Source organism: Vicugna pacos, chromosome 4, assembly GCF_048564905.1.
Source record: "Vicugna pacos chromosome 4, VicPac4, whole genome shotgun sequence".
NCBI lineage: Eukaryota > Metazoa > Chordata > Mammalia > Artiodactyla > Camelidae > Vicugna > Vicugna pacos.
Window position 1 is genome coordinate 11,244,723 of NC_132990.1, and position 288,358 is coordinate 11,533,080.

Here is a 288,358-nt window from a genome sequence, read left to right on the forward strand (position 1 = left end):
ACTAATTTATACTCCCTCAAGCAGCACCTAAAAGTTCCAGTTGCCTCATTTATGATTTTCTATCTTTTTTATTGCTCTCAAGTGCACACGCTAGTATCAGGTTGTAGTTTTAATTTGCGTGTCTCTAATGATGAATGAAACTGACAATGTTTCATGTGTTTATTGGACATTTGGAAATCTTTTATGAAGCATCTGTTCAAGTATTTCATTTTTTTTTTCCTGTTGGATTATCTCTTTGTTTTTGTTGATTTGTACTTCTTGATATATTCTGGATGAGCCCCTTGAAGGATATTTGTATTATGAATATTTTCAGAAGATGGCTTTCCTGTGTGCTCTTATGGTATCTTTTCTTAGATGTAAGTTAATTAACTTTAATAAAGCTTATTTTAAATTAAGAAAAATAAATAATGCTAGATATTAGCAAACATTAGCTGAAAGTTTACCATTTGTCAGTAATTAACATTGTGACCATTCCCTAAGTGATTTTAACATTGCTGAGATTTAGTGACTTCACCTGCAAAACGAGGTCTTTGGGTTGGGAGTCTCAGTCTTATCAAGTCTAGAGTGTGAGCCTCTGTCCCAACATAAGAGAGAAAATTCAATATGGGATGACTCAAGGAAGGGTTATTTTTTGAAAGTTATGTAGGAAGGTGTAAGCATAGGGGAATGATGAATTGGTACTAGTTGATCTGTTGTCTCATCTGGGCTTAAAGGGGGCAAATAATCAGCCACTCTGAACAGAGCAATGCTATTTGGTAACGTTAAGGCTATTTTGCTGCCAAGAAGGTAAAAATAATAAGAAATCCAAGATCATCTCCTTTGATATAATCGAAATAGAAAACTTCTGGGGCAAAACGAAAGCTGAAGAATGGAGAGAGCACCTGAGGGACACACTGTGGTTGTGCTGTGGGGCTGATCTGTGTACTAATATTTTATTTATATATTTTCCATGCAAATATTGAAAACTCTGTGTCTATAGTTATGTCTTTTTTTAATTCTGTCTTTAACTTGGCATTAACTTCACAATATCTTATAGGGATTTCTAAAGGTTTCTGCCATGCAGATGGTACATTTTCAGAAATGACATTGATCTTTCTGTCCATAGTAATTGTTCTATGTAACTGCTCTCCTTTTCTGAAATATGGTCTTTATAGAAATGGCAAATTAGTCAATAGAAGTATTGCTATTAATAAACAGTAGGGTTTACATTCAGGTAAAGGACAAGTTAAAATTGTGAACCTAGTTCTCCAATTGAAACAATTACAGTATTCCAGAGAAACAGTTATAATTATTTAGGGTCAAGGTCTGTCATTATATTCACTGCTATTTTTAAACCATTGGAGGTTCCAGGAGCTTAAATATTCATTATGCTTTGTAGTTTGCTCAATTCATTGGTGTCAAGGTACTAAAAAGAAAACCTTTATTAATAGTTAAAATTCTCTAAGGTTCTATTCTTGTGTCTGAAAATTGGGAAATGGGAATCCAGGAACAAAACTAATTGATTTGAGAGACTACAGTCAGGGTAACAATCTATAGGAGAAAGCTCTCAAGAATTAACTTATCACCTTTTGGCTACCACATTAAATGTGAAGGATTTTACATTTGAAAAGGAGATCTCTAATAGGAATACACGGTATTTTCTGAAAGCCCATCTTGAATATTCTGACTCTAACGTAGAACGTTTAGGAAGCTGAAAGAAAGGAGCAGAGTGGGCTTTTCCCAGACAACCATAGGTTATCAGAAAGCTGGGTCCTTTTCAGAGAAGACAGAAAAATAAAGTATAGAGTCTTTTTGGTTGGTAAATTATCAGTTTACATAAAAATTACTAAATGTGGAACTTCCCTTCAGAAATATTTTCTCCTTTAAAATGCAAATTTTTTCTAAGTCATGAATTTTTTGTTTCTTAATCCTTACTTCATATATGAGATTAGTAGTATAACTGAACACAATTCACCTTTATATTTTTTGTAAATCAGGCAAAGCTTATCTGATATGCAGTATGTAAATTTTGATAAATTTTATGTATAGATAATTTACTTATACTGTCCAATAATGTTATCATATCTAAAAACTCATACGTAATTCTGTGCTCCTGTAACCAATCCTTATTTGGCAAAACTTATTTATACATACAAACACACACACACACGTACATATGTATAATGTACATATGTTTTATGTGTGTATAAAACATACATACATGAGCTGCAGGCAGAAACTAACAACACAGTAAGTATCATTAGGCTGTTTGCTAACCCTGATAACATACAGCAATCCCAGAAAATCTAAGAAAATTAGAAATTAAGATTTTTCTACAATAAAGTTTGAACATGGGGCCTTTATTTGGTTACTTTTTTAATGATCCCCAAATGCTGCACAATGATAAATGTGTACTTGGGGAAAAAAAACTCTGTCCCAAATAATTTTGTGATATAGTATATGGAGATTCTGGGAGTATCTTCTGCCTGTCTCCTTTATACCTGGCTTTGTAATATCTCCCCTAGTAGGGTTTGTGAGGGTGTGTGTGTGTGTGTGTGTGTGTGTGTGTGTGGTGTACTCCTGCTGTATTGATCTCCTGCAATTATATTGGTTTGGAAGATAAAGGGAATTTTCTATTAGAGGTAAAGATGCATCTATTAATCTTATAGTTATCCTATCTCTGCACATCCTCTTTATTAAACCATTAACATGTAAGAGAAAAGATGATAAAATATTAAGTACATATTCAAGGTGAAATGGTTAGGATCATCTTCTGCCTGACCTGCCTGAGTGAGTATCTTCTGCCTGTCTCCTTTATACCTGGCTTTGTAACATCTCCCCTAGTAGGAGTGAAAAGACAGATATGTTATATTCAGATATGCAGGTTATGAACAGGTAAGAACATTTTGCATTGCATCTTCTGTTTGCTAGAACATAAGAATAAAGTTTCTGTAGAATCTTGGATGTAAGAAATCTGTGCCCTTGGAACCAATGAGTCAGGAAAGAAAAGGCAGACCTAATGAATATTCCTAACTAGTTTTCTCGTCACTCCCCCCAACATGCAGAAAAATAGTTTATGGAGGTAAGGTCTGGAGTGCCAAGGATGTTTTAGTTTAAATGGTCACATAGAGGCAAGATGAGGAGGTATGCAAAGAAATACTGTTTCCCTCTAGAACAAGTACATGTATACGTGCACCTGCTTTGAATCTGTAATAAGACACCCCAAGGAGGGGAGAGTCTCAGTCTGTGTGAAAGTCAGTGACCAGGAGCGGGCAGAGGGGAAGGGTGCTTCCGGGTCCACAGAGGCACTTAAGATTGCACATCAGTTCAAGTCAAGATTAAAATAGGAAAAAGGAAGTTTTTTAACCCTGTGTTATTTCCCGTCTCTGCTTCGTTGGGCTCCTCTGCTTGCTGTCACTAGACCAGGGAGACCGCTGCACCTTCAGCCTGTGATTTGACCAAAGGTTCATAACCAGGTTTCAGTTGTTGAAGAAGAATATCAAACAAATAATCTGAAGTTATTTTTATTTTTAGAAAAAAAAACTTTCTACATATTTTAAAATTATGGTTTCTGTTTGCTATTCTCTTTCCCAAACAAGTAGTGACCTTTGTCCCAGAGAGAGCTGTTAAAAACATGTTTTTATTTGCAGCTGATACAGAGGCCAGTTTGCTGTATCTCACACTTGCCAGGAACACCGTCTGACCTCAGCCTTTGCACCTGCTGCTCACTGTCTCTGGAATGATCTTTCTCAAGATACTTGCTTCATTCATTGCCTTATATAAAACCCTCCAAGTTTTGTATTCAGCAGAGTCGAAATGTATTGTTTTATTTATTTCTGTCTCCCTTTAACAGATTATAAATTTCAGGAAATCGAGATTTTTTTGTATTTTTATGTTCAAGACTTTGTCCAGAACAAGTTTTGACACATAGTGGTAGATAATAAGTAAACAATGGTTAATAAATAAATAATGAATGAATAATCTGCATTAAAATTCTATATCCCAATCTTTGATTATAGCAACATGTCTTGTCATCCTTTTTCTCTTTCCATTCTCGTTGCTCTTTGATTTCGTAGAGATTTCAGACTCCCAGCAACAAATTTTCACTAGGGCTCAAATATGCCTTGCTATCCTTAAAACTATCTGCTTGACCATTTAGACCATTTTTTTTCCCATTTTGTCCTCATTTCCTTCCTATCTATGCCCATTTTCTGTGCCAACTCTGCAAATTCCAACCCTATAAATGAGCTTAGAATTAGATGGGTAAATGCCCTTGGACCAAAACCCACATTATACATGTAGACAAATCATGATCAAGGAACAGGAATAAGAAAGAAAGGGGAAGGCTGACTATTGACAGGAACCCTACCCTGCCCCCCCCCACATACCCATGTAGAGTTCTCTTTAGAAAGGTGAGAGTGGGGTGTGGAAATGGTGTTTGCTAGGAACATGGTAGAATGTCTAAGGTGCATGAAATTAGCTGTATCCCCACCCTATCCATTCTAATGTGCTCTTGGGGATGGGTACAGAGTGATCTATTTAGTCTCTCACCATTAACTGCCCAGGGCTCTGTTCCTGATTGTCTCCTGAGTAGCTGATTAAAACAGGTATTGGCATTCGAGGCTTAATAAGAGCTTGGTAATGGTTAAATTTTCCTCACGCTGAAGAGATTTCAGAGCACTGTCTGAGGGAGGTTCAACAGAAAAAAATGAGGCATCTTCCCTGCTGTGAACAACTTGCACCCTTCTAGTTCAAAGAAATTGTAGGGAAAAAATGACAGTTTTACAGACCACTACCCCCCCCAAATCCTAAATTATACATTTCTATCTAAAAGTACATGGAGTAGATAAATGTAAAATACTTTCTTGCTATTTCCTGCCCCCCACATTCCTTCTCATCCTGTGGAATTCAGTCACAAATAATTGAATTAATTATAATTCTTGGTGAATGACATTTTCATATCAAAAAAGAGTGAAATAAATAGAGGAAGAGAGTGGAGGGCCTGGAGGGGAGACTGACAGACTATCACACAGTGATAACAACATGGGTAGGGGTGGGGCTCCGTTAAAATCCCATTTATTTATACAGATATACATGGAGTTATGGGGGACTGGGGGACCCCACTCCACCCTCCATGCCCCAGGGAGGGCAAGAGAAGTCCATCTCTCCCCATGGGTGACCCCATGGGGGTCTGGGGGGCTGCCCTTGGAGGAGTGTTGGGGGAGGTAGGGGTGGGCTCCTCCCCCAAGGGCATCAGCTGCTCCTCAGGCAGTTACTGGCCCTGGAGATGTTGGGTAGTGTCTGGAAAGCTGCATTGAGGGAACTGGAGGGGAGGGTGGTTCACTGGGCACACTTCTGGGGTGGGCGAGGCCCAGCACTCGCACTGAGGATGACGCGGCTCCCACTGGCTCCAGGGCCCCTCCCAGCACGGCTCCCACCCAGGTCCCTGGAGGTGGAGAAGAGGGGTTAGGGGTTCAGAGAGAGAGCCTGCCACCTTCTGGCGTCTTGGAAAAGCTGATCCCCAAGGACACCCAGCCCTGGTTGTGCGGCCCCCGAGAAGGTAGCTCAGAGACCTGGAGTGAGTGTCAGGGTGAAGAGAAAATGCACCAAACCCTTGGGATCCTAGGGCAGGTTTGCACAATCTCAGACAGCTCACTTAACTCTTGAAAAAGAAGAGCATGTGTTTTACATTAGTTTAGATGGACAGAAATATTTCTTTTAGAGTTAAAATCTGAGAATTGTAGATATTCCTTGGATATTGAATATGCTACTGGTCACTAAATGTGTAAAATATATAAATCATGTTGAAAAGGAACTTATTTCATATCATTTATCTTATTTTATTTAAATAATAATGCAATTCTATTTGAGATGTATTCCTACAATGCTTATGCTGTATGAGGCACAATTCTAAGTGTTTCATAAACACTATATCATTAAATCTTTAAAATAGTACAGAAGGAAGATATTCCTATACGTACATGTTTAGAAAGGAATCCACTTTAGTGAGATGAATGAACTGCAGGAGGATGTCTAACTAATTAGCATAAACACCAGGGTTTGAACCCTGGGAGTGAGGCTCCTGAGTATAATTTTTAAAGTACATTGCTTCTGAAGGATGGTATTTTAAATGGCCATATTATCTAATAACTAAACTTATGTATGCCTTTATTTTTACTCCATCATCTTCTCTCTTCTGAACAGTAACCATTATGCTGAATTTTGTTTTCATTATTAGCCTCTTTTTAAAATAGATGTATATTCACACTTGGATCTCAGACTTCCAGGCTCTGAATGTTATGTCCGACATAATCTTTTCATTGTCTAAGCTACTTAATTTGCAGTACTTTGCTAAGGAAGCCTAGTAAATGAATATTGAGATACAGCAATAGTGAGTATCTGTTGCTTTTGTTTCTATGTCTTTTTCTACTTATCTTTATCTATCTATGTATATTTCTATCTACCCATCTGTCATTTATCTCCCCTATTTATTTGACAAATTATAATGCCCTGATTACTCTGTTGTTAATTTTATAATGCCAAGTGAATCTAATGAACCATTGTGTTGTACTGTCAACGTCACAGATTTTTTAAATTATAGCCTATTAATTGTTTTTCTTAAATTATTTGTTTTGGAATTAAACTGAACATATGCTTTAGAAAGTTATATGATTCTGCTATTGTTAATATTTATTCTTTATAAACAAGCTCAATTTTTTTTCCTCTTCTCATAAATCAAAGCTGTTCTGTTGTTTGGAAGCATTTTCCTTCATATGATCAGTGATTTTAAAAAGCAGTTTCTATCATTTGAATTGGTGGATGTGTAGTAAACTGTCCTTTAATAATTATAGTATTTACAAATTAAGCAGAAGCTTTTGTCATTTGGGAATGGTGAAGATGACTCTGTAACTGGCATGATGATGTTTGACTATTAGTAATATTTGAGAGAGGGAAAGGCAGGAAAAAGGAAGGTCCATCCAGGACGATTGATATTAACTCCTCCAGTTAACTTTCTTCTCCAAAGCCTGTCCACTGTGTTTGCATTCTTTTAGTCAACCAGGAAGTATGGTTTCTTATACAGAAGCAAAAAAGGGGTATGAACGTAATGGACAGGGCCCTAATTTCTGGATCAAATGGGCTAGTATCAAGTCCTGGTTCCAGTGCGCATTTCTTTTGAGGCCTAGAGCAAGTTATTAACATTTCTATACCTCATTTTCTTCAAATGTAGGATGTGGGGTGATGATTAAACTACTGCTTACTTCATACATTGATTGTGGCAAATCTACATCTTAGTGTTTAGCACTTAGAAAAGTGCCTGGAACCAAGTACCTACCATATAAATTCTATGGAATTTTAGAAATATTCTGGAGTTTGGAACATAGAATTTGTTCCTAACTCTTTATAATTCCACTGTCTTTCCCCCCAAATCATCTCGGGGACTCTAGCACATCTATGGGAAGCCTAGCCTCACTGCTGAGGATTTTGGAGCATCCTTCATTTCTGGAACCGGAGATTTGGACTAAATCTGTCACTGGTGGTTTCCTGGCATGCTTATTAAAATAGTTACCTATATTCACCACCTCTATGTATTTATCAATATGGACTAAAATGTATTTTCCATGCCCATTCTTCCTCTATATTAATGTCATCAAATTATCAAAGTTTTCTCTTAGTGATATTGTTGGTCATCCGCCCTCAATACACATTCTGCCAGTGGCTTCTATAACGCTATTTTACCATGCGTGGTGGTCTTACCTGGATGCTAATGTCAACCACAACTTAAATATTGGTATGTCTATGGATTCTGTCTTAGTCCAAGTTTCATATTAATCCATATACTTCCTTTGGGTTATTTAATGGCCTTAGCTGTTTATGATTTCTATCTGCTTCCTAACTCATATCTCTCTCATGAGCACTAACCTAGAATCTAGTTGCTAAATAGATGTAGTTATGATCCACAGACTCCTTAAATTGAACTGTTAAGAGCAGAACTCATAGAATTTCCCCACAGACCTAAACTTTTTCATGTCATTCTATTTCAGAAAACTGTAAAAAATACCACTCTAGTTGAAAAGGGTAGAATCCAAGAAATGAAACTTGATTCTTCACATCATACTCATTTCTGCTACACACCTAATTTTTCATATGGCAAGGAAATAATTTTGACTTCTTTTTATAAAATAAATTCCCTACAAATATTCTTTTATTTTTCCATGTACAAGTAACATTGAGGAAGTCAGGATCCTATGTATTTCCCTAACTGCTTAGATTTATAGCTAAATTTAAAGTAAGACCCACACAAACAACATCAGCAACAAATGTGAAAGAAAATGTAGTTGCCTCGAACTTTTTGTTTAACTCAGTTTAATGTAATTAATCAGCTTTACTTCTGGATACTAGTACATGATATTTCAGATTTTTGTCATCATGTCTGTAATGAAATTATAAAGTTAATCTACATTTGAGGACTAAAAGGAGGAAAGTAAGTACTTCAAAACAAAAATTTGCTGCTAAAAATACTAATTTCTTGTTAATTTAAAAAGAGCTTTTAAAGAAACAATACACGTTTTAAGAACTACATGTTATAGCACACAATTGCACATGTGGCTGCCAGTGTTTAAAATGCTTCATAGTATTATAGATATATTAAATCTCCTCTAATATTTGGATTATATCATTATGTCTTAAGGGATTTTCAGTGACCATATCTCACTAATTTAGTCTTTAAATATCCAAACTAAATGAATTTCTAGGCATATTTTTTATTCATGAAAGTAGTAGATGGAGTCTAAATATCTGCATAAACAAGTTAAAAGGTTTTTTGTCTTTTGGGAAAAAAAATCCATTGTTATTCTTCCCTGGATGTTACAACTATAGTGCTTGTATTGTAATTGACATGCTTTTTGAAGGACCAATATGCAAAAATTTACATTTAGAGTAACAGTAATATTGGTTTGAAATTCTAGACATTATGTTTTTTAGACTTATCCATGTTTATTGCTGGTCGTGGAAAAAAAAAAGTCATGAACCATAAATAAGAGAACAGCGTTTAGACTCTGAAATTAGTTCCTTAGTTCCACCCAGTCAAAGGCTTGCCTGATGACATTTTATGTTTTTCCCTCCACCTTGTGCATTTCAGTCTGCTCCAAATTGGTATTGTTACTGTTATCTGATGTATGGGATATGCATTTACTGTAATCTTGGGGACATACAACACAGCCTCTCTCCTGTGTTGGATTTGGGTTTCTGTGTCTCATACCTGTCAATCTTGGTTTGCTTTTTTGTTTCAATGGAGACTAATTTCCAGTTACTTCTTAAGAGAGGCTATATGTGGGCAATATTTCAGATCTTGAATATTTGATGATGTCTTTAACTTACCCTGACACTTGTTTGGATGTTTGGGTATAAAATTCTAGGTTATAAAATATGCTTCGGCAGAACTTTGAAGCCATTGTTCCAATGATTCCTTGCTTCCAGTGTTATTACTAAGAATTCCAAAGTTAAAATAATTTACAACTCCTTATACATACACTCTTTTTTTAATTTTGCTAATATCTGTCTTTTAATTCATGAATTTTGATAATTTATATTTAATTTAATTATTGATATATTAATACTTAAGTCTGACATTTTACTTTTTATATTTTGTTTTCTTTTTACTTTGTGGTTTATCTCTTTATATCTATTTTCCCTGAGGAAGACCTATGAAATTCTCTGATATTCTCTTTCTTTTTTTTTTTTCCACTAGTGTTCTGGATTGATAAGAGGGTCTATTTAATCAGTGTTCTAGGCACAGGGCACAAGGTGGGTCCTTTTTTTCTGGTATCTTTTTACTTTTAATATTGGAAAGTTGTCTTGAATTATTTCATTGATAATTTTCTTTATTCTTTTTTCCCCTACTTTTATTTCTGGAATTACTGAGGTTTGAGGTTTGGGGAAAATCATTTCTGGAAACAGGATTTATTTGATTTATTCTCTATTCCTCCTGTGCTGCCTTTTTTTTTTTTTTTTTTTTTTTTTTTTTTTTGCTTAACTGGGTGTTTAAATCAGTTAAAACAGATCAGCTAAATAGATCCATTCCACTTTTCAGTTTTCAAAAGAATACTGTTGTCCTGTTTTTCTCCTTTTCTTGTAGTGCTCTCATTTCAGAAAGCTTTATGTCTTTTTCTTTTGGTAGACATATCGTTACTTTTCTTGTCAAGTGTATTTCTATGTATATTCACTTCAGCAGTTAATCAAATATATTTAAGAAATATATTTTAAAACTTTAAAAAATAGAACTGCTGGGCCTTTTTTTTTAGATAATTTTTCACATTATGTTTTTCGGTTTGATTTGGCACTCAATTTTACTTACCACACTGGAAACCATTTGTGTTAAAGAAAAGATTATTCTTAATATGAATTTCCAGTATTTCATGAAACACTATCCATTTTCCAATATTTCATGACTATGTATTCAGCAAATAATTAAAGTGATGAAGTACAAGTTAGTTTTCCTTTATAGTTCTTAATGATACATTATTTTTCCATTTAGATTATTTTTCTAAAACTTATGTCATCAAAAGTGTAGCAACCATATGATGTAGTTATTTTGGGGAACAATATCTTTTATCCGTTGGAAAAGCTATCGAATAAAAGAATAAGATGAACAAGAATATCTTCACTGTAGAAGTTTTCAAGACAGAAAGGCAGAGAGTTGATCACATGGGGGAAAAAAAGAGATCTAGAGAGAAAATATGACTTGTCAGAACTCACTTAGCTAGGTGGTTGCAAGCTCCTGTAATAAAAACCCATATAACCCTAGTGCCACATCATCATAGTTATGTTATTTTTTTCCTGAGCTTTTTACTCCTTACATTCAAGAAGAATTAGATCTGTAGCACATTCTGTTGTCATATTAGAGGTGCTTTTACTTTAGCTTGGTAATTTTTAGCCCATTGTAGCTTACTAATAAAAAAAAAAAACAGAGAGAAAAAGAGCTAATAGGATTAAAGTCAATGTTATTGATCTTCAGTAATTCTGCATCATGGCTTAATATAAATGCAACTAACATAACACAACTTGAGGGAGGGGCAAAGTAATGTTTCCATGAAAGAAAAATATCATAATTGGTATTTTTTAATTGAAATCAAAGTTTAAGTGATAGATGAAGAAAATATGTTCAAATGATTAAGGATTCTTTTTTAATGAAGAGATCCAATATTCCTCAGGTATAACGTGAATTGTGAATCAAAGGACCGTATCTAGTTAACAACAACATTAGGGCTATTTATGTTGAAAATGGAAAAAAGATATCATTTTCACATTGTTAATTATTTTGAAAACATATTTTAAAATCCTTTTTCTCATACAGACAAAATAAATCTGTACGTGAAGTACAGTAGTGTAATTATCCCTGGTGGCAGTGGGTAGGGATCTAAGATTTAAGAAAGTGAAGTAATTTGACCATTAACATAAGTCTAATCACCAGGGCCTGGACTAAATAATAAATCATATGATTTAAGTTTCCTGCTCTTTATAATAATTCCTTTTGAGTAATATTTGTATAAATTATATAAAAATAAAAATAGCATATGCATGTGATAGAATAAAAATGTTATTTTTAACTATAAGTGAGGATGCTCTTCCCTCCTTATATCCTAAACCAAATTTTATATGGGATTAACATGAGTAGCCACTGTCCACACTTTAAAAAGCAATGTCTTGTTTAAAAGGTTATGTTTTTCTGGTTTCAGTAGGTCATATTCCAAACATGAAAATTGAATCAATCCACTCTCATGATTCTCCTATCTTTTATTTAATGCGTGTTTGTGAAAAGTCCTCCTGCTGTTGACTAATGAAACTGAATCTAACGTGAGGCCACGGTATCTTTTGTGTATTCCAGGCCTCAGATGAAAATCTTCTAGACTTGCAATATATTTTTTCTAAAAATAAACTAGATAATATAATTTTTATTAAAAAAATACAGTGTAAAGATGCAAGTATATGAAATGTCATTGCTGAAAAATTTGCTTTATTGAATCATAATAAATAGCAAGCCTTTTACATTTCTAAAGTCTGTTTTACGAAGGTGCCATTTATTGGTGGCTTAGAGAGTTGTAATTAGATGATAACTGTGTCTCCCTGTAGACCCGAATGATTGTTGACTGTTAAGAGTCTAACCTTGCTGTCCGCAGGGACTTCCTATTTTATCTCTAACTGAGGGAGAGGTAGGCAAGAGACTGTACATTTCAAAGTTGTTCTTGGCTGCCTGGATGATAACTCATCTTGATTTTGACTAACAGAAAACTGCTCCTTTTTGCAAGCATTCTTCCATTTTGTGTATTTATGAAAACATATAAATTCAAAACCTGGCTTTTCTCCTGACCTATCTGAACCATCAGTTGCTTTGCCTGTACATGAAGGTCATATTGTTTACTTATAATACATTTTTGAAATCATTGTCAGGTCCAAATATTTAATACAAGCCTGCTTTACAAGCCTTAAAATACTCTGAAACACAAAACAGTAATAGTCATAATAATGTATTTTAAAAATGTGCCAATGATTTTCTTCAGGACTTTAAAAAATATCCCACAGGCCTAAGGAAAACCAGGCTTCAAAATAAGTATAATAGTAGACTTCCAGGCGTAACAGGAACAGAAGCCCCAGAATTTGGCCTAAAGTAGACGACTGCTGATTATAGAGTACTGGGAAATGCATCTTCATGAAATCCCAACCAATGTGCAACTTGTTACTAAATCTCCTTACATAAGTTGTCTTCATGATTGTTTCCTAAACTTGTTCTCTTAAGATTGTGTTGTTCGAAGTTTGGAGATATATTTAACACCATGCTTCGGTTCCTAGAGAGAAAAATTATGAGAAAAATGAAAGAAAAGTCACAAAAATATACCAAATACGCCATTTGACAAAGGTTATCTACTGTAGCTTCTCACTGTAGTTTATGAAAACTCTTCCGAGCCTCTTCTGCAATAACCAACTTCTGTCTAATACAGTAACTGATCATTAGGGAATGGCAGAGATGCTGTTACACGGTGCAAGCTGGGAATAATGTGTCTGGTGCCAAGGTGATCCATGATGGTGGGCTTTGTTACCTACCTATCCAATTGGACACGAGATGGACAAGTGCAGCAGTTACAGACATAGAAGGGCAAGGTGACATTTCCGAGGATCTTCATCTGCATCTAAATCATGGCAAAAGTAAAACCATCCAGTCTTCCATGGTCTAGCATAGGTACTGACACAGAGTGAAGGGAATTTATAATGATGACAATCTAGAATAGTGGAGGGAGAGAGTCTGGTATCAACTGAGACACCAAGACCAGATACAGGGGTAGGGACCCTGATTTATCCTCATATTATTTCTTTTCTAAGTTTACCCAGAAAAAGAGAGCAACGTGGATCCCAGAAGAGTTGTTCCCAGACAGATTACTTTACTATATGCAGCAAGTGGACCCTAAATCGGCCATGGGTATAATACTGTTCAGGCTGTATTTGTTATTGAGTCCAAGCTCATACTGCTTGGGCAGGACTGGCCAATAAATCGAGAGATGAGTTGTTGGGGTAATAAATAGTGACTTTATCTGGAAAGTCAGTAGCCTGAGAAGATGATGGGCTAGCGTCCCAAAGAAGCATCTTACCCAAGTTAGAATTTGGGCTTCCTTTATATCAAAAGGGGAGACAGTGTGGCTGTTTGTTGCAAACTTCTTGGTGTCAGAATCCTTTGTTCTTTCAGCTGTCCATGCGGGTCAGATCATGATGTTCCTATAAGCCTCCAATAAGACAAATACTATTCTCTGTTCTGCAACTTTTTATCTCTATATGAATAGAAAAGTGCTGTATCTTTAAAGGTGAGAACCTTGAGAATGGGCTATCCTGTATATTTCAGACAATGGGCAACATTCCTAACCTGTAGCAAAAACAACAGAATTTAAAGATTAAAATAAAAGAAACAGACCCAATATGGAATCAGATTTGTTCTTCCCTGTTCCATATTTTTCCACCCAGATCCCACCTAAGGACAGAAGCATTTCTCCCAGCTGTCCAAAAGTTACGTTTTATGTTTCACAACTGGGTCCTTATGCTAAAATTGCCCTGCACAGCCTCACCTAAAATACATCCTCTCCCCAGAAACAGCCCGCACTCAACAACCGGTCACCTCTTTTACTCCCTCATAGGTCCTATTGCCCAGAGCACTCTAAGTAAATTTCCTTTAAGCAAATCACTGTCTCAGAGACCGTTTCCCAGGAGTACAAACTATGGCAAACTGCTTTCTAAAAAAATGCTTGTGGTGCATATTTGGCATGAATGCACCTCAAAGTTAGAAATAAATCTCTCTTTCCCCTGCACACATACCAAAAATGATATTCACCATCCTTAGAATTAGACTCCAAAGATCTCTAAACAGTGAAACTCTCCCTGAATAGTTATAACCTCATTCTGTAACTAAGGGCTTGGTTATGCCTTACCGTTTGCTATATCTGCATCCTTATGTGTACTTTTATCTGTCTTCTTGTTTAGTCAATTTATACTTGTCTATTAAGTATCAGCTACACTTTCACCTCTTTAAAGTCTATAATTTTTATTGACTTAGATATCTTGTGTGTACTGAAAAATATTGTGAATACTTCTGTAAAAGCATGTTAAACATCATGGTGCTAACAGATACAGTTGCTACCCTAGTGTGATGTACATTACTTAAAGCCAGGCACCAAATCAGAGAGGGAGAGAAATAATTATATGCTTGTGGGCTCTGGAATTGAAATGTCTTTCGCTGTTGTGAGGAATAAGAGATTTATTGGTGTAAATCTAAATTCATGTGAAATCAATCTATACCTCCAAGACCTAGGTCAGTGCTTCCCAAACAAGTGATTATTTGTTGAACAAATAAATAAGTGAATGACTAAGTGAATGGTTGACTGACTGAAGAAAGGGCAGACTAAATTCAAATAAAATGATAAATAAGTAATAGTTTCCCTTATGGTTATATTTCCATAAGACTAATGTGTTTATAAAAATATTTTATTTAATGTTTACATTAGATTTTTTTGGTTAGTAATTATTATTGCCATTTACTAGCTGAGAAAAATGAGTTTCATGGATTTAAGTAATTTTCCACAGTTATAACTATTAAATGATACTTAAGACCATAATAAAATTATCTGTCAATTCTAGTTATTTTATAGATAGATAGACATACAGAAAGATAGGTAAATGTGTGTGCATTGTTTTTTTAAAAACTAGTGAGTTTGAGGTGCAAAACAAGGTATGAATGTTGATTGTTGCAGAGGAAATAGAAAGAATGAGGTGACTCCAAGTCATATTTTGAAGGAAAACTCAGTCAGCTAGATGTATTGGCTAGTTAGCTATCGGAAGAAAAAGCTATGGATTAATCAATGCCAATAACAGGTTTTTAGCCTGGGTGAATTGGAGAATGGTGGTTCCATTAACAGAACTATGCGAATTAAAGTTTGGAGTTAGTCAGAGGGGAAATTAAAAATTACTTGTAGAATGCCGATTTTAAGGTCATTTCAGGGCTTCCCAATGGAAATTCAAGAAAGGAGTTCTCGGGAGATGACATGAGAAATCACATTGATGGTATTAATATATTTACATTAGAAGTTTAAAAATGTGTGTTTTGGAAGCTTTATTGACCATAAAATGTGTGAGGCTTTATGTTCGCTTCAAAGACAGTCAATGCAATGAAAAGAAACAGGCTGGAGCCCATATTGTGACTGTGGGCTCTTTCATTTTAAATTATAATAGATAATACACATGCGGTACATCTATACTGACTTCAAAAACATAACAAACAGCCAGCTTCTTCTGTATAGAACAGCGAACTATATTCAATATCTTATAGTAACCTATAATGAAAAAGAATATGAAAATGAATGTATATGTATGACTGAAACATTATGCTATACACCAGAAATTGACACAACATTGCGAACTGACTATACTACAATTTCTAACTACTACAAAAAGCCTCATAATGTAGTGAACTTGGGTGTAAATATTTTGTAATTTAACAAAAGAGTAAAATAAGTTGTTTTGTCATCTATTACCTTTCAGCATTTTCTAGAATCATGCTTCATCTGACCTAGATCGAAATCATTATTGTGTTGGAATTGCAACAAATAAAGCATAATTAACTTTTCAAAGAAGAAAAATATACTGTGTACAAAATAAATAAGGAAAACTTGCATTTTGCTTATCCCTTTTGGCTTCCTCACAAATCTGGAATTTTATGTTCCATTTTAATAATATTTTAATAGTAATAAGAAATAGAATCAGGATATTTCTGCTTTCCTTTTTGAAAAGATTCCCTTGTTAAAATTTACATCAGCCTTGGGGTTTACTGTAATAGTATATAGTGCCATGCTATTTTTATAATTCATTTCATTCACATGACACACGTACCCTCTACACATAGAATGTACATAGAAATAGGACAAAACATATCAGCTCTTCAGTGTTTATAACCACATGATGGGTTTTCAGAAAGAGAAAAAATAACCTTCTTTCCTACAAAAATAATGACTTAAAAAAAGTTGTAAGAGCTATTTTTCAGTAACAGCAGGTCCCTTCTACCATATAATGACCTGAAATTACATTTCTCAGTAAGGTTGATTCCAGGTTGCCCTGAGAAATCCAGGGGTGAGCAACAGCAGAATCCAGTGATGACAATGAACTGATGGTAGTCATACCTGTGGCCACCACGGAGCAACCCTCCACTCCGACTGAGCTTTACCAGTCAGGCTATGGTGCCTTATATAAATCATGCCTAACTCTTCCGATTACATTTTAATTGGCTACATTTTTAGTCAATACATCATGTTCTCTCTACATTCCTCCAGACAGGCAGATTTATAGTTTGAGATGGTATTGTTTAAAGATGAAGAACACAGTTGTTTGTTCCAAGCAGATCTGGGTCTTCCACTTACCAGCTTCAAAACCTTGGACTTCTCTTACTTTTATCAGCCAAAATTTTTCAATTAATAAAATAGTAACTATAAATTAGCTGCCTTCCAGAGTTGTGATGATTAAAAATAACTGCTCCTATAAGCATCTAATTCATGGCTGGGCCCATAGCAGGGGACCAACAAATGTTAATTATTTGTTATTAATACAATTATAATTACTATTAGAAAGGGAATTTTATTCAAGCAAAAATTATATTTAAAACTTACATGAAAACTTCTGGTGGAATACAAGTGAAAATCCAAAAGTTTTAAAAAATGTAGGCTTTCTTGATCTCTGAAAAATTAAGACATTTAATAGACCTAAAATGATGTATATTGCCAGTTTGAAAAAAGTTCTATGGCTAACAGAGTACATTAAAATAGTAAAAATATAATTTCTAAGGATTACAGATCATAGTTAAACACTCAAAATAATACATTTCTTTAAGATTAAAAACAAATCTAACTTCATTTACAGTGGTTCATAGCTTTACATTGTTCATTATAATAATTTACTGCAGAAATGAAAATTAATTGAAGATCCCTATTGAATATATTTAACATGTCTCTGGAATAATCACTTATTACAGTAAATTTTATTTATATAGCTTTGAGTTATTTTTACATTTACTTTGTTGGCATAAAATATAATTATCTTATTTAGATAGCATTTCAGGACTTTTTAAAAATCTGAACAACAGATTTTCTTTGAAAACAGGTTTTTTCTCCTAAATAAAAAAAAAAAAGCCTCTAAAATTTGTGTGTATGTGACATAGGATTCTAAAAGGCAAACATAATTTTGAGAGTTATTTATGGCATAAAAACATACAAATATCTTCTCATTTTTATTTCTTAACCATTTTAGAAAAAAACAGAGTCATTGTAAAGATGTTAAAGGCATTGACCGTAACGAAAGTAGTACGTTGTACATTTAAGGAAGAACAAGATATACTAAGATTTTGCTAAGGGGAATCCTAGCACATCTGCCCAATTCTAAGCTGCACTCAGCCCTAGATTTTGTGACCCCATATTTGAAAACATAAAAGTTACCCAATTTTCAGAGACTTCACTCACACAGATGTCCTTTCGTCTTCTACAAGGAGTACCGTGTCAAGAGGATAGTTTTTTTACTCTGTGGTATGTGGAGGTGGTTTTCATTTTTTGTTTCCCCTTATGTCATGATACTTTGTCAGGTGCCAGAAGTTGCACATTGATTTCTACCGGTCATATTTCCCGTGGTTCCTTCTCCCTTTGCCAAAAGTTTTCAATTGCTAGTTCTGGACGTTGTCAGTGTGGCTTTGGGGGCATCAATTGTTTCTGGCAGTCTTAGAATCTTCAGATACACACCTAGACTTGTTAACAGCAAACCTTTGATTTTTTTTCTCTCCATTTCCCTTAGTTACGGCATTTAATTGCTCAAAAACGTTGGGAGGGTATTTATTGTGTCTCCAAAGCTCCCCCTGCTTGGCCAAATAACTCTAATTCTAGTAACTGGTCTGGATCAATTGTGCACATCTGCTAAGGAGAACATTCTTACACACGGTAGCCAGCTGCAGCTCTTGCTAGAACCCTGGAGGTCGTGCAGTGGGCTTGTTCTCCATCTCCAACGCCTCCTCCGGGTTCTCTGCCTCTTGTAGCAGGTTATTCTCGAAAGAGTCATCTCAGCTGTTGCCTTAAATGAGCTCGCTCCTTGTAGCGTAGCCGCACCCGGGCAGGGCCTGGCCCCGCCCCACCCCGCCCCTGCCCGCCCGCCCCGCCCCTAACTGCCCGAGGAGCTTCCCAGCTCTCCCCGCGCCGCCCGCCTCCAGGCTGTTAGCTCCGCTCCGAGCGCCTCAGGAGGCGGCTGGGCTTGGCGTCCTGCTCTGGCTGGTCCGGTTCAAAGAGACCACAGGCAAGCTATTTGGTTCCAAGAAACCAATAACAACAAGTGTTTTGTTTTATTTTGTTTTGTTTATCCTTGCCACGTTTGGGAAGAGACACCCTTGACCTGAATTGTAGGAGTGGAAAGAGGAATTGGGAGGCCTGAGGCCTGGATGCCGGGTCGCGAGCTCAGGTAAGACTCCCCGTAATGAAACAGGTTCCTTACACGATGAGACCGAGGACGCCAACCTTCTGTTTTTTTAATTTTTTAATTTTTTAATTTTTTGATTATTGTTTCATATGACTGGGTATTTTTCTACATCAAATGTTTAAAGTTTATATATAGATAAAAGTTTATATGTATGAATATATATTTTTATGTATGTATGTATGTGTTTGTACATTTTATGTTTTAAAAATGCCTTGTACAACTTGGACAAAATCATGGGTTTCTGAAAACACTGCTATATTGGGGAGTACAACAAACTGCAATTCCTGTGTGAAATTAAAATTAGTCTCTTTTCATGGCTTGTGATGGTAATGTGGATTCCAGTGTAAAAAAGTCTGAAGACATCACATATCCAAAACTAAGACAATGCTGAGTGGCAGTTTGGTTAGTCTTTCTCATGCAGGTAAATAAGAAAAGGTGTATTATTTTGGGCAGAAGTAATTAAGCCTCACTTAGCGTTTCTGTTCAATGTCTTAAAGCGCATGAGTGATATTAGAGGAACAAAAAAAGACTGGTGCTAGGTAGACACTAAGGCATCTCCAATTTTGTGATTGTTGTAGATGGAAAAATATGTAGCTTGAGCCTCAAATTCTGAAGACTGTTTATATACGTGTGTGTTTGGTTATATATGTGTGTGTGTGTGTATATGTATTGAACTTACTATTGGAATGAAATACACCTCAGTGACTCAAGTCTGGGAAGAATTTCATACCAAACACTTTGATGCTGGGATAGGTTTAAGTCTGGTCCACAGCCAAACACCAATGTTCTTATTCTGTGTATTTTCAAAATCAGCTCACTTTCTTTCCTTCCCTTTCCCCTCTCTCTGTCTATTGTGCTTTATTAGTATATGTCTTTTTTCATGTTAGATGATGGGTTATAGAAGATAGCTGCCATCTGGCAGATGATAAATGCCTTTGAGGAAAGTTATAGTTAAATTTTTAAGGTTTTTAATATAAAATTCTATGTAAGTGATTATAGACCATTATACTAACTATAGTACTTTTTGAGAATAAAGTGTTTTTTCCTAGTTAACACCAAGTAAGATACACAAAAAATCAATAACATGGAATGTATTAAGTGCTTAAGAAAGTTTTTCTATTTAAAAGAAAGTAACCTTAAGTTGTAATCTATACTGGGGTTCAGGTTCATGTTGTGCAGTTCTACATTTATTGGTTTTTCATTGCTGGGTGACAAATTACTCCAAGCTTAGTGGCTTAAAACAACACACATTTATTGTATCATATTTCTGTGTGTCAGGAATCTAAGCACAAGTTAGTTAAGGGACCAGTTTCTTAAAACGCCGCAGCCAACATCGCAGGTGCAGGTCCTCTTCCAAGCTCACTAGCATCATTTAAAAATAAACCAGACTTAAAGAAACTTTATTCAAAAAGAGTATTGTAGTGGGCAGAATACACCAGTCTCAGGATCTAAAAGTGTCTCAAAATAAAATGGGAGAAGGCTTTTTTATAGAGATGGGAAGACAGAGCTGGCAGGAGCTGTGTGGGAGAGGAATAGGTGGTGGTAAGAGCCTGGGGCTTTAACAGACGGTGGTGCTTTCAGTGGTTGGCTGGTTCCTGGAATGAATTGTTAAGGGGCTCAGGCAGTGTTCTGCACCTTAGTGCTTGCCTAATCTCGGGGGCAAGCCAATCTCAGGATTGCTAGAAAGTGTGGAGGGACTAAAAGATGGCAAATAAGAACTAAAGAAGGTAGAAAAAGAATAAGACTATTTGTAATGAAAGTGGGATGTGGAAGCTAATAATACTTCATTAACTTTATAGAGGTTCCTGTGAAATTGTGATGTGAACTAAGGAAATTATTTAGGGATTTGCGGCCAAACCTAAACATGTAGGTACAAAACATATACGCTCATGAATAAAGTGCTGTGACTGATACAATTTCACCAGAGGATGGAAATTGGACATATTAAGCAAACAAATGAAAAGCTTTGAGGGTTTAGACATTAATTAATGCTGAATTCTAGACTTTGGCATTTGAGCTTTACAACACACTAATCATTATAATGATTTGAACTCTGAATTATCTTCTCTAAGAATGCAATGATTCATTTGAAATTGTTCTCTTTAAAATTTGTACAGTGATAAACTGTTCACTGACTATGTAAGTTCTCTATGATATAATCTAACTTTCTTCATCTCTTTCCCCCAAATACCTGGATATGGGCTGATTTTAGGAAAGACTTATGAAGCAGTAAAATATTGTCTTCGAATCACTCACTAGCTGATTGTCTTTCTTGCTTTTTCAGCAAAACTTGGTAAAAGGTCGTTGATTTTAATAAAACTTAAGGTGGCATGTTATCTATAGTCTCAGTACACATATAAATGGTACCATCTTATTTTACAATATGGCATTTAATGAACATGCACAATCTAATTTTTTCACACATTTAAGTTGACAGCACATCCTTCATACGTTGTGTGAGATGATGTTAGTACACTGTTTCTTCAAGACAGTGGAGCAAAAATAACTCTTATCTTGATGTTGTAAGCCAAAATGGAAAATTATGGTTTCCAGAATTTAAGAGGCATTTCTCAGTGCAAAGGAAAATCAGGGTTCTTTTTTTTTTTGGTATTGTCAGTGAGTTTTTTTCAGATGAAAGAATTCATTGAAATTGTCGGCAATCATCTGAGTCATGTATTTTCATAAGCATGTGAACATTAAAGCTTTAATGTACGTCTGGAAACCGGAGGTATTGTCTTGGTAAGTGGTGTGATCTGGAGGGATTTACTTCTGAACGAAATGGTGGCAGTTTGGGAAGGAGACAGTCCTATTCTGATTTGCTTCATGTCGTCATTTTCCTTAGGCTAGCATGTTGAATTCTGAAAAGAAAAGAAGCATTTCTCAGCACGCATAAACACAGAAGATATTGTACGAGTTCCTTTGGAACACTAGTTCAAATTGCAGTCTTTTAGAATGAAGGAAATGGATGTAACTTTCTGTTGGGAAAACAAGAAACAGAATCTTTAGAGTTCATCACAAACAGGATGGATACAGTCTTCCTTGCTGTCCAAGCATATGGAATTCTGATTTTGTTCAAAACTAATGTAGCATTCTCTGGGAAAGATAGCTTTTTTCTTAATACTCCTGAAGGTTGGGGATCATTATTTAACCTACCTGTGGCCAATGAAACATAAAGGGAAATCCAGTGGGAAAATTCTGGGATAGGCTTTGCCAAATTCTAACAGGCAGATGCTAGAGAATTCTTCACTGGCCCCATTCCTTTTCCTTTCTTTCCACCTTATAATGGATCAATTGTCTGGAATTAAAACAGCTATCTTGTGATCCTGAGTTGAAAATCTTATTGATTAAAAAATCAACAGCTATTATGGTCCAGATGGAATCTGGAAAATGCTTAGTTTCTTGGTAATATTAATAAGTGATTAACACTCAGTCAACCTTCAGACCTCTTAGTAAATATTATCTGTATCGATTATAGCTCTTTTCAGTTGGCTCCCGTTGCTTCTAGCTGAATGTGTATCACTGATGCAGCAGTTCAAGGAAAACTAGGAAGGAATCCTAACCAACTGGCTGACACAGAGATAAAAGGGCTTTAGCCCATGGACAGGTCAATACTGAACAGCAATTAGATGTTGAGAAAGAAGGCAGAAGCCTGCGTCCACAAAGGAATAAGTCAAAATGAGAAGTGTGTTTGGGAGATTGTGTGTATCAGGTACAGGAGTTCCAATCTTGAGTCAAATGGAAGTTTATAAGAAACTATCCAATCCTTCAAGCATTATTGTTGTCTTTACAGTAGCTGAGAAATGATTAAAAAAAAACACATAAATTTCATGTGTGAGCATATATAATCCTGATTTCCTGTAACTGAAACTAACTTGGCTGGTGGAATAATTTTGCTAATTCATGGGAAACTCAGGCACATCAAGCTTATACTCACTCTCTGTTAAAGGAATCAGCATTCGCATCTCACAGGGTGACATGTGTGTTGCCAGAAGGCCTGCAGCGCAGCGTGGTGTGAGGGCTGATCTGCGTGCCCGTCTGCGGCTCTGTTCTTCCCTTGCTAGACCCCGCTCAGATCTAAGTCATCCTGAAATGCATGGGCAGGTCTTCCGCTGTCCCTGTGGCATTAGCTGCTTATAACCCTTGTTTCTGGGTAACATCTAGTAGTTCAGAAACCTGTAAATTTTCCTCTTGTGAATGTTGAAGTCTTTTTTGTTCAGTTTTTTTTTCCATCTACTTATATACCCCTTTTAATGTTCATAGTTTTCCCTATACTCTTAAGCAAATGGTTCTAACAGTTGAAATGTAGCTTTTAAGATCTTGTTCCAACAGTTTTCAGAAAGTTTATTGTAGGGTTCAAAAATAAATCATTTATTTTTTGACTTTCCTTGCCTTAAACCTAGTGCTTATATAATTACTCTTTTTTAAATTTTGTTGACAGAGAGGGATAACATAAATTGAAAAAACATATAGCTTAATATTTACCAGGCCCTTACTCTCCAGGGATTACCTCATTGCCCGAATGAGGAAAGAAGTTCTTGAACTTGAGCAAAGGGAAGAAAATAAAAATGGCTTTAGTATATATCAAAATAAGAATGTGCAATCATATTCATAAAAATAATCCACTTTACTGAATCTGTCAACTTAAGGGCATATATCCCCAAACCTTCTGCCTGTGCTTTTCTCAATATACTACGGGCTGAATTCTGTTCTCCCCAAATTCATACGTGGAAATCCTAACCCTCAGTGTTGTAGTATTTAGAGATGGGGCTTTGGGGACGCAGTTTAGTTGAGGTGAGATCATGAGTGTAGGGCTCTTATGGTGGAATTAGTGCTCTTAGAGGAGACACCAGAGATCAGCCATCCTCCCGCCCTCCCTCTCTCACCCTTCTTCCCTCTCTAAAGCTCCCTTTTTCACTCTCTCTGTCATATAAGGGCACAGGAAGGAGGTGGGTATCTGCAAGCTGGAAATCTCCCCGGAAAGCAACCTTGCGGCATCCTGATCTCAGGCTTGCAGTGACCGGCGATTTGAGAATGTGAATGTCTGTTTTTGCAGCTGCATGGCCTGTGGCGGTGTGTCCTGGCACCCCAGGCTCAGTGAGACAGAAGACCCCCCTCTCCTTGCCCCGTGAATGGCGCCCCCTTGTGCCCAGTCAAGCCCTCAGTCACAGGAGCAGCCCTCGCTCTTTTGCACACCAGTTTCGCCTCTGCTGGATCATTCTAATCAGAATACAGATTTAGAAGAGCATTCCTTTATATCAAACCACTCTTTGGCTTCTGCCTGATTTCTTGACTCTTACTTGCTATATTTGAAAGCCAAGCTCACTGGAAGATGTCTGTATTTGCTCATTCTACCTTCCATTTTCTCCTCAGCCCACTCTAGTCAAGAGCTTGTCTCTGTCACTGTTCTGAAACAGCTCATGGCAAGTCAGTGGTGACCCACAGATGGCAAGGGCTGACGTTGCTCCACTCCTCAGCAGTGTCTGGAGACAACTGATCACTCCCTGTGTTAAAACAAAGAGACAATTAAAAAAAAAGTGTTTCTTACCACAATTACCAGGATATCATATTCTCATGTTTCTTCCTCAACTTTTGACCATTCCTCCTCAGTCTCTTTTGCTGGATTCTGTTTTTATTCTTTCCTTCAAAATGGTGCAATACCCCAGACTTCTGCAAATGAAATATTTTCTCCTCTGAAGTCCCGATCTTCACTGGGTGATCCCTCATAGCTCCACCACTTTAAATATTTGTCCCTTGAAGTAATCATTCATATATCAAGCCATTCATTGCACATCATGACTTGGATCTATAATAAGCACTTAAAGTTACCATGCATAAAATTCAACTCTTGTTTCTCCCTACAAAGCCCACTTAATAAGTGGAGCCACAAGTTTTTCTAGAAAAAAATTTCTTGATACTATTTTAAACTCCTTTCTTACTCTCTCTCATAAACTGTATCCAATCTGTCACCATATCAGGTCTGCAGTACATTTATAACATATCTGAAACCAATCACGTCTTACGTCTTCTTTCAGTACCGTCCCATCCTAGACCAACATGTTTGCTTTCCAGAATAAATCAATAACCTTCTAATTGATCTTGCCTCCACTTTTAGCTTTCTTTGATCTTTTCTGTACAGGCTGGAGAGATCCACTTAAAATCAGTCTGACTCAGAGTCATCCAAAATGTTTTTGTCGTGTTAGAAATAACATCCTTATCAAGACCTGGGAGTCCCAACATGACTTAATCCATGGATAATATGTCTCATTTCATCTTCCATATTGTGTCTTGCTTTATGGTATCCAGCACACTGCACTCCCTATTAATTATTGAATGAGTTAAGCTCTTTCTATCCCTGTAATATTCTATTCCCATCAAACTAGAAACTAACTCATTCCTGACTTCGTTTGTATCACTGCTTGAAAGTCTCCTCAAAAAGGACTTTTCTCTCATCATTTGATCTCAAGCAGCACTTCCTAGACTTTTCAATTCTTTTCTCTTTTCAACTCTTCATGTAACTATATGTGGTAGAGTTATATAAAGAATATATACATAATATGTATATAAAATATTCCCCTCCAACTCTCTTTGTCCCCTACTTCTCCATTTTTATGTAAGATACATGAGGACATGAGTGTCACCAGTTATTTTACTGGAAAACAATGGCTATACACATTGTACATCTTGATTAATATTGCTGAATTCCTCTGTGTATAGGTTGGCACCATTTTATTTGCACTATAAATGCAAGACTGAGGTTCACAGCCTCCCCTCCATTATGTTATGGATCACTCTTTGCTAAACTGATAAATGAAAAAAGATCTCTCCTGTGAGTTACATTAAACATTTTCATGGGTTTAAACATGTTTCTATTTCCTTTCTTTGTCAAAGTTTCTATTTTATTATTGGCCCTTTCCTGTTTCAATGAAAGCTGTAACTTTTTAAAAAAGCTATAAATATTTTATTCTTGATGCTTAAAAAAATAAATTTTTGGATCAACTACTTAAAGGTATAATGTATAAAATAAAATCAGATATTTCAAGTGTGTCGGTTAATGAGTTTTGATGAAAGTATACATCTGAGTAACCAAATCTATAATCAAAGTATGAAACATTTTTACTACCTCAAAATATACTTGCCTTAGTCAGGTCAGTGTGCTGTAACAAAAATACCATCAACTGGGTGGGATCAAAAGTAAATATTTATTTCTCATAGTTCTGGAGGCTGGGAAATCTGAGATCAGGATGGGCAGTGTGACTGGGGTCTGGTGAGGACCCTCTTCCTGGTTGCAGACAGCTGTCCTCTCATTGTATTTCATACAGTAAAGAGAGGGCTCCTGTCTCCTCCTCTTCTTTTAAGGACATTAATCCCATTACGGACTCCAGCCTCATGACCTCATGGAAACCTAACCACCTCCCAAAGGCCCCACCTCCAAACAGCATCATGATTGGGGTTCATGTTTCAACATAAGAATTTTGTGGGGACACAAAACAGTACACTTACGCTACAATCCCAAGAATGGTCACAAAAGCTTCATTTGTAATATCTAAAAAGTAGGGTAAAATACAACCCAAACGTTTAGTATCCAAATTGCCAACAAATATGTATATTGATTTTTCCCTTAGCTGTTCACCTCATTTTCCTGCTTATTTGCAAGTTTCTTAATTTTCATTGTGTATGGACCTTGGGTCAAAAATAGTAGATATTGAAACAGTTGATCAGAGTTTATGGTCCAACATTTTGAGCAAATCAGTGTTTAACCTTTTCTGATGGATATGTGTGTGGACTGGGGAATCTGCTCTGACTTAAGGCAGTTTTTAGGTCCTAGATGACTAGGGTTGTGTGGATAGTTAGATCTCTCTCTGGTCTCCCTTCTGTGTATATGCAGAAGGTGCCATAGATACGTGGAGGGTTTATCACTCTGAGACAGGACTTTTTTTTTTAGATATAAGCATGTGTCCTCATGGAGGCATTGTCTCATTTTTCTTGCTAGTGGCTTGAATAGATAAAGGTGGGCATGGGGTCCTCAGCATAAAGTTCCATGACTCACCACGTGGAGAAGAGCCAGTCAGTAGCAGGAGGTGGTAGATGACTGAGAGAAAACTCCTCATATATTTACTCTCCTCTATTTTTGGCTTCACTTGTTCCATGTCCTAGCCTTTTCTAACATGCTTGAAACATACGATGTTGGCAGTCGTTTTAATGTTTCTAATCTGAAAGGAGAACAAAGAGAGCATGTTTCACTATTGGCAAATTGATATACCATGCTTTAGTGTTAGGTATTTATGTTGTATGTGGAGACTTTTTTCCATAGAGATTTTTAATTTCATGGAACACCTTAGCTAGAAAAAATTAAAACTAACAATATTCTGATATAAGTAGCATATTGTGTAGTCTCCATGTGTTCATGCTTCTCTCATCTTTCTGTAATTGATTTATTGTTTCATACTGTTCTGGTTGAAAAACATGCTTGCTATGATTTCTATTCTCTTAAATATGTTGAGACGTTTTTTGTAATCTTACATATGATCCTTTCCTGGAGAACATTCCACGTGGACTTGAAAAGAATGTGTTTTCTGCTGTTTTTCAGTAGAAAGTCTCATTGATATCCACTGAGTCCAATTGCTTTATTGTGTCATTTGAGGCCACTTTAATCACAGAAGTAAAACCAGCCAGGGGGAGCTGAAAGAGCAGTCTAGAGGAAGTTGTTGCCTCTGAGATCCACAGCTAAGTGTCTTGTGACAAGCAGGAGGACACTTTTGCAGGAGGCTTAGCTGTCTGCCAGAAGATCTGTACACACAGTGGTGGAGATCAAAGACAAGCTTTCATCCATTAGGCGTATCTGCATCTGTTAACAGGTATAACAAGATCAGCATTCAGAGAGTACCATCTCTTGCTTTTTGTCTGCCTTCCCAATCTGAAACTAGTTATTTTGACCAGTTATATTTCCTTGGGATAGGACAGGGAAGGAAGTTCTGGGAAATGTAGCTCTTATTCAGTTGATAGTAGAATAATTCAGTCTAGACATTGCTTGTTGTTACATAACACATCATTCAGAATCAGTTTTCTTATTAAACTATGTGCAGATGAATCCTTGTATCAATACTTAACAAATCAAATAAAATCAGCATCTCCAAAGACATCATAGATGCTAGACCACCCATTAAAATAAAAAGAAATGCTAAGAGGGAAGACAGACCTTTTGAAAAGTAAAAATATATTAGCCAAATGACATATAACAATAATTGCAGTGCTGAAAAAGAAAATGAAAGAAATCTTCCTGAAAGCAACACCCAAAACCAGAAGATCAACAATTAGATGAAAGGGTTCAAATAATTTGAGAATAAATTCTGTGTTAATCATAATTTCAACAAGAAAGAAAAAATCAGATAGTAGGAAAGAAAGAAATGAATAATAGAAAACATTATCTAGAATGTGAGAAGTTCTTTAGAAGTTTTGATTTCTGTCTCAGTAAAAGAGTAACATACTAATGAGGTTTTTCATGAATGTTAGTAATACAGGAAAAATACTCTAAAATTTTGCATAGAGTTAAAATAAATTGTATACAGTGGAAGAGAATAAACATTCACATCTGTCCTCTAAATAACAATGTTTGTGGATTGTGCCTTTTAAATTCTAAGAGAAAATGAATTTTACTCTAGAAATCCTATTCCAAGCCCCCAATTTTATGACATTTCAAGGTAAAATAGGGATAGTTTCCAACACCTGAGCTCAAAAAGTACCTCCACTGGACTGTTTCTTAGTAGCTGACGTGAGATTTGATTAAGCAAAGTAGGAGAAAGATAAGAAAGTACATAGCAATAAGTTCCGTGAAAAACTAGACCCAACATGGGAGAAAGGTGGAGGAAGTCCTAAATTTACTGCTTTCCAGACTATAGTGACAAAGGTTACCAAGAGAGAAATATCCAGATTTAAAAGAGAAATAAGTGCTATATATTAAATGTGTTTGGTCTTGGGAGGTATACATGTGGGTCTGTTAATATTATTTAATAAATAAATAAGCAGATATTATCACCCTTGACTGAGCAGTAAAGGATTTAAGTAGGCAGAATAAACATGACAATGATTAAATTGGGAGTTGCTTGTAATATTGTCCATCCCACGTTTCTTTCCAGTAACTGCAACCTTCTCCCACCAACTGAAATTTCCATACCATCTGCATTTTCAAATGACATTTCACCCATGTTAAAAAATATTTTATTTAATCCTATGTTAATACCCTACTCATACCCTTGAGCTTTCTCTGTATTTTCTCTGTCTTTCTCTGTCTCTTTGTCTCTGTATCTCTTCTCACTTTCAGGATTATTTATTGAAATCAAAATTTCTTCCTTCATGTAATTAATGTGCTACCTGTATGTGATTTGAGATCACCCAGCTTTGTTATGTCACCTGTGACTCCCTTGTTGCCACTTACAATAGAAATATTTCAATCTTTTATCTTTTTGTAACATTATAAACTCTTGACTACACCTTTCCTCAGATGATTCTTTTCCTTGATTTCCATAACAACAACAACAACAACAAAAAGCCCTGATTTTCCTGGATGTTCAAATTACCAGGGTAGGCTGTGTAGTGAAATACTTGGGAGAGAAGGCTCTGAGGCCAATTCAGGTTGGGTTCTGTCTCCATCATTTGCAGGCTGGTGCTGTGTGACTTTAGGGAATTCACTTAATTTCTTTGTTTTTCAATTGCCTCAACAATGTAATGGAGATGATAGTTGTTCCAACCTGGTAGAGAAAGGTTCAACTGATTAATACACGCAAGCTATTTGATCATATGCACTTAAATAAATGTTAAGGCTTCATTCCTCTGTGTGTATGGCCTCTGGAGTCTCTGGTTATTGCCAGCTAGAATGGGTACTTTTCTGCTTATGGAATGTTAAGTCTAGGAAAGAAAGAATATAGCACCTTACAGTTATCAACTTTTGGATTATTTATTCTCTGATATTCTAAATAGGCCTGCTGTGATCTGACTCCAGTTCACTGTATCCCAAACATCAAATGTCCTTAGTTTCATATGATTAGGTAGGTACGTAGGTAGACAGATCACATTGTTTTTTCCCATTCTTAATGTAAAACACTTCTTTAGAGTAGGGCTGTAAATGCCTACATATTTATAATCACATTTGCTTAATACTTAGATCATTTTTCTGGGATAGAAGGAACTGAGGAAGCCATTATACAGTCTGGTAATTGAAATTCATATAGCTTTAATTAAAAATTTTGGAGTCAATTTCTAATTCTATTTTGATGTCAGAACTTTGACTGATTATAGGTGTTCAACCTCAGTAGTCTAATTAGCCTGACTGCAGCTTCCTGATGATGTCCCTGCGATTTCCTTTCTTGCAAACCTGCTCATATCTTTAATAGCAGTTTCCTTTTTCCCTGTGGTGTCATTTCTCTTGTCAGCCCATTCACTCTGTTAGTTACCATGTTCTTTTCTAAAGGAATGTCAGTTATTAGCTGGGGCTTGGACTGCTGATGGCCTCCCAACTTTGCTGCCCAGTTAAAGACTCAGTTCTCCAAACTCATTACAGAACTTTCATGTCCTGCAATTAGTTTCACAAATTGGATAAGCAGAAGATGAGTATGTGGATTTCAAGATGCATCCTTAAAAGCAGTGCCATGTTCTGATTTCTCCCTCCTGCAATCTGGGACTTGGTGTGATGCATCTCTAGTGCTCTCTTAAAGCATGAGAAAGAGAGCCGTGATTTATTGAGATGATCATGTGACTTTTATCCTAGTTATATAGCATGTTACATTAGTTGATATTTGATATTGAGTCAACATTTCATTTCTCTGATAAGTGCCACTTGATTATATGTATGTGTGTGTGTATATATATCTATATCCCATTTTATATGTCATTGGATTTGGTTTGGTGAAATTTTACTGAGTTTTTTTGTGTCTGTATTAATAACAGAATTTAGTCTGCAGTTTTCTTGTGATGTGTTTTTCTGGTTTTAGTACGAGAGAAATACTAGCCTCACAGAATGAGTTGGAAAATGATATTTCCTCTTCTAATTTTTTGTTTTGGTAAGAGTGTGTGAAGAACTACTGTTTGTTTGTTTTCCTTTAAATGTTTGATAGAATTTACCATTGAAGCCATCTGGACCTGGGCTTTTCTGTGGGAAATATTTTTACTACTAATTCAATCTCTGTGTTATAAGTCTATTCAGATTTTCTGTTTCTTCTTGAATCAATTTTGGTAGAGTGTATTTTTCTAGGAACTTACCTATTTCATCAAAGCTATGTAATTTGTTGGCCCACAGTTATTCAAAGTAGTAGTATGTAATCGTTTTTGTTTCTCTAAGGTTGAAAATAATGTCTGCTGTTATCAACTTCTAAATTCCTTGAGATGTTTCTTTTTTCTTAATACAAACATTTCAAGCTACAAAGCACTGCCTTACTTGCACCCAATGAGATTGTATCTATTATGTTTTCATTTTTGTTTACCTGAATGTATTTTTCATTTCCTTTGTGATTTTGTTTTAACCCATTGTTTATTTAGAAGTGTGTATTGTTTCATTCCCACCTATTTGTGTATTCCAAAATTTCTTCATTGATTTATGATTTCACTTAATAATGTTCAGAAGACAAATTTGCAGGATTATATTACTTTCACATTAATTGAAGATTGTTCTGTGGCCTACTAGATGGTCTGTTACATAGAATGTTCCCCGTGAGGAGAATATGTGGTCTGCTGTTGTGAGGTAGAGGCTCTGTGGATGCTTGTTAGTTCTGGTTGTTCTGTGATGTTTTTAAAGTCTTCTATTTTCTGTTTGATCCTTTGACTGATGGTTCTATCCATTATTTAAAGAGGAGTGTTGAAGTCTCTGACTTTATGATTGAATTGAATTATTTCTCCCTTGAGTGCTCTCAGTTTTTGCTTTGTGCCTTCTGAGGCTCTGTTGTTGGGAAACCATATGTTTATTGAGTTGTATCTTGTAGATTGACTGTTTTATCATTTGAAAACACTCTCTAACCTGTAATAGCATTTTTAGTTTTAAAGTCTGTTTTATACGATATGAGTATAACCCCTTGAGCTTTCATACGTTTTCTGTTTGTATGCTATCTCTTTTCCCATTCTTTTACTGTCAACCAATTTGTAACATTGCATTTAAAATGTGTCTCCAATAGACACATGGAGATAAGTCTTGTCTTTAATCCTCTCTGACAAATTCTACGTTTTGTTTGCATTGTTCAGACCATTCGCATTTAATAATCCTATTGATGTTAGATTTATGGCTGCCATGTTAATTTTGCTTTCCACATGTCTCATGTTTATCCCATCTCTAATCTTTCTTTACTCATTTCTTTTCCATTAAATGAATGTTTTCTAATGTAGCATTTAACTTTGTGAAGGATTTTTTCACTATATTTTTAAAGCTTTTTTCTTTGTGGTTCCTCTATGGCTTACCATATACATCTTATCTTTTAGTGTACTTCAAATTTATACTAACTTAATTCCAGTGTGGTGTAGAAAAGTTATTCTTATACAATTATTTTACCTCTTCACCCTTTTTATGCTATTATATTATTATACCTATATCTGCTACAAAAATGCAAAGACACATTTTTATAATATCACTATATAATATTATCTTTTTAAAAAGTTGAGAAAATCAAGGAGAGCAAGTGCATAACTTTATTTGCTAAATACATAATTTTCTTTATTCTTGTTGATTCATGCCATCTTGTGTCATTTTCTTACTCCAAGATGACTTGGCTTCCACTGTATCATTTGTGATATATATTTTCATCAAATATATTACATTTTTGTATATGTTATAGGTTCAACAATACAATTATCTCGTTCTATTTATTTTATTTTATACAGTTACTTTTTAAATCACTCCAGAGAAGAAATAAGAAAAAGTATGCATTTATATTTCCTTTTATGATTACATAATTACTGTTTCTGGTTATCTTTTTTTAACTCTTGTTGCAAATTATTGCCTAAGGTCATGTGTTTTTACCCTAAAGGATATCTTTTAATATTTTTTAACAGGTGGGTGTGCTGGCAAAAAATTGTATCGGTTTTGTTTATGTGGGAATGTTTTTACTTCATCCTCATTTTTGAAGGATAGTTTAACTGATTATGTTTTATAAATAACAAGTTTAAAAAATAGAATTTTTAATATGTTACCCCATTCTCTTCTCACTTGCATTGTTTCTGAAGAGAAGTCAGCTGTTGCTCTTATTGAGGTTTTCTTGTACAAGAAGAATTGGTTTCCTCTTGCTGCTTTCATGATTTTCACTTTTGCTTTGACTTTCAGCATTTTTACCATAGTGTAGCTAGATATGGATCTCTTTACATTTGTTCTACTTGTGGTTAGTTGAATATCTTCGATATGTAGATTAATATTTTTCATCAAATTTTTGAAGTTTTCATTCATTATTTCTACAAGCATTTCTTCTGCTCCTTCCTCTCCTCTCATTTTGCTATTTCCATTACGCATACTTTGGTGTATTTAATGATGTCACATTTTTCTGGCGCATTGTTCATTTTTTCTTTTTTTTGTGTGTGTGTCTGTGTTCTTTGAAATGTGTCCATTCATCTGTCTGCAAGTTTGTTGATTTTTTTGGGAGGAGGGGCAGGGTACATCTACTCTTGACCTCCTCTAGTAGACTTTTCATTTCATTTAGTATATTTTTTTAGTTTAATTTTCATTTTTAAATGATATTTGACTTTTTATTGATATTCTCTACTTTATGAGATGATAATCATACTTTATTTACTTAAGCATGGTTTTGTATAGTTCTTTGAATATATTTATAATTGATTATTTAAAGTATTTATCTATTGATTATAACATCAGGACCTTTTTATAGGCAGCTTCTACTCCTGTTTTTTTTTTCTCCTGTATGTGGATTATAATTTCCTGTTCCTTTGCACATTCTGTATTTTTTTTTTTTGCTGAAAATTAAACATTTAAGATAATATATTGTAGCAATTTTGGATACTGAAACACACACCCCAGTGTTTTTATCATTTATTGTTTGTTTGTTTGGTTGGTTGGTTATTTGTTTGTCTAGTGACTTGGCTGGACATTTTTAAGTGAGTTCTGTTTCCTCTGCATTTTGAAGCCCTTGTTGTCTGTCTTCGGAGGATATAGCCATGGCTTGCACACAGTCACCCAAGGATTGCATTGGCCTTATCAGGGCTCACATTACTGTCTTTTTTCTTCAATCTCTGTTAAACACTTTGCTGCTGTTGACACTGTACTAAGCTGTTTGTCTCCACTGATTTTCAGCTCATCACTGTGTTTTTCTGTAGTAGTCTTATCCAGTTAAATCCAAACTTCTTTGCAAGGGCTGGTTTTTAGTCCATCCTTTGTAGTTTGTTATGATTTCAGAATGGCTCTTCTTTCTCTTTTTCTCTCAATTTTATTGAGATATTATTGACATATAACTTATGTAAGCTTAAGAGGTGTAACATGATAATCTTATATACATATTTATAGTACTGTGAAATGTTTACCATAATAAGATTGGTTAACATCCTTCACCCCACATAATTGCCTTTTTTTTGTGGTAAAACATTTAAAATCTACTCTCTTAACAATGTTTAGATATATAATACTGTACTATTTATTATAGTGATAATGCTGTGCATTCGATATCCAGAATGTATTCATCTTATAGTTGGAAGAATACCTTTATATCTTTTAACCAACATCTCCCCATTTCTCCTACCCCTAGCATTTAGGAACAACCATTCTGCTGTATTTCTGTGAGTTCAGATTTTTCAGATTCCAGAAGAAATGATAACAATAGTATTTGTCTTTCTTTGTCTGATTAATTTCACTTAGCTTAGTGCCCTCACTGTCCACCCATGTTGCCACAGAAGACAGGATTTCTTTCTTTTTTATGGCTGAATAATGTTTCTGTCTGAGTGTGTGTGTGTGTGTGTGTGTGTGTGTGTGTGTGTGTGTGTGTTACCATTCCTGAGTACCTTTCTTGAATTCTTCTCTCCTGAATGCTTTTGTCTGGTTATTCTCTCTGGTAAACTGCCTTAATTTAGCCCTTTGCTCTTGTTTGACTAACAGCATCCTCTTAATTACTTGTTACCGACATCTCCATTGTTTTGGAGAGCACTCTTAGGTTTCAACTTCCTCTCACTCTTTTCTCCTTGAAGTCATTTCCTTTGTGGACAGCACTGGATCTCTCTGTTTCGGTTTTGGTGCAGGTTCTGTTTTGCTGTGTTTTTTTGCTTTGTTCCCTTTGTGTCTGAGCCAAATGCTTGAGTCCCTGCTCTGAAGTTGAGTATGGCGTTGGAGGTTTACTTCTGTCAGATGGACACCTCTACTTGATGAGCAGGGTGCTAATGGGGGTAGTAGCCTCTGGTCTTCTTACACTGTTTCTCCAAGTGTGAGATCTCTGCCCTATGAGTGAATAGAACTGAGGGCAATCAAGGCCCCAGACGTCTTGCTGTGCCTGAGGTAAAGCTTCAAACTATGAGTGAGTGGCAGGTAGAAGGTGGGAGTTCTAGTGTCTCAGTTATACTTACCTGGAATATAGCTTCTGCAACTCGAGATGAAGAATAATGAGATATGGTAGTAGTTTGTCTCCCCCAAAAAGATACCATAATCCTTGACTGGACCTGAGGAGACTCTAAGCACATCTTCTTGCCAACATGTGCTTCGAATGGAGCTTCTGTTCCACTGGTTGGTGGGGTAAGGGGAGTGGGACCAGCTCATAGCTCAAGTGCCACCGATGCTCACTATTCTCACCAAGATTTCCTAGACTGTCTTGATTAAATGTTTATTCATTTACTCTATGCCTTTAGGACACTTTCCAGAGCCTTTTTAAATTTTTTCAAATACTTTTCACTGGTTCTATCTATGTCACTGGGATTTGGATTTATGGACTTCCTCATTCTGAAGTGCTATTTCCATATATTACTATCTCTGCCGTCTGGTATTTTATTCACTTGCTTCCTTATTTTTTTTAATTTCCATAATAGGTTATGCATTTTTGAGGAAATAGCCAGTCTCGAATGACATGAAATATCTCATATAAAAGCTTTGTATAATAAATATCTGTGGAGAGAATGAATTCTAAGCAAGTTGTTAATTTCTTTGGAAATTAATACAGAATAAAATGCTAGATGATGTGACTATTTATGTGTATAAAACAAAGAGAAATTAGTATTACTTCAGCCATGTCACAGATCAGCTTTGCATATGCGAGTACTGGACATTCTAGTATCTCATGGGTTCAGTCACTTCTTCTCCAAGTAAGAGGAAATGTGTTCAAGGAATGTTAATTTTCCTCCTATTTTTAGATTGCCTCAGATTCATGAATCAAAGCTAGGATATTAAAAAAATAGAATTGGTATTCTTTTCTGCCTCTCAAAAATAGTTTCATCTAGGATTTTCTCTTATATAATTTGTAAATCTAGAGCTTCACCATTATTGTAAGTTTAGTCTAGTGATAAGAAATGAGTTACTGGCTGTAATCTACTATGTATATTCTGTTTTGAACCAAATATCTCACTTTTTATAACAACCACATTGTAAAATTATTACTAATTTTTGGAAAAGTTATGGGTCTGAGAAATTGACATTATTAATGACAGCTGGAAATTCTGAGAAAACAAAAAGAAGTTAGAATAAAACCATGAAAACACTGTACTTAAACTGAAGTGGCAAGGAATACCAATGAAAATTTTTCAGTGAGCCTAAATGTTCAACAATGATAAAATTAATAAATTGTGGTATAAGTGTACAGTAGAACACTATGAGTAATTAGAATGAACAAAATAACAGCAACATGCAGTAATCCTGGATGACTCTCACAAACAGAAATTTGAGAAAAGGATTCAAAAGTAAAAATTAATACAGTATGATATTGATGAAACATTCAACAGAAGGCAAAACTAAGCCATGTGATCTAGAAAAACGTTCAGAAGCCATTTAAATAAAAAGAAAACTAAGGGGAAGGTTATGAAATAAAGTGGAATAATGCTCAGTCGACAGAGTATTAGAGGACTATTTTATTACTAAATTTTTACTTTCAGTGTTTTAAATTCTTCTTTGGCTTTATACAATCTTTCTCTGTATATCACTTTTTCCCTGAATATATAAAACTTCAGGAAAGCAGGAGAGACATCCCTGACCTTGGAGTCTTTTGCAAGAATGCATCCCTGTGAAATTGATGTCTAATGACATTTTGACACATTAACAGACATTTTTGGAGGCAAACAAGGAGAGTGTGAATTCACATTGCTCTCCTCCTTGATCCCCACTGTGTGAAATCCTCGTTTTATGGCCCCTCATGTATTTGAAAGTGCAATTTTGCTTTTGTGAGTACAGTATTGTCACCATAGTTTTACACCTTTGAGTTAGAAGGCCTGTCCTCAACTGTGTTTTTTTCCTCAGCAGGGCATCTGTTTTTATGAAATAGTACCACATTAGTAAAGCATACATACAATGAGGGCTTAATTAGGCTGTTTATTTTGTGACCATGTTCCTAAAATGTTCTTGAGAGGATAGGTCAACCTCTTAAAAATCTAAGCTTTAAAAACAAAGCAGAGCTATGAGGGATCAGGTTTTCTTCATTAAGTTGGAAGTTGTGATTTTTTAGTTCTCTGTGTGTGTGTGTGTGTGTTTAAATTTAATAGAACAGTGTCTTGATGACTGCAGAGACTGAAGACATACTGTTTGAATTTAAAGTTAAATATATATCTTTAGAGGTAAAGTGAACAAAAATGCAGAGGGACATTGATGAAGCTCTCTTAACATTCCACTCACAATAATTTTTTATCTTCTCAACACAGAGATAAGACATTTTGTTTTAGGCCACCATTGCCTAGATCAGTGCTGCCCCATACAAATATAACCTACACTTATAATTTTAAAAGTTTTAGTAGCTACATTAGAAATGTTAAAAATAAAAGGGTTCGATTAATTTTAGTAATAGATTTTATTTAGCCCAGTATATTAAAATATTTTCACATCTAATCTTATAAAAGCTATTAATGAGTGAGTTACAATTATATTTTACACTAAATCTTTGTAATTAGTGTGTGTTCTATACTTATAGCCCATCTTAATTTGAACACAAAACATTGAACAGAAATATTATTTATATTTTATAAAATTTACATTTGATAAAATAGATTCACATACTCAAGTTGTTTCAGACATATATTTTTCAATAACTATATTAAGTAAATAAAATCATTCTTCTTTGACATTTGTTACATTTTATAAAAAAGTAGTTTCTCATTTTTAGAAGAATAGATTGAACTTTGAAGCAAAATCATATCAGTTTCAAAACTATATGTAGATTGTCAATTCCCTGTTATTTTAACTCAATATTATATTATTGAATAAAAAAGAGTATCATATGAGCTGAAAAAAATCTAAATTTATTAATGTAGAATGTATAAAGCATTCTTCATTATTTTTACACTTATAGATAATTTTTATAATTCTGTTTATTACAGTGAAAGTTTTTGCAGTTTGGTTTTCTGAATAATGTGTAAGAACTTCTGTTGATTAATATGGAGTTTTAACGTGAACGTGAATCTCTGTATTTTTCTAGCTTAATCAGAAACATCATTTCCTTGGAGATTCAAATTTGGTTGTTCATAAGCAGTGTGATAATAGTGAGAAATATAAACTACCTTACCATTAGCTTATTTTCTTTCATTTTTAAACATTTCACAAGCATACTTTTGATTTCAAGAAAATCTTAAATTGGAGTTAACACAGTACAGTAAACTTTTTATAAAACTCTTCCACAGCTTATTTTAAAATTGAATATTTTAAAATATTTTAAACAGAAAGGGAACAAACATTAATGATGTAAAATCTCAAGTGAAATGTCATATATATATATATATATAGGCTATAATTATGTAGAAAGCAGTCAGATTTAAGCACATCTATTTCAGTGGGATGGTGTTGAGTTTGAAGTGTGTTGAGGAGTGAGAGGATGAGAAATAATGGAAGTAGCAGTAGGTAATGTCTAATAGTTAGATTTTAAGGGAAGATTGAACAAATGAAGTTTGATAAAGACAACTAATACACAGAAAGTTATATTTTTCTTTTCTTTAAAATTTTTTGTTATGAAATTTTGGTTTCTTGTTAAAAAATAAATTTGCACTGATATTATTTCTCTAAGCCTTTTTTTGAAACTTTTTATAGCAATAAATAAAGGAAGAAATAAAAATGGAAGGAAGGATTGAGTGGAATAATTTTTATCTTTTCATAAATAGGAAAGGAGCTGTCATCCAAAATCATAATGTAATTTGTATGTGCCATGTACTGGAGTAGCTGGATTAAAATAAAGGATATACTGAGATAGGACACATACCTCCTTAAATATTAAACAGTAAAGTCAGTCATTATACAATTAAATGTCAACAAACAGAAATATGTGTGTGTGTGTATATGTATATGTATATATATATGTATATATATATTATTATATATATTATTGATTAAAAATTATTGATTAAAACACATCAAGGAGCATGGACTAGACCCACTGCAGAGACTTAGTTCTATGTGAACACGTGATAGGGAAGGGGAGATAATACCACATTTAATGGTCTCTGACTCCGACTTCCAGATTTTCTCAAAGTGAAGGAAGGAGAGAGACGGCAACAATGACCATATGACAACATCAAGTGTTTGTGATTATGAGAAGCTTTTCCAGAGCCATACTGAATATTTGAATACTAAAAATTGAGTTAAGATGTGCTCCTAGGGCAAAGGAAATAGTATCTGGTGAGAAGTTTTGGGGTACAGCAAATGTGAATTGAAGCTGTGATTTATCCTCCCACTCTTCATTGTAATACTTCTGAGGAAAACTGCTCTCATTCAAAAGATGATTAATAATGACAAAAGAACTTTCATGAAATGTATACAATGATGTTAAAGAAAAAAAGGGCAAGAACAAACAGTTGCAAATGGAAGATGAAAATATTTTTCACATTATGGTTTTCAGTGAAGTAGGAGCAGAGTTCAGAGAAAACATCTCTAAAGTTTTGAAGAAATTCTAGGCTTAATTTTTTTCAAAGAAGGGTAACATGGCCTCAAAATGAGATTCTGAGAAAACAGATTAGAAGAAGTAGAGGTGAAAATATAAATATATAGAAAATTTAAATGTTAAGAAGAGTTCAATGGTAAATTAGAAGCAATAAAGCAAATATGACTGTAAATATAGTCAGGAGTATTGTGGAAAAGACAGGAAATTTTAAGACTTTAAATGTGGGAGGAGCATTCTGTACAATAATTATGAGGTAGAAAATAAATGTAAAAAACTACAAATATAAAATTAATACAAGACTGATATTCTGAAATAGAAAGAAAATAAAACTAAAAATATGTATATTTAAAGATATAGAAGAAGGAAATTTCTGGGAGTGATGGAGTAAGGACCACTAAAACTTTTCTTAATAAACAAACAGCAATAAAATATTGGTAAAAATTGTCATAATCAGCTTTTTCAAAATTTCGGACGTTAACCAAAATGTGCAACAATCCTCGGTACATTTATTTTTTAAAAAATGGTTAAATTTAGTTAAGAATAGTTAGTTTGGTAACTTAGTAATTTTTGTGATCGTGACATTGTACCTGTTCTATTTTAATGCCTGTCTCCTCAGCTCTGGGATAGATTTGAAAACCAACAGCCTGAAATCGTTACGAAAACCTGCAGTTTAGAAACCACTGGGGGGAACAAACAGAACTGGAGCTCCTCCAAAGCCCCATATCCGGAGACTTGAAGTTATTGGACCTGTGTAACAATTTCCTGGAAAACCCACTCACCAGTCCTTTCCTTATATGACCTTACTTAGAGACGTTCCAGAGCTAACACATTTAGCCTTTTCCCTGGGTGTATTTTTCAAAAACAGTCATCAGTAACTTGTTGACAGTGATAACAGTTGAGGAAAATATAAGGCTGCTGGTTACTTAGGAGAAACATACAAACGCACATACAAACAAACAAACAAGCAAAAACTATGGAAGAGTATATCCAAAGGAGACTTTGAAAAGTTTCAACATATTCCTAGGAATTTAGAAGACCACGTGCATGTGGAGAAGTGTGCATTTCCAGAGATACATGTATGCTGAGCAAAGAGCTGAGTAGACCCTTAGCTCTCCATTCTGGCTGACCTTGAGTCTCTGTGCAGGCAGAAGGTAAAATCTAGCCAGAGCCATAAACTGCCTGTCTGGAGCACTGAAGGTATGTCCTAAAACTCATAGAGTCCCCTGGGAAATGTGAGAAGACTTATTTGTTTGAGACATTTAGATAATCTGAGTCCAGTCATTAGCTGGGCACTAAGCTAACTCAGCTAAGACTTCAGTAACTACAGCTGACAAAGAATATGGACTTTACAGAATCAATTCAGCAAAGCATCCAAATAAGTAAACAATAACAGCAAACGCTGGGGAGAGGGGAGAATCTTAGTTTCAGAGCCGTCACATGTTATTTAAAATTTTAATTTTCAACAAAAGAAAAACATACATGACATGTAAAGAAACAAGAAATTATGGCATATATACAGGGAATAAACAAGTCAAGAAGTGTCCTGGAGGCAGGTCAGATATTGGACATAATAAACAAAAATTTAATTCAGTTATTTTAAATACACTCAAAGTAAAGGAAACAATTTCAGAAGACTGGGAAAATATATGGATAATATCTCAATAAATAAAGATATCAATAGATATAAAGAAATTATAAAAGTAGAGCCAAGTAGAAGTTATGGAGTTGGAATGTACAAAAACTAACATTAAAAAATTCACTGGGGACTCAACAGCAAATTTGAGCCAATGGAAGGAAGACTATCTGACCTTGAAGATGGGTCAGTTGATAATACCCAGTCTCAGGACCTGAAAGATAAATGATGGGAAAAAACAGACAGAGCTTCAGACACCTGTGGGACCATAGTGAATATACATACATATGCACAAGGGAGCCTCAGAAGGAGAAGAGAGGGAGAAAGGAGCAGAAAGAATTTTTGAAGAAATAAGGCTAAAGAATGCTAAATTTGATTAAAGGTAAAAAGGTAGGAAAATCCAAAACTTGCAAACATTTTAGAAAAGAGCTGGAGTAACAGTACTAGTATTAGTCAAAGGAGATTTTAAGGCAAATTTGATACTGCATGCTTGGAGGACATTTTTAAATGATAAAAGTGTCAGTCAAGAATATATAACATTTACAAACTATATAAATTATAGTACCACAATATGTGAAGCAGAATTACACAACTGGAGAAATAAATAGAAAATTGAAGAGAATTCAGTACTCCACATTTGATAACAAATAAAATAAATAGGCAGATTGATGGCAAACTAGAAGACTTGAACAAGACACCACCATAACATAGTTAAACCTGATAGATGTATGTAGAACATTCCACAAAATGTCAGCAGGGTACACATTCTTGTCAAATGTGCATGCATGGGACTTCCTTCAGGATAGACTATATGTTAGGTCCTAAAACATGTCACAAATATAAAAAGATGGAACTCATTCAAGGTATGTGCTCATACTGCAGTGTAAGGAAGTAAGAAAATAACAGAAAGAAATTTGAAAAATACACAATTATATGGACATTAAATACAACAATCATAAAAACAATGGGTCAAAAAAATTGGAATGAGTCAAAGAAAAATTAGAAAATACTTTGAGATGAATGAAAAAAAAAACAAACCAAAACATATCAAACCATATTGAATGAACCTAACATAGCACTAGTAAGGAAATTTATGTATAACAGGCTATATTAAAGAAAATAAATATATCAATAATCTAAAGTCCATGTTAAGAAACTAGAAAAATAAAGGCAAAATACAACCAAAATAAATAGAAGAAAGGAAATAATAAAGATCAAAACAAAAGAAATAATAAAATAGTAGAAATACAATAAAGATAGCAAAAAAGCCAAATTTATGTCAAAAATTGAAGTTAACTGATTAATAAACACTTCTTGTTTAAATAAATGGGATAGTTTTCAGATGTAAGTACATTTATGTTTGGTGGTTGAGGGAGTTTATATCTCACAACTCCAGACATGTGTATATAATACACTGTTAAGTAATACAGTGGCAGTAAGAGAGACACAGAGGTGGGGATCCGGATGATACACGGAGATTTGAAGAGAGTGGCTAAGCGTAACGGCCACTGCATTTTGTAATTCAGGGACCACACAAATGTGGGAGAATTTATGGGCAGGAAGGTTAACGATCATGAATATTTAGCTTCCAGTCGTCTATTCTGTTGTGGGATTGCATCCATCAGCACAAAAGTGCCCTAGTGTGACCACAGAAAAATTAGGTATTTGTTGTTTTTTTTCCCCTTAAATTTCATTTCCTTTAAAAAATTATTTGCTTATTTTTGGTCAGACAAAATGAGATGAAAGGAGTGGCATAGTAGTGTTGAGAAACTGAGACCCAAGGATGTTAAGTTGTAGGAGGATATAGCGAGTAAGTGGTAGGTCTGTAATGTGACTGTAGAGCTAGTCTGACAAAAAGGAAAGCTGTATAAATACCTCATCACCACCTCTCCTACAGGAAATCTAACCTGGGTGAACCTGGCAGCTGCTGCTCGGACTTCCTCATCGTGTTTCCTTCTCTGTTACACAACATAGGCAGCTCGTTGTTTTGACAGGATCTCTCACCCTGTCTGTAGAAAACACTTGTCTTCATGACGGTGCCACTGCAGTGATTCACCCATGCTTGTCCAAGGCCACTTGAGAGTCACGATGTAGAACTATGATGCATGAAAGTAATTTTCTGAGCAGCAAAGCAAGGACATATGAATCAATACACTGCATAGGAATGTCGAAAGGTCAGGGGTAGCGGATGTGCACAATAGACTTATATTAAAACTGACTTTGGAGTTCTCAAGTGTAATGTAGCAGACACAGGGTGCGTCATTTTAAATGAACAACACAAAGAAAACAAACCCTACACCAAAACAGATACATCTTCCAATACAGCAGTTACAAATACGTTTGTATTTTACATTATTTTCTGTAATAATATTGCAGCATTAAAATAATAAGCAATATTAGAGGCTTTGATTCTTAGTCATTTTTATAATGCATATATGAAATACTTAGTTTTTTCAGCTTTGTATTTAAATAATCAGCTAATAGTGGAGATTCTCAGTAACTGTCTTCACATAGTGATGGGTACAATGTAAGTATTAAATCAGCTCTTCAAAGCTTTGCTGAAAAAAAAAAAGACTAAAGGGTACAGCTTGGCCGTGCAGCTATTTTTCGGTGGTTTGTTTATGTTTCAGCAGAAGAAAATCACAAACCTTTTAGCAGGTGTCTGGACCAATTACTATTTTTATCCTCCTGTTTGAACCACAGCCTAGGGCATCTTTTGATTCTAATATTTTGGTACTATTTTTTAAAAACCTGACATGAATATTCACTTTAGGTAATTAGAAGTAGACATGGTCAGTTTGGTGCAAAATTCCCTGTGCTCTGTATATATGATCACTTCATATACTATCTTTCATTTTTCCTAGGATTCAAAGTAAATACAGGATAATAGGACTGTGGCAAATTGGAATGGATGAGTAGAATCTCAACAAAAAATAGAGTAAAGGCAATAAGGCATTAGATGCAGGGTGTGTACTCCAAATATTCTAGTGACCTCAGTATGGTAATATGCAAATTTTATATCATAGATACTGTCAAATCTCAATGTATCATATTTGGAGGGATGGTGCTGTGATGAAATTTTCTCTAGTCATCAGCTGTTATTGATATCATTAAAATAGCAATGTAGCACTAATACTTTTCCAGGTTTATTGAGATATAACCACATATAGTATTTGTCAGTTTGTGATGTACAATGTATTGATTTGATACTGTGAAATGACTACCAGAGTAGCGTTAACTAACTTTCCCATCACCTCGTATAGTTAACCATTTCTTTTTTTGTGGTAATAACATTGAAGGTCTCTTTTAGAAACTCTCAATTATATAATGCAGTATTGTAAATTATAATCACTAATATGCTTGTTAGATCCCCAGACTTGTTTGTCTTATAACTTGAAGTTTGTACCATTTGACCAACATCTCATTTCTCTTAACTCCCAAGCCGTGGCGACCTCCATTCTACTTTCTGATTCTATTCAGTTCGGCTTTTTTTTTTAAGTTCTGTGTGTAAGAACATACAGTATTTGCCCTTCTCTGTCTGACTTATAGCATAATGTGCATCTTGTCACAAATGGTGAAATTTCCTTATTTTCATGGCTAATATTCCATTTGTGTGTGTGTGTGTGTGTATGTGTATCCAACATCATTTTGTCCATTCATTTGTAAATGAACATATAAATTATTTCCATATCTTGGCTATTATAAATAATGCTGTAGTGAACATGGGAATGCAATGTCTCTTTGAGACAGTGATTTTATTTCCTTTTGATAAATACCAAGAAGTAGGACTGCTGAATTATATTGTAGTTCTATTTTTTAATTTATTTTTTAGTTTTTGAGTATCTCTCAATACTATTTTCCATAGGAGTTGAAACAGTTTGACATTCCCACCAACAGTGCACAAAGGTTTCTGTTTATCACATTCTTACCAACACTTGTCTTTTTTTTTTTTTTTTTGAATGGGCATTTTAGCTGGGGTAAGGTAGTACCTCACTGTGTTCTTTATTGGCATTTCCCTGATGAATAATGATGTTGAGTATCTCTTTACATAAATATCAGCCATTTGTATACCTTTGGGAAAATATCTATTCAGTTTCTCTACCCATTTTTAAAAATGATTGTTTGGTTATTTGCTATTGAGTTGTATGAGTTCCTTATATATTTTGGATATTAACCCTTTATCAGACAGGTGATTTGCCGATATTATCTTCTTTTCTGTAGGTTGCCATTTCATTTTGTGGATTGCTTTCAATGCTTGTGCTTTTGGTGTTATATCCAAAAAACTGCTGCTAAGACCAAAATGAAGGAGTTTTTGCCGTGTTTTTTAATGGGGGTTTTACAGTTTCAGTTCTTATGTTGAAGTCTTTAATCTATTTCAAATTAATTTTTGTGAGTGACATGACATGGGGTCTAATTTCATTTTACTGCTATCATTATCCAGTTTTCCTAATACTGTTTATATTGAAGATATTATCATCTCCCCATTGAGAATGCTTGACTCTCTTGTCTAATGCTTGTTGACTATGTGTGCAGGAGTTTCATTCTGGGCTCTTCCCTGCTCCGTTGGTCAGTGTGTGTACTTTTATGTCAGTGCCATACAGATTTCAATACTGTAGCTTTGCAGTATATTTTGAAATCAGAAAGTAAGCTGCCTGCAGCTTTATTCTTCTTTCTCAGGATTACTTTGGCTATCTAGGGTGTTTTGTTTATCCATACAAATTTTAGATTTTCTTTTCAATTCCTATGAACAATGCCATAGGAATTTTGATAGGAATCACTTTAAATCTGTAGATGGCTTTGGGTAATTTGAACATTTTAATAATGTTAACTATTCTAATCTAGGTGCTTGAACTATCTTCCCATTTATTTGTGTCTTCTTCAATTTCTTCCATCTGTCTTAAAGTTTTCACCTCCTTAGTTAAATTTATCACTAAGTATTTTAGTTTTTATGCTATTGTGAATGGGACTTTTTTCTTTCTTTTTCAGATACTTATTTGTTGTACATTGAAATGCAACTGTTCTCCATGTGTTCATTTTATATGCTGCAACTATACTGAATTCATTGATTAATTGCAACAGTTTTTTGGTGGATCTCTAGGATTATATGTGTATATATATATGATCATATCATTTGCAAACAAAAAGTTTTACTTATTTTCTTCTGATTTGGATGGCTTTCATTTTTTTTTTTTTCCTGTCTGATTGCTCTGACCAGGACTTGCAGTACTGTGTTGAATACTAGTGGTAATAATCGGCATCCTTGCCTTGTTTCTGATCTTAGGGAAAACTTTCAGCTTTTCACCCTCACATATGATGTTAGCTATGGGCTTGTCATACATGGCCTTTATTATATTGAGGTACATTTCTTCTATATTCAGTTTGTTGAGAGTTTTTAGTCATGAAAAGATGCTGAATTTTCTCATGTGTTTTCTTAATTAAGAGGATGACATACAACTTTTTATCTTTCATTCTCTTACTGTGGTGCATCACATTTATCAGTTTGCTTATGTTGAGCCATCCTTCTACCCCAGGGGTAAATTCCACTTTATCTTGATTATGATCTTTTTAATGTGTTGTTAAATTTGTTTTGCTAATAGTTTTGATGACTTTTGCATCTGTATTCATCTGTGATATTGGCCTGTAGTTTCTTTTCTCACAGAGTCCTTATCTGGCTTTCATACCAGGATAATACTGGTATTGTAAAACTGGTTCAGGGATTTTCCTTTCTTGTCATTTCTCTGAAAGACTTTGAGAAAGGTTGATATTAATTCCTTAAATGTTTGGTTGAATTCACCAGGGAAATGATCTGGTCCTTGGGTTTTTTTTCTGGGAGATTTTGGATGACTGATTCAGTCACCTTAGTCATTATTGGTCTGTTCAGATTTTTTATTTCTTCCTCATTCAGTTTTTGTAGATTGTATGTTTCCAGTGATGTAACAATTTATTCTAGGTTATCTAATTTGTTGGCCTATAATTATTCATAATAATCTCTTTGTATTTTTGTGATATCAGTTGTAATGTCTCCTCTTCATTTCTCATTTTATTTATTTGAATTTTCTATTTTTTCTTAGTCTAGCTAAAAGTTTGTCAGTTTTGTTTTTCGAAAAGCAACTTTTAGTTTTATTGATCTTTTACATATATTTATTTGATCTCTACCGCATTTACTTCTGCTCTTACTTTTTTGTCATTTCCTTCTTTTTGCTAGATTTTGGGTTAGTTTATTCTTTTTCTGGTTCATTAAGGTATAATGCTAGGTGGTTTGAGATTTTTCTTGTTTCTTAATGTAGTCATTTACTGCTAGAACTTTTCCACTTAAAACTGATCGTACTTTATCCCACAGGATTTGGTATGTTGTGTTACCATTTTCATTTGTTTCAACATATTTTTTGATTTCTTTTTTGACATACTGATTGTGAGGAGTGCTTTCTTTAATTTTCACATATTTGGGATTTTTCAGCTTTTCTCCTGTTATTAATATTTAGTTTCACACCATTGTGATTACAAGAGATATTTGATATTATTTCAATTTTCTTGAATTTGCTTTTTTTTGTTGTTAATGATCTGTCTTAGAGAAGATCATGTATATTTAAGAAGAATATACTGTTGCTATTGGATAGACTGTTCTGTTTACACGTGTTAGGTCTATTATGGTCTAAAATGCAGTTCAAGTTCACCATTTCCTTACTAATTATCTGTCTAGATGATCTATCATTTAATCATGCACTATTGCAGTCTCCTACTATTATTGTATTGTTTATTTCTCCTTTCATATGTGTTAGTATTTTCTTAGTGTATTTGAGTACTACATGTCATATGGATATATATTTATGATTATTATATCTTCTTGGTGAGTTGGCTACTTTGTCCTTATGAAATAATCTTCTTGGTCTCTTGTTATCATTTTTGACTTAAAGACTTTTGTTTGGTATAGGTTTATCTACTACTGTTCTGTCTTGGTTTCCACTTGCATGGAGTATCTGTTTCCATGTCTTAACTTTGAGCCTATTATGTGTCCTTAAAGCTGATGTGAATTTCTTTTTAGGCAGCATATATTTGTGTCTTGTTTTGTTGTAATCCATCTATCCACTCTGTGCCTTTTGATTGGAGAATCAAATCTGTTTCCATTTAGAGTAACCTTTGGTAGATATGGGTTTACTAATGCCTATATAATTAATTGTTTTCTGGCTATTTTCAGTTTCCCTTGTCTATGTCTTCCTTTTTGCTGCCTTTCTTTGTGAATTAATAGTTTTCCACAGTGGTATGGTTTGATTCCTTTCTCTTTATCTTTTGTGAATCTAGTGTAAGTTTTTGCTTTGTGGTTATTGTGGCTCTCACATAAAATATTCTATGGATATAACAGTCTATTGTATGTTGATAAAAACTTAACTTTGACCACATGCAAAAATTCTACCCGTTTGCTCCCTCTTTTATGTTTTTGATGTCACAATTTACCTATTTTTTATTGTGTGTACATTAATAAATTATTGTTAGCTATAGTTATTTTCAATATGCCTGTCCCTTATCCTGAATACTAGAGCTTACACTAGAGTTAAGTCATTAACACAGCACACTATATCACAGTATTAGAGTATTCTTAATTTGACTACATACTTAACCTTTACCAGCATGGTGTATATTTTCATATTTCATGTTACTAATTAGTGTTCTCTCATTATTGTAAATCGGGTCTAGTAGTGATGAAGTCCATCAGCAATTGTTAGCGGAAGTGTATCTCACCTTCATTTCTGAAGGATACCTTTGCATGTTGTAGTATTCTTTATTGGAAGTTTTTCTCTTTAAGTACCTTGAATATAATGACCTACTCTCTTCTGGCCTGCATGGTTTGTACTGAGAAGTCTATTGATAGCCTGTGACAGCTCTTTTGTAAGTTCTAAACTTTTTTCTTTTACTGCTTTTAAGATTTGTGTTTGTTTTTAACCAGTTTTATTATAATGTGACTTGGAGAACATCTATTTAAGTAAGACCTATGAGCTTCTTGAACTTAGATATTCAAATGTCTCCCATATTTGAGAAATTCTTAGCCATTATTTGTTTTTTTCCCATTTTTAATTCAAGTATATTCAGTTTACAACATTGTGTCAACTTCTGGTGTACAGCTTAATGTTTCACTCAGACACAAACATACATATATTCTTTTTCATACTCTTCTTTATTATAAGTTGATTACCAGATGCTGAGTATATATCTCCCTGTGCTGTACAGTATAAACTTGTTGCTCATCTATCAGCCATTATTTCTTTAAATAAACTTTCTGCCACCTTCTCCTTGTATTCTCCTCCTGAAACTCCAGTCATTCAAAAGTGTTCTGTTTGTTTGGGGGATGGTATTCCATAGATCACATAGACTCTCTTTATTCTCTTTTATACTGTTTTCTTTGTTCTTTGGATAATTTCAAGGTGCCTGTCTTCTAAGTCATACATTCTATCTATTCTGTTGCTGAGTTGCATTTTTCATTTCATTCATTGTGTTGTTAAGCTGTAGAATTTCTGGGTTTTTAACTATTATTTCTGTACTGTTGTTAAACTTCTCAATTTGTTGTATATTGTTTTTCTGATTTCACTGAATAGGCTTTCTTATTGAATTTTTTTTTTGTCTTGTAGCTAATTGAGTTTCCTTAAAACAACTTTCGTGAATTCCTTATCAGGTAAATTACAGATCTTCATGTCTTTGGATTTGGTTGCAAGAAATTATTGTCTTCCTTTGAGGGTGTCATGTGACCTTGATTTTCCATGTTCCTTAAGGTTTGCATTGCTCTCTGTGCATTGGAAGTAGCAGCCACCTCCCCCAGAGTTCAGTAACTGCCCTGGGGAGAGAAGATGCCTTCCATCAGCCCTGCTGTAGATCCTGAGGCTATCACCTATGGTGCGTCTGCTCCACACTCTTATTCCCGCTTGTGGCAGAGATCTTAAGTGTGTCAGCTTTCTCAAAACCCACTTTCACTGCTGCTGTTTGGAAAGCACACAGGGACTTCTTGATAGAATCTACAGTGCATCCCTTTAATGCCTTCTGAGACTTCTGTCACTCTCCCAGTCTCTTCCTGCTCCCCTTGTGTAGATAACGTTTCAGTATTTTGGATGGTATGAGAAAGACATGAGCCCCTTTGGCAGCATTCCACACAAATGGGAAAGTCTGGTGATCACTCACACTCTCACTTTCCTTCAAAGGAGAAATCACAGGCCAAGGAAATCTCTCTTGGCCCCAAGCTTTGCAATCATGGGTTAAGGGTGATGAAGATGAAATCACACCATCTCTCTTACCTTCTCCAATAAACTTTTTTATTTATTTATTTTTTCTATGTTGGAACTGATTTGCTAAAAATCTGGACTTCTATAAAGGCTCTCTCATTCATGGATGATTGTCTAAGACAGTTTTTGCCAGGGAATCTCACACTATAGCTGAGAGGGACTGGAGTCAATTCCTGGTCCCTGCAGAGTCCACTACCAGGACTGAAGTTTATGTGTCTATTACCCATTACACAGGTGGGCAGGACTGCTCCCAGGTACCTTGGCATGTTGGTGCTGGATTCCACAGCTCTCACAGAAGTTTTGACAATGGATGGATGCTGAGTTTTTGTAGATGAGGTGGGGGACATGAACAAAATACACCCTATTCAGTCATGATGCTGATGTCACACCTCACCATTAAATTTTTTAAGTAATAATTACCATGCACTAAATGTTTGTTCCCCCAAAATACACATGTTGAAACCCTTAACCCCATAGTGATAGTATTAGAAGTGGGACTTTTGAGAGATAATTAGGTTTAGATGAGGTCATACTGGTGGGGCCTTCATGATGGAATTAGTTTTCTAATAGAAGAGGAAGACAGACCAGAGCTCTCTCTTTCTGAGGACACACTGAGGTGTCCATCTACAAGCCAGAATGAGGGTTCTCACAAGGAACCTCAACTGCTGAAGCCTTAACCTTGTACTTCCCAAGCTCCAGAGCTATGAAAAGCAAAGTCCTCTTGCTTCACTTATTCAGTCTATGATACTTTCTTATAGCAGCCTGAGCAAACTAAGATGATAGTTTTTTTTTTATAAATAAGCTCTAAAGTATTATAGCTTTAGTCCTCTCTTGTAAGTAAGTAATTTGAGGATGATCCAGTTTGTACAAGAACAGGAAGCTACAGTTAACTGACAATGTGCTGCTAGCATCTCTGGCCTTTGGGAATATTAGGCAATATCCCAACATACTGGGTGAGATTCAGAATTTAAAAGGAAGAAGACTTTTAACACTTTCACTAAAAGGTACATACTTTCCTATTCACTGAAGAGGGAAGAAGAAGTTTTCCTATATAACAGATGACAGATCACTATAGGGGAACAACAGTATGATTCTGATTCTGTTTCATATTCGTGTATCTCCATAAATCACATGTGCATTTACTGTTTTTTGTATTTAATATTTAATATTTATTTAATATTTATTCCTATTAACTTTTTGAATTATTTTGGAAAGAACACAACATGGGATCTATCTGCTCAATTTTTTTAATGTAAAATATATTATTTTTGACATAGAAACAATGTACTACAGCATATCTGTGGAGTTATTCATCTTGCACAACTGAAACTTTGTTCCCAGTGATTAGTAACTTATCGTTGCATAACCTCTTTAGCCCCTTGCAGCCATCATTCCACTCTTTCAGTCTATGAACTTGACTGTTTTAGATCCTTTATATAAGTGGAATCATGTAGTATTTGTCTTTCTGTGACTGTCTTTGTCTTTCCGTGGCTTATTTCACTGGCATAATGTCTTCAAGATTCATGCATGCTGTGGTGTATTACAGAATTTCCTTCCTTTTTATAAGCTGAATAATATTTCATTCTGTGCATATGCCACATTTTCTTTATTCATTCATCTGTCAATGGACTTTTAGGTTGCTTCCACATCTTGACTGTTGTGAATAGTGCTGCAGAGAACATTGGCATGCTGATAACTCTTTAAGATCATGATTTAAATTCTTTTAGGTTAATACGCAGAAGTGGGGTTGCTGGATCATGTGGTAGTTCTGTCTTTAATTTTCTGAGGACCTCCCATACTATTTTCCATGGAGGATGCACCATTTTGTATTCCTATCAACAGTATGTAACGGTTCCAGTTTCTCTATATTCTTGCCAACACTTGTTATCTTTTGATATTTTGATAATAGCCATATTGGTAGATAGGAGGGGATATCTTACTGTGGCTTTGATTCACATTCCTCTGATAATTAGTGCCATCAACCTATTTTTTCATACATCTCTTAGCCATTTGTATGTCTTCTTTGAAGATATGTCCTTTGGCCCATTTTTAATTGTGCTATTGAGTTTTTTGCATTTGTTTGTTCTGTATTTACTAAATAGGCATACCTTTTATATTTCGGACACAAACCTGTTATCAGACATATGGTTTACAAACAGATATTTTTTCCCTATGTTGTCTTTTCACTCTGTTAGTAGTTTCCTTTGCTGTGCAGGAGCCTATTTCATTTTGCTAAACTTGAGAATCTTTTTCTGTTTTAGCAACCCAGTTCTGTTTTACAGTTCATCTTTTTCTTTTTCATTTGTGACTCACAAATATTTTTAGAATGAATTTTCTGCCAAATTAGTTGTTCCAGTGTTGAAAAGAATAAGATGAAGAATGTATTTTTATTTAAAATTTCTTTAAAATTATTCTTCCGTGCAAGAAAGAAGATGTTTCTCAGTGTTTGTTCCCACCTCCCATTCTGTTCACTGGGCTATTACCAGGGTCAAGTTGTAGCATAACCTAGCTGTGGATATGCTGGAACTGTTAACAGAGGAAGGGGGCTCTACTCCAAAGAAGCTACTGTATGTTGGCAGCATGTACTTGAAGGAACAGTGAGGTACATGTGGGGCAGAATTCTGAAGTTGCTTAATCAAAGGAGCCCAAACATAGGTTGGGGAGATAATTCTCTGAATACAGGATTTAACAGTCTAGCAGTACTTACGGTACAAACTTGCTACTTGGGTAGGTCCTAGAAGATGGAAAAAATGAGGGCACGTCTGAGTCAAGTTGAATGACCAAAGATACTGTGGCAGATGGTAGAGGAAGGAGTGAAAAATCTTGGAGAACTGGCCATTCTGGAGCATGTCAACTGCGTAAGGCTAGAAGACACACTAGATTGCATAGAGGGTTCTTCATTCACAAAGGAGACAAAGTGGGTATTGGTATAAAATTTAGTGGTGGCTTTCCTCTCTGTGGCAGGACCATGGGTATAAGAGGCCATTACAAAATAAGGCTCACTGAGAGCAATGACAATAATAAAACATAAAACCTTAAAATCATAGAGGCCTTGCTATTAACCAAGAGGTCACATGGATGCAATTATCATAAATGATACAGAGTAACAGACGAGGGATCAAGAACTGCAGATTGTTAAGGACATGGTTAAACAAATCTTACAAATCCCTAGAACCCAAAATGCAGTCGTCTCCAAAGGGAACAACTCAACTTTTTCATCAGAACAAATCAAGAATGTATAACCAGGAGGCTTAGAGAAGTCACACCAATAAGAAATGGTGATCCGTTGCCCAGTATGTAGTCCTGAACCTGACTTCAATCCTAGAACCCCTTTAGTGCAGGGGAAGCTGAGTCCTAGGTGGAAGGAGTTTGCAACATCACAGCAAGTAGACACTGTAATTATTCCTCAGTCCATCTCCTGGAGGTCTGGAGCTGTTTACTTGTAGGTGATACAAAGTTCTCAAACTTGTTGCCATTGTGAAGCATGGGATCTGAGTCGACACCTGTATTTATTGCCCCATCTAAGTTGATGTAAATTAGAGCCAGGTGATATATGGAGTCCTAGGCAAAGTGTGATTTACAGTGGTCTGTTGGATGTTGAGTTCCGCTCAGTGATTATTTACCCATTTCCGAAAGCATAACTGTGATGTCTGTGCTCGGTTGTTGTCAGCCCATCCACTGGGTCCTTGGCCTGCAGGGGAAGGCTTATTACAGAGGAGAGAACATGTGAAGGCCCCCGAAACTGCCCTCTCTGGCCACTACAGCAAATGAAAAGCGGTATTATCACTTCAGGGGTGGGTGCAGGTGAGACTCACTTTTAGAGATCTCAGTGATGCATGCTGGTTGCCCTCACCATGGCTTCATTTTATTAACTGCTTTGGACCCTTCAAAATCAGATGAATGCTGGACTATGACAGCAGTTACTCCAAAGTCAGCCAGATAACCCCCTCACACACACCTCCCCTGCAGCTGAAGTCACTCAGGTAGATGCATATCTTCATTAGAATAGATTTAAAATGTCTCAGGAGAGATGATTTGTGGCCATTAATTTGGCAAATGCATTCTTTTCCATTCAGATCAGAAAAAGGATGAGGAACTTGGCAGTCACACTGAGTGGACAAAATAGGCCTTTACCGTTTGGCCCCAGAGGTGTGTTAACTATCCAGCTGTAATGCTGTAAGGGAACTGGACTGTCTGATCACCGCATGGAACTTGATTTTGACCAACTGCCTTGGTGGTATTGTGCTTATTAGGTTAGACGAGCAAGAAGTGGCTAGTACTCTGGAGGACTGGGTAAGGCATATATATTTCAGAAACGGAAGATAAAATTCAACGAAGATTCAGTAAGCTGCACATGAGTAAAATTTTTAAGGATCCTATGCTCAGAGATATGCTAGGATATCCCTTCTGAAGTGTAAGTTAATTTATTGCAACTTGAATTTCCCGTCATGCAGGGAGAAGCAAAATACCAAATACGGCTTTTCAGATTGTGGAGGCAACACATCCCGCACACTGAAATACTACTTTAACTCATACTGGACATCATGAAAGAGAACCACCTGAGTGGGGCACGCAGCAGAAAGAGCTCTACAGCACATCCAGGGTGTGTTGTAAACGCCACTGCTGCTTGGCCCGTGCAATGAGCTATCAGTGGCTAGATAAAATGTGACCCTCGTGGCAAGTCACAGCCGCAGAACCACAGTACCATCCCCTGAGATTGCATTACAAAAGTATGCTTTTGGTAGCCAAAAGTTATATTCATTTTAAAAAGTATCCATGGTTTGCTACTGAGCCCTAATAGAAACCCTAGGGCACCAAATAACCATGCAGCCAAGTCTGCCTAAATGAGCCAGTTCTGTCAGAAATACCAAATCAGTGTTAAGGTGGAGTCAGGGGCAATTCACTGGACTTTATTTTTTAATGGTGGTACTGGGGATTGAACCCAGGACCTTGTGTGTGCTAAGCGTGTGCTCTACCACTGAGCTATACTTGCCCCCCCCAATTCACTTTAAGTTAGAAGTGGTACATCCAAGATTGAGCATAAGTCTGACTGCGGTTTTCCTTCACGTAAGCTCTGTGAGCAAGTAATCCAGGCTCGTGTGTTATACATACTCTTTGAACCTTAATTCATTCCACTAACCACATGGTGGATTCCTTTGGATCAGCTAATAGAGATGAATAAATCCTAAAATTGGTGGATGAATGGATTCGGTGCTCATTTCACACATCACACCACCCAAACCACCAGCTTGACGGCCTGTACCTGGAATGGCCTGTGAAAGTACCGATGACGTTCTAGCCCAGAAGTGGCATGCTACAAGGATGGCACACCATCCTCTGGGATTCGATGTGAGTGTTGAATCCTGGGCCCTCAATAGAAAGATGTGTGACCTCGGGAACCAAAGGGAAGGAGCAGAGGAAGAAGTCACCACTTGCTTTCCCATCATTCCCAGTGACCTGCTCAGGTATTTTGTGTTTCCCATGCCCATGAATCTGGCTTCTGAAGGGCTGGATTTTCTGGTCCACCATAGCAGGCACACTTTCTCCAGGGAAATATAGAGTCCCATTGAACTATTAAATACGGCTGCTTCCTGAGTCCTTCAGCCTCCTTGCGTCCAGGGTACCGCAGGGAAGCAGAGAATTCAGTATCCCCGCCGGCAGCACTGAGCCAGTTGGTCAGGACGGGGCGGGGCTGCTATTACACAGTGGGAGCAGGGGGAGGACGTGTGGCATCCAGGTGACCCGCTTAGTATTTCACTGCCTCATTTTCAGTGTGAAGAGACAAGTGCAGCAACCCTGGCCTTAAAAAGGCACGATGACCAGCAGCACAGGCTCCTCGTTCTGGAGAGTCTAAGTTGTGCCACTTTTGGGGCTACAAGTACCAGCAAAAGTAGTAGCTCCTGACAAGAAGCATCTAGAATAATAAAAGGAAGTTGACCCTGAAGACTAGTTTCAACAACGGGAGCTGTGGCTTTTCTGACCAACCTCTTCTAAGTTTCCCCCAGGAAGCAAGGCTCTAGGTCCTGTTCTCTGAAAGCATGAAAAAATAAATGTGATCAAGGGAAATGGAGGTGGCCTTCCTAGAACTCCTCAGGGGTTTGGCTTAGGGCTTGTCAGGCCTGCATCATGTGTTGGCTACTCCTTCCACCCAACCCCACTTCCCTCCCCTCCTTCCAAGGCATTAATCCCCAGTGAGCACTGTGCATGCCAGGCTTCTCAGTGTCTACTCACAGAGAACTAACTTGTAACACAGTCATGTAAGTGTTCGTCTGGAATAAGGGCTGTTCCCATCACACCTGGAATACTGTGCTTGATTTTAGGCCACCTGTAGCTCATTTAAATGTAGTTATTCAATTAAGTAAAATTAAAGAAAAAGTAAGTTCCCCAGTCACATGTGCCACATCTGAAGTGTTCACCAATCGCATAGGACTAGTAACTCTCGAAAGAGAAAGAGCATGTGTAGAACGTTTCCATCATCACAGACGTGAAATCTGTTGTGTCGGACGGTGCTGCTATAGTTGGTATAACACTCAGACCCCAAATGAGGCAGGTATCAGCTCATACCAAGATGGCTGAAAAAGCAGATTGTATTCAACCAGGAGAAGATAAGCTTTGGGAGAGGTGATAAGAAAGTACTGTAGGAGGTGAGTTTTCAAGACATTAGTTATTACCATAGATTTTCTTACTGATTTCCTGTGTCCAGTGTATGTCCATTGTTAAAAATGGTGACTATCCTCCATCCTTCTGAATGCAGGTTCAGGTTAAAGGAGACATGACTCCTATGAGTTGTAACTTACATAGCTTTGGGTATTTCTAATATGAAACTGACAATACTGTAGATAGGTAATAATTTGGAGAAGTATAATATCCTGCCAAAATACATACCATGCATTATCTTCTATGTTTCATTAAATAAGAAATGTGATTTTTGAGGGATTCAGTAAATTGCCCATTACTGATAATCCTACGGACGAAAAATACAGAAGGAATTAACCAATGAATTATGTCAAAATTACTTACGTAGTTGTGAATTTTTATAAAATACAAACCCTTATAATTTACTGAAGTGTACATCAAAGTGAATTTCCATTTAGTGTGCCTAACTGGAAATTTCATAGGGGTGGCCTCTTTGTAAAATAGGCTATAAATACCGGAAGAAATTTCTTTGATATTTTATTGCTACAAATACGTAGAATAGTCCATTTTTCACAGGTGGGGAACTTAAATGGGGAAAGCCAGGTGAAACAAACACATGTAAGCATGTTACAACTGCATTTTTTTTCTAAGAATTATCACTACAAAGGGATGTTGGGTTTTGAATAACACATTTCTCACCTCAAAAGGGTAAAATTTACTTAAACAAAAACCAAACAAATCCATCAAATGAAAAGTCAAATTAATAGGCATGGCACTGTTAAATATTGCTTTGTAGTTCCACAGTGTATTGAAATCTATTGATTATATTTCACAGTACTTACAGCACAATAAAGTTTTCAAAGCTTTTCGTAGTACTGTATACAAATAAGCTCTATGCCGTTGATCGCTTTTCGTAAGCAAATTATCTTCTAATGAATAATTAGGGCTCAAACTGACTTACTAAATAGTCCAAGTATTTCAAGATACCGTTAATATGTAAAATATAACAAGAATCTGCAAGCGTATTACTATCTCCTGTTGAAGCCTGATAAACGATGACCTAATTAGGGTCAGGAATCTTTTGGAAGCAATTGTACATTTACAGAATGCAAAACAATAGCATTTGGTGTTTCAAAATTACTGCAACAAGTGCTTTGCAAATTGGTTTACCCTCTGACATATTTGTGGGTCAATAAGAAACAGAAAAGCAAAATCTGCATAAATTAATTGAAGGTAAGTAATAATGCTCTTGAAATTTGCAAAGTACTTTTGACTTCTACATGAAAATATAAATAAATCATCAAAGGGTAACACCATTATCTTAATATTAAAGCAGTAAATGACTAAAGCCCTGAGGAACTTACAGCCATGCCAGAATTTCAATTCATGTCAATTTTGATTTTATGTCATATGACACAGTGACACATACTCCATATTTAGTTGTTTTGGGAGATAAAATAATTAAAAAGAAGTCCATCTGATATTATAATCTAATAGGAAAAATAAGCATTTTTCCCCTCTCTATGCTTTGCCAGAAGCTATAGAAAGACATGTAAGGACAAAAAATCATTTTGACTGTGTATAGTGACATTTGAGGAAGTCTTCAACACATATTTTAAACTGTTATGGAAAACATAAATACACATGGTCCTCTGAGGGGGGAAACAAACAACAAATAATTGATCTGTGAAAGAGGAGTTTGAGAAAGGGCTGTAAGGTTGTAAAGATATAAAAATACTCATATAATTTAATAGGAATTCATTATTTGACTTAAGAAAAAGCTTTTAACTTAAAATAATGCTGTACTCATGGTATTTTATTTCCACTTTAAAAGAGATGGACTGTCACACAGAAAGTGTCAGAGATAGCCAATCCTACCATAGCGTGTATCATTTGTGTTAAGGAACGTGCCTTTATGTTAGATTGCATATTAGTTTAATATACTTAATAGGTTACGAATTTTAGCCCCTTGAAAAATAATTCAGCAGGGTAGTGATGACAATTACATTAGAAGATTAATAATAAAACTACTATTTCATGATGGTGGCAGTTAAGATACAGCCCTAATCTCTGTGAGGAACCCACTTTTACCTCTAAGGTAGAAATATATTTTTGCAGTGGAGCATGTTAAAGGATTAAGTAGGTGAATGCCAGAACTATTTAAAAATGGCTTGCATTGATTTGGCTTCTCAGATACAAGAGTAATCCTCTTTTAACAGAGTTTTAACATTAATATACCCTAACTCCCACCAAGAATTTCAGTGCCTTAAAAAATTAAATCTACTTTAAATACAATAGATGCATTTCATTATAGCCGTGAACAGCCCAGTGGTTCTGAGGGATTCAAGGTTTGCCCTTCCCTTATCATAAATGGGCGTAGTGGAGAGATTACCTGCGAATGAAATAGGAGGGAAAGGGGGAAATAGGCAATTGCTGTTCTCTGGTATTGGAACAGACAGTTGCAATTACCTTTCTAATGAGTCTGGACAGAGCCTAGGAGGAGATAGGGAGCTGTGCACTACGTATGTGGGTACAGTGTTCTCACAGACAGTCATGCTTAGCCCGAGTTCATTGCTTCTTTCGTTATTAAGAGGACTTTCTCTTTCCATTTGCATCAAAATGCTCCCTCCACTCCAGTCACCTGTCCTTGTTCAGCTTGGATTTCATTTTAATGCTTATTTGCCATGACGTCAAGGAGCTGTACACATGAACCTGTGTTATTTTCCTTGCTTCCCAATAACTTAACATCAGAAGTAATTTTAAAGTGGGAAGAAAAGCGCGTTTTTAGTACGATTACATTTTCACATGATGCGCTTAGTTACTCAGGACTCTCTTATTCACATTTTCCACGTGTATAAAGGAACAGATGTACTGAATTTGCCGTAGAGGAAGACAAACCTCTGAGATAAATTTTGTTCCATATTCTTCTATGAAAAGTACTTGTGGAAATGCAGTAATAGGTTATCTGTGTTATAAGATGTTTTTCAATTAGCACAGGCATAGAATTTTGCTTACTGTTTGTATCATCTGCCAGGTTTGGATTTAAGAATTTTGAGCCAACTTAATCTCTCTAAGAAGAAATCACAAAAAGAGGATACTTTTCATGTCTTTATGTACTGGGGAGATTTCAGCTGAAGATTCTGTTATTACAGTTTCCTGCTATTGGAAATAGTTTCTAAACTCCAAAAAGAGGCAGTAGAACAGAAATTTTAAAAAAGTCAAACAAACCAATCCACTAACGTTATGTGTATCTCATAGTGCTATAGTGTGTCCTAGTCTTATATGTTTAATGTGGTTTTTGGTGCTTCTTATTGTATCTTGTGCTTTTAGAATCATTCATGATATTTACATTAAGCTATAAGGAAATAAAAATGAATAGATTTTATTATAATGGGCTGTATCTTATTTGAGTGATAAAGAAACATGATATTAAGGGCAGGGGATAGCTTAAGTTGTTGACTGCATGCTTAGCATGCCTGAGGTCCTGGGTTCAATCCCCAGTGCCTCCTCTAAAAATAAGAAAGAAATAAACCTAATTACCTATCCCCCAACAAAGAAACAAAAAAATTAAAAAGAAAACCTTGATACTGATTCCCATATCCATCCAGTCCTGAGTATCAAAGTATGACTCTGCAAAACATACTACATACTTCCGTTAATCCCCAATTAATAATATATGGAGCATCAGCAAAACATTTTTATTAATATTTGGACTCAGATTTAATTATGTAAATTCTAACACATCATAAAAATACATGTTTAGTCAAGGAATTTACTTGACCTCTATAATGAAAACGTTGAGTGTGTTAATCACAAAGATAGATACCAGCCTTAAATCAGAGTCACATAAAGGATTATCTCAGAAATCTCAGCACAGATTAATGCAAAGGTCATTGATAGGCAGATAATTTATAAATACAGAAATAATTTTAAAGTGCATATCTGATTAAAGAGGTCAGTTAATTAAACTGATTCAGGCACATAATAGATCATAATGGAGATATTAAAATACTAATGACAGAATTTTAAAATACTTTAGTTTTTAAAAAATTAATTTTATATTTATATTTTTATATAAACTTTTAAATAGGGACTTGATGAGGAGGCATAATTTTGAGCAGGCTACAGAAACCTTATATTCGAGGTGATGCACAGTTTACCAACACTTTTTTGTGAATAAACACACAAGTAACCCCCCACACACACCTATGCACAAGTAAACATTTGAAATGAAATGCATTGTTTTTTAAGTATTAGGATGAATATCTCTATGTTGTAGGAGTAATTTTTTAAAATTGATTCTTTACTTTTTTCTCTATCTTGTGTCTTTTACCAATGAATATATATTCACTTTGTTTTAAAGAGTAGAAAAAATGAGTTAGTGTATCTCTGAGTTATTTTTTTTAAATAAAAATGTTTTGCTTCCGTGATAAGCACTTAGAGTCTTACCTTACAAATTAATTTTTAATGAGGGCATTCTTCTGTGCTATTTTAACCATCCCCAGTGCTGATATGATGATAGAAAATAGAGCAGTGGCCCTCATTTCCTATATCTGATTAAACTGTATACCACACTTAGGCTCTGTGTCATGTGTACTTATATCCTTAGGTTATTTCTGATTGCATAAGATTTGTACTAATTTAATGTGTATGTATTTATACTGGATCATGATGCTGATAAAATAAAAACTGAAGTGCTATCGTATGACTTTTAGTAGAATCAACTTTGGAAAGTTACTGTTTTATAAACATTACACCCTGTTTTACTTAGAGTGAATGTGTGTTGTGAGTATATATTTGTTGAACTATACACCAAGCTTGGTCCTCAGAGCTAGGTATTTAAACATGAATGAGATGTACAACTTTCTAGCAGAGCTAGTTACATCAAGGAGAATCTGATACATCAGCACATGAATTCCAATTGATAGGAGATTTTTATATTAATGCACAATTATAGAGGGTATGTGAGATACAGTAACAAATAGAAAAATAGATGATTTATTCTGAGGAAGGGGATGGTAGCAATTAAATCTGTAAGGAAATGTCATCAAAATTTCAGTTATCAAAGGTCATTTGGGCAGGTAGGGTAAACCAACATACAATGTAATAAATCATTTAAGAGATGTAAGGACATCAATGTAAAATATTGGGTATATTCTCTATCACTAAAAAATTTATGGGTCTATGTTTACATGTATGTGTTCATAAATTTTGTGTGCATCTGTGTTTGAAATTTTATTTATGGACTGTCTCTGCACCCGGAACTGTCAAAAGAAACATTTTTTTCAGATATAACAGAACTTTTCTTGCATAAATTTATCCATATATTTGGTCTAAATTGTTATAAGTGATTATAACTTGCAAAGTGAACTCATTCCTGCATTTTTACAATTTCCTTTTCATTGGAAAGAAATGATGTAATTATCCTGCAAATGTGTAAAACTATGACAAGTTGTAGAGAGCAATTTTCATAGGTAAAATTATACTCCCAATTATATGTTAGTGGTTATGCAAAGAATCCTTTGTTAATAACATTCATTTCACAAGAGTCTCTGGGTTTGTATTATCCTTGTTTGGTGCCAAAGTGAACATGTTAAAATTAGTAATGCTGATGCGTTTGTCATTGAAATAACAGAAGCACAGGACTGCCACTAGAATTTTGTTTTATTTTTTTCACATACTGATAAGATAATGAAACAAACAATGAAAACTGAAATTAGATTATTTCTAAAAAGAAAGTAACTAGGCGCAAACTAATGCATTCTAGTACTAATTTAAAGAAGATAAAAACAATAAAATACAATGATATTTTAAAAATCCGTATGTTTTTTAAGTAACTCCTCATTTTGCCCTTTCCCTGGGCTCTGACAACCACCGTTCCTCTCTCGGATGTATGATTTTGACTGTTTTAGATACTTCATGAAAATGGAGCCATGCAGTATGTGTCTTTCTGTGACTGGCATGTTTTATTTATCCTGGTTCTCAAATGTCATTCACATTGTGTCATATTGTAGCATTCCCTTCTTCTTTTTTTAAGGCTGGGAGGTACTGCATTTTGTGTGTGTGTGTTAGTGTGTCACATTTTCTTTATCCATTCATCTGTTGATCGACATTTAGGCTGCTTTTACATCCTTGGCTGTTGTGAATAGTACTATAATGAACATCACGGTGCTGACATCTCTTTGAGATCCCTGTCTCAATTCTTTGGGATAAATAACCATAAGTGGGAATGCTGGATCATATGATAGTCCTATTTTTTAATTATTTTAGGAACCTCAGTACTGTTTTCCATAGCAGCTGCAACATTTTGCTTAAGATGGATAAGCCCTAGGGCTCTGCTGTGCAGCATTAAACCTGTAGCCGACGGTCATGCATTGTGCACTTTAAACTTTGTCAGGAGAGTTGATCTTTGGTGAAAGGGTAAATATTCAAACCAAAAAAAAATTATGAAATTCATAAACGAAACTGGTTTCAGTGAACTAAAATTACTCAAAAACATTGATTGTGGATTGAACAGCAGAAACTGTAAGTGAGCGATCTGAGAAATGAAAGGCTCCCTGCCATAATTGCAGCAGCCACTAGTGTGAAGGAATCCATTGTTATGGTAAAAATGGGCATTGTAATTCCTCTTAATTGGCTGATTTACTAATAGTTATTTCCTGCATGAGAACATTTGTTGTCTTTCTGTATCTAAGCAGAGTGATGAGAACAGTTTCAAAAAAAGTCAACATCTAATAATTTGTTGTATTTTTTAATGGAATAAAGGGACTCTTTTTGTTACATTTTTATTAAAGTGTGCTTACAGTGTCCCCAGATAAGTCTGTAAGTTACCCAGGACAATGATGACTTTTGCAAAGTGAATATATGCATATAACCCAGTACCAGCAGCATTCTAGAACATGCATTTATATCCCATCCCCTGCTTCTCCCCACCTCCACCCCACCATAACCACTATCTTAAGTGCCAACAGCTTGAATTTGTTTTGTCTATTTAAAAAGAAATATAATTTTAGAAATAGAAAAGTTTAACAAGAATACACTTGGTAGAATTAAGGGATACAAAATCAATTTAGTATTCATGGAGTGCTGTACATTTGGTAAACGTGAAATTATATCTAGTACACTTTTGTGTAGATTCTACTCCAAGAAGATAATTCCTTAATTCCCCTATGACAATTCTGGTTCAATTTAAAATGCATAAAACACGTAACACAAACCCCATAGGCAGAGGACAGAAATTGGTTCCCATTCATGCATTAATTCATTCATTAATCAAAACTTAGCAGGAGGCTTATTATATACAAGGGGGTGTGAATTATGAAAACACGACTAACATTCATTTCCTGCCCTCAAGAGGCTCAGAGAGGAGAGGTCCAGAATGACAGGTAAATAAATGTTTGTAATTTAAGGAACTGAATGCCATAATAGTCTAGGGATATGCAGCGGATGCCAGAGCAGAAGAGATAGGTTAGCAGCAAAAGGGAACAATGAAAACCTTTATTATTTTTAAAGATATAATCATTAGGCTAACTTTTAAAATGAAATTATATTATAAGGGATATTACGTATTAAAGTATGTTGTAGATTATTAACTTACATGAGTTTTGAGCTTTAATTTTAAATAAATGCCATATACATGCATATTGTAAAAAATCATAATGTGCAAAATCACCTTTGTCTTTACAAATTTATATTTTGATATTTAATATTGATGGTATTTGAAAGCCCCTTATTTTTTTTCAGCTACACCAAAACGAAACTGTAAAATTTAGGGTCAGAAAGATTAGTTGGTCCACAGAGGGAAGCAAATAAAGGAATATTTTCCCATACACATTATTTTGATATTAACTACTAAGGAAGAATGAAAAGCATTTTACAGTGGGTGTTTCCACTTGAGTAACCCTGCTAGATAATTAAATGAAGCAAAACATGTAAGATACTCTTTATGAATTTAAAAAGCATTATATATATTTTATTCCTTTAATCTTTTAATTATTAGTAGTTATTCTGTAAATATAAGATTACCTAAAAAACAAAAGAAATACCTGGGGACAAACCTAAGATTATGTCTTGTATGTTAAAGATAGCTGCACGCCCATGTTTATTGCAGCATTATTTACAGTAACCGACAAGTGAAAGCAACCTAAATGTTCAGCAGTGGAGGAATGGGTTTAGTAACTGTGAAATATGTGTATACGTGTGTGTGTGTGTGTGTGTGTGTGTGTGTGTGTATATATATATATAAATATCAGCCATAAAAAGAAGGAAATCTTGCCATTTGCGACATGAATAGACTTTGAGGGCATTACTCTTAGTAAAATAAATCAGATAGAGACAGGAAAGTATCGTATAATTTTCTTTATGTGTGGAATCTTAAAAAAGCAAACCCATAGTTAAGCTGAACAGCTTGGTGGTTCCTAGAGATAGGGGTAGCGGGTAGGCACAATGGGTGAAGAGAGTCAAAACTTACAAACTTCCAGTTATAAAGTAACTAAGTTCCATGTATGTAATTTACAGCTTGGCAATTATAGTTAATAATACTCTTGTATATTTGAAAGTTACTGAAAAAATAGATCTTTAAAGTTCTTATCACGAGAAGAAAATTGTTAGAAGTACATGTGCTGAAGGATATTAACTGGAATTATTGTGATCATTTTGCAGTATATATAAATATCAAACCATTATGTTGTACACCTAAAACTAATATAATGGTGTATGTCAATTATGTCCGAATTTTTAAAATACCACATCCTAAAGAGTTTTTGAAAAGTAAATGAAAAGTTGAATGAAAAGGATAATGAGTTTTTCTGAGTCTAAAGTCACATAGCTCTAGCTGAAAAAGGACAAAAACATATATTAAGATGGAGTTCTATATGGAAAGATTAAAGTATTCTTCCCTGAAATAAGAAAAGAAAAGAAAAACAAACCAAAATGATGGAATTCAAAATGGATGGAATCTGTGACATCAGCTGAAAAGGCTCTTAACATGAAATAGGGAGAAGACAACTGATGAACGATGTTTCTGTGTTATTTGTGAACTAGCATAAGTCACCTTCTAGGTTAGTTTCAGTTCAATGTAAATTTTAACAGAACCTAGTGCAGGGCTCAGCACACACAATAGTTTCTAGATAAACATGATTGTCTGAGGGACCTTGGGATAATATGACAACAATTCATTTTAGGAGCATAAGCACAGAAGTGTAGTAAGATTTTCAGCTGACAGTTGTGTGGGCTGCCATCCACTACTATATACCAATGGAGTGGGATGGAAAGAATCAAATCATCAGATACTAAAATCCTAAAGAAGCAGAAAGCAGGGAATGTTACAAAATGAAGAGTACCATGGGATGTACACAGATACTGATATTCATGTAATACTTAATCCCTTTTATCCACGGGATGAATGTCCTTATTAAATTTTTTATGTTTCAGTAAACATGGAAATCACTGGGAAGAATGTTTCAATAGTTCATATATTGACATTTTAAAGAATTTATGTTACGAAAAAAGTCATGCCATGTGTTTTTACTAATCAATAATCTATATTCTTGAATCAAAAATCAAGTACCCCTAATGTGATAACACAGGTACAAAGTGAGACCTGAAAATCAGACAATAAAGTACTATTGTGTGACAAGTAAAGACTTGATTCAAGCTTTGGTTTCTTAGAAGATGCACATCATCAATGCACATGAATGAAAAGAAGTAATGGCCTTAGAACTATCAATAATTTTACTTACTAGTAATTATCATCTTTATTCATAGTTAATTATTAGTAAGATACTTGTCTACTTTTCTCTGTATTTACCTGTCTACCCATGTCTTCTGCTATAAATCTGTTTATTTTCAGTGCATACCCTGTCTGATCTCCTTTTTAGGCAGGCTCAACCCTACTTTCCTTATTAGGTCAGGTCAATGGGTGGTAGGTTGAGGGAATCATCCATTATGAATTAAAGAGTAATTATTTCCCTATTTCTCTTACTAGTGAGAGTTGTTAATATTTCACTAATAGCCTCTGTAGGATATTCTATTGCAAATATATTGATCATATTGAGGCTTGTTTTCCATGTCTTCATGGCATCTTCTGGTGAAAAATTCTGAGTTTGAGCAGAGTCTTATTTTTCCCGTTATGGTATCAAACAATAATCATTAATGAAGCTGCAAAGAGCTTTATTTGGAGGTCTTCAGAATTACCATTTGGAGACACAGTTTCAGGTAAAACTGGAAGAGAAAGAGTCAGGAGCTTATAAAGGGAAAAGCCACAAGGTCATAGACTGACAAAAGAAAATAAATATTTGTTCTTAAGGGATAAGCTGTCATGAGTTGTTTTGGGTTAATGGTCCAATAGTTAGACTGTCATGAACTGTTTTAGGGTAAGAATCTGATAAGTATCTTTGAGATTCTGGCAGATGTTTGAATGTCTTTGTTAGGACAATAAATGGCCAAAAGTTACAGTTCCATCCAGGCTGAGATGTGCATGAGTCAAACTTCCTCAGTGGCCTCCCAGCTCCATTTTAGAGACTTCTCTTAGCCATACCAACTCCATTTTTATTTTCCTTCCACAATGGTACTGCCTTATTTCACCTGTATGAGAAAATGAAGAGCATGATGCTGGTCTTCTAAAGTTTTCTGTTAGAAACTTTACTGATTATGTTATGAATATGGAATCATGGTGCAGGGAATAAAATAGAGGTCAAAATTTATGTTTTCCATTTAGAAAATAAGTTTATCACTGGTACTGCAGTGCCATTATTTTTGTCTTGAATGCAGTGAATTTTCTATGTTCTTCGTTTGGTCTGTTGTTTACTTTTACAAAAATATCACATTGCCTTAATTATGGTAATTTTATGAAAAATCTTGACATATGGTAACCTAAATTTTTTGGATTCTACATTTTCAATATTGCTTTAGCTATTTTTGTACCATTTTGTTTCCATATGAATTTTAGAATCAGCTTCACAGTTTCCACAAGATACCCACTGATACTTTGATTAAGATTGCGTTAAATCTGTAGATTGTTTTGGGGAAGACTGTTTAATTAAACTTTTAGTATTTTGTTACTTGTGACCTTATACACAGTATTTTTTTTAAATGAAGTAAATTGACAGAATAATATTGGTGATAATAATGATTTTGGGAGAATAAAATGCAAATCAGAAGCTCTCAGTACTCACTAAAAGGTATAAATTTGAAAAGAAGTAAGTAAAACTACAAACAGCAACAACAACAAAAAAAAGGAAATCTGGATTGCTTCTGAATTTGCCATACTCAAGGGAGCTAACACTTTCTATGTGCAAACATACCGTATGTTTAAAATACTAACACACACACATACACACACACACATCCCTTTGCTTTTCTTGTCCAGTTCTTTTCCATCTGGCGTTTCCATTCTAATGTATTGCTTACTAAAGATTATTATGATATAAAAAGAAGTACTTTACATAATTAAGAATTATTTGGTACTACCAGGCATTAATTCAAATATTCATATTTCTGTTCTACATATAATATGTATTATATATATGTATTTATAACAAGCTCTACTTTTTGAAGTGTTATAAATCTGAATGGTCCAGGAGGCTCATTTTCTTCCTTGGAATGGCTTACAGAAAGCTAATTGAGGTGAGTTAAACCAGTCTACTGAGAGGCAGCAAAGCTTTAGAATGATATCCACATTCCTGAGTTGCAAGGTGGATTCCTGGATCCCCCATATGTAAATCTTGGCTCTCAGTATGTAGACTTCCTGTTTAGTTCCTGATACTGAAAGCCCTTGACACGTTTCCTGATTCCTGTAGAACCTTGGTGCTGCTTAGCTCCCTCCCAGGCTGACCTCTACGTTTGTAATGCAGTGTTTGGGGGAGGTTTGTTGTCCTTGGCTGTTTTTCAGTCTTGTGTCAAGCATGCCACAGAGGGAGGGCCCTGACTCCTACAACCTGGGCTGTATGTAGGGAAGATCCATCAATATTTACATACTTACATTTGCAATGCAAACATGCATTTATGTATATCTTTTTCAGGTGACGTTTTAAATCTAAGGCTATTTTTTAAAACTTGTACGAAAATTGAGAGTTAAAAGTTAAGGTATCAGGGACAGATTATCACCTGGTCATTCCTTCTCTCTGTTGTCTCAAATATCTGCAACCAACGTAATCACTCCAGGCTCAGTCAGTACTCTAAAAGACAAGCACGATCACGTGCTCTATTTCACATATACAAATATTTCAGTAACAATAGATTCTTTAGAGAAAATGGACACCACGCAATGAAGCAGAATAAGCGGGGACTTTGTAATCAGACCTGACGTCTCAACCTGATTGGAAGGTTAGAACCTGTTTAGAAGCCAAGCGTCCTAGATCAAGTCAGGTAGCCGTAGAGAGTATCAATTTCTTCATCTGTAAATCGAGAAAATAATGCACATCACATAAATTAGAGTAAGAAAGATAAAATGCCAGGCATAGCTGTTTGGAATACATAAAGCAGTCATCAGTAAATTATATTCCTTACTCTTTCTGAATAGATATAGGTCCCCCCAGAGGAATATCAATGTAAAAAATATAAAAATGTCCACCTAGAGTATCTTTGCTATACTAATGGGTTACATTCTGATCATTTTCAGCTTAATTTACTTAGATAACATCTTTCAATACTCACATTCTAAGAAAATAACAAAACTACACAAAATGATTTACAGGCCCTTTGTTGTTTAATCTTCTTGGAAGCTCATCTTTTTATTGCTTATTGATACACAATAGGAAAGCAGTAATTTTTAAAGAAATCCCAACATAAATAGAGAAGAGAGCACATATGGAAGATGGAAATATGACTTTATTTACTTACAAATTTATTTGGAAAATATTTATATTCTGCTCTTCCACAGGAAGTAGCATCAGTCAGACACTAAAAATAGCTTGGGCTATTGAGTGAGAAATGTATCCTTTATTCGGTTTATTACTGAGGTGGTCCACTGTTTCTTTAGAACGCAGAGATCAGCTACTCCAGTCCTTCCTCCAGCAGGTTAAATGACCAAGCCTTAGCTCTACCCACGACAGCTACTGTGGTCGGCAGAATAACAGCCCCACCAAAGATGCGCATCTCCTCTTCTGTGAAACCTGCAAATAGAGTAAATTACATTTTTTTAAAAAAAGTGAATTAACATTGCAGATGAAATTTAAGTTGCTAGGAAGCTAATCTTGAAATTGGAAGGTTATCCTGAATTACCCAGATGAGCCCAGTCTAATCATATGAGTCCTTAAAAATGGGAGAAAAGGTAGAAGTGTAGGTCAGAGAGATGTGACCAGAGGAGAACTCAACCCTGACTCTGAGGGTTGCTTTCGTTGAAGATGGAGGACAGGAGCCCAAGTCAAGGGATGTGAGTGGGTCTACAAACTGAGAATGGCCCTCAGGTGACAGCCAGCAAGGAAGTGGACATCTTAGTCCTAAAGTGTCAAGGAACTGAATGCAGCTAACAACCGAAATACGTAAGGAAACAAATTCTGACACAGGAAACAGGACTGTAAGAAAACAGCCTGGCAAATCCTCACCTATACTAATTGCAGCAAGTTAGGAGTCCTAACCTCCAGAAGGGTCTGCACAGGGAAGTTTGGACCTACTTGGAGACTGGTCATCAAACAAAGTAGTATCTTTCATCCAGAAGACTCTAGAATAAGGCCCTGGTTGTTTATTAAAAGAATGCTAGCTGGGATTAATCAGCCCTCAACCAACATTTCTTTGTAAAGTGGCCCAACCCTTTAGATAGTGTCTTGATCCCTTGATTACCTTGCACTTGTCCCCAGCCCCTTGAATAGCTATAAATAGGTAGTACAGAGACCATGGTCGTAACAGGTTAGCTTCGTTCATAATATATAGTCTTCTAAGTGACCAAGGACACGTGTGAAGTCAGAAAACAAACAGAAATCAGTTTTTCTTTGGTCTCTCAAAGCCCTGCTTTTCTCCTTTAGATGATGTTAATAGCTCTGCTAGTAATAGCCAGGACAGGATATTTTTGCTCATTTTCTGTTTGCATAGTATTTTCTATCTATCTATTTAGCCAGTTCTCTAGGGACTAAATTGACTTCTTTCAAATCCCAGTGGTAAAACATCCTGGTGACAAATTCTCATCTTTCTCCTTATCTTCCCTTTTCTTGCCTGTGAATGCATTATCTGTTATGACTCATGGGCCTTAAAGAAAATAAAGCAATGTTGTCACCAATCTGTATTTACTTCAAAGTGTCTGACTGTCAATTCTGCATCATGGGATCTTATACCTAACCCCCAAATAAACTTTACTAATGATTCAAAGGATACAGTCAGGAAACAGACATGCAGGAAGCATCCCTTTCTGGAGATGCCAAATCTGAAGACGCAGCTCCCTAATTGCCCATTTATCCTGCACTGGGGCTTTTAGCTTAGGTCTAACTGTGGAAAGAACATGTTACTGTGCTTGCAGAACAATTTTCTTAAAGCGAGTTTTGTTTGTTTTGTTTTATAACTGAAGGAGCTTCTTAGTTACATATTAGTTGTCACGGAGATGGGAAAGCTTTTTATGAATAATTTCCATTCTCCGTTCAGCTATGCCACGTAAATCCGTAAATTCCAAGTTCGTTATCAAAAGGCATTCACGATAAACCAGCATAGTCTTTCCATTTTTCCCTTAAGACTGCTCGTGTCTTTCAGAGAGTGAATCCCATTGGCATGTTTCTGAGGAAGTAAGTTTCCGAGACAGTCTGGTGGAGCTTAAACATTTCCTCCTGCAGCTCCACTGGGATAGTGGGAGTCCTAGGTCAGCTGTCAACTTGTTTCTTCCCAGTGTGACAGAGAGGTTAAATGGCTTACCCAATGTCTTATAAATAATAAATGCAGGATAACCTGGGTAATCTTAATTTAGTGCCGGTTCTCTTAACTACTATTTTATGTAGCTTCTGCTCACATTCTACAGCCAGTTTCCTAAGGGAAAATCAAGAATGCCAGGATGTTAAAGGCAGAGGATAGGAGGTGGGGGAAGGCATGTGAAGCAAAGCTGCGTGACAAACCATGGCGAATCACCTGGTTATTGCTAGAACACAGAAGATTTTAGGAAAGAGGCAAACTGTACAATGAGTTTGAATACATAGGGGAGGGCAAGATAATGAGAGACCACGTGCGATGTGCTAATACATTTGGACTTCATTCTGCAAGCAACTTGGAGCCATTGGGACTAAGGAGTTAAATCTTTGAATCTGTGTTTAGAACAATAATGCTGATGGCACTATAAAATATTAATGGAGAGAAAGGAAAAAACAGAGAGGGAAATCAGGAAGAGGGTATTTAAAGAAATATAAAAAGAGGAATCTGATGCCATCAGTAAGGGCTAGTGATTTCAGCTTGCTGTTACGAAATAAATAAATAGAATCAATAGAGCATGTGTGAGGAATGCATGTTGAGTTTGAAGGGACTGTGGAGCAGACAGATAAAGATGCTTAATAGTTACGACGGTGTGTAAGTAAGAAACACAGAATGGGTTCGAGTGATGGAGATGTTTCAGATACCTGAAGCAACAAATGTTAGTTGAGGTCATGGAAGTGGAAAATAAATTTGTGAGATTATTAGAAAATAAGAGAAAGCCCAAGGCCAGAGTGATGAAAGAATCATTCATTTAAGTGTCAGGCAACAGAACAGGAACCATGAAAAAAAAGTCAGAAAAGAAGAAGTAGTATAAACCATGTCCAGAAATGTCAAAAAAACTTAAAATTGTCCTTAAGCATCATTAGGGTGGAAATACTGGAAGAACGGTGACATGCTTTACCCTGGAAATAGAATGAATGAATAAACAGAGGTGGGTTATAAACATAGAACAAGTTGCTATGACTTTGTTCACATTTGTTAAGGAGCGCACTGCCTGGTGGTGAGCCATGGTACAATGACTGGACACAAGAGAAACTGAAACAGAGAAGCTGATTACTCTCAGGTCCTGGAGGAAGTACAGAACCCGCCTCAGGGCACCACGTGGAGCAGTTAAGACAAGGCGGGGACAGAGAGAGAGAGAGACAGAGACAGGACCTGGGGCACAGGCCTTTGCGTCCATGGCTGGAGTACTCCAGGATTCCTGGGCTAAGACTGGATTGGTCAGTTCAGACCGAAAACAGCAGGGTTTGGCTAAGTTCCGCAGGGGTCTTTTCAATGTGGCACTCAAGGGGAAGGCACTGGGAGGTGGGGGGACTGTTGATAACAAGGGCTGTTGGGGGAGTCACATCAGGAACTTCCATTTGCTTGTGACTACAGGCTTGTTATCTAGAGAATATGCTTGCATAAGGGGACTAGTGTCAGTGTCAGGTTCTTGTGGGCCACTGGGCCAAACAAAATGAATGCCAAGGCAGCAGTACCATGGATGGCTTAGTTAAACTCTCAACACAAGACGTAGATAAATTTCAGGGCTGGCTATGCAATTTGTAGGACTCAGTCCAAAATAAAAGTACGGGGCCCCTTTTATTTTAAAATTCCCCCCAAAAATATTGTTAGTGGTACTAAAAATAAAGCTTTTTTTTCCTTTCTTCCATGGCCTCTCTCTTTGGAACTGTCATGATGCTTTTTATTTGTTATTTAAAGCCATTCTAAGTCATAAGAAATATCATTTTAAATGATTAGTGTGATTTTACTATTGATCTTTGTATTGTGCAATTCTAGTTTTAAATGCAAATATAAGAGCATTTCATTTATAGTGTGGAATAGCCAAATTACAGGATTTCTGTTTGTTGTTCATACATGCCCATGTATTTTTTTTTTTTTTCCTCGTCGGAACCATAGAAATGTTCCACAAAGCTAACTCAACTGTTTCTACTTTACTTCTGGACTCTGGTGCATTCTGCCATCACTCTATATTCAGTATGCTGGTGAGTAAGAAAGGATGCAAAGGAAAAGGACCCCCCAGTCACTTTTCCGTAGCTGACACCCGTTCTGCAGGCACCTCCTCTGCTCATGCTCTTGCTTCACTGTCCCAGCAGGCTTCATTTACAAAGCATAGTTCACAGACTAGATGGTTAGGAATTTAAAGGTGGTGAAGTTGAGCACTGAGTCAAGTGTGGGACCTTGTGAGCGCAGGCTTGTGCCACTGACTAGGTACGTATTTGTGAAGCTGCACCTGATAAGGTTGGAGTGACCATGGAGAGCTGGATGATAGGAGTTTCTGAAATTTAACTGGGCAGGTTTTCCATTTGCTCAAAGATGTTTATATGCAACCATAGTAGATTCTGTATCTTCAGTACATTTTTTTTTTATTATTCCCTATCTTTGTTCAGCGTCATCTAGATCTCTAAAGGATGTTTTAATTCCAAATTGTCTTTTTTTCCCCCCAATTTGGGCCACTGATTAGAGACAGTATATAAATACAATATGAATGATATATTCCTGCTTTCAGATTAATTTGAATTTCCAAATTCTGAAGCAAAGGGAGCAAATGTTGATTCTAAGCTGAGTATACCATCTGGATGTTTAAAAGAATTGGCTTTTACTAGTAAATGAATAAACTGTTAACTATGATCTTACTTTCTGAACAAACCTAGCGATGGAGATTCTGTGAGGTAGGTTTTATAATCAATTTCTTGGTTGTAGCAGTACTTTAGAACGTCGGCGCCTATTTTACTAAATAGAGGCAGTTGTTTGAAAGCTATGCAAGTAATTTAAAATTCATGAACTTATGCTGAAATTTGCAAGATCATATTTATTTTTTATATTTATAGGAAACCTTTATATGTGCTGAGTATAGAAAATAGGTGAAAAATGAGGCTTGTCCATTTTAAATGGATGCATTTTACTTATTTCTCTTGCAGTTAGACTAAATTATGATATAGAAACTTTGGTTGAACTGACTCATATATTTACAACAAAAAGTAACGTTAATGGAAATTCTTCATAGTGAGACACAATGCAAAAGACATTTTTCTTTATTTCTTCCTTTATCTCACTTAGATGTGTTTGGAAACTTGGATGTGTATGTTAGAGTGAGGAATTTTTCCTGTAATTTTCTCCTAAATTGTTTATGGTACTCAAATTATTTATAAACTTTCTAAGAACTGAACATTTTCAAGATCTCAAACAATAATTGTGGAAACCAAGATACTAGGCTTTTTCAGTTTAGGGGTTCCTCTTTATCTGTTATCAATGAAGAACACAAATCCTTTTGTCACAGAAAACAGATCTGTCCTTACTCATTACATTGTGTTTAGTTTGTTAATTAATAGTGCTTAATAATAATATTCTCCTTTAATCTACGTACTTTCTATACTTAAAAAAAGTAGAATTAGAATTAGTATTTTCAAGGAAAGTGTATCCCAGTATGTATATTTATATATTCTACCTTGCTAATGAAAATATTGTTATTCTATAATGTTATATAAAACCAAAGCAACTATTCTTTTATTGAATATTTTGCTGATGAAGCTTATGATAAGCACTTTACATATATTAGCCTGAAAGGTAGCCTTCATAGGTACAACGTAAGAAGTAAAGGCAACTGAAGAGTTAGGACTTGGTTTCTTTCTGTTATGTAATGTATTAACTTGCATTTCTTTGTGATATATGACTTACTAGCATGAAAAAATATTAACTGATAATTTTACTGTTTGGTGAACTCATCAAAGTTGGTATACACTTTATACTGTTTATGAAAATATTTTAGCTATCCAAGTCAGAAAGCATGCTGTTTGTCTTATTTTTCTATTTTACACTTTACTTACTCCCAGTTTGATCAGTTATCATCTAATGCATATATTTTAACTGTAACTTCTATATCTACATTATGTGAAACAAACTGAAAATCATTTCCACAAGCTTGTCACTTACAAATTCTTACTCATTTTGAAGCAATTGGAAACGTTCAGTCTTGGTAATGCTTTTAACAGTTAAGATCTGACTTCTTATTAACATCATGAGAGATTATTTTTTCTTTTCCTCCTATTTCTGCATAGCATTCCCCACCTAGCAGCATTAGAAGCACCATTTTGTACTATAGATGCAAGAGCACAGCCAGCAGTAGGAGCATATTCATGACAATGGATATCAAGCAGCTTCTTACATGAATCTGACTTTTAATCTATTCTGAATTACACCATTGATTTAAGCTATACACCATTACTCCCAGTTGAGTTGATATTATTAAAAGAGGCACTTTGAAGTCTACAAGGATGTGTTGTTACAGAATTTCTAGAATTTAAAGAAGACTGTAAATATGAAGTGAAGGTGGGGGCTGGATTTCAGGATGACTCAGATAAATCCATCACAATGTGGCTTTATTGTGAATAAATACATCTCCGTGTGTATTGACCTCCATTTCTGCAGTATGGCCATGAGCCATCAGCACATGCATCTCAATGCTCTTCAAGCAGTCCATTCGCTGAGTTTTGGAAAACAGCCAATGTATTTTTCCCTGTAAGTTAATGAGACAATCATAAAATCACAGAATCATAAAGAACTTTAAAAATGAGCTTAAACACTTAGTTTTACAGAATAGGAAACCAAGATAATGGAATGGATTTTTTAAGTAAAATTTATATGTATATATACACATACAAAACAAATGTTTTTCTTAAACTGAATTCGTAAACCTTATTTTAGTCACACCCACAGTGATATTTGAATTTTCAAAAAACAGAATTCTTGTTTTCAGCCACAGAAGAAGAAATAGCACTGACACACAATTCTGTGCAATTTTCTTTAGCTTTATAACATGATATAATCACGTATGCACATAGATGGAGAGAGTATTGGTGCATAAAACAATCCAATATGGCTTAGAGCTCTTTACAGTCATTGTGTAAAGACATGGAAATCCACATCAGTGGGAAAACCTAGCCTTTCAGTTAAATGCAAAATAACATACAAAGTTTCATGAAAGTCATCTCAGTACGGCTTTTTTTCTATACAATCCCCAGTGAGACTTTAAGTTTAGTTGGCAACATCTACTATTTTATTTTACTTCTGGTTTGGTCAGATCATAGAATTGCCAGATTCAAATCAAATGGCAACCTCTGTAACTATTAAATGCTCATTAATTTTGCATGAACATAAAAATGGTTCATAGCTTTAATGTTGCCTTTGATCTAAGCAATTTTTTTAATGTTCTAATAAAAACCCATAAAAAAGAATGAGCTTGGAAATGGTGTGCTGAAAGGAATATGCATCATATATATTATTGCATTTATAAAATATTAAGTTCTTTGAAACTGTTATGTGTCTTTTTATTTTGCATCATATAAGGTGAAATAAGCAAAAAAAGTATTCTGACTTTAGTAAAAGTATTTTTAGACATAAGAGAAATAGCAATCATTCTAGATTACAAAGTGGCATGCGTATAAAATGAAGATAAAATATATTTGGAAACATTAGTTTAACTAAAACCAATACAAAATATATAAAAGTACATTACAAATCTGGTGTTAAAAGATTTTTGAGCAACCAGTGATTAAATTATCACTTCACTAGATTTGGAGGAAAAAAAAAGTACTATTCTGATTTAAGAAGCCACTTCTAAATAAACTATGATGTATATAAATTAAATAAATTACTGCTTAGAGATAAGCCTGAGATTCTGTAGAGCATTTTACAGCTGAAATGATTGGTGCAGTATTTTCTACTTTATGTACTAGCAAACTGTCGAATTAGAAGTAAAATAGGGCTATCATTTTCAATTTTTTTTCATCTTTATGTAATATAATGTGACTTGGCTTTGTGACTTAAAAATATGTTAAATCTGGATGTCTAATGCATTTGTTAGGAGTTAAAAGACAAACAGTTGAGGGTGGGAGAGTCTGAGTTACTGTGAATCCCATCACATACAGAAAGATTTTTAATGGAAGCATCAGCCTTTCAAAATAAGATAGATTTTTATTTGAAACAGGAACATAAACAAAAAGGTACGTAAATATAGTAAATTATATTTTTAAGAGCGTGGAATTATTTGTTGTCTGTATTATTATGTCTCGTTAGCTAGGAAAATAGAATGAAGAGCATGATATATGAAGCAGAAAGATCTAGAGTGAAAGCTTTATGGCTGCCAAAGCTCATATATGAGGTGTAACCCTGTGGACTAAAGAGACAACAGAAAATGTAATGGGATGTTGGTTCTCATTTGCAATAGGAAGGCATTATGGATGAGGAATGGTACTTCAGGTGGCACTGAGAGGAGGAGCAAAAGCAAGGAATAGAAGTGCATTTTGTGTGATAAAGGTAATGCTAAACAATGGAATGCAATGGGGTGGAAATGTGTCCATGTAGTACTGTTATCAAGGAGAGAAGGGGCATTGTATATACAGTTGAGGGAACTGACAGGAGAGTAGAAGCATTTTAAGATTAGTGTGCTGCTTGTAAAAGTATTTTAGGGTGTAAGGTGTAGACAGAAATGAGAGAGAATAATTAGTATTTTTGTTTTTCCCATCCAAACATAAAGCAATAAAGCTAAAGATGACGATCTTGATGGAGGAGTGGATTGAGATAAAGAGGAAGCATCAATGAATAGATCTAGTTGAGAAAACATTCAAGGGAAGAAGTGACTAATAAAGAAAGATTAGGTGATGAAGCAAAGGAAAACTTAAATCATCTTACATCCCTAGATGAGGAGATTGGACATCTGACTACAATGGCAGAGACTGGCTTTCTGTTCAAAGCTCTTATTTGATGTCTCTCCAGCTGTAGATACAGTACACTTTAAACGTTTTTGCTAAACTGTATGATACAAAATTTTCAGAAAGACTTACTTTTCTTTCCAAATTATTTTAGTAGGGAGAATTCTAAATTGTTCTAGAAGGAGTTATATTTGTTCTATCATTTCAAACATAATTTGAGTTCAAAGATCAGTCCATAGCAATACTTTTGAAACATTCAAAAGAGTGCTTTGTCATAGAGTCAACTGAAATGAAATGAATAAACAGTTTAGCAAATAACCCTAAGCTGCATATTTGATTCTGTCTCTGGAAAAAGATGTAAAACTTTTGTTTACTTTTCTAATTTTTAATATTACATAAAATATGTGTCTATATGAAATATTGCATGTCATGGATACAGATTCTATACCTTATCTCTAACTTCCTTCTGATTGTGTTGGGTTTATTTTTTTTTAAGGTTTTTAAAAACATACATTATTGATTTGAGATATTTCCTCATTTATGATCTAAGCATTTAATGCTATATATTTCTCTGTCATGACCACTTAAGCTGCATGCCACAAATGTGATATGTTATGTCTTCATTTAAATTCGATTCTGTGGATTTTTAAAATTACCTTCAAAAATTCTTTTTTTTTTTATCCATTGATTGTTTAGAGGTGTGTTGCTTAATTTGCAAGGGCTTGAAAAATGTCCTGTTGTTTCTCTGATTGATTTCACTTTGGTTGAATTACATGACTTAACATTTTGATTTTTAAAAATTTGTCAAGATTTATGAACCATAATATGGTCTATTTTGGTGAGTGTCCCATAGCTCCTTAAAAAAGTTTGTATAATTGTTAGCCAGGATATTACAGAAATGTTATTTAAAGTCTGTTGCTTGATGATGTGGTTCTATATAATTGCTAATTTTTTATGTGCCTAGTAGTTCTATCAATTATTGTGAGTATATTATTGAATATACTCTTCCATTCTGTTTTTTAGTTGGTGTATTTAAAACATTCACGTTTAAGTAATTATTGATAGGTTTACATCCCATATTATATTTTCTGTTTTTCCTGTTTCTTATTTTTCATTCTTTTGTTTCCATTTTCTTGCTTTCATGGTGGTGGCTCTAGGTATACAATACACATGCCTAACGTCCCAGCCTACTTTTCTCGACATTTTCCAACTTTTAGTAAATGTGAGAATCTTATTTCCACTTTGTTTATTTATCCTCTTAATTTCTAATTTTTCTTTCTTTATCCCTATTTCTTAAGTACAGTTGTCTCAGTATATCCTCTGAATCCATTGAACATCACAGTATATATCACTATAATTTGCTTTAACCATCAAGTATGATTTGAAAAGCTCATGAAGAGAATATTATGTTCACCATTGTGTTTACCTGTTCTTTTGTTCTTATTTCTTTGCTTTCACCCCAAGCTGCCTTCTCTTATCATGACCTTTATGACTGGACAGTTTCTTTTAGCCATTCTTTACAGGTAGGTCTGCTAGTGACACATTATTTTAGTTTTTGTTCTTCTGAGATTGAATTTATTTGTCTTTTATTCCTAAAGGACATTTTTGCCAAATACATAATATCTGGATGGTTGTTCTTTTTTTTTTTTTTTTGGCTGTTGAAAATACTGTCCCACCTCCTACAAGCCAACATGGTTTCAGATGAGAAATCTGTTATCCAAGTTGACATGTTCCTATAGGTAATACATTATTTCTTTCTGATTGCTTTTAACATTATTTTCTCTGTCTTTAGCCAGAAATTTAGTTATGATGTGTATTGGCGTGAATTTTCTTTGACTTTATCATATTTGAGATTCCCTCAACTTCCTAAACCTGTCGCTTTCCGTGTTCATCAAATTTGAAAAGTTTTCAGACATTATTTCTTCAAATATTTTCTTAGTGTCACATTCTTTCCTTCTGGGACCCCAAGCATAAATGTTAGTTGTTACATTCTGCAAAACCCTGAGGTCCTGTTGATTTTTTCAGTCTTTTTCTTTCTGTTGTTCAAATTAAGTAATTGATGTTACTTATGTGATGATCTGTCATAAAGTTCATTGAATTTTCTATCATCTCCACTCTACAACTGAACCTATCTAACTTTTTATTTTGATGGTTGTATTGTTCTGTCCTTTTTTGATTCTATAATATCCATTTGATTCCTTATTTAAAAAATGTTTTTTGTTGAGTCTATTTTTTTTCATTTGTTTCAGAAGAATGTATAATTGATTGCTGAAACACTCTTGTAATAGTCCCTTTAAAGTCTTAGACAATTCCAATATCAGGGTCATCTTAGTTCTAGCGTTAGTTGGTTGTATTTTCTTATTCATGTGGTGATTTTCCTGATTCTTGATTTTATGATTGATTTTCAGGTATCCTCGACATTTTGTCTATTATGTTAAGAGATTCTTGGTTCTATGTAAATCTTTTATTTTAGTAGGCAATTGGCTTGTTTAAGTTTAACATGTCAGTTTTAACCTGATTTGGGGGTTGTAGTTCCAGTAGCAGTTTAGTTTACTGAATCCTTGTAAGATTCTTAGCACTGGTTTCACTTGAGCTCATGTGAGATTTCTGCTGGTGCAACTCGTGAGAAAGAAGGCACTTTCCTGATCCACAGTGTCCTGAGGTGGAGTAGGGGATGGGCTATAGGTGCGAGAACTATGTGACAGAAAGTGTCTCCCCTGACCTTTGCTCTGGACACCCAGTACCAGTGGTCTTCCCATTCTGTCTTTATCAGTAGTACTGATACTGGGTAGAGGGAAAAAAAACAGGGGTTGGGTAATACTCTGTTAATGGATAGAGGATAAAGGAGATGCTGGGAAGAGTTACCTTCTGCCATTGAACAGGTAGTACTTGGCCTGCATCATTATTTGCTCCTGAATAGAGGGTTGGAATTACTGTGTCTGGGTGGCCATTACTCTTTTGTTGAGAATTCGAAGGCACTGGTTTGAGTTGCTTTCTGCCACTGGGTGGAAGGCCAGAAGATAGTTGCCATCTCTAGTGCTGTAAGAAGAGCTTGTCTTCTGCCCATGAATATAAGATATGGGTTGGTTAACAGCCCAGTTCCATTCTTGCTGCTGTTGCAAGCACATCTTGGGGCATGGATTGGACCTTGTTCTTCAGACAGATTCAGGACACTGCTGACACTGGATATAGATCTCCCCATTAGACATTCTTCGATTCCTCTTTCCTGTTCTTTTGGCCAGAGAGAACAGGCTTATCCTCTTACTTCCTCTGTTCCTTTGTTTCTATGTTCCTTCATTCCTTTATTCTTCCTTTCCTCTGTTCCTCCCTTCCTTTCTTTCTTTTTTCCTCTCTTTCTTCTTCCTTTCTTCTATCCCTTTCTTTTCTACCTCTCTGTCACCTATTTTTTTTGGCCTAAGTCTATTGACTCTATATAGTTGCACATCTCTCTGGTACTCAGTTTGAGTTATATATGAGATAAAAAACAAAAAAGCAAACACACAAACAAACACCCCACAGAACTCATCATAGTGTCGTTCTTCAAGTCCTAAAATTTCCTGGATAGTCCAATGTCTTCCTTCCACCTTTCACATTATTTCCACCTTTCCACTTTCTGTGATTTCTGAATTGTTCCCAGAGTATTAGCTTGTATTAACAGTGGAAGAACAAGGGGAAGTGAGTCTACAGCATCTTGTCTCAGAACTGAAAGTGAATCTTATCTTTTATATTTAAAGAAATCAGTATGTATCAAGAGTAAAGTTACAAAAAATTCTGCATCCACCCCAAATAAATTCTATTGATGTATTACAATTGATCCAGTTATTAATTATTAAAAAATAAAACACTGGCGATAAATGTTAAGTCCTTTATATTACTTTTATCTTCACAGATAAAGATAAAGATACCTTCATTCCTTTTCCTCCCTAGAGGCAATCGCTGTGATGAGTTAGGTACAGAGTTAGCGATTTCATACTTCTATTACAAAAACATGGATTCATATGCATTGTTATTGTTTGAAGTTTTAAAAAGATGAATCAGTGGTATCCTACTATGTGTAATATCAGCCTTACGTCTTCTCTCTCACTCTTCCAAGACACTACCCATGGAATCACAAGAACTACTAGGGAAATCTGTATCATCTCAAATAGTGTTAGAGCCTAAAATGGGGCAGGCTGTAATAGCCTTAGACCAAAGCTGTCTGAGGGGTGCTTGATGTCTGCTTTACTGGCAGGTGCTGTGCTTGTTGGTCTTCCATTTTCATAAATCTTTAGACAAATATTAGTCTCCATGCTCAGATATGTCTCCAGCTCCATTTATGTCCCCAAACTCCACGAGACAAGACATTCTGTTCCCCACACTATTTCACTTTACTCTGATCTCTCTCCTGAATACAAAATGTTATCCCTGGAGATTCCACCAAGAAAATACATTCAACGTGAATCGTCCCACCTTGACCCTCTTTGACTCTTCCACCACTCCACAGTTTTCTTTTATGGATTGTAATGGAGTGAGTTGCTAATAGCTGGTGGTAATAAGAGTTGGTTCCATTTTAGTAAAAGGAGAGAGAAAAACCCTACCTTAATATTTGGAGTCTATCTGTGTAGTGTAAATTGCACATGTGTAAGGGTAACTCTTGTAGTTCCAGTTTACAGCTTTAAAGATTTACATTAAAAAAAAATCTGTCTGCAGGCACTTCTCTGGTTAAATAGGGTGGTAAGAAGCACAAAGTTCAAATTTTGAAACTCTGATGTTCTAATGAAGACTTTAACTTTAAAATGACTTGGATTAAAATTAGAGCCATCACGTCTTAGAATTCCACTGGGAGATCTTGTCTCATTTTGAATGTCATGATGACTAAAATTCCTCACCTACCTCACGATCCCCACCCTCCACAAAGGTTTTATAATGAAATTTCCTGTGAATTCTTCATCTATTCTGACTTGTAATAAGGGGAGATATATTTAGTCATCACCTTATAATTCGAGTGAAATAGCAAACTCATTCCAGGTGAAGAATACCTCCTTTGTTCTTTCAGGAAAATGTCCCTTGGAAGCTGTCTGTTGGCACTAAAAAGGTCAACAGGTTTAGAGTCTTGATTGCCAAGAAAAAGGAGTTCCCTAGCAAGATATAGTGTCTCTATACAGAAATCAGTGCCTTTTTCCTATGGTTAGTTCTTTTGTTCAGTTCTACATATTTAGAAGTTAAAACAGCTTTCTTAGCTAGAGTGCTCTTACTATTTGAGGTTATTTCTGGTATAAACTCTGAAAGACTGTGCTTGTGGAAGGGGTTATGTTTTAAAATGAGTTGCTCTGACTTCCTTTTATAGGCTTTGTCTTATATTTTGAAGATTTGTGTTCATGCTCTTCCTAGTTAACTGTAAAATGTGTCATAAAATTGTCCCCACTCTGCCACTGGAAAGGGGTATTTATGCAGCACATTTATGCACAATTTACAGCACTGTGCACTTCTAAGTCTGGCAAGCACATCAAAGGAAATACCAGTGTTAATGTGACATTTTGACTTTGTGAGTTAGGTCACTTGGGTAATTAGTGCTAGATAAACCCAGAGGACATGCTGTGATAGTGTGATCATTCTATCAGTATTCACTGTGACTAACAAGCACAAAGCTGAAGAAACATTTTTAAAAAATATTTTGAAACTTATTTCTGAATTATGAAAGTGTTCTTAGCTATTTTAAAATACCTTCAGCTTCCTTAAACTTCAGCACTCTTTAAGAGAAGGGGCTTTACCTACTTTGATAAATAATACAATTTACAAAGAGGATTATGTGCACTGAGACATGATTGAAGGTAGTTTCAAATATTAATGGTGTGGTTAACACTTTAACCCTCTAAAATAGAGATTTTAATAATGATTTTTAGTTTAAAATAATTTTTCCTCAGCAGTTCTGGGTTTTTTGGTTTGGTTTTGGTTTTTGCCTTGTTTTTAATTCTTTTGACTTTATGTAAAGTCTGAGAAGAACTAGCATGCTTTGCAGAAGTAGAACAATTGATCCTAAAATTCATATGAAATTACAAGGGACACTGGATAGCTAAAACAATCTTGAACAACAAACAAAATTGGAGGACTCACACTTCTTGATTTGAAAATTATGACAAACATATAGGAATCGAAATAATACATTACTGGCACAAGAATAGACATAGAGACCAAAGAAATGTAATTGACAGTTCAGAAATGGGGGGAAAACAGTCCCTTCAATAAGTGGTACTGGGGAGACTGGATATCCACGTGTAAAAGAATGCAGCTGAATTTCTATCTCACACCAAATCTAAACATTAATCCAAAATACATCAAAGACCTAAGTATTAAAGCTAAAACTCTGAAATACTTTTTAAAAAAATAAGTAAATTGTCATGACTTTGAATTTGATAGTGGATCATTGATTGACCCCCAAAGTGCACAGAACGAAAGAAAAAAATAGACAAATTAGACTTCATCAGATTTTAAAGCCTTTGTGTTTGAAAGGACATTGTTAAAAAGTAAAAATGCAACCTCAGAATAAGAGAATATTTGTAAAATGTGTAAAAGTCTAGACTATATAAAGAACTGTTACAACTCAAAATCAACAACAAAACTAAACAATTAAATGGGCGAGGGGCTTACATAGATGTTTCTACAAAGGGGAAAAAATATATATATATATATATATTTGTATGACCAGCAAGCATATGAAAAAATTCTCAATGCCATTAGTCATGAGTGAATTGCAAATCAACACCACAATGAGATAATACTTTATACCCACTAGGATGGTGGTAATCAAAAACAGTAAAAATAACAGGCATTGATGAGTATGTGCAAAAGTTATAACCCTTATATTTTGTTGGGAGGCATATAGAATGGTGCAATTGCTGTAGGAAAGTGTCAACTTCTCAAAGAGATAAACGTAGAATTATCACAATTTCCTGCATTTGAACTCCTAGGTATATACCTCCAAAGAATTTAAAACATGTTAAAACAAAACCTTCAACACAGATATTCATGGCAGCTCTATTCACAGTAGCTGACAGGAAAACAAGGTAAATGCCCATCAGCTGAGGAACTGATAAACAAAAGTGGTATATCCGTATAGTGGAATATTAATTCAGTGGTTAAAAAGAATGAAGTACTGGTACATGTTTAAACATGTATGAACCTTAAAGACATTGTGCTAAGTGAAAGGAGCCAGACACAGAAGAGCACTTATTTTCTGATCCAAATTATATGAAATATCAAGAATAGACAAATACATAAAGGTAGAAAGCAGATTAGTGGTTCCCATGGGATGGAGAGAGGAGAGAACAAGGAGTGACTTCTTAATGGGTCTGGGTTACCTTTTAATGTGATGAAATACTCTAGAACTAGAGAGTGGTGGTAATTGCACCACATTGTGATGTACAAAAAACTACTGGATTGTAGAACTTTCAGATGATTAAAAGGTGAATTTTAAGTTAATTGAATTGTACCTCACCTAACAGGATGTGTGTGTGTGTGTGTGTAATGATCTAAGCTAAGTTTTATGTTGTGATTATTTTACCTGTTGTTAAACTTACTCTTGATCACTTAGAGAACTCTGTCTACAAACTGTGCTAATCCAGTCTTTCACCACAGTGGGGCTGGTGAGGAAACAAACAGCACCGCCCCAGGAGAGTGAAGCATGGCAATTAAGAGCATGGGACGTGAATCCACACCGCTTCCGCCTTCAGCTCACTGCCTGTGCTGGGAGTGCTGCTCCAACCATGACCTAGTTGCTCAGTGTTAGGCTAGATAGGGATCTCTGATTGCCTTAGACACCTGAACCATTCAATGAGTCTGTATTTTATAAGATTGTGGTAAGGTATTCAACTTACTGATACAAACAAAATCTTAGAATTATTCTTGGCCTATAGTAAGTCTATAGAATTAACTCTTGGTTTTAGTATCTTGAAGACAGCCCATCATAATTTAACTAGTACTGCATTAGAAACAGGTAAAATTTATATGAATGCCTAGTGAGCTGTTCTAATGTCCCTTAGGTTTACACACTAAATTTTCTTCAGTGCTGCTTTAATTAATGCTCCTTTAATTCTATTAGTAACTATTACACTTTTTATTTTTTGCTTTCACACTAAAAGCATCAAGTGATGTGAATATATCTATGTTCAAGCAATCATGGCCCAAGATACTGAAGCATGTTTGCTTCTCCTTACCCCTTTTCCTCTTATATCAACCTGTGCACACACAGCCTGTACACATAGGGAAGCCTACATGCATGCACAGAATTGCACGCACACACTCCAGCAGGCAGAGCCCTCCCTCCCTGATTCTGCTTTCTGGGGCAGGGCATCGGTAGGGCTTTCTTTATTCTTGTCCTCAGCCCAGACCATGAGATTTCTGTGTTCATTCGTCTTTACTTATTCTATAATGCAAACTTTTAAAATTTGGGAGATGTGCCATTTTCTCTTCCACTGTCTATAGCTTTAAAATATAAATACATGTGATTCTGAAAGAAGAGACCATTGGGAAGACAGATTCACTGGACGACATGAGGCCTGGTGTCACCCTCTCTTGTGGAATGTGACAAGTCTAGTATAGTAGCTATTCCTGGATATCCCTAATTCTCCTTTAGTCGAGGTTCTCAGTTTTGTCTTTTCTGCTAGACTGTGTAAGCAGGCCACACTGTTGCTGTCATCCAGTGGTTCTCCTGGTTATCTGATCCTATGATTATTTTATTCTGTGATCTTTGCCTTTATAGAACACTAGGAGTACACGTGCTTACAGAATTTTAGGCTGAGATTACGTATGCACATTGGCCGACATCATACCACCATCTAGGCTTTTTCATCTACTAAAATGAAACGTCTACTTCTGTTACCAAGTCTAGGCTTGTGCTGCTCGCTGCATGACAGGCCCGCCATCGAGAGACCAGCTGTTGAGGGAAGGCATAGAGAGTCCATTCAGAAAGCCAGCAAGCCGAGAAAATGGTGGACTAGTGTCCCAAAGAGCCATCTTCCCCAGGTTAGAATTCAGGCCTTTTTAATCCTAAGAAGTGGTTCCAGCCAGACTCCAGAGGGAATGTGTTGATGTCTTTCTGCAGCCTCTCACAGGTGGGCTAGTCAGGATGTTTCCTGTGAGCTAAACTAAAGTGTTTTAGCTTAACGCTCATTACCTGCAAGGCAGGGTTCCAAGAGATGGATCACTATGTATAATTTAAGCTTATAGACAGCATCCCTTTAATGATTAACTAGTAATAAGATACAAATTTTCTTCCCTATTACACTTCTGGCTTTATCTACTGTTATTTTACCTGCATTAAGAACACGTCAAAAATGATATTCTTTTTCCATAATGTTTTTCCCCCAAATCATCCCTATCAAAATATCCTCTGCAACTTCTATATTATGAAAATATTTGAGAGCCTGTGGAACTCACCAGCCATCTGTATTATAGGTGTCTGTATATCCTTATCTCAACATACCTGACAGTCAGGTAATACTTGCCAGGTAGTCTGCCTAGAAATATGAACATTTCTGCTGAATATTTAAGTATGTTTATTATCCAAATGAAGTGATATTTATTTGAATTTCAAGCAAAAGGGGAAATCCTTTCCTATAGTTCAGAATATAAAGAACCACGTATATGTAAGATAATTCCAGTTACTGTGACTTGAATAGAGAATGTGTGATTTATTTCCCACCATAAATATTTACCAGTGAAATAAGAAAAATAATTATACTGAGCCTACATCAACATTTTCTTTAAAAAAAAAAGTGACAAAGGATTGACAATGTGCTTTATATACTTCAGTCCCTAGCACCAGTGACATTATTCTCTTACACAACTTTCTTGCTGATTCATAGACGGTCACTCTAAGCCAATTCTGAAAAGTAGAGGATCTTATTCTTCATACTTAGGAAGAGAAAAGCAGTTAAGCTCTTACTTTGGTGCTTAAATTTCTTTTTTCCTCTGTTTTTACTTTTATGTTTCTCATTTTATGAAATATAGTTAAATTAGAGGAGTAATATATGAGTGGATTTTTACATAAATGTAATATGCATATGTATGTGTATATGCATATCTGCATATGTAGATATAAATATATATGTATGTATTCGTATGTGTGAATACACACTCACATGTTAGAGCTAAACCATGGGTTCTTTTTGTCACCATAGTTTCTCCATGGCATAGAACATTACAAAAAAATGTTTTTCAATAAGGAAACTACCACAGCAGGGATCATGGTATTAATGACTATGAAAACATTCAGGACAAAGAGTGTACTGTCAAATTAGCATGGGTATATTGCACTCTGCAATTTGTGAGCTCTATATCAATTGCACATTTCTTTTTGAAAAATTGTGTTTAAGGATGATGAAATTGGTTTCCTGGTGCTATCAACATGAGTTTGTTTCTGTTGACAATAAATCAATAACTCCATCTGACATGACTCTTATAGTAGGAAGCATCCTCACAGTAATGCACTTTCTCAGTGACAGACGGATAGTTGTGTCTTGAATTCTTTGAAAGTGCTACTCAGATTAGATGTTGTTCTGGTGAGCATTATTTCCTTGGCTCAAGGGTGAATGGCCACTTACGTGATGAAGAAAAGCAGTTGTCATTTGGAAGGGACAAAAGGAAGAAGTAAGGACCCTGACATGCACACCAAGGTAGAGCAGGAAGAGAACCTGATCGATTTCATTGTAATCAAAGGAGAAAATTCAGATGACAGCTCAGCAAGTGGATGATTTTATTAACAGATAAGAATTAGCGACTAAGAAAGGACATCACATACATGGTCTCTTAGGTCTCTTAACCCTTTTGAGTTGTATTATATTTTGAATACCTACTCTGTGAAGTAGATATTAACTACCTCAGATTATAAGTGAAGAAACAAGATAAATTAGGATCTCACATCTTGAAAAATGGCAGAATGAAGAATTAAATTTTATGTCTGACAACAAAACCTTTGGCTTTCTAATATGCTGGCAACTTCCATAGTTGAGATAAATTGCTAATATAGTATAAAAAACAAATGATTTATTCTGCACAATTAATAATTTGGTATCCACATAGAAACATTCTGTAAGATATGCTTTTTTACATGTTTGAAGTTTAAGTTATTAATACTTTAGCAGAAATAATTTTATTCATCTTCGTAGGGCATGAAGCTTTATTTAATTATTTGACTCTCAAATTTCACAGAATAAAGTAGATTCTTGTTTACTCCACTTTGTGTCAGGGGCTGCTCTGAACACTGTGAATATTCTCTAATAAATTCTGTTTTCATGACTTCATTTCATTTATTTTCTTTCTTAGCTTCAGACATTTCAACTCTAATATATCTACAGTATATTTCTGGAAATTTTGTGTAGCTAAAGAATAGAGTCTCTTATGGAAATGTCTGGGGGAGCATATCTGGGGACCAGGAGTCATAGATGTGATTTTAGTTTATTCGTCATCTGTAGAGCTTAATTTCTTAGTAAATATCCTAAATAGGTTTGACTATTTATACCTTCCAAGCTTTCATCCTAGTGTAAATGTTTTAGAGGAATTCAGTAGTGGCAAAGTCTGGGCTCATTTGGAAAATCTATTTTATTGACTTTGACCACACAGATAGCATGGCTGTTTGCAACTAGTCAACCCAAGGACAGTTCTTAGTATTAGCCATAAACATCCATAAAAATGTGTGTAATCTAAGCGCTGCCCACATTAAAATCTCCTCTATCTTAGTATCTTTTATCAAACAGCATTCTATAATCTTTTATCAAACCTACATTCTATAATGATCAGAGCTAGCAATTAAAATGGCTCTTGTGTGATGTTACACGTGCTCAGTCGTTCCATATTATTTTACAGTAAGGATGTTTCCTCGGGTGCTGGAGTCTGCACATTAATTGTGTATCTGTCATCATTATGCTAACTTATCATTGGGTATAAAATCCGAACACAGTTGTTAATGTTAATATCGTTCTTCTGGCTTTCTGAATAATCCAAATGCCTTCTGATTTAGAAGTGGACATCTCTTTTTTATTTCTCATCTTGCATCCTAGTAAATTCTAACCACTAATGTCAAGTAAAAATCAGACGAGAGGCTTGACAAAAATCATCTTTGCTCTAGTATTCCACACTCAAGCAGTAAAAGCTATTCCCTGAGTATGAGTGGGACCTGTGAACAGTGCTCACTGTGGGTCCCCAAAGAGATAGCAGTGACAGGAGTGAACACACAAGGGAACTTTAACAAACAGTATGTTCAAGTGGGGGCTATGGAAACAGACATTCAAGATGCATGTTATATAATACTGCTTCTCAGACTTCAGTGTACATACAAAGTGCCCTAGACTCTTTTTTAAATGGGAGTTCTGATTCTGTAGATCTGGAATGGGACTCTTGGATGGCACATTTCTAACAGTTTTCCAGGTGATACTGATGCTGCTTGTCCAAGGACCACAATAGACTGAAATGTCCTTCCCATGAGACTGAGGAAATGACACTAAAATTTTCCTTATTGCTTTTTCAATCATATTAGAGAGAAATTTACTTTTGTTACATAACATAAATCACTTTAACTCTCAGTACTGTTTTTTTTCTGCCTGTGTAACTTTCTGTCTCCTTGATCATTTTCAAATCATGCAGAGTTCATGCAAATTTCTGTACGCTTCCCATGGACTTGAAAATATTTGAGGACAGTGAGTTTGCCTTTAATCTTAGTCTTCTCATGTCTTGTTATAATGCCTGAGAGTTGCTCCAGAAATTTTGGTTGAGTAATAGGTAAATAAAGCAATAGGTGAATGATAAGTAAAAAAAAAAAAAAATATATATATATATATATATATATATATATATAGAAGACTATATATATATAGTCTTCTTGTTCTGATACAATTTAATACTGGTTCTTAAAATTAGTACATTTTAAAAATAGCTTTGTAAAGAAGTGGGGACATTCATTATAGAACAAGAAGATAGTATCATGTAATAAGAAAGGCAGTATGGCCATTAATTGGGAGCACAGATTCTGGAGTCAGATTACCTTGGTTTCAATCCTGAGTCCTATCATTACTGGCAGCATGACCTTAAGTTAGTAATATATAATCTGCTGATATCTCAAATTCTTCATGTATACTGTGAGAATAAAATAATCCACTCATAGGTTAGGTTTAAGTTAAACAATTCACACAAAATTCTTGGCAGTGGTCAGTAGCGCATAATACATAGCAGCTAATATTTTTTATAACTAGAATGTGAATGCTTACTCTTTTCAGAGATTTTAATTATGTTCAAAGATAAGGAAGTTCACAGATTATTAGGTAACTTAAAACCCAACTAATAATTTGTCACCAATCCTATAGAATCATTATTTCTGTTTATAAAACTAAAGATTATTTTGAGAGGCATTTCCATTGGCAAAATTATGCTAGGACTTTATTACGTAAAATAATATAGGGGAAAAACCCACAAAAATAGGTGTCAGAATTTAACACAAGTTAAAGACAGATACTTTCAGAAAGCATTCCAAATTGCAGTTACATATCTTAAACCTTAATTTTGACATGCACATTTAATTGATTCAATTAAGACACCTAGGTGCATTTGAATTTACTTTAGACTATGAATATGACCTTCGTTTATAAACTAATTGCCCAGCATCACTACGATGTATTTTTAAGACAGTTCCCTGATGCTATAATATAGACTTTCTCTTTCTTGTTGAGCCATTATTATAATTTTCTGGTTGATAACTTATTCTCAGTTTAACTCTAGCAAAAATGTTCATATGTGTGAGCTATGAAAGGATTATCTAACACTCGCACACTTTTAAAGAAACTAGTCTGGCTTGCAGCTCTTTTTAAAAAGTGATGAGGAAAGGCAAGGCCATATATAGATAAGTTTGAAGTAAAAATATTTTTTTTGCATAAATGAAAATACTCAGAAGTAAGAGAGTGAAGCAAACTGTCATGATGATTAAAGGGCCTAAATGTTATGAAGATCATCTAATTCTGAGCATTGATGATGCTAGTTTTGTATCTTTGGGCAATTTTTATAATCTCTCTGCACCATTTATTGTTTGTTTAATTAACATGGTAATGAATTAATTATTCTAGGAGTACTCATAGGTCTTTTCCTGTAATAATGTTCACAAGTTAACTTCACCCTATACCTACTCTTCCCAGTGAATTCTGTCAGAGAATTATCTGGTTCTATCTCTAAAAAAATTTCCAACCTGAGAGGGGAGAGTATAGCTCAGTGCTTAGAGTGTGTGCTTAGCATGCACAGGGTTCTGGGTACAATCCCCAGTACCTCCATTAAAAATAAAAATTTAAAAAAAAAAACCTAATTGCTCTCCCCCCCAAAAAATCTCAGTCTGACTCCTTTTCTTGTTCGCTGTTAAGACTGTAGTTCATTTTCATCTTAAGTTACTGCAGTGAGAGTCCCAGTCTTCCTCCACCTACCCTTACCCCAGAACAATTATTACCCCACAAAACAGAATCATTTTTTATAAAGATGAAGTAGATTCTGTCATTGCCCTGCATAAAACTTCCAGGAACATACCAACACATTTAGAAGATAATCATATTTCTTACCGTGACTCAGTGTAACATCTCTTCTTGTCCGCTTCTGCACTATTTCCTTTTTTTCTCTACATTCGCCTACTCAGTGTTTAGCCCCAGCCACTGTGGACTTGACCTTGCTAAACCTTTCCTTCTCAGAGGCCTTGGTATGATGTTTGTTTGCACTGAGCACTGGTTCCTGGATCGTTACAAGGTTAGAAGTGCCTTGTCACTAAAGGTCTCAAATAAAATGGCACCTGCTTAATGAGGCCTTCCTTAACCATTAAAAGTAAATTAGTGAGACTTTCGGCCTCAGTTCCAAAGTATAGAGTTTGAAAGTCGTCATTCCCATTCTTACAGCAAGAAAAAGGGGACTTTGGGGGGTCCATTAAAGAACTGAATTTGCAGGGCAAAATTTGTGTTACAAAATCTGGAGAAACAAGTAAATCCAGAGAGTCAGAGCTGAGACCTGCTTACCCAGAGCAGAAACTGCTGGAGAAATAAAATGGTTGGAAAACTCAAATGATAGGTTTAAGCTGAGTGTGGACCATTGAGTGAGAAACTCCTGGGGTCCCTAATTGTAATTGTTCCACTTACAGAAGAGATCAAATGGATTCATAAGCTGCTCCATTAAAATGAGAAGGCAGCAAACCTCTCAGAATGAGTAAAAAATAGTTACAAATGTGATCGTCGTTAATTCAACTGTATTATTAATTTTAATGTAAAGTGTCTAAATGTGCCAATTAAAAGATGGATATTATGAGAATGAATCTGTTTGAAAAAGCAACCAGATCCAATTAGATACTATCTAACCAGAAACTCATTATAAATACAAAGATTCTGAGAAATCACAAATAAAAGTGGGGGGAGTTACACCCTGCTAAAACTTTCTAAGCAAAACTGAAAGAGCTATCATAGTTTCAGACAGTTCAGTCTTCAGTAACAGGGAAAATGATCAGAGATAAATAAGAGAGTGACATTGTGATAAAGGGGTCAATTCTCCACAAAGACATCACAATCTTAAATACATATACACTTAAAAATAGAGCATGTAAAAAGCTGAAGCAAAAACTGTTGTAAAGAAATAGACAAATCTGCAATTGTAGTTGAAGAGTGCAGATCCATCCCTGACATCTGTAACTGGTAGGTCAAGCAGGCAGAAAAAATCAGTGTATAGTTGACCTAAACAGCAGTATCAACCAATGAGATCTAATTGACATTTATATAATGCTATTTTAAAGAAAAGGATACACATTCTTCTCAAGCTCTATTGGAACATTCATTCATCAAGATAGACCATATATTGGGCCATAAAATACACCTTAATAAATTTAAAACGATGGAAATCATAGAGCATATGTTCAGACATCAATGGGATTAATCTAAGAATCAATAACAGAACTATCGCTGGAAAAACCCAACATTTTTGGAAATTATACAGCACACTTATAAATGACACATAGATCAATGTAGTCTCAAGTGAAGTTAAAAACATTTCAAACTAAATGGAAATAGAACTTAAAATTTGTGAGATGCAGTGAAAACAGTTCTGAGGTAGGAATGTATAACATTAAACACATGTATTGGAAAATAAAGAAGAATTTGAAATCATTAATCTAAACCAGTTGCCTAATTCCCTCTGTCTTCCCAGAGCCCAGAAAATAGTCTGTCACACAAGCTTGCTCCTGAAGTCATCACACTGGCAGCAAGATACTGTTTTAATTCCCTGTAATAACCCTGAGGCGGACAACACTGTGTCTCAAAGAAAACGTACTTTCTAGGGAAGCATTATTGGTTTGCCTCAAAGTGTAAATGAAGGGCATTATACTTGCATATCTGAGAGTGAAGCCGTCCACTGAAAGGTATGATTTCATTCGACCGTTTTCTGTATTCACTCTTTGACTAATGCTGAGTCAGGACTGTATTGTAAACTACACAGTTGGGTCTGTTTGACATTATTTTAATTACTTGGTTTTTATTTATAAATAACTTTATTCCTTACTTTCACCGGAGCTTTATTATTATCATTATTTTTATTTTCTCCCTGTCCCAGTCTCAATTTGCATTTAGAATGCTTGTTGCAGAAATACACAGACAGACTGAAATTTTGCAAGACACATTAAGTGCTGTAGTAGGTTGAAGAAATGAGGCCTTTAGGGAAAAAAGCAGAAGCTCCTCCCTATAAAAAGCTCTCGCTCTGATCCTATTGTGAAATGCATCTCTTGTATGTGAGGGGCACAAAAAGATGCTAACTGATCAACAAAGTTCTTTTGAATGTTCTCCCAGAATTTCAATTTTGGTGCGTGATACAGAGATTTATAGTATTGACGTATCTCAAGATACAGGCTCCCACCTTTGGCTGAATAGGCATTAATTTTAAAGAGACAAAGTGAGAAAATGATGTGTACTACCCTAGGTTTTTTTTTTTTCTTTTTTTCATCTTCCATAACCTTCCTCAAATAAGTTCTATAGCTCAAAGAAAGAAATGCAATTCTTTATAGTGTTGTCATAAAAACATTATTCTAAGTTTTAAGCTGTCACGACTTCTGATCCACAGTGTCAGTTTAGAAGAAACTAAAAAAAGGACTCCGCCAATAGCTGCACGATAGAAGTTGACATTATCTGTTTCTTTTTCAGAAATTTTGTTTATAATTTCAAGGGTGATACATGCTTGCTTAAAAGAGTTCAGCTGTGTAAATTAAAAAGTTAAATTTCTCCTCACTCAGCTCTGTGCAGTTTTACCTCCCCCTTCAAAGACAACCTAACACCCACCAGTTTGGTTTGTATAATTGATGATGTTTTTGCTATGCCTCCTTATTTATGTAAGTATGGTAAATATATGTGATGTCATACGTTCTATATTTATTCAATTATTTTAAATAGCTGTGAGCTATTCAATGCAAAAGAAGGGGTATAATGCATTTCACTGTTGCTATAAGCCACTGTAATGAATGTATAAGCTTATGCACACACAAGTACATACATGTAATGGTAATGTAATTACTGTACCAAATTGTGTATGAGTTTTTTTTATATTAATAATGACCGAAATTACTTTAAATGTATACATTGAGAAAAAAACTAATGTCTTTAAAATCATATTGTCTCAACCAGATGTTTGTTTCTTTATAGTCTCTTTCATGTCCTACAGAAATTTTTATTCCTTTTCTTATAAATATCTTGCATATGTATTTTTACCTTAATACAAAACATTTTATAATTATATTGCTATGGGTAGTTTTTCATGGTATGTTCAATTTTGCTGTGAATATTTCACTTTATCACAAGCGCAGTTAAAAGCTGGTATACCTTAAATATTATTGCCCATCTCATTTTAGCCAGAAGGATATTTGTCTTTCTAGTTTTTTTTAACGTATCTTTTGATAATATAAAATTGCTAAAAATGTATATAGCCTAGGGATGTGTGGGAGGAGGAAGAGAGGAAATATAATTACTTGAAATCTTAATTTATTTTAAAAAGGGATTTTGAGGAAGGTGCCTCAGTTAATAAGTTCACTCCAAACTCAAGAGGAGGAGATTGTACAAAAGCATGAATATAAATTGGGAGACATTAGGGGGCATCTTAAAGGATCCCTATGATATAATGTTCCTTGTTCTCTTAATTAGTGTTAGCATATCATTTTCCAGCCTTCTGCCACTATCCTATACACCTCTTCATTATAAAAGTTAGCACCTTGGGGACACCGTAGAATCGGGACTTACCTTTTACCCAGAGTTATTTGAATACATGTCTTTTTGAAATCTGTCTATTTGCAGCAGGACTCAGCAAATTATACCTAATGATAAGTTAGCATAATGATGACATATGCACAATTAATATGAATATGCAAACTTCTGCACCATGGGAAATTGATCCCTCTCTCCAAAATAACATAGAATGATTGACCACGTGAAGTCATGCAGTGAGACGTTTTAATTGTTAGAGCTGATCATTATAGAATGTAGGTGGATATGTGATGAAAGGTACTGATAAGATGGAGGGAATTTTCGTGTTGACAGTGCATGGAATACACAAAATCCTCCATGAGCACAGGCCCATTGTCACACTGCAATTGCTGTGAAGTGAGTTCTTTGATCAGAACCAGTGCTGTGTGGAGTAACATAATGGTGGATATGTTATTCTGTAAGTTCAGTAGTTTTGACAGATGTGGTCTGTTCAGGGAAGGCAAATCTGTGTCCAGAGTAAGTACATATTCTGGTAAGAACAAAGCACAATATTGCCCTACTGTGATGGAAGTGTTCAGTATAATCAATCTGCCACCAGGTAGTGGGCTGGTTACCCTGGGGAACGGTGCCATGTTGGGGACTCACGGTAGGATTCTGCTGCTGGCAGATGGGACAACAAGCAGTGGTCACAGCTGTGTAGATCTTGGTGAGTGGAATCCCATGTTGCTGAGTCCATACATTGATTGCATCCATACCTGCCATCATGATTTCTTTTATTCATGAGCACATTAGGCATGCAGAGGTGACAGGGGAAAGAGGCTGACTGAGGTCCACAGAATGGATCATCTTGTCTACTTGATTATTAAAATCCATATGCTTCTTCCCTAAATTTCCATACTGCTGAATTCCAATCATGTTCCTTCCAAGTCTCTAACCATCCAGCCAATTTGTTGGCCACAGCCCATTAATTGGCATATTAATTGCATGTCTGGTCATTTCTTCTTTCAAGCAAAATGAACAACCAGGTGCACTGCCTGAAGCTGTCTTCACTGGAAGGATTTCCTCTACCACTGTCCTTCAGGGATGTCCTGGAAAGGGACTAGGGTGCTGCAGCTGTCCACTTTCAAGTGATGGCTGATTATTATACAGAACCATCTTTAAACCATGTATATACTGCTTCCATTTGATGATGAAATGCTGCTGTGCACACCTAACTTTATGGCTTGTTGGGGTGAATAATACCCAGCTTATGATGGGAAGCTCAGGTTGCCTGGTAACTAGGTGATCCATGGTTAAGTGTCAGTCTCTACTGAGGCCAGTAGCAGCCAAAAATTGTTCCTCAAGGAGCTCTGGGTCTGTACACTGGCTCAGATCAGGCAGGTGATTAGGGTGCTGTCCCTCTCTTGTTTGTTGTGATTCAGGTTAGACTTTTGTTCACTGTCCGTAGGACATTTATGCTTATATGTATCAAGTAAAAACTGAATAGGCTTCCTCTCTGTTTCAGTTCTAGGAACAGCATGATCAATTAGCCACCACCATAGGTCTGTGTGAGTCAGATGATGCTAATTGTTACTTTGGCTCTGCTGTCCATTATGGTAAACACACCCACCTTGCCTTTGGTGACAGGGTCCTACCACTTGGCCCCTGTCACCCCAGAATCCAATTACTCCTGTTGCATTAGGGTTTCTCAGTTCACTGGCTGCTGTTCCCATTCTAAGGTCTGGCCTACAGAGAAAAGCAATTATAGAACTCTTCACGGATTATGTGGCTCCCCTCACAAGTATATTTGTTGTGGTATTGATGAGATATGTCTTCTGATCCTCCTAGTGAGGGTGAACAAGTCTTAAATGACAAATACCCTCTAACATTCCAGTCTCCTTCAGCCTTTACATCCCTTCCTATACATTGAACCAAAACAGGTCTGAGATTTTTTAATCACTTTTGGTCTATGTTTAAACCAACCAAACACATTGTTAGAGCCCTACTTCCCAGAGCTACAACATTAAATCAGAATCTCTGCTTAGTGAGCCCAGATCTATCTCCCTATGTCCATCTGTCTGTCTATATTATACAAGGAGTGTAAGGAAGGAATTGACTCATATATTGTAGACTTTGAGAAGTTGCACAATCTGACATGTAAAAGCTCGAGGCCCAGGAAAGCTTGTGATGTACTTCCAGTTCAAGCCCAAAGGCCCAAGAACCCTGGGAGCTTAAGGTATAAATCTCAGTCCAAATGCAGGAGAAGACCAATGCCCAGCTCATCCAGAGAGACAGAGTGAATTCTTTCCTCTGACTTTTTATTCAGTTCAGTCCTTTACAGACTGGATGGTGTCCACCCACATCAGGAAATCTTCTTTATTAAGTCTACAGACCCAAATGCCAGTTGCAATCAGAAACATGCAGGCACATCCAGAAATAATGTTTGTCACATACCTAACTGGGCACTCAGTGGCCTGGTCAAGTGGACAAATAAAATTAGCCATCATATCCTTCTTAGAATTCAAACTAATTTTTTAGCCCAATAATTTCAGCTCTCTGATGGTCTCAACAAAACTATGGATTTGTAGTTCATCTTTTTTGTTGTTGTTATTTCAGGAGCAGTGCACGTTCTAGATTTTTACAGAATAGGTAGAAGAGGAAATTCTGGATTCGTGTTTTTAAAATGTGTATGATGGCACGATATGCCCTTGTTTACAATCATCTAATGAATCCTAGTTGTGCTTAATACAAAGTTCAAACTTATTACCATGATCTTGAATAATTTTTAACCTGCCTTCTCCTAGGTCTTTTTACCATTTTTTTTCATTCTTACTCAGCTCTAACACACTGTACTACCTGCAGTCTACTATCAGTTTTCTAAATATGCTAATACATGTGTCACCTGGTGGCTTTTGTCTATATGATTCTCTCTCAAATTCTTCCTCTCAGATTTTAAAGTGATTTATTAATTCCCAATACTTCAGGTGAGTTCCTGGTTTAAATATCATCCTAAAAGATGAAAGAGACTTGGTGTCCATGCCATGTTTCTTCGGAGGACAGTTTCTAATACCAAACTTACAAAGAAGAACTCATACCAGTCCTTCTCAAACTCTTCCCTAAGATTGAAAGGAGGGAATACTCCCAAACTCATTCTATGAAGCCACCATCACCCTGATACCAAAACCAGGCAAAGACACCACCAAAAAAAGAGAATTACAGACCAATATCACTGATGAACTCAGATGCAAAAATCCTTACCAAAATATTAGCAAATAGCATCCAACAGCACATAAAAAAAGATTATACTTCATGATCAAGTGGGGTTCAATCCATGGACACAAGGGTGGCTCAGCATATGCAAATCAATCAGTGTAATAATACTTGTATTTCTTTTGATTGTGAGTACTTCAAGTCTTTGTTTTCCCAAAGGGAGCATCTTGGGAATTGATACCAAATCCATTTTCCTCTACACTATGATTTCAAGTTCCTGAAGAGTTTTCCGTGCATAATAGGACATTTACAAATATTTATTGTTCACTTTGGTCAGCAGGGACCTTGTCGTTTTAGCAGTTCTAATTGTACACTCACGAGTTTCATCGGAGTCAAGCCTGGTCTTGAAGAAAATAACTTTGCTACAGGATGATTCAGCATAAAGATTAACTTAAAGTACCAACCAACATGGGGTGTAGCTTTTGTTTTCTTTTACCCTGCACGTAGTATTTTGTTTTCCACTTACTTAGAGCTGTTAATTATCCCCTGTCTTACTTCACTGTGTCTGCTGTGTGTGTTTATACTGCATGGATTCTCTCAGGAAAACACCAACAGGCCAGGTGTAATGTTAACATAATACGTACACCATACGAAAAACGGTTAGGAATACTGCAATGTAGATTACATTGAAAGTTACTTCTATGCTAATATCATATATTCACCAAATTCATCTTTTAAGACAAGCCTGATGAATTATTTTTACATTTATTTAAACCACATTGTCCAGTTGTGTATTGATTTTAATGACATTTAAATGAGGCAGAATTTCTGTAACAGTGTTATCTGTTGTATTGTTTGATATTGGTTACTTTGCACTAGGTGATTCCTAAGGATTCAGGAGGAATGTAGATTGAGGCAGGATTTTTAAAACCCTTTGCTCTTACTCAAACTGCTTTATCATAATCTAAAACATTTCCAACCAGCGGTTAAAAGAGTGCATATCTTTTATACAGACCGTACCCAAAATTATGTTTCAAGTCGTGATACTGATCGTAAATTCCACATCCTGCAATTTGACCCAAAAAGACTTGAAGACTTTGACTGAAACCTTACTTTCCTTTCTAAATACCTTTTTTCTTTATTCATTTCATATAATACTACTTTATTTTCCCAGCCTTCTCCACTCTCTGAAAAGCAAGAATTTGTGTATTCATTCAGAATTTTTTCTCCCTTGTGAATCACCCTTCATTTTTATATTGAATCCTAGTGGTGCTGATCCCATATCAGCATTACTGATATGCACCTGTGTCTCTCCAGCTCCACTACTGGAGAATATAAGGTGCTCGTCTAGACTTATATTAGTCTCCTCAATGGCTTCACTTCCTCAAAGTTATTTTACTTTCAGTATATTCAAGAATTCTACCTGATAAGTCTGAACTGTTTGAAAATGTCCCTCAAGTTTTCCTTTAGTCTGCTAAGTAAATGTAAACATCCTCAGCTTTGCATTCAGTGCCCATAATGTCTATCATAACGTACATTAAGAGGTTTATCTCACTGGTATGTTTTATGCTGCTTCTCTTAAAAACTCTCAAAATTCAACCGTCTTGATTGTAAAGGGGGAGATTATGATTCAAAAATGTAGTCTGATATTAGTGAATGGTGACTCAATCCTTTGAAAAGGCCCAGCTTGTATAACTAGTATCTACTTAATTTTTCTTATAAAATGCTAACTGAACTATTAGATGCTTTCCACACTGTAATGAGGTGTGAGGTTACGCTGACAATTAAGATGCACAGAGCCCATGGTGCACAAACTCTATTCTAATGTGCGAAGTACTTTCCATCACTGTATCATTCAATTCTCACAGGAATTCTGTAGTTAGGGACTATTACTATTTCCACCTTACAGATGAAACCACAGTTTGCAGAGTTTATTTCAACTCTTATTTAGCTAATATGAAGCTTTAAATTCAGGTAGGTCTTCCTTACCCCAAAGCAAATAAAATAATGGTAGTGAATACTTGCTAAGTACTACAGAACTCACTCAGAAGTCTTCAGAATGTCATATTAGCTAAACTTGACAATGAGACTGTGCAAGTTGGGAGATGTAAAGGACTTGCTGAAGGTTGTACAGGAATAACGTGTCAGAGGTGAAACTCAAGCACAGGTCTTGGGAGTCCCAAGACCATAGACTGTATCTACTCCACTCTATAGTAATGGCTATATTCAGACAGGTCTAGGCCTTTTCTTCTCTGCCTTTTCCCACTAGCTTGGAAGAATTCACAAGCGTACAACTTCTTTAAGTGGTGCACTGAAGGTAGCTCAAAAGCCTCTAATGATGAAAAGCTGGGAGAAAAGCGTTGACTTCCTTTTCTCCTAACTATTGTGCCTGATGTTTGGATTATAAACCTCAGTTTTTCCTGAATTTCAAAATTTTACTGTCTGATATAATTCACTTGAAATCTCTGCCTGTTCTCTCAGTGACATTTATATTTTCGTAAGAAAGTGACAATTCCACAACAGGGAAAAATTTGAAGAACACTCAAGGAGAAGCCGTTACCAGATTTGGGGAAGAATTGTATTTAAACTAGGGTTGTTACACCGAGTCTCCTAAGATGAATGAGGTTGATTTCTCAGTTGGCACATGTGTGCATTTAACCAACGTTGGATTTTCAAGAGCAGATGCCAATTGGTTGACATCCTATTAGCACCTTAAAGAAGGGTATGGAGATGATTAAGGTAGTTTTGAGAAGAATTCATCCTTAAGGCTGTAGAAGAATGGACTTTAAACGGTGAATTCTCAGATAAATAGCTTGTTTTTTAATACATGAGCCAGGTAAATTTTGAGATTAGCCTTTAACTCAAGAATAATTCCTTTGATGTTCATCTAAGTTGTATTTGTCAATCATTTCTTTATTTTTATTGCTAAGTGGTGTTACCTGGTATGGATGTAGCACAGTTTGCAACTTTTCACCCACTGGAGGATTTCGGGGTTATTTCCAGTTTGGGGCTGTTACAACCTATGAACATTTGTGTACAGCCTTTCTCTTGTGCACAGCTTTTCATTTCTGTCTCATAAATGCTCAAGAGTGTGTTTCATTGTGTGTAGTTCCTACTGATTTTTTTCAGGCTTACTAATCTTTTCGCCTGCAGTATGCAATCTTCTGTTAATCCCATCCAGTGTATTTTTCATTTTAGACATATTTTTGCATCTCTAAATGATTGATTTGGGTCTTTTACAAATATCTTCCCTGTTCCTGCTTAATATTGTCAATATTTTCCCTACCCTTCCTCTGTAAGATGCACAGTAATAATAACTATTTTAATATCTTTATGAAAAAATTCTGTCATCTCATTTCTTTTTCTGTTTCTGTTGATTGATTTGTTCTGTGTCATACGTCTGGTAATTTTTTCTTTTCATTGAGTGACAAAATTGTGAATTTGATCTTGTTAGGTGCTAGCTATTTTTATATTCCTGTAAATAGACTTGAGGTTTGTTCTCTGGTGCAGTTAAACATCTTGGTGACAGCTTGAGAAGTAGGAGAACAGGTAAGTTGAAAGACGGATATAGACATAGGAAATGAAGGAACTGGCTTATTCAGTCACAGGGGCTGGTTAAGGGGTTTGTACAAGGCCATTTCTATATCTAACACTGGAGCTCAATGTCCACAGGTAGGCAGTCTGATGAGGGGCTTAGGAGCAGCCTGAAACCCCATGAACTGGAACCTCACAAGGACTAATTAAAATTCTTGTCCTTTTTTCTTGCCTCTGACTTAGTTGAGAAGGGTATCCTGCATAGGTCCGCGCCCTCCATGCAACTAAACACCCCTGGCCCAGGAGTCAGAGAAACTGAATGAAGGTCCAGAGAGAATAGTGGGCAACCACAGGCCCAGAGCTGCTCTGGGTCAAGGAAGCGAGTCAGCAGATTGACAGCAAAACATGTGTCTGTGACAGAATGGCTGCTCCTTCCTTGAACCTGCCGTCTCTCACAGGAGAATTGCCCTGGGAGCTTACCCCAACAGGAAACATACTAGAAAGGACACCCTGAAAAATGCTGTTAGAATTTCCAGAACATCCCTGAGTCAAGTGTTATTTTGTTTCATCCTGAAGCAATTTCCCTCTGAGTACTCTTCCCAATGTTCCACGAATTCCAAGGTTTTCGACTCTGGGTGAGAGGAGCACAAATTATTCTTAAACCTGTAGAGTCCCAGGGGTAGGTCCCTGTCTTCCTTTCTGATGATGTTGGGTAGTTGCCTCCCACAAGTGCCACTTACTGCTCAACTGACGACTCGAGGGTGCCCTCTGCAGATATCTGGGGCTCCTCTCCCTACCCTCTCATTTCCTCTACAGTTCTATCCTCTCTAGTAGTCTGCCTGGACAATTTTAGCTCCTTGGGCTCTCTGAAATCATAACTCAAGTCTTAGCAACTCAGCCAGATTCCACCTGGCTTTCCCACTCCCATGCTGGTTCCTGGAAAGTCTCTGTTCAGCGAGTGGTGGTGACTGTAGCCTCACCTCATTTGCTTTCCATCTGTCAGGAGCATTGACCTGGTTGGCTGATATCCAACATCTGAACATATTTGTTTCATGTATTTTGTCAACTTGTGTTAGTTGTTTTCGAGAAGAGGGAATCAGGTTCTTATTACTCCAGCTGGGCTGGAAGGAGTATTCTCTCTTAGATTTTAATATTATTCTGATTCACTCTTTCTGGAGGGCATAATCTTCTGGAGACTTTTTTAGGCAAGAGACTATTTTATGCATGCTGTCCTCTCCTATTGATGGATCCCAAACTCTAAACTTTGTTTCCAGAGCCCAGTAAAATTTCAGAAAATGGCACTCTACTTTTCAGAGGTTTTTTTTTTGTCATTGTTGTTGTGGTTTTTATTTTTTTCCCTCTCACCCTGCACTGCTATAGAGTTTATCTTTCCTGAGGAGAATTATGATGAAGTTTGTTGCTGAAATCTCCAGTGTTATCTCTTCTCTGTGAAATCATCAGAGTCACAGCTGTTTCCCATCCAATTACAGTCACCCTCTTTCTTTGCAGAACATTTCAGCTTCTTGTATTTTCCCTTCACCTGCACATGGCCTGGGAGAAGAAGGACCTGCTAATCATAAATCACCTCTCTGAAGTGTTATCTCTATATAGTTATAGTCCTTTTGTCTTTGTTGGCCCATCAGTTTTCATAAAAATTTAAAATATTTTAAATACAAACTTAAGTGTTCTTAATAGTAGCTCTTTTCTACCACAACTACTCCATTTACCCAAAAGTAGAAGCCAACTGTTACTTTTTAAGTTATATTTTTATAAATATGTATGTGTGAAGATTTTTTGTTATACTTATGTTTTGATAGTTATTCTGTTACAACGTAGTTTTAACCAACATAAAAAATTGCTGCTACTGGGTCATCTAAGCATATCTTGTAGTGCCTTCATATTAAAAATTCCTAAATAAACTTTTAAACTTTATATCTAATCAGTTTATAGCATATTTAAAAAAAAATAGTGTTACTCTCCTTTCTTAGTATATGGTAATTAAGACACTTATTGAGAAACTACCAAGTTGTAGAAGCTTAACTTTTGGCCATGTTATGGGACATAAAGCGTAACTTTGGGCTATATTATAGAACAAATCAGCCAATGATATCTCTCACTCTGATATGAAATGGACATTCTTTTCAAATTTGAAGGGAACTAGAAAAATACCCTTCTAATTCTGAACTGTATAGACCATATGCAAAAAGATATGAGATGGTTTAGGCTGAAGACATACATTTTGATACTCCAATTTAGATGAGTATTGCAAATTCACTGTATAAGGAATTTCCTCTTTAAGAAGTGATGTTGGATACTAGATGAACAAATGCACCAGAAGCATGAAGAGGTAGGAAAATTGAAGTTCCATCTCTAGTATTCATTATTGTGTGATAGGGAGGTCCTTTAGCTCCTTTGAGCATTTATAATAACCATAAGATGATTCTGCTCCAAGCCTTGTCTGACTCACAAGCTGTTGTGACAAGTAAATGGGATAGAGTATATGAAATCAATATATAACCATGAAACTCTGAAAATATATGTAATTATACTTATTCAGGAAACTGAATTTTCCAGACTTACTCTTCATTTTGTTATGGAAATGACAGGGCAGCCAAGAAACAAGCACCACTCAGAGGGTTGGAGTACTCAGATTTATTACACCTGTGGTCTCAGAGGGGCTTCTGCTCTGAAGCTCTGAGCATCTCCAAGATGTGCGCGTGAGGTTTTATAGGGTTAATTACAAGCTTGGGGTATTCAGCCAATAGGCATGGAACAGCTTTAGCAGCATCATTGTTACAAAAGTAGAGGCAGGAAGGCAGCAAACCAATATTTCAAAGCCAGATATGTCTCTTTGAAAATCCAGCTGGCTAGCAAAAAAAAAAAAAAAAAAAAGAAAAAAAAATGAACAGGGAATCAGCAAACCAACACTAATTAACTTAGATTTACGAGTTAGCCCAGCAGAACTCAGATCAGTAATCTGACACTTGTTACACTTAGGTTTGTGAGTTAGCTTGTTAGCCCAGCCCAGCTTTTCCTTCACAATTTAAGTGTAGTGCTTTCCAAAGTTTCCATTAAGATAAGAGCTCTGGGAGTAGACTGCTCTGTTGCTTAATATTTTCCTTGGGGAAAGGACTGATAGAAATGAGCTTTTTTCCAGACTGAATAGTTGAGAAAAATTAAGCATTCATATTTCTACATGAAAATTAGCAATGTTTTTTGTTCATGTTAAACCTCCATTTGTGCTAATACCACAGTTCTTGAAATGTGCATGTAACCAGCTTTGTTTTAGAGCCATTCAGAGTGAGAGACTGACCGTGAGGAAAGCCTGGGCACACACCTGTATTCTGAGTAGTCATCAGGAGGGAAAAGTATACATTGGTGCTCTTCTCCAAGACAAAGATTTCAGTTGGCTAATGATGGATAGGAGAAAAACCCCCCAAACTTTAAAAACTCTATTTCCTTAGTTTGTTATGGATTTGTGTGGCGTATAGCCCGAAAGATCCTGATACAGAATGAATGTACTTTTTCCCTACTGGATACTGTGACTTGAAGCTCATAAGGTAGGCATAATAACATGATTGCTTCTCAGTACCCTTGATCCATTTGATAAAAAACAAATCTTGAGGTTCCCATATTTCTAATAATGGAGCTGACTCTGCACCAGAGATTCAGAAATCCCAAAGCTCAGACGAGGGAAAAGCTCTCTGGCAGACTCACCTGGTAGATCAGGGCTCAGAGGAAAGGGATGTATGAAAGCAACAGAGCTTACCCAGGTTACTTCAGTTCAACAACTTAGATAAGTATCATAACATGGAAGAACTAAAACTCTCGCTGAGACCACATTTTTAAAAGATACTGTTTTTCTTCTTTAGCATCCTGTTTTCCTGCTCTGTCTACCTACATTGTGGACCAGCTGTATCTATGGATAGTATATAAAGCTGATTAAGAGTTGAAGTTCTTGTGCCAACAAATGTGGCCCATAACTGGGCTCCACCAACTATTAGGGTAGATATCTTAAACTGAGTTAAACTGGCTCAGTTTCTGTATGTGCTAAAGGGTGGAAAATAATGATGTCTCCCTCACAGAGTTAGTTATCATTGAAACTATGTTTCTAAAGTGTTTTACTGTGTGGCGTGGCCTGAGGCACCTCGCTGATGGATATTGTTAATGATTATATGTCTTATATGTGATAATATTAATCGTTAAAAAGACACAGGATCTATTATTGGCTCACCATTGAGTGACACTAACAAATACATTTAGCTTATTTGCAGATTAATGAGGGATTAAAATGAATTGGACAGGATGTGCAGGGCAAAAGCTTTTTACCATTTTGAGTCTCATTCAGAGAGACTCCAGATACTCTGTTGAAAAGAAGGCCCCATTGCACAAGGAATCTCCCGAATTATCATGGTGATGCACACAGTCGCCAAAATGTGAGGAAAATTAACCGATGATCTCAGCATTTAAAAAGCTAAGGTACTAGCTTCAAATGAAAGGTTTTGAGTTAAAATGCCTTAAGTGGATGATGCTCATTGTTCAGATCCATCTTGCCTTTTACCTCTCTGTTAAATTTCCCCAAATAACACCTAGTATTCTCAGAGCAAACTACATGGACCTCTGTATAATTGAACCCCATACTCAGGTTAAACTCTAAGGGGGAAAAAACAGCCATACTCTAATACTAATATTTTTATTCTCTGCCTCTTGGTTGAAAACTGAAATGACAGCCCAAGAAATTTATAAGAAGTTTCCTTTGTGTAAACATGAGATGGCCCTTACTCAAATCCATTCTTACTTTAAGAATGGCAAAGAGAAACTTCGTTTGTCAAGGTTACTGACTGGAAGGAAAATACAGATTCTAGAATGAAGACGAGTTTAAATTCTACATCTGTTAGATATTAGCTAAATGATCACAGTGTTAAATATTTACCAAATTATACCTGTGCCCAGTTTCCTTATCTCAAAGGATAAAAGATACCTTTTTCTTATAGGTACGTTGAATGGAATAACTAAAATAGCATTAATGGTCATTACAATGCAAATTGCATAAACAGACCTCTTGGAGTGTTTATTATGTTCCTGGCACTGTGCTTATTCATTGAATCTATTACTTTATTTATCTATGAATGACTTAAATGGTGCCTGGAAATAAGGACTCTAGTAAATTCGTGTTACTCTCTGTGTAAAGTCATAAATTATTTCATGTATATATGGCTCTATGACAGGGAACTGTAATGCAGTATGATTATCTGCTTTTTCTTTTCTCCACTCTTAGATGATGAGCACTCAAAGTAGGAAAGAGATTGTTTGATTTTTGAATTTTCAAGGGACATTTTGGCAGAATTATATTATGTCCTCAATAATGTCTGTTTAATGAATGAATACAAATCAGCAAACTGTGTATTGATAAACTCCAGGCAGTAGATTTAGTAAAAAAAAAAAAAATAGGTGTGTTAAAATTCAAGGAGCACTGTAAGAAAACAGTCACGTTGATGGAGCAAGGGAAAGCTTGTTTAAATGCCACACAATTGGCAGAGAAAAATTATGAATTCACAGAAGGAAAGCATGATCATGAGTCACAATTAGATCTGAGAAAAGCTCTCCAAGTAGGACTTGGAGATATGAAATAGAGAAGAAGACTATTGCAAGACAGGAGAAGGCATGGGTCAAGGTGTAAAGAACTGACTGACTGTGACATCTTCACAGCATCAGAACACACTGCTGTGCATTCCTAAATATCCGTGTAGACGAGAATGGGGAGACGGGGTTGAATGGAAACGTTGATCTGGTTTCGCCTTATTCATAGGCATCTGTTGAGGTTTAAGCAAGAGTTTTCTACAAAAATTGCATTTGCATAACTATTCCGTTACGTGTAAGACAGATGGAGAGGGAAATAATATGGGAACCTATGTCTCTATGATCCCATTACAATTCTGTGTTTATGACCAAAAAATTTAGGCTTAGGCGATAATATTGATAACACAAAGGAAAGCATAGCTGTAGGAGCTAATGAAATGAGGACACAGGAAGAGGTAATAAGTTCAAAAAGCTACAAATATAATTCTAATTAGAATCCATTAGTAAATCCTCCAACAATTTTGATGATTTATTTGATTGCCTAAAGTTTCCCAAATGTTTCTGTCAAATACAATTATAGGGGGATAATAATAGTTGTTTTATGAACAAAAGACACATATATGGTCAATTAGTTTAAACAGCTGGAAGTTTGAAAAATAAAACTAATTTTTTAACCCAGTGATTACTATAACGTGTAAGATATTAATATAGCAATTGGAATTCTGTAACACAGTGTTAACAATTTAGTCGCCAAAGGAAAATAAATCACTGGTACTGATAACCCTCTTCTCCGTATCAGTAGATGAATAACTTCTAGCCATTATACCTTTAAAAATCTTTAATATGTTCCATCTCTGTTACCCTTGCTTGTACTATTCCAATTACGCTTCATGAATAATTGTCATACTTCACGTTGCAACTTGTTTTGCAGTTGTGTTTCATTATTCCTGCTAAATATTATCCATAGATATCCCCCTTCATCATTTTCTACATGCATAACTATATGTTTTCCATCATTCATTTGAAAATATTCATTGGCTTTATCATGATTGTATGCCTGACAAAAGCATGAAAATAAATTCACTATGTTTATTGAATGTGTCTTCTGGGGGGAGCACCAAGAACAGCTGTTCACTTACAAGTAAGATGGTTTCAGACAATGATAGTGATATTGGCAAACACAATGGTGAAATTAAACCTGTGTGATGGGATAAAGATTTTGGTAAATGTGATGAATACAAGGCTATTGTCACAAGAAAGGTCAAAGAAGGCTTCCACAAGAAGGTGATTTTTGACCTGAAACCTACATAATGAAGGATAATTTATTCAAAGGTGTTGATAAAGAATGTTCTAGTAGAAAAATAGATATTAGAAAGACCCTGAGACAGAATGAAGTTGGCATATTCAAAGAGCAGAGAGAGAAGTGAGGGGTCCAGAGGATGGTGGGAGGTGTGGAGATTGAGGACGTCAGACAGTGGCAGAGCCTGCATGCTTCCATTCTTTAAAGACCAAGTATGTAGTTCAGATCTTGTTATAAATGTAGCAGTAAGTAAGCCTTTGTATTGCATATTTCTAAGCTATGGTAATATATGATTTGACTTATGCTTTATAAGAATTACCTAGCTGTATGGGAAAAGGACCAAATGGGATTTGGAGAACCCATAGGAAGGATGTGATATAAATAAATCGACATGATTCTTTAAGGTTTTATAATTATTTCCTAAGTTAACTCAGCAATCATTTAGGGAACATTTACCATATAATAGAGAGATGAAAGGTTGGCACTCCTGCCCTCAGGACAATCAGAGACTGATGGTGGAGTGTGCACTTGAGACCTGCATAGACCTCCATGTGACAGCAGTCAGGCAGTGAAACATAGCTTTTCAGAGGACAAAGTGTTTGAGCTCAGTTGTGAAGTTTTGCATAAGTAGAACTACAGTAAAGACTTACTAGGAAGGGCATTTGAAAAATCATATGGATGTGAAGTACATTCAAAGAACCACACATCCGTATATTTACAGTGATGTACAGCTAAGGGCCTCATAGGTCAATTACCCATGGTCCAGTTCTGTGTCCTCCAGTTCCTTGCTGTGTAGACTCTGGTCACGTACTAAATTGATGCACTTTGGTTTTGTCTGTGAAATTAAGGTAGTGTATTCACTAAGTGATAAACTCCTTTTGATGGTGATATGTTGGTAAAATCCTTAGTACGCTGTCTGACAGAGAGGAGGCAATCAGTAAGTGGTAGGTATTTATTATTATGGCTGGTGCAGTGAGGAGTGTCTGTGGCAGAAGATGGTTTGAAGAAGTGGAGGGGGTCAGACTGACACCAGGAAATTTTGCAGGTGATGGCTATGTTTATTTGTACATAGTGATGGCATTATAATATGCATATGTCTGAATACGTCAAATTGTATACATTAAATATTTGCAATGTTTTGGGTATCAGTTATGCCTCAGTAAAGCTACAGAGAGCTTGAAATATAATAAATAAGGTTGATAATATAAGTATATATAGCAAACTGTAAGCCATAATAATGAAAAATTAAATCTTTAAGAGAAGAAAGGAAAAACCAGGAAACGTCAAAGTAGGAATGGTTGTATTTGCTATGTTAATAAGTATCGACTTCATCATGAAACCAACTGGCTTTTAGACACAATTTCTGTGCAAGACTTGTATAATCAGACGGATGTCTCAGAAAAATCATGTGAATCACCTTGTGGGGAATGAGTTGCAGGGCAGGTCAAAGCTGATCAGGCTGCCTGGTTGGAAATCTGCTCTATCTCAGGTGTGAAAGGCTGAGAGTGCACCAAGTCACGGACTATGGGGGCAAAAAGGGGATTTGCAGAGAAATATTTAGGAGGCATACTTTACAGTACTTGGAGTTTGACTGAATTGCTGGAGTATGTGAGAAACTAGGAAAAATAGATATTTTTCAGTATAATAATTTCTATCATTTTCTTCTTCAGAAATGACTTTGTGGCAGCTTGTTTCCATGCCCAGCAGCCAGGTCTCATGATTATTTTCTCAGGCAAGTTTTACCACCATGTTATGCTTGAGAGCGTAGAGGCTACATACGGTTAATAACTGTACATGAACACAGAATTGGAAAGTGCTAGAACCTGAGTTTGATGCAGGATTTCTCAGATTTCAGAGCCCATCCTGTTTCCACTAAATGAGTCTGTCTAAGTGGGGGCTAAAGAAACTGGTGAACGGAGGTACATTTCATCAGGTTTGGAAAGCATCAAGGAGGTGCACATTTTGGCAGAAAATATGGTAGGTTAAATTTTGGCCATATTCATTGGAGTTGCTATTGGGACATGAAAATGAAGAACTGGAATATGTGTTCTAAGTATGAGATGACTGAAATTCCACGTGGTTAAATAATAGGTCAAAATTCAGAAAAACAGATGAGCAAGGATTTTGTTTTGATCCGACTCTAGGTCCAAGTTCATTGCCTGTTTCTTTTCCCCACCCGTCAGCTTGGCCCCGAATCTCCCTGGGGGAGTGCTTGTCTTCACCCCTTGATTCAGCCAGATAAGTACTTTTTCTGTTATCTCAGTAATTTGTACAAGCTGCCTCTAAAGCTTTAATCTCATTATGTTTCAACTATTTGTTTAGTTTTTTTTCCCTAAATAGTTTGTAAATGTCTAGAAGTTAGGGGCAATCATATTTATTTTAATAAACACACTGCAGTCTCCCAGTATCACTTTATGGAATTAAACTGACTGATGAAAGAGTTAAAAGATCATGACGAGTAACCAGGAAATTTTATATTTTATGAAATCCTTTTTAAAATGGCCCCATTATGTCTTCCTTTCCAAAGGACAAGTTGAACTACCTGAATTCACAGCTCTGCCCTCATGTGTGTAAGTAAGCTTTGCCCTATAGAAGGAAAATATCTGATGCCTTTGGAAGGCTATGAAGTTCAGCCTCTGCCATTCAGCATCACAGCAGGAATATCATAGCCCATCACTTCTGAAGTTAATGTACCATCCTTCACAAGATCCTCTCTAGACTAATATTGCCAAAGGTTAAATGACATTAATACAGAAGTTCATGGCTGCATAATGTAGTTTATAATCCTGAGGACATACTTTAACAGCAACAACCATTCTTCTCATATTTTCATTGTCTTCTAAGTATAAAAATCGCTCTTGTGGAAAATTGTCATTTCCCAGAGATACAGTTGTTGGTGATTGGGCTACATGGGGCACAGAACAGCTGAAACCTGTGTAAGGAACAAAACAGTAGACAAAGAAAGCGGCTGCAGTCGAAGAACAGCTAAATTTTAACAGTTGGCTTTCTTATGCCCTGTTTTCTCTGCAAATAGAGAGTGTACAGATCTATGTATCATTTTCTGTGTTCCTATGAGCGCATCCTGTGTTTGAGTGTACTTATGTTTGTGTGTGATGTCTTGCTGTTTGTCTGGTTATTATCTTCCATTTTAGTGATGTTAGCAGATATTAAGTTTCTCGTAAAGGATGTCAGGTGACTCTATGACTTTGTTGATACTTACATTTTAGAGACAGATATATGAGGTGCCAGAAACTCGGCATTTCATGACTGGGACATTTGTTTAAATTCCCGTATACTTGTCTACCATGAGGACATCTGAAGTCTTCAAGCAGACTCTGTAGCACTGCTTGTAAATCCCAGACTGCAGTCAAGATTAAGGGATTCTTTGGGATCCATTCCTCTGGGTGTCACTTGGTCTTGTAGTAGGGAGGCTATTTTATTGCTAAATACCCATTTTACCAATCAAACAGTAGATGAGAAAACAGAACCCTTTTGCTTAAAAACAAATAATTTCACTCTTCCTCACAACAGCATTAGTTTTCAGAATAGTAGCCCTAGTTAGGGTCCTTAATAACACCATTTCACATTTTAAAAAATGAACGGCATATGCCAAGTTGCATTTAGAACATGTCTCTCCCAAATCTCTATGTTTATGTCCATTTGTATAATTCAGGAATCATGATTGCCAATTCACATCATCTTCAGTGGTTATAAATTATTAGAAACAAGTGAAAAACATAAATATAATTCAAGGAAGTTTTTAAAAAAATAAAGTATCAAGCTGCTTAAATATTTTAGAAATATTCTATTTTCTCATGACAAACTTCCCTCATGTATTTATTCAAATGAAAGCACATAGAATTCTATTATGTCAAGAGAACTTAAAGGACATTCTTAGAATCATGTTACTTTAGAGTTATCAGGTCAAATGACTTTTAGAAACTCTACATTAAATAAAGTTATAGAGATAACCTTTGATGGTTTAACAGCATGTTCATGATCCTTTGCTATTCTTCCCTTTAAGGGGTAGGGCTTAAAGCCCATCAGTATGGGCTGGACTTAGTGACTGGCTTCTAATGAAGAGCATATAGAAAGAACGTGCAAATTCCTAGACTAGACTGTAAAAGGCATCGTGGCTTCCTCCTTGCTTCCCTCTCTCAGATTGCATGCTTTGGGGGAATCCAACTACCATGTCATGAGGACACTTAAGCATCTCTGTGGAGAGGTCCACATGACTGGTCCCTGAGTTCTTCTGTCTGTAATCTGCACTGATTTGTTGGGGAAGTGAGCAAGCCATCTTGAATCAGATCCTCCAGCTTTGGTCAAACCTTCAGTCAACATCCTGCCTACAACCTCACGACACTCTGAGCCAGAACCAGCCAGTTAAACTGCTCCCAGCTTCCTGATCCAGAGAACCTGTGGGAGATCTTACATGTTTACTGTTTTTTTTGATGCTACATTTTGAGGGCATTTGCTATGCAGCACTGGATAACAAATGCAGATTCATTTACTCCAGGACTTCTCAGAGCTTTAATAGGTTGATATGATTTAATTCTAAAGAAAAGACCTATGATACATCATGTAGTGCAAATATATTTAATCATAGTACTGATTTCACAAGTGCATTTCTTGGATTATACTTTTGCAGAACAAGCGTATACATAGAAAAGTATATGTAAAAAAACAAACAAACAAACAAACAAAAAAACCTAGTGATTTTGGCAGCTAAAGTGTACCAGTAATTTTCTACATGTAATGTTAATTTAATTCTCATCGAAATGTTATAATGTATTATTTATAACATTTAGCATTTAATAGTGATAAAGAGAAAAGAGAAAATAATTTTCTCCTCAATAAACCATAGTTATTTTTCATGCATTAGGGTATAAACCAGAAGTTTAGCTAATTTAATGACACAGGGGACAGAAGAGGTGGATTTTTAAATGATTACCTTTGGACATCGATTTTTAAAGTTAAATAGAGGTGGCTGGAATTGTTTATAGGAACCCTGTTTCTAAGCACCAAATTTCTATAATTGCACTATATAAACTGAAAATCAGAAAAAGACAACTTTCAATGAACATTTCATTTCAATAGACATAAATATTAAATTTTTAAATAATTTCAGATTTTGTGATGGCAAGAGCTCACTAATTTGAATCACAAGTCATAGTTTTAAATTACTATTTTTATTTAAATTACTAATTTTAAATTACTAAATGACCATCCAACGTTTACTAGCTACATCAGATGTTTCCATTGGCAGGTAAAAGGAATTCTGGTGACATACTAAGAATGCCTATTTAAAAAGAAATCTGGAGGTAAGCTGTTATAAGGAAAGTTGATACAGTAACAGAAAAACAGTGACTTCCAGCATCATGTCCTAATGTAAACATGTGCAAAGCCTGGAAGGTTGTCTTTAACTTTGTTGTTTATAAGGGCAGGGTAAACATTCCCGAGAGTCTCCCTTCTATCTCATTAGTTTAGCTTATGTCGTCTTAGTGATGCCTAATCAGAGGAACAGAATTATCAAGATTGTTCTAGAGTAATGAACATTTAACCCCTTAGTCTCTGGAGGGATCCATGAAAGATTTATCTTGGAATAACTGGACAAAATTGGAGTTGTATATTTTAAGCAAGAACTTTGGCGACAGGAACTTACAGGATAGGTAACCAATGTCTGCTGAAATAGTGATGCAACATTGATCATTACACAATTTAAATATTCTCTTTTCTTCAATTCCCTTATATGGTAAATGAGAATAATGCCTGCATTAAAAGACTATTATTATTATTACATAGGTTAATTTTTTTAATATGGGTAATATGTTTTTTAATATGCCTCCAAAGGACCTATAAGTGTAGAAAGAACTGACATATATGTATGCATGAATAAATGAATTTGTATTTTTTTATTAATAGAGACTGGCTTTCCCTTCAGTCATCCTAAATCGGTAAAAAATGGGCTCTATTGGAGATATTAGGGCATTACAAACTATACAGTAATTTTCTGACTATATTTTCTCAATTTGCATTTTTTTCAATTTGCGTGATATCCTCCAGGTCCTCAAAATATACCTGAAATCAGGGACGTTTATCTACATGCCAAATCCTACCCATGTCCTTTACTTCCATTTGTAACAACTGTGATGTGGAAGCACAGGTTACTGCCTTGCTGCAGAAGTCTGCTGAAGCACAGTTTGGTTATTCTCTATGAGGACGGGTAGTTGGAAAGTAGTCCGACACTGCTGTACACTCAGGAGGACCCTCGGTGAACGCTCCCTCGTGTACACGGACTGTACAAAGATCAGTGCCAACATCAGAAAGTGGCTGCTGTTGCTATTAGAAACATAATTGCAAATTCCTGCCTGGAATAATAGAATTGCTGTTGTACAACTAGTACATCTTATGAGAAGTCATACATTGAATGTATTTCATTTAGGGAAGAAAAAAAAAAGTTCACGACCTTGATAGTATCAGATCTTAAGGGATTTTGTGAAGGATTTCTGAAGTCACAGGGAGAGATCATTAGAATGTCATTCTGTCATGTATTTGATTCGATGTCTTCCCAATTGAGAAAGCGAGATTGCTTTCAATCTCGTTGGTTCTGTGTTGCTTTCAATACTCTTATTTAGTAATACCTAGAGGTATTATTTAAATTCATGAATTTAGGGACATAAATATAATTGGCTTAGGGGAATTAAACTGGTATGAACTAAATATGACTTGGGAAGCCAATTTAAGAGCATATAAGTATGTAGCCAATTAAACATAATTGGAAACCACTGAGTATTTAAGCTGGTTTTACTCTACCAGTCCTTCTTTTAATATCATTTTCTTCAAATCCAGAGGCATGAGTGACTATAAGATTATAGGTTCAAAGTGTGTAAGACATTAATTCTACAAATGTTTTGTGATGTGAAAAGGCCTCTATCATTAAGGACGTTTGGCCAGAACTGCTCACTGTAAGCTCCAGGGAAATGCACAACACTGGTTCATTAGGTCTGTTTAAGCTTATTCAGAATAGACATGTTCAATATTAAGATAGTATTGCTCAAACTTACCTGACAAATTAATACTTTTCATTCATATCACCTTTAACTCCCTGAAAGAGCCATTTATACACCCACTGTCTGTAACAAAACCATCAGATCTGTTTTGTTAAAATTACCGATGACCTTCAAGTTATTAGACCTAATGGGTATTTCCACAATATAATCTTAAATGACATCTAAGCCGTATTTGATACACTCATCACTCCTTCCTCTGTGGGAGGGGAGGGTGCTTCTTGTGGCCTCTGGGACCCACTCTTCTGATTTCCTTCTGACCTAGTTGGTAGCTCCTTCTCAGTCTCCTTTGCAGGTTCTAGATTTCCCAGACCCCATAAAGTTGGAGTGCCTCAGGGCTCAGTAAATGTTCCTTTTCTCTTATTTAGTTATGATCATTAAAAGTTCCATCTTTATATTGATTGTTCATAGGTTTTTATATTATCTCAAGCCCGAAATCAAGACAGCTTTGTTGAACCATAGTCTCCCCTTGTTTGTCTGTTTGGTGTCTCTAATGCAGCATGTCTAGATGAACCCCAAATATTGTCCGCATAAAGCTGCTCCACCTAAGAATTCCTTCCTTAGTTGTTGGCAACTTCGTCAAACCCTTAACGTCCCTCTGTCTCCCCGACCCCTTCACTCAACTCCTAAGCAAGCCCTATTTGCTATCTTGGTCCAAGGTACTATTATCTCTTACTTCTTGGCTAGTTTAGTACCTTGCTAATGGTTCTCAGCATAGCAGCTCACTCTGTAGGGCAGATCCTTGCTTCCTGCAGTAGTTCCCCTTTTTACTCAGGTTGCAGACCTGCATATAGGACTGGCCGTATATGGTCTGGCCTCTTCCCACCTTTATGAATTCACACCTTACCTTTCTCCCTTTTATGTACTCTACCCAGCCACACTGGCTTCCTGACTGTTCTCTGAACAATACATGCACACTCTACCTTAGGGCCTTTGCACTGGCCAAGGTTTCTGCCTAAGAAAGTTCTTCCATCTTTTAATTTCTTCCTCTCAAGGCTTTGCTAAAATGTCACTTTCTCATTGTACTCTGCCTTCACCACTCTATTTTAAATTATAATCTGTATCTTTACAAACAGTGCTTTCACTTCCAAAATGCTGCTTTGTTTTTCCTTGTTTCTATAACACATCCTTTCATAATATGCTGTGTATTTTATTCATTTTTTTTCTGAGCCCCATCAGAATCTAAGTTTCACGAGGGCAGAAAACTTGGGTTCACTGATACTGTTTCATATGCTTATAAACATTTCCTAGTGTGCGAGAGGTAGTCAACATATTTTTGCTGAATAAAATAATGAGAATTTATTCATTTATTTAATCACTTAATGAAACTTTCTGAGAAAAATAAACATTCTTTTTGCAAAATAATGATAATATATATAACATAGTCTATGATAACACTTCTCATACCATAAATGAAATTGATTAAACTTCCATTGTTATTAACACTGTGATTTTTTCCCAATACAGTAAGACACAGCAGAGAAATGTTATATATAATTATTATAAACTTTAATCTTAGATAATATGAATGAAGACTTTAAAATTTACAAGATGTTTATTAAAATATGTGAGTAAATAGAGGAACTCAGTAAATATTCTAGAATATTACTACATTTTTTCCAGTTTTATTGATATATAATTGACATGTAACATTGTATAAGTTTAAAGTGTACAGCATAATGATATATGTATATATGTGGGTGAAATGATGACCACAGTAAGATTAAGATTAACATCTGTCACCTCACATCATTAGAAATTTTTTTCTTGTGATAAGAACATTTAAGATCCATTCTCTTATCAACTTGCAAATATGTAATACAGATTGTTAACTATAGTCACCATGATGTACATTACATCCCCAGAATTTATCTTGTAACTGGAAGTTTATACTTTTTAACCACCTCCACTCATTTGCCTGAGCCCACACCCCCTGCCTCTGGAAACCACCAATCTGTTCCCTGTTACTTTGAGTTCATTTTTTTAATATTCCATGTATATGTGAGGTCATAACAGTATTTATTTTTCTCTGACTTAGCATAATACTCCCAAGATGTATTCATGGTGTCACAGGTGGCAGGATTTCCAAAAATGGCTGGAAAATGTGGCATTATATATGTATGTATTAATATATATGTTCATCCATCAATGGACACTTAGGTTGTCTTTATGTCTTGGCTATTGTAAATAATGCTGCAGTGAACATGGGGGTGCAGATACCTCTTTAAGATAAAGATGTTATTTATTTCAGATAGCTGCCCAGAAGTGAAATTGCTGGATCATATGGTAGTTTTATTTTTAATTTTTGGAGGAAACTCCATACTGTTTTCCGTAGTGGCTGTAAAAGTTAACATTCTCACCAATAGTGAGCAAGGGTTCCCTTTACTCATCATCTTTGCTGACAGTTGTTACTTATGATCTTTTTGATGATAGCCATTCTGACAGGTGTGATACAATATTTCATTGTGATTTTGATTCACATTTCCCCAGTGATTAGTGATGTTGAGCACCTTTTCATGTACCTGTTGGCCATTTGTATGTCTTCTTTGGAAAAATACCTTTTCTGATCTCTTGCACATTTTAAATTGTATTAGTTGGGTTTCTTTGCTGTTGAGTTGTATGAGTTGTTTATTTTGGCTATTAACTACCTATGAGATATGTGGCTTGCAAGTGTTTTCTCCCATTCCATAGGCTGCTTTTTCATTTTGTTGATTGTTTCTTTTGCTGTGCCGAAGCTTATTTGTTTGCTGTAGTGCCACTTATTTATTTTTTATTTTGTTGCTTATGCTTTAGGTGTCATAACCTAAAAGTCATTACCAAGGTCACCGTTAAGCAACTTTTCCTAGGAGTTTTGTGGTTTCAGGTCTTATATTTAAATCTGTAACCTATTTCTGGGTAACTTTTGTGAGTGCTGTAAGGTAGAGGACTAGTTTCATTCTTTTTCATGTGAATATCCAATTTTCTCACCCCTATTTATGAAAGAAACTATCATTTCTTCATAGTGTGTTCTTGGCTCCCTTGTTATATGTTAGTTGACCATGTATGCATGGGTGTATTTCTCTATCCTTTATTCTATTCCATTGATCTATATGTCTATTTTTATACCAGTACCATACTTTTTTGATTACTGTAACTTTGTACTGTAGTGCTTAATGATAACATTAATGCAAAATATAACTAACTTCATATACATTAATGAATCCATGTGAATGAAAACAATAATTTATTTTTACAAGTATTTTTTAACTTTTTTATTGAGTTAAAATCATTTTACAATGTTGTGTCAAATTCCAGTGTAGAGCACAATTTTTCACTTACACATGAACATATATATATATCCCTTGTCACATTTTTTTCTCTGTGAAAACAATAATATATTTTAGAAGAAGACCATCAACAAAAGAATTGCCTGACAAGGAACTCATAAGAGAAAAAGTCTTTTGTTTGTATGTAATCTGGTTCTGAGGAAGTCCTTGGGGCCTTACTTTCCTCATCTTTAATGGGAGAATAGAAACACATCAGTGGTTTAAATGCTATCTAGCGAAGTCTTAGCTGATGACTTAGAAGCACCTTAGAGCCCCAAGAGAGGTGAAGTGAACAGTAGCACAAATAGGAGAGGGCTGGCTTCTTCTTCCATAACTTCACCCAGAGACATTCTGCTTCTTTTTTGGTTACGAGTTAGATTCAGTGTGAAATTTTGTTTTAAGGAGGCTTCTACTGCTAAATTCTAAGGTTTGGACACCACTGGATTTTTAACACCTAAAATACCTTGTGACTCAGGTATTCTTCAGTAATTTAATTTACTGAGAGTCCTCAGTAAACAGTAAATTAGGCTAAATGAAGTAGAAAGAAATAAACACATAGGAGTGGATTTCTTCAAGGAACTTATAACCTTTTCATGACATTAAAAATAGAGGGTATTTACTTATATTTTCATTGAAGGATATAGAGAGAAGCGATCATCATTTATTGCCTGAAAGAAAAGCTGTATCGTGTTAGCAATCAGTCTTTTCCTAAGAAGAGAGGAAAAGCAAAGAGCTAATCTTACACAGAGTTTAAAGAAGCGGGACTCAAGAATTGGCCGACTTTGAGAAGTGGTGATGTTTAGGGATTGGTTGAACTTCAGCCGTGCAAGCGTGTTATTAAGTGGAGATCTTTCTGATTGGCTGACGTTTACAAGTCTAGGCGGTGGGAAAAGGCTGTTGCTGCTTGACTGGTTCTATGAAGTATGCTGCTGAAGGAAGTTGTCATTGATCAAATATGATGGCCTTAAAACTGACTCAGATGGTTACTTACTGCTCTGGCCAAAAGCGATCAGTCTTTTCCTAGGAAGACAAGAACTTATTATTCTCAAGAGAAATAGAAAACATGTATTTCCCTCTCCATCCAGCAGTGTACCCAAGTCATGTTTCCTCACACTTTCTCTTTTTATTAAAACCCAAGACTAAAAAGCTAGTAGAATTCTAGGCAAAAGAGAAGTACATTTAATGTATGAATTGAGAAAAGGGGTTAGTATGGTGCTGGTCAGCAGATTATTTTTCTTTCTCAGATATGGGGGCTATGAATGGAGCAGTCCAAGGGAAAAAGAGGTCGTGCCCTTAAGAATGATCACATTTTTCAAAAAATAATCAATTTGAAAACATGATATAGCTTTGGTGCTTGTCATAATATAAAGCTTTGGTTGTGAGTGTCAGAAATGTTCAAAGAAAGAAAAATAACATGGAAAGGATAATAAAACTGAGATTTTATTCTGGCTATTATAGCAGTTTTAACAATGGCCCAACTATGTTGGGGAGATAAATTAAGAATGACATTGCATCACCATAACCTCAAAATGGCTTTAGGGCGTAGATAAAAATGTAAACGTGCAAAGCATTCATTAGTAATTCATTAGGGAGTGGAGGTATCTTTAGAGAAATTAATGATACTGAATTTCATCATGTGGGCCTAGTTAACCAAATGTTACTGATGTCACTTTTGATTCCTTCACAGAGGATTCCAGAGTCTTGATTTATTGACTAACATATTCCTATTACAATTTGTTTGTCTAGCAAAGTAGATAATTCCCTTCAAGACCAGTTCACAAGAAATAACTTTTAGGCTATGTTTGTTTTGTTTTGTTTTGTGTTAGTGTTTTTAAAACCACTCCTTGCTATTTGTATGATATAGGACTCTTTATTATTTTGGTAAATCAAAAGGTCTGTCAGAATGCACACGCACACACACACACATACATATACACATACATACAAATATATATGTGTGTTTCTCTCTATATATGCACACATATATGTTTTCTATACGTATATGTGAAGAAAAACTTGCTTAGAAAAGATAGGTTTTCTGGAGTTATGTATTTATTTTACAGGTTTTACCAGTTTGGGACACCTCAAATATTACACCAAACCTATCTATATATGTTCTTCTAGTTTTCTAATAAATTTTAACATTTTTTATTACATGATATTATGCACTGGTCATATATAAACAAAAAGCCCCAAAAAGCAGCAGAAGGAAGGAAATAATAAAGATCAGAGGGGAATTAAATACAATAGAGATTAACAAGACCATAGAAAAAATCAACCAAACCAAAAGCTGGTTTTTTGAAAAAGTAAATAAAATTGACAAACCTTTGGCCGAACTCACAAAGAAAAAAAAAGAGAGAGCACAAATTAGCAAAATAAGAAAGGAAAATGGAGAAATTACAACAAACAAAATAGAAATACAGAATATCATACGAGAATATTATGAAAAACTATATGGAACCAAACTGGATAACCTAGAGGAGATGGACAAGTTTCTGGAAACATACTGTCCACCAAAACTGAATCAAGAAGAAACTGAACACTTGAACAATCTGATCACTAGAAAGGAAATAGAAATAGCAATTAAAAACCTCCCTACAAATAAAAGTCCAGGACCGGATGGCTTCACCGGGGAATTCTACCAAACATACAAAGAAGAACTCATACCAGTCCTTCTCAAACTCTTCCAGACGATTGAAAAGGAGGGAATACTCCCAAACTCATTCTATGAAGCCACCATCACCGTGATACCAAAACCAGGCAAAGACACTACAAAAAGGGAGAATTATAGGCCAATATCACTGATGAACGTAGACGCCAAAATCCTCACCAAAATTTTAGCAAATAGAATCCAACAACACATAAAAAAGATTATACATCATGACCAAGTGGGGTTCATCCCAGGGACACAAGGCTGGTTCAACATACACAAATCAATCAATGTAATACATCACATCAACAAGAGAAAGGACAAAAACCACATGATCATCTCAATCGATGCAGAAAAAGCATTTGACAAAATTCAACATCCATTTATGATAAAAACTCTTGCCAAAGTAGGTATAGAGGGAACATATCTCAACATCATAAAAGCTATATATATGACAAACCTACAGCCAGCATAGTACTCAATGGTGAAAAACTCAAAATCTTCCCACTAAAATCTGGGACAAGACAAAGATGCCCACTATCACCACTCCTATTCAACATAGTCCTGGAAGTCCTAGCCACAGCAGTCAGGCAAGAGAAAGAAATAAAAGGGATCCAAATTGGAAAAGAAGAGGTAAAAGTGTCATTAAATGCTGATGACATGTTACTATATATATAGAAAACCCTAAAAGGTCCACACAAAACTACTAGAGCTGATTGAAGAATTCAGCAAGGTAGCAGGTTACAAAATTAACGTTCAAAAATCAGTTGCATTCCTTTACACTAACGATAAATCAACAGAAAAAGAAAGTAAAGAAACAATCCCCTTTAAAATAGCACCCAAAGTAGTAAAATACCTAGGAATAAATCTAACCAAGGTGGTGAAAGACTTATACACGGAAAACCATAAACCATTGATGAAGGAAATTAAAGAAGACTTTAAAAAATGGGAAGATATTCCATGCTCTTGGATTGGAAGAATCAATATTGTTAAAATGGTCATACTGCCCAAGGCAATCTACAGATTTAATGCAATCCCTATCCAATTACCCAGGACATATTTCACATAACTAGAACAAATCATAATAAAATTTATATGGAACCACCAAAGACCTAGAATTGCCAAAGCATTACTGAAGAGAAAGAAAGAGGCTGGAGGAATAACTCTCCCAGACTTCAGACAATACTATAGAGCTACAGTCATCAAGACAGCATGGTATTGGTACCAAAACAGACATAGAGACCAATGGAACAGAATAGCGAGCCCAGAAATGAACCCACAAACTTTTGGTCAACTAAACTTTGACAAAGGAGGCAAGAATATACAATGGAATAAAGACAGTCTCTTCAGCAAATGGTGTTGGGAAAACTGGACAGCAGCATGTAAAACAGTGAAGCTAGAACACTCCCTTACACCATATACAAAAATCAACTCAAAATGGATTGAAGACTTAAACATAAGACAAGATACAATAAACCTCCTAGAAGAAAACATAGGCAAAACATTATCTGACATACATTTCAAAAATTTTCTCCTAGAAGAAATAAAAGCAAGAATAAACAAATGGGACCTAATGAAACTTACAGGCTTCTGCACAGCAAAGGAAACCAGAAATAAAACAAGAAGAAAACCTACGGAATGGGAGAAAACTTTTGCAAGTGAAACCGACAAAGGCTTGATCTCCAGAATATATAAGCAGCTCATACGACTCAATAAGAAAAAAATAAACAACCCAATCCAAAAATGGACAGAAGACCTAAACAAACAGTTCTCCAAGGAAGACATACAAATGATCAAAAAGCACATGAAAAAATGCTCAATATCACTAATTATCAGAGAAATGCAAATCAAAACTACAATGAGGTATCACCTCACACCAGTCAGAATGGCCATCATTCAAAAATCCACAAATGACAAATGCTGGAGAGGCTGTGGAGAAAGGGGAACCCTCCTACACTGCTGGTGGGAATGCAGTTTAGTGTAGCCACTATGGAAAACAGTGTGGAGATTCCTCAAAAGACTAGGAATAGACTTACCATATGAACCAGGAATCCCACTCCTGGGCTTGTATCCAGAAGGAACCCTACTTCAGGATGACACCTGCACCCCAGTGTTCATAGCAGCATATTTACAATAGCCAAAACATGGAAACAGCCTAAATGTCCATCAACAGATGAGTGGATAAAGAAGAGGTGGTATATTTATACAATGGAATACTACTCAGCCATAAAAAACGACAACATAATGCCATTTGCAGCAACATGGATGCTCTTGGAGAATGTCATTCTAAGTGAAGTAAGCCAGAAAGAGAAAGGAAAATACCATATGAGATTGCTCATATGTGGAATCTAAAAAACAAAACCAAAAACAAACAAACAAACAAAAACAAAGCATAAATACAGGACAGAAATAGACCCACAGACAGAGAATACAGACTTGTGGTTACCAGGGGGGTGGAGGGTGGGAAGGGATAGACTGGGATTTCAAAATTGTAGAATAGATAAACAAGATTACACTGTATAGCACAGGGAAATATACACAAAATGTTATGATAACTCACAGAGAAAAAAATGTGACAATGAGTGTGTATATGTCCATGAATGACTGAAAAATTGTGCTGAACACTGGAATTTGACACAACATTGTAAAATGATTATAAATCAATAAAAAATGTAAAAAAAATAAAAAATGAAAAAATAATTATTTTATTGTCTCCATTATAATTATAAAATAAGATTAGACTTGTTTTCTTATTATAAAAGTATGATAATTATAAGTCAATAAAGTGAGCAAATACATATTTATATTAAAGGGAACCACTGAAGCAAGGTGCTTAATCATATGAGCTCTGCAGTCAGGCTACTTGGCTTAAAATCTCAGCTTCACACTCATTTGCTGTAAGGTATTGAACAAGTCACTTTATATTTCTAAATGTTTCCTCAGTTATGCAATAAAGATGATGCCTGTTAAATGGGAAGATTAATGTAAAACACTTTACAAACCACTTGAACATAGCAAACAATCGATAAATCATGTCTGGTTTAAAAAAACACTATAAAGATACAATTGAGTTTACTCAGTTTAATTAAACAAAAATTAAAATAATAATGAATTGTAGTTTTCCACCTATCTACTGGGAAGCAACCTAGAAGACTGAGAAGTGTGCTGGGAGGAAACCATCGTACATTGTTGGTGAGAGTATAAGAGGGTGGGTGTAGCTCAAGTGGTTCAAGTGGTAGAGCACCTGCTTGGCATGCATGAAGTCCTGGGTTCAATCCCCAAAACCTTCTCTAAGGATAAATAAATAAACAAATCTAATTACCTACTCCCACCAAAAAAAAAAAGAAAGAAAAAAGTATAAATTGGTTGAATGCAGTATAATTCATTCTGGACAAACAGCAGAAAATAGTTTATTGAGAGTTTACTAGATATGTCGCTAAATTGCTGAAAATGTTGAGATAGTTTAAAGGTTACTGAAAATCAGAACCATGAGCAGAACATGCCATGGATTTGGCCTCACAAGGACATCACTGCTCAGATTTCTGAGCACTGGATTCAGCTGCCTCCACATTAGGGACACTAGACACTTCATCTCTGTTCAAATTGTGACAGCACTGGCAACCAAACTGGATGGGGATAATGTTATCCTGTAGCCTGGCTGTTGCTATGACTTCCATTTTTTCAGTATTCTCTGCCTTTTTGCTTTCCTCATTCCTACTTCAAAGCCCAGGATTGATCACAAAGCCTCATTCTAGTCTCACGGGAAGCTCAAAAGTGAACACTGATTTCCTTGAATGGGAGTTTCATTAAGTTGCACCAGACATTGACTATCATCCTCCTTACCTCGGCAGATTTGCTTATCTATAAGCAACAGAGAGCAGACAGGCCAAGAAGAAAGGAGAAGCCTAGGGCTTTAGTGGTATCAAAGGGCTAGAACACAACCTTGAAGTTCAGAGTTTCAGAGAAAAGCTAAAGCTGAGGGGTCCAGGTTCGGAAGAAGAGAAAAGAGAACAACAAAGAAGGTAGCTCAATATTCTATACCACTTATCTCTCAAGGCATTTTCTTTTTCTTTTCTTTTCTTTTTTTTTCCTTTTTTTATTTGCAAGGACCAAGAGGCAGGAAGACAAACATAAACATGAAGCTAAGAGTCGTCAAGACTAAGCAGAATCTTTAGTTATCTTACAGTATTTGAGTTTTAAAAGATAGCATACAGGGCATGCCTAGATGGGTAACTAGTAAATATTCCAGGTTTATTGAGTTCCCTAAAAATCTATGTATTTCAAAAACAAAAAAGCAAAACATTCAGACCTATAAAGTCTGAATCCCAGACTCTAGTACACATATTACAATTGTCAGATGAAAATTAAGTCCTTTCTGGAGGAAGATAAAAGCTACATGTCTAATTTTTTTCTTATACAGTGACTACCATTACATCTAAAACTACCAGACACATCTAAATACAGTACTCAATTATTTAAAACCAACACAGAAAATTCAACATACCACCCACATATGGTTAAGACTTTGGAGTTAATAACATTAAGACAACTGTAACTAATTATACCTAACAAGATGAAACTTTCATAGGAGAATTCAAGCAGAGGAAATAATAATTTGGATAATCGAAAATAAGAAAATAAAGTAGAGTGATTACTAACTCAGTAAATGGTTTTAACAGCAGAGTGAATGAGCAAAATGAATCAGTAAATTACAATAAAGGTCGGTACAATCTGAAGGGAAAATGAATGGATTGAGAAAAAGCATAAGAAATGTTTGAGACCCAAATGAAAGTGTCAGTTATCCTAATTGAAGTATTGGGAGAGAAGACAGAGTGGAGTGAGACAGGGCAAAGGGAAGAAAGTTATCCAGGATTCAAGAGTACCTACAAACCCCAAATAGGATGAATACCAAGAAAACCATGCCTAGGAAAATCATTTTAAATTACTAAAAAAACAGAGGATAACATCTGAAAAGCAGCCAGAGAAATAATATCTTTACCTTCAAATGGGCAATAAGTTTAACAGATGTATTTTCACAAGAAACACCTGAAGTTATTATATTCTTATGTTTTATTATATTTCATTTAGAATCAGCTTATTAAGTATGAATTACCATATTCTTTAAGGTTTATTTATTTAAGGCAATACCATATTTATTTAAGGTAACATTTCTTTTAGCAGTATCTTGGTCTTGAGGTGCAATCCATTTATCCCTCTTCAGAAATAAATATGTTTTTAGCCCAGCTGATGAAGCTACTACCTGCATCCAGCACTCAGCTGTCCTCCCTTATGATCACAAAGGTGATGACCCCATCCCTGATTGGTCCTCACCCAGTGATTGCTCAGCGCATGAGTGGAAATACCCTGCTTTCTCATCCCGTCTTAGAGCAGCTCTGCTGGGTCATCTCCTCTCAGTACTGTCTGCAGAGATGGCAGAGTCGTTCCACTGAAATTGCCTTGAAGCTTGACTTCTTCCTCTGACTGATTCGCCCTTCTTCCTCATCCACAGCCACTGACCACAGGAGACCTTCTTAACAAACTTCCTCCTCTCTGATTTCTGCTTCAGAGTCTACTTCTCAAAGAAACCATCCTGGGACAGGTAAGTTCCATGTTTTTTTCTTTCTTCTAACTGGGGCAAAACTTTATTCAGTTCATTTGAAATAAAGTTTGCATCATGTTTCCTCTCTCCAGCTATTTATGATATTTGTGTAGAAACTGGAATAACATTTCTATAGCAAGGTGATAATGTTAAGTCAAAAAGGAATAAAAGAAAGTATTAAAGGAGCAAAGATAAAAGCTGCAAATTGGAATCTGCTCACCTGTCTCAGCCTGGTACAGGTGCACGTCATTTGGTGAAAGAGGAAAGGGAATTGATGTCAGAGTATCTGCACGAATGCTTTTAGGAGCTTTGATTATCACTGAGGAATGCTGTATTTGAACTTTCAAAAGTTCAGAAATAACAGGAGTAAAACCAATGAATCACCAAGAAGTAGCAATTAATAAGGTCTATTGTGCAAAAAGATGGTTTGTGAACCAGGCGTGCTCGAAACAACATGCAGTGAGGCTCAGAGATATATGATTATAAAGCAGCTTATAAGGAGCCATGACTGTTCTTTCACAGTGATTGGTTATAATATTAGGATTTTCTTAAATGATACAAAATTGGTTAGTAGTTATATCACTTCTAGAAAACAGTTTTAAATTTTGCTTATGATTTCTAGATGCACAAACAGAAAGTGACCCAGGTCAAGTTAATCTTACAAAATTAGCTAAACTGGTTTTATCTGCTCAGGGAATTGTCAAAATTGGTCTCCATTTGTTTTTTATTTTAACATGTGACTGATATCACAGGCATTGAGCAAGTTTAGAAACACCTAAGTATTTTAGAATGTATTTACCTTTAATAGTGATGTCATGGTTTCTTCTTCTTTAGTTAGTGTTTAAGAAATACAATGTTAAATATTTTTATTTTTTTCAATGAATTATGTATTAGTTGACTTTTAAATTTTTTTGAGATATAATTCACATACCATACAATTCACATATTTGAAGCTTGCAATTCAATTTTTTTAGTATATTCATAGGTATGTGCAACTACCTACATACAGTCAATTAGGAAACATTTTCATTTCCTCAAAAAGAAATGCCATACCTTGTGACCAGCCTTTTTATCCCTTCAATTTCTACACCCATCCCTAAACAATTACCTATTTTTCACTATCTGTGTATTTTTCTATTTTAATCATTTTATGTGAATGCAATCATATAATAGGTGGTAGTTTTTGACTTAACTACTTGAACTTACCACATGTTCTCAAGATTCATCTTGAATGTATCAGTACTTCATTGCTTTTATGTCTGAATATTCTGTTGTATGGGCATGCCATAAGTTGTTGATGCATGCTGCAGTTGATGGGTATATGAACTGTTTCCACCTTTTGGCAATATGAATAATACTATTATAAACATTCATGTACAAGTTTTTGTGTGGACAAAAGTATACATTTCTGTTGGGTATATACATAGGAGTAAAATTACCGGGTCATATGGAAACTCCACTTTTAATCATTAATGAAACTACTAGAGCATTTTTCAAAGTGGCTGGAATATTGTACATTCCCACCAGCAGCAAATCAATATTCCAGTTTCCCTGTTTTCTCACCAACACTTATTGTTATTTTCCTGTAAGACTCTAACCATCCTAATGGGTGGAAAGTAGTATCTCATTGTGTTCTGGGTTTGTACTTCCATGATGACTGAGGATGTCAAACATCTTTTCATGTGCTTACTGGCCATTTGTATGTCTTCATAGAAGAAATACCTACTCATATCCTTTGCTCTTCTTTCAATTGGGTTGTTTGTGTTTTTATCATTGGGTTGTTTGTGTTTTTATTATTGATTCATAAAAGTTCTTTATATATTCTAAATACAAATACCTTATCAGATATATGACTTGCAAATATTTTTCCTATTCTGTGTTTACTTTTCACTTTCTTGATTGTATCTTTGAAGCAGTTAGTTTTTAATATTGACCCAATTTTTTGTTGTTACTGTCCATGTTTTTGTGTCATTTCTAAGAATCCTTTGCCAAATCTAAGGTAAAAGAGATTTGCCATTATGTTTTCTTTTAAGAGTTTTATAGCTTTAGCTTCTATATATAAGTCTGTGGTCAATTTTGACTTAATTTTTACCCTAGGTGTAAGATAAGGGACCAATTTGATTTTTTGCAAGGGGCTATTTATCTGTCCCAACATCATTTGTTGAAAAGAATCTTCTTTTCTCTTTGGATGGTCTTGGCATGTTGTAGAAAATTATTTGGCCATATGTTTGTTAGTGTTTTGGATTTTCAGTTCTATTCCATTGATTTTTATCTGTGTATCCATGGCAGCACACTTTTTTGATTACCATTGCTTTGTAGTAAGCTTTGAAATGAGGAAGTGTGAAGTCATACACTGTGTTTTATTTTTCAAGATTGTTTTGGATATTCTGGGTCCCGTATAATTTGACATGAATTTCAGAATCAGCTTGTCCACTTCTATAATAAAGTCAGCTGACGTTGGAATGGGGAACGTGTTAAACCTGTAGGTAAGTTTGTGAAGTATTGTCATTTTAACAAGGTTAAGTGTTTCAATCATGAACGTGGATTGGTTTCCCTGTTATTTATATGTGGCTTAATTTCTGTATATACTTGGAGTTTTTCAAATTATAAAAGTGTTTACTTCCTTTGTTAAATGTATACCTAGTTTTTTTTTTCATGTTACTGTGAAAGGAATGTTTTTCTTAATTTCATTTTAAGAATATTCACTGCAAGTGTGTAGAAAGATTATACAAATGTATAGAAAAATTATGCGAGATGATTATTTTTGCCTAATTAAATATTTTGTATGAGGCAGACAGACAAAGTCATCAGTATTTTGAGAAAAAGAATGAAACCAGAGTGGACAAAATAAGACTTTAAAGCTGGACGAGATACTGGTTAAAAATATATTTACAGAGAAATAATGAATTTTATGATTAGAAGATGCTTTGTGAAATGCATTAAATATATTTTCTACTTATTTCTTTACTCATTCACTCAAAGTATTTAAATATTGACTAGATGGCATAATTGTGATGGTCACTGGGAATATAGTTGTGAGCCAGTTTCCTGCCCTCATGTCCATACGTGTTTAATTTTCTTTATCATTTACTAGATTATAAACTGCGTGAGGTCAGTGATTGTCTTGTTTACTCTTGCATAATAAGCACAACTAAGAATGAATGCTAATGCATAGCAGCAGCATGTAGCCATGATAAGGAGCTTTGGGGAAGAATTTACCTTGAATCTGAAAACTTAAGAATAAGTGTGGTAGGCAAAATAATGGGTCCCTAAAGATTTCTCACCCTAATCCTGGGACTGTATGTTCATGTTACCTTACATGGAATAGGGAGTTTTCAGATATGATTAAGCAATTTGAAATTGGAAGATTATCCTGGATTATTTGGGTGGGCCTAGCTCATTACAAAGGCTCTAAGAAGTAAAAGAGGGAAGCAGGTGATTCAGTGTCGGAATGAAGTGATGTGAAAAAGGCTGGAGCAGCCGTTTCTGCTCTGAAGATAGTGTGACAAGCTCAGGACTGCAAGCGGACCCTGGAAGCTCCAAGGAGGCAGGGGAATGGATTTTGTCCCACAGCCTTCAACAGCGGTGTAGCCCTGCCGACAGCATGAGTGTAACCCTGTTAGGCCCTTTTCAGACTTCTGCCGTGCAGAGTCGTAAATCAAAAAGTTTGTATCATTTAAACCACTAGGTTATAGACAATTATTGTTTTGCAGTAGAAATAGAAAAGCAATACAATAAATAAGACACACGAAGGTCTTGTACTGGTAGGGAATTTGTCGTACGTCAAAGTATACAGAGAAAGAACATGCCATATTCCAGTTTTAAAAATAGTGAAAGACAGATGGAGTATGTAATTTAAGTCAGGACAAGAAGTATATTGAAAGCAGAAACCAGATTACAAAGAATATTGCAAATCTTGTAAGGGACTAAACATTTATTAACGACAAGGAGAGCTTTTGAAAACATTTAAAACAGGAGATAACTTGATCTGATTTTTGTTTGAGGAAGGTCATTCTGAATCCATTGTGGCTTCATAGTAGGCAGACTTAACATTGAGCTGTTATAATTCAGTCCACAAGTGTTAATGACCAAAACTAGGATAGTTGCTCTTGTCATAAAGAGAATGAGAAAGAGTAATGCGATAAGTGGGAGTTAAAATTAGCTAAATGGTGAAAATGATGGACAGAGAAGTCAATGTTGATATCATGATTTCCTCCTTGGGTAAATGGGTGGGTGGTAGAATTGTTGAATGGTGTATCAACACTGAATGAGCAGGGTTAGGAGAAGAGAAGGTCAGTGATGGAAATATCAATTAATAGGTTATTCCCAGTTGAGAGATGAGTTGGCTTTATGGTTCTGAATAACAGATGAAGATTCAGGGTTGAATATATATAAGGTAATTCAAGCGGTGAAGAAAATGTATAGTTTGCCAAAAAGACAGCAATAAAGAGTTGGATCTAGGACATTACCCAGGGAATGCTAACATTTAAGAGTTTTTTTTTTAAACATGAAACTTTAATCTGATTGTGTTACTTTTGCTCTGCTGCATTGGAGGCTGCGGAGGTGGAAAAAATGGGATATAAGCCATGCTTCCATATTAATAGGTCAAGTTGTTTACATACTTTGAAACTATTTCCCTATTTTCCGTTGGGTATAATAGTTTCAAATTTGAAGCTTGTGTAAGGAAAAAATAGGATATAGTATTGTAATGCCTAGCAAACTGACTGAATTATAAAATTGATGAGAGATATAGTGACCATTTTGTTATGGTCACTAAACAGTGGCTGTTATTTGATCACTTATTAATAATTTCTAATATGATTTAATGTATTTCATTGATACATTAAATACAATTTTCTTGTTCTTAGATAATGAAATGGCAAAATCTTATGTAAAAAATTTGACTCAGTGGTTCCATAACACCTAATCTACAAACTATGGGAAAAATATTCCATAAAAATAGAAACATGAGCAATAAATAACTCAACACCTACCCATTGTTAGAATACATTAATATTTTATATTGGTTTTGGCTCAGGACATGTTCAAATGAATGCAATACTTGAGATTGAACAAAGCATTTTGATATTTGTTATTAAAAAACACTGTAAGGAATTGATGCAGGAACTAAAGAAAGCAAGCCTAACACGGCAGGATTCTTCCTCTGCTCTTTGTGTTGGTGTGTGCTTGTTAAACGTGTAATTATTACACCTTCTCTAAAGGGTATCGGAGGTTACAAAGTGTAAATATATTAGCGTTTCTTCTCCCCAAATACCAAATTTTCAAAACTCTCGTATAACCATTTACCAATGATTGCAGTCCAGGAGTCTGGTAACTCCCTGTTGCCTGAGTTACTGTTAAAATTTTTGTTAGACTGGAGTTCATAATTGAACTACTATGTATCTTTGTTTGTTTTCAGTTAAATTGTAAGACCTTTGACTATATCAGTTATGCTTTATAATTGTGTTATCTTTTAGAGTAGTAAGAACAATGCTAGGTACATGATCAATAGGTTTTGATTGATGAAGAAGTAAGCATAATCTCAGTTATTTTATTTGACCACTTATATAGATATATTGACCTATTTTTTCCTTTTCTCATTTAATATATTCAGTTTTGCAATAGTTGTATGAAGCAGAGATTATAACAGCAGTTAAAATAACCAGGAGTGTTTCACAAGGAAAGTAGCAAAAAAAAATGTAAAAAATAGCATTTGAATAATTGCATTAATAACCAAGTAAATTAAAGTCTATAAGAACTGATGAGTTGTATGGAACTAAAATTTAGTGTATATGAGTATACACATGCACCCACACATATACACACACTCACACACCTCCACACATGCTCTTAAACCCTCACACACACTTAAACACACATACATGTACCTTTTTTCAATCCGGTTTGGCATCCAAGTGGAGACAAAGAACTGAAACTTTGATCAGCATTTATACATATATATATATATGTATAATATACAATTTTTCTTTTATTGGTTGCTATACAAGTTGGCAATTAAAATTTGTTCCCACAGACTCTTTCAAACTATAGAGTATCTTCAGATCTAGAATTGTTAGGTAAGAAATAATTTTTATGAGGCCCAGAAAAAAATTCCTTGCAGTAAATTCAGGAATATAAATAGTGCTTTCTATGACTGTAAATTTTTTATTAAAAATGCATACTGTATTCGTCAGCCCAGGCTGCTATAACAAAATACTGTAGACCAACTGTAAAATATGTCCAAAAGAAGGAAATACCGACACCTGGATGCAAAAACAGTCTACAAATATGCAAAGTAAATGAGCAATTCATAAAATAAATTGGCAGATTTATATGTTGGGTAATAAAATACCAATACTTCTTGAGAACCAAAATACTTGTCAGGAAAATTAAAAAGTAATCCTTAGTTTTTTCCCCCTGATGTGTAGAAATTAACAGTTTAGCATGCTTTTACCCCAGTGTGTCTCTATTAGTTGTCAATTTTTCACTGAACATTAAAAAAAAAAGGAATTTCCAAGAGCTATTATAACTTCCGCTTAAAGATTAAAGATGCAGTTTTCTGTAAGGCTGGATGTTGTCTGTAACTTCGTCATCTCGTATTAAATCGAAGACATTTTAGTTCTTGTTTTCGTGTTTGCAATTTGGTGTGTCAGGTATTAGAGCATACTATTAAATCGTAGTTTTCCCATCCACACTATTCTTGTCTCTTCTTCTCTTTTGCTGTCATTTATTACCTTGCATCTTGGATTTATATGTATTTGTATTTTTCTCAAGATGAAGTTTTCCTTAGCAGGTGTGAAGTATTATTTTTGTCATGTCGCCAGTGTATTATAAAAATTGCCCAGTTAATGAGGATTGACAGCACATACAGAGAATGTGTTCTAGAAAATCAATGTCAAGGATCACTTTTCATTTATTATCTGATTGTAAAACAGTATAATGGTATTACACATCCTGTCAGGATTATGGTAAGCAATTCAAATAGCTGAGTACAACTTTAAAGCCTGTTCTTTACTCCTTATTATGATGTTAAAAAGTAAAAATTGGCTGCTGTGAAAAGTGTCCAGTGTTCAAGCTTAAAGGTGAACTAGCATATTGCCACGTGTATGGTATTCTTATGCCAGAAGTACCTGAAAATATGTGCATTTCCAATACTATCATCTTTTAAAACCCCATACTTGGATAGATTTAAATTAACCACACTCTTGAATTGGGGCGCTGAATGAAAGGTGTGCCTCTGAATGAAAATACTTAGGTTTAAAACTGATTTTAACCTGGGCCAATTTTGGGCAGTTTTCTGACTGCCTTCTCTCAGACTTGAGAGAAAAACTAGGACAATGGAATCCCCTGGTGATGAAGCTTTCTCACGTTAGTTTTTACATTTTGTGAGACGTAGTTGTCTGTAAACGTTTCTTATCCTTCAGTCTCTTCACACTAATAGCGTTTTTAAACTATATCTTTTAAAGACCACTCACATTTGTGGTTTTTAAAATTCTGCGCTCTTTGCAAGAAGTGCCAGTATTTCAGGGTATAGGATTAAAGAGCGATGTTTTGTTGAAGGGTCTTTGAAAAGTGTTGTCATCATAAAATTATATTAAACAATTTGAATCAAACTTCATAACCAAAATCTGAATTATACCATAGATGGAGTTTTGGTTTTTGGGTTGGAGTGTTTGATATATGCTATAGAATTTCAGAGAAAATTACTTTATATGCTTACTGTAAATATCCGCAGGTGTTCACCTGCATACTTCAGTGGCTTTCTCTGAGTATTATTAGGATCTGTAATAAAATTTAATTTTAACTTGTACTTAAAAAAGTGTCCTATACTAGCGATTAGAATAACACTCGCAAATCAGAGCACGGCATTAATCTCAGAAAGTTAACATTAAACAAAATGTGTGAAACAGTGCAGGAACCTGTCGAGTTTACAGACAGGCAAGCTAAAGCTTATACTCTGGGATGACACTTGCCTTCAACTCATGGTTGTTTGAGTGACCACTGACCTCAGGCTTGAAAAAGCGGTTTCATCTGGTCAGTCACAAATATCAGCTAACACATGGGCCATATATGTGCTAGTTTTTTTAACTTTTTTTTCATTTATAATAATTTTACAATGTTGTATCAAATTCCAGTGTACAGCACAATTTTTCAGTTATACATGAACATATATCTATTTATTGTCATATTTTCCTTTGTGAGCTACCATAAGAACTTGTATATATTTCCCTGTGCTATACAGTGTAATCTTGTTTATCTATTCTATATTTTGAAATCCCTGTCTATACCTTCCAACCCCTCGCCCCCTTTGTCAACCACTACTTTGTATTCTATGTCTATGAGTCTGTTTCTGTTTTGTATTTATGTTTTGTTTGTTTTATTTAGATTCTACGAATGAGTGATCTCATATGGTATTTTTCTTTCTCTTTCTGGCTTACTTCACTTAGAATGACATTCTCCAGGAGCATCCATGTTGCTGCAAGTGGCATTATGTTGTCAGTTTTTATGGCTGAATAGTATTCCATTGTATAAATATACCACTTCTTCTTTATCCACTCATCTGTTGATGGACATTTAGGCTGTTTCCATGTTTTGGCTATTGTAAATATGCTGCTATGAACATTGGGGTGCAGGTGTCATTTTGAAGTAGGGTTCCTTCTGGATATTTGCCCAGGAGTGGGATTCCTGGGTCATAGGGTAAGTCTATTCCTACTCTTTTGAGGAATCTCCATTCTGTTTTCCACAGTGGCTGCACCAAACTGCATTCCCACCAGCAGTGTAGGAGGGTTCCCCTTTCTCCACAGCCTCTCCAGCATTTGTCATTTGTGGATTTTTGAATGACGGCCATTCTGACTGGTGTGAGGTGATACCTCATTGTAGTTGTGGGGGTTTTTTGATAATAAAATTATTTTATTTATTTATTTTTCACATTTTTATTGATATATGGTCATTTTACAATGTTGTATCAAATTCCATTGTAGAGCACAATTTTTCAGTTATACACCTCATTGTAGTTTTGATTTGTATTTCTCTGATATTAGTGATATTGATCTTGTTTTCATGTGCCTATTGATCATTTGTATGTCTTCCTTGGAGAATTGTTTGTTTAGGTCTTTTGCCCATTTTTTGATTGGGCTGTTTGATTCTTACTAAGTTTTGAGCTGCTTATATATTCTGGAGATCAAGCCTTTGTCGGTTTCATCCGCAAACATTTTCTCCCATTCCATAGGCTGTTTTCTTTTACTTATGGTTTCATTTGCTGTGCAGAAGCTTGGAAATTCATTAAGTCCCATTTGTTTATTCTTGCTTTTATTTCTGTTGCCTGAGTAGACTGTTGTAGGAGAACATTTTTGAGATGAATGTCAGATAATGTTTTGCCTATATTTTCTTCTAGGAGGTTTGTTGTTCTTGTCTTATGTTAAGTCTTTGATCCGTTTTGAGTTGACTTTTGTGTCTGGTGTAAGGGAGTGTTCATATGTGTGCTATTGACAGGAACCAGTAACTCATACTAGTTCCCTTTTCCCTAGAAATTGGTAACTACACTCTATAGCATAGAACTTCAGGAAAGTAGGTGTCAGTAGAACTCTTAACATGTCTAGGATTTTTACTGGATGGGCATATATCTGTGTGATTATGCAAAAAAGAAAAAAGTCAATACTGGCTAGGATGACAGGCAAGAATACCTCCATGTATTATCAAACTCTCCTTAAGTAGCAGAACATAAACAGGAAAGTGTAAGTTTAATTTAAGGTTAAAAGATGCTTTTTATAAGTCAGTCTAGTCCTGAAAATTTCATAGACATATAAATCTTCAAAATTTTTGTGTTGAACTTAATCACTAATTTAAGGAGGCTTCTTAAATAATTGACTAAGGTAGGTGGAAACAGTCCCTTCCCCAAAGAGTAGATAGGCAATGGGATCCATTGAAATGGAAACTTACTTGGAAATCAACATCCTAGTGAAATGAGAAACAAATTCATACATGTTCTCCATTTTAATAAAACCTTACTTTTATACTTATTTCATACAGTTAATGCTTAAGTAGCAATTCTAGGATTGTTTGTGGAGCAGTTTAACAATTCAGGTGTCTCTTGTGTTTTCTTCACAGTTAGAAAACAGAGTCTGGAAAAGAAAGTTAAAAGCTAGCTAATCTGTCTCCTACCAAGAGAGGGCAGAAGGGATTATAACCACCTGTGGCAAGTGCCTACCAGTTCAGCTCTGCTTGAAATGACCTATCTTAAAATTTGCTGAATTCCTCTCTCTCAGAGAGGTTACTGATAACTTGAAGAATTTTGAGATTGTGCCATGCCTAGAGTAGACTGAAGTAATATATCAGTTGATACATTGTAAAGCAAATGAAAGACACATGAATTCTGGGCCAATATTTATCTGGGCATTCCTCCTCTGGTCAGCTCTTAATTGTTCTGTGTTTTATAATCCAAGGTACAGAGTCAATTCATTCTATTATCTTTGGCCAAGAATTTGTCAAAAAGCCAAAATGTCACGTTAAACATCACTCAGCCTTTAAGAGAACAAAGTGAAAAATTTTAAGTATGTAGTTTAAAACCATGGAAATCTTCCTATGCTTTTCTTAGTCTACTTTTCTATCTTGTTTTGGGATAGATATTCCAAAATACTGATTTAGCAAAATAAAAAAAAATACTTATTTATTGATGCAAAATTAGTATCTTCAGGAAAATAATATAGTGGATCCTGTAACTCAGGACATTTATATTCAAACCGTGAATTTTTGGGCATTTCTCATGTATAGTTTCAAGAGCATCAATTCCTGAAATTTATTTCCTTCCTGAAAATTGCCTCCTTCGGATGCAAGAAAATGAAAACGCTGCTTCCTTTTGAAGAGAGTGACTTTAAAATGCTCTAGGTAGGATGCAAGTAAGGATTTACTTAGAATGAATATCAAGAATATACATATTAAAAGTCCATAATTTTTTACAACTTTGACTTTAAAAACCACATGAAAAAATAGACATCAGAGCTGAAACTTTACATGAAAATAATTATTGTTGAAGCATCTCAATTTCAATGTATATATAAACAGCATGGTTAAAAGATTTGAAGTTATGACTAAAGTATACAAAAGCAACCACTGCTAATATGATTGTATGCATCATATTTTAATAATAGAATGAATAAACCTCCATTTCAAAACTAGTTTAAAGTTCTCTGGAAGACAGCCCTTAAAAAAGCACTTCTCAAAATTTCAACCAAAATTCTTTTGAAAACATAAAATGAAGAAAACGTATCAGGAGTGAATGTCAAATTATTGCTGGAATTAGATAGAAATTTTCATTAATTAGAAGATGTGGTGTCTACTAGTGTCTACCAAGTTATTCCACTTACAGAAATGCACATCTGAAGTAAGTAGAAAGAAATAAGCTTCTAGTTTATAGTCAATTATTTGGTCAATTCTATGCAAAATTTTTGAGAAGCTAGATTAATGGACAATTTTATAAGAATATGAAATGATTTCATGGTAACTAGGGGAATAATTAGGTAAATAATTTTCAAAAAAACTAAAAATGCAGCAAAGGCAACCCAACTAATATCATTAAATCCATTATATTTTTAGAGCAGCATTAATAAATCTCCATTTCAGACTTTGGTTCAAAATGCTCTGGATAACAGCTCAACATTCCCCAGATTTGCATAGTTTTGAATAGGAGAGCTTATATAAAAACTTCTAAGAAACGTTGAATTCTAGTATTTTGGAAAGGTTTGCGGGTAAACATTGTAATTAAATTTTTCTAAATTGTTTTTTGAAATCAGAAAAAAATAGTGCCTTCATAAACTTACCACAATGAGAGAATACTAACACCAATTTCATGTTAATACTTATGTAAAAATTATTGCTAAAGATTCAGATTTAATATAAGAATGTAAACATGATTCAATATCAGTAAATATATTAATACAGTTCTTCATATTAATAGGTCAGCAAAAATTTCATATAATGATTTCCTTGAACATTTATTTGATAAAGTTCAAAAATCATTTAAAAGCCTTTAATTAAACTCAGAAGACTAATGAGGGTGTGTGTTACTAACAGTCCTTGAATATCCTACATAGAAGTCTAATCAATGCAATTAGAGGAAAGAAAGAATATAGAGATTTTTCAATTGATATACAAAAATTAGCTTTAAATGTATCGACAAAGAGAATAAAGAAATGAAAGAACAGACTCTTTGTAGCAGAAGACATAAATGGAAGCACTTTTGAAAATGTTTACAGTGGGCATGTGTGACCCAATTTAAAAATTAAACAGTTTTTTAAAAAAAAATACAGTAGGTAAGCGGGATTAAGAGGCACAAACTTACAGTGATAAAGCAAATAAGTTGTGGGGCTGTAATACAAAGAGTAGAGAATATAGTCAGTAATACTGTAATAACTTCAAATGCTGACAGGTAGTAATTTGACTTACCATGATCATATCAATGTATATAGACATTGAATCACTGTGTTGTACACCAGAAACTAATAAAAATATATGTCAATTATCCATCAGTAATTTTAAAAAGACAATAGCTTTGGAAGTGAAAAACGTATGATTGATGGTGACAAAATATAAATACACATTAAATATTACAGCAAGAAATCTGAAAGACTTCGATAGTTAACAATTTGTAAATTTATAGAAGCTTTATAAAAAAAGCATAAAAATGGACCTCCCTAAATAAATGGAATAGTGTAACAAGTGTCTTGGATAAAACACTCCTTATGATAAAGATACTCATTCTCTCTAAATCAATCTGTAAACAAAATAAAATTCTAAAATCTTAAAAAAAAAACCAACGTGAAACCTGAAAACCTGATTGTAAAATTTATCCTCCCTATCAAATTCACACACGTGATACAAAAGTAAGTCACTAAATAGAAAATTATTCATATAGTAACCGACAACTGGAACAACAGGAAAAAAAAAACTTTCTATAAAGAGAATTGATGAAGAGGGCTCATTATATAATTTAATTTTACTGCTAAACTACTAAAAATCTATTTAAAGTATAAACTCAAGGTTAAGTTTGCACCTAAGAGGATGTGGCACACTTCTGATTTGCGTACCTACTTTTATGTCACAGTGGGATGCCCTTGAGTTTACCTGTGTCTGCCAGCCTTGTCCAGGCTTCCTGCACTCCAGGTTCTGAAGGAGTCCAGATGTGGGGCAAGCTGGGAAACACCTGTTGGGAGAATGGATGTGTGTCTGAATGGCCCTTACCTGACTCCAGAATCTCTAGGACCTGTTTGGATCTCTGGGTCCTTTACAGGAATAGTGAAGCCCTAGCCATGTGAGCCTGGTCAGGCAGAGCTGCCAAGGCAACTGACGCTGACTGGGGCAGCCGACTTTGCATCTTTCAGAGCCAGTGCGCAGACCTAGAACCACGGACAGATCCAACTTAGTTGTGGCCATTCTGAAAGAATCACTTGGATCCATCCAGCAGATACAAAAGGCTGTCCCCACAGAGGGGTATAAAATTCTATCCACCTATCCCCCTAAAGTATGCTTTTATTCCTATTTCCATGCAGGTCCCTAATGGGCCCTGGATGCAAATCCCAGACACCCTGAACCGGTCTGGCTTAGAAAACCAATATGGGAACTTCCTTGAATCCAGGCGACCTGGCAGACTAACCCAGTGGAGCCTGGGGATGGATGGGAGTTCCAAGTCCGTCAGTCCCAGCTCTGGCTGGTTGCTGTTGCTACTCCAAAATGGTTCCTTGCTAGGGTTCCTCCAGGGGTGTCCAGCTTGGTCTGCTTTGAAATGAGATGTTTCTGAAGGAATTCCTAGATCCAAAAGGCACTGAGGGAGACCCCACAGACCCTAGGTACAGACCCGTTATTCCAAACTACCAGGACCCTCCCAGGCACTCTTTATCCCTGTTGATTTCTTGGGCTGGGTATAGTCAGTCTTGACTCTGGAAATGACACTAGTGTGGATCTTCATCTCTGGCTCTGGGATTTAAGACCTTTTCATTGCTGATATGGGTGGAAATCGACAACTGAGAGTTGCTGTTGGAGGTCAAGCAGGTAGTTAACTAGGTGGCAGTGGCACTGGAATTGGTGTCAGAGATAGGTTCTGCCTCTGGGAGTCTATACTCAACATAATGAATAAAATATATATTCCACTGTAATTACTGGTGAAAAACAGTGATATGCCAAAGTTCAAGGTATTAATTCTAAGATGTGATATTTAGTTAATGGACAGAATCATCATAAGACATTATTGAGTCTTAATTCATTTAAGATATTATATCTATTCAGATAAATAATGGTGAAATTAGATTTGCTATTAAAATGTAACTTGTTTTTAATATCGAATATAAAAGGTAATATAGGCTTATTATAGAGAAACTACAACACAAGGTTATGGTAGTGAGAGCAATTACCTTTCCTAGTCCTTGGAGAGAAACTCATTTTGATTGAGATTGTTTCTTATCTTAGTGTCTGTTATTTATTTTGGATGATTTGGTACATATAAAATTGTTTTATTAGCTTGCAGCTTTTTAAAATATCTATTTTAAAATAATTTTAATTTTAAAAATACATGTTAATTTAAAAATTAAAAAATAGAACAGCATTAATAAAAAATAAAATCATGCACATATAAATTACTTAGGGATTTTTTTCTCCACATGAATTTTTAGATAGATAAGATGATTCTGTGTGTAGTGACTTCTAAGCACACTGAACACAAATATATTTTCAGGTACTAGTAAGAAGGAAATAGGGAGATACTTCTAGCAGTGATAAATATGTGCCTGGTGATTTACAAGTCTTTGTTAATTGTGTCAAAAACATACATAATTTAAGACTAGGTCATCAGAAACCCAGACCAATGAAAATGACTTTGTTGAAGTTTTATTTTGTTCTCTGCAGCAATGATGTTTTTGTAAAGGAGTGCAAGTTACAGTGGTTTAGCCCCTAAACAGGGGATTCTAGAAGAAAGACACCCATTACCATGTGAAGCAGTCACCAAGTATGTTAGAGATTTCATTTACACCACACGACAAGGACATGTGTACTGGATCACACTTCTTGGGAAGAGCAAAGAAACAGAAGCAGATGAGAAAGAACAGACAGGGTCAAACATTCTTCTGGAAAAGCCTCTTGTGTTACCAAAAACATCACCGCACATACTAGATCTAACCTTTGCTCACAGGGATGTGACAATTTCTCCTACTTTCAGAAACACTTCTTGTGTAATTGGCATGCGTTTTATAATTAAACAGAACACACTTGAGTCTAGACCTTTTTAGTGTCTTCCTTTCTGGTTCCATGGGACTCTTGGTTCTAGCTCTGCAAGAGATGTGAAATTGGCGTTATTCCTCCAACAGTGAGTGAGCGTTTTACCAATAAAAAACCTGACTGTTCTGTTTCCAGATGATATATATACTGTGATATATATGGAAAACTATATCCAAACTATATTATATATATGTATATAAAATCATATAGTATATAGTTTGATCATATTTATATCATATATATTGTTTTATTAAACAACTGGGGAAGGCATGTGTACACTATTTTAGAATTCTGCATCTCAGACATACAGTACACACGCATACCCCCCACACACTTGCATATCACTTCAATTTTTGTTGTATTTGTAATTTTCTAACATATATTTTATTCTCTGATTTATTCTCTCTTAGAATTTACAGTCCACGAGGCAGAAATATTCTGTTTGGTTGCTCCTGCTGTATCCTCTGTTGCTTGGTTATGGCTAGCTCATAGGATGTATACAGTAAATGTTTGTTGATTGAGTTAACAAATGAGGGCCATATAATTCCCAGTTTATGACTGAGGAAACTGAAGCTATTTAGTAACTTTTTCAGTGTCACAGAAATAAGAGTAGAGCTAGACACTGAATCCAAGTCAAGCTGAAGTTTCTGATTTACCCTTTAAACCAAGATTAGTGCCTGCAAACATGAAATTTCCCTGGATTTCAACTCCCTATGGGCCTGTATTGAGTCTAAAAATAGGAAGTGGGTATATGTGCAGGCCACATCCAACAAAACAGGAGTATTTCCTGCCGGTTCTACAGTGTCATTAATTGGTAATACAGTTTGCTATTCAGTGTTTCAGAGGACCACTGCTCCTAAATTCCTCCAAAATCTTCTTTATATTTATCCATTTGAGATCATTAACAAGTCCTGTTTCTTATATCTATATCCATTAACAGGAAATGAAATATACATTGATACTAACTAACTGTGCCATCCTGTCAAAAACTCTTTCATCGCTGTTCTTTTTTATTGTACAATTACATATACTTAAGATGTTGAAGAGACGCAGAACAGATTCAATGTGGTGTCTCCCTCTACAGAATCTTAACCAGCACACGGGCTTTTCTTTGGAAAAGGAGATACAAGATTGCAACCATTAAGAAGCCATGAAAAAAAAAAGGACAAAGAATTTAACAAACATTAAGATTCCTTCACAAAGCATTTCATCTTTGTCAGAATTTAATTTAAAACATTTCTGACATTCAATTACTCACTGTAGACAGACTCTGAATCAGATCATCTGCTGCCAAAGCTAAATTATCAAATAGACATAAACCTGAGTGTTTTCTGCATAATGACAACCCATAATGATAAAAAATTCTTCCTAAAGGCATCATGTACTGTAGATATTAAGAAAGAATCTAAGAAGGAAATGGAGACTTACACAAATATGTTCTCAACCCATAATGATAAAAAATTCTTCCTAAAGGCATCATGTACTGTAGATATTAAGAAAGAATCTAAGAAGGAAATGGAGACTTACACAAATATGTTCTCATACTCCTGAACATAGAAGTACCTTGAGAAATACCACTGAAACTCTTAGATAGATTTTAATTGGATCTAAGCTTGATTTAGTAAATTTTACATCATTATTTTGCCAGTGTCATACATTTATTAACACCCTTGCAGATTGTCTTCTTATTTATTTGCATTTTATCTTGTTGACATGTTTTAATGAATATTCGAATTGATGGATTAAAATAGATGAACGACTGAATGTAACAGTGCTGCCACACACTCGAGGCAGCATTACCAGGCATTGAAGTGGAATCTCTGTTAACCGCACGTGGCTTATACATATCACAGAGGACTCAAAAGTCACAGAGAAGTGTTTCCTGAATCACAATCAGATATTTTACTCATCCAGAGCCTTCCCTTTATATGTGTTTCATTCCCATGGTCTAGCTGCCTATAACAGTTAGGTACAAGATGGCACAGTCCTAATCTCTCAACATTTGAAATCCTTTGGGCACTTGATTCCATTTTGAATATCTTGGTTAGAGTTAGCCATCTGCAGATAAAATGCTAATTGGGGTGAGTTATGCAACTTGTTACATCCGGGGGAACCCTCATAAAACTGTCAGCAGATTTTTTCATGAAAACTTTGCTGCCCAGAAAGGAGTGCTTCTGTAACAAATTGCCACAAAGTTGTGTCATAAGTAACACCGATACATTGTCTTACGGCTCCATGTTTCAGTGGTCCTCACTGTCTAAAATCAGGAATTAGCTGCTCTAAGAGTGTATCCATTTCCTTGCTCATTCAGGGTAGTGGCAGAATTTTGTTCCTTTTGGTCATATAGCCAAAAACATAATAGAAACCACTGAGTCTTATAATTTAAAAGAGTGTAAAATATGACATGTGATTTATCCTTCAATCGATGTATCAAAAGAAAGTTACTGGGCTACTTACTTACCACGTGCATAGTAATCCATATTGGCAGGTATTTGTGTTCCGAGGATCCTTTGACAATGGAGTTACCACTCAGGGCGTTTGCTCCCTACATTAGCATCATTGTCTAACCGCTCATGTAACCACTTAAAAGTGACAAAATTTTCACCTGCAACTACAGCACTGCTCAGCCCAGTATGTGACAGTGGCCATATGAGAATGACTGGCCACAGGAGCTCAAAAGACAGTGCTGCTTCCTGATCAGATGGTTAACAAAAGCCACTTAAAAGGATGTGATGGCCTCTCACCAGAGGAAATGCTAAAACTAGAGGACACGTACAACACTTTTTGACATAAATCATAGCAATTTTTTTTGACCTGTTTCCTAAAGCAAAGGACGTAAAAGCCAAAATAAATAAATGGGACCTAATTAAACTTACAAACTTTGCACAACAAAGGAAACCATGGATAAAATGAAAACCTACTGAATGGGAGAAAATATTTTTAAATGATATGACCTATAAGGGGATAACATCCAAAATGTATAAAGAGCTCATACAACTCAACATCAAAAAAGCGAACAACCCGATTAAAATATGGGCAGAAAACCTGAATAGACATTTTTTCCAAAGAAGAGATTTGCATGTCCAACAGGCACATGAAAAGATGCTCAGAAGCATTAATCATTAGGGAAATGAAAATCAAAACTACAGTGAGAAATCACCTCATACCTGTCCAAATGGCTATCATCAAAAAGAACACAAAATACAAATGTTGGCAAGGATGTGGGGAAAAGGGAACCCCATGTACACTGTTGGTGAGAATGTAAATGGGTGTAGGCTCTATGGAAAACAGTATGGAGGTTTCTTAAAATACTAAAAACAAACCTACCATATGACACAGCAATTCCACTTTTGAATATATATCTGAATAAAACAATGAAAAAACAGTAATTCAAAAAGTTAATGCACCCCAATGTTCACAGCACCACTGTTTACAGTAGTCAAGACATGGACTGTCTGAATGTCCATCAGCAGGTGAACTGATAAACTTAGTGTTCATTGGCTATAAAAATGAATGAAATTTTGCCATGTACAACAATACGGATGGGCTTGGAAATAAAGTGAAATTAAGACAGACAAAAACAAATGCTATATGATATCACTTATGTGAAATTTTAAAAATAAAATTAGGGAATATAACAAAAAGAAACTCAAAGATACAGAAAACCAACTAGTGGTTATCAGTGGGGAGAGGGAAGAAGGGAGGAACAAGATAGATGTAGGGGATTTAGAGGTACCAACTGTTATGTATAAAATAAATAAACTATGAGGTTATATTGTACAACACAGGGAATGTAGCCAATATTTTATAAACCTCTAGAAATCATGAATCACTATATTGTACAACTGTAACTTATATAATATTTTGCAGCAACTATAGGTTTATTAAAAATATGGAGGAAAAAAGACCTGTCATGATACTTTGCAAACTGAAGAGCTATAATTTATGTAAGGTATTGTGATGGTTAGAATGACAACAGTGGTAATCATGAAAATAGTGAAATAGTATCTTAGAAGTAGAATGAACTGGAAATATCACCCTTGGGCTTCTCTGTATGAAGGTAGAAAGAATGTGATTAGCCTGGCAGCTTAAAAATGGAAAAATGAGTCATGCCTTATAGGGATGTCATGAAGATATTATTGGCACTTGATCTCTCAAAAATCAATTTCTCTTCCTCCATTATTGATTCAAGGAATAAACTGTACTATTGGCATAAAATCCTGCGTTGCACCCGATAAATTAGACACTATGAATGTATGCACTATTATAAATCACACAAGAAAAAAAAAAAGCTTGATCATTGGAATGTTATGACCTAGTTACGTGACTTAAATTTTTCTTCGAGCAAAATACGAGTTTTAAAATACTACATGACTTCCAGAAGCAAAGGAAAAAAAGGCCACAGTTTGAGAAAGCAGTTACACTTGTTTGTCCTTTGTTGTGCGTAACTGATCCTCTCTGAACCCTTCGTGTCATAATATGCAGCATGAACCCTTCGTGTCATAATATGCAGCATTCTACCCTATAACCCATAAACCATTTGCAAAGCTTAAAATTTATTTCCTAGCTTACAGTACAGACACAAAACTCTGAAATGTCACCTGCAGGGCGCCTGAAACAAAGAGGGACTGAATTTAAAAGGACTGAAGAAAAGAGTATGAAGAGATATTGGCATGCACTAAAAACTTATATACTGAAAATATATGTTCCAGGAAAATTACTGTTGATTTGAGGATGAGTAACAGGGATTTTTTTTTTAAGATGAATGTGTCTTTTAGGTTAAAACTCATATTTGAAATGGTATTTAAAATGGAAGAGACGTTGAATACTTTTGACTAGGCAGTTCCCGGCGGCCAAGAACAGTCAGAACGGGTCAGTTTGACAGCTAGACTTGCCAAGGATCAGTGAAAGACATAGATGAAAATGTAACTGGCGATCATTGAGCCTGCAATAGCAATTGACTATAACCAGCAGTTCTGAAGTCTATAAAAGGAATGTCTGTGGAATGGTATAAAAATGTCAAAATTTATCAAAAAGGAGTGATGTCCTTTGGAACCTCTCCAATTCCATACTATATTCTTGCTTTTCCCCAATTTTTGTTTTCCCACTAAAAGTATCATAATTGTGTTGCTTTATTCTTCCTTTTAAAGCAACACTTTGAACAAAGGGACATGCTTAGCATGTTATCCTGTAACCTCTGTGCAGCTGGTGTTTCTCTGTTTTTAAATTTATTTTTAATGTAATTTCGGAAATGTCCATCTGAAGACACTCTGACTTTAAGTTTCACATGTGCCATAGTCCTAAAGCTTGATTTGTCTCATTATCCCAATCTTAAATTTAAACAAATCATTTAACTTCCATGAACCTCAGTTCCCCCAGTGAGAGATTATATTTAATATGATTATAAATGTAATTCATATCATCCCATGATTGAAACATATATTACCTACTTCATGGCAAGTCCCATCTAGATTCCTTGTCATTGTCCTAATGTCTTGGTACAAAACCTCTTACAAATGTACAGTGCAGTCCATATTTGGATAGCCCTGAATTTAGCAAACCTTTTACACTGATGAATATAATACATTAATATTTGACCATAACTGATAAATAATGCATTGATCTATTAATTGGAAATTGATGATTTATATTGATTGAGAATAATGTGAAAGTATTCAAGTTTAATTTCTATTCGAAAGAAAAGATGTTTATCTAATATATATAAAGTAAATACTCTTGAAACGCAAGGTAATATATTTAAGTTCACTTATGCCAAAATTAGGTTAAAATGTCAAACTGACTTCAGACTGTATACCTTATTAGCCAGTCCGCACATTTAAAACCACATCAGTTTTCTTAGGGTATAACTTTTAAGAATTTGCTAAGCCTTTTCTTTCTTTCTTTCTTTTTTTCCTGACTCACTAACTCCCAAGACCAGAATATTCCATGTGATTCCCTCTGTTTATCTAACTTCTGTTCCTCTGTCAATGACTATATCATTACATGCCTCTCTACTTATTTTTTTGCTTAAATATGAAGAAATATCTTTTATCTTAAAATAATCACCAGTTTACTACCAAACTATAAATACTCTGCTTAGGATGCTAATTGACATTTGTACAACTTAGCATGGACTTCCTTTTAAAGAAGTCAGAGTGAAGGTATTCTTGCTTCATTCTCCCTGATAACATTTGGATAAAAGGGAAAAAATAAATGCACCTTTGGAAAAAATCAGAAAACATTCAGATGTTTAAAAGCAATAACGAAAAGAAGGGCTGTTGAAATCAAGAAAAATTAAACTTTGCTAAGGGAAGGTGGATCATCGGAAACATGAAGATTTCTCTTAAAAAGTAAAAGAAATCATCTTTGGAGAGTCACCTCGATGACCCACTGTCTGGGTATCTCTGCCCGCATGTCAGAGTTAGGCTGCCAAAACAGACAAGGTTCCTTACTGAAAACAGAGCGGGGAAGATGGCAGAGCTAGCGGAGGGCAGTTCGTATACTGTCTTTCGTGTACAGTCTTAGATTTGGAAAGACAAGGGAGAAAATGTAGCAATAACTAGTATACCTGGATCTTTGTCATAGGATACAAAATAAGTGCTGAATCACTATGTGAAGGATTCTTGACACACACGAGTGAACAGTTTGTAAGAAAGTGTCTTAGATGTCTTTTGAAATCTAAATTGTTAACTTCTCTCTCCTTTCCGTCACACTCTGATTCAACATATAGTTCTCCCCCAAGTGATGCTATCATTTAAAAATAATGCTCCTATTTACAACATGCTCTTAAGGGAAGAAACATGAGACACAAAGAAAAAACTGAGGTGGGATGCTATTTTCAGACAAATATTTAACCATGAAAAAGGAAACTGAAATAAAGCCTCTTTAAAACATACCTAATGATGGACATTTAGGCTGTTTCGATGTTTTGGCTATTGTAAATAGTGCTGCTATGAATATTGGGGTGCAGGTGGCATCCTGAAGTAGATTTCCTTCTGGATACAAGCCCAGGAGTGGGATTCCTGGGTCATATGGTAAGTCTATTCCTAGTCTTTTGAGGAATCTCCACACTGTTTTCCATAGTGGCTGCACCAAACTGCATTCCCACCAGCAGTGTAGGAGGGTTCCCCTTTCTCCACAGCCTCTCCAGCATTTGTCATTTGTGGATTTTTGAATGACGGTCATTCTGACTGGTGTGAGGTGATACCTCATTGTAGTTTTGATTTGCATTTCTCTGATAATTAGTGATATTGAGCATTTTTTCATGTGCTTTTTGATCATTTGTATGTCTTCCTTGGAGAATTGCTTGTTTAGGTCTTCTGCCCATTTTTGGATTGGGTTGTTGATTTTTTTCTTATTGAGTTGTCCATCAACAAGGTGACTGGATAAAGAAGATGTGGTATATTTATACAATGGAATACTACTCAACCATAAAAAGTGACAACATAATGCCATTTGCAGAAACATGGATGCTCCTGGAGAATGTCATTCTAAGTTAAGTAAGCCAGAAAGAGAAAGAAAAATACCATATGAGATCGCTCATATGTGGAATCTAAAAAACAAAACCAAAAACAAACAAACAAAAACAAAGCATGAATACAGGACAGAAATAGACTCACAGACAGAGAATACAGATTTGTGGTTACCAGGGGGGTGGAGGGTGGGAAGGGATAGACTGGGATTTCAAAATTGTAGAATAGATAAACAAGATTACACTGTATAGCACAGGGAAATATACACAAAATGTTATGATAACTCACAGAAAAATAAATGTGACAATGAGTGTGTATATGTCCATGAATGACTGAAAAATTGTGCTGAACACTGGAATTTGACACATTGTAAAATGATTATAAATCAATAAAAAATGTTAAAAAAAAAAAAAGAAAATATGTCATACATAAAAAAAATACCTAAAAAGGGGTAAGGAGGAAAGACTCCAACAAGAGAGGTTAAGACACAAAGCAGAGAAAAATTGAATTGTAGAGCTGAAAAAAATGTGAAGGAAGATAAATACAGAAATAAACAAGACTAATGCCTCAAAATGGAGAGAACAGCATCATGAGAGATAAAAATCACACAGTGCAGGCTCCAGGAAAATAAAGCCCAATTAAATGAAAAGGAAGAGGTTTTAGGATTACAAAAAATAGATAAGGAAGGTAGGTAAGAATCCATGTATACATAATTGGTACACCCAGAGAACAGAAAGAATTGAAGTCAAAGATAAAAAAAAAAAGAAAAAAAATTTCTCTTGAATAAATGATCTGAATCTATACATTTAAAGTATATAGCATTAATGAAATTTTGTGAAAAAGGATTAATGTTACAAACCATTCACATACTTAGTTTCTGAGTTTGGAAGTTATTGTATTACTCAGAGACATCAGAGTCAGGGAAGAAATAACATAATTTCAGGAAGGATACATTTTGGGTTTTTCCAAAACCCAAACTCTTGGGTTTTTTCCCCCCACTTAGAAAAGTTATTGCTTATAAGCAAGTTCCAGAAAGTTATCAAAGAAGACAAATGAGAGAAAATAAATTTTGACTCAGACTTTTTAGTTAGCTGAGCTGCCAATCTGTCAATCAGACCACACAAATTATATTTCCCAATCTGAACAGTCAGGAGGACTTGATTACAGGTACACGTCTAAGGAAAAATGCTCTTGAAGATGAACTTCAGTCCACTAAGTTATGAAAGAGATTTTTCCTGGAAAAGTATCATTGTTAAAATATAGATCAAAAGTTAACTCTATGTACTTCATCACTGAACAAAATATAAGTAAAATTATTAATATATATTATAGTAGAAATAATGGATTGGTGATTGGATAACTATTAGTATTGTATGGCCATTTAAAATTTTCTCCTTTCTCTTCTTAAAAAAGATTGAGTTTGTTACCTTGTCTTGAGGCCATGTGTAGCTGTTCTTCATAGTTAGCAATGATGAATTTTAAAAGTAAAGAGAAAAAAAAAACAGAAACAAAAACCCAGGAGATGTGGAAATCTATGTAGAAGTAAAAAACAGGCACATATATGTGGCCTTGGAGAGAAATTGTGTTTTAAAAAGGAAAACATTGAAAAACAAAAGCCAAAAGTAATTGTGGACAAAAGAGGAGAGGATCAGGGAGTTTTGCAGAATGAGGTGCTAAAATAGATATGGAGTGTGATAAAAGTTCATGGTGGATAAAGGGAAATTCAGAGACCTGCCACTCTAGCCCATGAAATTCTATTTAGTTTATGCTGTTTGAAAAACGCAAATAAAAAAGAATTTCTGGAAAATTCTTTTCCACATCCTGAGCCACACTGTTCTCCTTGTTGTTTTAAATGTGGAAGAAGCATGAATAGACTAGACAACTTGAATTGTGGCTTTAATTCAACGGCATAATTAAAACTAACGTAAGAATGTAATTAGATGTGGCAGGACAGTGCTGGAGTAATATGCATGACCTGAATTTTCTCATCTCCTGTTTCTAGAGGGTCAATCAGTTAAATTAAAATTCATAAATTAAGTAATAGAATTTTAGGTACATTGTTTAAAGGTGAAGCTGTAATCACTAGGAGTATCAGAATTATTATAGAAAGAATCAAATTAGGTTTTAGACTGAGAAAGCGTAATTAGAATTATACAATTCATTTGCGGCAGTGTGGTTGTGTTAGTTGTTCATTGATGTTAATGTGACTTACTAATCTCATGCCTCTTGCCGGTCCAGCTACCCTTGCAGCTCCCACTTCCCCACGTACATCCATGATCTGAATCGGAAGGACAGCCTGCTGCATGGTTGCAGAATGCATCCCTCATCCTCATTGCTTAGTGCCTGGGCCATGACAGTTGTAAAGATTGTAAATAGCACAGCTGAGCTTAGCTTAAAAATACTGATTTCCTCATTTTCAAGAAAGAAAATCTATAAATACTCTCTAAAGTTGATCAGCTAAAAATAGAGGTTTAGGAAGCAAACACGCTGTGAATCATCTACATTATTATGATGAAAACAGGCTGTTATAATTTTCAGAGCATTTTCACATGTATTGTCATACGTGATTCTCAGCACAAACTTTTGGAAACAGTCAAAATGCATTAATAGAGCTGAGATTAGAGTCCAGATCTACTGTCCCTTAAATCTGTAACATACTTAATCTGTAGAATACTGCTTTATTTATAAAAGGGTTTAAGATTGTTTCAATTAAAGAAAGAGGAAAGCTGAAGATGAGGTGTAAAGAACACTTAGTATGGGTGGAAAATACTTCCTGGTGTCTTTTATCTTTTAATACAATAATCCTAGTGCTTGAGATTAGGTACCAGGCATCTTATTGTTCGATATTCTCAACGGTAAGTAACTCAGTAGATATTCAAACGTGTGTTGATCATTTAAAATTCTGCTTCATTTCTAGAATGATAGCTTATTTTAGCTATCATAAGAGAAAGCCAACAGTAAAATCAGTGGCTTCTTGTAGACACACACAGACACAGACCTGTTTGCCGTTAATTGATTTAAAGTCCCCTGTAAAATATGTTGGCTGTTTGCATTAACTTGATTAACTTTTGATGTTAAAATGTATTCATCATGTGTTTTTGTGTGCTAGAACTCCAAACATAAAAAAACTTTGATATAGTCTTTCTTAAAACATTTTGTTGAAATTAAGAATATAGGAGAATACTTCTAAACTGAAGTTATTAAAGCCACAGTAATTTTCTAGTCATTTTGGGGGAAATTTTTTTTCTGCTTTTAGTAACATAAATCTGCTCTGAAGTTCTGCAGGCATTTATTATATCATTTTTATTTATATTTGATGTCCACTGTTGATGTAGTTGTCTTTCTGTAGTAGACTGATAACAGCTTTCAACTGTTAACAAAATTAAACTTTAAAAAATAAACGTGAATGGAAAAGCTGGTATGGATTTAATGAATTTGGCTAAATGCTATTACATGGCATCAGAAATAACACTAATAGCAGACCAATGATGAAGGCAGAACCCCTGACCTCAAAGAATGTGTAACCCAGGAACAGAAAGGATAGAAATAAAAGAAGAATTCTGGCAACTAAACAATATGGCAGAATGCAGGCAGCCCCTGTAATCTGGGAGATATTTTAACTAAAGAAATTTGTATGCTATTAGGGAATGAGATAAGAGCATAATTTAACAAAGGAGACAGAGTGCCCCGGAGCTCTGTGGGGGCTGTTTAAGACCAGGAAAACTAGGACACCATGGGATGACAGTAAGAATGGTGCTAGATTTTACTTCACATTCTGATTCTGACATACTGGTGTTTTTTACCTTGTGGGCATACTCTACTGACAGGAGTCAGTGAAATCATGCTATTATCGATTATTTCACTGACATCTAGGAATGAGTGATGGTCATTTTCTTGCTATTCCATAATAGGACACATATTGGGTCCCCAGTTGACCCATTGGCAGTGTTCACAAGAAAGTAGAATTACTGATAATTTCAAAGACAATTTGCTCTTCCAGCTCTGTGGCTTTGCTCCCAGAGGCGTATCCCATGTGTTCTGTCTCTGAATTCTCAGTGACTGACCGGGTCTGACTTGCTGAATTGCTTCTGCTTGGACAGCACCCCCCTTTCCAAGTCTCCCCTGTAAGATTATGCCAAGTAGACTTCCATTCAAAGTATATATGTGGAGGCAATTCGAAACTGTAAAACATTGTGAAGGGACTATATTGATAACACAGTTACCTCACCAGTTAGCTATTCACTTTATGACTATTCCGAGACTACAAATGTGCAGAGAGTAGGTATCAATCACTTTGTAGATCCATTGCCTTTACAAAATGAGTCATACAGAGTCTTGGACACACTGTGGATTTCCATCAATGCTGAAAGAACATAAAACACACCCTGAGTATTCAGTGAGAACTCAACATTATTGCAAAATTGATCTAAAGTATCCATCTAACAGTGAGATCAGAATCATCACTGTCACAAGGAAGGATCCCTTTGGAATACAAGCCTCTTCACCTCCGCTTCCCGCATCCTTAGGTGTCTCTTCAAAGCAAAAACTCAGTGCACCACATTGGGAAATGGAAAGCAGAGGCCTCTTAGAAGAAATAGCAAAATAGCATGGTACTTGCTTTTAAGTAAGGTATTTCAAACACTCACTTCACTTAAAGTGGGTAAGATACACCTTGGTCTAATTACAGGTTTTTGTAAACACATTGTTATGTCAAAAGAAGAGAGGAAAATTAAAAGCAAATCTATTCTAGAAACATTAGAAACTTTTAAGGCATATTATAGGCATCTAAGGCAAAGATCTGCAGTTAAGAAAAATGAGAGTCCCTGTTTGGGCAATCAGCCTTTTATGGGGAATCAGCAGACACTCTGAGCCTCTGATGGAGATGCTCGTGATTATAAAGTGGGATTTGAGTATGTGGAGGTACCATATGAAATGATGTGCGTTGATTCTTCACAACCTCAGAGACTCTGCCTACTTTCCTCCCTTCACTTTACAATGGGATTATTAAAGCCATAGTTTTTTTTTTTAAAGGAAATACATAGCTAGCTGAACAGTTCCTGTTTATAGCAAATTTATTTTAAAATAACAGGGATAGAATGTTCTTCAAAATGGTTTTTCATGTCAGCTCAGTATTCCAAAGAAAGCTTAAATTATTTGAGATAAAAAATTTTAAGAGGGTGGGAAGGGATAGACTGGGATTTCAAAATTGTAGACTAGATAAACAAGATTACACTGTATAGCACAGGGAAATATACACAAAATGTTATGATAAATCACAGAGAAAAAAATGTGACAATGAGTGTGTATATCTCCATGAATAACTGAAAAATTGTGCTGAACACTGGAATTTGACACAACATTGTAAAATGATTATAAATCAATAAAAAATTGTTAAAAAAATTTAATGTGACTATTAGTAAGCTGGCTTAGCTTTAATTAAGGTACTTATTAACTCCATTGTAATTATTGTCTCGCTATCATAACACGTTGACTATTGCTAAAGCCAGATAGCCAACCAAGCGAGGAGGAGGCTGATGACAGCTAGAATCTCTATTAAATTCCCCATTGTACACTGTTGTTCCTTTAATATTTCATAGGCCTATATGTAGCTGTTAAATTATTCAAGCCACCTCCTCTTCTTGAACATCACATCTTTTTTTATGTGGGTTTTGTCAAAGGGCCTGAAATGTGGCTGTCTACAGGAAACCTGATGCCACATTAGGATGCACGAGCTGAGCTCAGGAAGAACTGATAGCCTTTTTCAGAGCATTAAACTGGCATTCTCTTTGCGTAACTTTGCTAAGGAAGAGGAAACCAGCACGGGGAAAGAGATCGTGTCCAATAAAGTATTGCTTTTCTTAGAGCAAATTAGTAAAGACTTTGCTGATAAAATCCATACAGATATTTGTGTCTTCAATATTTCCTCCAAAATGTTTTCATTTATTTTAGTGTAAATTATTAAATAGAAAGATATGTCTCCTGTGGCTGTGTATGTGTCTCCAGCAGTTTTGGAGGTTTACTCAGGGCTCATAAACAAATAACATTGAACTATATTGCCTGCTGTAATTCTATATATTTAACTAGAACTTAACTAAAGTCAACTGGAAATTTGAATCCTGAGGGTAATCAAAGAAAGTGTATTAAAGAAGATGTGATTTGAACCCAAATTGAATAAGTTCTTAATAAGAGTGTGCTGCACACTCAAATAGATATTATGGTGATTTATTTGTCAAAACCGTATTAAGAAAGAGGACTGTACAGAATAGTGACTTTACAGATGAAGAAACTGAGGCTTAAAGTGGCTAGTTATTTTTTATTATTGAAGTATAGTTGAATTATAATATTGTGTTAGTTTCAGGTGTATAGCAAAATTAAAAATTTTTTTCAGTTATATGTATATATATTTAAGATTATTTTCATGATAAGTTACTGTAAGATATTGAATATAGTTCCCTATATTATAGAGTAAATCCTTGTTTAACAGACACACACCACGATGTATCAAATAATCACATATACCTAATTTATCTGTCCCCACTGCTTTCCCCTTTGGTAACCATAAGTTTCTTTTTATGTCTGTGAGTTTCTGTTTTAAAATAAGTTCATTTGTATTATTTTTTAGATTCTGCATATAAGTGATATGACATGATATTTGTCTTTCTCTGTCTGACTTACTTCACTTAAAATGATAATATCTGGGTTTGTCCATGTTGCTGCAAATGGCAATATTTCATTCTTTTTGTGGCAGAGTAATATTCCATTATATACATATAATATACATTATACATCTAAGGCACATGTATATATATATATATATACCTCATCTTTATCCATTCATCTGTTGATGAGCACTTAGGTTGCTTCCATGTCTTGGCTATTGTAAATAGTGCTGCTATGAACATTGGGGTGCATGCATTTTCAAATTAGAGTTTTTGTCTTTTCTGGATATATGCTCTGGAGTGGGTTGCTGGATCATATGGTAATTCTATTTTTAGTTTTTTAAGGAACATCCATCTTTTTCTCCACAGTGGCTGCACAAGTTTACATTCCCACCAACAGTGTAAAAGATTTTCCTTTCATCTACATTCTCTCCAGAATTTGTTTTTTGTAGAATTTTGGATGACCAGCGTGAGGTGATACCTTACTGTAATTTGGGTTTACATTTCTCTAATAATTAGTGATGTTGAGCATCTTTTCATGTGCCTTTTGGCCACTGAATGTCTTCTTTGGAGAAATGTCTATTTGGGTCTTCTGTCCATTTTTTTGATGGGGGTCTTTGTTTGTTTGATACTGAGTTATAGAAGCTGTATTTATATTTAGGAAACTAAGCCCCTGTCAGTTGCATCATTCGCAAATATTTTCACCCAATCTTTAGACTATCTTTTCATTTTATTTATGGTTTCCTTTGCTGTGCAAAAGCTTTTAAGTTTAATTAGGTGTCATTTGTTTATTTTTGCTTTTATTTCTTCTGTCTTAGGAGACTGAATTAAGAAAATATTGCTAAAATTTTTGTTACAGAATGTTTTGCCTATGTTCTCTTCTAGAAGTTTTACAGAGTTTTAAACTGTTTTGAGTTTATTTTTGTTGATGGTATAAGGGAGTATTCTAACTTTATTGATTTACATAAAGCTGCCCAGCTTTCTCAGCACCACTCGCTGAAAAGAGCGTCTTTTCTCCATTGTATATTCTTGCCTCCTCTGACAAAGATTAATTGACTGTAAGTGTATGGATTTATTTCTGGCCTCTGTGTTCTGTTTCTTTGATCTAAATGTCTGTTTTTGTGCCAGTATCATGCTGTTTTGATTATAGTAGCTCTGTAGTATTGTCAAAAGTCCGGGGGGGTTATGCCTCCTCCTTTCTTCCTTTTCCTTGAGATTGATTTGGCAATTCTGGGTCTTTTGGGGTTCTATATAAATTTTAGGACTATTTGTTTTGGTTCTGTGAAAAATGTCATGGGTAATTTGATAGGGATCACATTACATCTATAAATTACTTTGGGCATGGCCATTTCAATTGGAACTTACTGATCACAGAAATGAAGCAGAATCTGTAATAAAAACAAAAACAACAACAGATTCTTCTAATCTAAGAGTGCAAGGGTATCTTTGCACTTCTTTGCAACATCTGTAATGTCTGTATCAATGTTTTATATTCTTAGTGTGTAGGGCTTTCACCTCCTTGTTTAGGTTTATTCCAAGATATTTTATTTTTGACATGATTTTAAATGAAATTATTTCTTTTTACTTTCCCTTTCTGATACTATATTGTTAGTGTAAACAGATGCCACCGACTTATGTTAATCTTGTATCCTGCTACATTTCTGAATTCATTTATTAGTTCTAATAGTTTTTGTGTGGAGTCTGTAACTTTCTCTATGGAGTATTATGTCATCTGTATATAATAACAAATTTACCTACTCCCGTCCAATCTGCATACATATTATTTCTTTTTTGTCTGGTAGCTGTAGTGAGAACTTCCAATACTATGTTGAAGTCGTGAGAGTGGTTGTCCTCCTATTCCAGACTTCAGTGGGCGAGGCTTTCAGCCTTTCAACATTAGATATTCTGTTGACTCTGTGTTTGTCATAAATGGCTTATGTTCCCTCTATACCCACTTTTGTGAGAGTTTTTATCTTGGATGGATGTTGAATTTTATCAAATGCTTTTTCTGTGGCTATAGCGATGATCATATAGCTTTTGTGGATGTAGTGTTATCACATTGATTGGTTTGCATATATTGAACCATTCTTAAAACCAACTTGATCATGATATATAATTCTTTTAAGGGTTGCTGGGTTTGGCTTGCTAGTATTTTGTGGAGGATTTTTGCATCTATATTAACAATCAACTTGAATTTTTTTTGTTTCTGTAGTGTCTTTGGTTTTGTTTTCACAAAGATGCTGGCTTCATAGAATGTCTTGGGGAGTTTTTTCTCTCCTTCAGTCTTTTGGAAGATTTTGGGAAGGATTATTATAAGTTGTTCTCTGTATGTTTGGTGGAATTCCCTGGGGAAGCCGTCCAGATCTTGACTACTGCTTGCAAGGAGTTTGTTTTGTTGTTGTTTTTGTTTTTATTACAGATTCTGCTTCATTTCTAGTGATCAGTAAGTTCCAATGCTCTTTCTTCTGGACTCAGTCTTTGCAGGCTATATCTAGAAATTTGGCCATTTCTTCCAGTTTGTGCAATTTGTTGGCCTATAACTGTTGATAGCATTTTTCTTACGATATTTTGCATTTCTGCAGTCTCAGTTGTTACTTCTCTTTAATTTCTTATTTTGTTTATTCGAATCCCCTCTCTTTTCATTTTCATGAGCCTGGCCAGAGGTATGTAGATTTTATCTCTTTAAAAAAAAAAAAAGAAAAGCTCTTGATTTTATTGATTTTTTTCCTATTGTTTTTTAATCTCTGTTTCTTCTCTGATCTTTATTATTTCCTTCCTTCTGCTAGCCTTTGGTTTTGTTTGTTCTTTTTCTAATTCTTTTATGCAGTAGGTAAGGTTGTTTGAGATTTTTCTTGTTTTTTGAGACAGGCCTATATTGTATGAGCTTCTGTCTTAGGACTGCTCTTGCTGCATCTCATGGATTTTCTGTGGCTGTGTTTTCATTATCATATATCTCAGATTATTTTCTGATTTCCTTTTTGATTTCATAGTTGTAACAAATACATAATTTTAGAGAGAAGTATTGATAATGTGGAAGGATATACATGCCTGGGGTTAAGAGGTTTATGAGAACCCTGTACTTTCTCCTCAATTTTTCTGTAAATCTAAAACTGCTCTAAAAAATAGTCAATAATTTTTTTCGGTTAAAAAAAACTGAAGGGACTGAAGGAGCACATTATGTGGCCACCTGGGCAAGCACTATTCCAGACTGAGGAACCAATAAATGCAAAAGCCCTCCTGGAGCCTACTTTCCTGAGCAAGGCAGTAAGAACAGTGTAACTGAAGCTGAATAAGGGAAGTGGAGACCTTATTAAACTTGGCAACTTTCCATTTAGAATTTATAAATGTGGAATGCCCCTTATTCCCAGGAGACTTTAGAGCAGTGAAGTCCTAATTATCATTGAGTAAACAGTTCCCTGGGAGGGGGGGGAAGGGAAGGGGTTCTGATTGATACCATGTACCAGTTCCTACATTGTAAACATGATCACTATGGTGATTTTAAGCTGTGAGCATGATGGCACTGACTGTCGAGTTGGGAAGAGACATATCTAGTAAGCTCTTAAGAGCCAGTATGAGCCAGCTCCAACACACCATTACTTTTATGCCCCTGTATCTATAATAAACATCTATAAATGCAGAGGAATATATTGCCCAATTCTGTGTACAAAATTAAGTAATTATTGACATTTTGAATAAATGAACTTTTGGATAAATCCTGTAATTGTTAGTGACAAACGACTGAGATTGTAAGTACTTATTAAGCGTAGGGCACTGAATCAGGAAGATGCAGTATTCAGGATGCGTCTTTAGTCTTGTCACTTTTGTGGGAACTGACAAGGAAAGATATTAGGACTCTAAAGTCATTATCTTCACTGAATGACATCAAGTATACTTCACTTTAATGATCACAATATGACATGGATCAACTTTAATGAGTAAATTTTATAGCAAAAACTGGCTGAAGACGTGAATAGTAATTCAGTTGATGAATAGATGGAAATTATTGTGACAGCAGTGGTGATTTTTCTAGCCTCAATCACTCATTTTGCTTGAACTCATCAAATGTGTCTAGTTGTAAAGAAAAGTAACAAAAATATGAGAAAATACAAGAAATGCTCCATGGCCAAAAATATCTAAAGAGGCAAAATATTTTGAAGGAAGAAAATGGACTTTATGTTACATTTAGGTTGAGAATCTGTATCAGGAAGGGAATATCCTAAAATAATGTCAGTGGAATAGGGTATTTTAAAATATTTTCACATTTGGAAATTTTAAAACAAAATTTCCAGATGCTCTTTATCCTCATATTTACATATACATATATATATATATAAAATCAAATATATATGTGTATTATATATATGTATTATGTTATCTATCTATACATTGATACATACATAGACATGGATATGTGATTTTTATGTGTATACATAGACACATCTATATGAATTTCTGCCTATATATCTATTTATATTAAACAAGTTCAGAATTATACTTCCAATTCCAATTGAACATGATAAGGCTTATTCTGACCTTCCCCCTTTCCACATGTATAATTCCCTTCTCCAATAGTGAGAATCCTGGCTCTCATTATCCAAAATATGCTCACTCATTTTCTTAGTTCTGGAATATAGAGTATTTCTGAATTGTTCCTTAGGACTGAATATGTAGTTGAAACGGTATGTTTAAAATTTACCTAGATAATTTCTCCCTTCCTACAGTTAGTTGCATTTGTTTTTTTTTTTTTTTCATTTGTATTAAATTTTGTTGGATCCATACTGTCCTTATTAATTGTTCTTCTCTTTTGGTTAAATAGGAGATTACAATGATTCTAAGTTAGAAATATACAAAAAGGTACATTCCAGACATAATCCTTCCATCCCATTCCTCCCCCCACCCATCCTTTCAACGCCATGCCTTTTCACTTCTTACATGTACCCAACTTCATTATGTTTTTATTCGCTGTTTCTGTGTTTCTGGCACAAATGAACAAATACTATTTAGTTTTTTAAATTTGCTTTTGTGCTTTGGGAGAAATAGCAAACCATATATATACTTTAATTTTTATGTACTAAGACCACATAGTGACAATTGTCAATATCCAAACATGAATTACATGTTAGCAACAGTATTGTTTCAATGTTAATTGTTTCTTATGGAACTTTGTGGTTATATAAAAGAAAATACTCATTTTTAATTGGAGATATATACTCGATGGTCAGGTAGTAAATGGGCATATGCCTATAGTTTACTTCATTCAGGAAAGAACATATCAATATAATTTATACATTTGGACAAAAATAAAAAGAGAAACTACAAAAACAGTAATTGAGGGAGTTTGGTATTTGCAGATACTAACTACTATATATATATAATAGATAAACAACAAATTTACTTTATGTAGCACAGGGAACTATATTCAATATTTTGTAGTAACCTATAAAGAAAAAATATGAAAATGGATATATGTTATTTCCTTCTCCATCTTAACAGTATGTGTGTTCAGGTATGACTGAAGCATTATGCTATAAACCAGAAATTGACTCAACATTGTCAACTGACTGTACTTCAAAAAAAAAAAAAAACTCAACCACCATTCTCCCTCCTAAGGGGGATAATTTAGTGTACTCTTCTGTAGGCTGAATAATCTAGTTCTCATATTATAGCATTTCCACATCTTTCACCACGTTGGTCACCCACCTGTAGATTTACTCACAGTTATTTAAAAAAAAAAACTCTTAAAGCATGATTCTTATACCCTGACCAAGTATAATATATCAGGAATATCAGTTCAGAGTATAAATCATTTTAGCTCAACATTAAGAAATCTATAACTATAATATATAATATAAAAAAGCTAAATAAAATGGATCACATTATTTCAATAGATTCAAACATACGTTTGATAATTTTACCCTTTTAATAAATATATTAAAATAAATATTAAATAGCTCATGGTGAAAAAGAATATGAAAATGAATATATATATATATATTCATGTATGAAACATTATGGTGTACACCAGAAATTGACACAACATTGTAAACCCGATTATACTATAACAAAAAAATTAAAGAAAAAAGAAATTTAAAAAATGATCATTGAAAATGACAAGGATGACTCACAAGCAGAGGAATTTATAACAGAAGTTTACTCTGTACAATTCTAGCCAGAAAGCACATTAAAAAAATAAAAAGATTAAACTCTCCAAGCTTTACCTCTGTGGAGACAGAGAAATCTAACATGGCCAAATCCCATGCTAAAAAGAGACACTACTAAGTAGATTTACAAAATCTAAATAAAAATAATACTGTTGTAGAAATCAGGGTTTTTTTTTTTAATTGTACTCAACAGAAAGCACCAAGCTCAGATAATTTCGCAGGAGAATTTTTAAAGATAAGATCATCATAAAGCTACTTAAACTATTTCAGAGCATAGAAATGGAATGAAAATTTTCACATTTGTTTTATGAAGTTAGTGCATATTGATCCTAAAATATGAAAAGATTATGCCATAAAAGGAAAATACAAGCCCAAACTCACATGAATATTGATGCAAAATCTCATGAAAATATTTAAAAACAGACCAAGAAGATACTAAAAAGTTTGCATACCATGACTAAGTGAGATTAATTCCAGGAAAGCAAGTGTGCCTCAATATAAGAAAGTATTCTTATAATCCATCCCACTATTAAAGATAAGGAAAAATATCAAAAATATCTTCAGTTACCTTTCAGGTGTTTAACATCCAACGTCCAGAAATGTTGAAAGAAACTTTCAAGAAATAAGAAATTGATAGAATTTCTTTAACATATGCATAATACTTACATGCAGGCATACACTCATAGCAGCTTATGGGCCAGCATGTTTCTTAACTAGGAGCCACTAGAGGTTTTCTACTCAAGTCAGACACAAACCAGGATTTCAACTGTCCCCAGTTCTGCATAGCATTGTGTTGTGGAAATTGACCAGTATTATTAGATAACAGAACACATCCCATCCAGTATCTCCAAACCTTCTCTATTTCCCTAATGCTTAAAGATGCATTGTCACTGTGCATCTGACAATTTCCATGGTCTGCTTTTGATCTGCTTGGATTCCCAGCCAAATTTTAAGTTACTTTCTTTCACCTTCCCCAAACAGTGAGTGATATGTTAACATCTTGAACATTTTGACCATCTCTCTGCATTGGTTCATGCTGTTTTCTGTCTGAAAATACTTCTTCAGTTTTAGTCTTTATTTGATGAAACCCTTCCAGTATGGCAAGGTCCAATTTTCTACATCAGAGAGGAGGGACTTTTTCAAAATACCCTAGTTTCTGTCTTTATTCTTTATATGCTTGTTGTTTTCTGTAGTACTGTTCACTTCGTGTTTCTGTTTTCTTTTACTCACTAGATCTAAAGTTCTTCTCTGGGAGAGTGACACCAATCGATTACTCTGACCAGACATCTTTGACTTTATATGTATAGTAATTGGGAGTTTCACACTAGTAGGTCTCACTAAATGTTGGGTAATTCCAAGTAACAGGTATTACTCTTGTGTGTTGAGGCAACATCATTTTTCACTGTAACCACTGTCCACTGAGTACATTATGTCTTCAGCAACAGTAGAGAGCACACTGAATCATTGCTTTCATTCTTGGGAAAACTGGTCTCTCAATAATCACCAGTCATATTTTGAGTATAGAAATATATTAATAACTATGGTATTTATTAAAATATTTTAGTATAGTATTAAACATAGTTATTCATTTAACCTCAGAAACATTAATCTGAGAAAAGAAGGCAGCCACAAAAGAGTGCATATTACATGATAAAATTTTATGAAATTCTAGAGGAGACATTAATTTATCATAGCATAAACCAGATCAGTGGTAGGCTAGAGTTGATTGATTACAAAGGGGCTAAGGAGATAGTCTAAAGAGAGTTTGGAGTTGTAGTAAACAGATGAATACATTTGTTATAACTTACTGCCTTGAGTATGTAAAATGGGTACACTTTATTATATGTAAGTTATACTTGAAAAAAGTTTGCTTAAAACTATATCAAAGCAAATTACCTTGTTTTCATTCTTGAAGACAAGGAGTTGCTATGATGAAATAATTAGTAAGTAATAGTTACCTTTAAAGTAGGTCTTTTAAAGGAAACATTCTATATCTAACCTCAAATTACATGAAAAATGTGTAAAATAGTTTATGTCTTAATTCAGAAAGAGTTAGATATTTAAATATAGTAAATTAACATGAGAAATGTCTGAAATTGGTATAAAAAGAAACTTTATTTCAAAAGTTCTTAGAAATACAGTTATAAAATTAACATTGTTGTGTTATTCTTGGACATATTTAATTTACCCAACATCATATCATCTGTGGTGTATTTATAGCCTATGTTAATATTGTTTCAGTATGTCATCCTATACATTACTTTGTTGGCAGGCAACAGAAGCTGGGTGTCCTTAGAACAGTGCAATTATCAGTTCTAATTTTGCAGCATTTATAGTCTATAAAATATTTAAGAGATGCATCAACTTATTCAATAATAAAACCCAGCAGGTAGTAAATTTTTATGTGATTATATCAGATACTGGCTGGAATCTTAACGTGGGGTAATCTTACCTATCTGGAAACATAAAAATAACCCTTCCATCGTACTTCCTAGAATGCATTATACTTCTACGAATGGGATATTTCACATAAGAAAAAAAATTTGCAAGTGAGTCAAATGAGATGGATATTATATTTACTAGATATCAAGATAAGGTGTTATTAGCAAATCTACAGCCATCTAAACAATTTTAGAATTTGGTAAAATAACTAACAGGTGGTTCTACTGCTGTGCAAATCAGGGATATGAAAAAAGATGAATAAACTGAACACAAATCCTCTTTATTATCACGAAGAACATTTAGCTAAATTGGAATAGATCCAATTTTAGCATTAGTTGAAGACCATCAGAACCAAAACAAAACAACAGTAAAACTCATATTTTATCCAATATGGCAACTGGTATTAAGAGCCTAACATAAAAGATAATAACATAAAAGATAATTTATGAAGATGAGAAAGAAAAACTACCAGTCCGTAATACCTGCAATAAAAGCAGGGGAAGTATTATTTATACATGAATATGTTACATGTGAACATCTTTAATGTGAGATACATCAGAATAGAAGATCTGAAATATTAGTCTATTAATATTTCAGATAAATACAGAGAAAAAAATTTGAGGACCTCTCTTCCTGGCCATGGTGAACTAGGTTGTATCAAATTAATTCTTTTACGAGTATAAATAGAAAAGATGGACATGGTATGGTAAAGAAAAAAATGTTTCATGATAGTAGAAAGCTAACAGACCAAATTTTAAAGGAGAAGGAGGTGCCTGAAGGTAACATAGGTGACTGTAGCATTTGACACCACATCTTCCCTATAAAACAATGTCCGTTTTAACAGTCCTGTTATGAGACCTTGAGCAGGGGATTCTGCACTTCCGTACAAGTGAGGAAAAAAATGCTGAAGTACATAACCTGTCAAGTAGCTGATAAATTATGCTACATTTTTAGCAAGGGCCTGGAAGAGGAATGTTGTACAAGTAACTGTGAAATAGACCATTTCTCACAATAACTGAAAACCGGCTTAGAATCATTTCAATCCTTGATTGATTTAAGGTGATTTTTCACCTAGTCTAATTCCATAACTATTTATATTTTTCATAAATATAAAAGAATATTCTTCCATGACCTAAAATGATGTATAAAATTCTTCATATGCTATATTCAACAACCAGTCAAAAAATCATGAGACCCGCAAGAGGACTTAAATAGAAATCAAGAAAATTATAGTAATTAAAGACTCAAAGGAAATAAAGTTAGTGGAGTTCAGGGATGCATGCTTTAAAATAATGTGATCAAGGAAATAAAATTGATGGAGGATTTCAGGAGTATAATGGAAACTATAAAGATAAATCAAATGGAAACTTGAGACCTAAAAAGTAACTTTATGTAAAATGTGTTTAATAGCTTTTTTGGGGACAGCTAAAGAGACAATTACCCTTCTGAAAAATATGTTGGAGGAAAATATTAATGTTCAAGCAAATAGAGAAAAAATATGGAAATACAGACAGTCATGTAAGAGGAAAAAGTTAATGTGTTTCATTCTTTTCCTTCAAATCTTCTAGAGAAATTAAGAAAAGCCAGCCAAATCCATAATCCTGACAATTGCTTTTGGCCTTAAATCTGTAAATGCCAGAACTTCTACATCACGTGTATTTGCTGCTCCACTTGGCATTCATCACTGCACCCCAAGGTGAATGTCTTAATGATAGTCTTGTGACAGGATACCAGGTGTTGTCACCCTGACTTCAACCAGCAGGGTGGCTTTTGTTACCACTTGATGATCACAACTCCAGAATCAAATATCCAGGTCCTTTTTCAAAGCCAATTTCCAGAGCTGGCTGCTCCAGTCTTGATTCCTTCCAAACCAGACACACAGACAGGGACTTGCATGAGGTAGATTACTGACACACAAAGGTGAAAATGAGAGAAGGAAGAAAGCAAAACAAATAGAATTTACAACCTCTAAGTGTCACAGCTTAGAACTGTCCTTCAGGAAGACAAGAAAACTGGGGCATTTACCTGATAGCTTCTATTCCCCAGGGGCTGAAAGTTGCCCCAGCAGTGTAAATTGCCATCCTTCTGGGGTTGTGTCTGCACATAGCTGTGCAGGATGCCTTAGTGGCACAGAAAGCCCTCTGGTAGAGAAGAAATACAGATTTTAGCTGCTCAAGCTAAGGAGCCTTTTGCAAACCAGAGACTCTTCACAGACACAGGCAAACTCAGGTGGCCTGAGGGAAAACAGAGTAGATATATACTGTTCAACAGCTTAAATGTCCATCAATAACAAACTGAGAAATAAATTATGAAACATTTGTATAGTGGAAAACTCTACAGAAGTGAAAATTATCTATGATACCTGCAAAAAAATATCGATGAATCTCACAAATGTAGTATTGAGCAATAGAAGCTAAACGTCAAATAGTATACTTGCTTCTTTTTAATTTATATGAAGTTCAAAAATGGGCAAAACAAATCCTGGCAGTGAAGGTCCAGAGAGTGGTTAAATTTTGAGGGAAAAAAAATGACTGGTAATGATAAGGAGTGGATACAAGAGGAGCTCTCTGTTTTTACTGGTGACATTATAATTCTTTTAACTGGGTAATTGATTTATGTATGTGTTCACTTTTGGGTAACTTACTAAGCTGCACACTTATAATGTTTGTAGTGTTCTGTATGTAAGTTATGCTTCAACAAAAATTTTCATACATATATGTGTCCAGCTTTTAAATTTGTCCTTAATCTCTTTCAGTCTAATATGTAGCTTGTCAGAACAGAGATGTCATCCTTTTTGAAGTTCACGAACAGCCTAAAAATTGCTAAATTCAGTACAGATTTCTCCATATCTCTCCCACTGCATTATCAAATGCATTTTGTTGCTTATAATTTCTCCTCTCCTGATGTCTATCATGTTTTACTGATTTACTTCTGATCACATCTTTATTACTGATAAAATATCTATTTTTAAAACCTTCTACAAAAAAAGGAATATATGCAAGCTTTCCACAGAACCCTTCTTTCATTTCTCCACGGAGAGTATTCCTTATTCTCTCCTGTTATTGTAAGGTTAGTTATTTGGATACATTCTGAGTAATGAAAAATAACAGGTTAATTCTTAATTGAATGAAGCTGCATGTATCTAGTATATAAGCTGCATGCGTAATTACAGAAATACATAAGTATGTACTTAAACTCGACCCTTTAACAATAGGGGTTTTAACTGCATGGGTCGACTTACACATGGTTGGTTTGTTTGTTTTTCAATAGTAAATAATATAGCACCACACAATCTGCAGTTGGTTGAATCCTTGGATATATAACTGGATACAAAGTAACCTTGAATGCAGAGGGTCCAGTATAATTTATACACAGATTTTTCAGCTGTGCTTAGGGTAGGAGCATCTAACCCCTGCATTGTTGAAGGGTCAACTGTATGATGACTGTTCTATAAGGCGATACTGACTATTTCCCAATCTCTGATCAGATATTGCCAAGAAGAGTTGTTCAAGTTCAGATACCTCCTTTGATATTAATGAAAGGCTTTATTTCATTAGGCAACCATATAAGGCAGTACTTGTGAAATTACTGAATTATCAAGTAAAACTTTCATTTTTAACATATTTTTATTGAATTATAGTCCATTTACAATGTTGTGTCAATTTCTGGTGTACAGTACTTTAGTCATATGGGAACATATATTCGTTTTCATATTCTTTTTCACCATTGGTTGCTACTAGTTACTGAATATAGTTCCCTGTGCTATACAGTATAAACTTGTTTATCTATTTTATGTATATTAGTTTCTGCAAAACTTTCATTTTGAAGTGAATGGTCTGTATATAGTCAATAATTCCTACACTGTTACATATTACTACTTTATTACGTTTCAATGAAAATTCTGCATTTTTTATACTTCGAACTAGTACCTTAGTTTAGATCTAGATAATTATATTTATGGAGACAAACTTTGTATAGTTTTAAGAGCGTTAAGTGAAATTTAACAGAAATATAAGAGAAATGGATGAAGGGAGTCAAAAGGTAAAGAGAAAAAAGTGTTGATATATTTTACACATTTACGTAGCCATCAGCTTTAATAATAACTTTTATAAAATATAATTACATTTGCAACATATATAAATCTTATTAAATTACTCAATGCAATATAAATTTAAAAACAGAAAATTGATATAAATTTACCATAGCAAAACAGTTATATATAAAGATATCAGTAGGTACATACAGAAAAAGTAATGTCAGTGTTCCACACCTGCTAGTCAGCTAAAAAGCAGAGCAAAACCATTACAATGAATTATTAATTTTCACCTTTCTCTGTGAAAATATTGATAATATCTGAAGTTGTCATCAGTGTGGAAATGGTGCCCTTTCATGTGCTATTAGTAGGCGTATAGGTGGCTTAAGCTGTTCTATGGATATTTTTCAATCTATCTGATTGTAAGTGCATTTTCTTTTCTTACTAAGCTGCGTGGCTTCTAGGTGTCCATTACTAGTTTCCAGAGCTCATTCTTAGCAGATGTCATGCATGTGAAAAAGAGAGAAATATCCATAATCCTCTTCTGGCTTAACAAAGAAAATTTGCAACTAAGGATAAGTTTAGTAAACAGAGATGCCAATTTAAATATTATTACCATGGCAACACATTAGTGGGAATTACAGACTTTTGGAGATTAAAGGTTATTTTGATAGAACATAATCATTTCTTCAGGCTGATGTCTTATAATACTCCCTGTTCATCAGTTTTTTTTTTCTAAGAACAATTTTATTCTGAAGAACAGTATCTACTTTTCAGCACTATCATGAAATAGAGAATTTTTTCAACTTCTTCTCTTGCTAATACTTGTCAACCATATAGTAGAAGGGCTTGCAATTTTAAGACTAAGTATTGAAAAAGGATCACTTATAGGAAGAACTAGACTTATGAAGCCCTGAATTTCAATACAGAAAGTAAAGTGCAAAAAAGAACATTTGAACAAATAGAATGTGGATCATGTACACTGTCCTGCTGTGATGTGCACATAAGTACAGACATTGATAGAGATTCAGGCTTAGGCATAGACGCTGACATAGACACGTGTCTATCACACACACACACACACACACACACAGTAGTTCATTGTAACATGTGAATTTAGATGAGCCACATCTGAATGTCCATCAATAGAGGGTTGCTTACATAAATTATGGTTTGTCACTGTGCAGTCAAAACAACAAAGCCTTTTTCATATGCATGATGCATTTTGGAAAAAATGAAAATACATTGCAGAACACCAAGAACATTTTGTTTCATTCAACCTATTACACCTCTAACAATACCGATCATCTTATCTCTGTATTGTCAACCTAACATTTCATTCATATCTCAACACACTTGTTTCCTCCAGTACAAAAATTCTCACATCTGCTAGAATGCTGTCTTACAGACATACTTCAACAATTCTTAACTGTTTGGTCTTCTTGCTTTCAAATTTGCCAGCTAACTATCAGCATCATGACATAGTATATATGATTTAGGACATGAGAAGAGAAAGACTGTAAGACTGTACACTATATATTTATCTCATAATCTTCTTGCTTTGACTAAGGAAAAGATTGTTATACTACATACACTATCTATCTATCAAAAATGAAACCAGAAAGAAAAGAAAAAAATGGGGAACTGGATCCCTTAAATAAAATAAGAAGCACTATTGTAGATGAAAAGACAATTATCTTTCCAGAACAGGCAAAACTGGTGTGCTAGTTAGAAACCATTGGTTGAAAAGACTTTAAAGTGTAGGTCTATAGTGTTATAATACGTGTCTGTTCATGTATAACTGAAAAATTGCAGTTTACACTGGAATTTGACACAACATTGTAAAATGACTATAACTCAATAAAAATGTTTAAAAAATATAGTGTTATAATAGATACATTTCATATATAGCTTTTCTTTTCAAACTACTCATGATACATATATATACACACACAGTACCAACTTATATGTGATAGTTTATGTCTCTGTTATTACACAGGTATTTTATAAGTGTGTAGTATAAATATTTAGTATCAAATTTAAAAGAATCCAAAAGTATTTGAACTCTACTAAGTGAATTAAACATTCCAACATTTTCTAAAGTTTTAATTTTCTTCATGAGGCAAATAGTTTTAAATTATGTGTTACTTTGAATAAGTGATAATGGCATTATTCAATGCTCTACTTAGGCATTTTAATTACAGAAAAATTGCAAACACTCCTGCCTGGCTCATTAAGGATCCTGACTCTTCCACTTCAGCTATTTACTCACCAGCCCAAATTGATTCCCATGAGATTTGGTTGGGCTGCCTTTGGGAAATATGCACATTCCTAGTTGACTTAGCTGTCATGGCAGATTCATATCAAACAAAAAAAATGACCATTAGCTATAAATATTGGAGGCTGGGCAGGTTGAAGGTGAGCTTAGCAATGATAAACCACTTACATAGTTCTACTGCCTTATATTTATCTATATTCTTAATAGTCATATTGTCAACTGGATTTTAAAGAGGAGAATGAATGAAATATTCTTTTGACTATGTTTTCCATTATTATTCATGAAACAGAAGATGTAATGAAAGATGAAGAGAAATGCTTTATGTCTCAAGTGTTAAATCTTACTGGAGTTTATAAAACAATGTAATATATCCAGTTGAGATTTCATGTTTGCATTTGTAAGGACACAATTTTTACACCATTTTCCAAAGACATGTTGTAGGAATTAAGGGAGCAAAGCAAGCGAACATTGTCTTTTTAAATGAGGAATGTATACAAGTAGATTAACATTAAATATTGTTAAGTTCAGAATGGACCAGAATAGGTATTCGGTTAATGTCAGTTGATTGATTAAAAGGTTATAGTCTACTGTTGTAATTCTCACCTGGTACAGTATAAAATATGTTACCAGGAAAACTGTTAAAATAGAAAACAAGCTGGAAATTTTTTGAACAGCTAATAACTTTAGCCATTTTGAAAGATGATGGTTAAAAAAAGTATGCACTAGTTACTATGTGAATTTTTTAAAAACGATGTTGATGTTAGTCAGATGGTTCCTGTTTCTAATAAAGTGAACAAAATGTAAACTACATTGAAATTTTGTGGAGCACTAGTGTATAATCTTAACAAGAATACCTTGAATCCAGTAGGTACACTTGATAAGGAAAGGAAAGCCTACAGCAGAATTGTTTTCTAAAACCAGAAGATCAAAAATGTGACTGCTTATGGTGTGGGTTGGCAAAAGGTAGTGTGAATTTAAAAGAATCAGTATTTGAAAATGTTGAAAGCAAGAGTTTTGGCTGAGACAAAATACTGAAAGGTGGAATTTATTCTGTTTGATTGGGTCTTAATTTTATCCCACTTCTGAGCATTCACAATGACTTTGAAGTCTTCTAAATCTCTTCACACAGGACTGGGTCCTGTCCTCTGCATTTAGCTTTTGCTGGGAGAAGGGCATGGTGTGTGTCTGAAGGTGGGGAGGAAGACATCAAGCTAAGATATACATGATCTCTTGGTTCAAATTTGGAACAAAGAGGAGTGTAAGAGTGCAAAATGTTGGTGTTGGTGAGGCGTGGGGTGAAATGGAAAACTAGCAACTGATAATATAGATGTTGCCGAAAGATCAGCCCCCATCCCTGATGAGCCGAATAACCCAGAGACAAGGTCTTGGAGCTTAGAAGAAAAGAGGCGGCTTTATTGCTTTGCCAGGCCAAGGGGACTCACAGCAGGCTAGTGCCTTCAAAATTTTGGGCCCACCTTGGAGATGGGGTGGGGCGGTTATACAGCCAGAGCTCAAACAATAAAGCATGGATAACAATCAATAGAAGTATTTTCTCACCAGAAGACTCAGAGTGGCATCACGGTGTCTCCAGGTGACCAAGTCTGTAGAGGCTAGTGAATGTCCCTCTTTGGATCTCTTTATCTTTTAAGCGACCAAGGTGTGGTCTTCTTGGTAATTTAGGCTATTTTGTAAGGTGATAGTCCCATGACCTTCTCCGTGGAGAACGACTCAGAGGCCAAGCATGATTGTTACTTGTGATTACTGGAATAAAGCAGAAACAGTAAAATCAATAGCTTTAGTTTTAACGATGCACCGGGAGCTGTGAGTAGTAACCGGTTGGTCAGGTTTGTTGACCGTTCTAAGGGCAAGCATAAGAATAAGCAATCTGTAAGCCTAAGTGAGGCCATTTTATTAATTCTCCTTCATAGCCCTGCTGAAAAGATTGAAAGTGAGAAAACTAACAAATGTTTATTTGGGGAGTAAAGAAATTTTTATCTTCAAATTTCAATTTACATAAGTAAGGCTTATGAAAATACTAACTTTATAATTTGAGAATTGAATGACTTTCATTAAATTAAAGGCATAAATCTAAAATAACATGACATATCCAAATGTGGGTTTCAGAGATTGGAAAGTTAAATCAAATGCCAATCATATTTTTTTACATTTATTTTTTATTGAAGTATAGTCAGTTTACAACGTTGTGTTAATTTTTGGTGTACAGCATGATGTTTCAGTCGTACATATATATACATATATTCTTTTTCATATTTTTCTTCATTATATGTTACTACAAGGTATAGAATACAGTTCCTTGTGCTATGCAGAAGAAACCTGTTGTTTATTTATTTCATATATAGTAGTATCTGCAAATCTTAACTCCTAGTTTTCCTCTTCCCTCTCCTTTCCCCTCCTCCATAACCATGTTTGTTTTCTATGTCTCTGAGTCTGTTTCTGTTTTGTAAATAAGTTCATTTGTGTCTTTTTTTTTAATTCCACATATGAGTTGATACCATATGGTATTTTTTCTTCTCTTTCTGACTTACTTCACTTAGAATGATGATCCCAGGTGCTTGCATGTTGCTGCAAATGGCATTATTTTATTCTTTCTTATGGCAGAGTAGTAATGCATTATATCTTTATCCAGTCATCTGCTGGTGGGCATTAGGTTGTTTCCATGTCTTGACTATTGTAAATAGTGCTGCTGTGACTATTGGGGTGCAGGTGTCTTTTTAAATTAGAGTTCCCTCCAGATACATGCCCAGGAGTGGTATTGCTGGATCATATGGTAGGTTTATTTTTAGTTTTCTGAGGAATCTCCATACTGTTTTCCATAGTGGCTGCACTAAATTGCATTCCCACCAATGGTGTAGGAGGGTTCCCTTTTCCCCACACCCTCTCCAGCATTTATCATTTCCAGTCAGAATTTGAACCAGACCTTTCATGCTCCTTGGAGTACTATATATTTCACTAATTTCTTTATTTGCCGATAAAAGTGAACTCCAAACCACCCAATGACTAGAAGCCATAAACTCTAATTTCCTCTTAATGATACTATATGGATTTTGTTAACATTATAGTTTGCTTTCCTTTGATGAAAAAAATGAAAAATGAAAAAAAAAAGCATTAACATGTCCAAAATTGATACCGTGCACACTAGCCTCCAAAGGGGAAGGAGAGTTTTTGAAGAGCAAGATCCTTTGAGAACTAAATCTTGGCTTCATGGAAATGGGCTAGAGATGAGTGCTTGAAACAATAATCTTTGGTGAATGCTGAACTGGCGAATGAGAGATGATCATCACTAGTTTGACAAGTCGCAGGGCTACTATTGGAAAGCTTGGACCCCAGCCCAAGCTAGGAGAGAGGCTGATGTTCCACTAAACATTAATGCTGAAGAGGAGAAGCAAGGGTGTAGGACAAGACTGGGACCATGTTACAGCAGAAGCGTAGAAGTAGTCATGGAAGCCAGCTTGCAATCACACTAGGGAAAGGAATGATGTTTCCCAAATCATTTATCTTGTTAACCCCACAGCCCAGGGTTATGCGTTCAACTCACAGCATCTGACATTTAGTTCTGCTCAGTATTAACATCCTGCTACCCCTTCCACAAAGTGTAATGGCAATAATTCACCACCTCCTGTTCCCACCTCGGCAAATTTCTCTTACTAAACAATGTTTTCAGTCTTCAACTTCCTACTTTTCAGGGTTTTCTAACCCTTAAGTCTTCAAATTCCTAGACTCTATGAATGTATTTTCATATTGGCTTAGAAACGACTCATTCTTCTCCTGAACTTGTCTGTTTATTTTACAACCCTGTCAAATGGCTAAAAATTGCCCACACACATTAAAACTTCATCCTGACTACTTTGCCAGAAGATGCCAAATCTACAGTCTTGAGGCTTACTTCCTAAGTTATCACAGGCAATGATTTTCCCAAATATTTGCAACTCAAAGACATGTATCATCAACATTATAGCCTCTAACTCAGTTTCTTGCTGCCCAGTAGTCCCAAAGCCACACACTTAATTTTTTGTTACACCAGAATTCTAATTACTTTACCAATTTCTATATTAATTAAGGTATATAATGTTAGCTGCTGCAACAAACACTCAAATCTCGGTATCAAAACCCAATAAAGCATCATTCTTTAGTCCTTTTACTGACCATCCAAAATGGGACAGCATATATATTGTAGGTGTTAAGGGCGTCTCCTGCAAACATTAATTCAGGGCTCCAAGTTCTCTGAAACTTCAATCTGCAATTTCAAGGTTAACCTAGAATTATACAGTCGGTAAATAAGCCATAAGACAATGGAAAAGATGTCTGTCTTTGGTCATTTTACCCTGGAAATGGTACATCATTTCTATTCTTACTCCATGGCAACATTTTGTCACATAGATCAACATAGAAGCAAAGAAGCTGGGAGAAATGGTCTAGCTGGTGACCAAGATGAAAAGGAAGCAGGGTTGACAATGTCTTTCCTTGCTGAGTTTACTAAAGTAGTTGGGTTGCTAGTAATTAGATGCCATAAAGCACTGATTAGTTCCAAAATAGAAACAAAGTCAGCTCCAGATTGGTTGTCCCACTTCTCCCAGGATGTAGACCTGATTGTAAGTGACAGAAGCAGTGAGTGATACAGGGAGTTCCCTCCCTCCACCTCCCACACAGACGCATTCTCAAAGTAGCGCAGCTGCGCCGTTGTCCAAGAGGAGTTAGTGACGCTGAAACTATAAACTGCGTCTCAACGGAGAGTGTTCCATCTGATGAGCTAGTTACCCACCTTGTGTGCGAGAGTAAGAGAATAAAGTGAGGGGAAGGGTGAAAATAATGGGATGTTCTCACACATGCATTCTACTCCTCTCCACAGCAAGAAAGTAATAGTATAGTTAAAATCTTGTGACTTGTGGGTAGTTTCCCAATGTGTAGTCACTCCTTACTTGGGACACGTGGTTACCTGAAATGCAACTGGGTGAGTAGAGACTACATGAGTTCGGGGAAGTCATCAGCCCCACGGTACTGTCAGCTTTTATAACTTTATGAAGCCCCCGCAGAGGTACGTGACTAGCTTCCGTTCCTGGGTGCAATGGAATTGTATCAATACTGGATAGTTGTTACTGAATAAATAGCTTTTACATTGAGGTATAGATGGTTGTTCTAGGACATGGTTATCTATACAGAATTTTCATGAATCTTGGATCTGGTATGCTCCCTACACATTTTTGAGTGTTTCAGGAAGAATTTTTTAAAAAAATTAATTCCTCTCATGTTTCTGAGACTAGAGGTTATGTCAGAAATGAGCCATTAAGCTTTTCCATTCATAGTCATTTATTCACCGCTGTCATCTGATGTGGAAGTGCCTCAGTACCCCCACCACATTGTTATTATTTGGATAAAGAATACACTTAGTTCTCATTTTAACTCTAAAGTAGGTGTGGTAGCCTCCAAATGTGACTTTACCATGAGCCAAATCTTCCATTATTCTTGCCCTTATGTTGTCCCTCTCATATTGAGTCTAGGCTTTGTGGAACTGATCGTGAAAGTTGTCAGAAGGGATGGTGAATCCATTCCAAACTAGACTTTAGAGAGTTGTCAACTTCTGCTTACTGGCAATCTCCCTTTGGAGATACCTGATTGGCCATGTATGGAGTCTGACAGGAAGACACTGCGTATAACATCATTCAGAGAGAGAGAGGCCCTTCACCTACTTGGAGACCAAAAGAGACTGAGGCACAGACACTGAAGCTTCCTTTACCAGCTTCCAGATGACTCGAGCCCCAGAAGCCATCTGACTGCAACCAGTTAAGAGACCCCAAACAAAATAGCCAACTTAGCTAAGTCCAGTCGATACACAAAACCGTAAGAGATAATAGAAGATTTATTGTTTCAATACACAGCTTTGGTGGTGGTTTGCAGCAGTAAATAACCAAAACAGTAAGATGTAAAATTAAACTGTTACTATATAAAATAAGAAGTCTTACTATTTCCAGGCTAATGGAATCACCAAGCTTACTCTAGTTGCAAAACTAGCTGGCCAGAAATTCAGGAATCTGGATGCCAATCACAAAGAGAATTGTACATGAATATTCACTGTCACAAAATCTTACTCTTCTTAATACTGAAACAAATGAAAGCAGCAGGAAATATTGAAGTAGGTGATGTGCAGTCTCTCAAAGTAGCATGCAAGCTATTTTGCTATAGTCACACATCCCAAGACTAGTACATTATCTTTCAACTCAGAGTCCAGTCATTTTCTATTATATCTTACTGATGTTTGAACTCCCAATGTTTCTTAGCACATTGTTTTATTTACTTCAAAAGAAGAGTGATAAATTTTGATCCTCAAGGAATAATAATTTAATTAAAGTCACCCACATTGATTAATGTTGTTTGAATATATATTTCCAATGGGATCAGATTTGGGAATGGAGATTAATTTCGCTTGGACTAAGCAATAACCTTCTCAGTGTAGCTTCTCATTACCATTTTCTGACACATATTTATTTAAATTGCTAGTAACTAATGGATCTGTGACAAAAGCAATATTAAGCCACATCCTGTATCCTCATTAAAAAACATAAAGAACATAAAAAACAACCAGCTTAGTCTTGATTACTGCATGCTCTCTACCCATCCCAGAATTCTTTGATTCTGTGATTTATATAGTATAGTTGTTAGATCTTTGGAGTTCATCCAGCCAAGTGTGAGACATTTGTTTTGAACTGAAGAACCCTTGGTTCTTCAAAACCTGATCTTTTCTTTTCATACCTATTAGTGCAGAAAGCTAGTCTCTAACAATTACTAGATGCAATTATCACCTTCCCCAGCATAACAGGTTGCTGTTCTGAGACAAACATCAAAAGGATAAGGACAAGGTGTCCATCTATTCAACTTCATGATTTATTATTGACATAATTTGCTTTATACTGCTGACCTCTAAGTTCCTCCACTTTGTTTAAAGTTTAGATTAAATTAACTTGCACTTGATTTCTTATTTTCTCTTTGTACAAATTATGTTACTAGGGATTCTTCTGACATTGAACCTGGGAACTAGTACAACTGATGCTTCACCAACATATGTGAAGGATTTTACCCACTCAGAACATACCAATCCCTGTACTACTGTCACTTAACCATTCCCATGAAAGTTGTATCAATGGCTTATTGTGTGGTAGACATCAGAAAGATAGACTTTTCCTTTAGTGCACATCTAACACATCATCACAAAAACAAGATGTATTTCCAAATTTTGAAACTTTCTGATTTCCATCCTAAAAAGTTTCACTAGAACATAGAATTAATCAATTTTAATTTGTTAGTATCTTTTAAGTTAATGCACACCATCTATTTGAGAACTGTTTAATAGCTGGATTTAAATTGATATTTCTTCCTTCTGATCCATTTTCCAGGGTATATATGTGGAAATTGTCTAAAAAGATAGCTCTATAAATATTATTTAATATTTAAATACTAATCTTATATAACAGAAATTTTGTGAAATGACAGAACAGATGGTTTTTAAAATTATATTTTATGTTCTTGTGTGTTGAAATGAACCCCTCTCCTGTTCAACAGCTCTGGATTATCTAATCACTTTTATTTTTTCATTAAGAAAAAATATATTTCCAAATAATGGAATATGATATTTTTTCATATATTGCCAGTATCATGTGTATTCTATCAGTTCTCCTATTAAATTATTACTTCTTGTGTTTTTCTTTATTATATATGGGAGAATTTACCAGGTATTTTAGTCAATTATAATGATCACTCTTTTTCATTGATTTTTTTTTTATAGTTTACCATTTTTAAGTTTTTATCTTTCATTTTTATATACCTTTAGATGTACTTTTTGTACAACAGTATCTCTTTTCCTTTCTTATTAAGAGAACATAGATGTCAATACATTTTCCTTTCAATGATGCTTTTGGTCATTTGGATTTAGGCTTGGATTATACTGTATTCTCTGATTACTGGTAAGCCAGCTCTTACGTAGTAGACCATTTTCAAATTCCCTTTGTGCACTAATTGGTATTTTATTGCATTGAATTCAGAAATAAAACTCTGATGCTACAGAACAAGAGAAGGTGATGAGTAGTTTGGGATATGGAGTTAGTTACACCAGGTTCTCTGTTTCTGCCTCTGGGTAGCTCAGAGGCTTACTTAAGTTACTTTGAAAAATGGAAAAATGATATGTATTTTGTCACTTGCTGTAACAATGTAAGGACATATGTAAAATATACCTGTGTGCCTGGCAAAGAAATAATATCAAGTAATGGGAGTTCTAATTAATCTTTTTGAAATCACTGGTAAGGCTACAAAGATGATATGCATGGAGAGCAATGCTATTAAGAAGAGTATTCCTCATTACCTTAATTTTTCCAACTTCACAAACTGTTAAGCTTCTCATAAATGGCGTAATTTAAGTAAATATTATATTTTTACTTTCTGTGATTGATATAAACTGATAATAGGACTAATTGCCTTTGTATCTAATAACGTGTGTATCTGATTTGGGTTTTGTGGGGGATTTTGTTGACTTGATTTTTTTTAAAGCAGTTTTAGATTCACAGCAAAATAGAGGTGAAGGTCCTGGGATTTCCCGTTCCGCACTTCTACTGTCTTCCCCATTGTTAACATCCCCCACCAGAGTGGTACATTTGCTACAGTTGATGAACCAACATTGTCAAATCCTAGTCACCCAAAGCATACAGCTTACATTAGCATTCATTATTGATGTTCTACATTGTCTAAGTTTGGGAAAATGAATAATGACATGTATCCATCATTCTAAGACCTTACAGGAACTATTTTCACTCTGTGACTACTTCTAGTAGTCTCACTGCTCTGAAAAGCTTGTATGCTCTGCCTGTTCACACTCCTCTTGTCCCTCTAGCCACTGGTAACCACTGATCTTTTCACTGTCACCATAGTGACATGACCTTTCCCAGAATGCATACCCCTCCTACCTGGAATCACACAATAGCAGCCTTTTCAGATTGGCTTCTTCACTTAGTATTATTCATTGAAAATGTCCCTATTCTTTTCATGGGTTGATGGTTCTTTGTATTTTTAGAGCTGAATAATATTTCATTCTCTGGATGTATCACAGTTTATTTATTCATTGACCTACTGAAGGGCATCTTGGTTGCTTTCATGTTTTGACAGTTATAAATAAAGTTACTGTAAAGATCCATGTGTAGGTTTTTTGTGTGTAAGTTTTTGATTCCTTTGGATAAATACTAAGGTGTACAATTGCTGGATTGTTTATTAAGAGTATGTTCAGGGTTGGGGTTTTTTTTGAGTTTTTTACATTTTTTTTAATTTTAAAATTTTTATTGAAGTACAGTCAGTTACCATGTGTCAATTTATGGCACAATGTCCCAGTCATGCATATACATACATACATTCATTTTCATATTTTTTTCATTAAAGGTTATAACAAGATATTGAACATAGTTCCCTGTGCTATACAGAATAAACTTTTTAAAAATATATTTTTGTATATAATGGCTAATATTTGCAAATCTCAAACTACCAGATTTATCCCTTCCCACCCCCTTTCCATGGTAACCATAAGATTATTTACTATGTCTGCGAGTCTCTTTCTGTTTTTCTGTTTTGTGGATGAGTTCGTTAGTGTCCTTTTTTTTTTTTTAGATTCCACATATGAGTAATATATGGTATTTTCCTTTCTGGCTTACTTCACTTAGAATGACAATCTCTAGGTCCATCCATGTTGCTGCAAATGGTATTATTTTATTCTTTTTTTGAATGAGTAGTAGTCCATAGTAAATATACCACAGCTTCTTTATCCAGTCATCTGCCGATGGACATTTAAGTTGCTTCCATGTCTTGGCTATTGTATATAGTCTTTCTATGAACATTGGGGTGCATGCATCTTTTTGAATTAAGGTCCCTTTTGGATATATGCACAGGAGTGGGATTGCTGGATCATATTGTAACTCAATTTTTAGTTTTTTTGAGGAATCTCCATACTGTTTTCCATAGTGGCTACACCAAACTATATTCCCACCAGCAGCGTAGGAGGGTTCCCTTTTCTCCACACCCTCTTCAGCAATTATCATTCATGAACTTTTGAATGATGGATATTCTGCCTGGTGTGAGGTGATACTTCATTGTAGTTTTGACTTGCATTTCTCTGATAATTAGCAATATTGTACTTTTTTCATGTGCCTGTTGGCCATTTGTATGTCTTCATTAGAGAATTGCTTGTTTAGGTCTTCTGCCCATTTTTCGACTGGGTTATTTGTCTTTTGTTATTAAGTTATATGAGCTGTTTATATATTCTAGGAATTAAGCCCTTGTTAGTCATATCATTTACAAATATTTTCTTCCATTCCGTAGGTTGTCATTTTGTTTTACTAAAAGTTTTTTTTTTAACATTTTTTATTGATTTGTAATCATTTTACAATGTTGTGTCAAATTCCAGTGTTCAGCACAATTTTTCAGTCATTCGTGGACATATACACACTCATTGTCACATTTTTTTCTCTGTGAGTTATCATAACATTTTGTGTATATTTCCCTGTGCTATACAGTGTAATCTTGTTTATCTATTCTACAATTTTGAAATCCCAGTCTTATCCCTTCCCACCCTGCACCCCCCTGGTAACCACAAGTCTGTATTCTCTGTCCATGAGTCTATTTCTGTCCTGTATTTATGCTTTGTTTTTGTTTGTTTGTTTTTGTTGTTGTTTTTTAGATTCCACATATGAGCGATCTCATATGATATTTTTCTTTCTCTTTCTGGCTTACTTCACTTAGAATGACATTCTCTAGAGGCTGTGGAGAAAGGGGAACCCTCCTACACTGCTGGTGGGAATGCAGTTTGGTGCAGCCACTATGGAAAACAGTGTGGAGATTCCTCAAAAGACTAGGAATAGACTTACCATATGACCCGGGAATCCCACTCCTGGGCTTGTATCCATAAGAAAATCTACTTCAGGATGACACCTGCACCCCAATGTTCATAGCAGCACTATTTGCAATAGCCAAAACATGGAAACAGCCTAAATGTCCATCAACAGGTGACTGGATAAAGAAGAAGTGGTATATTTATACACTGGAATACTACTCAGCCATAAAAACCGACAACATAATGCCATTTGCAGCAACACTTTTTTTTTTTTTTTTGCTGTGCAAAAGCTTGTAAGTTTAATTAAGTCCCATTTGTTTATTTTTGCTTTTATTTCTATTGCCAATTAGATTACCCTAGGAGAACACTGTTAAGATGTATGGCAGAAAATGTTTGCCTATGTTTTCTTCTAGGTTAATTGTGTTTTCTCTTATATTTAAGTCATTAAGCCATTTTGAGTTTATTTTTGTGTATGGTGTGAGGAAGTATTCTAACTTCAATGATTTACATGGTGCTACCCATTTTTCCCAACACCATTTGCTGAAGAGACTGTCTTAAGAGTGTGTTCAGTTTTTAAGAACCTGTCAGACTCTTCCAAAGAGGCTGTACCATTTTGAATTCTCACTGGCAACTTACAAGAGTTCATGTTGCTCCAAATCCTTCCCAGAATTTGGTGTGTCAGTGTTCCAGATTTTTGCCATTTTAATAGATATGTATCATATTTCATTGATTTAATTTGCATTTTCTGATAACATATGATTAGGCACATTCTTTAATATACGTATTTGCCAACTTGCATTTATCTCCTTCAGTAAGGTTTCTGGTAAGGTATTTGGCATATTTTTTATTCAAGTTGTCTGTTTTCTTATTTAGTTGAGATATATAGAGTGATGATTTGATACACATATGTATTGTGAAACAATTATCACAGTAACATTAAGGTTAGTTAACCCATTCATCACTTCACATAACTACATTTTTTTGGCATGATGAGAATGTTTTAATCCGTTCTCTTAGTTACTTTATAGTTAATAATACTAATTACTAGTTTACCATGCTGAATACCTCCAGAACTTATCTTAAAACTGGATGTTCATACCTGAATGAAATCATTTCCTTAATTTTTGAGGGTATTTTGTCTTTTATACCTTATTATATGTTTCCTAAACTAGTATTTTTGTAAATTAAATTAAAAAAAAAAGAAATGAGAGAAAATGGCTGCTTTAATTCCCTGAGAAATTCCCTTGTAATCATGATCTCCTTTTTCTTTAGGTATTTCCAAAAAGAAAAAAAAAAGGGAGAAAATATATTCTAGTCTCCTAATGTGACAAATTACATATTATTTCTTGTATATTTAAATCTTAAGCATATTTAGTTTTTTATTTTTACATCTACATTTTATTCTTGCACATAAAAGGAGTTTTCTATTTAGTATCCACTCTTAATTTCTTGATTGATTGTCTGTTAATTAAATCTTTCTATTATCTATAGATTAATTTTCCTAAGTCATAATCTTTTGTATTACTGCAGTTTTTCCCTTTCTTCTAATTCTTTGATAAGACTGTAAGCCAAATATTTACATATCAGTGATATCTGTATTTTGTGCATTATTAATAATTCATTATTGCCTTTATGGTTAGTTGTGCTAAACTTATTATTCTGATACTCATCTAATTTCATTGAATGTTTTTTTCCACCATAGTTTCATCTGAGATCATTGTGGGTGTTCTATTAATTGTGCATAAAATCTCCTGTCCTCTTACTCTGCTCCCAGGCAGAAGTGGTTGGATAATTGTTTCTGACACTGCTGGGGAGTATGTAGTTGAGGTTAGATGTTTTGCAAATATGTTTTCTGGATTCTTTAAGCACTTTTTAAATATTGAAAGCCTACATATGTATTCTTGTTGCTCTCCTTTTAGATGAATTCATTTTAGAAATTAGTTTATCATTTTACATTTTTCTGACTATTTCATAGGCTTTCAGTGTTTCACTTAAGGGGTTTAGGCACATTTTCAGAAACCTTCACAACTGATTCATCGAGAGTCCCCAGGGACATTGTGACGGTGCTCTTATTACTTTTAACAAAAGCAATGAAAAAGAGCTGAAATGCCTCCTGACCATTCTCTAAACTGATTTATCTAAAAGCCACACCAATGAACACCTTTCCCAGAGAAATCAAGTTTCTTACAAGAGATATCTGGCACTGACGTATTATTCGATAAAACTAAGTACTTCCCAAGGCAACCTGTCCAGAGCATTCCTCAAAAGGAGTACGTTACAACTGCTGAGAGAGCCCTTCTCAAAGTGAGCAAATCCACAAAACTGAGAATAGCAGAGGGATCGTGTCTCTTGGCAAATTGTTTTCATGTTAAGATTAAATATAAAACATTATTTTTAAAAATTATAAGTATATATTTATGTGTTTGCATATGATATTATAAATTAGTTCCCGTTTCCTGTGACTAATTTAGGAATGTAACCATTGTCCTTGTATTTATTTTTTAACATTTTTCCCAGTTAGAATCTATTTTTTCATATGCTCATTCATTTTTCTGTCAAAAATTAAGAATGTAATTTACAGTAAGTAAATAACTTTCTAGTAAATGTTTAAAATTATTACCTATTGGAAGAATGAAAGCTGGTTTTCATCTTACCATGCTTTAAAAATAATACCGTGTCCTGTATTTGTAGTCCACTTTACAAATTAAGAAGAAAATGCCACCCTAAATACAAAATAGTGTTTTGAATTTAATTAAGGATATGAGTATGCACATATATAATACAGATGGAGAATGGAGACAGAAAGGAAGAAAAATTGCTTAACAGAAACATGGTGCATGTTATTTGATTGCTAATTTTTTTTTGTAATTGAGTTGCAAGTGTACTAAACTATGAAATGATTTCTCAATACTCTGATTGATAAAGTGAAGTATTTCCTATTATATTAATGACAAAATGTGTTTTCTCCCAAGAATCTATAATTATATACCACAGGAATTTGAATGTTTAATAGGAATTAAAGTGCTTCTCATCTTTAATATGAAATTAGTAGCATTTGATTTTTGTGAATGCCTGCTTCTTATGTAAAATGTAATATATTGAGAACTCAAGAACTCTTCTTGTCATACAGTTCGTTTGTTCTTTCTTTCTTTTCTTTCTTTCTTTCCTTCCTTTCTTCCTTCTTCCCTTCTTCCTTTCTTTTCTTTGTCTTCCTACCTTGTTACATAGAGATTCCTCTTGTAGCTTCACTTGTATAAGATCTTCTCCCAGAGTGCAGTAGGTGTTCAGTGAGAATTGTTCCACATGTAGAAGCATTTTTGATATATTTGTGGGAGAGGTTGAGCTCTGAGTCCTTCCGTGTAGATTAAAGAACTGAGGGGAGAGAAAGCTGTAAAAATCAGCTTTTGGGGGGTTGCTGAAGAAGCATTTTGAATGGCTGTATAACACAAGCCATTGCTCCAACAGTGTCCTGTGTCTCCCAGCCCAACAAGACCCTTGTCTGTACAACCAGAGGAAGGAGAAGGAACCCTTAGGATCATAAGTTATCAATATAAAGGAAAGACAAAGAACTGAATTTCTCTTGTCTCTCCATTTGCTGTAAGTTAGGAGAATGTCTTTCTTTCTCTCCAAACCATCTGAAATGGAGCTATTCCAAGGAAAATGTTGGAGCAGCTGGGGGAGGGGTAACCTCAGGAGGGGAGAGGCTGACCTGTGCTCAGGCAGTGGGGGTGAGCAGGCTGGAGCCGGGACAGGCATAGTAAAGGTCTTGATGTTTCTTCCCTGTTGTCTTTCAAGTTAACCTGTTCTTTCTTCCTAACTCCATCCACATTGGCATTTACATTGTGATCGTCACTTCTGACTTAACTGAAACTATGTGTATAGGACCCTGATTGAAGCATTGGAGGAAATGTACTTGTGTATTACAGCTGAAGTGCACCAGACCATCTGTGTAAAACAGATACAAATTAACAACGCTGCTGAAGTTGAGACTTCTCTCTGCTCATCTACTTGTTTCATTTTCTGTCTTCAGAAACATATTACCTGGAACACATACATCTAGAGTCAGTGCTCAGTATTATTTGAACAGAACTATCAAGTGAGAATTTCACTACTGAGAGGATTTGTCACCCAGTTAATATGGGATTCTCACTAATCTAGGACTTTAACTGTGTGACCAACTATGATATTTCCTAGTAAAACACTGCTAAGAAGCATATTTTGAAACAATAATGTCCTAGCTTTCAGACCCCTGCTCATGATAAAAAAGATACCTTTTTTTTCCTATTTTTCTATTCCATTTTTTTCCTGAATGCACACTGTATACATAGTCTTTCTCACTTTTTAAGGCATTAAATGAATGGAAAAATATTTTTCCTCTAATGATGAGTTGAAATAAATTAATTTTGCACTTACACAATATGTCAATCTTGATCTTTTACTTTTGAGAGTCCTTTTCTTCCCCTCTCAGTTTCAGGAACATATATCTTGATATCCGTAGTCATTGGTAAATATACACAACAGAAGAAATAGTTTTCTTTGAATTCTGTCTCACACATCTTGGCTGCAGTGAGAGACCTCAGCTCTTCCCAGCAGTTTGACTTTTCCATTGTCCCTATTACAATCAATATGAGAAATGGCATGATTCTTGCAGTGTTTGCTCTTATTTTTGTGGTGTTTTTCAATATTTTATGTAATGAAACCTGAGGGAAAACTTTGCCTTTTTTCTGTTTTATTTAACATTGAGCGTGCTTTAAAACCTCAGTAGATAATTGGTGTTAACTCCTGTTAGATGGAGTCCCTCACGTGGAAATAAGCAGCTAATCAGGGCTGTACACAGTGTATGTTACCACCATAGTTGTGAAGTTGCGTCTGTTTTAAATTAACTATTATGATCCATTAGACTTCTAAGTTTAAAAATGGACTTGAACCAAAAAATAGATTGAGAGATAGAAGCTAATGGAGAAACAGAAAGAGCTGTAACCTACAGTGTCTAATAAGTTGCATTTATATTTCAGAAGGAACATTCAGGTTAAGACTTAGATACAAACACAGCTTTCATGAGACTATCTTTCCTCCAATTTTACACAATAACAAGATCGCTGGACGGGAACCTCCTCAGCTCTGTCCTCCATCTGTAACCGTGTCTGCACTTCTACTTACTGTTTTCTCTCTCCCCTCATTTATGGTGGAGTGGAGCTTCTCACACCTGCTCAAAGCAGCTTCGTCCACGTGTGCTGTCTGCTCAACCTCTAGACTAGATTCTTCTCTGGAGCCTCAGCCTCCCTCCTGTGTAGTACTCATCTTTCTCTCTCTAAAAAAATCTCTCATGTGGTCATTTAAACATACTCAGCCCTCTCTCAACCTTAGAGGACTTCTTTAAACACCCTCCTGTTCACAGCTGCTGCACTGGCTAGCGCCTCTTCCTCACAGCCAGCATGCTTTCATACTGACGGTATTTGCTGTTGCTAAGTCTTCACCTCTCACGTTCCTCTCCAGCTGTTAGAACTGGATCGGTGGTACTTAACTCTAATTGCTCTAAGACCGTTAGTGCCCTCTTGACTAGTACATCCAAGACAAACTTTTCTCACTAGTTCTCTGATCTGATCTGTCTAGCGTTAAATACCGTTTACCATTTCTTCGTCAAAAATGTCCTTTTCACCGGCAGAACTGATCCTGTAATTCTGGCTGTCAGTCCGTGGTTTTGATTTCTTCTCTTTCAGCATCCTTTTACAGACTCCATTTCCCAAACATCTGTGTTAAATATCCATCTTCAGTGTTCTTTGCAAGGTTTAGTTTCATCTTACATGATCTGGGTGCAGTCATTCCTTGTCATGGTGGCTGCAGTAATTATCTGTACTCTGATGACTTCAGATCAGACTGTAAGCATCAGCTAGATGTTCAGACACACAAATGTAGCAGCTCACTGCCGGTGCAGGTGTGGGTTTTACAAACTGTGAATCATGATTACAAAAATGAAGTTTCCCTTTGCAAAGGTGCTCCTATCATTAAGTACCATCTTTCTGTCACTTCCGTTCACACCAGGTTTTTCCCTCACCACTCATACCAGCAAGTCACAAAGCCCCACTTTCTCTTCTCCCATATATTTTTTCTGAAAACATAGGATACTCATTTAGGTCCCTGCATTAATTCAACAACATTCTAAATAATCCCACCATCTCTGGTTTTTCTTCCCTCTAATGCACACTTCACACTGAGATCAGAATCATCTTTGTAAATGCAAATGTTACCATGTCACTCTGCTCCAGGAAACTTTTGAAATGACTCCCCACTGTGCTAAGGTAAAAAGCACAAATTCTGATGATCATTTGTAAGGTTCTCTGTACATGTATCTTTTCAGTTTACCTCTCATAACTATCTCCTTTACAAATGGAATCATACTAAATGTTCTTTAGATCTCTAAATGCATCCCACTTTCTTTCAAGTCTGTCCCATTACTTGTAAGTTACTCTTGTTGAAAAAGCCATGTCCCTTCCTTTTACAGGCTCTACCCACCATGTGTTAGCCTAGTTCTCTGTTGACCCTCCACCTCAGCGTGCAGTGCACCGTAATGTGATTACTGTTTCATCTGTTAACTCTAAAATATGCTATTAACTTCATGATTTCAGGGCCATGATTTTCTTGTTGTTTATTTCTTCCCCCCCAAACTATTGTGGTTTCTGGCAACAGTAACTGCTAAGTAAATACTTTTTGAATAAGAGAAAGAAAAATACTTGATCTTTGCAGCAGAGGTTGGGTAATGGAAAGTTACATTTGTTTTTCTATTTTAGATTGTTCAGGGTGTGATGGAATGAGTTCTGTGTGTTGGGAAATGAGTCTGTATGGCATCTGCTCTTTGGAGTACCACCACATTCTGTTATCTCTCCTGGGAACCAAATAAGACCACTTGATTGTCACTCTTGTTTTTAGGTTAAGTGTGCTGTGGTCTCTGAGCTCTAGCTAAAAGGTTTCCCTCTTTCCTGTGGGTAGTATGAATGGTCAATATCTCAATCTGAAATGAAGAGTATTTTTGTGTAACTATTGTCAGGTCAAAAAAAGCTCTTTGTTCCAAGTTTCTCCTAGAAAATTTTACTTTCTTTTTGATGGTAAATTAAGGAAAAACCTGCAGATAAACACCTGAAAAATTTAAATAAATGTGTGTGTGTGTGTGTATGTGTGTGTGTGTGTGTGTGTGTGTATGCCTTTAATTTCCAACCTGAGGGGAGAATAAAACATGTTAGCAATCAGCCCCTGAGCTAGCCTCCAGCCCTGGTCCCTAACAATAATGTCTGATGTCACCTTGTTCCAAATAACAGCTAAGATGTTTTCTGTGCCCTCATCACTGAGTAAACTGTGCCAAATCCAAAATGTTCAGAGGTTCCCACCTCAATCAAAAGAAAGAGTGAGATGGAATAAGGAAGAGTGAAAACTTGATTAATCTCATTCTCTTGCTATATCACTGTTTGTTTTATTCAGTAGAAGTTTTTTAAAAAATAAAAATTTATTCTGACCCAGAAACAAGAGAGAGACCCAATTTCATCATACTCCAAAGTGGTAATGCAAATCTCTTCTTTTGCCAGAAAGTCTTTTAGATATATTATTTTTATTCCATGATAATTTTCACAGATATTTTATTAAAGAAAGAGGGTAAGAGACATTCCTCATTTTTTTTCTCTCACCCAAAAAAATAGAATATCTGTCCTCCCACACAGTTTTAACCATGGAAAGCCCAGAATATGGCAAATGCAGTAATTTAATAATGCAAAAGGTTAGCTCTTTGATAATACTAAATTCCAGTCACAGTGTTGGATCTTTGTGTTACTGATATAAACAGACTGTTCTGTTTGCCATTATGGGGTTTCTAGTACAGAAGGAGATTTTTAGTGGAAGAAACAAAATTGCAGAATTACAGCTTTAAAAATGTCAAGAAATACTATAGTAATGATTATAGGTGACTTTTGTTGAACTCTAAAGAGGCATATTATTGGGGAGGTAAAAAGCTGTGCTGTCAGCTTTCAGTTTCAAATTGTGGCCAGAAGTTGATGTTTTATAAAAGTACTAAATATTTGGTTGCATTATCACTTTGAATTCACAGCCAGAGAAATATGCTTAAAGAGGATAAGTGGTGTGTTCAGTAACTTACAGAATGGCAAAGCAGAATTCTAGCCTAGGAAGATGTAACATAGATCCTCTATTCATCTAAACCACTTTAATAAATACTTAATCATCTTAAATTACTCAATTAATGTTCATCAGATAGCTTTTTTGGTAACAATTTGGGAGAATTTTACCTCAAGTTCTGAACTTTCTTTACTCTTTCATCATTAAATGCTTTAGCATAGCAAAAACATGATTGTATTGTATTTGTCTGCTAACAGAGATGACTTCATCTAAATTGAGTTACCAGACAGAATTATGTCTAATTTATTTTGACAAGGCAACCTCACATGGTATCTGATATAAAAAGGCTTCTCAATAAATACCTGGTGGAGTGGATCTGAGACTCATTCCCCATTCCCTTGCTTGGCACCCTGCAATTAAATCCTAACCTTCCTGCAGAAGGAAAAAAAAAAGAGTTCTAATGATTGCTGAAGATGCTGTCTGTGCTTCTTAATCAGCCCTAGACATATAAGAGCCAAGACCTCCTTGTGAGGATGGGTGATGTCAAAGGGGAATGGGAGGAATGAGATGAAGATAACATCACAAAACAGTTTCATTCCCTTACTTCCTTTGAGCCCATAATGTGTTTTTAAGCTTCTTACACAGTTTACATGTCACGTCCTTTTTCTTCTGTTGTCCCCAAGTTAGACAAGAGCGTGACCCACAGAGGGACCACAGTAGCCTTCCTGGTTAAACATGAAATAATCTATTTTTAAGCTGTTTATTATTACATAATAATAGGAGTGCTGTATTTAATAACTTACTTAACAGGATGCCAGTTAACCAAGCAGAAATGTTTTCCTAGTCCAGCCATAATGACCAAAGTATAAGAAGGTGGTTTGGAACTGAGCAAATAGTTCATCAACTCAATTGTATGCAATTTTTAAACAAAATATTATTTTATTTTCCTCACCATTACATTAGCCTGTACATTTCTGGAGACAGAACAGTATTAGTGTGATCTCATTAATTATCTGGAGCAATTCATCATGTTTTCTTTGGAAAATCTGAAGCTTTACTCTATCCATGGCACCCTAGAAAAATAAATATATTCTCTTTTTACACATCTCCTGTCATGTCATTTTTTATTGATCAACTGGGTTATGGTTTTAAATTAATACAAACATTAAAAAGGTGATTGATTTTAAATACAAATATTACAAATGCATCACATTTCTTATTTCTCCCTTCATAATATAAATCAAATCTTTGTAGGACAGAATATTGAGTTGCCAGTGTTAATTTTTTTATACCATTTACCCCCACTTGGCATTATTTTCTCTTTATTATTATTTTAGAAGTTTCATTTTGTGAATATCTACATTTTGGCACATAACCTTCACATCTGGTATAAAATCCATTGAATATTTTAATAGGTAAGAAAAGCCCAAAGTGTTTGTGATTAAAGAATTATATTCTGGTCTGTTGGTGATTCCCAGTACATCGTTTGTGTTTAACCTTTGTTTGGAAGAGAACAGTATTGGTTTTTTAATGAATCAATTAATTTAAGATGATTATTTTCCAATTCAATCATGTTCTTGCTGTAGGGAATCCACGGTACATCGGGGACTGGGGATTCCTTTTGTATCTATGTAGAGCCTGCATTTCCTCTAAATGTGCACTTGTGAGAATTTTCAACTGATGCAAATACTGGGGTTTAGCAATTAGTAGAGCTGCTTCAATTATTCAATTAACTATGCTTCTGAACGTTTCTAATGCACTGCCCTGGAGATTTGAGACAATCAGTCTGAAAAATGAAACACCTGTTTTAACTAGAACTCAGCAGAGAATGCATGCTGTTACAAATTAAAGAAACAATCATAAAGAGAGAGAATGACATATAGTTTACATTGTAAAAGACACATAACTAAAGAATTATAGAAAATGAAACACAAATATGTGTGGTCCTAATTTGACCTGCGACCACAGGAAAGAAATTGAAGCACGTATGAAGTCGTCACTAACGATGACTTTAGCAAAGCATCCTTACTAAGATAGGAATACCCATTAACATAGTAAGTAAAAGGAAACACAGAAAGAAGCATCGTGTGGGATAAAAGACTAATGAAAACTGAGAAATGCATTAATGGCTGTCAAGTAACTCAGTAGTTGAAAGACTCATATTTCAAATTTAATCATAGAGCTATAATTCAAAATGTTGCTAAGTAAACATATAAATCATTTTTAAGGAAAATAGGATTAAATATATGATTGAAAGTATTAATTTCAGTTTTAATTGCGAAAGTAATTGAAAGCCCAAAGTAATATGCACAATTTCCAGGTAAAATAGTCAAATAACAACAGTATTGTTTTACAGTAATGCAATTAAATGCAAACAAATAATTAAAAGCCCAGAAAAATCTTCAACAACCAAAGATGACAAAGAGGCACAATCTTAAATAATAAGTTTCTAAAACTAGAAGAAAAGGAAATCTGCTGCTTGAGTCAGCTTCTAATCCTGTCCCCACCATCCTCCATGTGTCCCCCGAAATGGACATATTCCTTAAGTGGCAAAATCCTGAAAATTAATGGGAATATATTTCTATTTGTAGAGAAACAGAATGAGAGATAAGAAAGTAGCACAGTGTGAAAATAGTAAAAATCCAAAGAGTAGCTGTCTCTCATCTAGTTTAGAATCTAATCATGTTAATGCCATTTGGACCAATTAAAAGTGCAAGGAAAACTGACAAGAAATTCACACTATTCATAGCAATAAAGAAAACCTAGGCAACATGACCCAATGGGAGAAAATGGGAGAATATCTTAAAAGGAAGTAGGACTTTAGAGAAAAAAGGACATTGAAATCTCCCTCCTCCTTCAATGATAAACAAAGTCAGAGACTCAAAACTCCAGTTTTAATTTCATGTCCTTATTTTGAGTTTGAGTGAGAATGATTGCTGATGTACAAAATATTTAAAGTTCAGGAAACAGTTGCCGAAGCTGACATGTTCCCAGTCTCCAAAGTGTATGGGCTTCCCTAGAAGAATAAAAAGTACTTCTGTTAGGGTGAGTAAACCCTAGACACCCACTGAATAAAATCTGAGCTTAAAGAATACATAGCAAGTCTACCATCCAAGACTGTTCATTGCTTTAGCTGAGTTTGCCTTTCCTTCAGACGACCTAGCAATAAATACGGTATATACTCTTCAACATTTAAGCTGCAGTTCTATGAAGATAAACAGCTCTCACAGTAGTGGGAAAGTCACCCAAAGTCAAAGAAAGTCACCCAAAATGAGGCAATACTTGACAGAATTCCCTTCTTGAGCAAAATGGAGGTAGAAGAAAAAAAAAGAAATGCAGCAACATTGAAAGATATATTCTGTGTAAAAAAGGAAAGAAAATAAGAGAGGGAAACCGAAGTACAAATAGTGAGAATCAACTGTTGAATTAAATTATCACAATAGGAAATTTACATATGGCTACCCCAAGGCTGAAGTTGAAAATAATAAGAACATGAATTCATTGAGCATGTGTGTATAATCAGTATGTATCAATCAGTGTTTACTACCAATCATACGTACACACTAGGGCACATATTCAGTGGCAAAAAACAGTAATTTTGTATTTCTTATCTGTTTGTAGATCATGTGCAGTGTCTTTGCTGATACAAATTGTCATTGCATTGGTTAGATCATTCTAGGTTAAATTCAGATCCGCTCCCAATGTCTTTTCTACTCCCTGACCTAGCAGGTGAGCCGGGGTCTGCTTGTTTCATGGCAGTGACAGGAATAAAAGAGAGCAAGCCCAAGTGTGCAAGCAGATCTCTAACCCTTCCCTGGCATCGCACCTAGTAACGTACCATTTGAAGAATCAAGTCACATGATCGAAAATATTAAGATGTTCAGAGGTGGTATGTCTGTGAGATACACAGCAAAGTTATAGAAGACAAAGGGCTTGGGAAGGAGGAAGGAATTGTAGATAATAATGTATTAAAGTAACAAAGATGTTAAATCAAGATTATGAGAGCTCAGGTAATTGACATAGGCAAAAAATCATTACACAACTAAAATATCCTTCTGGAATAGCATGGAATCAAATGGAAGACTGAAAACTAAATTGTACATGCAAGCATATTTTAAGATACAGTGGAATCCAAGTAAAAGGACAGTTAAAATAATCAGGCAAGACTCTATGAAGGACGAAGATTATCCAGTAGCTATACATGGTGTTCATAAAGAGGTAAATTAATATATAGTATTGAGAATATAACCAAAGTTTATATTGGAAGGAAAAATCCATTTAATTAATTAATAAGAGAATAACAAATCCTGCAGATTTTAAAGCACCATTGTGCAGAAGATATTGATAATGAATAATAATTAATGATGAATAACAAGTTGTCATTTAGTTATGAAACTTCAAAGGTAAAGACATACTTGTGTAGAGGGATTTTTTTTTTAATCTTTACATTGATAAAGAATGAAGGTTGCTTCAGATAGCTCAATAACGACATGAAATTCCAGAATTTAAAGAAATAACACTTGTAATTGAGGCCTCATTTTAGTGTTTATACCTTCTCACTGAGTAGTTGTATATTTTCTATTAAAATTAAACAGGACATTTTTTAGATGATAATGAAAAAACATTTTTATTCTGATTTTTTGCTAAATTAATTATAGTACAAAATGTGACAATGAATGTATATATGTTGATGTATAACTGAAAAATTGTGCTGTACGCTGGAATTTGACACAACATTGTAAAATGACTATTACTCAAAAAAAGTTTAAAAAAATTATAGTACGTTCCTTGAATATATACTTGTTTGTTTGTTTGTTTTTAATTTTTTATTGAAATGTAGTTGATTTACGATGTTAGTTTCAGGTGTACAACAAAGTGATTCAGTTATACTTATACATACATATATAGATTTTTTTTTCTTTTCAGATTATTTTCCATTATATGTTATTATAACAAATTGAATAGAGTTCTCTATGTTATGATCTAGGTCCTAAACAAGGACTTTTATTTCTGATTATGGTAAGATGATTGGTATCAGATCAACCATTTTGAAGAAAACAAAATTACAATCTGACTGTGGTTTCCACTTCTGAGTAGGTTGTAGAAAGACACAAGGGACCTTCACTCCTAAACTAACAACAAGCACAAACTGGATAAGCCATGAAATAGTAATTTTAAAACCTGTACCCATCCGAGAGCTGAAATCACAAAGAAACCTAAGTCAGCAAAATCCTTGAGGTCCGAAGCCAGGAAATGATGAGGAAAACCAGCAACAAAGAAACAGATCAGGTCACTGAAAGTCTGTGATACATAGTATTTTCATCTGTTAAATGAAAGATTGAACTTTATTAGGGCTCTAAAACCTCAAAAATATATTTCAAAATTGTTTTCATAGTTAGCAAATGGACAGTGTTTTCCTCATTTATCAAGTCATCGTATAAGCATGCACTCTAATGTGTTTTTCTTTATGGGCTGAAATGCACAAACTCTTATGAAAGAAAGACACCACTTCATATTTTGACAGATGTGTGTTATATTTCATTGCTGTCATCTTAAAAGTGTAATTTTTCAGAACAGGAAATGATTGAATAAAGAGTTTGCAGAAACGACCACGTTAAGATGTAAAAATTTCACTTCAATAATCTAAACAAACAGAAACTTAGGAGGCTTACTAAAATTTAATAAAGCATATTTCTGGTTGAAGCATCATCAGTCTTGTCAAGTGAAATAGAATTAGTTCAGTGAATCCAGTCTTCCAGTTCTGTAACTTTAAGTGAATTACTATATTAAAGTTGCTTAAGTTAATAATTTGCTTCCTGTTTTGCTCAGAATAGAATATACCTTATCTCATATGGTTCTACCGTATCTCATGAAGTTAGGGAAACATTAGGTGCTTAATGAAATACCTACCTTTGTCAAGCTTAAAGATCATTAACTTTTCGGTGAAGCTACAATTTTAATGGCATAGACATTAGCTCATCTGTCATACACTTGACATTTGAACATGTTCATTACACTGAAATATCATTATCCATAAAACAGCAGGGTTTTTTTAAAAGGCTTATTCACCGAGTTTCAATTAAAATGCTATTTTTTGTTTTAGATAGCTTTGATATATATATGTAAAACTTGCTTATTTCCCATCCAATGATTGTGTTCCAAGCATCTTAACAATAAATATTTATTTTTCTTTATGTGAACTAATTGAGATTTATAGAATCACGTTCACCAGTTAGTTCCTTCATCAGCTATTGTTGTTGAAAAATTAGAATGGTCTCAAAGACCTTGTTTATAAAAGAATGTGAATTAACAAAGGCCAATTTAATTATTTCTGCCCCACATGTTTTAAACATGACATTATGGAGTCAACCATGAATAGTTTAATTTTCTGACTGATAAAATGTATTTTATGCTTTTTTTCCTCTTTGTTACCGTAAGTTATAGGCAATTACCATTGTTATAATTCAGAACTGCTGAATATCAACATTTGCTCATGGTTCAGCCTGGTATGTGTTACTATGGCAATTCTTATATCGTAAAACATAAGCGGTGTCTATGATATGCACAAAAATGGGAAGGTAGTAGTGTGAGCATTAGCAATGGCTGTTTCATATCGTAAAATGAAGGCTAATTTAAAAAATTCCTTTGTGTAATATCCATGTTTCTGAAATGAATGCATATTACTTTTGTAATCAGAATATCATCACTTTTTACTTATAAAACATACTCCTTTAGCCAGTGCATCTCTGAACTCATAATTATTCCAGAACTTAATGTGAGTTTGAACATAGATCGTTTAGGATTCTGTGTGCATAGGAAGTTCCACATCATGTTCCCAGACTACACTTAGCAGTCTGTGAGCTGTTTACCTTTACCATTGTGGCAAAGCCTGCTGCTCATCGCAAAACCGTATTTCTTCTTCCTGACCGTGGGAATCAGATGATTATAAATCTGTCTCATAATCAGATGATTATAAATCTGTCAAGGATGGTAAAGCCATATGAAGAAAGAAGCCTTGGTAAATACATTACTATATAGGGAAAAGCCACCTGCCAATGAGAAACACCTAACTTAGTTAAATAATGGAGAAAACAAACTGTCATTGTTATTACAGCCTAGCCTACGCTTTCTATTACAATCGTTCATCTGATGTGTACCGGGGAAGGAAAAGATCTCTTCAGGAAAAAAAGTCAGGTATGAAGTGATAAAAAATGCAAGATTTTCTTTTTTAATATTGGAAAAGTTTATATAATAAATTACAAAACCATAAGTGAAATGTCTTTTGAGTTAGTAACTGTGCTAATTATGGACACCAGTGTCTCTTCTTGGGACCCCTATGATACCTCACGTGACATCAGGATGCTTTCCTTTAGCATTTTTAGTGGTGAAACGCTAATGTTAAAAAAAAAAAAAGACTTCTTTTTCTTTTGAAATTTCCAAGATGCCTTGCATAGTTTCTGAAGAAAACTGGATTATCATTCTTTATTCCTATATACATAACGTGGCTTTTTTTTTCCTGGCTAGTTTTCAGATTTTCTGTTTTTTTACTTTTTTTTTTTTTTTAATAATCAGTAATTAGGTTGTGCCTTGGTGCAGTTTTCTTTACTTTATGCTGCTTTGTTTTGTTGAGCTTCTTGGACATACAGATTACTATTTTAATGAACGTCAATTATTTTTTATCTTTTTTTGGGACATACTGTATCCTTGGACATTTGAAATTTTCTGTCGATATGGGTCTGGAATTTTTTCTCTCCCTCTACGCAGTACTTGAAGGGCAGTTTAGATACTGCATTCTTTAAAATTTTTTTATACTTTGTAAGGATGGGTTCATAGTAGTTTTACTCTAGAGCTCCTTTATCCCTACAACCAGGGCTTGACTTTGCTTGGGTCTCTGTTGGATGCCTCAACTGTGCAACAAGGTCGCTCAACTCTGCTGACTGGAACCCAACATCTGTCTGGCTTGCATGAGCTTTAGAAATTATTTAGATATACAAGTCTCAAGAAACTTTCTTTTGGCCTGGTCAAGTGGAGTTAAATCCTATTTGTGTGCCCCTTAAGATGTATCCAAATACCTGAGGGACCCCTGTGCATATTTCTGGAGTGTTATTTACAAACATTTTTTTTTCATTACTTTGCTCCTAAAATTCCATCTAGTTTGATCTCTCCAAACTTCAATATCTATCTCCTCAGTTCAGCAAGGCTGCTATGTTGTTCTGCTTGGGTATCTACTGCCTGTGTCATAATCAAAAAAGGCAGCTTTTTTTCTGGTGGGGGAGGGTATAGCTCAGTAGTCGAATGTGTGCTTAGCATGCATGAAGTCCTGGGTTCAGTCCCCAGTGTCTCCATTAAATAAATAAATAAATAAATAAATAAACCTAAATACCCCCCCAAAACCAAAAAAACCCAAAATTTATTTTAAAATTAAAAATAAATAAATAATTGAAATTTAAAAGACAGGTCTTACCTTTCTAGGCAGAAAACCAGAGAACTGTAGTCTCATCTTTATTATTTCCTCTCTGTCAAAGATCATAATACTGCCATGCCTGCCGTCAAATATCTGAAAAACAGTTCTTACATATTTGTCACGTTTCTAAGTGTTTATGTTAGGAGGACAAGTCAGGTGCCCGATACTCTGTCATGTTTGAAGTTTTCTGTAACTGTTAGTGGATAGAATGACCCCTAATTGGAAAGCCTGCCAAATGTGTGGGCAGGATCCTCCCCTCAAATGTGTGGGTCCTTGCCCCCCCCAGCTGAGAAAGAATTCTTAGTACAGGCAGAGAGACAAAGTGAAAAAAAGGAGCTGCTTTACTGCTCAGAAAGAGAAAGTTTAAAGAAAAAAAAAAGCAAAAAGAAAACACTCGAGCGGGAAGTGGTCAGCCAGGCAGCAGATCAAGATGGCTCCAGCCCCTATCAGGCTGGGGTGTCTCTTAATTGGAAACCTCTGCCATCCTTACCTTAACTCCACTGGTGCGAGTCTTCTGTTACTGGCTCTTTCCTCCCATGAAATTCAGCCCTGAAACTTCTGTTGGAGAAAGGGAACAAAGAAAGAGATACTGGGGCGTGTCCATGGGAATCAGTGCTGCACTTGTGGGACATACATTGTCCTGTATGGCTGTGTCCTTGGAACCAAGGAGCCAGCTGAGGGATGAGAGAGACAATCTGTTTTTCAGTAGCCTGGCATTTCCCTTCCTTTGTTAACCAGCCAGGGTCAGTAAGCCTGCCTCATCACTCCTCTCACAATAAGGTTTTTTTTTTTTTTTCCCCCAACGTGAAGTCCATTAGCCTCAAGATGCGTTTATAAATTAGCATGAAATAATGTGTACATTTAAGATTGCATTTTTTCTAGGAAGAAAGTCTGTAGCTTTCATCTTTCTCAGAGATCCGAGCGTGTATGAGTGTGCAGTAGTGGTTTTGCAATCTCTAACCTATTCTGGGTTGGTGAATATACAAAATGCTAAAAAGGGGATTAATTGACTGAAACTACTGTTGAGTGATAGTGAATAGATGCTGCAGTGGCACTTACCAGGTCAACTGTAAACCTTTGTAGCATAAGCCTATAAACTAATGGAGTGTAGTGGTGTGTGTAAGTGGTGTGTATAATAGAATAACTTGTTCATAGTTCCGAAAAGAAATTAAATGTTCGGTAAGTACTTAACAAACGTATGTTGAACTTTGTACGGAAGATGCTGGTGGAGGTAGTGGGAACAAACACAAGTGTAGAAAATTGATGGCACTTCCTCTCCAGTGACCACAGACCACATTTGATTGTGTTGTTTGCCCTGTTTTGATTATCTGTGGCTATATGCAGAAGTATCAGTATGACATATAATTTGCTCTTCTTTCATATGTTCTACTTTACGTATATAGCCCACAGATCCTAGAAACATTTACCGTAAATACAATTGTTAGAGTTTTGATGAAAATAATTTTAGTTGAGTCACATTAGGGACACCTCTTTCCTAAGATAAGCTTAAAGATGATGATAACTTAAGATTTTACCATTTATGTATGTATTTACTGATAAATGAATAGAGAATATTAGTATTAGCAAAAAGTACTTTAAAATCGGATTTTATAGGTATTTAGCAATATAAATACTTCTTTTTAAGTCCCGAGTTTTAAAGAGTAGCTTTTTTACCTCAGCTTTGTTAGAGATAAATATTTAGAGAATAGAGTTTATGCTTGTATGATTTAAGTATTTATTAGTTTGAGGATTGATAAACCCATGAATATTATCTGCTCTTACATTGTGTTGTTTTTTTTCTGACATCACCTGTCTTTAAGCCATGTCCATTGGGAATGTAAATTAACAGTATTTTGAAGTCAGTAGGCGAAAAGGATAAACATGAGAATTTGGGGGGGGTGTGGAGGTAATTAGGTTTCTTCATTAATTTACTTTTTAGTGCAGGTACTGGGGATTGAACCCAGGACCTCACGCATGTGAGGCATGCACTTCACCACTGAGCTATACCCAACAGACAAAAATGAAATCTGACTCTTCAAACTCATCTGTTAAGGATCTAGATTTTTAATTTATATTTTATAGGAATCTGAGGACAGTTGTTCCTAGTGAATTTAAGGACATGGCTCCACTTACTGCAAAATTTTGCTGTGTTCAGAATGAAGAAATTTAGTAGAAAGTTTTAAACTCCCAATTTTTAAATATAAAAGGTTATAATTTCAATTTCCAGTGTTCTTAAATAAAATGTTAGTATACTTTAGCTTACACTTACCTTCTCCACCTTATGTTCATTCTATCTGTATGAATATGTACCTTCTCAGTATTTTAATTGAGATGCTTATGAGGCATTAAGCCTTGCAGATATGTAGATCAATCACAGCATCTTACTAGCTTTAGGGGACCCAGCACCATAGAAATCCCATTCATTTAAAGAAATATAACATTAGCAATAAAAGTTATATAATGAAGGATATTGAAATCACAAATTTCATAGCGCTCTACAATAAGGGCTGACTCTACTCATTCCCATATCTATAAGCTGTGCTGAAACAGCAAAACAGCAGGATTTTGGAACTGGCTGTGAAATTAGATTTTTTCCAACATAAGCAATGAGAGCTGTCATAAGTCTGATGTGTAAAGGAAAAGAAAATCTAAAACTGTGTTATCATGGTATATTTCTATCTCCCCTGAATATTTTCTGTGATCATAATATGCAAACAGTTGTGTACAGACTGAAGTTGAAATTTTGGGAATTTAAATACTTTTAGTAAGATTTGAGTTCTAAAATTCTTTTCCTGTGACAACACTTTATGAAATATATGCCTAATAAAAATGTGTAGATGACTCTTAGATAAAAAGTAAAAACTTTCCTGTGTTCTCAAAACACTTTACATTTCCCCCAAAGAACTACTATTTTGTTATTGGTAGAATTAACTATTATGGAGCTTTCTAGACTGTGCACTTTCTGATTAGCCACAATAATATAAAAGCACTCTCCTCACGGTGTGTCTTTTATTGTGTTAGTGTTCAGTATTGGTGCAAGCTCATCACTTACATATGTAAATTGGAGTTGAGCTCTTGACGTTAGATAAAAATTGAGTTCAAAATTTGACTTTGTGTCTCATAGTTTGTTACCGGGCAAGTTAGATAAACTCCAAAAGTCACTGCATTTGCTTCTTTAAAATAGAGATAATTATACTTCCTTACTGTCAGGATTGTTGTGAAGATTAAGTAAAATGGTTTAGGTGTGCTCTTTAGAAGAGTACTGGGTATCGGCTGTGTAGTTACTCACTGTTTCTGCATTTCTTTTTATCCCTTTTGGTGGACTAACCAGGACCCCTGGGCTCTGGATGCTCAGAGGACGAGAGCAGACATTCTTAGGCACATCTGGACTTGATTCACACTAAATAAACAATCCTGGAGGTTCTGAAGAGTGACATCAACCTCACAATAGAACTTGTATCTTAGAAATAATCCAAAGAACCAAATGGGTAAGAGCTCCTCGGACAGGTTTTTTAATTATATTTATCTCGAAACAATTGTCATAGACTTTCTGAACTTGTCACTAAAATAATTATAGAGCCATGTATAAAAGAGTGTAAAATCAGAGAAAAATAGAGGAATGCTAACAGAAATCCCAGAATCTGGATAAAATATTCTCTAGCTGTAAGACTGATAGAATGTCTTTACAAAGAGCAACCATTGTACAGGTATTCCCAGAACAGAGTGGGACAGTCGTCAGAGAAGGACAAGAAAGTCGCTTGGTTCCCACCCCAAAGGCCTCTCTCTCTGTTTCAGAAATGCAATGCGTAGCAGTTGCTCTTACCATAGGGCTGCTTGATTTGGTGGAGGAGCAAACTGCTGCCCATCACTTCTCATCCTATTATTTCCTTTCCTTCTAGATCTATTCTGATACTGAGACCACCAGAAATGAACCGAGGGAAACCATTTAGTGTGCAGATTTAACATGCAGATTATAGTCAAGGAAGAAAAAAAAATCAGAAGTGATCCACATCTTGTTAGAGTCTAGACTCTAGAGATATATTTTCAAGTTAGAGTATAAGAAAGTTTCCCTGCCACCAGACAGAGAGGGGAAAAGAGAGAGAAGTTGAGCAAGAGGGTTTAACAGTAGGGAGAGAAAAAGAAGGCCTCTCCTAGGCATCCTTGCAATACTAAATACTGGACGAAATAGAGAAAGGTATATTTAGTTTCGAGGATAATAACGATAATTTGGCAATGAGATCAGCTGTCTTACATGTTTGAAAACAATGGAAATATTTTCTACTTTAAATTGGAAAAAATTAACTTTATTATAATAAAGCTTTCAGGGAACTGTATTTTGTGAATTTATGCAAAATATCAAATCACAGTTGCCATATAAATTTGGTTTACTCTCTATTTTGTCATGTTAATGTATTTCTTAGCTATTTTCAGGCGACATACTGTGTAATATGATTACTTATCCTGATTTTGCAGTGATATTGGCAATATTAACTCCTGATTATAAATCTGAAGAGAGCAAGGGTTCACAGGTCACACAAGTATGAATCCACCTTGAACCACTATGCCTGGGTGTGTATTCCTTGTGCTGACATCTGATACCATTTATTGTCTGTGTGATGGGATTAGTGGTTAGAGATGTTAGCTCTGAGGTCAGGTTACTTGGGTTCAGATTCAGTATTCATATTCAGCAGTTGCAGGGCATCACAAAAGTTGTACATTTTTTCTGGACTTTGCTTCCCTTTTCTGAAAGAGAGAAAAATACGGCTGACATCATTGAAATAATATAGTAAAGTGCTAGGAATACTGTCCAGAACATAGTGAGGATTCAGTTAACTAGATATTGTGCGTGTAATATGTAATATGTAATATCTTTGTATGTAATTAACCATTAACATAATGGTCAGGAGAGAGTAAGTGTTCAGTGAATGATAGTATTTATCATTACTGCCTCCTTTGATACCAAAGAAGGCTATATTTCTTCATATTTTTGTATGTATATGACATAAAGTTACAGTAACATGATAAAAGACTTGAAAGCAAGGATCTTTTTTTTTTGTCCTCAACACTTAAATTGTAGGTAATCATTAAATCATGTGATGTGCTAAATTCATCTTGTGCCAATATCATAGGTGACTGAGCACATCTCTTCTCATTCTCAACTTCTTGTGCAGTGACATTGTCCTGTTGGCTTGAAATTAGCCATGGCAGGGCTAGTTACATCATAGAAATTGACAAAATCCCACAAACTAGGGTCTCCTCCTATGCCTGAGAGGAGTTTGTGAACCATTTGTTAGCACATCCCTGATTAATATCCATATTGATGTGAAACTAAGGCTCCATACCCATCTTGGTGACTCTTAGCCAAGTTCACGTATGAGGGTTATCCGTATTTTTTTAATCTTGTTTTGTTTTGTAGCGAGTACCTCAGCCAGTTTTGTATCAGTGTGGAGCCATGGTTGGTACTGACCTAATTCAGAAAAACTCCAACTGATTCCCACAGGAAATACTGTAATTATGCATTAAGCACTATGTTACATCAATCTAGGGCACTGAGATTAAGCACATCAGTAATCCTTTTCACATGGATATATCTATATCTGTATTTATATTTTTTAAAACATTTTTATTGAGTTATAGTCATTTTACAATGTTGTGTCAAATTCCAGTGTAGAGCACAATTTTTCAGTCATACATGAGCATACATATATTCATTGTCACATTTTTTTCTCTGTGAGCTACCACAAGATCTTGTATATATTTCCCAGTAGTAGTTTTTTATCTATCTCCTCACACATAATAAAATGTATGAGATTATTGATTTCTACTTGCACACTTATGAAACTCCCGCAAATTAATACTGGGTTGAGATCACCGACTCTTAATGTGAGCTTACTAGCATGTTCTTAATCATTTTGGAGTTGAAAACTGAAATGTCTACAACAGCATTTCCCCAACTACTTTGTTTACAAAGAATCACGTAGGATGCCTCTAACAATTCAGAGTCTGTCTTTATTCTAGATCTGTTGAATGAGCATCTCTCGAAGGTGAGCTGGGATCTACATTTTTAGGCAAGAGTCTCGATGATTTTTCTGACCTGACAATTTTGGGAACCCATAGCTGATAGAAACTAAGTAGGTGACTTAAGTGGGTGAAGCAGGGTGAGGGAGGCATGTGAGGGTCTGAGAGGACGCCTTGGCTGCAGGGTGTAGTGCCAGCTGCCTTCACATTTTCAAGATAAGCTAGAAATATGGATTGTTACATAAAATATTCTGATTTTTAAAATATTGACAAATTACTCATTGTCTTTGTTTTGTTACCATCCAGGCCAACTTAAATCTTTTAACATACTTGTGGTTTTAAAAAAAATTACCATCCCTCAAAATACTGAGAAAGGTAGCAATGCATGAGAAAAGTCAACTGTGGTCCCACTTACTCTGTCTCTTTTCATCCTCTGCCAATCCCCTCCACACTGCTCTCTACTGTTTCCTGTTCATAGTAAGGGAAAATTCTGCAGTACCAGAAAAGGACACTTGTATCTTTCTCCTAGCACAGAGTAGGTGCTGAAGTGATAGTTGCTGAATTCTCCTGAAAGTTTTAAAGAAATATTTAGGCATTCTCTATAGAGAAATGGTTTTATTATATAAGTTTTAAAAAAGTGATTCTGTTATTTGGATGTAAAAAGTGATGGGTATAAATAGGATCACCTGGTATAAAAGAGTGGACTAAATGGGGAGCAGTTAAGACTTGACTTCTTGGTGACAGAAGAGTTTTAATATCTATCTATCTATCTATCTTTCTTTCTATCTATCTATCTATCTATCTATCTATCTATCTATCTATCTTTCAATCTATCTTTCAATCTTTCTATCTTTCTATCGCTTCTTCCTTTTTTCCTTACATTCCTCCCCAAAAATGCAGTGTAATAATCAGATGCAGAAATTACCTGCGGTTTATAAGCTCTGAGAGACAGAGAACATGTCAGTCTTTGTTTTTATCATACCCCTAGTATCTAACATAGTACTAAGAATGTAAGATTTCCTCCATAAATACGTGTTAAGTGGGATAAGGAATAAATGAACTAAGTAGGTAAAGCACTTCTCATACATGCTCCTGTTAATCAGGCTGCTGTCATATCAATTTGATTAAGCACATATAGACCAATTTCTCTGATAGGTTCTGCTGTGCTCTATAGAGTTACTACAGACTGACCTTATGTTCGAGTTATTACAGACCATGTGCAAATTCATATGACGGTTCTTGGAAAAAACACATGTACACACGTTTATTGAAATGAAATTCATCCTTTGCATCATGGGTAGCGTGGCTTGTCTGAGGGTCAAGGAAGCTACTTGGCTCATAGGGAACTACTGCTCTGTTGGCATTTAAAAAAAAAAAAAGTATCAACTCTGTCTTTGTATAATCCTTGGAGAGAGAGCTAGAATGAGTATTGGGAAATTTAAGGAATATATATTATATGAGGAAAGAGTAGAAAGTGCCCTGTTTAAGTACGTTCAAGGATGCTTTCGGGGTGCAAACCCCAGTCCTGCTTCTTGGTAAGAGACTGAAACTGGCATGTTAAAGTGGCCGTATATTTGTATTGCTTTTACTCAGCAATCTGATTTTACTAAAAACATATCTACTTTCATATCTAAAATTAAAATATATAATATATTTTTTAAATTTTCTGGTTTGGTTCCCAGACTGAGTCATACATTATTGTAATAAACTATTATTTTTAAGGTGTAGAGTTGTTTCCATTTTCCCTTTATAGCTGTATAAACTCATTATTATTAGAGTTTTCTGTGGTTCTGAAGTATTTCAAAAGCTGTCATATATGATAAATGACTCGTTTCATCCAGCAAGATATGGGATAGAAAATATTAGCCTTGCCATACTGGCGATTAGTTTAGTATTTTAGGCTATTTCCACATGATCTCATTTCAGTGATATTATGTATACAAAATTACTTTTCAAGTATTCTGATATTTTCATTGGTTCCTACTGTATCACTATAATAATGATGACACTGTCTAAATCATAGATATTAAATGTCTTGAGAGCATTTATTCTCAAGAAAGTAACAGAAGGCCATGCGTTTGAACTGCAAAACTGCAGAACACAATATAAAGTGAATGTATTAGATTTGCTAAGGGAAGCATTAAAAGGCAATGGATATAAATTGAAAAACATGACTATTTCATTCTACTGAAACCAACACATAAATAGATAGGTTTTTCAAATAAAACTATAAATAACATTGTAATAGAACTTACAAAGGAGCCCTCAAACGTATGCACGTATCAAAATGAGCTTAAGCAGCAGCATCAATATGGGAAAGAAAGGGAAGCAGAGGCAAAGGGAACAGAGTTTGTGAAATACAGCCAGTTTGGGACTGCAGCAGAACCTTTAGGCTATCTTCTTGCTCCCTCTTCAAATCATTCTTTCACATTCTAAATCCATATGGATTCGTAGGAACAATTGAGCCCATTGGGAGTTTCCCTAGCTTAGTAGAATGCTATCTTGGTGCCTCTAATAATATTGCTTGAATGTCTTATTATCTTCAACTGAAATTGTAGAAATATCTAAGTTACAACAAATAGTAAAAATAGCAAAACAGCAAAGCTGCTTTTCTTAAAACTGTGAAATGTGATTTTGCTTTGTTTTTTGTAAATGTGTAGTAACTAAAACTTGAAGACATATTCTGATAGGTTTCTTCCATCTTTGTTCTTTATGGTTTGGCATTTCTTCTCACGGTTACTCAGTGTTGCAGCAGTTAAGACAGTGGGGTTGAGTACTGCCTGGTTTTCAAATCCTGCCACTTACCAGTCGTGTGACTGGCTTAGTCACAACTTTTTTGAGGCTCTATTTTCTCAGATATTAAAAGAACTTAATTGTGTATCCCTAATAGGGCTGGTATAAAAAGTAAAGAAGTTTTTTGAAATGGATCAAATACTTAAACATTAAGACTTGAAACCATAGAACTCCTAGAAGAAAACATAGGGAAAAGCTCCTTAACGTTGGTCTTGGCAGTGTTTGTGGACATGACACCACAAGCACAGGCAATAAAAACAAAAATTAAAAATGTGAGTCCAAACTAAAAATCTTCTGTACAGCCAAAGAAGCAATCCACAACATGAAACAGTAACCTAAGGCATGGGAGAAAAGCTTTGCAAATCAATGGATGCAATGAATGTTAATAAAATTTAACACCCATTCATCATAAAAATTCTTACCAAAGTGAGTATAGAGGGAACACATCAACATAAAGTTATTTATGACAAACCCACAGCCAACATCACACTCAATAGTGAAAAGCTGAAGGCCTTCCTGCTAAAACCTGGAATAAGACAAGGATGCCCACTCTCACTGCTTCTGTTCAAGTGGTGGAAGCCCCAGCCACAGCAATCAGAGAAGAAAGAGAAATGAAATGTATCCATATTGGAAGGGAAGAGGTAAAACCATCACTATCTATAGATGACATGATACTATATATAGAAAACCCTGACGATTCCACACAAAAACTACTAAAACTGATAAACAAATACAGAAAGGTAGCAGAATACAAAACTAACCTACAGAGGTCTGTTATATGTCTTTACACTGACAATGAGATATCAGAAAAGGAAAGCAAAAAAAAATTTTTCTTTGAAAACTCATCAAAAAAATTAAATATTTAGGAATAAACCTGACCAAGGCAGTAAAAGACCTATATGCTGAGAACTGTAAAACACTGATAAAGGAAATTAAAGATGACTCAAAGAGATAGATATCCTCTGCTCTTGGAATGAAAGAATTAATATTGCTCAAATGACCATACTACCCAAGGCAATCTACAGATTTAATGCAATCCCTTTCAAATTACCCAGTACATTTTTCACAGAACTAAAACAAATAATCCTAAAGTGTATATGCAAGCACAAAAGACCCAGGATTGCCAAAGCAGACCTGAGGAAAAAGAGCAAAACTGGAGGCTTAACCCTGTCTGACTTCATATAATACTACAAAGCTGCAATAATCAAAACAGCATGGTATTGGCACAAAAACAGACATGTAGATCAATGGAACAAAAAACGGAGCCCAGAAATTAATTAATTAATTAATTTATACACACACACATACACACATACAAACACACACACATACACACACACATATATATTTGAATCACTTTACTGTATACCAGAAACCAGTACAACTTTGTAAACCAACTGTACTTCAATAAAAAAAGAAAATGTGGATATTCTAGCTACTGTTATTATGATGAGTGGTAAACTGTCCTTTTACTCTGACTCAGGATTTTTGTGCCATCTGCCAACACCAATAAAATTGTAGCAGGCTATCATAGTATCTTGAAATTGAGGTAAAAATCTCAAATACTTTCTTAACAACTGTTAGTAAATGTATTTATCCATTATCAGTTATATGTGTTATTGCCCTTTCATATTTTCCCTATATGAACACATTAAGTTCACTTTTATTCAAACTTGTAACATTTATTATGTTTGGGGGACTACTGGGCAGGCATCAAAACTCAATACATTTGTTGAATGAATGGGTTAATCATTTAATAACAATGTGATTATAAGTCTGAAAGCAACCTCATTCAGTTCTCAAAGATGTATGTCTATAGGTGCTTTTGGTGAGCTGTTTGGTGGAAAGGAATGTGTTAGTAATAACCTTTAGCTATAAGGAACTCTTTTAGATTTATTTAATAAACATGGACATTTCTTGTCTACATAGTTTGCTCACAGTGCCCCTGCTACTTCAGCTGCCTTCCCTACCTTTACAATTTCCATCCATCTTTCTTGGTCTATCCTCTGTAAATTATTCACAGATTATTCAATCACATGAAATCTCACATTCCTTTGTTTAAGTTGCTCTTGTCTGTAGCTCAATTACATCACTTACTAGCATTGACCTTGTTCTACATACTTTTCTTGTCTCTCAGTAGATTGAGTTCTGACAATGCAACAGTTATGTCTGATTGATCTTTGGATCACCCACTGTGCCAAGCACCGTGTATGTAATTGGAGGTCAGTAAATACCAATGTAAAAATGGAATAAGGCGTTACGCTGTACTGCTAACTCATTCTCATTTCTTTTGCCACTTTCTTCCTGATCTCTTCCCCTTTACTTGTTTTCAATTCCACTGGTCCTGAAGTGTGTTAAAGCCAGTGAATTATTTCCAGAAATTATTTCTTACAGGTGTCTAGACATCTAGGGGTGCCACATTTGTTGTATTTGAGAAAAACAAAAAAGGGGAAATATAACTTAGTAGCATTTTAATGTCTATGAGAACAATGACGTCCAACAGCTTTTCAACCAGTTTGAACGTGCACGTGGTAAAAAGAGTGAAGGCCAGATCTTCTCAGTGCCCACAGATGGAAGCAGTAGCTGTGAAAACTGCTGGGAGTTGACAGTTATATCTCTGTAGGAAAGTGGGAAAGAAAAATGAAGATAGAAAACCTTTATCAATTGAAATTGCTTCAGATCAACATTCAGTGTGAAGATTTATTATAAAATGTGGTTATTTGAGTGACAAGAATAATTGTTTTTTTTTTAGTACCACCAAAGATATGCCAGATAAGCCTTTACTAAAAATGAAATATTTTGACATAGGAATTCCACTTGTGTCCTTATCTGTTCAATAAATATGTCGATTAACCTGAACTTTCCTGTTTACTTATAACTGAGAGGCTGAAATTTCAATATTTTGACTGACTAGAATGGCAGCTGTCACATCAAGTATAATTTAAGATTACATTTTTAGAAAGCAGTTACTGAAGATTTGTTGAGCATAGAGTACACATGATTTATAAATTAGGTTAGTAACCATCATTTCTTTCATTTCTATTTATAAAATCAACCGAACATCCCTAATACAACTTTAAGAAAATTTTGTGCTATTTTGACATCCATTAGGTAAGGAAGACTAGGCAAAAACAAAATCAAACAAACAGCTGCAGATGACTGTTTCCAGGGAAAGAGATGTACCCACACCCAGTCCTCTGGGCCTGCCGTCAAGGAAGGCCATCTTGGTTCACATTCTTAGTAAATCTACCCGTGCTGTAACTGAGCAGCATTTCAGGTAATTCTGTTACATTGTGCACTTTTAGATGTGCTGACTGCCACCACTATCTTGTATAAGGAAAGTTGTACCACGGAACAGCTTTCTCTAATTTGTGAACTCTCAAATGAGAAGAGGCAATATCAAAGTTTTGGATAATTTTTAATGAAATGCTATGAAATATCTTTTAAAATCTAAGAACAATATAAGCTAATAAAATAGCCGTTAGTTGTATAGTGATCACTAATATTATAAACAGATTTATCTCGTTTTTGAACATCTTAAATACACTGACTTCGTGGGTCGTTTGTACAGAAGATACTTTGCATTCTTTTCTAGCATTTAAATTAATGGACTTTCTCTTTTAGAGCAGTTTTAGGTTTACAGAAAAGTAGGTGGAAATAACAGACTTTCCGTATACCTCCCTAGCCCCACCTCAGTCAGTTTCCACTCTTATGACCATCTTGATTCATTTCAGCCTGTCCCACTTGTTACAAGACAGGATGCACTTTGATTTTTAACTAGTAGAATTTGGGGAGGTCCTCACACTATATCCAGTGGTAGACATGATTGTAAAATACTGCAACTAAGTAGGGCGGTTATTATTATGTAGAAAACAGTTCCTAGTAACCACATTTTTCTGTTTATTCCATTTGTTTGTTTTGTTTTTAATCATAAAAGAGGATCTTTTACTCCTTTGAATTCCATTTTAATTTCTCTTACAGGCTTTAGCTGACATTATGAGCCTCTGTCTCCATTCCCCATGCCCTCCTACCTCACTGAGGAAGAACGCTGGTAGCAAAACACAGGGAAAAAAATTAGAAAACAACAATTTTGAACAAAAAGATCTAAGGCTAAATACTGACCAAATCAAACTGTCACGGGCAGTGAGAGGCAGGAAGTTTGTATAAAAATAAGGCCTGCTTAGATATACTACCCACATTTTATGTTATGTGTGTTTTGAACAAGTGCATATTGAAAAAGAGTTTCTGCAAATTAGCTATAAAAGCCTTCATAGAAGAAACATACTGCATCGCACAGGTGAGGAAATGAGAGTGTAAGACAAATCCTAATGTGACCGGAAAGGATACAATTCCTTATTCACTCCCAGCTGGAGGCCGTACTATTTCTAGAACAGAAGAACTGGAAGCTTATAAAGTAAGCTTTTACCGCCTGTTATCTATAGATTTATATGTAAAATTGTGCATGCCAACTATTTAGTAAGCACATATAGCTACTATTCTATCATATTTATTTGAACTTTCTCAATAAATCGTTTGAATTATCATCATAAATTTCTAAAATAAAGAATTACCATAGGTAGGTATAGTCATAAGTGCATATCGATGCAGGTAGAATCCTGTTGAACCTTGCAGATTCGATTCTGTCTCCGTGGGTGGCACACTATGTTAAGTTCTGCTTTCAAAATCTTACGCTTATTTGGGTATAATAGAAATTACATGTGTACCACAAGATCACGTTTCCTTTCTTTGAATTTTTTAGTCTGATAATTGAAGAGCACTATAATGTTCTAAACAACAATAATTTCTTCAAACGGCTAATTCTTATGACTCCCAATATCCTAATGTTGGTGTAAGCTGAGGTCTCCGTTTATTTGTAAATGTTACTAATGCCCATTAGAAGTTTTGAATTAAGATTGTCTCAGAGACTGTAATGACTTTTTTCTTTCATTGAACTCAATTTATATTGGCTTTACTCTTCTAAAAATCCCCTCTCAGAGTTTATACAATACAATTGGTTGCAAATAATGAACTAACAGCATTATTCAGCATGTAAATATGGTTAGTAATTGGATCTTTTTATTTTATTGTGTTCCAAGAATTGCAATTACCCTGTACTCTTATAGGGTTTTTTGTTCCTTGTTTAATTTTCTAACAATATGTATTAGACCTAAAATTTAATTTAAAATTCCAATTAATTTGGAGACTGGATGGCAGTCATTTTTGATGGCAAAATTTACTTTGTAAGTCTTCCTCGCTCAATTTCCTCTACTTACTCTTATATTGATGTATATCTTTAAGGACACATGAATTTCACTTATGCCATTTCTCTAGCTCACTTTTATTTGTGCCTATGGTAAACTGCTAGGAAAACCTTTTCCAATTCTGTGCAAGTTCAGATTCCTGAAATACTTTACATGAAGCTAAAAAAAAACTTTTATGAGTATTTTTCAGTAAGCTGTAGACTAGCAGTATCAGTGAAGAGGACTCAAGGCTCAGGAAGTCCATGGCTAACTTACTAGCAGTGACTTACTTCTTACATGAAGGAAAAGAATATTGTTAAATGAGATCCCAAGCCAATAAACTAGTTAGTGACCTTTCGACTCTGGTTACTTATATACTAATTCGAAGTGAGATAGATAGAAACTAGTTAACACATTACCATTTGCGTTGCAATTCTTCTACAGCTTGTTACATGTGCGATCATATACCTCTGTCCATTTATGCCCTCATCCATTTTTTATAAAAATACAGAAATGAAAACAACAGTAACACTGGTGTGTGCCTCCCCTGCCTGAGTTAAAGGAAGAAAAATAAGATTCTCTTGAGAAACCTAAAACACTATAGAGCATAAGATGATCATTGACTTTTCAATCAATTGATCAGATTGCTTGCAAATTAGTGACAAAAATGAGATATCTGTGATGTTAAACTGACCAACTGTCAGATAACTACCTGTTACTCAGGCTTAAGTCTTCAGGGCTGATGTTAATCCTTCTACGGACACCAATTTTTCAAAGCTCTAATCACTGATGGAGCCTACTAGAGAACTACTAAGTCTAGCATTCTCACAGTATGAAAACGGAGAAACCACATTCTTATATGCTGGCAGTAATTTCCTTCATGCTCTTCCTGTTCGGCATAGTTTACTCTAGGCAACCAGGGTGGACATCTGTGGGTACAGGGAACAATTCCTTTTGCTAATGAGCACTGGTGCCTTCATGACAAACAGATGATGTCTGCAGATGGTTTGTCCCCTCCAATCGCCTTGGCTGTTCAATTCTCCCAGATTTCTGTACAAATATACTCCATTTTAACATATTTCATCACAAACTTCTCATATTTTCAGAAAAAGCTCACCTAAAACTGCTTTTTCCCATTACTTCAAAAAGCCTTTGGCATTTAAATATTTCTTTTGACTGACATGTAATTAGGATGGAGGGGGTGTGTGATTGTGTGGTGTTTGCTACATAGACTGATATAGTTAATACATTCAGCCCCACTTTCCCTCTAAGATTACATTAAATATTGCTATCCTTTTTGCTTATTTCGGTGTAAATATAACCAAAAAATGAAAATGACAATCATTTGTAGCTTTAACAAGAACCTTCTGGATTTTCAAGAATAGTTCACACATACATGCTAAAGAATAATGAATCAGAGATTATTAAAAAGGGGGAAAACCTTTTTCTGAATATCACATTTTTTCTTTGAAACCTGTTATGGAATACCTATGCATTTTATACTGGCAAATGCTAATTTACTGAACTGTCTGAGAAACCAGGCCCTTTCTGTTTCTTTCTTACATTAAAAAAGGATAAATAATAGCCAGTAAACTGACATTTTTCATGGTTACTAGAAAACATGACATTCTCCTTTGTTTTAACTTTTAAGTTGCTTCGAAGTACAATATTTGCTTCCTGTCAAGCTGAATATGTCTAATACATTTGCTGTATCACTGCTACTGACACACAGTACCTTGAATCTCCCTGAAACAAAAGGTTATGTTGATATCAATCATTCATTTTTCCTGTCTGATACAAGATAAAATCAGATTTACTAATAACAGATGCACAACTCCTTGGCAAGCTGTCATGGAACCAGAAAAAAAAATGAAAGGCAAAAATATGTCAGTGAAATCAAGTGGAGGTTAAATGAGTTGCCCCGTGCAGTGTCTGGTACCCCAATTACTGACGTGAGCCCTATAATGATTCCTGACATTATGAGAGATGCTGCAGTTGGCCAATGTTCTACTATGGCCGGCTTTGTTGACCAGAAGAATCATTCAGTTTTGAAGTTCTATATACACATTGAGAATTAACCTTAGACATTTTCAGGGAAAAAGCAAGGGGAAAAAAACAATATGAAGTCTACATTTTTTTCTTAGAAAATTTTATTTTTTTGGTAAAAGATGTTAACTTTCATCTTCGTTAAGCTTCATTATACTTTCAGCATATGGGTTTGCTTATTGTTGGTGTAGGCTAGTGTATTCTACTGTTTGTCACTGAATATATAAACTTTCAGTTTCCCTGTCATACTTATTATTGCCTCTAATAGATGGAGTGAATCTAGCCTTCCAAATGTCTGTAGTTTCTGCAGTGCTTCCAACTCATGATGCAGAAGCCTCAGTTCAAAAAGACGGATGGATGAATGGATAGATAGATAACTAAACTAGAGTCATCTCCTCTATTTCCATATTTTTCCTATCCTAGCCTTGCTGTTGTATTTTTCTTCACTCATGAAAATTTCTTCAAGAGTTTATTTTCCCTTGCACTTTAGTACAGTAGTCTCATTCTAAAACCTAAATTGAGCTGAAAATTCTGCTGCAGATCTAAGCAAATAATCCTCCTTTCCTTTAGTGCATAAATCTAAGCAACTAAACTTTCCTTCATCTTGAGCTTCTAACTTACGGTAAACTGTATTCATGTGGTAATAATCAGAAGAACTTACTATATTCCAACTGAAAATTAATTTTAAATAAGAAAAGGGAGCAAAAACACTCTGATGGACTCCAGTGGTTGCTCCAACTTAATCTTATTAGAGTAAAAATTTTAACGCAATTCAATTATGGTAGATAAGATATCAAAACAATGTGAGATATCTATTTAAAGCTCAAATAAAGTATTATGTGGGTATTTGGATATGCGTGTCTGGCATTTAGGGGAGAAATCTGGGCTGAAACTGTAAATTGAGTAGTTTCCATCTTCTGTGAGGTAATTTAAAGACAGGCAATTGGAGGATGTAATCAAAGAGTGAGTATAGACTGAAAGGGTGTCTAAGACATGATCCAGAAATCCTCATGAATCAGCATTTATTATGGCTTTTTCAGTAGATGAGTAATTGGCCAATTGCGTAATCACTTTATATCAAAAATTAAATACTAAGAAGAATATGTTTTAGACTAGCTAATTTACTCAGTAATCTTTTTTTTTTTTTTTTGCCAGTTGGCAAATGGTTCAGAAGGGACTACAAAGATGATTACAAGTATGAGAAAAAAATTGTGGAAGAGATAAATGGACTTAATTCATGTGACTCCTTTTGTCAGGTCCACCAATCATCTTTAACTTTGCATTTACCATTTCATACAACTGATTAGTTCCTCTTCCTCAATGTATTCTCTTTATTTGTGTCCAAGATACCAAAATCTTATGGTTACACTGCTACCAGGTGGCCCCTTTCCTTTCCTTTTCTTACTCTTCTTTTTCTCCATTCTCTTAACCTTGTAGAATCCAAAACTTAATCTTTAGATCTCTGCGTATACTCAGTCAACTCCATTGGTCATCTCTGCTAGTCTCTTGACTGTAAATACCTCAGATAAGCTTAAAAATACACAAATTATATCTTAAGCCCAGGTTAAGACTTGGACATTTAAATGCTCACTCACATCTTTACTTGAATTCAAATAAATATCTCAAACTTAACATCTAGACCTTCCTCAAACACTTGATCTGAGGGAAAACTTTTTCCTTTTCTCAGTTAATGGTAATTTTATTCTCCTGCTTGTTCAAAACAAGTATATTTTAATCATGCTTGATGCTTTATTTTTCTCTCATATTCCATATTTTTCTGTAAGAAAATTCCTTGGGTTTTCCCCTGTCTGAAGAAAGCCTGACTCATCACCTTCACTGCTACAAGCCTGGTCCAATTGCAGACATTTCCAATATAGTTTTAGCACTGCTTTCATAACTAGACTCACAGATGACAAACTTCAAACTCTCCGTTCCCACTCTCTCTAAGAAAACCTTGTGTATCCTCAACCCAGCGGCTAGAGAAATCCTTTCAAAATATAACTTACTTCTCAGCACAAATGTTACTTCTTAAATGAGCATAAGCATTTATTAGGAAATTCAAAGAATGTCCCCCAACATTTTTTACTATTCTTAGCCCAATGTAGTTTTTCTATAGTGCTTATGTTCCAGTATAATATAAAATATACCTATATATATTGTTAGTACTATTTATTTGTGTCTCTACTCAATAGAACTTAAGCTCCAGATAGACAGGTGTTATAATAATTTATTCATTGTTGTATAATAAATGCATACTTATTCAATCTTTGTTGAATGAATAAATGAATGAATCCCTCAGTCCATGTCTTGAAGGATGTGCAGTATCTTTTTGGGAGCCATTCACCTGCTAACTGTTAGTCTGACATTTTGCCAACTTGATCTACAATGACCATCTTCATGAAAGCATGGTCTCTATCAGTTAGGCAAAAATGTTAGGTGGCAACATGAAAGTGATAGTCCAACTAGTTCTCAGGAAATTATAGCAGGGGTTCAGGAAATGCCAACTTTGGTAACAATCGGTTGCAAGGAATGTTGAGAAAAGTCTCTGGTTAAAATTAGACAGATCAAGATATAAAGTTTCAAAGTTATTGTCAAGTGAACATTTCTCCAAATGGCTGAGCGGCTACCTTGAATGAGCTAGGCATTTACAGTAGGTGCACTGCATGCCTCCCGGTAGCGATATAATAGGGCAAACTTCGCAATTCTCTGATCATTCTATGCAATAATATAATCAATCAATAGTGTTTGTTCTTAAATTCTTTGTAATATGTACATAGTGTAGCATCGTTATTGAGTAACTAGGAAAAATGAACTTGTGTAGAAGCATGAATTCATTCAGTTTAAGAAACTTGCAGGGTTTTATACATGCAGAATGGTTATCTAGTGCACTTCACAAAAGAAGCATTAAAGTTTTATAAAATATAAATTATTTGAAGTTTTATAATATAGCATAGAGCTTTATCATTTAAAATTCCAATTAGATATATAATTTTTTTTGTTAATCACAAGGTTTCATTATGAAATGATTCTTTAAAAATGACTAATTAATATTGCTGCTTTGTGTTTATACCATCATTTTCTGGTAACAGTAAAGGAATATTCCATCAAAGGCTGAAAAAATATACATGGATTCATTTTTATTTAACTACTTTTAGTATGGCAATTAAAATGAAATTTTATTTCAATACATAAAATTTAGATATTTCTTCTCTGTATAAATTTTGTGAATGTTTTTAGAACCCACCCAGATAAGCCAGGATAATCTTCCCATAAAAAATTCCTTAAATTAATCACATCTGCAAACTTCCTTTTCCCATATAAGGTAACATTAACAGGATCTAGGATCTAACCGTCTTTGGGATAAATATTCCAAAAGAAAAACTCGATAACCTCAACCAAACATACTTGTAATTATGTTCTTATTGAACCTTGACTATAGCAGAGATGATTATTTTAATCTGATAAAATATTTTTAATCTTGTGTTATTTGTGAAAATACCTAAACTAAAATTTATAACTTTATTACTCAATTTGCCTCAAATGGAACATAAAACTCTTCAAGATTTATTTAAATATGTATTTCATTTCAAAAAGTATGATTTATTACATTGTATAAAATACTCAAAAATAGCTGGGCATAAATCAATACACAATGTCTCATGCTAATATAAGTTGCTATGAGATTTAATTTGGCCACAATCTCCAGAACTCTCAATAATAAATTTCTTTTTTTTCTTCTGCTTAGGACAAAGATTGGATATTACATGCACACATATTTTTAGTCCTTATCTTCATCTTTTAGAAAGTCTGGTTTGCTCTGGGAGGAAAAAAAAGTATCCAATTATAAAACCATCTGATATTTTGATTTTTTGTTGTAAATTTAAGATTTTAATTCCTTACCTCTGCCTGCAGTTAAACAAATAAAAGAAAGCACAGGTTTTCAACTGAGCTTTGTAATGTTCCTTTCAATCAAAAAAACAAAAGAAAGACAGAAAGAAAAAGAAAAGGAAACCATCTGCCTGTGCCAGCTGCTAGGATGCAGAGAAGATAATGGGATTCCTACGTATGATATCTTTTTGTTTTTCTGGTTGAAGTTGTGACATTTTTAACAGTTCTCTTCAGGATACATCTGCTTCTCTAAGAGAACTGAAGCCCATAGATGGTAAAAGGGTTGTCAACCTTGTATTAATTAACACATGCCTTTGAAAGCCTTCCATGGATACGTATAGCTGTATTTAAAAGTCTTTACACTATTTTATACTTTACATTTTAAATGCTATAGAAAAGAAATAGAAAATTACATAAAAGTGATTCATTTTATTTTAATGTCACTGCCATAAGCTGTGCTCATTTAGTAAGCAAACATTTGTAAATACATTTACAGAACAATTTTCTTCATGCCATAATTTTAGGGGGAGGATCTCAGAACCCTCAGAAGTTGTATCCAAAACATGTTGATGTTTTCTGTATTTTTAAATTTTTTTTTCTTTTTTTTAAGGATGGAGATAATTGTTATTCTGAGATTATTCAAAACCATAAAATAATGTATTGTTTGAAGATATGTCACTCTGATTACATAATTTTGAACCCTGATTGTTAAAATGGTACCACCCATAAATCAAATTTGTATATATTTTTTCATCTTTAGCATAGAAGTTTTCTATTATTTCACAATAGAGTCATGAAAAAAATTATCTTGAGGCAGAACTTCCTAGTTCTTTAAAAGTTGCTTCTGGAGAGTTTTTCTCATTGTTCTGTGTACTTCTAATAGTTTCAAAAGATCTTACTTCCTTTTGGATGGCAACTTTTTATTACAAGGAAGAAAAAGAAATGGAAGTTCTTTGTCCTGTTGGTTATGGGTCCTTCTACAGATGGATTACCCTTAGAAGTGTCTGAACATGAGAAGTGATGGCTAATTCTGTGGCATCAAGGATATTAGTACATAAAACCCTCTAAACCCAACCAAACACTGAGGGCATCCACTTGAATAATGCTGCTGAATGACTCTCTTCCTCATTCCATAATTGTAATCTGAGTAAGAGACTGAGCCATCACCACTGAGCACTGGAACAAAATTTAGGGAAAAGTTTCCTTTGTGTAAGTGACTCCCAGGTTTCCTTCCATTGCAGAAATTAGAATATACAGGAAGAGCACAGCAGTGCTTTGCCCCAGAGTCGTCAGGTATAGGAAAGAAAATATCAGCATGGAGGAAATTTCTCTAAAATGAAGAAAGAGTTAAAAATCAGCAAAACTCTCAAACATTACAGGTAAATAGAAACAACACCACCAAAGAATAAGGGGAAATCATTACCTTTTCAGAAACATATGCATTGTGAAAAAAAAAAAAGAAAAAAATTTCTATTTAGAATTACAGATTCAAATGTTCAATTTAATCAAGAGTACATTAGACTTATGGAACTGGACACATGATGGCATATATCAAGGTAATTGTATGAAGAGAAAAATACTACTGAACTCAAGATTCTCCCAGAGGCAATAAAAACATTCCAGATACTTAGTAAAGAGGAAGCCTGATTTGGGAACTAGACGTAGGAGCAAAAGGATCAAACAATCCCCATCAAAGTGTGCAAAGAGAAAAGATAGACATATATGGTAAGAGGATAGCGACATATGGCCAGAGCGTATATAAAGAAAGATTTAATTAACACAATTTTTAAAAATAATATTCAGGTCTTCCTGGTAGCTCTTGTTATTTCCTTCAAAAACTACAGAACAATCAAATAGATTTGAATTAACTCAGTATAACTTAATGTCATACGAGGCTCAAATATAAAAATATTTGAAAATCAATAAAGAAAATAACATCAAATCCTAGCAGTCCAAGCCTCTGTGGTAAGCAGAGGCACACTGAGAAACACAGCGAGGAACAGAGAATTGGAGATGTAGCAATAGATTGTAAGATTAGAAGAAAAAATGCACTCCTGTGTGCTTCTCCTTTAATCACACAGTCACAGTACTTCACTCAAGTCTGACAATATCTACCTGGAAATAATGTCAGCTGCTGCAGGTTAAGGGCTCAGTATCAGAGAATGCCCACCTTCCATACACACACACAACTCAGAGGTCAGTCACAAATCCAGTTGTCTCCTAAATGTGTGACTGACCAGCTATACATGGGGTTCTCATGACCCCTTCCTTGGTTTCTTATTTGCCAGAAAGGCTCTTAGAGCTCTGGGAAACACTCAAGTTTACCAGTTTATTATAAAAGGGTACATGAAGGAATGCGCTGGACACACAGATGGAAGAGGTGCATAGGTGTGAGGATGTCAGGTGTGAAGGAAGGGTGCAGAGCCTCCGTGCCTTCGCCAGATATAACACCCTTTCAGTACCTCCATGTGCTCAGCAGCCCAGAAGCCTTCTGAAGTCTGCACATCTGAAATTTTATGGAAACCTCATCATGTAGGCATAATTGATCATCAGCTCAGTCTTCAGTCTCTCTCCCCTTCCCAGAGGTGGTGGGATGGGTAGAAAGTCCCACACTAGTAAGAATGGCTGGTCTTTCTGGTGACCAGCCCCCATCGTGAGGCCATATAGGAGTGCTCACCCATATAGAGAGCTCACCTCAGTAGCTCAGAAGACACACCCAGGAAATCCCAATGGATGTAGAAGCTCTGTGCCAAGAACTGGGGGCTCAGACCAATACATATATCTATTATTTCACAGAACCTCGCTGAAGGGATTGTGGGGGGTGGGGAGTGTTAACCTCAGTAACTTTGAAATAAATGAAGACTGTAAGTCTAAATAAGCTGTACCAGTGCACTTTCCTCTACTTTGTAAAGCTTTTTCTCATGAAGGTATGAGCTAAAAATTCTGAAATTATTGTATATGTATAGTGGGATGGAACTATTACAAAAATAGCTCGCAGATGGCAGAAGCCAGGTTTCTCACCATTGGATTAGGAAGTAATAGGTAAGGAAGACAAAGACTAGAATAAACCAAATCACATTGGAAGATGAAGATATAGTATAAACTCATGTTTAATGTTGTACAGTAATTTCATTGTTATAGTAAATTATATAATGTAATTTTATATAGTGAAATTTAAAAATAATATGCAACTTTAAAACCAGAAGATATAATCTCCTACTTCCTCTAACTTTTATTCTAGTCAGAGGAGACCACAAGTCATTGGGTTAGATTTTTCCTTAAATGAGCCTTCAGGTAGATAAGATTATTGTTAAGCTCATGTAACCAGTGACACAAAACATACCTTGATCCATTCAGTGATTTCTCTAGATCCTTATAAGTCTATCTTTTCTCTTCACACAAGAGAGTGATTTAAAATAAAGAAACCTTTAGCAGCAATCTAGTTAAACTTACTCAGATGAACAAATGAAAGTCCAAAGGAACTACAAGTATGACTTGTCCTTGGATAAACTGACCAGTGTGCTTAGTCATCCAGACTTTATTTCCTCATCTGTAAACTGGGAATAATATTAGCCCTTAGCATTTATGGAAGCTGTGAGGATTACTTCTTAGGTGGCATAATTAAAGTGTCAAGAACATTATGTGCTACAAGTTAATGCCAAATAATCTGTGTATTGTCTTTCTTCTTTCATTCCCATAGCCCTTAATGTAACAGGCTAAAATTAATACTTCTTCAATGACCAATACAGTGTATCTTCACAGAGAGATTACAATCACTGAATCGCCAATGAAAATTTTGAAAAAGAAAATAACAAAAAAGACTGTATTTCATTATCATTGCAATAGTGTTCGCAAAAATAATACTATGGTCATATAGTACGTAGAATGTAATAATGAACACAATGTCTTTTATGCATAGCAGGTGTAAAGATGATTATTTTCTTTCTGAATGTGAGCACTAAGTCTGGTTCCTAGACTCGAGCTCACCCGTCATGTTTTATCTTAGCAATTGATACTTGGATATTTTTAGGCTGTTTTGAAAAGTACTAGAAGACAGTATGCAGTGGAGTCAAGATTAGAAGGTGTCTGTCAGCATAAGTAGATGTCAGTTCAGTGGATAAAATGGAACATAGTCCCCTAAACTTGAGAACAATAATCCAGAATTATGTGGAGTCTGGAGAGATTTAACCAGACCATTATGCCTTCAGATACTCTAAGAGCAGAAGATTGCCATTTTATTTTTTGATCTTTCAGTTGTCATGACTTTCTTTGCTGTTAGCTTTTACTGGGGCTTATAAGAGGGTGAGTATTAACTGCTGACTGGCTTGCTGCCTTCTATTGATTGTTTCAATCTGGGACTCTTCCCTGTGTTGCACCAACAAGGAATGCAGCATTAAGGTTCCATGTTTACCAAAATTGCTTCTCAGCAGTTTAAGACCCTGGTTTGAAAAAGTCTGGTAAGAAAACTGACCTTCTAAAGTCTAGCACTGTCCAAAGACTATCACAGGCAGCTCTTTAACAGGAAAGAAGAATAAGATTGATTCTTCTATTAAAGAAAAAGGATCTCTGTTATCTTAAATCCAATATATTGTACACTGATGATATAGTAGATTTCAGTTCTACTAGTTTTAACTTCATCCAAAATGAGGAAAGCTGAATTCTTTCCAAAATAAGTGAAACTGAGTCCTCTTTAAAAGTATCATAGAAAAGTGTAGCTTGTTCTAATTTAGCACAATGGAGCATCAGATTTAGTAGTCCTGCCACAGGCAAAAAGTGTAAAAGAACTGCTTATTGAATTAAAATGCTTTTGATCCATGGCCTCACAGAACTCAGGGATTAGCTTGGATTTGTATGACTTTTTTTGGTATATAAAAGAATAGTCGGAATATGTACATTTGATTTTCATATTTGCAATCGAGATAATGTTTTGTTTTTTTTTTTTTACTTTTCTCAAGTTTTAGTTCCTTCTTCTGTAAAATTGAGATAGCAACGTCTACTTCGTCATTTTGGCTTAGGGATTGAATGTGACACTGAATATTTGAGTAAACTAGTTTACAGAAAGCACTAAATATGTATTTGTGGAATGTGAATCTGAAAACAGTGGTGAACTTTTCATGACTCTTTGTGGCTATCTAACATTAAACAGATTCATAAATCCATATGCTATGATCCTTTTATGTTCAGTAAAACTGTTGATTACTTGCACATTGATAATTGCATGCACTGAATATGGTATGTTGACAACTTGCTCTCCAAGCATAGTCTCTCCTCTCACATACAGTATTTATGAACTTATGAGATTGCTGATAAGATATTATCTTATCAATAGTTATATAAAATATTCTTTAATTAAATGAGAGCTCTGAGGTTTAGGAAAATGTATATTATTCTAGAATCCAAGCTCCCATATTTATATTGTAGGTAATACTTTATACGAGGCTCTGTATCCTCACCAATCAATTGGAAATAACACTTAACTTATTACCTTCACAGGTCTGTTGAAAGGATTCAATGTTATGTTGTATATCAAAGGAAATGGTGAATTATAAAAGAATGCACAAGTATTTGGGCTCTTATCATGATACAAAATTTAAAACTCTGTCTCAACGTAGATTTTTTTTCACACTTTGTAAGATGGTAATTTGTGGCATGGATTTATATATAGAATTCTTAGTGAAGGCTTCCAACAGTGTGTCTTGAAAAAATTAAAAATTGACATTTAAAATGTTCCAAGAAAAGTGCTAGCCATTTGATCAGCACCAGAATACCTTAGGGAAATAAAAATTTCAGCTTCTATGAGAATGGTATTTATAAGACAGAAGCAGCTCACACTTGCCAACAGGATCAGCGATGTTGTGGAATTACGTGTGTTCCTGCTGCAGGAGAGTATTGCAGATCAGCTACCATGTAAAATGATGATGGCAGTTCAGGGAAATAAAAGATTAAAATTTGCACTGGATTATAAAGCAGCCAAGAAGTAGCCCTCAAATTAGCCTGGGTCAAGAAAAAGGCAAATAGGGTCATTGATGGAAAAGAAAAAAAGAGGATGGTAGTTAAAAGGAGTTGTTAAATCAAATAAAAATCATTATTACAGTTGCCCCTCGAACACTGTGAGTTTTAACTGGTGGGTTCAGTTACACGTGGATTCTTTTTTCAGTAGTAAATGCTACAGTACTACAATGTCTGTGGTTAGTTGAATCTGTGGATAAAGAGATCACACCTCAGATTTGGAGGGTGGACTGTAAGTTATATGTGGATTAACCCCTGATGTTGTTCAAGGGGTAACTGTGTTACCATCATTATCATCATTACTTTAATAAGGAAGAGATCGAGCATGTGCCTGAATAGAAAGGGGAAAAAGGTAGAGATGAGGATACCAGTGAGGAATCAGGAGGCCAGTTACAAGAATAATCAAAAAAGGCAAATGCTGTGTTTCCAGAACTTAACCACCTGGAAGTGGCGATGTAGAAACAGAAACCTTGAGAGTCAAACACCCAGTACAAAATCTGATTTCTGAGAAAGAAGGTGGGAGAGAAAATGTTACTGATCCTTGTGGGCCGCAGGGAAATACTAGCCCCGTGGGAAAGCCTGGTTCCTGTTCTGTCAGGGAGGAGCATGGCGCTTCGTGTGGTGGGTCAGACGAGGTGGGCACATGCCTAGACAGTGAACTTGGATTTCTGGAAGACACAGTTCAGAAATACAAGGAGAAGAGAATGGGTTAGCTAGCAGAGTGGGACCAAGATAGAACTGCGCGTTTCTGTTTGGATGATGCCACGGAAGCGCACAGAAGGAAGAGCACGTGAAGATCTCAGGAGAAGACAGCCCAGTATGGTGGTCGTCTGCTTGTTCCTCTGTTTTCTAATCTTGGGAATCCGTTTTAAGTATAAATTACTTTTGATTTATTTATATATCTATATCTTTATATTCTTGTGCTAGAAACTAGATGCATTTTATAGTAGTGTCTTGTCATTTGAGTTTAATCTAGCATTTGTCCTCTATGAATTCTCTTTTGTATATTTAACTTTAGGTATGTCTACTTAGGTCCCTTTTCCACCTTCATTTGTTCTTTGTTCATATCTGACAACTATATTTGTAACTTATTTTTGCTTTGTTGATATTATTTTTTATCAGTGATAATGTTTTTTTAATCATATTTTAAAACCTTTGAAGTTTCCCAATTATTTTCCTTTCCTCAAGGGCAAATCATTATGGAATGAGTTGTGTGTCTGTTATGATGTTTTGTTTCCTTGTTTGTTTTAGAAAATTCCAGCTACTACCTGTCGTTCACTACAGAAAGACACGGGCCATCAAAAAGTCCACATGAAGGAATAGGATAAATATAAGGAAATCACAATAGAAACAGAAGAGTAAAACTACATCATATCAGTGTATTTGTTTTGTATTGCTTTGTAACAAATTACCATAAAATTAGCAGCTTAAAACAACACACATTTATTGACTCGCATTTCTCTAAGTCATAAGTCCACTTGAAGTGGCTGAGTTCTCTGGTCAGGGGACCACAGGTCCGAAATCGAGATGTTAGCTGGGTGGAGTTCATATCTGGAGGCTCTGTGGAAAAGTTTGTTTCCAAGCTCTTTACTGGCAGATTTATGCTCCTTGTGGCTGTAGGACCGAAATCTGTTTCCTAGCTGACTGTCAGCCAAGCGCTGCTCGTAGACTCCAAAGACTACTTGAATTCTTTGCTGTATGTTCTCTCTATCTTCAAGTCAACAAAGGCACATCAAATCCTTCCTTGCTTTGAGTTTGTGACTCCCTGTCTCTGACTGCTAGACCCATATTTCAACGGTTTGTGGGATTAAGGCACACCTAGATAATTTTCCTATTTTAAAGTCAACTGAATTGCAGCCTTAATTACATCTGTAAAAATGCCTTTTCATTAATACCTAGGTTTGTATTTGATTGAATAACTGGTAGGATTTGTGTTAGGCATTTTGGGGACCATCCTATCTGCCATAATTAAATAAATAGACAAAAATCTTCAACTGTACTTGTGATACATACCCACTTCTGTCCCCCCACCAAAACCACACAGTCAGCCTGCAAACAATGACAGCTTGGCTGCAGGAAACTTCTCAAATAGCAGCTAGACATGGTAGAAATACAAGAGTCTGGGGAATTAAAAACTATCAACCCAAATTCTACAGTGAGTTTAATTATTACTTAAATTTCAGGGCATATGAAGATATTTCCAACCCTATAATAATTAATGGAAGGCTTAGACTTAAGATAAAACTGTGAATTTCCTGTGGAAACTTTGCCTTCCCTAACTAACCTCAAATTTATGCATCCACATTATGGGCACATAGCAAAATTAAATACAATGTTCTTATGTTTAAAAAGAATTAACAAGATAAAAATGCAGAACGGAGCACACATCCACTTTTTTTGCATCCTGAAACTCCAACATGATAATGGGGTGGCAATTTTTTAAGGCATTACAGCATTAAGAGTTTGAGAACAAGAAAATTGATGACAGTGGCATTATGGAAACTACAAAGCAGATGGACTAAGAGGATTCATAAATACAAATCTGTATCTGGCAGAGGAGAAAACAAAGAAGGAGCTTAATTTGTATCTTGGAATGCTTGTAAATAGTAAGAACCTGACATCTGAGGTTGAGGGTAGGAAGTAAAGAGCTAGAAAACAGAAAGGGTGTTTAATTCTTGTTCAGAATAGGTTAAACCTATAACAGGTCAGGCTCCCTAGTAAATAAAAATTGATAATAATGTGTCCGTGTTGGTTCATCAGTTGTGCCAAATATGGCTCACTGACGAGGGATGTTGAGGGTAAGGGAGTATATATGTGGGGGTGGGGAGGGCTATGTGGGAACTCTCTGTATTTTCAGCTCAATTCTGCTGTGAACCTGAAACTGCTCTAAAAGAATACATTCTATTAATGAAAAAAAAAAAAAAGAACCTGAGGTAAAAATTTAGGTGCTGTTGATCTGTTGAGGAATTACAGCAGAATAGCAAAAGGAAAAGACTAGGACAAAATTGTGTTCTCAGGTGAAGTTTAACACAGACTGCTTCAGAGTTATTCTCCACTGAGGCAAGGATGCCCACCCTTCATGCCTCTAAACTGTACCTGACACAGATTCAAAGTTAATCAAATAGAGACTTCACTCTCAATGAAATTCAAATCATTACTGGGCAGAAAAGAACAGAGGAGTGTTCCAGAAAGAAACAACAACATGTGCAAAAGAGCAAAGGTGAAAACGCCCGTAGTGAATTTGGGAGAGTGTAGAAATTGCCTCAAAGATGTTACAAAGCAATATGAGATACAAATTATATTTCTGGTTGCATAACATTCACTTTTAATTGCTTTGAGAATTGCTATGTACTTAAATAATATTTAAATGTAAAAAAATCCAGAAATTTATTTAACACTTCCACTTGGCAAATATTTTTCTTTAAAGTCTTATTTTCAAAGAAGTTATAGAAGTCTCATGAATGAAAAACATACTTTTTTGTCTATGCTGCAGTGTTTAATAATGCTTAACTTGAAAAGAGCAGAAAAAATATACTTAAAAATTTAGGTATCTAAAGGTTAGCTAAAGGCCACGCTGACATATAGAATGTTCTTATTCTGCCATTTTGACTCCACACTTTGGATTATACTGTCTTGGGGAGATACTTTCCTCTTTCATTGCTGATTTTTGTAGATATCAAGTGAACTTTAGCAACGTCGCTGTATACCAGTTCCTGAACCCTTTTTTTTTTAACATTTATTATTGATTTATAATCATTTTGCAATGTTGTGTCAAATTCCAGTGTAGAGCACAATTTTCCAGTTATACATGAACGTATATATATTCATTGTCAAATTTTTTTCTCTGTAAGCTACCATAAGATCTTGTATATATTTCCCTGTGCTGTACAGTATAATCTTATTTATTTATTCTACAATTTTGAAATCCTAGTCTATCTCTTCTTGCCTTCCACCCCCTTGGCAGCCACAAGTTTGTATTCTATGTCTGTGAGTCTATTTCTGTTTTGTATTTATGCTTTTTTTTTTTTTTAGATTCCACATATGAGCGATCTCATATGGTATTTTTCTTTCTCTTTCTGGCTTACTTCACTTAGAATGACATTCTCCAGGAGCATCCATGTTGCTGCAAATGGCGTTATGTTGTTGGTTTTTATGGCTGAGTAGTATTTCATTGTATAAATATACCACATCATCTTTATCCAGTCATCCATTGATGGGCATTTAGGCTGTTTCCATGTCTTGGCTGTTGTAAATAATGCTGCTATGAACATTGGGGTGCAGGCGTCATCTTGAAGCAGGGTCCCCTGAACCTATTTTTAACTCATCTGATTATCACATTAATGGTTTTAGTTGCCAAATAGTGTTTTCCCAAAATTTCTTCATTGTAAGTACACGTGTATGTCTTTGTGCTAACTTCGAAGAAAATAAAAAAAGAGCTTCCCATGTTCAATAAACTCAGAAAATTTTACTGTGTGATTAACATCAAATTACAAAACTGAACTCTAGATCAGCAAGTTAAAATAAAAACATGTTTAAGGAATTTCCTTTCCTTTGCCTTCTATACTTGTATCTTTCTTGGATACTTCTAGAAATTTATTAGCCTGTTTTAGGAAGTCCAAGCATTTATAATAATGGAGAATTGAGTTCAGTTTAAAACATAAACACTGTTGAGTATCTTGTTCATAATTACATGCATAGTAGCGACCATATTGGTGTGTATGGAGTATTTGATTTATTGATCAACACATTGCAATTTATTAATATTTTGTATATGCTGGTACAATCATTCCAATTAAAATGAGAATATTAATTAAAAATTCCTTATAATTTATGTAGTGAGTATCAAATTGTTTTCTGTAGAACTTTGGCATATTTTAGAGGTATAGCAAATATCTGAAGGCTGATAATGAAAAAGCACTCAAAATATTACTTAAAGAAAGTGACTACATGAGGTATAATGGAAGAGGTGCAGAAGTCTATCAAGCCCTGGGCCACAAATTCTGTACTAACCATCTCTAGGGAGTGAACTGTGTGTCCCCCTCCCACCCAAATTCATACATTGAAGCCCTAATTTTCAATATGATGACACTTGCAAAAGGGGTCTTTGAAGATAATTAGGTTTAGATGAGATGATAGGATGGCATCCTCATGGTGGGATTAGTGCCCTTTTAAAGATATCAGATATCAGAGCATTTGCCATCTTTTTCTCTTTCCTCATAACATGAGGACACCGTGAAAAGGCAGCAGTCTACAAACCCAGAAGGAAAACCCTCACCAGAAACCAACCGTGGTGGCATCTTGATCCTGGGCTTCTGGCTTATTGAACTGTGAGAAAAATGCATTTATGTTATTTAAGCTGCCGAGTCAAAGCTCCTTTGACCTGAGCAAAGACAACCATGTTTAATGAGGTTCCTGAAGTTAGAGCCTGAGCTGACATAGTATCCATCCAATGGTGAGTTGGTTCAAATATCAAGATAACGTATCTTTTCTGTTCAACTATGTGAATCTTGAGGTTCTCTACTTCATATTTTTCATAATGCAGTAGCAAATATGGAACATAAAATTGTTTTCTTAATAAAACACTTGCTACATAAACAGGAAACAAAAGAGATGTGTTTAGTCCAAAAAAAATACACTATCCTACAGATTGACAAATTAAAGTAGAATGTGTTCCTGACAGTATTAATGTAAAGTAAGAAAAAACATGTGTAAACGTGTTGTATAAATGAATTCAAATAATCAGAGATATAATCTTTATATGTTCAGGATTCAGTTATTTGAAATGCTACACCTAGAGAATATTGAATTTTACTTTTGACAGCAAATGGTCCTGAGCTGATACAAATACATCTGTTAAAGAAACTCCACTTGTTAAATATCTCTCCAATATAATTTAATTTGGCAAATTTCTTGAAATTTCTTATGTCTTTAACAAGCTGGCAATGCAAGCTGACACTGTTACTATATCACAACTTTAGATAAAATTCAGATTTAGTTTTATTCCTGAGATAGAGCATGAAAAATAACTTGTATTGAATCATTAAAAACTCTGATTTTTTAAAATGACATTTTCAAACATTTCTTAATATTATACGTTGATTGATCCTGTTCTGCCATGTGCTTGCAGACAGTCCGCAGTGTTTACATAAGCTCTTAAAGCCTCAGTTTCCTCACTTACAAAACAGGATGCTAATGTGGGCTTTAATTTTCAAGTTTGTGGGTGAGTGTATGTTTGTGTGTGTGTGTGTGTGTGTGAACACTTCCTAGATCAAGACATAAAATGATCCTGACAACTGCAAGGACTTTGATGTGCCTTTTCCCTCCACCCAGAAGTACTCACTACTTTATCTCCTATCAGTATCCATTACTTTTTGCCCTTTTTTGAACCTCATATAGATGGAATTATATTTTCATTCCTTCATTTATCATTACACGTATAAGATCATCTGTGTTGTATAAAACCATGGTTTTCCTTTTTTATAGTTGAGTAATACTTCATTGTACAGATATACATCAATTTTTTTTTCTATTTTCATGTTGACAGAATTTTAAATTTTTTCTCTGTTTTGGCAATTCTCAATGAAACTCTTAGGAACCCTCTGATACATGTCTGTTGTTGGACATTGTCATTCATTCCTCTTGGGTATATGTTTAGGAGGTCAGTTGCTACACCTTGTGTAGGTGTATGTTTTATTTGAATGGTTGAATGGTTGAATCAATTTGTATTTCCACATCATGCAACAAATCGCATCTCAGGCGAAGTCTGACCCAGAGTGAGATTTTCACATATATTGAATTAGTCTCAATTTTTTTTAAATCCCATGTTCTCCAATGAATTAGAAAATTCAACACATTCATCTAGGTAGGAGGAGGGACTAGCCATGTAAATAAAGAATTTTTGTACTGGATAACTAGCCTATAGGTTCTACCTTCACACATTGATATGTGGGGTCTCTGGTTTAATATTGTCCTTTCAGATTATCATGGGATGCTAGATCATGCCTTTAAAAATCTAAACTTTAGATTTTATGAAGAAAATATCAGAAAACACATATTACTCAGTTTTCCCAGCAATAGTCCTATTTGCAAAGGACTTCTACTTTGTTCAAACTCTAAAGACTATTTTGTTTTAACTGAGGTCAAATCTGTTATGTTGACAAATGATGATGTTAATTTCATCCTGCTTTCCAGCGATCCTTTGTCATAGTGGGAGGGGAAGCCACATATACAAACACTCCCTTCTATCTGAGTTTGTTAGTTCTATTCTAGAATTACATCCATAACTGAGACTAGTCAGTACAGGGTGTTCAGTTCAAGAAATGCTGAAGGTCATTAATTCAGTCTCCCCACTCACCAGGTTTCTTGAAGGAAGATCAACATTTTTCTATTGTAGACTTCTGTCTCAGAATATAGTAGAATAGTGACTTTTTCTTATGCTGTAGAATGCTGACAACCATTTTGTTCTATGTAAAATTAGCCAGAAAAACAAATGCTTCATCATTATGTTGTTCCAAAACTTTTTAAAATCAGTTTGAAGTCTTCAAAGTTTATATTACTTGAGTTTTCAAAGTTATTATAATATTTATCATATTAAAAATAATACATAGTCATTACATACTCCTGGACATAGTAATTTTATGCTCTTCTACCTATGTTAATATGGTAATTTTTCACTGCACTGGAAATTCATCTGGAGGCTCAAGCACACAGTTTACAGTAAAAGGTAGGTGTACTTAAAAAAAATCAGTTCTAAGTAGATTCACAAGGCTTCCAACATCAGGAATCAACAATATACTTGGAAATAGAACTTGATGATAGAAGGATTAACATCATCACAAGACACATTTTTAAGCAAGCCATTTAAGGATAGTTTGAAGTCTTCAAGTTTGGAATGTTTCTTAGAAGAGCAAAGATGAATACCTATGGAGACTTAAAGAAAAGCAGTTTTCTTGATAAGTCATAGTGTTAAATACATCATGTTACGATATATACAGGATTAAGATGTATCATGATGGTCAGTAGCGAAACAGATGTAAGAAGTGCTGTGTAAACCCAGTGTTTCCATCTCTTTAACACTTAATACATGGGTAAGATTGAGTGAAAACCCAGTGGCAGATGGGTAGATGGGCCCATCCATTTCTTCAAGTTTCTTCACTGGCTTCTGCCTGCCTGTTCTGGGTGCTTTTTCGTGTTCTATTTTTGAGGAGATTCCTTTCCTTCTGAGATTAACAAAAACATGGAAAACAATCCACAGTCTTAATTTATTAATACAAGCAAAAAAAGAGAAAACTTTCAAAACACACACAAAAGGATTTTGTTTGAGTAACAGAATTTGCTTAAAGCTTTTACTTAAAGCAAAGCTTGTAAGAGGAATTGTTGGTTATATTAAAACCTTATAAGAAACCTAATAATATTATTAGATACTCATGCTCTTAGATTTTCTTTGGGAATTCTGCTGTGTTGTTCAGCTACCCTCCCTCTCTTCTTTCTTCCTTGAGAAATGAAATTTGATGGCCTTGCTTTTTCTTCTCCTTTTTTTATCCCCATGTAACCCTAAATTCTTATTAATTTAAGTAAATACATATACATACATATCTGTATATGTATTTCTCTAGCAACTCATAATTCATGCCATCATCACAGCATCATCTATTCCAAGAAATGTTCTTTTTGTTTTTCTAAAAGATTTTTTCTGTGAGATTGTCTACCAGATATTAAAATACTTTTTCTTATGCTGCTAGAATTGTATTTCTTATTAGATAGTAAAACTTAAAATTAAGATAATGTTTGAGTTCAGAGAAATTTTAAAAGATTAAAATGAAGAGAAAACTTCATACATGACTGAGAATTTCCATGCCAATTGCCAATTATTTATAGGGAAAAATGGAATGACCTACATCTCCAATCAGATAGATGTGGATTATCCTGTTTTTCCAATAAAGTAGTGGCACAGAAGCCTCGGTCATGTGTTCAGTATTAACTCTCTTCACCATTTCTTTGTATTCACCCCGCTATGTCGTGTCAGCAATGCATGTATGTTCTTACCTGTGGACAAATGGCAAAACGAAGAGGATATCATTTTGTAGTTTCTGTTGCAATACGGCGTTTTCTATTCTTAAGGCTCCAGAAGCTATTTGCAAGACGGCAGCAGTGTGAACAGACAGTTCTCAGACCATCAGTTAGTCTGCACTAAAATGTACATGTGAAATGAGTTCAGCTATTAACTTTGTCACAACATGACACAGACTTAAACGGATCAGGAAAGTATGTCTGGAATATTTTAAATGCTATTCAGTCACTGTCTAACTCTCCTAGCACATGTCTTCCAGGAGATAATAAATGTTAGCGAGTTACGGTGATCAGTGGACTTTTAGTAACGTAGAGCATGCTTACAGTTAACCATACACTGTGTGAGTTAGTTTCTGTTTTTAGGATGGCCTCTTCATTTTAGTTTCATAGTGACATCATGAGCAATGAACCTTTTAAGAAGTGAGTTAAAAGAGCATTAAAGGTAGGAAGCTGTTTAACTTGGAATTTCTATCTAAGCAAATAATGATTTGCCTGGTGAAATGGTTTCAAGTCATGGTACCAACAAAGCTAACAGGAGCTTCAGGGACCTCTAACAAACTGAATTTTTGTCTGTAGGTATATGAAACCATGAGACAATAACATTAAGTAGTCTTGTCTCTTTAGGCTCCTCTAGGCTTTGACAGTTTCTTGAACTTGACTTGTTTTTGGTGACCTTGTCGGTTTTGAGTAGTGCACTGGTCAGATATTTTGCAGAATGTCCTTTCACAGGGACAAATTTAATGCTTTTCTGATGATTATTATTTAGAAATTGTCTGTTTCCAAACAGAGGATTTATCTTTTCTCTATTTACATCTGTTTATGCAATCATTTATTACCAAAGTAGTAATAATGAAAATTTATTTTATACTTTGAGTTCTAGTTAGATAAAACTGTATTTTATCACTACAGTTGTTTTAGTTTGGGCAATTGAGTGCTCTTTCAATTTGTTCCCAAGTTCCTTTGCTATACCTCAATCATTGGGGACATTTTTTCATTGTTAATTTTTTAAACTTTATTAATTTATTATTTTATTGATAATGACTTACTCTATATGTAGCAACATCATGTTATCCTGTGCATAAAGCTCCCTAAATCATATTTCAAATAAGGCAACCTATTTTGATCTATGTATTAGAAACCCTAGTTAGTTTTTGTAAAAATTCAGTCTAATAAGAAGACAACATGATACCAAATTTTTAAGTATGCAATATGGTGTTATTAACAATAGGGAAAATGTTGCACAGTAGATATGTAGAATGTATTCACCTTGCATAGTTAAGGCTTTATGCCCATTGGTTAGTAACTCACCATTTCCTCCAGCCTCAGGCCCTGGCAAACACCACTACTTCTGATTTTATGAGTTGGACTATTTCAGATACCTCATATAAGTAGAATCATGCATTATTTTTCCTACTTTGACTGGCTTATTTCACTTAGCATAATATATTCAAGATCCATCCATGTTGTTGAGTATTGCAGGATTTCCTTCTTTTTGAGGTTGAATAATATTCAATTGCATGTCTATAAAATATTTTAAGCATTTATCTGCTAATAAAGACTTATATTGTTTTCATATCTTGGTTATCGTGAAAAGTGTTGCAGTGAACTTTGGAGTACTGCCATCTCTTCAAGATTCCGATTTCAAGCCTTTTGCATCAGTATCCAGATGTGAGATTCTTTTGTATTTGGATGTCCATTTTCTTTGGCATCATTTGTTGAGGAGACTATTCTCTCCCCATTGTTGTTCCTGACACACTCAGCAAAGATCAGTTACCCAGAAATGTGTAGATTTATTTCTGGGTGGCTGTCTATTCCTCTTTATTGGTCGATCTGTCTGCCTTTATGTCAGTATCATTTGTTTGAATTACTGTAGATTTGTAACATATTTTGAATTTAGACAGTAAGATACTTCCTGTTTTTATCCTCTTCTTGAAGTTTGTTTTAGCTGTTTATGGTTTTTCGTAGTTCCATGTGATTTTTTGTATTTTTTTTTAATTCTGTAGAAGGCTGAGGTGGTTCATTATTGGAAAGTGTTTTTGTTTTTGTTTTTAAGAATTTCCTTATTTTCTGGCAGTTCAAAATGTTTCAGGCCTATTTGTATAATTCCTGTCCCCTGGTAGAAATGGCCATTGCTCCATGGGATAGTGGTTTATTTTGTAGGATTATGATACTAGAAACCGAGATCTCAGTGCTGGATGTGCTGACTTCTCCTGGGATGATTTTTGCCTCCAGGTCTTCTCAATGACAGAACACGGAAATACATTTGAGTATACTAACCTGTATATATACTTACATTTATATTTATTTCTGTGTGTTAATTTGAAGCTAAACATGAGCTCACACTGATTTCTTCAACTCCAATCGATTACCACATGAATCATTCTATCTTCTCCATGTTCATCTGTAATCTTCCATGCCAATGGTAAGACATTTAGCTTTGATCATTCATTTCTTTGATTCTTTGATTTTTCAATTCCAGAGTGTATCCAAATTTTTACTCTGTATGGGAAAAAAGCATACTAGAGTACAGTGCTTATGTACTGTTAGATTTCTTTTAGTTTTATAGACTCCACTCATTTCCAAAGTTACCTATGTCGGTACCTTTTCCCCCACTTTCTACAGTGAGGTTCTGTCATAGATTCATAATATAGATTGTCTTGTCACATTATACATTCTATTCTAGGGTTTTTCCAGGTTTAATTTGCATACATTAAGGCTCCCTTTCTGTTCTTGTGGTGTATTCTATAGATTTAGAGAAACCCATCATGACATATATCCATCTTTACAATGTCATACAGTTTTTTCACTGCCCTAAAAATCCTCTGTGCTCCACCTGTTCACCCCTCCCACATCCCCAACCTCTGGCATCCACTGTTTTTTTTTTTTTCTTAGTTTTGGTTTTTCTAGGATGTTATATAGTTGGAGTCACACAGTATGTACTCTTTTTAGATTGGCTTCTTTCGCTTAGGAATATGCATTTAAAGTTCCTCCGTGCTTTTCTATGGATTGATAGCTCATTTCTTTTCAACACTGAGTAATATGCCACTTTCTGGATATATTACAGTTTATGTATCCATTCTCCTACTAGAAGACAGCTTGGCTGCTTCCAAGTTTTGATAATTATGAATAAAGCTGCTATCAACATCTTTGTGCAGGTTTCATGTGAGTGTAACTTTCAGTTCCTTTGGGTAAATACCAAAGAGTGTGATTCCTACATTGTATGATAAGAGATGTTGAGTTTTTAAGAAACTTCCTTCCAAAGTGACTGTATGTTTTTCATTCCCACCAGCAATGAATGAGAGTTCCTCTCGCTCCACATCCATGATGGCACTTGGTGTTAGTAGTGTTCTAGGTTTTGGCCAGTGCAGTATGTATGCAGCAATATCTCATTGATGTTTTAATATGCATTTCCTTGATGACAGATAATATGGATTATCTTTTTTTATGTTTGTTTGCCACCTGGAAGTCTTTGATGAGGTATATATTAGAATCCATGGCATATTTTTTAATCAGTTTGTTTTCTTGCTGAGTTTACCAGTTCTTTGTATAACTTGGTAACTGTCCTTTATCAGATGTGTCTTTTGAAAATATTCTTCCTAGTCTTTGGCTTATCCTCTTATTCTCTTGACATTGTATTTTTTCTAATCTATGCAGTCAGTGCTATAAATTTCTTTCTAAACAGTTTTCTCTGTATCCCATACATTTTCATAAGTTGTATTTCCATTTCCATTTCGTTCAAAATATTTTTAAATTTATCTTGGGATTTCTACTTTGGCCCATCTGTTATTTACAAGTGTGTTATTTAATCTTCACATTTTGGAGGTATTTTCCAGTCATCTTTCTGTTACTGATTTCTGTTTCATTCCATTGTGGTATAAGCACAGATTTTGCATGATTTCTCTTAGTTTTAAATGTGTTTACTTGTGTCTTATGACCCAGACTCTGGTCTGTCTTGGTGAATGCGCCATGTGAGCTTGAGAAATACGTGGCTTCTGCTTTGTTGGGTGAAGTAGTCTATAGGTATTCATTATAAACAGTTGACTGATGGTGTTAAGTTCAACTGTGTCCTTACTGATTTTCTGCCGGTTGGGTCTGTCCATTTCTGATAGAAAGGTGATGACCTATTGACAGTGAATTAATCTATTGCTCTTTGCAATTCTGTTAGTTTTTGCATCACATAGTTTTATACTCTGTTATTAAATACATGCACATTAAAATTGTTATTTTGTCTTGAAAATTGACCCCTTTATTATATTGTAATGCTCCTATTTAACACTGATAACTTTTCTTGCTTTAAAGTTGGCTCTGAGTAAAATGAATATAGCTCTTTCCACTTTCATTTGAATGATACTATCACCATATACTTTTCTCGATCCATTTACTTTTAATCTATGTGTGACTTCATATTTAAAGTGGGTTTTTGTAAACAACGTAATGTTGGGTCTTTCTTTTTCTTTATTGAATCCAATATTCTCTTTTAATTGGTAAATTTAAACTACTTATATTCAAAAATTATTGATATTGTTGGTTTAATAGCTATAATATTTTTTACTGTTTTCTATCTTTTGCCTGTCTTCTTTGTTCCTATGTTTGTCTTCCATGCTTTGCTTTTTGTGGTTTTAATTGAACATTTTATGTGATTCTATTTTCACTCTTTTTTAAAGTATATTAGTTTTCTTACTTTAGGAAAAAAAAAAAACTAGGGAGTAGGATATAGCTCAGTGGTGGAGTGCATACCTAGCATTCACGAGGTCCTGGGTTCAACCCCCAATACCTCCATTAAGAAAATAAGTAAACATAAGACAAGATACAATAAACCTCCTAGAAGAAAATATAGGCAAAACATTATCTCAAATACGTCTCAAAAATGTTCTCGTAGAACAGTCTACCCAAGCAATAGAAATAAAAGCAAGAATAAACAAATGGTACATAATTAAACTTACAAGCTTCTGCACAGCAAAGGAAACCATATGCAGAACAAAACAACAACCTATGGAATGGGAGAAAATTTTTGCAAATGAACCGGCAAAGGCTTGATCTCCAAAATAGATAATCATCTCACATGACTTAATAAGAAAAAGACAAACAACCCAATCCAAAAATGGGCAGAAGACCTAAACAAGCAATTCTCCAAGGAAGAAATACAAATGGCCAATAGGCACATGAAAAAATGCTCAATATCACTAATCATCAGAGAAATGCAAATCAAAACTGCAATGAGGTATCCCCTCACGCCAGTCAGAGTGGCCATCATTCAAAAGTCCACAAATGACAAATGCTGGAGAGACTGGAGAAAGGGGAACCCTCCTATACTGCTGGTGGGAATGCAGTTTGGTGCAGCCACTGTGGAAAACAGTATGGAAATTTCTCAAAAGACTAGGAATAGACTTACTGTATGACCCAGGAATCCTGCTCCTGGGCATATATCCAGAAGGAACCCTACTTAAAAATGACACCTGCACCCCAGTGTTGCTAGCAGCACTATTTACAATAGCCAAGTCATGGAAACAGCCTAAATGTCCATCAATAGATGACTGGATAGAGAAAATGTGGTATATTTATACAACAGAATACTATTTAGCCATAAAAATGACAACATAACACCATTTGCAGCAACATGAATGTCCCTGTAGAATGTCATTCTAAGTGAAGTAAGCCAGAAAGAGAAAGAAAAATACCATGTAAGATTGCTTATATGTGGAATCTAAAAAGAAAAACATAAATAGAAAACAGAAACAGACTCAGACATAGAATGTAAACTTGTGGTTGCTAAGGATGGTGGGACAGGAACGGACAGACTGGGAGTTAGACATTTGTAGGTACTGACAGGCATATGTAGAATAGATAACAAGGTTATACTGTATAGCACAGGGAAATATATACAAGATCTTGTGGTAGCTCACAGTGAAAAAACTGTGACAATGAATATATATGTATGTTCATGTAGAACTGGAAAATTGTGCTTTACACTGGAAATTGACACAACATTATAAAATGAATATAACTCAATAAAAAATGTTAAAAAAAAAGGAAAAGAAGTAAATAAACCTAATTTCCTCCTAACAAAAAAAAAAAAAAAAGAAAAAAGAAGAACTTTTCTTAGTGGTTGCCCTAAACTTTTCAATATACATTTACAGTTAATCCAGGTCCACTTTCAGATGACAGTGTACCATTTCACAGGTAGCTGAGAACCTTTAGAGAACAAAATAATCCCAATACCTCATTCCCACCTTTTGTATTATCACTGGCATTTGTTTTACTTAAAATATCCATACATAGACATATGTATGTGTGTGTTCACACCTATACACATATATTTTATGTATATATGTTATATATGTATTATATAGGCATACACATTCAGATACATCGTTGGTATTAATAGATTGAATAAACTGTTGTCTATTAGATCAATTATGAATGAGAAAAATGAATTTTTTATTTAATCTTCACTTATTTCTTCTTCAGTGCTCTTCCTTTCTTTATGTAGGTCTACTGGCAGTAAATTCTCTTGTTTCTTGTTTTCCTTTACTTCTCCTTCACTTTTGAAGGATAATTTTCCAGGCTAAAGAATTCTGTTTTTTATTTTTTTCTCTCAACTCTTTAAAAATGTTAATTCACTCTTTTCTTACTTGCACACTTTCCTATGGGAAGTCAGGTGTATTTCTTATTGTTCTTCTACAGGTCAGATGTATTTTCCCCTCTGGCTTCTTTCAAGGTACTTTCCTGTGAGTGATTTTTCTATAGTTTGAAAATGGTACTCCTAGGAATAGTTGTTTTTTTTTTTTTTGATATTTATCCTAATTGGTGTTCCCTGTGCTTCCTGGTCTAATATTGATTGGGGACATGCTCAATCATTATTGCTTCCAGTATTTCTTCTGTTTCTTTCTGTTTTCTTCTTCTGATATTTCCGTTACATATATATTGTATCTCTTGTAGTTGCCCCACAGTCCTTTGTTACTCTGTTCTGTTTTTTGTTGTTGTTGCTTTTTCAGTCTTTGTACTCTTTGTTTTTCAGATTCGCAGATTTATATTAATATATTCTCTACCTACGGGGTCCTTTCCTCAGCCATGTCCAGTCTACTAATAAGCTTACCAAAGGCACTCTTCTTTTATGTTTCAGTGATTTTTATCTTGAGCATTTCTTTCTTAGCATTTATATCCCTTTGCTTACATTAATTCTCTGTTCCTGAATGCTGTTGACTTTACCCATTGCAGTTCTTAGAATATTAATCATAGTTATTTTAAATTCCCAGTCTGATGATTCCAGCATTTCTATCTGGTTCTGATGCTTGCTTGTTCCCTTCATGTTATGCTTTTGGCTTTCTGCATGCCTTGGGATTGTGTTTTTGGTAATGGGCGTTGATGTACAGGGTAAAAGAAAAAGCTGTGAATAGGACTTTATTAGCATAATGGTCAGGAGTGTGGGCACAGGAAGTGCTATATAACCCTATGATTAGGTCTCAGTCTTGTAGGGAGCTTATGTTTCTGGACTCTGAACTTCACAAGAGTTTATCAGCATTTTTCTCCCTGCTTAGGTGGGACAGGATGGCGAGAGTGGGCTGGGGGTGCTGTTTCCTTCCCCCAGATCAGTTAGATTCTGATAATACCTCAGCAGGTCAGGCTTTGGCAGACTTGTTAAGAACAGAGAATGCGCTCATATTTCAACGTGGTTCCTTTTCCCTTTTCCCTGCTGGAAGCACAAGGGACTTCTCTAATATTTATTGTGAGAACTTGGTAGAGTTCCTGGAGATAAATCTCACAAAATTGTGGGAGGCCACCTGTGGCTGGGTCCCCTTGCAGTTCTTAACTCTCAGAGGTTTTCACATTGAGCTTCCAGAAATTCATCAACCATGGTTCAGATTTCCCTACTCCAGTGCCGGACCCTGTGGCAGTTTCTGCTTCTGAGTCTCTTCCCGGGGGTAAACGGTGCCTCCTTATATTTGCCTGTGTGTCTGCCCTATCTTGGGGGCAGTGGTGTGCCCTGTGCCCTTGCTCTTTTTGGATCCACAAAGAGGTGTTGATTTTTCAGTTTTCTCAGCTTTGTACTTGCTTATAGTACATAGTGGCAAATTCCAAGCTCCCTACATACAGAACCGGAAAATGGGAGTCCATTCTTTGATTGCAGAACAATATTCCATTGTAAGGAGACACAGTAGTTTGTTTATGTATTCATCTGTTGAAGGATATCTTGGTTATTTCTAGTTTTTGATGATGATGAATCAAGCTTCTATTAATATTACATGCAGGTTTCAGCACATACATACATGTTTAAATCAGTTGCACAACTACATAGGAGTGTAATTGCTGGATTATATGGTAATTGCATGGATTACATGGTAAGAAACATGGTAAAACTCGATTCAGCTTTGTAAGAAACTTCCAAACTGTCTTCCAAAGAACTACCATCATGCATCCCACCAGCATGAGAGGTCTTTGTGTTCTATATCCACTCTGGGGATGGCTTATTATCAGTTTTTTTAATTTAGTCATTCTAATAGGTATGTAGTGATACTTCATTGTCTATGCATTCATAATCACCTTTTAATGCATTAAAATATAGAACAAATTTACTTCCTGAAATGATTCTGGATGTTTTCCCTTTGTACTCCAATGACAAATTTTGGAGCAAAATGATTGAAACAAAAACCATTATAATTACTTGTTCTTATTTTAGACTGTCTCAGGACTGGATGTACATTTCTGTTTCTGTGCTCAGTAACCCTGAGAAAGCATATTAGGTCTTTTTCCAGGACATACTTATTTTTAAGGATTAGACTATGAATTAACTATACTAGCTATTTTTTGAAAATGAACTTATTACTCATCAAAACTCTTTACTAGACCCTCACCTTTTTGTTCCCTTCGGTACAAGGCGTTATGTGATAAATTCTGCACAATCTCAACCTAATCTCCTTCCTACAGCACCCATCTTAAACTGAATCAGCTCAGCTCCTAAAAATCTTATAAACAACCTCTCCTGTCTTCCCCCTTCTTAGACACTATGAAAACTCTATCAAGATGTGTTATTTCTGACAGTGGTAGCAAAAATGGCCCTATCTGTGATATTTCAGTGTGTTTCTTTGGTGATCTTTTGGAGTCATTAGTGATCAGTGATATGCTCCACTGGGGATGGAACATTTCTGTCCTTTCAGGATCCAAAAGATCATACCAAGTCTACCCCTTTGTTGGCTAGTATTAAAGTATGAGGGCTACTTTTTTTTTTAAGAGTCTCAAATGACTTTATTACAAAAAGTAAACCACTTATTGATTATTCACTTTCTCAAAAAACACAAATGTGAGAATGCAGTAAACACACTGAGGATTCATTAGCCCTTTCAAGATAGGAAGAAATCCTGGACAGAGAACCTACAATTTTTTTTCCCTTTACCTAAGTTTGCATTTCCTCATGTATTCCAGGCTCCCGTGTTTTGACACCCATTACAGGGTAAATGAAACTGAAGCTACAAGAGTCCTGTATAGGAGGGTCACAAGCATCTTAAAGCTACTTGATGCTAATGGCTTGTACCCTCTAGTTTGCAGCTCTGAGAAATGATATCAAATAACCATTGCCAAATATGTACTTCTGGATAACCTTTAGTGTAATTCTTTGACGTTGCATCTTTGGTACTGATTCTATTTTTTCATTATGGCTTTTGCTCATCCCCAAGCACAAACCCTAAAATCCATATGCGGTCTCCATGTTCAAGTATAAAGGTTCCAGGACCCCCCCCCCCAAGTTGATGTAGTGTTTCTTAATGTATCTGTAGTGTCTACCGGGTGTCATCCCCTTGGGCAGGCTGGCCAGATGGCAGCACAGTGGGTGGGCGGGGCACATGGTCAACTTTCCTACTGCCATACTTGCTCCCTGTTCTATCTGGACACCCCCCCACCCACACACACACAGAGTCAAGGTTGAGTCTTGAAATCAGTGATGACCTTGGCCCATCTTCAGTCTGAACCTGTGCCCTTATGTAACCAAATCCAGTCGTTCACCATTTATTCAGTGAGCTTCCAAAATATGTCAGGCACATTCTTAGGAAGCATTATGGGATGGAGCAGAAGGGTTCTGGCTCTTGGACTCTGGATGGGGCGCTGGCAAAGCTTTTTTTTTCTGAGCCCAGGAACTCATGGATTGCTCATTCTATCTGTGACCTGAAGATGTGGTTTAGTTTGGGTTCCACCTGAGAAATATTTCTGTCCACTCCAGTTTCCAACACCCCTGACTGAACCACACTCTGCCTCACACCATTTCACAATTTGGTTTTTGTTCATCGTGGTATTCCCTTCCTGCTTGTCCAGATGTGTCGACACAAAGTTATCCACTTTCTGCCTCAAGTTTTGGTAAGCTGGTTTGGTGTCCACATTGGCCAGGTGGTCCCGGGGGAAGCCATCAAACAGGCCTCAGTTCTTGAGATGCTCTGGGATGAAAGCAGTGAGCTATGGGTTGCCAGAATGCAGCGAGGCCAGATTGATGGAGCCCCTGCTCTCTATGGCCTTGTCACACCCATCGCCCCTGACACTGTCTGCCACGGCTGTATCCCTGATGCACAAAGGAGACTGAACAGGGCTTCCTCTTAGGGTCAGCATGCCTGGGTCAGATGGAGGCAGAGGAGGAGGAGTAAGGGATGACAGCAGAAGCAGGTTCCTAGGCAGCAGTGGAGGGTGGTGGTCATGAGGGTCACTTCTGAGTTAATTCATTTCCAACTTTTGATCTCACTGGAATTTAGTATCTATTAAATGTTTAGGAGGGAAGATATATACATAGTATAGATATATATATATGGGTGTGTGTGGTGTATATACACATATATATGTACACATTTGTAGAGATTTTCTAAGACTGTTCTAAGCATTCCTCTAATGAGTGCTGAAAAATTACCTGTGATAAACCTATAGCAACTCTTGGTTTGAATCTATTACTGTCCTTTTAGTAAGTTGATCTGCTCTACTGTGAATTGTTTTTTGGTGTCAGCTTATTCCCTGAAATGTGAGTTTCTTATAAATTATGGCCCTCTGAAACTCATTGCTGTATGTACGCGATGTTGTTTACCACATTACAGTATTTTCTCTATGAGGATAAGTATATGAAATAGCTCTCTGCCTCATTTCCAGAGTAAATCTCAATTCTCAGGAGTAATTGCTTTTACTTTTAGAGTATGGATGCAGAATTGGAAGTTGAAAGCTTTTTTCTTTTTTATGCTAGTAGGCTAATTAGTATGTCTTCCACCAATAGTCAGTAAAAAGGATTTCATATCCTGAATTTTGTACTATAATCATACTCTTGATTTTGCCTTACTTTTTGGCCTGTTTCATATTCTCTCTTGTTATCTATGGGTTATTTGACAATATTGCACATATCTGTTGCACTTAGCTGCCTCATAGTTCTCCACGATATGACTCTACACACCCCCAGTAATGGCTGACTGTTTGCCTCCTTCTTCCTGCTGCCATGAATAATACTGTACCATGAATGGGCTTATGCATTCTTGCTTATGGAACAATGAAAAACTTATTTGTGCTGTGTACCCATGTGTGGGGTTGTTGGTTTGTAGCACATTAATATACTTCAGTTGATTAACTAAGTGGTGTTGGCTTGTTTTCCAGAGTAGTCGCCACCCACAGGGTGTGTGGGCATCTATCCATCACTGTCAGTAGTTGGTACTGTGTATCTTCTAAGTTGTAATGATCTAGTGGGTGTTGCCTGACAGTTAATTTTTCTTTCAGTTTCCATTTCTCTTATTAATAAAGAATTTTGATCATCTCTTATTTTTAGTTTTTGGGATTCCTTCTTCATAAGCTAATTATTTATAGACTGGATTCATCTCTCTTTTGAGGCTGCTGTCTTATTGGTGATTCATGTAAGTTGCTTGCACACTGTAGACAGTAATGAGTCCTTTGGTGGCTTAATACCCTGCAAATACGTTCTCCATTTCTGTAATCTCCTTCATTTTTCCTATGGTGTTCTTCACTATAGATGTGGCCAAAGTTAATTCTCATTCTTGATTATTGATAGAAGTTCCTATATTGTTTACTATTGACCTTTTTAATTTTACTTTTCACATACAATTCATGTTGTTATAGTCCACGTTTGTGTATGAGATCCTGTTTCATATTATTTTCCTATAATTAGTCAATATCCCATTATTATCTACTAAAGAACCTATCATTTTCCTGTTAATTTATAATAAGTTCATTTTTTATTGAATTTTCATGCTCACATAGATCTGCTTCTAAAGCTTTTATGCTGTTCCACATGTCTGTTTTCCTGTGCCTGTTCGATTTCAGCACTATCTTTATTGCTACAGCTTTACATCGTATCTTGATACTCGTGAGCAAGCCAACTACTATCCTACTACCTACTTTTATTTTATATTCTATTTTTAAGGTTGACTTAGTTATTTGTCTTCCTTAATGTCTTGATAAAAACATGCTAGGTACATTTTGTTAATGCTAAGGTTTATTTTAATTATGAATATGAGTATCTACCTTAGGATCTTTTTTTCAGCATTGCCATGATTTATGCTTGTTTGTCAGTGTGAATATATAAATACATATTAAATATACACACCTATATAGTTCTGCATATTTTATATGTATATATGTATACATATATATGTATATGTATATATGTTGCTAATTTATAACATTACAGAAAGGATGTCATCACTCTATAATAATGGGAAACAGTGACATATTGAATGTCCCAATGTAGCTTTGTTTTCAGTCCTTATTTTTTAATACTTTACCGTAGCCCATCTTTTGCTCATTCTTTGTATGCTGATATGAGCACTGCATACAAAGGTGGTCCTAGTGATCAACTACTGTGAGAAAGGTGATGATTGTCTCAGGGCCCTGAATAGAAGGCAAGAATAAGATCTGAAAAGTTTTTTTTAAAGGCTCACTGCTTCCCTTTGGCTACTGTCTTCCCCAGGCTAAAGTGACTAACTCACCTCATGGACTGTAAGCCTGTATTGCTTACAAAGAAGCTTCTCAAAGCTTCCCCCACCAGTTTTATTGAGATATGATTGATATATAGCAGCATGCAAGTTTAAATTATAAACCATGTTAATTCAATACACATGTAGTGCAGTATGATTACTACTGTGGCATTACCTAACACGTCGGTCACATCACATAATTAACAATTCTTTTTTTGTGTTAAGAGCATTTAAGATCTACTTTCTTAGCAGTTTCCAAGGATACAATACCATTCTTTAATTATGACCACAATGTCATGAATTAGGTCTCCAGAACTGTTTCACCTTCTAACTGGAAGTTTGTTCCTCCTGACCAACGTCTCCCCAGTGCCTTAACCTCCAAGCTCCTAGCAATCACCATTCCAAACACCATAAGTTCAGCTCATTTATGAGTTATTTGTTCTTTTCTATATGGGTTTCACTTAGCGTGATGACCTCAAGGTCCATCTGTGTAGTCACCAATGGCAGAATTTCCTTCCTTCTCAATGGCTGAATAATACTCCATCGTATGCGTATCCCACCTCTTCTTTACCCATTTATCTGTTGGACACTTAGGTGTTTCTGTATCCTGACTGATCCAGCAGTCTCACTTCTATGTATATGTTGAGAAAGGCAAAAATCACAATATGAAAAAGATGTCTGAACTCCCATGTTTATTGCAGTATTACTTACAGTACTTAAATCTTTTGTTAAATGTTAATTTATGGGTTTGTGGTTTTGTTTGTCTTCTTGTTTTAGTTTGTTTCATTCATTGTTTTGGTTTGGTTAGTTCCTAGAATCATTGTATAAGTCTTAATTCTATAGTTTTCCCATGATTGGATTATTAAGGCCACCCTCCCTTGCTCATAGTGTCTTGCCAGACTCCCCCTTTATCTAAGAAAAATCGGTTTAGTTCTGTGATATTGAGCATAAGCCATTTCATCAAGCTTCAGATCATTTATCCAAACAATTTATTTTTTTATTCTCTGCCTTCATAGGTGGGCCATTCATATTTTCTCCAAATGACTTCTTTATGCTTCCTGTTTCTTAAAGAGAAGCACGTGATTTTTAAATGTTTATTTTGCTCAAATGTCCCATGCTCAAATCCCATCTATCTCCTCATCTCATGTAGTCAAACTTGCAAGTTGCCAGAGAAATTTCAATGGTGACAAAAAGATGATAATGGAGCCTAAATAGTAAAACTATGGCTTCCAAGAGTTAAATCGAATTTAATTTTCTTCCATCTATAAAGCAACATATTTCATGTCAAGAAAAGCTATAAGAAGTCAGAGGATCACTCGTGTTTGTATTGTGCCCAGTGATAGCAGCGAAACCACAAACCTAGATGAATTGCTCTTTGTCTTCTCATTTTTCTCATCCAAGATTGAAGGCTAAAAAGATGTCTTTAATTCTGTACAGATAAAATTTCCCAGAGACACTTGCATTATCAGGAAAAGAACAGAAAAATTTACTGAAACATAGGAGAACGTCTTTTCTTTGCATGAATGTCTATTTAGCTGACATTCTGACAGATATTTAATTTTCATCTGCATATGGCAAATGAGTATGTTTCTCAGAGGTTTTCAGATAGAAGTTAAAATAATGTGAACTCCATGCAATGGGCATGTGAAAGGACTGCTTTCTATCCCACCATAACATCAGACAACTTTGTATGTACAATCACATAGGTTTACAGATCTTTACTTCCAAGTGGTTTCTTCTTATACAAATTAAATGAGCTCTTACCTAGACAACCTAGAATTTTTTAGTTAAATATTAAAAACTGAAAGTAAATATTAATTCATTCTAGTAAAAATATGAGTTTCCTGGATCTAAAGGCTAGAAATATCCCAAGAATTATAACTGATCCCACATAATGTACATATATTCTATCTTACATCTATGCCAAAATGGACTAAATAATTTATGAAACAGGTAAATATTTGTTGGTGTTTTGTGGTTTTAAAATATCATATAGCATTTATCTTTAAACTTATTGTACATTGATTCTTTCCCTGTATATTTCCCATGAATTCTAGATACTGGTATATTATCGACTTAATTTCCGTATGTCAAAGTGATTTATTTAGTATCATTTGGGATTTGTTGTTTAGGTAAGGCTGTCAACTTCTCTGTGCAGGATAATCCACTGTGACTCACCTGTGATGAGTCGGTCAGTCAGACACTGGTAACAGCAAGAGCATAGCTTAGGCAGAGGTTCAAGTAGTGGCAGCTCCAAAGACTGAATGAGAGTCCCCACTGGGACTTGAATGGAGATGCTCGAGTATACACTAGACCTCAGCGTGGAGTGAGGGCTGCGGGACTGTGGGGCCAGCAGACCTCATGTCTAACTCTCAATATAAAGCTGGCTTCTACAGATTAATAGGGCAAAGGGAAGATTTAAGTTAGCTGAGACATATAGAAATATTAGTCTATAAATCAGTACATGGTAAAAGTTCTATAGGTAGCCTGGAAAAAAAACATAATGGGGGTTTTATCAGTGCTTGACATAAAAAAGTTCAATAGAAGACGTGCATTTGGAAGGACTAGTAGGATTTTGGCATGTGGGGCTGGACAGGAGATAATGTGGTGGCTATTGTTACGCCTCCCTCTCATCCATTCAGTACCGGACGATTAGTCTATTGTCTTCAATCTCCCTTGTTAGTAAGTGGATTGGAAAAGAGAGTTAGTCTCAGTTATGGCCAGATTCAAGGAAAGGGAAATCTACTGGTGGGGTGGAGTTGAGCTGTTTTTGAGTATGATTACTTCCTTCTAATAAAAAATGATAGGAGGAGCTGTTTTCTCCCATTACTTTGACCAACTCCATGTCTGGGTGTGTTGCCCAGAACTACTGAAGTGCTCTCTCTACCATCCTAAAGACAAGGCCATTGCCAAGGTACGCTGAGTGAAGGTGTAGACTTCACTGCATAACCAATTTAAATGATTCTGGAGCTCAGGCCATCTTTGGAATTATTATACATGTAACTTTATAAAGAAAAATGTGAGATGAATTGTTAAATTCAGGTTATCAGTAGAAGATCAATTCTGTCATAAGGTAGGAATATCTGTTACTTGGAGATGCTGAAATGCAGAACGTAAGCCAGGGTTAATACCAGAAATTTGAGTTCTGTAGTCTTACAGGTAAGTCTAGGGATCAAAATATCTTTAAGGTAGTATTTAAAGTGAACATGCAATTAAAAAAAAAGAAAGAATAGATAATGCCTATATTTATTTAACAAGAAGCAAAAAAGCATTCCCACAAAAAAGAATTTACAAGTGGTCAGAAGAGACCTAGAACTTTCCAGTGTTGCAAAAACAAGGAAGTATTACTAGAGGTATGGGACTGCCAGAAATATCCAGAGAATGAGATGGACAAAATAGTGGTAGATATGTTTTTCCAAGGACTATTAGGGACCTTTAAAACAACTTCAAATTTCTCATCCAGTATATCCTCATAGAGCAATGCAAGAAGGGAAACATACTAGGAGACACATAAAGAATATATGATTACCTAGGAATTTTTTCTCAGTCTTCTAGGGAAAACATGGGCACTTGAATTCTAAATCAGTAAGAACTTTTTTCAGTGCCGTGTCTTAAATAGTATCATCACCTGTTACATGTTTCTTCTCAGGCCGGGAGACTACAGAAATCACGGTTGACCTGTTCAAAGGACGTTTCACTGTTTCCCACTCCAAATTCGTTTCTGAATTTAGACTTCCCTTCTGTTGTAACAGACATTACAGACATTAGGTAAGGACTAGCACTGCTGTGAGCAGCAGTGTGTGTTTTACCTTAACAGATGGTTGCTGTTGAGGCAGATTGAAATCAGCAATGTGCACTTGTTTTAGCGTGTTATTTTCATTTTAATTGTACACTGGGAACCTGGTGAACAAATATCCCCTCAGGCTAAACCACTGTGTGTGTGTGTGTGTGTGTGTGTGCGCGCGCACGCACACGCCTTAAGATTTTCTGTTGCCACAAACTCTGGAGGCCAATACCAAATATAAATGATGATAATATAATGATATGAACTCTACACAAGGTGTGTCTGACACCATGAATAACTTTTGATTAAGAGGAAATGCAAAGCAGGAAAGAAGTGTAGGGAAGACACAAGACATAGCTTTCGTAAGAGTCCTCCAGCTTATTTTGTAGGTGGGAAAATCAGACACACACGTGCATGGGTGAATTAGATAGAAGAAGGAGATGAAGCAGAAATGATGGTGTTAGGTCTCTAGCTGTTGAAGACTTCCTTTGTTGCCTAGCCCTCCATGTTAGTAGCATAGAGCCCTTCAGCGAAAGGAGATGATAGAGACAAACTGAGTTAAAGCTCTGTCTACCGCCCCAGTCCTTTGCTCAGTACAGTGTAGAACAGGGCCAGGAACCCAGAGGGGAATGTGTAAGAAACACGTGCCCTTTCTAGTCCAATCCATGATCTACTCTTCTAAGTCTATATTTGAAAATATGAATAAATCAACTTGCTAAGAATGGGAAAAGATATAAGGAATCTTCCTAATACTTACCTGAGATATTATTTAAAAGGGAATCAGTGTTACAGAACTGGAAATACCCAAGAGATGTTTTTGCTAATTTTATGACTGGGCAAACAAGAATGGGAAGTTCATGGACTGGATTTCTAGTCTGACCTTGGTTTAGTCCGAGCTCTATTACATGAGTACTTGGGAAAATTAAATTCTTCACGTTTTTGTTTCTTCAGCCATAAATTTGTAGTGAAAATACATGCCTTGCAAGGTTATTGGAATCAATAAACAAAGCAAAACGTGCTAAGAACCTAGTTCAGCACTGAGCATTGAATAGTTCCTCTATAAATATTAGTTCTTTTTTCTTTCTTAACTATCTGCAAATATTTAGTAGTTAACTTGATTCCATATTCTTGTCTATAAATTTTCAGATTGCTTTTAAATGAAAATAACGTACCAGTGTCTTGATGTCAGAGGCCCTTCTAATTCAGGAATAATAATCATGGAGTTCCCATACTTGGTTAATAAATGTTTTCATACAAAAATAGATAAAAACCAAATTTCTTTTGTATAGCACAGGGAACTATATTCATCTTGCAAGAACCTTCAATGAAAAAGAATATGAAAGCGAGTATATGTGTGTATACATACATATGCACGACTGGGACATTGTGCTGTACACCAGAAACTGACACATTGTAACTGACTATATGCTAATATAAATAAATGAATGAATGAATGAATGAATGACAATAAAAACAAATGAAATCAAGAGACCCAATTCAAATAGGTCGCACTTCCCTATTCCTTTATCTCTACTACAGTGGTAGGCATTACCAGCATTATACTGTGCCCTCTTCTGATCTCTGAGATGGTTTTTAAAAGATGCCTTCATCCATGGAGAACACAAAAAGTATACAGCTTCCAACTTAATACCAGTCCTCTCCAAGCATGCCCTAGTGACTGGGGGAGGGGATAAAGGAAGTCTGAGCAATTCCTCACCCTCCTTTTCTTTTCTTTCAGTTTTTCTTGGCTTACAAATTGAAGATCCCTTGATACCCAATTTGAACATATTTCAATATAATTAGTGGCTTGACAAATAAAGTTCTCCCTAATCAAGTGGTCTCAATTTCGCCATTTACCTTTTCTCTTTCTCTCTTTAGATGAATAGATGGATGGATTGAATGGATAGATTGATAGATAGACAGATAAATGGCAAACAAGCTAGTTGCCAGACAGAAGTAGCTGTAGATTTTTTGGAGGAAAAATGATAATCCTAGATTGTTTATTCTGTCCACTCTATATTAAAGGGAAGAATTATTACATGGTCTTTTCAAGTGAGTCTCTGACTATGTGTCTATTTTAGATTGCTTTGTAAATATAAAAGATCTCAAAGTGTACATTTCAGTAAGTTCTTTGAGGACCAAGACATATTTATATCCTATTTTGCATTTTCTGTTCCTAGTACAGAGACCGACATATAATTAAAATTCAATCATAAGTAACAGATTTGTGTAAATCATTATACTGTGGACTCATGGGAAGTAACTTGAAATATACTTTTAAAAGATAAATTTTACTTTCATTGTAACCCCAAATAAAGGCATGCCTCTGCTTAAGAAATTTGAGGAAGTAAATCCGTTTTCTGGGTCATGCAGCAAACCAGCTGTATTTTGTTGTACTGATAGTAGTAGAGACAAGTCTTACAGGTTTAATTTTTTAAAACAGCAATACAGTTTCAATTTTGTTCCTGAGACATTTATCAAATAATAACGACTCAGCTACTTCAAGTGTCCCCGAAACTATTTTTCATTAATTTTATAGAGACCTTTAAGCGGGGATCACAAACACAAATACTTCCAGGTGCCAAGCACGTAATAAAAGGAATGAAATAATTGGATTTAAGGCAATTGGGTGCAGGTGGAGCTTTGAGGGGCTGGAGTCCATATGCTTATTATAAAGACATTTTAAAAATTTATAACACTATACACATAAAAGGGTCAGTAGAACAAATTTTTCAGGCAATCTGCTTGCCAGTTTTCAAACTCTCTTTTAAGAAATTGTGTTCCACGTGGCAGACATTTATCTCATGTTCAGTAATCCCATCCTCTTTAGTTTGTGTTTCTTCAGTTACATTAAAATTAATTTAATATTTTATAAAGTTAATCTTAAGAGTTTTGTTTCATTTTCCTAACTGCTTTCTATCTAAATGGATTTTTAACAATTGTTTTTATACATAGGTATCTAAAGAAGATACTTTCTAAAGGTTAATTATGCAAACTTACCCAGTGAGAGATTTAAGACAACTCTTTTCTACTTATTTCTCCATAGTTTTCTGTATTGATTAAATTTTACAGAATATGCTTTTATTTATTTACACGACACATGCTTATTATTTACTATTTGTTAATGTACTGATCACTATGGATAGAGTAGTGAGCATAGCATGAAAAAATTCTGTCTCTGTGAAGCTTGTACTCTGGTAGTAGGAGACATAAGAAAAAGTATGAAGGAGAAAATACACTGTCATCTAGGGTTTTGAAGAAAAATGTATTAGGGCAGATAAAGGGAGTATGAGAATTTGAGGGAACAAACTTTTAATTAGGTTGTATATTAGCCAAAGTCTGGTCAAGAGACATAATGATATCAGTTGTTATAATGCAGAGATAATTAACTATAAAGAATTGTTAACTGGTTGTTAAAGACCTTTAAAGGTAAAAATTATACACTAAGGCATTACAACAGTAACAAGTGCAGAAATTAGCTCTTCCCTTAGGACTGCAGGGACAAAGAGAAGAGATGGGAATTATTAAAACTTAGAATGTTTTTAGAAGGGGAACCAGAAAACTGGAACTTGGTCTATGAGAAGGAGAAGCTGCCCGCTTCGTACTGATGTCTGTGAGATTGGAGGAGGCTCCCAGGGGCCTGGCAGTGTGTGTTGGTCCAGTTGTGTGAGTCCTGGAAAAATTGCAAGTGGACAAACATTCGCATTGGGCACCAGGAAGCTTTGCTGCGGTGACTCTGTGGAACAGGAATCATAAGCAGAAACTGGGAGCTAAAACATTACAGGCAGCAAACAGGAAAAGCCTGTCCCACGCCCCCTACCCCCAGCGTCGCTATTCCTCTCCTGCCCCCTACTGGTAGAGGCTATAAAACGTTAGCTGGCCGCGAAGCGTGTTTTCGCAGAGTTCTGTCTTCTCTACCCACAGAGCACAATGTGCAAAATGTGGGTTCGAACTTAAGAAACAATACCTTGATTCTCCCCCGTTGTTAAAATTTTAGTTTTTTAAGTTTTTATGGATTAGTTCACGTAGGTTCCCTTATAATCTATTAATACGCAGTTTGAGAGGAAAGGGAAAGTGGACAAGGGGGTCAGTCTGTAGATTCTGCCACATCCTTCTCTCAATACAATACACTGAGATACATTAAATATATTCATATATATATATATATATATATATATATGATATTATAATATATTAAAAACATCCTTCTTATATCAGTTTGCTGTACCCTGGGCAGGTGCAGGGAAGATATTCAAAGAATATATAATGATATATTGATATGCTTAACTTTTTTGATTTTCCATTCTAAAAGGGTCTTCATGAAACTCTTTTAGTTAGGAGGCCTCAGGACAGACAGCATATAATGTCATTCCAAACTGATGAATTAAGTCTCTGAAATGCTGTGTTCTGACTTTCCAGTGGTCTGGCAGGGTATTCAGGCATCATGGCAACAGAGTGCCATTTGATTTGCCTTTTGAAATAGATCAGTTGATGTGTAGGAAACCCCAGCATTACTTAGAATCTGAAGTGGTTCGGTCGGTTTACCTCACTGTTTTCTCTCTAGGCTTTACAGTATTTGGCAACTGTACTTCATGGATTTTTGCATTTGTCTAGTATCAGTAAAAGTTATGTATTTTTCCTTCAAATTTTGGGTGTGTGTGTATGTTCAGGGAGTTCAATAAAATAATTTATTCAACCAATTTTTAGCTGACTTTTTCTTTCTAAATTATACAAGGAAAAATGATTTCCTCAGACAAAGCATTCTAACTTTAAAAGATGTGAATTTTCCCAGTGTAAAACTAGTGCTTAGAGAAATAATATCCCTTTATGCATGACATTTCCAATATAAATCTTAACCCCCCAAATCTTGGATATATGGACAATGTGATAGTCATTGGAAAGAAGGAGAGATGGGAGTGAAGGAAAGGAGAAAAAGCGAAGAGGAAAAGAAGGAAAGAGAAAGAAAAGAGTAAAGGGAGGGAGATAGAGAGGAAAGAAGGACAGTATAGTCCTCTTAGGATGGTGTAGAAATAGTTTTGTTAATCTTGAAATCACTAGAACATACCAGCTGTGATGCTTATGACATCTAAAGTATAAAAAATGAGATAATATACTCTTTTTTGAAATTAATAGTCAGTTACATTGTGTGAATTTCTGGTGTAGAGCATAAGGTCCCTGTCATGCATATGTATACATATTTGTTTTCATATTATTTTTCATTAAAAGTTCTTACAAGATACTGAACACAGTTCGCTGTGCTATATAGCAGAAATTTGTTTTGTATCTATTTTTATATATAGTGGTTTTCATTTGCAAATCTCAAACTCCCAGATTTATTCCTTCCCACCCCCTTTCCCAGGATAACCATAAAATTGTTTACTATGTCTGTGAGTCTGCTTCTGTTTTGTAGATGAGTTCATTAGTGTACTTTTTTTTCTTTTTTTTTTCAGATTCCACATATGAGTGATATCATATTGTATTTTTCTTCCTTTTTCTGGCTTACTTCACTTACAATGACAATCTCCAGGTCCATCTGTATTGCTACAAATCATTCTTCTTTATGGCTGAGTAGTATTCCATTGTATAAATATACCATAACTTCTTTATCCAGTCACCTGTTGATGGATATTTAAGTTGTTTCCATGTCTTGGCTATTGTAAATAGTGCTGCTGTGAATGCTGGGGTGCATGTATCTTTTCAAATTAGAGTTTCCTCTGGGTATACACCCAGGAGTGGGATTGCTAGATCATATAGTAAGTCTATTTTTAGTTTTTTGAGGAATCTCCATACTGTTTTCCATAATGGCTGCACCAAACTACATTCCCACCAGCAGTGGAGGAGGGTTCCCTTTTCTCCACACCCTTTCCAGCATTTATCATTTGTGGACTTTCTGATGATGGCCATTCTGACTGGTGTGAAGTGATACCTCATTTTAATATGCTCTGTAATTTATTTTTTCTTTCTTGAAGTAGCCATGAAATACTTGATTTTATTTCATCTAGTTAAATAAATATATAACTTTAAACATTGCATAAGTACAACTAGTTATATTTAATTTAATTTATCTGTCCTTCCTGTTTCAATTCTCACTTCACTTGGTTCAGAGGGAAGATTGGTAATCTTTATCTTATGCCTACCTAAGTATGTTCTTAGTCATAGACTATGAATATGAATATTTTGGTTGAAAAAATTCACAATTAGAAACCTGAGGTTTTAAAAAAAATTGTTGAACCTTCATAATGCTACTCTTATCAAAATAAAATAAATAAAATATTATATAATTTAAATTCTAAAATAGATATTATAGCAAATAGATATGTAACTTAAGTCTGTTTGCTCTATTTTGTTTTTTTTCAATGTCTAAGGAGAGCATTTTTCCACAGTAAGAAATAGTTTCTGTTACTTTTGTTTTAATTAATATGCCAATTATTGTAGTTAAAATTTTTAAATTAGTTTTTTGAACCTCTAAGCTTTTTTAAATTTGATAATTACCCATAAATAAAATTAGTTATTTACTTGGTTTCAGTTTATATTCAGCTAACTCATACATTTGCAAGGTTAAAATCTCTTTAAACATTTACCTCTATTTACATACTTAATTAAATAGATTCCCTTAGACATTAAGCTACAGTCAAAAATTTAATTTATCTGATTATCTTAATCACTTTGAACATCCTAAAAGGCAAATATATGAATTTTATGAGCAAAATATTCCTGGGAACTTAGGCAATGCTTATAAGTGTAAATGCTTCTAAGTGTAATAAGCCAGTGTTAGAAATTTCATAACAGATTAATTTAACCATTTAAGTAAAATTTAAACAAGTATACACACAGTGCAATGACTCCAAAAATCCATTACTGTACTTATTTTTACTAGGATAAAGTACATAAAATTTCCAGTAATACACTCATGTCTTCTTCCCAGGGTTACAAATACATTACCTGAATGAAAGGAAACCTAGTGGCCATCTCATACTTGCTTTGACAAATTTGGTTGTGCACTGCAGCTAATGGCCTTGGATTATCTTCTGGATTTCGGTGTAGCTTTCGAGAAGATTCACCTAGACTTGATTTTATTGATGATTTCTCACATAGTGCAACTTTCCAAGGAGTGAGTTTTCTTTCAGACTGTATAATCTCATATCTCCTTATTGTATCTTAAATTTTCCCCTTATCTCTTGCTAAATATGTGTGTGTGTGTGTGAGTGTGTGTGTGTTTGTGTATGTGAAAGAGATAGAGGTTGACTGTGTGTGTCTGTAGAATGGGTACTTGAACCAACATTTATCTAGTCTAATTCAGAATTATACAAGTGGAAAAAAAATAAGTTCATCAAGTAAAATTTAAACCTTAAAGATACCAGTTTTCTAATGTGGAACCAGTAATTGAAGAAACATATTTCCATGGCTTTAACAAATTCAGTGTAAATCTTTACACGTCCTCAACATTTTTGTTGACTGATTTCACCTACTTAGGCTTTGGCTACCCCATCTAGATGTGAGAACTAATCACTTATCATCGAGTAAGTATGATGAGTTTTAACTTGCTGACTACAATGAGATAAGCACATAACTTGGATACACTCATATTCAGCAATGTCTGTAAACACTTGAAATGCCTACGCTTTACTGTATTTTTGAATATCATCATAGGTTCATGGTTTTTCAAAGAACTATTATTTTCTTATTTAATTCTTAGATGATCATGTTTAGGGAAGCTCCTTTACACTGACCCCTTTTCATCCCTGAAAATGGTCTTAACTGTCTGGCAACAACTGTTTTCTTGTCCTCTCTATTTTCCTTGGCTCAAGACACACACAGCTCCTAAGAACCCTGTTTTGCTTTAGTGAAAATAAGGTTAGCACTGGGGCACTGTAGATGAATACAAGCTTGCAGCAGTGGGTAACTCTACTTATTGGGACACTTTAGTGTGAGAACTAGAAAATACTATTTATAAAGTAAAGAGTTTTTATTGATTATTTCAAACAATTTCTTACAGTGTTTACTTGAATGTGAAATGTTTTCAACTTGCTGTCTTTCTTTTCCTACCTTCCTTCCTCTCTATTATATAGCCCCTCATCAACTTTATTATGTGAAATATGTGTGTAAATTATAGTATTATGTAACTGCTTCATGTAAGATGTATACCTACTTAAGTCTCAGAATGAACATCAGAGATTCAATTGCCCTCTTCTGCTTTCCTGTGATGTTAGTATATTTCATTGTCCATCATTCTGTGGTCACTCATTGACACATTCTGAGCTCTGTAGGAGAGACACATAGTGTAAATTTCAACTTGCTACATGTAGTTCCCATCATATAATAACCAATGCATTCTAATTAATTTCTTAGCTTATGATTGTGGTTTTAGAGGTTTGAGGGAGGTCAGTACTCAGTTCTCATTAAGCCTTTTAATTTGTCATCTTTATTCATCAGTTGTGGTGCCATTTGCCATGTAGTGTGTTTCTTCATCTGGGTTTCTGCTGTGATAGGTTGATTGGCTGCAACATGTTATTTTTTGACTGCTAGAAATTGATTTTCTGAATGAGTATTCATGGATACAAAGAATTATAAAGACTTTTCACCAAAACGTGCTGAAATCATGTAGTTCTGTGGACAGATAGCCTAGTATATTTATCACAGAGAATATATTTAGGTGAATAAAATAGATTGTTTACCTAAAATTCTTCAATTATTTCAGTTGCCTTAATCCAATCTTCCTTTTTTTATCCAATTAACAACAAATTAATAACAAAAAATACAGATAGTAAAGTCTCAAAATACAGTTAAAACATTTATAGGTCTGAGGTCCTAGAAAATCAGAAGAGCAAGGCATGCAAAAATATGATTAATAGAGTATTGGCATTACCAAAATAGAAGAAAAAATCAAGGAAGACCTTTCATTGGTTACAAAATATGAAATATAAGGAAACGTTTTTATCTCTTAGATTGAGACCTGAGACCATATGCTCAGGGCTACCAGTCAGTCACCTCTAATTATTTTCAAGTGAACGGGAACCATGGCAGACTTCCTTTGTTCCCCTTCTTAATATTTCGTGGGCTGGAAAGCAGTGGCCAAATAAACATAATCACAGTGATCATACGGATTAAAATAAAATTACGAGAAAATAGAGAACACAAATGTAGTTTTTTTTGGCTTGCCTAACTTTGTTTTTTAAAACAAAAATACTATAGAAGTATTTTCAAGTAATTTTAAGTGATGTTTTTCAAGGCTTAAGAAGGTGAGACATCTGAAGGATCACATTTAGTTACCTCAAATCAACCTAGAAAAGAAATGAATGTAATATATAGTATGACCAGTTTCTCCTTTTTCTTGTATTCATTATAAATAGAACTAATTTTCGTTAGAGGAAGAGTTTAAGAGCAAATATTTATTACAGCTCTAGAAATGTCAACTTGAGAAATTTGACAGTGATAAAATAAGTAGAGAGAATTGAAAAAGATATGAGATATTATATAAAAATAATGAGAAAGGGGGAGGGTATAGCTGAGTAGTAGAGTGTGTTCCTAGCAAGCACAAGGCCCTGGGTTCAAACCTCAGTACTTGTATTAAAACAAGTCAATAAATAAACCTAATTACCTCCCCCCAAAGAATAGTAATAAGAAGAAGGAGAAAAAGGAGGAGAAGGAGGAAGAGGAGCAGGAAGAAGAGGAAGAAGAAGAAAGTATCAGAAAAAGTTAAGGGAAAAATAAGTATTTTCTGTTAAAATTTCAAAGAGAATATTCTGGGGTATAACTCAGGAAATTTGCATTTGCAAATAAAAATTATATTAAAACCATCATTATAATCAACACCTATTTAACATGTACTAAGTGTCAGAAACTGCTCTGTCCTTTACACTGTCTCCTTTAGTCTCCAGATAATCCCATGAGTTTTTTTGATGAGGATATTTTTTCCTATGATTGCAGATAAGAAACTAAACATTAGAAAGGTTGATTACTAACCTTAGAGTCTATAAAAAAATGAAATTTAAAATCATATCTGTTTAGGTTGAAGACTGAGTAGGGGTGGGAGAATCAACCGAAATGGCGACAGAGGAGGCTCCGGAACGTCTCTCCTCCTGGGAGAGCGCCACAAGTACAGCTGCACTTGAAGCAGTTCCCTCAGGGAAACCGAGAGACTAGATGGCCAACCACTACATTCTGGGTAAATTAAAAAAAAAAAAAATTAACATGGTAGCAAAGGCTGAGATGCACTCTCACCTTAAACCCCACCCCACAGCAGTGCCGTACAATAAGAAGAGAACCCCCAGCTTCCCATTTTTTCCCTGAAGAGGAAGGGGTTTAGACTCCAGTCCAGTGCTCCAGCTATTAAGACTCCCACCCAAGTGGTGAGCCCCCAAAGCATACAGCTCTAAAAGCCTCCAGCTGTACAAACAAGTAATTCCTGGTGGCCCAAGAGCACTCACCATGGCTGCTCCCCACAAGAGCTCACCGCAGAGGGAGCAGGCAAAAATGCCTGTCTCCCATTCTCTCCTTGTAAGTGTCCTAGCTGCGTATGCTCGAAGCTGCTGCCGGAAGGTCCAGCTTCTAATTTTAGCACATAGCTAGGAGCTGCCTGTGATACTTCCCAGAGACCAAGAAAGCTGGTGGGTACTCCCGCTGCCTTCTCCTTCAGATCCATTCTAGCAAGTCACCAGTATCTCCCTGGAGAGGGCTTTTCATCTGTCTGGCACCCCAGCTTTTGCCTTGGCCCATGAGGGCCACTATGGAAAACAGTGTGGAGGTCCCTCAAGAAATAAAATAATAATAATAATAATAATAATAATAATAATAATAATAATAATAATAATAATAATAATAATAAAAAACAACCATATGATCCAACAATCCCTCTTCTGGGTATGCATCCAAAGGAAACAAAGTCATTCCCTTGAAGAGATACATGTTTTCCCTTATTAACTGCAGCATTATTCACTACGGCTGAGATATGGAAACAACCTAAGTGTCTGTCGGCGGATGAAAGGATAAATAAAATGAGATACACAGACACACACACACACACACACACACACACACACACACACAATGGACTACTATTCAGCTGTGAGAAAGAGGGAAATCCTACCACTTGAGACAACACAGTTGAACCTGGAGGACATTATGCCAAATAAAATAAGCCAGGCAAAGACAAACACTGCATGTTATCGCTTACATGTGGAATCACTTTTTTACAAGTCAGACTCATGGAAACAAAGACTGGAAAAGCTGTTTCCAGAGACTGGGAAGTGGTGAAATAGCGACAGAGTGGTAAAAGGGTACAAACTGTCAGTTAGAAGATGAGTAAGGTCTTAGGATCCTGAAGACTATAGTTAATAACAGTTGAAATTTGCTAAGAAAGAAGAATTTCTATGTTTTCACTAAAGGGGGAAAAAAGGTAGATATGTGAGATGATTAATGTGTCACTTAATTAACTGGGTGGAAGCTTTTCACAGAGTATGTGTATATCAAATTATCATGTTGTACGCCTATAATATCTTACCGTTTTATTAATTAAACTGAATCAAGCTGAAAAAAATCATGTCTGCTTAATCCTGGGGGCTTTAGCCTTCACTGTACCAATTTCCACGGCTAATTTTTATGCAGTTCTTATCATTGTTCTGGCATCATTTTTACATATAGTTTTGAATGGGAAAATTCTATAAAATTATAAGGGAGAAGTGTCTTTCCATGAAATGTGGTCCTTCACCTAATCTGATTTGTTCTTAGTCAAGCCACACCTTATTCTACCATACATACTCTTAATTCTTCTTGAAATCTCCAGTTCTAAGACTCTTGCATTTTCCCAGCTTGCTTTATTGATTAATAAATATTTAGTTTATGTAAGAATACTGGGTTTGAACACTTGACAAAGATATTGATTTGAAGCTTTGATATTAACAAACTTATATGATCGTATTTCTCCCAGTCAACGGGAAATGTGATCAAGGAAACATGCAAGAGATAGAGGGAAAATCCTGGCTTCTAACATTTGACACAAGGACCTACCTCTGCACTAACTTTGGCTGAGGGGGCCAATACCCAGGACTCTGCCTTTCAAATCTAGAAATTTTGGACCAGTTTCTGTAATTCTGAGGCTACTGCTTATTCTCTAGATGTCTCATTTCTAGCTCTTTGTGCACATCAATGTTGTGCTTCATTGGTAACCATGTAATCGCCAGTCTCTTTGCTTCCTTCCTTCCTTGGGATGTTTTATATGTTGTATTTTCCTGATTATCTTCAACTTTTGACTCAAGGCAGGTATCAACACCTGTGATCCCAAGACTTAGTAAAAACCCTTTTTGTCTGTGCACACACAATTTATCAACACCAACCGGCATCTTATTTTATTGGAATTGTTAGTTTAATTTTGATTTGACTCTCTTGTCAGAATGAACTCTTTGAATGTATATGGCCTCTTAAAATCATTTCTGTTGTTTTTCTGCCTTGTTCGGGTCTCGGGTCTAAATAAGCCTCCCATAAGTATGAATTGAATTGTTACTAAGCAACAATATTTGATAAATCATAATTTTAGAGATGTTCCTTGAGTAAGTATATAGTAATTATACTCAAGCCACCATTGTAGATGTGAAATCCTTAGATTCAATCTGTAAGCAATCTTTAAGGAACTCAAAACACATTCTCTATCCTGAAGGAATTTATGGCACAAGGAGAAAAGATATAAATTCAAGTAATTCGAAGGGAAAAAAAAAAGAGAGAGAGACAGAGAGAAGATGCCAGTCTTTAAATATGAGCCAGCCTATAAAAAACATGCAGAATTTGAAGGTGGAACTTGGGATAAGGTGGCTATAAAAGCAAAATAGGGTTTGACAAGGGCAGATGTATCGAGGTATAAATAGGTAAAGGTCAAAAGCAAAACAATGTGACTGACGGTTTTGCCAAAGTTTGGTCTACAACTAGGACAGTTACAGAAGTTTTATCATGACAGGGAACTAAAAGTCTCCCTGCTGCAGGCAGTAGATTTTGAAAGCAGAAGTGATGAAATTAAAGAGGTGTTATAAAACAAGTAATGTTCAGAACTGGTTGAAGGAAAAAGAGGCAGGCAGCTAGAATAATTTAGTTGCAAAGTGTGAACAAATAAATTCTTTGCAAGGGAAGCAGCAGTGGAAACGGAACCAGAGGGATAAAGCACACCATTATCAGTTCCATCTTAGATGTGGTAATTCACAGTGAACCTATAGAAATTCTTGGTTTTAACTGGGTTGAACTAAAATAAAAACAATTCATCTCCTTTCTGAAGGAAACATACTTCCAAGTCAGATGTTATATTTATTTTAAAACATTTTTATTGACTTTATTATTTTTGGAGCTGTTTGAAGTTCACAGAAAAATTGAGGGGAAACAGAGGTTTCCCATATAACCCCGGCCCCCACACATTCAGAACTTCCTCAGTTATCAAGATCCCCCACCAGAGTGGAACATTTGTTACAACTGATAACCCTTCATGGACACATCATAATCACCCAAAGTCCATCATTTACATTTCGGTTCACTCTTGAGGTTGTACATTTTATGAGTTTTAACAGATGTATGATGACATCAGTTGGTATCATACCAAGTATTTTTATCGCTCTAAAATTTATCTGTGCTCTATTGATCCTTTGCCCCATCCCTCTGCCTGGAGAACACAGATCTTTTTACTATTTCTATCATTTTTCCTTTTCTAGAATGACATATAATTGGAGTCACAGTGTGTAGCCTTTTCAGACAGCCTCCTTTCACTTAGTACTATGCTTTTAATTTCCTCCATGTCTTTTCATGGCTTGATAGCTCAATTATTTTTAGCCCTGAATACTTTTCCATTGTCTGAATGCACCACAGTTCATTTATCCATTCACCTACTGGAGGACATCTTGGTTGCTTCCAACTGTTGGTAATTATAAAAGAGCCGCTATAAACATCCTTGCACAGGTTTTTGTGTGGATGTAAGCTTTCAACTACTTGGGTAAATACTCGAGAGTCTGATTGCTGGATTCTGTGGTATGAGGATGCAGATTTGCAAGAAACCACCGAACTGCCCCCCAAATGACTGCATCACTTTGAATTGCCATAGCAATGAGTGAGAGTTCCCACTGCTGTGCTGGCAGCAGTTGGCGGTGTCAGTGTTCTGGGTGTTGGCCATTCTAATAGGTGGGTAATTGCACCTCACTGATGTTTCACTTGGCACTTCCCTAATGACATATGATGTGGGTCATCGTTTCATATGCTTATTTGCCATCTGTTGATCTTCTTTAGTGAGGTGTCTCTTAAGGTCTTTGGCCCCTTGTTTCCTTGTTGTTGAGTTTTAAGAGTTCTGTATTTTGGATAACTGCCCTTTATTATATGTTTCTTTTGCAATTATTTTATTCCAGTCTATGGCTTATTTATTCTCTTTCTGCTGTTTTACATAGGGCAGAGTTTTTAATTTCAACATTCAGCTTAACAGTTATTTCTCTTGTGGACTGTGCTTTTTTATTGAAGTATAGTTGATGTACAGTGTTCCATTAGTTTCTGGTGTACGGCAAAGTGATTCAGTTATATACATACATTTATACATATATATATACACACACATATATCTATATATAATCATTTTCAGATTATCTTCCATGATAATTTATTACAAGATATGAAATGTCCTTCCCTGTGCTCTACAGTAGGACCTTGCTGTTTATCTGTTTTATATATAGTTTATATCTGCTAATCCCCAACTCCTGATTATCCCTCCCTTTTCCCCCTTTGGTAATCATAAGTTTGTTTTCTGTGTCTGTGAGTCTGTTTCTGTTTTGTAAATAAGTTAATTTGTAGCATTTCTTTTAGAATCCACATATAATTGATATCATATGATATTTGTCTCTCTCTGCTGACTTACTTCACTTAGTATGATAATCTCTAGGTCCATCTATGTTGCTGCAAATGGCATTATTTCATTATTTTTGTGACTGAGTAGTATTGCATCCCATATGTATACCACATGTCCTTTATTCATTCCTCTGTTGATGGACACTTAGGTTGCTTCCATGTCTTGGCTATTGTAAATAGTGCTGCTATGAACATTTGGGTGCATGTATCTTTTCTAATTAAAGCTTTCTCCAGATCTATGCCCAGGAGTGAAATTGCTGGTTCATATGGTAACTTATTTCAGTTTTTTAAGGAACCTCCATGCTGTTCTTCGCAGTGTCTGCACCAATTTACATTCCCACCAGCAGTGTAGGAGGGTTCCTTTTTCTTCACGTCCTCTCCAGCATTTATTATTTGTAGACATTTTGATGGTGGCCATTCTGACCAGTGTGAGGTGATACCTTATTGTGGTTTTGATTTACATTTCTCTAATAATTAGTGACGTTGAGCATCTTTTCATGTGCATATTGGCCTTCTGGATGTCCTCTTTGGAGAAATGTCTAGTTAGGTTGTCTGCTCATTTTTTTTTATTGGGTGTTTTTTTTTGGTTTTTGTTTTGATATTGAGCTGTAGGAACTGCTTGTATATTTTGGAAATTAATATTTGTGCAAACATTTTCATCATTTGCAAACATTTTCTTCCATTCTGCAGGTTTCCTTTTTTGTTTTCTTTATGCTTCCCTTTACTATGCAAAAGCTTATTAAGTTTGATTAGGTTCCATTTGTTTATTTTTGCTTTTATTTCTATTGCCTTGAGAGACTGGCCTAAGAAAACATTGCTATAATTTATATCAAAGGATATTTGCCTGTGTTTTCCTCTAGGAGTTTGATGGTGTCATGTCATATATTTAAGTCTTTAAGCAATTTTATTTTTGTGTATGGTGTGGGGAAGTGCTCTTACTTTATTGATTTATATGCGGTTATTCATGCTTTCCCAACACTGCTTGCCGAAAAGCCTGTCATTTCTCCATTGTATATTCTAGCCTTCTTTGCCAAAGATTAATTGACCATAGGTGTGTGAGTTTATTTCTGGGCTCTCTAATCAGTTCCATTGATCCATTTCTGTTTTTGTGCCAACATGTGGATTGTGCTTTTGATGCTAAATCTAAAAAGCTTGCCACACCCAAGGTTGTCTATGTTTTCTTCTATATAATCTTATTAAAAATTCATGCTTTTTATTTTTCAATTATATCTGTGATACATTTATATTTATTTTTGTGAAGGTGGTAAGGTCTGTGTCCAGATCATTTTTCTTTGCAAGTTGATGTCCAACTGAGTAACAGGTGTATTCTTATCTAGACTTCAGTAGGCTAATTATATAGCAGTTTTTACTCTTACATAATCTCAACTAGTTTTCTCAAGGAAAATATCTTTATAATGTCAAAATTTCAGTTTTAATGAATAAACATTCATAGAAGATCAATCATTCTTAAACATCCCTAGATGGGCAAATGGATAAAGAACGTATATCTACATATAATGGAATATTATTCAGCCTTAGCAAAGGGTGATACCCTGCCATATCTGACAAACGAGATGAACCCGGACAACATTATGCTAAGTAAAAGAAAGCCACAGAAATACAAATGTGCATGACTACATTTAAAAAGATACCTAAAATAACCAAACTCATAGAAAGACAGTAGAATGGTAGTTGCTAGTGGCCGCAGGGAAAGGGAAATGGAGAGCTTGGAGTTCAACAGATATATGATTTGTTTTGCAAATGAGTAAACTCTAGAGATCTTCTGTACAACGTTGTGCCTGTGGTTAATACTGTGCTGTGTATATAAATATTTAATAGAGTAGGTCTCATGTTCAGTGTTCATATCAAACACACAGAAATCATCTAAAAGCCAGCCATGATTATAAACGTTTGAGAAGAGTATGATGAAATTATGTGTTTATTTTAAAAAAAATGTTACTTTTGTAAATTTGATCATGATTAAGAACATGCAATGTAAGTAAGTGTTCCTTTAGAAGGTCGGTGTGCTATTTCAGCAATCCAAGTAAAAGATGAAGGAATAAAATTAAAATTATGCCTTACTCTGAAATAATAATCAAAATTTTGGTGACAGATACCATGGTATTCACTGAGTGCTAGTATTATTGTCCTTAACAGAAAACTTTTAAATTATAAAATATTAGCCATAGTTATAGTTTGAATTTTTAATTATTTTAAATTAAAATATTTTAGTTTGAGCAGTACAGTAAGTATTAAAGTGATTTACTAGAATTTGTGAAGTAAGAAATTAGGATCTGACTATTTCTCTGCTACACAAATTAAGTGTCATGCAGGGAAACTGGAAAGTATTCAGAAAAGAGCTCAGTGGCAATTAATGGACTGAAAATTAACATATATTGGGGAAAGTTGAAGGATATAAAACTTAACTGTCTAGACAAATAAAATTGTCTAGAAAACTAGACAATGACTAAATAGTAATCAATAAGAATGTAAAAATGCAAAGTGATGATTAGGCAAATTAAATCTCCAATAAGAAAGTTATTTATAGATTTGCTTTGGGTTTTTAAGAAAGATTTTTTCCTTAAGAGAACTTTGAAATATTGAATAAGCTTGTTTAAAGTGGGAAGTTATTACAGTGCTTTTTGTAGAGAATTATAATAAAAAATGGAATGCCTTCTCATTTTTGTGGGGGCAGTTTATAGATGCAGGGGACAGAATGAGTGACATCTCCAGGGCTCTTTCCATTCCTGAATTTCTGTGGAGTTCAGTTTATTCAACCATGGTGAGGCTGGAAAGTTCATTTCACTTCTGTATCATCAACTGGGGAAATAACTGTATTAACTGACGGATTTTTGTTGTGGTTGTTTCCCAAGTGATTCTCCAATTTCATCCAATATTGCTGTCTGAACCACTGCAAGAATCTGGCAGATATAAGGCCAACTGATTACTTTATATGTTGACTTTAATATGCCTAAGAAATACTTATTTTTTAGGAAGAAAAATCAAAGTATAATTCAGCCTGCTTCTCTTAATTACCTTATTAATGTATGTTTTAACATAACAGTATTATAATATGCGTATTTTGATGAAAACTTTTTGTATTTGAAATTTTACATATTTGCGCTATAAAAACTTCTAAATATCATTTGACTGTTAAATAATATCAGTTTTATGAATCATAGCATATTTTAAGCCAATTCCCTTATATAGGATATTCAAAAATTTTTACATGAACCCTTTTACAATGCATTTTTTTTATATATTAACCATTTTTCTGCCTTGTTCCACTGTTTTGAATTATGTTCCTATACAGAATCTATAAGAGAATTTTTTGGGTCAAAACTTTTTAATTCTTTCCAATTCTTAGGGAATATTCACAAAATGCTTTCTAGAAATTTGGGTCAATTGCCTAACGATATAATTACATTTCCAATGTGTATAATTTCCTCCAAGTGTATAGAGTATCTCAATAAAATATTATGTTTTTTTCTTTATGAACAAAAATTGCTAATTTGAAAAGAAATTTATTATATTGTTACATTTTAAAACACTAGTGAAAGATAACCTGTTGACAATTAAGTATTTTTTAAAAAGTAGGATCACCATTGCAGAACACCATAATTTTAAAACTAATTGGTAAATTAAGTATTTGACTGTATATATGTTAGTGCAAGATGGTATCTGGAAGTAACCAAGTGAGTTTCCAAAAACTGTAAGAAGGGCTTCCTCTAAACAGTTGTCTTAGATATATATATCAAGATTGTAATGTAATGTTATAATGTAATGACATGAAGTAATGTGACAGTTACCATAGGCATATTGAAAAGATAAGCATTCAGTGCAAAAGAAGGAGAGACCTAAATAAAACACAACAAAGCAAAGATGGTCTTTGTTTGAAATATAAGAGAATGGACCATCCATTGGAGACTGCCATTCTTCCATACTTTTCAGATACATGTGAACATCTCCTCATGTTCACAGGTTTTCTTTCAAGCGTTTAACTTCTACTAGTTGTCCTTCTTTCCTAGCTTCCTTTACCTTTTAAGAAAAATTTCAGAATGGAAGTTATTCTCAAAATTCTAGAAGCGTGTTAACCTTCAAATTGAGAGGCAGAACTCCCATTTGAACTAGATCAAGTGAAAGCGGAGAATGTTCTGAAACAAATAGCCAAACGACAGAAGAGATAAGAGTGGAGATAGGCTTAGTGATAGATCAGCCTTTGAGAGTTACAGCATTAAAATCATCTCTTTTCTCTCTTACAGATACATATTTCCAGGTGTTTTTTTTTTCTTTTTTTCTTTTTTTTCTGGTTATCCTTAACATCTTGTTTTATTGGTTCTGAACATTAAATGGTAACTCATGTTTCCTTGAAAAGCTAGCTCTTTTTCTTAACTCTTATATTAAGAATATAACCATTATTATATTTTAATAACACCAAAATTATTTATTTAAATGTGTCCCCTTGGTCACTTCAAGACTTTTGTATTTTCATCAATAGATCTTTAATAGCTGGAACAGTGTGATACACAGTAGTTGCTTAATAAATATTTTCAAATGATTGAACAAATTTAAAAACCACTTCTCCAAGTGATGCAACCTTAAAAAAAAAAATCAGGCATCCTTAGATTCTTCTTCACTCCTGATAGAAAACTCATAAATCTAACAGATCATATAGCATCTAAATTGTTCAGGTTTCTTTCATCTATTCCTTTTCTTCTCTGCTTCTTCTCATTAATTCATACAAATGGTGATTTATGTGGAGTTGTGCAAAATGCTTCACTTTTCTCTCTGCAGACTCTGAAGTACTCTAGGCTGTCCTGTATGTCACCGTGAGAGCAGACTGTGAGAAGTCAGTCTAGTCAGATCGCTCCTCTAGGTGGGCTTCCGATTGCTTACCAAATTTAAGGCAGTGTCTCCCCTCCCATAACATGCCCTCAATTACCTTCTTAGCCTAATTTCTCATACAGGGAGACATACCCCAGGTGCTCCAGTCAGACAGGAATGTGCAGCGTTTCTCACGGAGCAGCCACATCTCCCTGCCTCTGTGGAGCCTCCCAAGCTGTTCTCTCTGCTTGGAATACTTCTTCCCTGGAAAATGTGTCTGAATGTAAGTGACACCAACCCAAAGAAGCCTTTTTAATAATCCCAGTGAAATGTGCTTTTATTCCTTTCCTGTATTTTGCAGAAAACCTTCCGTCTTCATTAAGGTACCATTCTTTAATGACTGAGGTAGCTGAGTCTGAAACCAGCTGCCTGGGCTTCATTCACGGCACCTAGTTAGTAGCTATGACATGCTGGGCAAGTTAGTAAGAAGTTTATTTTTCATTATGTTCATTAGTAAGTGATCGATATGAATAGTATCTACCTCATCACATTGTTGCAAAAATCAAATGAGTTAATACAAGCAAAATAGTTAGACTAACACATTGCATATTTGTAATACATAATTTTTAAAATATTTTTATGTTATCCTTTCATAAACCTCAAAACTTTTCTTACATCATTTGCATTATCAGCCACCCAATTTCTCCTGTGTTCCATAATACACATATGCCTGCACACAATACATATGTCTGCAAACACATTTAAATAAGTGAATTAAAATGTGGGTATTGTCTTTTTTCTGTTGGTCCTTAATACTTAAAATGACTTGCTTTTATATATAATATTTGATTAGTGTATTTGAAGAATTATCTTGCATATGCAATGTCTCTTTAAGGAATTTTTAAAAATTCCTTGAGACAAATGACAAAACACAACCATACCAAATTTATGGGATGTAGCAAAAGCAGTTTTTAGACAGAAGTTCATAGTAATACAGGCCTTCCTCAAAAAGGAAAAAATCTAAAAATCTTTTTCACTAAAATAAGAAAAAAGAAAAAAGTTTCTTTCTGATATCACTTAACATAAAAAGGGTCTTCAAACAAGTTAAGTCTGAAACCTTCTTCATTCATTTAACAAACATCTAAGGACTCATTCTATGCCAGAATTTCTTTGTAAGCCTGGGGAATACATTACATGAAAAGTGTGTTATGTCAAATTGTGGATGCCAAAAATATCCATTCTCTAATGTGTGGAATTTGTGAGTATGTTACTTTATATGGCTTGCATATGTGATTAAATTAAAGATCTTACGGTGAGGCAAATGTTCTGAATTATCTGGACGGACACAATGTGATTAAAAGGATGCTCATAAGAGCAGAAGGAGGGTGAAAGTCAGAAGGCAATCCGTGGTGCTAGGAGTAGAGGCTGGAGTGATGGAAGGAGTTGTAAGCCAGTGACTGCAGGCAGCCCCCAGAAGCTGCAAGAGGCAAAGACACAGTCTTCTCGGGGAATGGATTCTTCCTCCAGAAGGAGCTCAGGCCTCTGACTCATTGATTGGAGCCCTCTAAAACCCATTTTGGATGTCTAGAGATGTATAATTTTTGTGTTGTTTTAAATCCACTAAGTTTGTGATAAGTTATTACACAATAGGAAACTAATAAAATAGTTACAGTAATGCTAACATGAAATTCTGCATGCATGAATCCATGCCCTTTTATAATGCCTTCCACATCGTTAATAGGCTTGACTACGGAGTTTACTTTGATCAATGATACATTAACAAACATATTAGAACCAGAAGCTTGTATATGATATATTGAGACTTGTACCCCTTGCTGCTGGATGACTTTCTACCACCCTGTGGAAAGTGCCAAGCTAGCCCCCTTAAGGATAAAATGATACGAACGGAGAGAGGTGTCAGCTACCCGAGATGTCCTAGCCCTGCCAGCTGTTAACAGTGATACCCCAAATTCATGAAAAAGCTCAGAAATCCGAAAAGCCTTGAGATGGGATCTTGTGCAGTTTGAACTATTTGGATGGAACTGAATAAGGAAAGAACAAGAAGCAGCAAATGAGGTCACAGGAATAGCGGGGCCAGAGAAGTGGTGTGTACTTGGATTATGCTTCAAAAGATAAAATAATGACGTCTCTGACTGGTGTGAGGTGATACCTCATTGTAGTTTTGATTTGCATTTCTCTGATAATTAGTGATATTGAACATTTTTTCATGTGCTTTTTGATCATTTGTATGTCTTCCTTGGAGAATTGCTTGTTTAGGTCTTCTGCCCATTTTTGGATTGGGTTGTTTATTTTTTTCTTATGAGTCGTATGAGCTGCTTATATATTTTGTAGATCAAGCCTTTGTCGGTTTCACTTGCAAAAATTTTCTCCCATTCCGTAGGTTTTCTTCTTGTTTTATTTCTGGTTTCCTTTGCTCTGCAGAAGCTTGTAAGTTTCATTAGGTCCCATTTGTTTATTCTTGCTTTTATTTCTTCTAGGAGAAAATTTTTGAAATGTATGTCAGATAATGTTTTGCCTATGTTTTCCTCTAGGAGGTTTATTGTATCTTGTCTTATGTTTAAGTCTTTAATCCATTTTGAGTTGATTTTTGTATATGGTGTAAGGGTGTGTTCTAGCTTCATTGTTTTACATGCTGCTGTCCAGTTTTCCCAACACCATTTGCTGAAGAGACTGTCTTTATTCCATTGTATATTCTTGCCTCCTTTGTCAAAGATGAGTTGACCAAAAGTTTGTGGGTTCATTTCTGGGCTCTCTATTCTGTTCCATTGGTCTATATGTCTGTTTTGGTACCAATACCATGCTGTCTTGATGACTGTAGCTCTATAGTATTGCCTGAAGTCTGGGAGAGTTATTCCTCCAGCCTCTTTCTTTCTCTTCAGTAATGCTTTTGCAGTTCTAGGTCTTTGATGGTTCCATATAAATTTTATTATGATTTGTTCTAGTTGTGTGAAATATGTCCTGGGTAATTGGATAGGGATTGCATTAAATCTGTAGATTTCCTTGGGCAGTGTGACCATTTTAACAATATTGATTCTTCCAATCCAAGAGCATGGAATATCTTTCCATTTTTTAAAGTCTTCTTTAATTTCCGTCATTCAAAAATCCAAAAATGACAAATGCTGGAGAGGCTGTGGAGAAAGGGGAACCCTCCTACACTGCTGGTGGGAATGCAGTTTAGTGTAGCCACTATGGAAAACAGTGTGGAGATTCCTCAAAAGACTAGGAATAGACTTACCATATGAACCAGGAATCCCACTCCTGGGCCTGTATCCAGAAGGAAATCTACTTCAGGATGACACCTGCACTCCAATGTTCATAGCAGCACTATTTACAATAGCCAAAACATGGAAACAGCCTAAATGTCCATCAACAGGTGACTGGATAAAGAAGAGGTGGTATATTTGTACAATGGAATACTACTCAGCCATAAAAACTGACAACATAATGCCATTTGCAGCAACATGGATGCTCCTGGAGAATGTCATTCTAAGTGAAGTAAGCCAGAAAGAGAAAGAAAAATACCATATGAGATCGCTCATATGTGGAATCTAAAAAACAACAAACAAACAAACAAAAACAAAGCATAAATACAGGACAGAAATAGACTCATGGACAGAGAATACAGACTTGTGGTTACCAGGCGGGTAGAGGGTGGGAAGGGATAGACTGGGATTTCAAAATTGTAGACTAGATAAACAAGATTACACTGTATAGCACAGGGAAATATACACAAAATGTTATGATAAATCACAGAGAAAAAAATGTGACAATGAGTGTGTATATGTCCATGAATGACTGAAAAATTGTGCTGAACACTGGAATTTGACACAACATTGTAAAATGATTATAAGTCAATAAAAAATGTTTAAAAAAAAGATAAAATAACCCCCCAAAATGGACAGAAGATCTAAACAAGCAATTATCTGATGAAGACACACAAATGGTCAAAAGGCACATGAAAAAGTGCTCAACATCGCTAATTATCAGAAAAATGCAATCAAAACTACAGTGAGGTTATCACCTCACACCAGTCAGAATGGCCATCATTTAAAAGTCCATAAATGATAAATGCTGGAGAGGCTGTGGAGAAAAGGGAACCCTCCTGCACCCTTGGTGGGAATGTAGTTTGGTGCAGCCATTATGGAAAACAGTATGGAGATTCCTTAAAAAGCTGACAATACACTTACCCTATGATCCAGCAATCCCACTCCTGGGCGTGTATCTGGAAGGAATTCTAACTTGAAAAGATACATGCCCCCCAGTGTTCATTAGCAGCAATATTTGCAATAGCCAAGACATGGAAGCAAACTAAATGTACATCCACAGATGACTGGATAAAAATGTGCTGTGTGTATGTGTGTGTATGTGTTCATCATGGATTGGTACTCACCTGTAAGAAAAGAATGAAATAACGCAACCTGCTGCAGCATGGGTGGACTTGGGGATTGTCATTCTAAGTGAAGTAAACCAGAAAAAAAAATACCATATGATATTACTTATATGTGGAATTTAAAAACGAGGCAAATGAACTTATTTACAAAACTGAAACAGACTCACAGACACAGAAAACAAATTTATGTATACCGTAGGGAAGGAGGTGGGAAGGGATCAATTGGGAGCTTGGGGTTTGTAGGTTCTAACTACTATATATAAAATATGTAAACAACAAGGCCCTACTCTGTAGCACAGGGAACTATATTCAGTATCTCGTAATAGCCTATGATGAAAAAGAGTATGAAAAGACACATATGCATGTATGTATAATGGAAACAGTATGCTGCGCACCAGAAATTAACACATTGTAAACTGACTATACTTCACTTAAAAATTTTTTTTAATATAACGGAAGCCACTAAGGGGGATCACCTGAATTACATTTTAAGATAATTACTCTTGTGCTAAAGAGAGAATAGATTACAGCTGGACAAGGATAAAAACAAGAAGTTGAATTAGAAAACACTGCCCTGATTCAGGAGAAAGATAATGGCTGTTTGGACCATGATGAAAAAAGTAAAGGCAGTGCAAATTTGTGAGGTTCAAGGATGTTTTGAAAGTTATAATGGCAGGATTTGTTAATGGATTGCACATGAGTTGAAGAGAACATGGTTTGGCTTATTTGCTGATGTACAGTAACTTGGGGAAACAGCAGATGGTTTGGGGAGCAGGTAAATTAGATCTCAGTTTTGAATATGTGATGTCGGAAATGCTCATCAGACATCTCAGAGGAGCTGCCACTGTTTTATCAGCAAAGCCAGAGTTCAAGGAAGAGACATGTATAGGTTGGAAATGAGCTTTTCTAGGAAGGAAGTGAAGAAAAGAAAGAGGAAAACCCTGCAACTGAGTCCTGGGGCTTCCCAAAGCCCAGACCAGGGGAGGAGGAGAAGGAACTAGTGCTTTTGGAAGAGGCTGTAACCAGATTTTACCTACCACTGTGTTCTATGTGATTTCCACAAAAGAAATCTCATTCGATTTCCTGTTTTACAAATGAGAATAACCAAGGTGTGGGGAAGTTAAACAACTTGCCCAGCATCCTAAGTGAGGTAAATAGGATGAGTTCCCCCATTTGTTAAATTCCTAAGTGTCAAGTTTTAAACACATATCCAGTGATATGTAAAGAATTGAGGCATGTAGCTGTCATTTCCTGTTTTTCTGGTATAATTAGTCACCGCAAATTACTGAAGTTTCAGCTGTCATACACAGTATTATTTGAGATTAGATATCTCTGGTTTCTCCCTATTTTACTAACCACCAAACCGCTCACAGCTGGGATATGACCCATTGTTACTTATTCACTGCTATATAAGATGGTTTATCCAGAGCATTAAAAGAAGTGAATAAGGCTGTTGGAAGAGAACAGGCGCATTCCCGCAATTCAGCTGGGTTATCACCACATCAGTTCTTCCCTGTTGGTTATATCCTCTCAATTGTCGAGCATTAGCGTACACTTTAAACGTCCTTTATATTTGGAGGGATTGGAGAACATTTCATTAAAATTACCGTAAAACCAACAACTAATGTTAGCTATAAATAATTTCGCTGTGTAAGCCAGTATATAAACATCTCCCCTCTAATATAAAAAGGTGAATAGGATGGATGGGGAGTCTTACTGAATCCAGAAGCTTGGTTTTATTCTTTTTTTTTTTTCCAATTCAGTTGTTAGAGAGTGAGAGAGAGCGCAGACACAGAGAAGCGTTGCTTCTAATGCAGCCTTTATTACCTTTGGTTTACCTTAAGCTCCACGGCAAGCAGAATTTATGATGAAGGGAATGCTTATATTGTCAGAAAATGTTGAATACATTTAAAAGCCATCAGTGTACCAACATCATCTAAAATCAGGAACCCAAAGTGGCTCAGTGTGGGGCTAATTCTACGGCTGATGACCGGGGCTTCTATCAGATAATATCAGTATCCTCAGTTGTGTTCCATTAGCATTTTGTGTGTCTGTCCATCTTATTTCTTATCAATTTCCTACTCAGAGCACAGATCACAAATTAGAAGCATCATAACCTGAGGGCTTGTTAGAAATAAGAATCTCAGTCCCCACCCCAAAGTTACTGAATCAGAATTGATTATTGGCAAGATCCCAAGTTGATGCTTATGCTCATTAAAGTTTGAGAAATACCTCTTCTCACATTTCACAGTAGCTTTTTTTTTTTTAAGTTTCTGTCTCTCTTTTGGTAAAAAACAAAGAATGTCTCATGAATTGAGATTGAGTCTTAGAGGACATTATTTCCTCAGCTTTTAGCACAAATTCAAGTATGTAAGTATCACTATAAATGCCTTAAACTAGAGATATACTTACAAAAGCATTCTTGCTACTACAAAGAAAGCAGAAAAGAAATGTAAACATATAAAGAAAAGAGAATAAAAAGATTAACGCAAAACAGGAATAAAGAATTATGTGGAAAATTATAATAGAAACAGAAATCCATTAAGAGACTTCATTTTCAGATGGAATCAGTTTCAAAGGATTCATTTCCTTTTGTATTGTAGCAACCTCGTACCAGCAATACTTAGTATTACGTGGATAACATAAAATTCTGTAGCCTGTTACACTGCAAGTTTCAGTGTCAAAAAGGTGTTCCTACTCTATTACGAATAGCACAAACCATTACCATGGAAACATGTCATCTTTTTGCAAAAGTGATTTTAAAACAACTTCGTGCAAGTTGCTTAAAAATCCTGAATGTGAGTTCAGCTGCCTTGAAAATCCTGAGTGAAGCGTCCTGGGATGTGGCTGTGTGTCTGCATCGATATCTTACTCCTCAGAAGATTCTGATTCATGTGAATTCATGAAATAGCATTTGGCTGAATATGTAGTTTTTACTTGTTATGGGTTGAATTCTGTTTCCTGCTCCCCCAAAATATGTTTAATTCCCAGGACCTGAGAATGTGACTTCAATTAGAAGTAGGGCAGTTATGGATGTAATTAGTTAAAATGAGGTCATACTGGAGTAGGTGAGCCCTTAAACCAGTACACCTGGTTCTTGTAAGAGGCACGGGAGGGACCCGGGGAGAATGCCAGGTGAAGGTAAGAGGCAGAGATGGAAGTGCTGTGCTCAGAAGCCAACAAACGCCGTGGCTTGCCGGCCTTCTCCAGAAGCTCGGGGAGGGGCTTGCAGCCGGTTCTCCCTCAGAGCCTTCAGAAGGAGCCACGCCAGGAGTTTGGATTTCAAATCTCCAGAACGGTGAGAAAGTACGTGTTCTGTTATTTTAAGCCACTGGGTTTGTGGTATTTTTTAACCCCAGCCCTAAAAACCGTACGGTATTCATCTGTGTCTTGAATCGGCTGGAGTGCCACCCTTGTGTTCGCTGTCCCGGAGAACAGGAGTTCTCAAAGGTCAGTGAGTGCACCGTGATCTCATGGCCTTGTTCGAGTTTCCTGACGTCTGTATCAACAGGATCTCTTACGGCTTGTTGCGGGGCGTCGGCTCCCTTCGTTGCAGCTCGCTTGCAGATGGCTTTTGAAGGCTTGAGTTTGTTACGCTTAGTATATTTCATTGATGTTTAATGGGTGATTCAAACCATAGTGTTCTATTAAATTGCATCTCTAATTTTAAATATCACAGAAATGAAGGAAACGAAAAAAAGGCTTTGTATCCAGATTTTCCTAATTTCAGAGTCTGTACTTTGTTCACTGTGGCAGAACTTTACGTTGAAGGATATTTGGCAGAGAAGCGGTGCGGGGTGAGGGAGGGGGCGGTCATCCGGGGAAGTGTTAGTTTCCCAGGTTTGTAAACGGGGAATCTGAACTACGTAGACACTTTTCCTGTGGAGAGAATTTATGTTTGTTGTTAAACTTTTGGGAAGTGGCTGCAAGAGACGGTGAGCAGAGGAGAACAGGTGAAGTAAATGGCAGCTTTTGTGAAGTCGTGCTGCGTTTGGCAGGTACAAGCAGCAGGGGATGGGGACAAGGCTTTTCTCTCCCATGCACAGAGTCCAGCAGCACCGTGGCAACTGTACGGTGTGGTGGCATTTGAAAGTGTCTGAAGGCGGCATCCTCGGCAATACTATCAAGGGCCTAAAAGAAATAAACATCAGCCCAATTCTCATCATTAAGATCTGGGCTCAAATATGCCTTCATCAGAGAGGCCTTTATTGTTTGCTCTTTTGGAACTTGCACCCCTTGCCCAGTTAGTCTGGCAGAGTATTCCGATTAAATTTCTTCACACCCCTTATCTCTCTCTGAAATTAAAATCAGATTTTGTTTTTGTTGGCTTCTATTGTAGAGTTTTCTTTTACTTAGGTAGAAGTTCTTTGAGGACTGAATCTTCAGTCTAGAAAGATAATTGGAGTATTCAAGGGCTCATAAGTATTTGTGGAATAATTGAAGAAATAATCAGGAGCTGGATCAAAAGAGGATAAATGGGGTGGTACTGTCAAATAAATCAGTGGGTAGAACGGTTTGGGAATTTTTGTGGGACACCCATTTTGAAGCTACTAGAAATCATTTGGAGTATTTGGGGTTGACAGAATGTTTTGTGTTCTGGTAATCATGCTGATAATGTCTCATACATACAATTGAATTCGAATATAAGTCACAAATGTATGTACTTAAATGTATAAATCTATATTATTTGAATTTCTCTCTCATAGACATACATATGCTCAATTTAAGTTACTGAAAGCTAAGAAAAAATAAGGAATATTAATCCCCGAAGTAATTGATACCATATGTGGAAAAGCACTTCAAACTACTAGAACCAGCACTAATTTATTTTTTCCCTAATTTCCCTACACTTAATTTTTTTTTATTGAAGTACAGTTTACAATGTGTCAATTTCTGGTGTACAGCACAGTGCTGCAGTCATATAGGACCGTACATATATTTGTTTTCATATTCTTTTTCACCATAGGTTACTATAAGATATTGAATATAGTTCCCTTGGCTATATAGTATAGACTTCTTGTTTATCCATTTTATGTATATTAGTTAGTATCAGTAAAGCTAGAACTCCCAATTTATCCTTTCCCACTCCCTTCCCCCCAGTAACTATAAGTTTTCTGTCTGTGAGTCTGTTTCTGTTTTGTTAAATAAGTTCATTTGTCCTTTTTTTCTTTTAAGAGTCTCATGCTCTACCGAGCTAGCTGAGCAGCGTATGTCTTTTTTTTTTTTTAGATTCCACATATAACTGATACATGGTATTTATTTTTCCCTTTTTGTGACTTACTTCACTTAGAATGACATACTCCAGGTTCATCCAAGTCACTGCAAATAGCATTATTGTATTAATTGTTTATGGCTAAGTCGTATTCCATTGTATGAATATACCACAACTTCTTTATCCAGTCATCTGTTGATGGACATTTGGGTTGTTTCCATGTCTTGGCTATTGTTAATACTGCTGCTACGAACATTGGGGTGCAGGTGTCTTTTTGAATTTAAGTTCCCTCTGGATATATGCACAGGAGCAGGATTTATTTTAAGAAACTTTAGTATTCAATCCATTACACATTGAGGATACACTAATATATGAGACAAACAGTCACTGCTTTCATGAGATCCTGTTTGGAAATTCAAACTAGGAAAAAGTCTGCGATATGGAATAGTTCAGTGCTATGATGGAGGAAATAGAATACGCTGTAGAAAGTGCACAGATGTGTAACTAAACCTGATACAGAAGGAATGGGAGGAACAAAGCCTTCCAAAAATGGTGATTTTTTTATACTGTGACACAAGATGAGTAACAACTACGTGAAGGGTGTGTGAGTTTGCATGAGTGCATTTTATGGTTACATCAAGGGTGGGGATGGGGCAGAGCTGGAGCTAATAATATGAGATGTTCCGTCTCATTCGTGACTAGTAAAAAAATAAAGATTATGGTAAAAATAGTATTTTTTCATCCATTTAGTTTGGCAAAGGTTCAAGAGTTTGACAATATCAAGTATGGCAGAAAATGTGAATCAAGAGTATTTGTTTATAGATTGCTGGTAGGGATGTAAATTGTGCAGCCATTACAGAAGATGGAAATTACTTTGTAATTTAACATACTCAGACACTGTAACCCAGTAATTCTAATTTTAGTTACATACGCTCCACTAAGAATAGAAAAATTCTTGTATATATGCCCTGGTAGACAAATACACATGTTTTTATAGCAGTAGTTTTCATATGTAAAAAACAATAAGAGTGTGCCTTAAAAAAGAGGTTTATTATTCATGTAATTGTATAGAACTGAGTCCAGTGAAAGAGGAAAGTTATGCAGGGACTTGTAATCATGATAAGTAGATTGTGTTAGCTGTGCTGATCTTCTTCACTGAAACAGAAGCAGTAGGAGTGGAGCTGAGGGGAAGGCCAAGGGATGTAGTTAACAGGTACCACTGATAGGATTTGTTGACCAGTTGTCCGAAGTGAGAAGGGACGATTCTGAAGGCTTTAAGGGGCCAAGTCAGTTCATGGTCGTGCCAATTATTAAGACACTAAATATAGGAAAGGACATCAATTAAGGGGAAGAAAGATACTGATTAAAACCTAAAAGTTAGCTACTCTGAAGTATTGCACAGTCATTTGCAGAGGACTGGGTGTTGAGTTCTCTTTGGATATCTTACAGTTACTTATATTGGAAAAAATATACTGGAATGTTTGGGGGTTTTGTTTCTATGTTCTGTTTAAAAAAACGTGAGACATAGACTTTTATCATGGTATCTCTTGCATCACTGCTCAGTATTTTTAAGCATAAACATAGATTGTCTATCCATTTATTTCAAAGTAAGAATAGGAGGTTTTCTGTTGTTGGGGCCATCGTATATCCATAGATCATTTTTTAAAGCTCTCTTATTCCTGACACTTCAAAGAGGATATTATCCCAGGCTGGCACTTAGTTTCATCTGCATGTGGTTTGTTTTTCTCTTGTTGATCCTTGAAGACTTTCATTTGTCTCCCCATATGGCAAAAATGGGTACATATTTTGTGAGCATCTGTACCACAACATTTAATACCCTCACATTTTGAAGAAATTATGTTCAGGCTGACACATGTTTTCACAACCAGTGCAGTAAAAATGTGTAATGTGACACTGCCTGAACAGAATGAGCATCTATTGTCGGTTTTGCTGAACATTAAGAATGTTATCTGATGCTCTGTTACTTTGAACAAAACTGAATATCAGTTAATTGATTTAACCATTCAAAGTGTATCTTTTTTTGACTGCTATGTTTTTTTCTATTTGATTCAAATGTTCATCAGTAAAAAATAGAACCAAGATGAAATTTAATATACAAAGTGATAGAATATTGTAGATGACATCATGAACTCCATGTTTACATGCCTTGTTCATTCTAGATGTGACTAAATTCTTGGATGTTGCAACTTAGAGATTTCTTTAATCTTAGAAACAGAAATTCAATCCCTTGATGTTTCTTTTGTGTAAAACCTTCCTGTAGTTGTCTTCAGAGTCAGATTACAGGCCACATAAGTAAATAACTATCATTGCTTCAAATTTTGAAACCACAACTATATTGCTGATTGTCAGACTCATTATGCAGACACTTTACCTCTGAAAAAGACTTGAGCTGCTTCCAAAATTTAAATCCACCATTAAAGGGCAAATGTCTTCTCACCACTGAGAGGATATAAATAGACATGCCACAAGAGACAGCACTCAGTTAGATGCATAACTTCCTCAATACTTTTTACAAAATCTGTTGCATCACTTAAAATTTGTATTTTCTATACCAAGCTGAGTATGATACACATGAAGTTTCCCCCAGGAAGTTTTCTAAATAGTGCAGAGATTTCTAAACACTGCTGCTAAATTCTCTATTTTATCATCTAAGGGCCAGCACACTTTTTCTGTAAAGAGCCAGAAAGTAAATATTTAGCTTCTTCAGGCCATATTGTTTCTATAGCAACTACTGAACTCTCCGTGGTACCCAGAAAGCACGTCTAGACAATGAGTAAACAAACAGGTATGACTATGTCCCAATAAAACTTTATTTACAAAAAGAGGCAGCATGGTCCCTGGACCATAGTTTGCCAACCTACACTCTAATCAATCTAATTTTTCTGATAAGTAGACAACACAAGGTTTTGTTTAAGAAATAATCAATAGGTGATAGAAAGAAATGCAATGAGCATTGTGTGGTATGTGTGAAAAGCAGACTATCAGTGATGGAATTAAGAAAACATCCTCTGTGTATTGAAAAGATCTATTTGTTCATCTCACCATTATTCACTGAGTGAATTATAAAAATCAACCTTTTTGTTAGGATGGGAGAAACAGTGATGTAAAAATAGATACTGTCTCATCCTAAGGAAATCTGCATTGGATGCTTTGCAGAGCATACCTGTGTGTTTTGGAATTGCAGCCTCTGCTGTAAGAGGTAAAAGTGCTGAATAAAAATCGCTTAGATTTTTTTAATTTCTTTTTTTTCCACCTCAGATCTCCAAGTCTTTCCATGTCCTAAGTAGCAGACTTCGCTATCTATGGCAGGAATAAATAAGATAGAGATGAGAGAACAAAATACCGCTGTATGCGTAATGGAGTTGCATCATGGAGAGCTTATAGAAGTTGATCAAAGTCGTGTCTCAAGGGATGATGGAAATGGTGGAAATTCACATTGTAGCATCATTTCCCAATCTATTTCAATACTTTTTTTCTAGAAGAAGTTAGAAATAATATGAGTGAAATTAATAATTTGGGAGCATCTATTATTTACTAAAGGCACCCTAAGGTGCTCCATATAGGTTATCGTCTCGATCTAGGTACCAGCAACCTTAGGAGTTTAAAATTATTATCCACATTTGCCACATACTAAAACTAAAATGTTAAAAAAAAATGCTGAAGCCAAATCAAATCAAATTAGAATTCACTTCTTTCTACCTCAATAAAAAAGAAAAGAAAAGAAAAATACTATGCTGCTTACTATACAACTCAGTCGTGCACAAGCAAGAAATAAGCACATTGAAATTACTATAAGTATTATTATAACTAGCAAACTTTCTGTTAGTAAAATCTTAATACTTGTGTTATGATAAACAGTGAACATCATGCTTTTCTCATGTTTTTGAATTTGTTTTCAAGAAAGTGACTCTATAGGTGTGACTTATCATTCTTTGCAAAGAGTTTTAATAACTGCTCAATCACAGTAGTACAATGTATAATTAATATAAGATATTATCCATACAAGCTACTGTTTAAAATCTATTTTTCACATCAAACAAATCAGGTACTTTCGCTGGCACTCCAGAGATGACAGTCTACCTACTACCAGAGTAAAACCCAGCTGTAAGGATTTGTGGAGAAATTTTGTATTAATCTTTGACACGGCACCTCTAATACATTTTGCAGAGAAATTTGACCTCATGGAATTTTCACCTAATTGCAAACTAATCACTGTGGAATAAATAATTCCATTCTACTCATCATGCCCGCCTCATAGAACACTGATTAGAATTCAAAGGGAAAATGCTTTTACCATTCTCACAACAGTACCAAATATTTAATGTCCTCAAATACTAGCTTCAGCTGAGGGAAACATTGTAAGCTACTGCTAAGTTAAGTACATGTTGTTGCTATTTGCAAGAAAATTGGAAGGAAATAATAGTCTTCATGTATCCTTCACCTTAAAAATTTAATAGTTTGATAATTCTTTTGTAGCGAAAATTCTATTGTACCTGCATAACCTGCCATGTTTAATACTTCTTATCACTTTCAGCTCTAGCCTCATATATAGCACAAGATTATTTTGATCAAATGACATCATTTTTTAGATTTTATTTAGCTAAGATACTATTATTATTTAGATAGTTGTCTTATTAAAATATTACTTACCTAGAGCAAATGTGTTTTTTTTAATTATTTTAGTATAGGTTACATAAACAGAAATCTCTTTGAATTATGCTCTGCACAGCTCTGATATGTACAAGATGCTCATGTTTTAAAAGTATCTTTATTTGGAGTCATGAATGGTACATCAGAGGGAGGGTATAGCTCAACTGGTAGAGTGCATTTCTTAGCAAACGTAAGGTCCTGAGTTCAATCCCCTGTACCTCCTCTAAAAAAAATAAATAAGTAAACCCAATTACCTTCCCTGCCAAAAAAATTTAAAAAATAAAAAAAGAATAGTATATTATTCTGATATCCTTATCTTCTTAATGCTTAGGATAACTTAATACACACACACATACACAATTTTCATCTGTTTTAATGTGTGACCTACTTAGAAACTAAATTTTTTTGTTGAGTTTTCCAACACAAGCCTAAGCCTCAAGTTGGCATGAGAATATTATAACTGAACTAGTATTTCAAGATCCTTTTCCAAGAATAATGCTATCTTTCTTTTTTTTTGGTGAACAATGAAGCATAATTTTTTTTTTCAAATTCTTTTCCATTTTACGTTACTAGAAGAAATTGAATACACCTCACTGTGCTATACAGTAGGTTAGGTCCTTGTTGTTTATTTTATATATAATAATGTGTGTCTAGTAATCCTCAATCCCTAATAATGACCATTTTTCCATTCCAAAGTATTTTGCAATATATAACCCAGAGGAAAGGGTTTATCTTTAGTGCTTCTCTCAGTTTTAGCTGTGACTATGAATGACAGTGATATATTTTCAAGGTTTGACAACCACCACTATCTGCCTTTATGTAAGAGATCTGTTACTTAGCTCTTCTCTTTGACTGTTTGGTTCCCAGGGAATTTGTTCAAAAAAATGTTTAACCATCTATATATGTATAAAGGTGATAATGTAACCAAAGATTTATTCCCCTTATAGGAAGATTTCCACTGTAGAAACTTAACATCTTTTATAAGCTAGATAATCTAAGGATGACTGAAGGTCTGGTTGGTCACGGCTTGGTGAAGGGTAATTATAGACCATTTAAATAAGATCATCCTGCAATGGTGTATTTGATAATAGAATTTTTTTTATTTTTATTTGAAAGATGGAAAGAGATTACCATAGCTTTATTTTAGGGAAGTAGATTTTTAATCCCCTTTGTTGAAGAGTTCATTCATTTTCTTACTTGCTCTATTTTTCTTTCCTTC

At 35.2% G+C, this 288,358-nt stretch overlaps 2 long non-coding RNA genes across 3 annotated transcripts; one reads left to right on the forward strand and one right to left on the reverse strand.

Annotated features, from left to right (window-relative positions):
• Positions 1 to 11,970: 11,970 nt before the first annotated feature.
• On the reverse strand, positions 11,971 to 17,237 carry LOC140695813 (uncharacterized). Its single transcript, XR_012071637.1, has 2 exons — positions 17,172 to 17,237; positions 11,971 to 12,821 (listed from the first exon to the last, which is right to left on the reverse strand). It is a non-coding gene; the product is annotated as an uncharacterized lncRNA (long non-coding RNA).
• Positions 17,238 to 18,778: 1,541 nt separating this feature from the next.
• Positions 18,779 to 232,709, forward strand: LOC140695984 (uncharacterized). 2 transcript variants are annotated; one of them, XR_012071879.1, is made up of 3 exons: positions 18,779 to 18,996; positions 129,521 to 129,610; positions 232,595 to 232,709. It is a non-coding gene; the product is annotated as an uncharacterized lncRNA (long non-coding RNA). The 2 variants fall into 2 exon arrangements; XR_012071878.1 differs by lacking the exon at positions 232,595 to 232,709 and adding an exon at positions 204,706 to 204,856.
• Positions 232,710 to 288,358: the final 55,649 nt, after the last annotated feature.